This window comes from Vanellus vanellus (genome assembly GCF_965231255.1).
Source record: "Vanellus vanellus genome assembly, chromosome: 21".
NCBI lineage: Eukaryota > Metazoa > Chordata > Aves > Charadriiformes > Charadriidae > Vanellus > Vanellus vanellus.
Genome location: NC_138926.1, coordinates 5,541,148 through 5,823,507, shown reverse-complemented (window position 1 = coordinate 5,823,507; position 282,360 = coordinate 5,541,148). Strand labels below are relative to the sequence as shown.

The window sequence follows — 282,360 nt, the reverse complement described above, 5'->3', positions numbered from 1 at the left end:
GAGGGAGAAAAAGATGGGCTCTTGTTTGCTCAGTGTTGATGCCCGTGGGCTGGGGAAGGTTAGCAAGCAGAAGACACTGAGGTGTGGAATGTGGCTGGTGCCGCAGCACTGGCTACTGTGCAGAGCTGCGAAAAATGTCCTGCCTTTAGATGAGGGGATTGGCCTTATCCCTTGTTTTCACAAAGGCATTGTGGGAGGATGAAGCGACCTACCTGGGACAAAATGAAAAACCCTGGGGCAGAACTGAGAGTTGAACACGCCTCTCCTAACCTGTCAAAATTAGCCCTGCTCATCCCACGAACCCGCAATGCTACCCCCAGCCACCTGCTGTAAACATGAAATCACTGCTCTGAAACTAAATTTTTGTGCATGTTTCTCCTGCCAGCCTTTGGCTAATTTTATTTCATTTTCCCCCCCTTACCTTCTTCTCTCTCTGTCACATATAGCCTGTCTAACAAGAACTGCATAATAGACTTTTGAAGGCCACTTAATGATGCAAACTTAAGGGTGGAGAAGGCGCGGTGAGACAAAGCAGAGGAGCTTGCACAGGGACAGGGAAGATAGCAGGCTCATATCTAATCTCTAAGAGCCGCCTGTAGTGCAGGTGAGTGTAGGAGGGCCCCAGGAGAGCAGGTGATAAACGGTGCCTAGGAGGACTGTGATTAGCACTTTGCATGTGTAGCGTGCTCACCCCGGGTGGCCCCGAGTGCATCCATTCTGGACTCTGGCTTTTTAAACTTCCTTGTAATGAAGAGGACTGCGGTTGTCAGAAGCATCCCGGAGAGCAGGAGCTCTGCTGCCTTTCGAGGCCAAGGCATGCTGATAAACATGGCCGAGTGTCCATATACAGGATGAAGAAGCTTGGGGGTGGGAAAAGGAAGGAATATCTGCAGGGAGGGCTGGGTTGTGTACAAAGACTTGTTCCTGGGTGTCATCGTGAAAACCTGGATCTAGGTAAAGTGACATCCCACGAGGAGCTTGCTGGATAGGAGTGACCTTCTCAGCCGACTGTAAATGCCTTCTGTCTGCCTGTTGTCTGTCTCGCTAGCTGCTTCGTGCATACCAGCTCTAGCAGCCGAATAAAATGACCTAACCCTGAGTGAGGTGGGCTGTGCCAGTACAGGGCAGAGCACAGCCAGAGTCTCTCTACATAAAGACTTTAGCTTTGGTGGAGACCGGGAGGAGCCCCTTCGCCACTCGATTCTGCTGTAGCATCAGCTTGGTCAGAGGTGGAGGCCATGCGTGCACGGCCAGGCTGGGGGAGCCTCTGAGTGCTGCTGGGTGCTGGTCCCCAGCAGGGAAACCCAGCCCCACTCCTTGCGCTTTCTCTCCTGTTTGTGCAAGCACTTCCTGAAGTCCTGATTCAAAAAAGTGCATGAGTGGGTGAGTTCAGGTGCTATGCTTTGACTCTCTCTTCTGAACAGGGAAGCTCTTTTGAACTGGGACGTGAATCCATGAGCTTTTCTGGGCAGCCACTGTCCTGTACCTGTAGAGCATCTAAAACCAGAGAGCTCTGAGCACCAGCGAGAGCCTCTGGTTGCATGGGATCCCACTGCGAAGGATTAAATGGTTGGAAAAACCTCAGTCCAGTTTGAAAAACGTCTGTGAAATTCAGTTTTATAATGATAGACAAGCTGGGTTCACTAACACTTGTGGTATGCGTTAGGGTCATGTCATTTTAGGATCTTGACAGTGTTTGGAACGGCAAGTGCTGCAAGTGGATGCTGTTTGAGTGGTCTTTCACTCATCTTCAAAGAGAAATGGATATATATATTCATAAAGGATATTTTCTGTGTGACAATTTGGATCTGTATGAGCCTATGTCACCCTTCTTAACTGTGAATAATGTGGGATGGGGAAACAGGTAGCTTTGGACAAGCAGGCATTACTTAATTTCTATTAAAAATTTCAACTACACTTCCTATCCTTAAAAAAAAAAAAAAAGGCAGTGGAAAACAGATTGAGATGTCTTTTTTTTTTTTTTTTAATTAAAGGAAGCTGTTGACTTGTGTACTTGGATGTTCCCACTGAGATGACTAGCTTTTGAGTTTTAATTCACCACACTGCACTTGTTCACTTTTTTCCAGATTCTCTTACTGAACTTTGCCCTGTGGGTGGAACTAGTGTTAGCCTTCTTACAGCAACTAAGACTTCTAATTATTGGAGAAATGGCTTTCAGTGGATGAGAATTATCAAGTCAGCTGCTGTGTATGTGTTGGCTTTTTTTGTTTTCCTAGGTGTGGATGTATCTACTTAATTTAAACAGCAGGGAGCATGTCAGTGTGGCTTGATTGGTGTGTCTGCATTACTGGTCTGCTCTAACAGAATGAGGTGTACTTGTATATTTTCATGTGTGTATCTGCTCCTTTGTTTTATATTGTTTTATATTTGGGGTATTGTTATTTTGCAACTGAAATGAAGTAACATGGAATTTTTTTAAAAGGCACAGAGTAACATGGAGCCGCCAGGAACAATTAGTCAGTGAATATGAAAAGACACCAGTCCTAATGATGACAGGGAAAAGTTCTTTATGGAATCTGGGAGCAGAAGGCAGGGAACAAATGGGTACAGCCTCCAGAGGCATAGGATGGAATTCATCAGGGAAACAGGGCTTGGAAATAATTGCATATGCAGTTGTTAACGTCTCAGGTGATTAGTTAGGGCCTGCTGTCCCATCCTTCTCGGGCGAAGTGCCTGTAAGAAGGAAAAAGAAGGTTGCATGAACTAAAGAGACATAAAGAAGCAACACAAAGGGTGTAACAGCATTATAGAGTAGTCTGGAAGAATGAAAGAGAGGAGGAAAGTAGTATAATGGAGGCATCTATCTGGATTCTAGCTGTCAAGCAGGTGTTGGTGAGATGCTTAGTGTATGTGTGCGAAAGCAAGCTGCCGGCACATCAAATGGGCAGGACACTTTGCTGCCTTGTTTTCTTTTCCCGTCTGTCCATGAAGGTGATAAGCTTTTGAGTCCCGTGGTCCTTGCAGTGTTGGGCAGGAGAAGGCAGGACCGACTGATTTAGGAGCAGTATTGAGATACGGTCCACAAGCACAGTGCCTGGTGTGTGCTGCAGGGAGCTGGTGAGTGTCTTCTCTGCCCTTAAAGCATGGCATGGTGATGGTTGCTGGGAGGCTGCTACAAATGAGCAGGACGAGCTGGATTGCTGGAGCAATCCTATGGGCTTGTGCAAAGATGTCGTTAAACAGAAGAGTGCTGCAGAGAGGTGCTGAGGGCTGCACAAACAGCAAGCACAGGAGCGTGTGCGTGTGTGCTGAGGGCTGCTTCTTGCTCTGGCTGTGGCCGGCAAGGGAGCTGTGGTGCAGTGGAAAATCCTGTTGCTGTTGTGGGGTCGGCTGCGCCTGGCCGAAGCTCTGAGCAGCGCTGTGGTGTTGGTGGCTGCACCTGGGCGCAGGGGGCCGTGGGGCTCAGGGGGCCGTGGGGCGCAGGGGGCCGTGGGGCGCAGGGGGCCGTGGGGCGCAGGGGGCCGTGGGGCTCAGGGGGCCGTGGGGCGCAGGGGGCCGTGGGGCCAGCTGGGCCGTGGGGCGCAGGGGGCCGTGGGGCGCAGGGGGCCGTGGGGCCAGCCGGGCCGTGGGGCGCAGCTGGCTGTGGGCCAGGCTGTCTGCCGGCCCTGCAGTTGCATCGACCTGGTGTGGGATGCCGCGCTGGGGCCCAGGGGCAGACAAAAAAACCGCAGGACACATGGCGTAACGGTGCTTTGTGTTAGGAGCCAGCCAGGGTTGAGGACCACAGCTCTGCCCAGCGCTGGGGCACGCGGGGACCTCAGCAGTCTTCAATGGGGGCTGGTGGGGAAGGGCAAGGGCCACGGGCTGCCTTCGGGTGGGTCAGCGAAGCAGCACCATTTCTGCACGGGTGAGATGCGGCCAGCACCCTTCCTCACACAGTGCTCGTTTGGTGGTTTGTGGGGAAATAGAAAGGATGGCAGAAAGAAGCGAGGTTCTGTGCAGGACCCCACTCAAAACTGTCGCAGTGGGCTCTGGGGCTGGAGTACAGCCCGGGCCGGCAGCGTCGCATCCCTGTCAGAGCGGCGTGCGTAGCGGGAAGGGGGCGTGGGGCTGGAGCACCGAGGAACGTGCCCGTGCGGAGGGGCTGCTCGGCAATTCCTCCTCAGCAACAGGTGTGAGATTGTGCCCGTCGCATTTGCATTGTGGTTACTCGGAGAGCTTTGCTTCTCTTTCATTTGCTTCCCAGCGTGCTCCGATTTTTCCCCATCTATTACTTTGTTTAAAAACTAGCCCGTGTTGCCTCGGCCCCGGTTGGCGGTTGGTAGGTCCCGGCTATCAGGCGCAGCGCTGCTTTCCTCTCCTCCTGCTTTCCCAAGGCCACAAGCCAATGTTTCAAAGTTGGGAGCTTGAGGCTGAACTCCAGAGTCCACAGTTAGAGCACAAAAAATAACCCTTTGACTGTTGTATTTGTGAAGGTAATTAGCTTGTCTGAAACAGAAACTGATTCTTTGGGTGCCCGAATCTGAGTGCCGGGATCTGCCTTCTCTGTGGCCGGCACATAAGGGAAAATCAGGCCAGTGCCTTTAGAGTGTGGCTGTTTCTAGGTGTTTCAGTTTTGGTTGCCAGTTTGAGACTTTAATACACAGAGCTCCTATTTGTGCACTTGCTTTAGCTGTGCCATATGCATAGGCTTGGATGGCGATACACTGACAGCAAATTTCTGAGCTGGGCTTGCAGAGGGCAGTTCAAATAAGATGGCCCGTCAATTCTCTTCTGTAATGTTTGATTTATTAAAGCATGGAAACCTGTGGCCATCTCGGCACTGAACACATGCCCACAGGAATCAGAGAGAAACACTCTCAAAGAAAGGGAATGAACTCTTCTCAACAGCATAAATTGCAGAAAGAAAAATTGAGGCTGGACATCAGGAAACATTGTTGAACAGTAAAAATAGTGAAGCACTAAAATAGATTGCTAAGGGAGCTTGCAGAGTATCTGTCACTGGAGATTTTAAAGAACAGATTAGACAAATGGCTTGGAAGGATTGAGCTTGTTGGATAGATGGGGGGACTAACAGAGCTCTTCATTTACTCCCTGTTTCCCACGGTTCCTTCATCAGTGTCACGGCAGCCTGAGCTGCCCCAGCGATGGGCAGGGCAGCGGGAGCGTTTCTCCCCGAGCCTGGCTGAGGCCGTACAGAGAGCGCTTAACGTCACCTCTGCTCGGCACGGTCTGGTTCCGGGGCATGCAGGCCCCTAGAGGCAGGGAATTTGGGGGTCCCTTGCTCGCTCTTAGTACCTTACATTTACCTTCTGACCGCTGAGGAGTCTGTGCCAGGTAGTGACAATAATACATGAGCAGCAGCCCTGGGCTACTGCAAACTTAGGTTTAATTCATAACTCTGCCAGAGACCTCCCATGTAACCTTGGGCAAATCATAGTAACCTCTTGGACACGGGCCAAACTAAGCAACAAGTAGAGGCGTCCATGTTAGGGACTTGACACGAGTTATGTTCTTTTACGGTCAAGGGATGATTGAGATAGTGGTGATACAGTGGAAAAGATCTCAACTTGTATCCCGTGGTTATTGAGAACAAAAGCAGGGCCAAACTTTACAGCAATAAAGCGGTTTTGCTCTGTGTCAACACCTCTGCACCCCTTCTTCTACATGCTGGGAGTGGTTCTGCTTCCTGTGGTGCGCAGTCCTTTCTTTTCACACAGGTTTTATGTAAATTGGGATGGGTCTTACGAAAATGTTATACCTCAAGACTTTCAGGGCCCCTGGAAGGAAAAAAAAAATTGGAAAATTAAATATTTCTGTCAAGAGCATGATAAATCTTTTGCTGTTTAGGAAGGTGAGAAATTAGAATTGCAAAACAGGGAGCAAGGGAGCAAGTCAGTGTGTGTGGCAGGGTTGGCTGGGTCTCCTGACTTCAGAGACTGTGTGAGGGAATCAGCAGAGAGACAGAGCTCGTTCATATTCAGAGAAGTCTAAGAGCCCTGGTATGGCGTGGCTGTGTCCTCGTTTGCATGTGTAGAGTAACGGTACGCTCTTACCATGCAGTGCTGAGCCTGCTTGTGTCTATAGTTATTTGACTTACTTAGGAGCCTTTTCCCTTGTCTTTGTAGTGCTATGATATGACTGCCGAAAAGACTGGGGGGCATATATTTGTGTGCTTCCACTGTCTGTTTTAATCTACAAAATCTCTACAAAGATAAATTGTGGAGCGAGTTGAATAGTAGATTACAGATGAAAAACCAATTTACAAATATATAAGCATGGGGAGAGGGAAAGGAGAGAAATGCATGGGTCGCCTGGTGATCTGCTAAGCACTGGAGTATGCTGTAGAGCGGAAGGTTCAGATGTGCGATGGGTAACTTCTGACTTGTCCTCCCTTTAAAAGGAAAATCACAGGGTGTTTTATTTGATCTGGAGAGACTGCATTCTCTGTCTTAGCAGGCTGTGTTAGCACTCTCAATGTACAAAGCACAAATTATGTCCTCCCTGTCTAAGAAAACCACTTCTGTTCAGCCTTTGCTGGTCTGTTGGATCCCTAAGGCCAGGTTTTTGCTATATAAAGCAGAAGACATCGTTGCGTTTTATTTCAGACTGAAGTACATTCTCAGAGAGATAGCTGACGCATTAACCTGTCAAGCATCCTTACTGCGATTGTGTTCAGTTGTATGTCCAGGCCCTCAAATGGGGAAAAACCTTTGGAAAACCTGGACTATAATCTCTGAGACTGCAGCGAGGGGTAGATGGGTGATTTGGTCAGGTCAGAGACTCTGGTCTGAGGCATAAAGCTCTGGCTGGGTCCAAAGGGTGGGCTCGGAGCAGGGTGGCAAAGTGGCAGCATGGAACCCCATTTCACAGAGGGATGGAGCGGCCGGGCCAGAGTCACTTGAGGACATCTCCGGCAGATGCCAGGAGCTGATTCTGCATCTCCAGGGGCTTCTCCCTTTTCCCACTCAGCAGGAGCTTTGGGGGCTGAGGTTGCCCTGTGGAGGGGCTGGGGGACCCCTCACCCGTCTCCCCAGCCCTCAGCAGGGTGGTGGCAAGCGGGGTGCCAGGCAGCATCCCCTTCCCTCCCCTGAAGTGTGGCCCTGGCAGCTCCAGCGCCTCCGTTACTCCGGCAACAAACTGCGATCAGACAGCACCAAGCAGCTGAATTCAGCCCCTTGTTCCAGGAAAAATGCTCTCATTGAAGGCGAGCCGGAGCAAGACTCTCCTGCCTTCATTCTGCTGAATGACACCGACATCCATTTGTGCACTTACTAGTTAGTGCGTGTGTGGTGGGGAGCGTGGGAGGAGGCGTCCCGCAGCGGGGGAGCGACTGGGGCCACTGAGTCACTCGCCCTGTGCCATGTCCCTGGTATTTGGAAGTGGCTGATCCCCAGGGGGTGTTAAAAGGAGATGAAGGCTGGGGGTTGTGTGAGAGGGCAAAGAGAGCCCGGGGATGAACAGAGTGGGGCGATGCTGGGTAGAGGTAAGAACAGGGAGACCCGCTGGCAGCACAGGGAGCTGTCACCGAGGCAGAGGGCTCATCGTAAGAGGGAGATGGAAATTCTGCCCTCATCCCACTAGAATAAAGAAAGTCTTGCAAAGCACTTCTGTCTCTCTCTCTGCCTGTTTGTCAGCTTACAGCGGTAACAAAGGCATTTGTGGCACTGGGGATGTGCTGCTTCTCTGGGATCGAAGGAGCTGCCCAGAATGATAATTGGGTTCTTGTTCATGTTTTTTAAAAAGCTAACAGGCTACTGCACAAAGTAATTAACTGGACAGATGGATACAGCAGAATTTGTAAACGTCGACAGCAACAATAAGGCACATTTTTTTAAAGGTCTTGTGTCAGCAGAAGGGCTCCAAGTTGGGGCTAGCTTTCAGGGAAGCAGCTAAAATAAATGAGACTTCAAAAAATTAATAATCTGGATAGCTGCATATGATGCAGGTGTCTGGTGATGGCTGCAAGGATAGCCAAAAGATGGAGGAGAGAGCAAAAAGGCCAGGATTTCGATATGCCTCCTTGCTTGTGTGTATATTTTGTTTTGTCTATGCAGAACATCCTCTATTTGTGCATGTTAAGGGGTAGTTTCCCACTAACTGTGTGAGAGGATCGAAAAAAATATGGTTGTTGCAGTACCAAATCCAACTGATGTGTTTTTCAGATTGTTACCTGTACTCAGGGACTGTCGGATCTATTTCAAGATGTCTGTAACTGGTGATCAAAATGCTTATTTTGCTCCTGCCTGTAGAGTTTGGTTAAAGAGCGAAGGCGTGTGTTTCTCCCACACTTGCGAACCAGTCCTGTCAAATGTCTGGGTCTTCCCTTGCAACGTGTCAGTTTATTCAGTTCTTGCCATTTGCTGGTTTCTTGGGGCAGTGAGCTCCACAGGTTTAATTATGTGTGGGGTGTTCTTCGCTTCGTGTTGAAAAAATGCTGGTCGCTTCCTACAGCAGTAGCCTCCCAGTTGATGGCCTGGCAAGATGATACCAAAGGCATATAAAATATAAAGTGGAGGGCATGGCTGTAGGCAAGCAGCTCAGGCAGAGCTTGCTTGGGCGCCTCTGGTCCGTGCTGCATTGTGCAATTAGTCTGACCTAAATGAGAGCAAAGTACTGGTGTTGATTTGTAACAGGTTATTGGCTCTATGCTGATGTCGGTCCATCCAGAAAGACTTGGAGGATGCTGTCCTCCAGCATCAGCATCCCAGGAGACATGTTATAAGTTAGGTGAGAAGCCCATTTTCCCTGACAGCTCAGTGTATATCATAAGAACATCCATCCTCCAGATGAAATATTGTAGACGCAGGGAAAGAAACTTGTTGCAAACATGTCTCTGTCAGTACAGCCAGCAAACAGGTTTTCAGGTTCGTTGGCGGCTCCAGCCCTGTTCCCACCTGCCAGTGGTTGTAGCTGGGTCCGTGGTGCTGGGCTCGGCTGGTGACCAGGCCTGGAGGGAATGGTTTGGTTTTGGGGGTTTGTTTGCTTTTTGTTTGTTTGTTTTTAGCATAAATAAACCCTCCTTAGGGCTGGAATAGTGTGGTTTATGGCAGGGGGGTTATGGTAATGTCACAATAAGCGCAAAGTCGCCACAAAGATTTTGATGCTGTAACCCAAGGAGAACATCTCGCTCATCATCTACAGACTTCCTTCTCTTTAATTAGCAAGCAGGAATTGGGACAAGTTGTACCGACTGCATAAGTGGGGGCATATGGAGAAAGAAACTGCTAAAAACTGGCGTTGTATTAGTGTGGCAAACTTTGTTAGGGAGAGAGGGCGAGTGAAAAGTGAGAGATGAGTGTGGTGTGCAGTTAGGGAGAGAGGGCGAGTGAAAAGTGAGAGATGAGTGTGGTGTGCAGTGTCGCCTGAATTTGTACTGACCCTGCCTGGCTGAAACGCCCTCTCGCTGGCAGAGGGAATGTAAAGCATTTGACAGAGCAAACCCTGCCAGGGGATCGAGGGACAGTGGTGGAGGAACCTTGCCTAAGTCATGCTTGGCTAATCAAGTTAGCTGTTTTATGGGATTGTGATTAGAACTTTCAATACATTGATGATAGAAGAAACCTTTCCTATGGTTTGTGCTTCTGGTTTCCTTTTTCTTCTCCTTGTAGAGGTACCCTGCTTTCTTTCCCTCCCCTGAGAATGATTTATTTGAAATTTATTTTTTTTTAAAGACATTGCATTCAAAATGGTTTGGTTTTCAGTGTTTTAATAGGAAAAAAATAAAGTCCTGTCTTTCTCCCCTGGGGAAAAAAAAAAAAAAGACGAAAAAGAGAAGCATCATGATTTCCTGGGTTTGGATGGAACAGTTTGATTATTGTTGAAGGTTTGTTTTGTTTTTTTTTTTTCCCCTGACCTGCTGCAGGACTGAAGAACCTTATATTGATCCAAATTGTATCGTCTTCACTAATTTTGGAGATGAATTGAGAGTTTCTTTTACTTTCCACTTTCATTAGTTGAAACGGCTGTTTGCGCTGAGGAGGTGTGTTGGGCTGATGTGCCAGGGATTACATCTCTGCAGGAGCAGGGCAGGGCGAGTAGTGCCAGCATCCCCCGCTTGTCCTGGCAGAGGATTTCATGGGCGGGGGGGCCTCTGCTGGAGTGTGTCCTCTGCTCTGTTCCTGAGTCTCCATGTGAGCAATGAATTCGTCTTTTCCCATGTAACTCAGCCTTTGCCTGCAGACCTGGTTGCTACAAGATATCCTTGAGTTCAAAGTCATTCAGACTGGGCACTCGCACGGGTAAGGGGAGAATCAGAACTGAGAAGAGCAAGAATTATGCAGTCAGATGGGTGGTGTTTGTTTTGTTTTTTTTTTCTTTAAAGGGTAGAAATCTTTCTGATGCTGGACGTGGCAAAGGCTAGGCATAATTCTCCCTCAGGACAGGGTAATCTGTTTTTCCCTGCAACTTGTTCCAAATCTCCCAGTTTGGTCAGAGACCACATCTAGGACTGGGCCTGCCAGCACTCTAATCAGCAATTTATACATTTTGATGGTGATCTCTTGGCTTCTAGAAACTGAGATCCAGCAAACTGGTGGGCCACTATGCTTCATATAAGCAGCAGGCAAAGGAAACAATCTTGAAATCCTTTCCAGCTTTGGTAGCTATAAAACCAGCCTTACAACAAACTGTGCGCTGTGGATGAATTGTCTCCATTTAGACTAACTGCTTGTTTTCCTTTCATGGGAAAAGCCTCCAGCCATTTCTGGGTGGCTTTACTGTTCAAAGCAAGATGATGTGAACAGGTGAAGTCCCATTTATCTGAAGGCTCTTTCATAGACAGAGGCGTTGCTGGGAGCACAATACTAGTGTTGCATCCCTTGGATTTTTGTGCTCTATGCCAAAACGTTCAGGTCACTGATTCATAAGATAAAAGACTCCTGACTTGAACATAACAGCTCTGCTACAAACTGCTTTAGTTCATTATGGTTGGGTAATTAATAGATGGTCTTTCAAATCTACTGAAGCTCAGAGCTGTCAGGCAGGGAGCAGGGGCAGGTTGTGAGCCTTTCTGCACAACAGGGACGCCAACCAAAGCGAACAACTGTCTGTGTTCCTGCAGAGGCCCGGCCTGGCCCGCGTTGGGTTGGAGGAGGGAAGCAGGGGTCGAAGACGTGAGCATATGCACATAGCACCCTTGATGGGCTGCTCCTTGCCTAGCACTGGGTTTTTTCTAGCAGTTCTGCTGTTTGCTGTGCTTTTTTCCAGTAGCGAACAGATAACAAAGGAATGGAAATATCCTAGGGAAGACACAGCAAGTCAGAGACAGCATCTGGAATAAACCTGAGTCTGTCCATTGATGCCTTTTCTGGGTGAAAATGTGGAGGTGTGTAGCCCAGTAGCAAAGAAGGGCCAGGCTGGGCATCCGCATCCGGGCAGAGGAGAGAGGTTCTGAGCAGTTATTACAGGAAACTTCAAACCATTAAACAGAAGGAAAAGCAGTAAAATTTTATATGTAAAAACATATGAATAGGATAATCAACTGGAGCATTAGCTTATATTAGCAGGCTAGAAGTACTGCTGTATCCCTGAATTGAGGCACTTGCCTTCTAGGTCAAGGGAACAGTTGCACTGGGGAGAGGAGGCAAATGCGGATCATGTCCCTGCTGCTTGTCAGCCCTCTTCCTCTTGGTCTGGTCTATCAATTTGTGTGCAAATATAGGGGTGGGATAGCTGCTGAGCGTGAGCATGTTGGCACTTTCCTAAGAAGGGGCTCTCCTGTCTTGCTGTGCTGGAGATGTGTATCCCCATCACCCTGCGGTCTTGTCCCTGTGGGCAGGGGAACCTCTCCTGCCTCAGCCTGGGGCTGACCCAGCCGGAGGGCGCACGTGACACAGAGGAACCCGAATTATCCCATCTTCCTCCTGCTCTTGTGTAGGCTTGAGTAAACCCGTGAGAGGTGGAGGAGGCTCCAAAATGGCAAAAATACATAAATGGAAAAATAGTTGCAGTTTGGGAGATGAAAAATAAAAGTCACATTACTCCTTCTCATGGTCTCTTTTCCCTTCTGCTCTTTTCTTTTTTTTTTTTTTCTTTCCCCCCTCACCCTTTTTTGGTAAGAGCTTTTTTTTCCAGTAACCCCAAGTAAAGGAGATAGAAACTGAGTGTGTTACTTGAGGGGCTTGTGAGAAAAATTGGAAACTTCTTGGTGAGGGGGCTGAATTGCAAAAATTATAAATTTTTGGAAGAAGGCCATTCCCTTGACAAAAACTATTTGAGAAAATTTCCCCAGCTCTAGCTATAATGTGTTTTGGCCACCATCCTGTGTAATCACAGTTCATTATTTCTGAAGCACGGATGCTGCCTCATCTGAAATATTCCTCACGTGAGGAATGATTATGCCTCAGGCAGCAGCAGAGACCTGCTCTCCCCTTCTGACCCCGCTGGCATGATGCGGTGGCTCCCCTCTACCCCGGACATCTCAGCTCTGCAGGCAATCTGGGGACAATCTGGTGGCTCGATAGAATGCAGCATGCCTTGCCTAGTAAAGATGGGGCTTTGCAAGATTTCAGGGTCACAGGGATGCTATCAACCCCCCTTGGTCATACCTGCGTTGTGGTGTAGCAGAGCGTGGGCTGGCCAGAGCAGCGTGGCTATTGAGCTTGTGCTTTGAAGCAGCAAGGAGCTCTGGTCGGACCTGGCTCTGTGGCAGGTCTGTCCTGCTGTCTGTCCTGCCACCGTCCTTCCTTCTTGTGTGAAGCTGTTGGAAGGCACACGGTTCTGCCCTGTTGCTGTGAAGCAGGAGTGTTCCTGCCTCCCTCCCCTCTGCCCCTTTTGCTGCCGTCACCCCTTCTCTGTCCCAGAAAGGCCTCTGGCTTCTGCTGTGCTCCTGCCTGTCCTCCCGTCCCCCAAACCCGACTGACAGCACCTCTGCCTGGCGGCACTGTGGCTTGACTGACCTCGGCCTCTGCAGCCAGGCCAGGGCAGAATGAAGACATAGTTTTTCTTTGACTCTTGGTGATGGGCTGATTATGCAGTTTAAAGCTCCTTCTATTTCTTCTCCTTGAAGCAGACATGAGCATTTTGCAAATGTTTTGAAGTGCTAATGACAGCAGTACAATACCGGTACCGTTCTGTTTAGTTGCTTACTCTACCTCTCCTGCCTTCCTCCTCCCCTCAGCCTCCACTCCTCCCCGAACACCTGCCTTTTATCCAATTTAATTTTCACACCTCCTCCTGCTGCTGCTGTGTCCTTGCCAGTTATCTCTGCGGTTCTGCAGTGGGTGTCTCTTTCCTTTATTGGAGCGATTGCCTTGAAGTCTCCCATCCCATCCCGAACTGGCTTCCATGAGCCCGGCAGATCTGGTCCCAGAGCTGACTCTGCCACATCTTCCCTCTGTCCTGGTGGAAAACACCTCAGACCCCCACCAAGTACTAAAGCATAAGGTTAACTTCAAATTTGTGCTGAAATTACATTGGTTTCATGTTAATGTCCCTTCATCAGTTTGGTTGTCTCTGTGTTATTGCCACACTGGTATGGTGGAGAGAATGGCACGTTCCTCTGCCTCGGTGGACTTGTCTAGTGGTTGCTGTTGGGTGCAGCTGCTGTTGCGAAGACATCAGTCTGGGTACTGATTACCCTGTTTGGGAAGGAGAAGAAATTTTATTGCTAAGACATCTTTAACAGCTCTTTTTGAAGCTTTAATTATGAATGTGGGCAGAGTGGTTAGCATGGGGTTTCTTAGTGGGGCATAGCCATTTCCATTTCAACCACGGTACCTAACGTTTCTCAGAGACATGTGCATCTCTTCTTGATGGCAGTGACCATCTCACAGTCACTTTACTATGGTTTCATCCTTAAGACACCTGTCCGCTTTTAGTCAGACCTGTCTGTGTTTATTCTCCTCCTCGCTCCTGATAGCCCTGCACAGACAGCACAGCAGCTGGAGGAGAAGTCATCATCTGCTGTGGCTCGATGTCACCAGAAGTGCTAATGAAGTCTCAGCTGAAGGGCCAGGCGATTGCACTTCTATATCCCCCAAAACAGAGCCAGATTCTCCTGAGCCCAGTGGCCTCACAGGCTGCATTTGGCTTGCCTGATCTTTATGACTCATAATGTCCAGAAAGGAAAAGACCCAGCATGAATCTCAGCTCCCGTCTGAGCTTGCAGGGTTGGCAGTTAAGAGGAGGAGAGAGAGAAAGAGAATGATGTGCTCTTAACAGAGAAATCTGGGCTCATTTGGTCGGAGTAACTAATGTGCCAACAGGGATGCTTGCAGTACCATCCCATTTTTCAGACTGCTGTTACCTTTTAAACAGGGCTGGGAAGGCCGAGTCTGAACAGCGAGGCCCAGAAGGGCGGCAGGTTGTGCACAACCTCATCAGTGAGGAGCATGCTGTTTGTTATTAGCCTCTGCTTGAGGATCTCTGAGCACCTTGCTAAGGTAAAAGAAAGGTGCTCAGAAATCCTCAAGCAGAGGTTAATATCAAACAGGGTGCTCCTCACTAGGAGGGACTTACTCCCTTTCAGTTCGGTGTCCAGTGCCACACTAGAGAGGTTGCAGTCACTTGTGTAGGACTCTGCCTTGGCTCCACAGAGGATTTTTCCAACTCAGCTGGAAGAAGGCTAGAAGAAATGGGAGGGAAGTGTTGGCAGTACTCTGCGCGAATGTGCAGGACCTCGTAACCATTGACCTGGAGGTACAGGTGTGGTGTAGAACAAGGAATAGACTCAAAGCATGACTGTTACATCCATGTACCCTCTTTCAAAATGGATAACTGTATCCCACACCTGCTTTTCTAAGTACTGTTTTTGCTCTGTGCATAATATTTAGCACTTGCATGAAATAATGTGATTTGGCCATCACTTGGAGGTACCATTCTGGAGAGAAGAGCAAGCATTTGTAATTTGCTTCTGAGCACACAGGAGCGTTAGAGGGGTCGCGAGACCTCCAGGGATGGAGAGGCACCGTGGATGAGCATGCAGGACTGCGGTCTCCCCAGCCCGTTGCCGCTGTAGTAGTGATTGATCTCTTTCATTGCCTCGCCTCGCCTCTACCGAGATCTGAGCTAGGGTAATTGCAGCAGGGCAGCTAGCGCACACGTACTGTGTACTACTAGTAACACCGGGACAGTTCCCTACTCAGCTGACATCTCTGTGTGCATGTGTCTGCAGCCCCATGCTGATTTATTCAATAAAGGATGCAGTCTGAGGTGATTATAAGGGTCCTTGATCAAAACCACAGAGGTTATCCTAACTGGGAGGAAGAAAAGATGGCGCCAGCTCAGCAGGGCTGTCTGCGGCTGGGAACCTGCCTTACATCTCCAGAGTGCCCTTTCTTACTGAGGAAGCAGGGAAAGGGGAAAATTGCCATGTTTTTGCTAAGATGAAAAGAAAACAAAGTATGAATGGTCATAATTTAGTGGGCTCCTGGGTAAATTTGTATTTCATTCCGATTATTGAGTGCATTCCCTAATTGCAGCAATAAAAAGGAATAGTCCATCTTCTAAATGCAAACGGTAGTGCTGATAGTTATTTAATTAGTTGATTCCAGTGGTCGAGGGGTGAGCTTGGAATTACAATTGCAGCTTGTATTATTTCACTGAGATTGCCGAATTAATTAGAACAATGGGATTCTTCATTGTTGACATCTTAAGAACTTGTGACAATAACTTTTAAACTGAAGGAATAATAAAAGGCCATAATGGGTTCTTGTCCTGACACATGGAGCTCTGCAGAGAGACACGAGGGAACTGTAGTCCCCCCATCCCCTCTTTCTTCCTCCACTGCCCGTCCCTGCCGTAGAAGATGAGAAGTTTACAGTGAAGTTTCTAGCCTTACTTGGGAGAGAAGGAGCAGCTCTGCCACTCTGCGGCCATATGATTAGGTGTGCTTGGAGCAGCAATAGCCACAGTGGCCTCAGCATCAGGTGCTGGAGCAGAGCTTGCTGTTGGGATGACATGGGAGAGAGGAGTTCTACAGCACGGAGGGAGGAGCACAGTGTGCATCTTATGCTTGTCAGTGTGCAATCATAGAATCACAGAATGGTTAGAGTTGGAAGGGACCTTGAAGATCATCTCATTCCAACCCCCCCGCCCTGGGCAGGGACACCTCCCCCCAGCCCAGGTTGCTCCAAGCCCCGTCCAACCTGGCCTTGAACACCTCCTGGGATGGGGCAGCCACAGCTGCTCTGGGCAACCTGGGCCCACTCACAGTAAAGAATTTCCTCCTAATATCTAATCTAAATCTCCCCTCTTTCCATTTAAAACTGTTACCTCTCATCCTATTACTACACCCCCTGGTCAAGAGTCCTTCCCCAGCTCTCCTGGAGCCCCTTTAGGTACTGGAAGGGGCTCTGAGGTCTCCCCGGAGCCTTCTCTTCTCCAGGCTGAACCCCCCCAACTCTCCCAGCCTGTCCTCCCAGCAGAGGGGCTCCGGCCCTCCCAGCATCTCCGGGGCCTCCTCTGGCCCCGCTCCGACAGCTCCATGTCCTTCTTATGTTGGGGTCCCCAGAGCTGGAGGCAGCACTGCAGGGGGGTCTCCCCAGAGCAGAGCGGAGGGGCAGAATCCCCTCCCACGTCCTGCTGGCCACGCTGCTGGGGATGCAGCCTGGGATGCTGGGAGCTTTCTGGGCTGCCAGTGCACATTGCCGGCTCATGGTGAGCTTCTCATCCACCAACACTCCCAAGTCCCTCTCCTCTGGGCTGCTCTCGATCCATTCTCCACCCAGCCTGGATTTGTGTGAGAGATTGCCATGACCCACGTGCAGGACCTTGCACTTGGCCTTGTTGAACTTCATGATGTTCTCACGGGCCCACCTCTCCAGTTTGTCCGGATCCCTCTGGATGGCATCCCTCCCCTCTAGTGTGTCGACCGCTCCACACAGCTTGGTGGTGTTGGCAAACTTGCTGAGATGAGCAATGCATCATGCTTTCCCCGTCCTCTGTAGCTGTGCACCTAAGGAAGGTGCAGGAGAGTGATGCGGCAATGGATGGTGCTGGTGCAGGAGGTGACCTGGTTGCTGCGTGACTTTGCTCTGCATGGTGCCAGGGGGCACGAGGCTGCCGAAGCTCCTGTCTGCTGCGGACCGAGCTCCCCTGGGCTCACTAGCTGGTCTGCAGTTAGCCAGGCGCACGGGAGGCGCTCTCTGAAACAACGTGCAGCAGCACAGTGGTTGCAGTACTTGCGCGGGGTGATTGTGTTCGCATCTGAGGAGGTTTGCTAAGGGATCTGGAGATCAAACCCTATGTGATTAGATAAGTTCATAAAAAAAGTTTCCTTTTGCTGCATTTGATGTTCAAGGTTTCCTCTATGATGAGCAGACAAAAATGTGCGGATGGATCATTCAGGCAAAACCATCAGGAAAGACAAGGTAATTTAAAGTCAAACTTGAGTTGCTGACGTGGGTTAATTCCTAAGTATCGTGGAAAAATAGCCCGTGGTATTCATTGTCACACAGTATAATTGAAGCTGAGAGCAGATATTTATGTGGCTTATCAGACATTTTACGGAGTTGTAAGTGTAAAAGCATAAATGAATAGAAAGTTATAAATTCTTATGCTTCAGGATATGACCTAACTTCTGCTTAATGAGAGCTGAGCAGAAACTTAACCTCGGGACAAGCTGTCTGTCCTCTGCCTTTGCACTTTCTTCTCAAGTACTCAGTGCTGGCTGCTGTCAGGCCCTGACAGCCGCACCAGAGAGACCACTTGTCTGTCCCAAGGGAGGCTGGGTCCACGTTGGGAAGCGTTATGTTCAGCTTAATGATCTGCTGCCCCTCCACCCCAGAAGGTGCTGCCTTTCGAGGCATCCCACTGTGGTGGTTTTATACAATTGAGGAAAAATTAGGAAAAACGTGTGCCTCGTTCTCATTGCTGTGCCAGTTGAGCATGGTGTGCATCCATGTCAGAATATTGGTCGAGAAAATAAGGTCTTGCCCTCTCCCGCCATCATCCAGACGCACTGCCTGCGAGCACAGGCTTGTGGGAAAGCGCCTTCCCCTAGGGGCTGGTAATGCCCTGCAAAGCTATTCCTGAAGAGAAACTGAGGCAATTTGCAAGTGTGTCCATGAAAGCGATGGGCAAGAGGCATTGAGGTTTTGCTCTGAAAAAGTTGGCTTTATTGTTTTTTCTCTCTTTTTTTTCTTTTATTGAAAACATGTTTCGTATAATGGCCTTTCAGCTGTTTTATTGTGATGTGGCTTTTATTGTATCTGACTGAGTATTTGTGGGGCTGTTATAGCCTTGCAGTAGAAGAAAACACAAAACAGGTTTTCTCAAAATACAGGGGGGGGCATTATTATGTTAAAGTAATCATCTTTCCTGACCGAACTTGGCTTCCTCTTTCATGGGCGCTCTGCAGAGAGTTGTTCCTTTCTTGTGTATGTCTTTGTATCGTCAGGATTAATTTTTCAGAGGGAGAAGTCTTCATAAGCTAAGTGTTATCCACTTCTTCCTCTTTAGAGGTATGAGTTAGAGGTTAGATTTCCCCCCCCCCCCCTCTCTTGCAGAAATACTGTGACTTGAATCTATTGCATTGGTTACTTGCTTACTTTCCAGGGCCTGCTACCAACTTCTCTGTTTTCCTCTCACCTTTTATATGAGTTTTCTGTGTTGATCGGAAGTACTTTGATGTAAGCTCCTTTCCTACCTGATCGTTCCTTTGTGGGAAGTTGTAGGGCTATCTTAGATGGAGGGGGGCTTGTGAAAGGCTGCTGTGCCCTGAGTAAAGCAGCTGGTATGGCTGTAGCGGTATGGCCGTAGTGGCAGTGTCGGGGATTTTGTGTCCCTCACTGCTCCCTCAGGGCTGTCTGAGCCAGCAGTGCACAGAGCTGGGAACCCCTCTGCCTGGTCTGTAGGTGCCGAGATGGGCGATGCTAAACAGAGTGAGATGGAAATTTATATGAATGAACAGTATGGTAAATATTCAGATATTTACCAGGGTGCTCCTTGGCGGGCGTTTGTCTTCATCTACTTGATATTGGGCAGAAATGCATCCCCTGCTTTCACAACCACCCATCCTTCTTCCCCTCCTCTCTCCAGCTCCTGCATCTCCCTGCCCCTTTCTTTGCCATGGCTTAGCTCTCCTGCTCCCGGCTCATCCCAGGAGCTGTGTCACGCCTGCCAGCAAGACCTCTTCGCTCTGGCTGTGCTTCAGTTGAGCTTTTAGCCAGGCATGAGTAAGTGCCTGTATCTCGGTGTAGCCAGGAGCTTAATGAAGGAGAGCTGTGCCAGAACAGGGCCTGAGCCTCTGGGAAATGGGGCGGCATGTGCAGCCCCGGCCCCGGAGGCTGCAGCCGGGCCATCCTCCCGGTACCCTCGACCCGTGGCAGCGAGCATCCCCGGTGATGCTTTTGGAGTGCGGGAGCTAGGAGGGGGGGAGTCTGCAGGCTGAGGAGGAGGAGGGGATAACGCTGGGGGCAGGAATAGGGCAGAAATATGTGTGTGTCCCTGCAGGTTTTGTCTGTCCCTGTAAGGTCGGCCACTCTCTCAACATCTTGGCAAGCTGCAGAATCTCCTGAGCCTAAACTGTGGTCCAGGAGCCAGGGGGAAAGTGTGCGCCTGTGCGTGTCTATACAGGGAGGGGGAGGTGGGCTGTGGTATGTGGTTGGTGTGAGTGCACAGCAAAGGGGAGTGCAAATGGTAGAGAGAATACAATTTCCCCCACCCGCCTTTGGTTTTGATTTTAAGAGTGCTTCAAGCTCTGTTTGCTTGCATCAGAAGGGAGAAGCTTGCGGCTTCAGCTTCTTCTCTTTACTCAAAATCAGTTTGAAGTACAAGGCAGAATAGTTTGTGGTATCTTCTCTTTGTAGTCTGGCTTCCCCCTTCTCCTGTCCTTCTTCACTTCTTAACCCATTTTCTCCCCTTAGCTTCTACTTGTACCGGACAAGCAAACGTCTCCTCTCCTTCTCCGCAAATACCTTTTCTCTCTTCATTCACTGGCTTTTCTCTTCAGACTCTGGAACATCTCTAATCTCTCTTCCTGCACTGATAAGTAAAATGAGTTCTTCTTTTCCCCAGCCAGCAACAGCTCAACACAGACAGGGCTGAAGGGCAGTTTTGCTCAGGCTGTGATTGACAGGGGACCTTTGGGATACTGTGGACTGTGTTGATATATTTCCCTCTTTCCCCCTCCCTTCCTCTGGGCGTTTGCCACCTGCAGAAGAAAGGGCAGCCGAGCTCTGTTCCCACAGTGCAAAGAGCAAGGGGAAGGAGACAGCAACCCGACAGGGGCATGGGTGAGATCAGCCTTGCTGGGCGTTGGAGGTCATGAGTCCGTCAGCCAGGAGCTGTGGAGATAAAGAAACCTCAGGGGAGAGCGAGGTGAACTGGAGAGGTGAAGAGAAGAGAGCAGCAAGGGGGAGAAAAAAAGAATGGCACCCTGGAGATGTGGAAAAGAGCCAGAAAGAACAGTGTACAAAATACCAGGGAACTGACAGTTAATTTACGGTCTCCAGAAAAGGAAAGGGAAAAGAAAAGGGGAAAAAAATGTCTTTGTTGTGAAGAAGCAAGTGATATGGAAGAGAGTTGATGGTGGTGTGGAAATGTGTGACATCTTCCTGACTTGTAGGTTTTCTCCTCTTTCTACTGTAGTAATCCTAGGTGTCCTAGTCAATGCAAATTGCATCTTCCCGAGGATCTGAGGGGAACCCTTGTCCAGGAGCTCTCCCCTGCCACCACGGGGAGGTTCTAGGTTAGACAAAGATGATGGAAGAAATGAAAGAGCTGAAGCTGCACCCTGAAGAGGAGGCTGTTGCAGTTACAGTGTGAAGCTGGGACTTGGGGTATCTGGTTTTGCTACAGATTGGATTTGAAGGGGGTCATCGCCCCCAGTGGGCACCTGCCCTCTGAGATCAAACCGTGTGCATGTGTACATGTGAGGAAGCGTGGTTTCTTGTTTCTGTGTCTGCTTCTGCCCCTGAGCAGGACAGCGCTTTGCCCTCTGCTCTGGCTTCAAGCTTTGTCTGGTGCCATTTTCTCCTGCTGCCTTCCTGTACAATAGAGTTTCTGCATTTGCTGAGCCTTTGCCCAAATGCACTGCAGGGTCTGTTCCTCAAAGAACCACTGGGAGTTGTGCTTGCTTACCTCAGAACTAAGATTGGCTTTTAACCTGTGCATTGAGTTCAGGTTTTGAGGGATAAAATGGATCTTGTGGATCCAGTGATGGAAAACCTTGCGTTCTTCCTGAAGGTGGCATGTGTCACCAGAAGGAAGAAGCCTAAAGACAAGATGTGCCAAGGGGGAAGAGGAGAGCAAGCTACGAGAAATGCTATTTCTTTGTCCTTTGAGTTGAGAGTTCCCTACAGCTCTAAACTGGAGTTGTCGGAGTGAGCAAGTGGTGAGGCATATGGTGACACACCTCACATCCCGCTGGTCCCTGCTGTTCCTACCAGGAAAGCATCGCTGGCAGTTACGAACAACTGCTCCAGCGCGGCCTGCCTCTCCAAAGGCTTCCTGGCAGCTGGGTCTCTGTGGTCTCTGCTGCAGGAGCAGTGCTCCCCGCTGGAGCGGCACCTGTTCCAGCCTCCCTCTTCCCAAGACCCGCTGCCGAGCTTGCCTGCACAGCATCGCTGCCGCCTTAGCTGCCCGTCGCCCAGCTCTCTGCGACCACCAGCTGCTCTTCTGCTGCTGTCAATGTACATGACCCTTCAGAGCCAGTGTGTCCCCCTTCACTGTAATTGCCATTTGCTGAATAATTTACAGATTCTGTATTTTCGGCTTAGATGCGGTGCCCTTTCCTGGAAGAATCCCTAGTCAGGTTAATGGGATGCTTTAAACTGGATGAAGCCGTGGTACTAGGGAGAGACTGGGATGCAGTGGTGATCCAGCTTGCTTAGTGCTATAATTAGAGAGTTTTAGAGTAGCACGGATGATGTGTCCAGGTAGTTCAGTCACTGGCCGATCAGCCACTGTCTCCTTTGACAGGAATATAGATGCAATGGTTCTTTTTCACTCTGTCTGAAATTGCTTTGTAATAACAGTAGGAGTTGGAGAGGCATTTCTATTGATTAAACAATTGAGGCTATTTGTCTTTACAAAACCAAAAATACAGAGGTGTCCTTTCCTTCCTATGTATACATTATACATATTTATTATATGCATCAGTCTCTGTAATCAAGCTGATGTTTATGATGGACTGGTTTATAACACTGGATTGAGATGGTATAATGTGAACTGAAGGGCTAAGGGAACCTGATGTAAATATGCTGAATAACAAGAGCTGGAGTCCAGGCAGCCCGCGAAGGCAGGGAGGCAGGGAGGGAGGCCAGGTGCTGGCTTCTTGCAGGAGATGTGTGATGCGAGCGAAAAATTACTTTTGAAATGTCTGCTCCTATGCTCTCTCCCAGCAATGCACCAGTGATTTCTAAGACATTCCTTTGATCAAACACCATTTCAGCTATTGGAAAATTTGTAGTTGCATCTGTCTCTTGACCCTTTCTGCCAATGGTACTGCATGATTGAAGAGCATCAGTGTTTCTCTGAGGCTAAGGCAGGAGGTATCTGTGGTGTGTGTATGTCTGTGCAGGGGAGGAGCATCTCGGATGCGCTCATCTTAGTCTGCTCTGCCTTTGGCACTTAGGTCCTCTTGTTTTGTGGCTTTCTCTGCCCTCCCCTCGTTTGGCTTTATCAGTTTCTAGGTGGTACCTATGATGTGCTGGTCCCAGAGCACTGATACAGATCTCATCTTTTTATTTGTGTGTCTGTACTAGCTCACGTGTAACTGAGTGCTTGGGAATTATCTCTGACTGTATTTACTCTGATAGATTTTCTTTTTTTTTTTTTTCTTTTTGTCTTTTCTCCGTTTCTCCAAGTGGGCACATGAGCATCTCTCTGCAAACAGGAACATGCCTGTGATGGAGCTTGGATGCCTTTAGGCACGTTTGGACTTTCTAAGGTCAGCCACTGAATACGGTCTGTGTAACCCTTTCCGGCAGCCAAATGCAAGAGCTCTCTCAGCTGTGTGTCTGACTGAATCACTAGCTTTGGGCTGGCAAAAGGGGCTTATTTTGGCAGGCCTGCATTGCGTTGGCAATTGGAGTGTCCTTCAGGGGGCTGTGTTTCTCCTTGGTTCTCCAGGTAAGCTCCCTTACCTGCCTTCCCAGGCAAGGAAACGCAGTCCAGGGGGGGACCTGAGCCTCACCGAGACGGAGGAGTGAGTGGTTTGTCCAGACAGAAGTGAAGCAGCTTGAATTTGACTGAATTATTAAGCGATCATTTAAATTTCAACACTTGATGCTGAGTTGTTTGTTCCGGTTCTGTAGGGCTTCTTTAGGAAGCTGTGGCATACAGATTGGAGAGAAACCAGTTCAGCATGAAATGCCTTTGTAGGTGTGTTTGTTTATATGGTATCTTAGGTGCACAATATGTCTGTGTATGCCACAGCCACCTTCATCTTGAAGAAGTAGAGGGCTTGGCTGAAAACACTGTGTGTGTGGCACATATGTACGCGTTGCTCTGTTCTCTCTGTCTGATGCGTTGAAGGAATATTGGATGTGAGCCCGGACAGGGACCTTAGGAGACACACAGTCCCCGCAATCACAGGTACCTGCCTCGGTAAAAACTTAGCAAGCACCATTTCAAAGCTACTATTGTTTTTTTTTCCTCTTGTTAGTTTTTGGGAAGGCTATTCTGGATCCTTGCTGCTCTGATGGATGGGAACGCCTTCAGAGTGCCAGCCTAAATTAATTCAGAGCTTGCTTAGCCCCATTAGTTTTTGTGTCATTATTATCCTTGGACATAAATAGTCATATGGAGGAGTTGTCCACTGAAGTAATCTTCATCTGTAATTGTGCAGTAATGTGCTCATCACAGTTGCGTGCGTGTGCAAGCTTACTTGGGCTGGGTTTTGCTTGAGTCCCTTTCAGCACGAAGTGGAAAAGGTGCCCTTGCCACTGCAGCTTTGCAGGGGGTGATCTGCATTTCCACAGAGTCCCCCTTCAAAATAACTTGTCAAACTTTCCCAGGGTAAAATGATAATGAAGAGAAACCAATACAATTGATAAGAAAGAGGTATGTTGTGAAAAACATTCTTTAATGGAAAATGTCTTTTTTGATGTGACAAGCTTGTGTGTGTGTGAAGTAGTATCACAGCTTTGATTTTTGTGTGGATTAAAACCAATCAACTTTGTCATGGCCTAGAAGGGAGGAAAGGAAATGATACCAGTAGAAACAAAGTGGAACGTCTGCTGCTTTGGGTGGACGTTGGCTGACCTCTGTCAGAGGGCCGGAGGAGGGACAGTCAGTCATGCACACCACGCACCTGCCTGCAGCTTTTAGACTGAGGCCTAAAAAAGATGGATGGAAAAATGTCATCTTCTTATATCTGATATTTGAGAATCTTTTTCATTTGAATGCTTTCATAAAATGTCTTCAGCAAGCACCAGTGTGGTCAGGCCCTTAGGGCATGGCAGAGGGCGGTCCGAGTGCCTACCTGTCCTGGCTGGGCTATGTTCAGCATGGAGACAGCATGACTCTGATGGGTTGGGTTGGGTTTTTTTTGGATGTCATGGTTGTATGAGGATTTTTATATGGTTATTTTAACATGTATGATTAATGCCAGTATAGGCATTTGCTCAGTAATGGGTGAAAAAAGTCCCTGGCCACAAGAACATTGTGAGTGCTTCTGTCCTTCAGTTTCTTGTGAGCTGCGCCAGTCCTTGCACTCTTCGCCCATCTCTTGTATTCATCTAGTGGGGCACCAGAAAACCAGGATGGGTTAAGTGGCACATGTGTGGGTGAGGTTGAGGGGCAGCTATAGAAATCGGCTGGTGGAGGGCCGAGCAGGGGTGCAGCAGCCACTTTGTGTGATGGGGAGAGGCAGAAACTGCCATTTGGCTTTCTGGTGGCTTGCAGAGATTCGGGCACTGGCTGCCTTCTACCTGCGATGGTTTAGGGTTCATCGAGTTGTCTTTATTCCGCTCCAGTGTCCCTCGATTCTAGTCTTGCTATGTCTGCCTTAATTGGGTACTGCAGCAGTTATATCTGTTAAGATAAATGAACTTTTTACTGCAAAATGGGAGAAGAAGAAAGACAGATGATCCCTCAGCAACAGCTGTTTGGAGAAAGAATCCCACAGAAGGTGCTTCCTTCACTAATTAGAAATCTACTTTCCTTTAGGAAGGATAACGTCTACATTCTTGACTGCTGTTCTTGCTTCTAATTACTTCTTGGAAAAATGAATAAAGACACTGTTTTGTATGTTTTACTTAGAGTTGCTGAGGCAGAGAATGTTGAGTGGAAATGTCTTTTGGAGATGAGAAGGAAGAAAAGAGAATGAAATAAAGATGTCAGATGGCACTTTGAATCTGAGGAAAGGGGGTTGTTTATTCCAGCAAGAGCTGCGTGAGCACTGGATTAGAAGCAGTAGCAGAGCTTCTACTAGAATAGAGAGTGGGATCTCCTGGATCTCTGGGGAGGGAATGCTGTTCCTTAGAGAGGACGGATCTGTGGTGAACAGGTGCTTGTGAATATTACATTGTGAGATTGCCAGTCGCCCAACGGGTCTGCTGTAATGCCAGACAGCAAACGGTTCCCTCTCCCCCTGCAAATTACAGCTTTCTTGCACAGTGGCTTCTCTGCGTGGTTTAAGTAAAAAAGGGCAGTGGTTGTTGCAGTAGCTGTGCCCGGCCATGGGGGAATGAGTGATGCCGGGCCTGTTGCTGTCAGAAGGGATGCGGGACAGAGGTTTAAGGAAGAGCAAGCAAATGTCGAACCTATCTGTGCATGAAGTCGGGTTTAGCTTCAGAGAGGTGTTGCTGAAATCCGGAAATTGCCAGGAGGTTTAAAACGGTGGCTGAAAGGAGCCTGTCGCAGGCTGTGGTGGGTGGCGGGGAAGGGAAGGTGCGGCAGTTCCGCAGAGCAGCCGCTGTGGGAGGGGAGGAAGGTGAGTCACGGTGAAGGCACCAGAACCTGCGCGGAGGGGCTCCCCGCTTCGCCTGCACCTCAGCCTCCTCCCCGGCAGCAAAGGGTTTGTTCCCGAGGAAGGAAATGAATGGAAATAAGCCCGGGCACCTCCATACCTAATTGTCATTGCTTACGGGGGGAATTAACTATGTAAACCACTTTGGGGTTCCGCCTTAGGGATTACAATACAGAGGGGCTCCACGAGCGCTCTTTGATATCTGGTGAATAGAGCAACTTCTTGTCAGAAGTTTTCAGGAAATTCGTCATAAAACAAATGAATAGAAAAATGGAACATTAAAGCTAAACTTCTAAAAGAGTAAATATGCTAGTTTGGCATCTTGTAAAAAACATGCTTTGATTGTTTTCCATTAGGAAAGAATTTTGTTTTGAAATGTGTTTCATCTTTTTATTAAGGCTGTAAATATTGAAATTGGAACAAAGCTTTTTATTCAACCTGACACAAACAGTTCTGCGTTCTCCCCGGCAGCTGATGAGCAGTCTGAGGCACAGGGTGTCTCCTGCGGGCTGGAGGGGCTCCCGGGAGAGGCTGCTGGGGCTGCTCGCCGGTGGAAAAGGCACGCAGGGGTTGTTGGCATGCGATGGTGGCGACTTGAGCAAAGCCTCTCTCTGTCTCTGCTGAACTTTTTAAAGCCTTGAGCAGGTGTTAGTTTTCAGTTCAGCAGTTCAATTACTCTGGGCAATAAATTTCAAGGTAAGTGTTGGAAGCTCCATCACTTGAAGTACCAATGCTTTTCTTTTTTCTCCTGGTCTTCGAGGTAGTATCATCAGCAGTGGAAGTAATGAAGCCTGGTTTCCCATGGATTTCTTTCTCATGGCTGGATTCTTTGATAACTAAATAAGTGCAAGCTTTGACTGAGTGCCCCAGCCAGGGAAAAAGCTTCAGAAAAGCTGTGTGTTGTGTGTAAATTCGCTAAAAAAGAAGTGAGCTTGCATTGCATCCTGCCTGTCCGTGAGGATGCTGAGAGACTGCCTCTTCTCTGTCAGCTATTTTTGTGGAACTTTAGGTATTTGAGGGAGCTGGCTCTGTCAAATGTGGCTGCAGGTGGCTAGTGGGTTCATTTATGGTTGTGGGAGGCTGACAGACAGTTGCTCGGGGGAGCTCGTTTCCATGGGAAAGCAGGTTAGAAATATAGGTAGGTAAAGAACAATTTGGAAGATGTGCCTTTGATATGACCCTGATGGAGTCAATGACACCGTTTCTGGACTCTGAGAGGAGGAAGGAGCATTTTTTCCCCTTGGGAGTTGGTTTCTTCTGGGAGTCTGAATAAACACGGCCATTGACAGGGTGACAAACAGGACTTGGTGCGCAGGGTGGCTGAGCGGGGTACTTAAATTAAAACTGCGAGTTAACAATGACCAGTGGATGGAATTTAAATGCATCAGTTGTTGTGTTTGGCGAGTACCATATCCACAGTTACCAGAGGGTTGGTTAAATGGCAGGCAGTATATTAAAAAATGATCCATTTCTCTACTGCAGATGCAATCTTTCTAAAATCACTTTACCTTTTCAGTGTTAGTCATTTTCGGGAGTGTGCTTAAACAAAAGCAGTAATGAAAAGTGTATGTGTGTCTGAGCAATAAGAAGGAAGAGGAGTGCAATACGCATTTCATCTCTCGCCTAGGAGCCATACAGACGAGTTCTTGTCTGCAGAACCTGTGGTTTGCCAGATGAATTCCCCCGGCTCTAAAGCCGATGGGATGGTGCTGGTGTTCTCCGGCTTTGATCTTTAGCATCTGTCATGGTTTAACCCCACCCAGCAACCAACCAGGACCACACAGCCGTTCACTCCCCCCCCGGCCGCCCGTAGGGTAGGGAGAAAAAGGAAAAAAACACTCGTGGATTGAGATAAGGACAATTTAATAAAACAGTAATGGAAGAGAACATAACGTCAGTAACAGAATAGACAAAATTGTGATGCAATGCAATTGCTCACCACCCAACAGACGATTGCCCAGCCTGTCCCGAGCAGCGATCGCAGATTCCTGCCCCCCAGCCAGTCCCCATTTATATAGCGAACGTGATATCTGTGGTATGGAATATTCCTTCAGCCAGCTTGTCCTGTCTATGCTCCCTGTCAGCTTCCATGGGAAGCTGAAAAAGTCCTTGACTTGATATAAGCATTACTTAGCAACAACTAAAACAATTTGTGTTATCCACATTATTCTCATACTAAATCCAAAACACAGCAGCTACTAGGAAGAAAATTAACCCTATCCCAGCTGAAACCTGGATGGCTTCCAATGAAGGAGTAAAAGATCAGGGGGCAAAATCAGTACAGGAGTGCAGAGTGACAAATCTTTCCGTACACATGACAAATGATAAGCTGGTAACTGGTAGCCCCAGTATGCGATTAACACAATTAGTTAAATTGACTGATGGCAGTGATCTCCTTTACGTGGAGATTTGCCTCAAGTCTTCATGCCCTTCCTGAAGGCTTGCAGGGAATAGCTGTGGAGGATAGACATCTTCAGAAATTAACCGTGACTTTCAAGCAGAATAGATGATTAATGAGAATTTATTGCTCTTGATGGACAAATGAAGCACCTCCAGTTTTCTTGTGAGTGATGTTCAGCTTTCTTTTCTCCAGCAAATGATTCAGCTGCTCAAACTTTTCTAAGAACAATTAGAGGTAAAGAGAGGGGAGAGAAGGGAAGAACTGGCCCTTCTCAGCTTGATTTATTATCTAACTCTTTTGTAACAAGATTTCCAGTGTTGTAAAATATTAAACACATCCTTATATTCAATATCACATTTTGATACATTTCATGCCTCATTTGCTACTGGATTCAAGGACAACTTCACATTTTTCATGGCACAAGGCCCAGATTTGTCTATTTATTTATTTTTAATCGCTACATTTTTCTTTTTTTTACCTGTATCAATTTGGATTAAATCTTGGCAACCATAGCAACCTGTTCCACTGGGTGGTTTCAGGTTTCCAGAACGTGGGAACTTTTTGGCTTGGCTTATCCCCCATGGGCTGCTGTGCAGTAACCATCTATAGAGGATCATGGCTAGTAGGGAACCGCTGAGGTATGATTTGTGCTGAATGTTAGACGGAGGCAGGCAGCTCTGTCTGTCACGGGCAGTGTCACTTTTAAATAAAAGGCTATTTTGTGTAACATCTCACGTGATATAATGAGGGGGATTAAGCGGAATTTGTTGCCACAGTTCGAGGAAGATGCACATAACTCCTGTTAATTAGGAAGGGCTCAGTATTTGTCTTTGCCTTGATCTATGTGGGAGTTTTTTGATTATCACTTCTCACATTGGGGAACAACAGCCGAATCCTGTTGCCTTCTGTATCGAGTAACCTGTGCACAGTGACTCTGCCTCTGCAGGTAGGGATGGCCTTGGGGTGCGGCAGAGCCAGTGCTGCATCTTTGTAATTGGAACGTGGGATAGGTCCTTTTTCAGTTGTTGGACCTTGGGTGCATCCTTTTAAATTCCCGTGTTAAGCCAAGGAGTTTCTGTTGGACTACTTTAACAGCTGGGCTCTGTGGAGGCTGCGTGGTGGTGTCTCTGTGTTGGCTAGGGGTTAGATGTTTTGGGGGAAGAGCTCAACTCTCGTACACATACCTCACACTGGATGCATCCCACTTGCCTTCACTGAGGTGTCTCATCTCTTCCTTAAGTCAATGCAGAGGAACTGGGCTGTGTTCCCTCTGGAGGTGATATCTCAGATGTGAGTCATCCTCCCGGGCTCAGGGTGTCTGACTTTCTCTTTACAAAATCCTACTTTTTCTTGCTACTGGCAAGGTGACTCCAGTTTTTTGTCCAAGAAAGTACAGTAAGAGCCATTCGCAAGTAACTTGGAGCTCAAGAAACTCTGCCTAGACATAAGACAGATGTTTTTGAACAGTGAGAGTAATTAGAAACTGTAATATCTCCCCTGAGGCTTGTGGTCAATTGTCCATGAACGGCAACTTTACATTGCGACTGGATGCTTTTCCTGAAAGATGTGCTTTAGTTGCAATTGGAATGAGCTCAAGAAAGCCCATGGCTGGTTGTTTTGGAAGGGGGCCTGGACAACCACAGGGGTCCTTGCTGATCTCTAAGTGGGAGGTGGTTTAGCAAAAGAGTCCAGTGTTCATAGATTTTTTTTTTTTCAACAAGCTCTTTTGAACTGCTTCAGCTTTGCCATTGAAGCCGAGTTCCTGAAAGAATGGCCAAGAGACAAGCAAGAGTTTGGCTGGATGGAAAATTTTACAGCTCACTAGTTTCCCTTCTAGTTCTCAAGAGTGCACATCTCCTTTCAGAAGTGGTGAGCACCCAGAAACTAGATCCTATCAAGTTTAAGTGATAACATCTAGTGGACAGGCATTTAGCTGCCTTTAGGGACAGGCAGCCACCAAGGCATGGCACCCTAAGTGAGTGACTTTGAACCTTGGGTCCACTGGCAAAAGAGTCTGTGAAAGACAACTGTTTCTCAAATGATGAACAGAAAGTTTTTCTCCAGAGGAGAACCTGTATCTGTACTGGAGAATTTCTAAGACATTGATCAAAGAAGCTTCAAAGCCCTTCTTTTTAAATGAACGTATCAATAGGAGTCAGGGGCCTTATTAGTTTAGGGGCTCTTAAAAATCCCACTAGGTGCTTATTTGCCTCTTTCAGTGGCTGATATCCTTTGGAAATCTGTCCCAAAGTACTTGAATCACTCCTGAAAATGGAACTTACACTTCTAAATTACCTGCTTGCCTGAAAGCACTACCCATGGCATTGGCTTTTCCTAATAGCCACATCAATTAAAAGCCTTTCTGCATCTTGCTGTCAGCGGGCCCTTGTGTACGGTCAGGAGTGCAGGAGTTTCACCCCGGCTGCTTTTTATGATCCCCATGCTTTGCAAAGGAAGCAAAATTTAGTGAGGGAACCTGTCTTTGTTCCCCTCCTTCCCATACAGGAAACTAATTGAAAACAACATGAATGTTAATGATGCATTTCGCATTTGGAAGTTAGAGGGGTGATTAATACATTGTACATTGTATATTAACACCTTCTCAGGGGCATAATGAAGACAAAATATATGCTCTGCGACGAGGTTGTTTATTTCGCGGTGTGTTTCCTGTGTTCCACCATCCCTTTTCACATTGAAATACAAGCTTTCCAATCCAGAGGGTTTTGTTTCAAAGCATAATTTTAAATCAATCAATAAACTTTTATGTCTTAATCCTTTTTTTCCTTCCCCTTTTGATTGGATCGCTGAAACAGAATGCACAAAGTGAATGGAGATGTGAGGAAGGCAGGAAGAGGAGAGAAAAGCAGAGAGGACGATGTGCAAGGCCAGTGATGTGACAGGTTCCCGAAGCTGTCTCCATTTGGTGGAAAGGATCTGTTATGGGAGGGGGGGCTAACAAAAGGCAACCTGTTAGAGCCCAGGGAAAGCTTTTTCCCCTCCTCTGCTCCTTGACCGATGGCTGTCTCCAGAATCCTTGTAATGCTTTTTGTAATTATTGTGATAACTTGCTCTTGTGAAGTCTCTGGCGTGGCTGGAGGCTGAAGCTCGTTATTAATCTGTAAGGCAGTTGGATGCACTGAGTGCGCCCCTGCGACAAGCAGAGATCAGCCTCCTCTGTTCCTGGTTGGTGCCGGAACGACAACTGCTGTCTTAACTGGGCTGCTGTGCCCCAGACTTGTGGAGTGCCCGCGCACGTGTTCCTTGTGCGTGCCCGCCTGCCCTCGGGAGGCGGCTCTCCTTCCAGAGCCAGGCTGGGGCTCGGGCGCTGTTGTGGCTACGGGACTCTGGCCCAGCCTTGCTGCCTGACTGTCCCACCTTCTTGCCCGTCCCAGTTTCAGAACCTCCTTGCTTGCAGGAGGGCTTTAAACAGGGCAGGGCTTTCTCTGCGGCAGTGCCCGCCGGCCAGGTGACCTGTCTTTGGCACAGTAATGCCCGGCGTCAGCGTGGCTGGCACCGCGCACCTGACTTCTAACCCGCTTGCGGCCTGGGCGGAGGTTTCCGCTGAGCTGGGGATGAACAGCAGTTTCTTGCTCACTGTGCAACTTTGCATTCGGAAAACGTTCAAAAGTTGCCAACTTTTCTGTGGGTTTTGTTGCAGATTTCTGAATGGGCTTGTAATTTTTACCGAAGGTTGCAGTTCTTGGAGTCCTGCGTCTTTCACTCTACATCTGCTTTCCTTTTCTGCCCCAGAATAACTCTCTTGTTTGTGAAGCAAACCGTAGGCACAGCAAGCATGGTCAGAAACCAGAAGGAAATTAAGAATGCCAGATATATTGGTATTCATATGTTACTTCGTATGATAATATGGGTTTGGGGGATTGTTTATTTTTGTGTGATTTTGTGTAGTGACATTGGAATTGTTTGCTCTGCTTGTGGTTTTGGCTGGGGCTGTTTATGGTGGAAAGGCGTATGATTTATTTTTTTTTGTAATCGCATGTCTAGTTCAGTGTCTAGGTGCTCTCATATGGAAGTGTGGCATCTGTTGAACTTCCCATAAGCTTGCAGGGTCAGTGAAGTAACCTGAGAGAGCTTCTGGAGCCCTTCAGGTGGGAAGGCAGGACATTGGTGTTGAAGGGCTTGAGTATCAGACGATGCAAGAGAGGTCAGCGGGTCCGCAACCACGAGATGGATCAAAACCGTAGCACCACTTGGCAGCTGAAGCCGTGTCTGAAGTCGCTCAGCCCTTCTGGCTAGCCCAGGGAACAGAGCCTCACAACTCACGTGGGTCGCTTCAGCTGCTCTCTCTGAGTAGGCATGCTGTCTGCCTCTTCCTGTGGTCTCACGGACTTCCTGAGGACTAGGAAAGGCGATGAGCACCTGCGTATTTGCGTCCCTCAGACTGCTCGCAGTAATAAGCTCTGGGAAATGACTATTTAACAAGATCCATCCCTTATGCTGTAATATGGTTGTCGTAGGTGGAAGCATGTGGTGGTGGCTGATTATGTAACTCACTCCAGGAAGGGAAGGAGATCACGCGAGCTATAACACGTCTATAATTAAGTACAATGAATAGCTATAAAACAACAAACACTTTTAAAAGGAGTTCTTGGCCACAAGTGAATTATTTTTCTCCTTTGGCAAAGTCATTGAAGGGGAAGGGGGGAGGAGAACCATGTACGTATCAATCCACTCTGTGTGCTTGAAACCTTTTTTTATTATTTTTTGATGAATGAAAATTAAAGTCTGAGAATGGGTAGAAAGTCCTGGTGAGAATGGCTGAGTTCCTCCAGGCTGTAGGCAGCCTCTTATTAATAGCACCTGGTACTGCTATTCCCACCAGTTTGGCAATAAAGAACCCCAATTCTGATGTGTTTTTCAAAAAGGAGAGGAATCAACCCACAGTAATGACTACTTTGCAATTTCAGTATTTATTGACTTTCTGAATTGTGATGAATGGACATGTGCTTTATTTATTAAAACACGTAAAATGCCTTTTTTCTTCAGAACTTGACATATTTTTCCTGTTCTTGCTACGCCCTAATCCTTTTTTATCTGCATTAATCCATGTGTTTGCATAAACCAGCTTCGTCTCTCTGTTTTGTCCGAAATGATAGCAGGCCCTCGAGCTTCGTGATGGCACATTCTACCTGATTTGCTTGGCTCTGTCTCCCTACCTTAGGAGCAGTATCCTGTGGCTGTGTATATGATCTTTAACTACTGTGGCTTGGCTGTATCTTAAACGGCTTCCTTGTTTGGGTCTAATTAATCTTCCATTGGTAATGCAGCCCAAAAGGTGCAGCTACGGATTTCAGTAGCCCTATATAGAAAGATCTGAAATTTAGAGTGATGGTACCAGGAAAAGCCATGTCATCTTTCAGGGTTGTGTAATAGAACAATTTTATCCTTCTTCTGTAATTTCCAGGCCAGCTGTGGTAGGAGTCAGGATTTACTGCTCCTCTTCTCTGGCAGGCAGGGTTGTTCCCCTGACCTTCTGCTCTAGCAGACATTCGAACCTGGACATAAATCTGGGGCTATTGCTTCTCCCAGTCGTCTTGGTGATCTCACTGCTGCCTTGTGCTCGCTGTTGCGTATCTGTCTGTCTGCCTGCCTCTCCTCTCCTGCTCAGATCCCTTTTTTGGGGGGGTCATGGAGCTGTGTCCTTGCTTATCTGCGGCTTGCGGGAGAGACACGTGAGGGGAAGGGTTATACTTTCACAGCTGGGGCAGCATATCTGGCGTGTAACCTGATGTAGCCTGAGCAAAACTTGCTGGATCTGGGAACGTGGATGAGGCTGGGTTACAGTGGTCTGGAAAAAGGAGGTGGTGTAGGAAACTCTGGGAGATGGTGCAGGAGCTGCCAAGGCTTGGGTACCATCTATATCCTTGAAATTAATGATTATTTCCTCTATGATGATTGTTAGTTAATGATCAATGTAAGGGAAACCATTTCAAAGGAGGGGGGTAAGGTCCTGAATTACTCGGCTGCTCATGGTCAGAGATGTCTCAGCCCTCTTCCTCTGGCACAATCGGAGGCCATCCTTCTCTGCTCTGGAAGGGTCTGTGGTGCATCGGCCTGGTTGCGAGTTCTCAAAAGCCTCTAAGGATGGCTGATGGCATTGCTCAGTGATCAAATGGGGTGATATGATGACTACATCGGCAGTTCAGGTGAGCTGGAATGGTCAGGCAGGAGCCATAAGTGACTGCTCTTATAACTATTCATGTACAGAAGTTTCTCTGTCGCACCCTGATGCAGTAGCGCAGAGTAACTCCGAGCTGTCATAATCCATAAGCGTGAGTCCTCGTGTACAGCCTCTTTAGCAGACTGCAAGAGCTGCTTCCAGAACAATAATTCAGGCAATAAGGAGTCCCTAGGTTCAGCTTAGTAATAGCTTGTAATGACTCCCAGAGAGTGATTTCAGCCTCCATAATCCTCCTAGCTGTACCCACCTTCTCCAGTAGCGTCTGTGAGGAACCACACCTGCGTCATCAGCAATCTTGTTCCTTGTTGAAAAGCTGAATGCGATGGTGTTGGTGGGGAGCACAGGTACAAATCTGGAGGGGGCGTTCTGGGAGATGGAGCAGTATGTGGGTTCTGTCATGGAGTCGGGCATAGCGTGTGGGAAAGGGCACGGGGCATGGGGGAGGCGAAGGGCGCTGGGCTGGCTGACTGAGCAGATAAGGGCGCAGACCTGAATGTCATATTAGAAACCATGATCAAAAAAATTCAGACTCGGAGACTGCTAAGACCGGGACGAAGGCTCAGATCAATAGGCTTTGAATTAATTCCTATAAAAAGGAAGAATTTGGTTTTGACTTTGTAGTCACACTGCAGGAGCGTCTAATCCATTGTCCCCAAAGGAGTCGTTCTGGCCCTCCTCTCATCAAGACACACGGGGATTTTAAAACCTGCCAGGTTTTAGTGGGGTTGGAATAGAAAAAAGGTGGGGGGGGAGGTGGAAATTAAACCACAAATGTTCACAATAAAAAGGTGATAGAAGTGGAGGTGGATGGGGAAGAAGAGAGCATCTGAATTTAGTCTCAGGAGACCAGTAACTTCCCAGGGCGTTTTTGGCTGTTCTGAGGTCTTTTGCCTGTGCGTTGCAAAGGCCTGTGCAGGCTGAAGTCAATCCAGTGCTAGGGTTTTGGCGTATTTTGGTGTCAAGCCCTGTGATTCCCAGCCGGGCAAATGCCTGGGTGTCCCCCCCACCTTTCGAAATAAGAGTTGTCCGAGCCTAAAAGCCAGGCATAGAAGTGAGCGCTCTGATGGTCAGCGCATGCCTGAATGTTGTGCTCGGAGCAGGGCCAGTGTGCCTTGCATCTTCTCTAATCAAGCTTCTGCAGGCTTATGTTCTGCAAACAAATAGGTTTGCCACCTTGAAGCTGAGCTCAGTGTGTGTACATAGGAGAAACTTACGCTTTTTTAATAGTGGTATTTCATTTTTCTGTGGTGCGTCTCGGCTCTAGCTCCCAAATCTCCTTACAAAGAGAGTTATGACCCTGTCAGCGTGTGCATATGTTGCTCTGCACGTTGAGAAAAAGTTGAAGGCGTCTTCTCTCCATGTAGCTTGTAAGGACTCTTTACAAGCAACCTTTGGATCTGTGTTGGGACTTCCAGGCAAGGGTAGGGCATAACTGAAGCTCATTTGGATAGACCCATGCAGTACCAAGGCAAGAAGACCTGACAGGGAATACATCCCGTTTTATAGAGGGGGAAACAGTGGGAAGAAGCAACAGTGAGTTATTTAAGGATAGGGAGCGGGGCAGTTGCAGAGCTAAAAATGGGTTTCTGGAGTCCCAATTCAATAGACCAAACTATCACGCTGTGTGTGTTATCTTTTACAGGCTCACTAGCAGGCACAAACATGTACCCGCCCACACAGTTTTAATCTCAGTTGCTGTGTCAGACATTGCTGATGGGTGAACCCTGAAAACTCCATGAGGCAATTCTAGAGGCATTGCCAAAATTTCCCTGGCTGTTAGTCTAAGAATGTCCGCCCCTTGGGTCTACCAAACCGAGCTGGGAACCCTTGGAGAAGCATCTGCTGTTTCTAGCGGCGGATTTCCTGGGAAGTGAATTCCCCCGCAGACTGTTGAGTTGTGATTTTGTCCCTTCCGGTCCCATATAGAGCCAAAATTGGGAATGAAACCATGAAACTCGTGCCTCTTCCCTGTCAGCGTGCAAAAAATCTGGGTCACATTTTGATGGGGCATCTAGAGCACGCAGGTGAGATTAGAGGATTAGAGCCTCTTTGTACTTGCCCAAACCTGCCTTATTGGCAAGTGGATCAGGTACTGCCAAACCCAAATCATGTCTGAATGCACTGACAGTGCTTTGATTTTTTTTTTTTTTTATTTCTTTTTTTTCCTCTTGAACCTCCTGGAGTCCTGCAGAGTCCAGACACTGGAAAGTCCAAAACTGAAAGAGGTTTGCCATCTGCCTTTCATGAAATCTCATCTGTAGTGATTTTTGTTATTTTGTTCTAGTGGGAGGATAGGATGTTTTGGGGCTTGCACTGTTATCCAATGATTTCAGTTCAATGTTCTGTCAACCATGGGCTCCCTTTGTGATTCTGGACAAATTTTGTCTCTTCGGGTCTCAGTTTTACCATCTGCAAAGTGAGGATGGATAATTGCACTGAGGAGCAGCAGTAAATGAAGCTGGGCTGAGAAGGATTCCTTGCATCTGTCGCTTTCTGACTCTTGCTGGTGGCAAGTATTGGGTTTATTTGGACATGGCTGTTTAGAGAGGGCTACTTAGACTCCTCTCTAACCCCTAGCAAACCTGCTGTGGGATAGCAGCCATTACCGCCAAGCTTTGATGCTCTATTTACACATGACAGAAATTAAATGTAGACACAGCGGATGACTAAACAGATTAGTTACCATGTCGTTAATTACCTTCATCCCAGCACTGTTCTGGATGACGCTCTGAGGCAGAACAGCGACCTGACGATACCAATACCATGTCGCCTGTCCTGTGCCTTCAGCAGGAGAATTATTAGAATCGCTTGAACTGATAAATCACTGGCGACTGCTTCTGTTTAGTGAGAGAGCATGTCTCTATAGAAGAAAGTTGCCTCGCCTAACCCATTTGGTTTGTGTTTAGAATGAACTATTGGCATTGTTGGTTTTGGAGTGACTTTTGTATGTCCTGTCCTGCTGTGGAGGGGAATAGGAATGGCTGAGCTGACTGCACCACACGACAAAAAGCCCTATGGAATTTGGTGGAGGCGAGGATGTTGTTAAAAGAGGTTATCTTTGCATTTTACTAAATATTAGTCTTTTCTGTGAGGGCTGGCTAAAAACTTAAGCTGTGGAATCTTAATGGCGGCATCTTCTAGTGAGCACAGCACTGTGTTGTGAGGGCTGAGCTCTCTTTTGGGTTCACTTTCTGAATTTGATTTGCTGTGCGGAGCAGGACTTGTATCGGTTTGGATGCCAGGAGCATAGTATCTGAGGACAAGGATTTTGTCTGGAGCTTCAAGGATTTCATTTGGAGTGCTGCTGTAGTTCAAATAGATGACCAAGTCCAGCTAGGCAGAGGATCAGGGGGTGAGTTTACTGAGGTTTTTCCAAACGCAGCTGGAAAAATGCTGCTCCAGGTTTCCAGCCTCCGGGTTATTCCTGGCCAGAGCTAATGATGATGTATGATTCTTACAGAACACTCTTCATCCTGAGACCTCAAAAGCCCTTTACTGAAGAGGTCTGCAACATTATTCTCACTAGGTACAGGTGGTAAAATTAATGCATTAAGAGATAAAGTGCTTTAGCCAAGCAGTGCAACTAGGGATGGAATCTGGGTGTCCTGAAGCAGTGTCATGCTTTGCCTCATAGGAGCCATTGCCTTTTCCAGCTCTTGGACATTGCTGGTGCTTTGATTCCTAAGTCAAGCCCTGCTGTTTTGGAAGGTCAGCAAGCTTATGCCTCTTGTTCATGCGTACATCCTTGCTTGTTTGCTAGCTTCAGTGAGACCCTGTAAAGCGCTCTTAACCCTATCTCCCAGCATCTGCTGTGTGCTTACGATGACAAAATCAAAGGCAAGTTTATCATCTTCTTCCTTCTGCTGAGCAGCTGCTGTGAACACCACGTGCCAGTGCTTTAACTCTCGTAAATTGCTCACAAAGCCTGAGCAGAGGTGTTGCAAATTTTTTAGGGCTTTTTTTTTTTTTTTTTTTTTTTTTTTTAAGGGATGTGAGAGCTTCTGCAGCACTCTAAAAAAACCGTGAAAAAGAGCAAGCCCTGTGGCTTTTTGGGACATGGCCCTGTGCTCCCTATAGGGTCACATCTCTGCATGCGGTGCTGTCTTGGCCCCGTTCTTTGCTGGGGTCTGCTGTGTGACTGCAGGCACATAGGCATCCCTCTTCTTATTTGTGACTCTGGGGTTATCTGGGGGATACTCAAATTAGTATGGTCTGAATTACATCATTGAGAGAATCCAACACAGTGGCTGCTCCTGAAATAATGCATCTCTATTCCCTTCTCTCTCTCTGGTTCCTCTCCTAGGGCGCAGAACAGCTTTGTGACCCTCTGCTTTTACTCTGTTCCTTGTCCTGTGGCTCTCAACTATTAACAGCTGAAGCCTGTTTCTTGCTTGTGGGGTTTTTTTGGTTGGCTTTTTTTTTTTCCCCCCCCTCTGCATGGATCCTGATAAGCCATTTCACACCAGCTGAGATATCCGCCAAATGCGTACCTGGCTCTTTCCCTACTCTTTGGCTGCAGCTAATGCTGTGCCACCCTCGCTCGAGCACATGTGTTAACTGTGGGCATTTTTCTCATCCCCTAGGCTGGGTTCGCTTCTCTCAGTCCTCTCCTCTGCCGTGCGCTGGGCAGGCTGGCTGTGGGCATCTCGCCTGGTTTGATTTGAGCCTCAGTTTCTCTCCTCTCTCTAACGCCGTTGCTTCTACCCCGGTGCCAGGGTGAATGCGTTGGGCCATGAGGCGGCCCATTACCCAACAAGGAGGGGTGGATCAGCACTGGTGGAAGCAGGGCCCTGCAGAAAGCCAAAAAAATTGGGGAAACTCCTGCTGCATTGGAGAGGAGCTCGCGCTGCCGTCCTGGCAGAGCCCCCTCCGGGAGCAGCCCCTCCTGGTCCGCTCTCTTCCTTGGCTTCCCCTCGGTCGCCTGGTGCAATCTGAAGGTGTTGGCTCCGCTCCCCCCGCTTCCTCCTCGCCCCAGGGACGAGTTGCGTCTCTCGGGTGCGCAGGCAGTCTGCCACCGCTGCGGAGAGCCCGGGCTGTGTAGGTGGCTGCCTCTTGCCTCTGCCGGAGCGCAGAGCCGGCGGCGCGTGGGAGAGAGCGGGCTCTGCATCCCTCCGTTGCGCTCCGTGTTTAGCGCCGGTGAGCTCGCCCTCCCGAGATGCTAACGTGCAGCACACAGATGGCCCGAACAGTTTGGGGAGCAGACTCTCTTCATTTGTGTAAAGGCAAATAGGCTTTGAAGTGACTAAACTGCTACAGCAATAGCGACAGGGGAATTTGGATTTTTTTGCATTCGTTCTTAGGCTTGGTTCCTTCAGTTGCAGCTCGAGGCTTCAGCACGCGCGAGGAAATCCTCTGCACGTTTGCACTTCCCCGGTGGCATCATGAGCTGCCTCTGACTGCGGCAGCTCCTGCGGTTTTGCTCTGAACTGTGGCATTGTGTCACAGTTTGTCTGACGTCTGCTGATAGTCGCTTGGAATGGGATATTGGCTCTCTATTGGGAAACTTCTTGTTCATTAAGGAGTTTATCAGTTGAAAAAGTCACTGGGGTGGAAAGAGCTATTTCTGCCCTGCAGAAAATCCCTGCCGTTTATTTTGTGAGCGAAAGGTCAACTTGGCAATCTCCCCTATTTAGATAAAATATGAAACCTTCACTTCTCCGCTGTAAGTCTATGCTTGCTGGACCACTTTTTGGTATTTCAGCCTGCCTGTAGGAGGGAGCAATGGATCGGGTGCTCTTTAGGTTTCTTGCTAACTTGGAGGCTTTACTTGCATGGCTGTGGTACGCGCAGAGATTGCTGCTGCCGACCATGAGCTGATTAAATGCGATGCATCGAAGTTAAAGAGAGCTTGAGATTACCACTGCAGCTGTGATCGGCTGACAGGATGTGGCACAGCCCAAAATTCTAGTCAGGCTAAAATCAAATTAAAGTTTCCCAGCATGATATTTTAGGAGGGGAAAAAAATTTAAAAAGAGACGGAAAAAGAAAAACCCAAAACAAAAAAGCCCCCCACAGAGTTCATCTGGTGGATGGAGTTACATTAAGCGAATGGAAATTAAAGGCTTTTCATAGAGATCTTCAGTATAATTTGATGGAAGACTTTAATTATTTCAAAGTGCCTAAGAAAAGGAGCTTGGAAAGATTTGGAGGGGGTGAGCTCTCATAAAAATATCTCTCTTCACAAGCTTTTTGAGCTGTTGTTGGGCTGAAAGGCTGCTGTCAGCTCAAAAAGAGGGATTTGAAAATCCTGTGCCCCCCATCCTCCCCAGAGACCAATTCCTGCATGAGTGGCAGTCAGTCTCATAAGAGAAGGCCAGGGAGCTGCGAGGAGGCGGGTGAAGGAAGAGCAACAACTTCAGTGCTGCCAAGCAGCTTGCTTTATCAGCCTTCACAAGGCACGTAGGATGAAGAGGGCTCCTGGCCGTTAACGTGAGGATGGCGGGCTGTGGTTGTTTTGGATCTCTCTTGGCTTTTTGGACAGTAGAGCCAGAAAGAGCATCATCTCCCTGGCACCCTGGGGAGATGGTCCATTGAAGTCATAATGCTAAAGTTGTCACTCATCCAATTCTTGCTTGGACAGCCCAGGAATTAATGGGCCTTTGTCTAGTCTCCAGGTTGACATAAATTCAAGTATCTGGAGACCGGCCATTCTTTCCCTGGGACTTGGATGCTCTTCTCCTGTCTCCAGGCTGCTCACTTGTAGGCAGAAATGTGGCTTCTACAAGCTCTGGAAAGCTCAGTGTTTCTGACTCCTTCTCTTCTCCAGACGTGCCATTTTGAGATACCCCTCTGTCCTGGTTCCGGCAAGGATGGGGTTAATTTCCCCCGGGAGCCGGCAGGGGAGGCAGGCATTCCATCCCACGTGACCCATGCCCCGCTATAAAAGGCGCTCGCCGGGGCGGGGGAGTCAGTCGCCACTCGGGGGCGGGCTGCGGCGGTGCGCGTCCGGTCGGTGCGCGTCCGGTCGGTGCGCTGCGCGGCGGTACTGTAATCGCGTTCTTGTATTCCCTTACCGGTGTTATTGTTTTTCTTTCTTTCTTTTCTTTCTTCTTCCCTTTGTCTGTTCTGTTAAATTATAATATTTCAACCCACGAGTTTTGCCCTTTTCTGCCGATTTTTCCCACGGCTGTGGGAGTCGAGCGAGCGGCTGCGGGGGTCTCTGTTGCTGCCTGAGGCCAAACCACGACACCCTCTCCCCTCCGTAGGCACCTCTCCAGGAGGGTGGCCCGATGGTGTTGCAGGAAGCTGCAGGCAGCGTGAGGGCAGGACCGTACCCCGAGCCATGGTCTTGCTGCTGAGCCAGCAGGCACTGCCCGCGTGCACGGCCGGTCCTCGCTGGGCTTCTGCTGGGCTGAGCCTGGAGGAGGGTGGTCAAGGCTGACAAAGTGGAGATCAAGGAATGGTTTTGGCTGAACAGGGCGGCCCTGAAGGGCAGAGATTTCAGGTTGCTGGCCAGAGCTGCTCTCACTCCTGCGGATGTGTACTGCGGTCCCAGGCTGTGGTGGAGGATGGCAGTCAGAAATGGCAGTGTTTCCGTGAAACTGGGAGTCTTGCCTGATTTGCTACAGCCCGAGGCTTGTGTAGCAGCAGGTATTTCCCATTAAACTTCAGGATACCTTTCCTTGCTACATCTGTTCTCACCGTCCCTTCCGATGGTGCAAGCAGTCCTGATGCTGATTTGACTGCTGGGCTTTGGGAGCGCTGCGTGTGCCCTACCAGAGACTCACTGTGTCCCCTCTGGTGTGCCAGCCTGGATGTCGGATAATAGCATTGCCCTCCTCTGCAGAGATGCTTTGAGGATAAACAAGGCCAAGGAAGTTCATAGCAAAGGGGTGGGAAAAACATAACCAACTTAGATAAATAGGTGAGATGGGGAGAACAGCGGGATCCAGTCCCAGGGACTGCGTTATATAGCAGCAGAGGGCAGGTGCTCATTTCTCCTGCCTGTGATGATGGGTGTTTGGCAGATAACTGGCAAAAAGGCAGCCTTGGTAGCCATGGGCATGGGAGAAGGGGGATGCTCTGTTGCAGGTAGGAGCCAGGGCAGAAAGGAGGACCGGCACACGTCTGACCGCTGCACCAGGCAGAACAGGCAGATGAGCTGCCTCTGTTTTCAGCAGCCCGTTGTCCTGAGCGATCGCTGGTGGGCTTGGGGAGCCACTGAGCTTGTACAGCTCGTGGGTGAAATGGTCCCAAAGAGGGAGCCGTTGGGATAAATGTCCACACCAGTTATCTAGAAAAGTGAACTCTGTTTTGGGGAGATGCAAGTGACTGCAGAGTCATACAGCCTGCTTGCGAGGAGAGAGGGAGAAGGCACCGCAAGCTGAGAGAAGTTTGATCTGAAGGGGCACTGGGTTTGTTCAGCCCTTAATGAGCAGCTCCCTGGGAGTGCTGTCAGGCAAGGTCCTGTAGGGTGGTACGTCTGAGGCTGTTCAGGGGCCAGAGTTAATCCAGCACTTCAGTAATAGGGAATTATGCACTGTTTATTGCTGAGAATGTTTTGTTTTTTTTTTCCCCTTGGTGTGTCAAAGTCTTTCTGCACCGATCGTTCTTTGCTGCATTTCCTCCCTAAAGCTGCTCTTGAAAGAGTTTGTGCAGTGCGCTTGGCCAGGCTCCTGCCTGGTGTCGCTGCAGAAGTTTGAGCAGTTAACCATTTCTGTCGTGGTGTGTCCCCATCAAACCACCCTCCTCCCACATCGCATCTCCTGCGCTCTGCAGGCACTTGTGCCGACGCACGCTTGCGTCACTGGGTGAAATTAGAGTCCCTCCTGAACCCCGTGGGGCCCCGCAGATGACGTTCAGATCAGTGGCTGAAATCCAGGTGTGAAATAGCCTTCCCGATGCGCGTGTCATCTCAGCAGAGGAGCTGCTTTGGTAGAATAGCTGCTTGAGCGCAGACGGCGGAGTGGTGGATGCAGACAGCTTCCTAAGCGACGTGTCTTCAGGGCAGGGACTATTCGGATAACAGGAAGCAACTGCGAGGTGATGGCAGTTGGTTATGTTTTTAATTTAAAGGTCTATTTGCACACACCAGGCTGTCCTTGTTCTGTTAATAACAGCATCTGCACGCTGGGGTCACCGTCTCACTGCACTCTTTGAGGAGTTGTCGTTGAAGCAACAGTATTTGAGGGGGGTGGCACAGAGAAAACAGCCCCCTAATGTTAGTGATTTGAATTCTGGCAAAGCAGTCTGAGAGGTGGAGGGGAGGAAGAGCTGCTCCTCACGGGGCTGGAGCAAGAGCTCAGGCTGGAGGTCTGACGAGCCTTCGTTCACCTTCAAAATGCTCAGTGTTATCTGTCCCTCTGGGTATTTGTCCCTCTTCCACCAGCAGTATCTAAGCTACTTTTGGAAAGGAGTAATGGGGAGTTTAGCATTAATAGCTTTTGGGGGCAGGAGAAGATGCAGAGGCTGCCAGGCTGCCATTTGACAGCAGTTAGCAACAATCAGCTGGGCTGATGGCTACTGGGCAGCTGGAATAGTTGGAAGCCTGCTGGGCTCAAAACTGGTTCAAAACGAGTTGTGCTGAATCACAGCCGCTCAAAACTTCCTCTGCTTGGAGCATATCTGAGCTGAAGTGAGTCCCAGGCGGTGGTGGGAGAAAACCCAAGTGGTCCCTGTGAGCTGGGGAGTTAAGGCAGCCTGGTGTACAGTTTATGCCTCGTGGCTGAGTTCAGTAGGCTTTAATTGATGATTTTCCCTACATTTGGGGCACGCGTAATATCTTTCCCTTGTGGATTCCTCAGTGCCTAATGGGAGTTGAGCTAAACTTGCAGTCCTTCCCTCTGCGGAGAAATCTTTCCTCTACTAGGCTGCTATTTCATGAAACTCGGAGAAACCGATAGGTTTGTGAGTCTGCATCCCCATGAAATTGGGTTGGAAATTGCCATCATATTCCGGGTTGATTAGGGGTGGGCACATGAACGGGTGTTGAAATCCCAGCTGTGTAAGCCTTGCTTTCTCTCGCGTTGAGACCAACCCAGAAGTGTCTGGATCTGCAAGAGCAAACTCAGGATGTCGGATGTCCGAGTCCTGTTGGCCCGTCTGGCCAGACAGGCTGTGAGCGCGAGTTTAAGGGTAACAGCTGCATTAGAATATGGTGCTGGATTTTGGATGGATTATAGGTCAAGATGCAAACATTGAAGTTGGGCTAAGGCTGGTTAATGAGGACAATTTATGCTTATAGCTGGAAGAGAATGATGTGATCAGGGGTTTCAGAGTGCTCAGCGTGGGCATAACTTAGTCCCTTTGTACTTTCCTCATTTAACTGGAATTGATGTTAAGCCAGTGATGAGAACAACTGAAAAGCCAACTCTGGAAAGGGTTGTTCCTTGCTTGGTTTGGAAATTGGATATTGCTGATGAGGATGAGCGCTCTGGGAGCAGTTTTGAGAATGCTGCTAAGTCAGGAGCACAGACAGCCTGATTATAGCTAACTTGGAGCAACAGAAAGGCAAGGTGGTCAGAATGAATTTGTTCTATGAGCACATTTGTTTTTCACACTGAGGCGATGTCCTGTGCCTTTGTGCGCCTGTGGGTTATGCTATGTTAATGAAGCCAAGTGATCTCTGCTTGCTCCACATCAAACCCCTGGATAAAATCCACAAGCGTGGTGTCACTCTTCTGTTTATGTCACACTGCAGATAGGAAGGGAATTCTTGCGCTCAAGTAAGAATGAAGTGAAGGCCCATCAACTGTTTGTGAGATTTATCCTGTGCTCAACTCTTTACAGTGATGGTAAAATGCAGGCTCCATTTGAATCATTGGTGAAATTCTTTGCTGGGTGTGGGGTTTTACTGCGGGCTTTTCCAAGGTTAGTTTTCATGACAGTTCCAGAGCGCGTGTCCCATCAGCACTTTTAGAGATCTCCGCTGGCCTTTGGTGTAGAAGAGCTTAGATCTCTTGCAGGAGTGAGTCTTTCTGGGGCAAGGTGTCTGCAAGTGAGGAAGGCTGATGGCGTTTGGCTTGCTAAAGGGAGGGATGGTCAATAACTTAGGCAAAACCATATGAGAAGTCTGGAGTTGTCCGGGAATTGTATATGTTATGGCCGTATCTGAAGCAGGGTGGCCAGATATTTGAGAAACAAAGGATAAGCCAGACATAGAGCAGTTATCTTGAGGCTTGTGAAACTTGAGCGGTGCTTTGTTGAGAAGCGCTTCTTGTATCATCAGGCAAGCTGCTCTGTGCCCATATTCCCTGTTACGCAAAAGACTCCCCAAGAATAAAAGCATTAAAGGCCATGAGATGGAGAGAAGAGGATGGTGAGAACTTGAGAGATGCCAGAGCCAAGACTGTGGAGAGTCATGTCTCTTACTGAATTTTCTGCGCTGTCATGAGGGGAAAAGCTGAGGAGCTTTTTGCCAAGGATTCGTGCGTGAAGATTTCTCTGGTCTTTCGCCTAGTTACGTATTGACAGGCCTATTAAGAAATTTCCTTTTGTTGGCAAACATTGCCTCTCTTCTGTCCTTTCACCATCACCACTACGAGAGTGCTCCTCCTGCTGAGCCAGAAAGGTGAGGGCTCATTTCCCGGTGAGCTCTTTTTAAAAAGTCTCCATTGGATTAAATGAAAAGCCTTTTCCCTCAGGCTCACGTCCTCTGCGGTGACCCAGTGAGGGAGGTTAGCCATTTATTTTCTTTTTTTCTTTTTCTTCCTCCCCACCCCCTGCCCCCAGAAACATTATATACTTGCACTCATCCGGGCGGTATTTCTCCCGTGGCCAGGACTCCCCTCGCTTCTCTGCTGCTGCTTGCTGTGGGATTTGGCCTGTTGTTGCAACAAACAGGGGGAGAATGCCAGAACTGCCCATTCTCCTCTGCCCCTCTGGGACTTGGACGTTTCATCTCAGTAACACAGTAGAACTGTGCCTCTAATTGGATGCTTTTTGGTGTTAAACTGTTAATCAAACACAGGTTTCTGGTTTGAAATCGGTTTTGTGTCACTTACACTACAAGTAGGATTAAGAGCTTCTCTCATGCAAATTAATGCCTTTTAAATGCAACATCACTTACCAGTTTGGAATTGGTTCTGCTTTCCTGTGCACAACTCGCAGCAAGGGTCACTCTGTTACTCCAGCAGCTCTCTGGTGGTTGCGTGCGGCGCCACTGTTACATGTATGTGCACCTCCCAACTCCTGTGTTTGCCTTAAAGACCTTTAGTTTTGCAGGTTTCCTTGCTCTCTTGTGCAGACTTTTCTCCTCTGCCCCTCCTCTGTCTGCTCTCAAGCCTATCACCCCTATGCTTTCTTGTGCATATTCTTAGCTTGGCATCTGTCCTCTTTCCCACCTCCTTTCAGATGCATATGCTCACTGTCTTCCAAATGCACACCCCAAGATCCTTGCTCCATTAAAATATACAAACCAAGTCTTACAAACATCATCTTCAGCCATTCATAAATTACCTCCTCCTTGCCTCAAAGTACAGGCTTTTTGAGCTTGTATGTATCAAAATGTTCTTTGGGTGATAGATGGGAGATTAATCTATTTATTTCACTTACAGTTTTGGCAGCTAGAAAAAGAAGCAAAACTAGCTTTTTGGCCATAAACCACTTCTTGCAGGTTGATTTGGTAGAGGCTTCTTTGTTTTCCTTTCTTTTCCCTCTTGAATCTGCCAGAGACTTTAAGTGAAATAAATAGATTAATCTTCTTTCTGTAGCCCAGAGATCGGGTTGATGCGTTTAAGAGCTTTTTCTCCCCCTAGACTTCTGAAATGTTCACAGATCCGATTCATATTTTAGAACTTCCTTCATGTGTAAAGAGACTCAGTGGTAGCAGTAATTCTTCACTAACAACAAATAGGGGTTAGTGCTTGTTGGATTTCTTTTCTTCTGAGAGTGCTGAAAATTTTCCATCAAAGCGTTTTTGATAAAAGGAAGTTTTGTGGAAAAATCAGTCTTTGTGTGGGGGGAAAAATACACCCAAAACCTGAAGATCTCCTTCAAAAGAAAAAGTTGGTATTTTGCAAGACAGTGTGTTCAAGAAGGTTCAATTGCTGTGAGCCAAATGGCTGAAAGCAGGTTTCCAAAAGGGTATGTACTTATCAAAACAGAACTGTGAAAAAAGTGTGGCAGAACTGGGAAATTCACTGGTTTTGAGGAGGGGAAAATGGTTTTCTGAGCAGCTCCGTTTTCTGCGGTGGAAGGGTGTACACTGAGTGTAAGGAGGTCTCATGGAAAGGGTTTCTTGAAGCAGTTTATTCTGGCCACAGTCCTTGGCACATTATGGAGCTGGGGTCCTGGTGACTGGTTTTTTCTTCCAGCGTGTGCACTCGCATTGCAGCTTAGCGAGAAATAGTCACTCACCACCGTACACACGACCCAAGAGAAAGCAGGATTTGGGCTGAGCTTGTGTCCTGCCACCTGCTTTCGAGGAATGCTTTGACTTGGGGCTGTACATACCATCCAGTGAAAGGAACTTCTTTGCCTTGCTTTTTTATGTTTGCTGTAGGACAGGCGTGTTGCAGATGGGTATTTCCTGCAGAAGCCCTGGTGTCCCCAACTTCATGCAGTGGCTTGTGCCTGGGTCACATGTTTGCGTTGGGTTTGTTCTCTGTTGGAACAAAACTGAAATTTCAAAACTCCGTTTTTGTCTATTTCTTAATGTAAAACAATTGTTGGTTTAAAGGCTTTTTCTTTTTCCTGGTTAAGCTTTTTATGAAGCCAGGGCTCTGACTGTTTTTATTTATTCGGAGTCCCACAGGCCTCTCTGCAAGAAGAGAGATGTTGAGCAATTGAGATTCTGCTCACCTAGGAGTTTCCCTGTGCCACCTCAGCTGGAGAGATCAGTTTGTATTTCCCCTTCCGAAAATACTGTCTTGTGCTTGGCTGCGTGTGTACGCAGTGCAAACTGGCCGCTCTCTCCCGCACCAGAGGTGGTTTAATGGAAGTGACGACCTGCAGAGTGGGTTGGAGTCTTCCGCTGAATAAATGCGGCCTAATGTTTGATACGAGAGCTCTGCCCTTTTTATACGGGAGGAACGGCCGGTGCAAGGCTGTGCACCGAGGCTTTCATCAGTGCCAGGTATGGGGAGGTAAACCAAGATTTTCCTGCTGCTTTTTAGATGATTCAGTGCCAAACCTGTCCAGAAACTTTATCCAAGGTAAACAGCCCTCAGCCTTGTAGTTATCATTATCAGTATGCTTAAAATGGTTAAAAAAATGAGGTGCTGTCGCGACATCCGGCTCCTCAGGTCAGAGGAGCAGCGCTGGCGTGCACAGCACTGGCCCCTGTTTGATGGCAGCTTGCTGTCCTGCTCAGCTGGAAGAAAATCTGCCTTTCTCCTTCCATCTACAGAGACTCCCCTTCCCCCAGGCTTGTCGTGACTTTTGCTTTAAGATAACAGCTTCAAGCCAATTAAGAATGTCTGAAGTGGGTAGAGCAGACATCGCTGTGTGAGACCACAGTGCTTTTAACTGCTATTGTTTGTTAATAAAAATAAATTGTGGGCACCAGGGAGGGATAAAATCCCACATGATCTTAGTTTTCTCTTTCGTTGATTTTCCCAGTGAGAAGTGAATTGTCACAAGCAGGGAGGCTTTTGGCAGATGATGTCAGGAGGGTGGTGCCGGGGTGGTTTGGAAGGCTACTGGTCCTGTAGTCCTCTTGCACGTGTGCCCCCCATCTCCTTGGCTCGGCCGCTCTGTTTGCGGTGTAAATCATCGCCTGTAAGCTTCGATGCCGGGCTGTGAAGCCGAGGGGGCTGAGGCACAGGCAAAGCCGGCGTTTTGCTGCCGGGAGCAGTGACTTCTGCCAGAGGGATGAGGTGGCCGAAGGCAGCATCTTCTTTGCCGTCCCGTGAAGCTGGCCGGAGCTCGTCCATCGCAGCTCCCCGCTGCGGCAGCGTGGCTCGGGGGGCTCTGCCGGGCAGGGTGAGGCAGGCTTGCGCTAACGGCCCCGTCAAATGGTCCTAGCGCTGCCCTGTATCGCGGTGCTGTGTGCATCCATCGCGTTACGCACCTTGGTCTCTCTTCTCGCAACAGCCATAGGACTTTCTTCATTGCTGTGGTGCTGGGAGGCTTTGCAGCAGGGCAGAAAGACCGGGGACAGCAGCATGCATACTGGCTCCTTTTGCGTGCCCGAAGGGTTTTGCCAGGGTGGTTGTACAGGCAAAATTTCCTAGCAGAGAATCAGCTTAAACCCGTCCCTAGAATAAAATAAGCTGCCCCGACGAATGGCTTGTAACGCTCTCAAGTCAATGTCTGTAATGGGACTTTTGTAAGCACGACTCTGAGGGGGCAGGTGGGGTTTTCACACCCGTAATTCACTTGGCTGTGCCGATAAAGCTTTCAAGTATTGACCGGCCCTGGGGGGCCTGATAGGTGGTGTGACAGGCCTGCGGAGGAGCGCGCAATTGCATGGAGGCATCCTGTGAGTCAGCCTGAAGCTGTAACTGCTCAAGTCTCCCTGTGTTCCCAGGTCGGTGGTTGATAATGCTGGGGAAAATCCAACCCTGAGATAGCCGAGTCTATATGCAGCTTGTATGAGGAATTAGGATGGGTACATATTATCTCTGAGCAATGATAGGAAAAGTTGATCAGGCTTTGCTAATGCTGGGGAGAAGGGTAAGACAAGAGAGAACGCAGGATAGAGGAGAGAGAAAGTTAAAGAAAATAATCCACAGGAATGAGAAATGTCAGGAATACATTCGTCCTTCTGCTTCACTGCCTCCAGAATTCTTTTCTCCTTGAAGTTTCTTGCTTCTTTTTCTGGAAGTCACGAAGGGGGGAGGGAGAAAAGAAAAAGAGAGAGATAAAAGAACGCAGCCAGAAGAATAAAAAAAAAATTTCCATTTTATGTATCAGCCAAGCAGGTGTTTATCACTAATATCACCTTTCCTTGAATATCACCTATTCTGGTGCTAACTGACTGACCCTTCCCGGAGCTGTGCCGTCACTGTGGTGTGATGGAGAGCCGGAGGTCCTTTTATCCCCCCGACACCTGGGGAGGAGAGATACCACTGGTCCGTCTCTCACCTCAGATGAGTTCATCCCTGGCAAGCCACCGTGTGAAGATTGTGAGGACAATGCGAGAAGAGGAAAGGCATGGCGGCTGAAAGTAAAGCAGGCTCTTTAAAGCTGATGAAATCTAAAAGGAGACATAGTTTTTATAGGAACATAGAAATTGCTAGACTGGAACAGAACTGTGCTTCGTATTGTTAAGTATCCTATTTTAGTGCTAGCTGCTTCCAGAAGCAGTGTAAAGGAGGCTTGCCCCAAGGGGGGATTCTTCTCGCCCTCGAACGTAAGGAGTTAGCCCGTGCCTTGCAGCGTGAAGGGTTTACGTGTCATCCAAAATGTTATCTTTTATTTTTTTAAACTTTACTATTGTAATTTAGCTACTCATTCTCTTTATAAACGTCTGATCCTTCTCTCAGTCTTACTGAAGCTTTGACTACAACAATACCTAGCGGTAATGATTTACCCATGCTAATTATGCATTTTGCAGAGGAAAACATATTGTTCGTAGCTTTAAATGGAGTGATTTTTCAGTTTAATTGAACTTACATCTTTGTATCCCTGGGGCAGGCTTGCAATTTAGTTCCTCCTCTCCCCCTGAGACACACAGGCACTTGCTCAAGCCCAGCAACAGTCACCTGTTGGAATGTTTTTCAGGTTCTTTCCCTCTTGTCAGTTCTATTTAAATTTGAGCCTCTCTGCAGATGAAGCTTTGCAAAGGGAAATAGCTCTCTTTGCTTGTCGAAAGAATGAAAAAGGCTCTGTTAAGTTGTTTGTTGATATTTCCTGACAGTTTTTCAGAATTCCTTGCTGCTCTGCAGCTGTTAAATTTGTTGTCTCAGCTGTGAGGATTACTCTAGCTTTGCTTGAGCTGCATTTTCTCACCATTCATCAAGCTTCTGGTGATGCACAGAAAGATCCATCAACACCAAAGCCACCTCCAAACTAGCATTTGGGTCTGCCTCCCGATTGCCTGGATAAGATTGAAGTTGCTGCCAATTTTTTAAAGGGTGTTTGTGGTTTCTCAGTGAGCTCGCAGACGATGGCGTAGGGGTTTTGCAGTAGAAGTAAATGGAGGTTGCATCAGGATAAAGCACACATTGGGGTTTTCGAAAGCCTGGTCCCGGCTCTGCCTTCCAGGACCGTGGAGCCAAGCGCCAGTGCAGCTGGAGGTGCTGTGCCCTGTCTTGCTGGGATGCAGCCCATCTCCAGGGCCCCCCAACTTGCTGGGGCCAGATGTGGCAGGGCAGATGGCAAACAGATTTTGCAGGGTGGTGGTATCTTGGGAAGTGCGAACAGAAATAGCACTGCACGTGGATTTCTTGTGTTTCCTTGGCAGGTTGGGCAGAGGGAACAAGAGGGAGAGCAGAGAGGTGGCCGATGTTCAGGGATGTCTTTTCTATTGGTATGGCAGCTTCAGCAGAGTTTTATTCTGTGATTAACATTTTATTTTGCCTTTTGGCTTTTGCTGTATCGTCTCAGAATTTTTCTGCAAAAATCTCAAAATATCAGGATGATGCACCGATAGCAACGACGAAGAGTACCATCTCACAGTCATTAAAAATGTATAAGTAGTTTCAGAAGCAAGTTGCTTCCTCTGAGAAGCAAATCGTCCATAATTCTGCTTGGTATTTGGAGACTTTTATCTCCAGAGAGAACTCTAAACTATTCAGTATAGTCTTGATTTATTTTATTCTCTTGAATTTTCAGAGCTCAAGATGAAAAAGGGCTTAACAGAAAAAGAATTACATACTTGCACTATGCAGAGAGAGAAGCCAAGGGCCAGTCCATGATCCAGCAGCTATCCAGCAATTCATGTACCACCCTGAAGGACCTTTGCAGCTCTTTTCTAGCCAGCCCAATCCTTTTGGGGGTAGCAGATTCAGAGCGCTTTACAAAAAGCTGTCCATCAACCAGGCTGGCTTGCTACCGTAGCACACCGCCAGTACCATAAAGAGGAGCCATTAATGCGAGAGCCGTAAATGTACGGGCTGACAAAAGTTCTCATGTTCTTGGTGGAAACTTTACTAAAAGAAGTCGGTTTGATTTATTTCCAGCAAGCTGTGGTGAGGGTGAGTTGGGATAAGTCATCTTCACATATGCAAGAATTAGTGCAGCTAGTTGCTAAATATTTTTGTTCTCTTAAGCGTTTTCTTGGCTTCGGAGGCTTCCTGCTTTGTCTTGCATGAAAGAAGAATGTCATCTTCCTTCCCTCTCTGTGTGGAATTTTGGGCTGCACTGGAGTCGATACCCAAGTCGTAGCTGTGATGCATTGCTGCACCTGGGCAGAAAGCATGTTTTACGGCTTCTCGTGGGGAGATGAGAGACAGACAGATGCACCTTGCAGCTGTAAGGAAGCAAAACCTGTTGGGAGGATGGCTAGCTCAGCAAGGCAAAAAATTACCTTACTACGAAGGGTAAAGGGTTTGAACTGTGTTTACCACCCTTTTGTGCCTGAATTCAGAGAGCAGGAGGCAGGAGGAACTCGGGACTGGGGAGGTGAAGAGAGCCGTGAGGACTGAAATTCCTTTGTTCCTTTGAGAGTAGAAACCTTGATGTTAGGCCAGGAATAAAAATCCTCTCTCTCTTTTCCCTCTCATCCTGTCTTGAATTCGAGTGTCTGTACCCACTGCTCGGTGGCGCAGGTGTGATGGTGGGGAAGTGTTGTTGTGTTGCACTCCCTGGGTATTTTGCAAGCACCTCCATCAACCGATGCTCTATGGGTACGGGTTGGAGGAGCCTGTGTAGTTCTGCTGTTTGGTGAACCCCAAGGTGCGTTTCTATTGCTGACAGCTGTTCCTTGGGTTCGTCCTCAAAAATCAAAGTACTGGGAAGCCTTTCTTAGTAGTGGGTAATGCGTTAGGTGAACACAGCATCCCTCTGTGCTCCATGTTCTAGGTAATTACAACCCTGCCGCTCACGTAGCAGAGCACAGCGGGTGCCCTGTACTTATTATTTAGCTTTGCTATTAACTCTAAGCTGGTGATGCAAAGGCAGCTGCTTCTCTGGGAGTGTCATAATTCGCCTCTTCACCAAACTAGGCTGCAAACAGGAGAGGTGTCCTTGAGGTCCGTCCCTTGGAGCTGAAAGTCGTGGGACCCTTTCCCAGACCTTGGCTGTTCATAGTTTGCCTGGAGTGGTTACCCTTGTGCAGTTTGTCTTTGCAGAGTCTGAAATGAGGATGACCCATTTTAGGATGGTGGTCCCATAGTGCTTTGGCAGAGAACGACGGGGATGTTAACTCCAGCATCCTCCTCAAATGGCAGGCGGGCATTTCCCACCACTGCTTTGGCTGGAAAATGGGGTTCCGTCTGCCATTGCTTGCCCTAGCCCAGAGGCACAGTTAGGCTGCTGCCCTGCTTTTCCCTCACAGGGCTGCCTTTAAGATGCAGATACAGAGAGTTTGCTGCAGGTGGGATTGTTGTATTTATCTGCACAATGATGTAACATGATCTTAAAACTCCTCTCCAGGTGATATCAGGTGGATGCCGCCAGTGTTATGGAGGAGAAGTCCACGCTGGTGGAGGAGGAGAGGGTAGCGGGGAGTGTAGCCAAAGGCTGTCATCTCTCAACTGGCAGAGAACTAGCTCAGAACTTCTCAGGCCTGGACGTTTTTGCATCTCTGACCTCCGCGTGTGCTTGCTTCTCCTATTCCTTCTCATTTGGTGGGAGAAATGCTGTCGAGTGTGAGTTTGCCCCACGTTTCCCTGGGACCAAGCCATACCCCGTGGGCTGTCGATCCCCACCCCCTCCCTGGCCAGTGCCGCGGGCAGCAGCGGGGCGAAGGGAAGGGTGGCACAGACGGGAGGGGGCAGTGGAGGCGAAAGAAGGCAAAACACATCTGAGGTCCTCTGTCAGATGCTTTGCTCGTTGTGATGTAGTTGTTAATCGCCGCTGGCTGGCAAGGGCTGCTTGGGATGCTTTTTGCACTGGAAACAGGCCTAGGGTAGCGGTGCAAGAAGTGGGACCTAAAGGAGGAAGACAAGACTGTGAGACCTGGGGAGCGGCTTGGGAGCTGGTCCTGAGCGCCGTGCAGCTCCTCGGGGTGCAGACCTCAGGCTCCTCTTGGGATCCCCCCGGCTCCTTCTCTGGCTCTGCAGGGAGGGGTTGAGAGGAGATGTCTGTGTGCGACATCAGTGCTGCAAGCGCTGGTTCCACAGCCTGGGCTGTAATACCGGTGTGAGCAAATTTGATGTGATCCTGCTGTTTTGTCAATAACTTGGAAAGTTTTGAAATAACTGCTTCAAAGTACTCAAATGATACCTTGCTCCACGATCTGTCTCCACTGCTGCCAGCGCTTCTAAGTAACCAATTTACCATGTGCTTAACCTTTTAGGGCATTTCCTCCCTAGGCGTTACTCTGTAACTCCCACTAAAAAAAAGAAAATTACCATTGCCCTTCTCAGAGGTGGCTGATGATTTCCGGCTGGTTTTTGGCAGCTGCTGCGTTTTAAAAATGTGTTGAACACACTTCTGAAATCAGGATGCTCTTCAAATGTCCAGCTGACATTTGAGCATGGGGTCCCTCGATTTTCTCAAAGCTGAGGGAATTGGGACTGGGAAGGCAGGGCTGCTGGTGGGAGCTTTGCAAGAGAGACGTGATCCAGAAAGAGACCAAGCCCCAGGGAGCGGAGATGTGCAGGGGCTCCCTGCTCAGCCCCTGTGTTGCCTTCATTTCTATGGCCACATCTCAATATTTTTCTGCCTCCCTTGCCTGCCTGTAAAAAGGGGATAGCCCCTCTGGGGAGTGCTGAGATGGAGGAAGTCTAAATGTAATCTAAAAATAGACAAATTGAAAAATTGCAAGTAAAAAGCTGTGTCTTTCTCAAACAAAACTCCTGGTAACTTCAAAGGCAGATTAAAGACTTTGCCTGTGTCAGGACTTCAATGTTTGGCCCAAGAATTAGGCAAATGGAATAGTGTGAGAATGTTTGCCAGAAAATTGGAGAAGGGAGAGATAAGGTAACCGATGAAATACTCAAAGTCAGCATTTAAGGACATTGCTGCCTGTGGAGATAATTTTATCAACTTGAGGGACAACCATTTCTCCTGTAAAGTCAAGTCTGCCCTCTATGTCGCTGTTTAAAATGCTATTTGTTAAAAATTTGTTTAACTGTGCTGTGGGAGTCTGCTGTGGGACAGCTGGGGCCAATATCTGTACTAATGATAGGTTTGTGGATTCTCCACCTGCTGCTCTTCATTTTAACGGTGTTTCAACTTTGAAAGTTAGACCTCTGTGTGTTGGGGTGGTGTTACCTTGTAAGAGGAGGGGAAAAAAAAAAAAGGTCCTGCCCTTGCTCCTGTCCTGAGTCCTCTTATGCATGAAAGGGAGGGAAGGAGGTGGTGAGTGTCATTGGGGCTGGAGCAGTACCAAGAATTGGTTTCTGGTTTGGTGGCCAAAGTGACTCTCTGTCTCCAAGTCCCACCCCTCAAATTATGTTTTGGTATGAAAATGTTTTGTCCTATCCTAAAACCAGAAGTCAGTATTATATTTTAAGTTGCAGGCTGCTTTGAGTTAAAAAAAAAAAAATAAGGAGGAAGGGGGGAATAGAAGAAAAATTAGAGATCTGACTCAATATTGATTTCCATTTGTTTTTGTGGAAATGCTAAAAATGCCAAGATGAAATATTTGGACTTTTCCTTGTGTTTCTTTTCCATTTTTTGTTAGAAGCTCTTTGCCCAGTTTGACTCCAGTTCCTGAATAATTCATAGTCTGTAAATAGCTTCCTCCTCCTCCTCCTCCTTTGGTAAATAGACTCTTTGTCCCAAGTGCTTGGCAAGCTCGAAGCAGTGTCATCCTGCTGAGTCGCTGGTTCGAGAGCCGAGGTGCTCACGGTGGCGTGTGTTCTCTCTCTGCAGAGTTATGTCATGCCCAGACCACCAAAGGGCTCCATGAGGATTTATAGAAGATGCCCCGTGTCTTGGCGCCTCTGGTGCTCCTTCTGCTGTGGCTGATGAAGATTGCTGCCAGCCCCCATTCCCTGCGGATCGGTGAGTACAAAGCTTGCTCTGACCTGCGTTTAACCACCCTTCCGCTCAGAGTTTGGACCGCTCTCTGTAGAAATGCTCAGGCAAGGGAAGCCAAGCCTCGCCTGTGGTGGCTGGGCTCCTGCCGTGGTGCTGTGCTCCCCGTCCGGGTGGGCTCAGGCTCTTCCTCGGCTTCAGCATCCTGCCTGCATTTTGGAAATGTTCTCTCCTTCATCATGTAAATGAAATGCAGTTTATATTGAGTGTACGTATTTGCATTGATTTTTATGGTGGTAACGTTACGCAATGGGAATCTCTTTCTGTATAAATTTGAAGTGAAAGCCACTCCTCGAGGCATTCAGGAATGAAACTTGCTCCCCCCCTACGCCCTATCCCCCTTGATGCTCTCCTAAGATCCACACAAAAGGAAATAGTTTCTTTGTCACAAATTTATTTGTCCCCACAGTTAAGCAGTGCCACAAGAACATTAATAACTCAAAACGCTCCATTTGTAAGAGCCCTCTGCATTCAGTCTCCACTGGGCTTTATTAAAAAGCGTTTAGGAAGAGGCACCATCATCTTCGCTTGCTGCCTGTGCGGATTAGGGAAAATAAGTGCATCCAGAAACCTTGTAAGGAAACTTGCTTCATAGTATTGACACTTCGCTCTGTTGTTTAGAAAGGCAACTGCTTTTCCTGACTCTTCTCTCTGGAGCTACTAGCTGGTTTTATTAACTATTTGTTGCAGATAAGAAGCTAATCTATTCCTGTCCCCATTTGCAACTTTCACAGGTGACACTTGAAGTAAAATTACTTCTCCCCTCTGCTAGTGGAGCATGGAGCAGCTCAGAAATATAGCAAGGGAGCGTCTGTGCTGGCAGGAGTCTGGGAAGGGTGGCTGGGTGTTTTATATCCCCAGCATCTGTGATTCATGTGGAGCACTCATGCTGCATAGTCTCAGCTCCGCAGACTGCATTTCATGTTGATCGGCAGATCCTCCACTTGAGCCAGCCAACATGTTGGGGATGGACGGTATATTATCAGGATGCTGAAGGTGAAAGATCCTTCCTTACACCTTGTGCCCCAGCCATCTCCTTCTGTGGGGAAAGTACTGTGGGTGCTTAGGAACGTGAGGGGAAGAGGAGCTCCCTTGGCAGCGCACGAAGCAGCACCAGGCTGCAAACCAGTCTGGGATCTGGTATGGCTGTCCACCTCCACAGTGCAACCTGGAGTGAAATGGGAAGGTGTTTGAGAGGGATGGGACTGTGCTTTTGCGTTCCTGGCTGAGGACTGGAAATGAAAATCAGTGCTGCACTGCGGGGGGCAGCTGCCAGGCGGGATTAGCTGCTGTCTTCCAGGTCTCAGCTTGGTGCCAGCTCAGGGGCTCCCTAAATGGAGTCGATGGTGGCTGCTGTGGGGTCATGTCAGCGCTGACCCCTGAGGGCAGGCAAGAGGGAGCTGGGGTGTCTGTGTGTTCAGGGGACACGTGAGCAACTGCGGCGGTGGTAGAAAATCTGTCTCCCTCCATCTGTCCAAATACTGTTTTGTCTTTGTCACAGTGCCCGGTGTCTGCTGCTGGGCGAAGGAGATCTTGACACACTGCTGGGCGTATCCATAACAGACACTGCTCACACACTTGAACGCGGACATGGTTCACATGTCCTGGTCCCACTGCCTCGTACAGGTGCACAACTGTGTGCCTCTGTGCTTAGCAGAGACGCGTGGTGGTGAATAGCTGAGCCCGTGGTGGTTGAATGTGAGCCTCTCCCCCTTAGCACTGTGCACCTGCAGGGGCCGAGGGCTGCAGTGCCGGCGGTTTGGCTGCTGGGCAGTCACCCAGCAACGCTCTGCCGGTGCTGTGGTCTCCATCCCAGAGACTGCTCCACTGGTGGTTTTCAGCTCTCTCGCACTGGGGTCATGCTCTCTTGGACCCGGCTCTCTAGTTTTAAAATCCTCATGTATTTAGGAATTCTTTGCTTTTGACTTCCCTTTGCAAACATAATGGAGCTGCTCCAGACAAAGTTGCTCTTAAAACTTATACCTAAAACTAGTACTGCTGCCTAGTCCAGGATGGAAATGCTGGATATCCTTAGCCTGCACAGGGTAAGGCAGTGGAAGTCTATCTGTTGAGTCCTCCTAGGACTGAAGAACTTGTATTAGGAAGTCGCAAAGGCAATGTAGAAGTCAAGATTTCAAAGAAGGAGTAATGCTGAGTGAATGGGAAGGAACTTCTAATGCCAGTCCTTCTAAAAGGCACTGGAGATGGTGGCTTCTGTGCCATATAGTGTTAAATGTAGGAGTGGCCAGAGACCCTGCAGTCAAGCCAAAGCTGTCTCCAGTCGCCTCCTGAGAATGGGACAGCAGCAGTCCTGACCTTGGACCTGGCTGATTCCCGCACGTGAGTCTAAAAGCAAGAATATACTGAGGGAGGGGAAGCTGAGGTAGCTGTGTTGGTACGTACCTACTGCTTTTGCTTTGCTCATGACCACAAAGCTAACTCCTCTGAAAATGCTGCCTGAAGCAGATGAGCAAAGAGCTGAGGAGAGGATTGGGGATTTCCTTCTGTTTCTTCAAGACACAATTTTATTTTAACAGTATATCCAGCAAAAAAGTTAATAAAAATAAAGTACAAAATAAAATGAGAGGAAAAAATATTACTAGCAGCCCTGAAATCATTCCCAAATGCATGCTTTTGGCAAGGCAGGGAGATATGGTATCTAGCAACATAAATCAGTGCAGTGCATAGAAAAGGAAAACAGACCAGCATGAACATTTAAATATTCAAAGAAAATGCGAGCTAACATTTAAAATCATTCTGAAAGCCATCTGGTAATGGACCGCTCAAATGCACAGTTATATGATTAGTAATGTGAGGTGAACATAGGCAGTGCCATGCCTGGTTTCTTCACCAAGTTGCTAGAAGAGATTCTTGCCTGCCGCGCTTGGCTTGCAGGGTAGAAGGAGGCACAGTGGTGCTGAGTCAGGGGCACTTGGCTTGGCTTTTAAACTAAGCGCTGAGCTTCCCTGCTGCTGCTTTCTTGGGGTTTCGGGTGGATTCTTGGCCCTGATATCTCTCAGTGGAGTTTCTAGGCAGCAGATTGCTTAATCTTTGAGCGCACAGTGACGGGGAGTTTTGCTAGCCTGGATGGGACCAGCAGCGAGTGTTGCATTGCAGTGAGCTTTAGAGGCATCGTCTGTGCAAAAAAATGAGCAGAATATAGGCTACAGGGTGACCTTCTCTGTGCCTTTGGCATGCATAGGAACAATCTGTAGGCTATCGTATGCTCAATTTCTCTCCTTGATACACAGGAAAAAACATTAGGGCAAACTTTTTTTTTCAGCCTTTTTCTTCAGCCTTAAACTCTGTGCATTCCCTTCTGATCCAATTCCGGAGAAAGTCTCCTAGTTCACATTGTTCTGGAGACCTTTGTGGGGAAAAAGTGACCCATGTGCTTTATGCAAATAGTGTCTTTCTTTTCTAAGTGTCTTTTGTTTATCAGTCAGCTCACCTGGTCTGCCTTGGTGAGGTATTATCTCCCTAGATGCTCAAAAGTTGATTGTGATCGGGGATGGAGAAGCAGGCAGGAATGGCTGTGTTCTCGGAAGTTTTCAAGAGCTCCAGGAGGTATGTAAGGAATTGCCTCAAGACATCCTGTAGCCCTTGAAAGATCCAATGGGTGTCCTATCAAAATGTCCTGGGAGCAAACCCAATAATTGCTGCTTGCGCAACGCGTGCCCTTGCACATGCTGTCTTGCACCCAACCACACCAAAATTGTGAAAGGCATCAGCTCCTCTTGCCCGCCCCAGTGGCAGGCAAAGCGGATGCGCCCCGGGCCAGCATCTCCCCTAGCTCTGGTTTCTTGCACCATATACTGGCTGTAGAAGTAACTCTGGGTTTGGGTTTTGTTTGCTCACTCATGCTCAATAAAGTGTCAGGAAATTTACTTGAGTTATTTACTGAGTTATTTACTTGGTCTTATAGAGCAGACCGTCAGAGCCCTAAATTGGTATTCTCTTGCTAGATTCATTGGGTGTACTAACAGCTCATTTAAAATTCATATACAAGCCAAAGTTGTAGTTTATATGTGGCGTTGCCCGAACTAGCAGTAGGTTCAGTAGCACTGACATATGATCTACTGACAAACTCCTTGCAAGGACTCCTTCAGCTCTGCCGCTCTTTAAAGTGCTCTTTTCTGTAACTGCCTTGGTCCAAATCCCTTCTCTCTCTCTACCTCCCAACTTTGCAAACTTTATACAAAAGACAAGATGCCTTTCCAGCACAAAGGGTATTCTGTTGAGTGAAACTTGGTGGCCTTCTATCCCATACCCAATGAACGTGCATCCACCGCTTGCTCAACTGATAACTGAAGCAATCTGCTCTTGCTGTCCCAGTGCTTGTGGTCGGGTTTCATCCACCAGAGAAGCAATGTGTGGTCAAAGTCTCCATCATCCAAACTGATGATGGGGTGTCATTAGAAGTGCTAGCCTGGCACATTTGTCCTTGTTTCTGGGCATGTTTCCAAAAATCTGGAAGACCTAAAGGGCTGTGAGTCTCCTACATCTGCTCTGACTGTGGAACTACAATGTCAAGAAAATGTTCTTGGGATCCCCCAGAGCATGTGGAGTCATGGGAAAGCACTGGCATTTTGCTGTGCATGCTGAAGTAGGTGGGAAGAGGCAGACTGGAGACATACATCCAGCTTTTTCTGCATCACGCGATTATATAGTGCCTCTCTATTTCCTACCTTTCGCCCTGTCACAGGCCTTTGTAGCAGAGCATCGTTTGTGGGGCCTTGCATCCCTGCGTAGTTACCCTTCCAAGGTGCTTATGATACTGAGCCGCTTGCGTAGTGAGCTGATGGCCCCGTAGCTGCACGGTGTGCCTCTGCCCTGTCCAGTGCGCTTTGTACGCTGGTGTCTGAGCTGGAGGGCTGAAGCAAGGAAGAAGCACTGAGCATTAAAAATGTGTAAGGCAAAAATGAACGATAATGGCAATGAACAGAATTGTGGACCATTTAGTTCAGCTTCCCCAGCTCCCAGAGGATATACATAATTCTCCGAAAGGCACTGCAGAGAAGATCCCACAAGGCAGCATTTTATTTAACATTAACATTTTAAAGGGTGATAGTGCTGCCGGTGATGAAGGTGCAGTCAGTCCTCTGGATGCTGTAAAAGAAAAATGGCGATGTCAGCCCCTGTGGTGCAAATGCTTCCTCCCAGGGCTGCGGGCCGAGATGAGGAGAATCACGACTGTGCCCTTTATGGCGGGGGGGAGAGCTGTGGCGTTGTGGCAGGTTGGCTTGTGCCAGCCCCAGTGCCCGCATACCCTCATTGCAGCTGGCTGACACGGCTTGAACCTCCGCTTCTCTCGCCCGCGCGGAGGCGGAGGAGCGCGTTTAACACAGACAGATGAAGCACAAACTCCTTTTCATATGCAGCGCTGCTTTCTGGCATATCCAAGGCCTGTGTGGATGATACCTGTGCAACTGCAATAAACTGTTGTCCACCAATTCGCTATTCCCCAGCAAAGAAATGGCCTTACCCTGGCTTTGAACCCAGCAAGGCTGCTGCGATCAGCTTAAAACAGAGAAACAGTCTCCAAGTCTCACATGGTGGTGCTGTTGCTGGAAAACCTTTCCACTTGTAATTATGATTAACATTTAAGAAAACAAAGCTTCTGGTGGGGGTTAGGTGGCCCTCTCCCTGGCCAGCGATCCCACCGCGGTGGGAGCAGCGGCGTTAGGTACTGCCCGTGCAGGAGGGGGCAATGCTAATGACTCCTTGCCAGAAGGCCGCAGAGCGGAGGGGAAGAACTGGGCTGGAAACAAAGCAGGTCGCTGAGACATGGGTGGTTAGCTGGCTTCTCGCTGTGTGGACCTAACTGTTTTTAAAGGATTAAAAGTAATCCTTAAAAAGAAATGATTGCGAGCAGCGGGGCCGCAGCGCCCGAGGCTGTTCCCACACGCCTGGTGGCAGCAGCACTTGTTGGAGATACGCTTTCAAGTCCCGTCGTGTTTGGAGTGCGATAATACCAGCCTGGCTTGAGGAGTGGGGTGGGAGGAGGGTGTAGCTGCTCTGGGGATCGCATCGAGGGGTACCTTCTGGGCACGAGGGACAGTGCAGGAGTTAACTGTTTGCAAAGTGTTTGCTGAGTTGCATCTGGAGAAACGAGGCCTGAACAAGGCTGTCCCCATCCTGCGGTGCTGGGAGCAGGCGTGGGCTGCAGCTAGGTTGACATTAAATGTGGGTAGATACTTTCCATGTGTACGTTGGCGTCCTAGTCCCTAGGAACCCAAGCTGGAGGCTTTCCCAGGGGTGCCCCATGGCTCCCCTCAAGTCCAGACCGTAGTTGCCCATCTCCTGGAGACCTGCCCTGGGATGTGACCCACCAGCACAGCAGCCCTTGGAGCTGGGAAGTGCTACTGGGTGCCTGAGTTCAGTTCTGTCCCCTGCTCGATTCATGCCTCACTGGGCTCATTTGAGCACTTGTATGTGGGGTTTGGCCTATATTGATTTTATCTTATTTTTTTTTAAAGGCTTTCACATTTCATTCAGGACTCTCCTAGAATCTGAGAGTCTAAAGAAACAGAACTGCGGAGGAGGAGAGGTATCCACGTCTGTGTTGATGCACGACTTATTAAACTTGTCTGAAACATTGTAAATGTTTAATGTCCCCCAATATTAACAAGGCCCAGTTGAGTTCATTAAAGTGAAGTAGATTCATAGTTATTTGTCATTTGCTGCTAAAGAGTAGTGGAAGTAGAGAAAAATACAATATTAATTTGTTAACTATTTGCCCTTTTAATTTTGTTTCCATTATTCTTCTAGGAGGGTGATATTTTATTTATGTTTTCCAAGTTACGTGCATGAATCTTTATTTTTAAAAAAGTCACCGGTACCAGGCCCTTTCAGCGATGGCTTGTCTAGACCTGCCCTGTGATTCTCTGCAGTTGTCCCCAGGTACTGCTGGTTTACAGTGCTGGGAAGAGTGACTGAGGGTGCCCCATCTCCTAGCCATACCTTCCCTGTCCTGAGTGCTCTTGTAAAGGCAACTCATCCATGGAGGCTACTTCCGGGATGAAAGGAGCCTTTTTTTCCTGGGAAAAGGCAACCGAAGCTGTTCAAAGAGGGGCTGCACGCTGCTGGTGACTGCTGCGGTCTCTAATCTAACCCGTTCTTCTCTGAAATGGTCAGGTGAAAAGTGGTTTTCTTGAATGCTTTTGATGTTGGATGCTAGGGCAGAGCGTTCAAGCTCCCTGCACGTGTGCTGAGGTTGGTACCCGAGGAGAAGGTGGTCGCGGGCTGGTCCCCGTGTGCGGGCGGGTTTGCAGGCTGTTCCCGCTGGCTCTGCCAATGTGGGTTGTGCTGGGGCTGGCTGGGTGGCTTCTCTGCCTGCAGAGGCAGGAGGCTCAGTAGCACCATTGAAGTGCGAGCGAAAACTGTGGGAGGAAAGCGAGTGCTTCCGAGTGAGGAGCCCTGGGAGAAAGCGAGTGGGAATCGCGTTGAGCTGCGAGCGAGTACTTGAGGGACGTCGAAGTGCTGCGTCCCTGCTTCATTTTGCTTTGATTTTAAACAGTGAGGGGCCTATTTGGCATACTGACTGAGGACTGGATACCAAAGAGCAAGGAGGGACTGATGGTTTCCTCCACTGTAGAGGTTTCTATATGAATTGCGTGTGATTGAGCTTGAACACATTTGGCTCAAAATCGACTGAGCTGCTTGCTCCGGGGAGCCTTCATGGAAGAAAGAGGGGCTTGCTGCAAAGTGGGGTGACCCAATGTGCGTGACTCAGGCATCCTGCCCTGCCACTGATGGCTCTGCGGGAGTAAGGTGTCCATGGCACGTGCCAGGTGGCCCGTTGCCCACGAGGCTGCCCCGCTCGCTTGCACCCTGGGGCAGGCAGTGCCCCTTGCCTCGCCTGGGACATCCGGGCGGCAGGGCTGCGCGTCTCTCCAGGCTGCGGTTTTGCCCCATAAAACATAACGAGCTCCTGGTCTACAGCTAAGGAATCCAGCACTATAATAATATGAATAATAAATAATAAGCAGATTTATATCTTAGATCAATGCTACAGGGCATGGAGGGAGGAGAGGTGTGGATTCAGCAAGACAGACAATCTCTTTACGTGTTTTGCACCTCTGTGGCAGAGTTATTTTTATGATCTGTTCCTGTTCATTAATGTCTGAGAGGCAGGCTACATTGCACGTCCCAAGAGGCCTTAAGCTTTGTTTTGATTCATTATATATCCACATACATATTATATAGGTATAGATCTCCGTGTGCCGAGCGTCTGGATGGCAGAGTCAGCTGGTAGTTATGGAAAAGAGCCATGTTGCTCAAGTAGCAAATCGGCATAGAGGTCTGTCTTTTCATTTGCTTGTTTAATGAAAGTTATTTGCTCACCAGCCCGGGTGAAGCCGTGGTGCGCCTGGGCACTGCAGCCAGCCGCTGCCCTGTGCTGTACTGCTTTGTACATCTGGAAGGTGACTGGGTTCCAAGTAGGTGCTAATTCAGCAAGAAGAGGAAAATTTGCTTTAAGGAGAGGAGCCAGAGAGAGAGGGACTAGTTGCTGGAAAGGTCATATATATGTACACACACACCCACACCCCTCTGTATCTTACAGGCACAGTCCTGTGCAATCACAGGGGGAGTGCCAGAGGGCAGACACGGACAGGGGCATGTACAGAGTTTTGCTTCAGAGGTCTGACTTTTGACTTTTGTTCCTGAATGTTGAAGATCCTCTCTGAGCTAAGGATCAGGATCTGAGTGCCATATAACCCTTTTTATATCTAAATACTGTTCCTGCCCCTGGGCAGCACTTTGTATATTTGCTGCTGAGCCTTTTTTAATATAGATCTTTTTGTTTCATGGAGTGAAAGCTAGTCATAGCAAGAGCTACTCTATCATTCCTTTCATTATTTTTTCATATATATATATATGAATAAAAAAGTCAATTACATGAATGAAAGATGCTTGGTTCTCTGCCTAAACAGCTGCCAAAATTAATTCCAGCTCTGAGCCAAACTCGGCAAAGCTGGAATTTCTGCAGAAAGCTCCAGTGTGGCGTGAGATAAGCTTGTGCATTAGTCTGCGGTACAGATTGCTGCTGCCCAGCCCCACGCCCTTGGCGAGCCGCGTGGGCAGTTGAGGAAGGATGAATTTCACCCACTTTGTGGTGAGCTTGACTTCCCTGCAGAATAAGCCTGAATTAAATAGCCTTAGCAGGCCCTTGCTGGAGTGAGTGCCATCACATTGCAAAGCAGTGCTCGCTTGATAGAGAGCAGCTGTCTTGGCAGCTCAGAGCACCTGAAAACTTACTGCCAGCATCAGCAATACTTTGAGCTTCAAATTTGTTCCTCCCCGTGGACCAATTAACTTGCATTTAAAGGACTACCTGAATTGAACAGGAGATTTTTTGGATGTGGACGGGAGCTGGGTTGAGTTACAAAATTTGAATAAGCACGCAGGGGAAGCAAGCCCCCCGTCCAGGCAGCAGCTGCTGTGGTGGGAGGGCAGGGAGCAGTGATAAGGCTGACTACTGGGGATGGGGCACCTGGGGATACACGGCTGGAGAACATGGTTGCTTGCTTTTAGGGAGATGTGTAACTGTGGTGGCTATAACTAGAGGTTTGGAGGTTGTTTTCAGGAAGTGAGGTGGAGGATAGCCTGAAAGATTAAGGCAGTGGCCCAAGTTTCTAAAGGTGAGGTGAGATAAAGCCAAATTTGCTACCCGTGAGGTATTATAACCTTTCTGAGAAGACAAGCTGGAGGATGGCAGATGGGAGGAGGAAGACAGCAAGGCAACTCCAGCTTGTAACAGTCTGTTGGAGCAGAGCTGAGATCCTCACACGTGAGTGTAAGGTAGCGTGCGTTTCTGTTTGAAGCGATACGCCTTGTGCTCAGATGTTTATTCCTCGTTCTCCTGCTGTGTAACTCTTGGCAAGTTCGCTTGTCCTTGTGCAACTTGTACAACACTCAGCTCCATGAACTGTTAAAACCCTCTTGCTAGCATTAAGCACTTTGGGGCTGTTGGGCAACCTTCCCAGAAAAGGTGCTTTTGACCTGAAAGGGCACTTATCTCAAGTGCCCCTCTGCAGCTAATTGCTTGTGGCTTCGTTTAAGGTAAACACATCCCTGTAAAGCTAAAAGCCCAAATTGTCCTGGCTTGGATTCAGAAGCTCTGGTTCTTGATATCCGGGTGTTTTGAACCTATAGCATTTAAAAAATTCCCAGCCCCAGGAGCAGAGAACAGGCTGCTGGCAAAGCAGTGGGATGGATCCTGGCTCTGCACAGGGCTCTGGTCTCTGCGACGGACAGGTCCTGCCCTTCCCTGTGAAGCCTTGCTCCTGGCTTTGTGCTCCCCTTGCTCGTCTTCTCCCTCTCAAAGACCTCACTGTGCTGAGATTGAAGCTACTGGCTGAGATTGCTGAAAAAATGCTGAGGATAAAGGTAAGGGTGGAAGAACTTGAAAGAATGAATTTTGCTTTTCTGTAGGATGCCAGCTATGAAAAGCAGAGAGCTGTAGACTGTGCTGGTGGGCAGGGGGAAGTGGTGTGCCTGTGGGAGAGAATGGGGCAACACCCAGGGCACAATCCCTACCTAAACCAGCTGTGAGCAGGCAGGACAAATGGGTGCCCTCAGTCTGCATTTTGTTTGTTACTGGGAAAGCCATCCACATTAGGGTAGCATCGTTCCCCAGAGCCCTCCTTTAGGGTGTTATCTCTGGAGCAGAGATGAACGTGGGAGGCCTGAGAAGCAGAAGGTGATGATCCCGGCTGGAGGAGAGCTTCTGAAATGAGGAAGACCCAGGAGATGAGTGGAGACAATTGCTCATAACCGTGGCTGGTTCTGCCCGAGAGTGGTAACCTGGGGCAGTGGCCGGGTATGGACCACAGGGGTCGCGGGGCAGGCAGAGACCTCCCCGTGGGGAGGGACGTGCAGAATGGATGCTCATAGGGCGGGAGGGAGTGAGGGAGCTCCGTGGCCTGTAGATAAAAACAAAATGCTACGCTCAGCGGGCAGAAAAGCAGAGAACGCAGATGCTCACGTGTCAGCAAAGAGATTGACTTGAGCATGGATTTAGAGGGGAGCAACATGGGGGATGTGCAGCGGAGGAGCAGCTTAGCCTGGCAGTTGCCAGCTCTGACTTGACCCCTGCCAAATGAGGACGGTGAATGTAAGAAGGCTGCAGGGAGGGATGGCTCATTTTCCCAAAGACACCACTAATGAATTCCTCTTGCACCTCCAGACGCTGTAGGGGTTTGAAGAGACTAAATGGAACTTTATGTGAAAATGATGGCTGAATGTCAATTCTGCTGTCGAAGCCAATTTGGGAGCTGGGAAGTGCTAAAAGAATTAAGATTGTTAAATGGAAATAAGTCTACTTGGTTGAGATGAAATAGGGTTTAAATGAGTGAAATTATCTGTGGATTACCCTTGTTAGAGTACTGCCTTATTTAATAAACTGAGTTTTAATCTGCTGCAGGGATTCCTGAAGGAAAAGCTTAGCCTACAGGGGTGCATGTATGTCATGAAGGGGAAGGACCAGCTGTGCTGTCATCCTCCAGAATGGGGACACAAGAGTAAAGGGGAGGTAATCCTGTGCCCATGGGTGCTTTGTACTTTCATGAGGACCTTGTTTGCTGCTTTGTAAGTGGTTTGATCTTTGTGCAAGCTCCTTGGGTGGTTCTTCTCTTTTGCTGGCAGAATAGGAGGCCGTTTCTTCTGGTTAGGTGATACCTGTTCTGGATATCGCGTGTCCCCGGGGAGCATTTCTAGCACAGGGCCATGCAGTACTTCATGCTTCCTGGGGTTAAATGCAGGCAGAGCTCTCCCTGAGCCCTGGAAAGGAGTGCTGCAAGGGAACCATCTCTTGCTGTATTTAGGAGCGAAAGAGAGAGTGCTGGAAATCTTGAGGGCTGTAATTTCATTGCAAAGAGAGAGCCTGGTAATTATTAATGGGCACTGATTATCTGCTTCTGCAAGTGCAGATCTGTTGCAGAAGAGCAACCGGGTACTTTTAGCTAACTTTAGCTGGCCACCTGACTTAATGCAGATGTCACCTGTCATGTCGCATGTGTTTCTAACCCCTCTCTCTTTAGTGACAGTCATGAAAGCATAACTGCTCCAGATGCTTCTAAAATTGCCTGTGGAGAGAAGGACCTGATCTTAGTGCTGAGCACTTCCATCTTTCAGCACTGTAGGACTTTGATCTTAGCTGCCGGAGCTGGTACCTATGGCATGCAGGGGGGGCACACAGCTTAGAGGGGAAGGTCTGAAAGTGAAGTACAAAAGGCTAATGCACGAGGAGGGATGGGGCTTGATTTTCCTCTTAGTCGTGTAACTCTGAGTTTTCAGAATGTCTTATGTTCTGTACTTGGAAGATTCAAGAACTTTCAGGCTGTTTTCAGGCAGTTTTGAGAGAGAAATCAACTCCAAAGTCATTGGTGGGTTAGGAGTCTCAGAGGGGATGCAGGAGATCCAGGGTAAAACTCCAGCCCTTGTAGGAGTCCGTGGATAACCTGGCTGGGCTATGCTCCTACCTGTTTAAAGGAGACTGTCTTCTGTAAATACTGTATCTTTGGTAGCCCTTGTTGTTGTCAGGAGAGCTAATAAAACTGGCTAGCAGGCAGTGCTGAGCCATTGCTTGCCAGACCCTTCCCATCCTACATTTTTGCCTCTTTTCCTGGGACTGTCCTGACAACCTGGTCTGCATAAATGCTGAAAGTACTTGCATTTCATGCTGCGAAAATTGTGTTTGGGGAGGAAGTTTGGGCTGGGATAGCAGGAAGAAGGCAAGGAAGGGGCTCTATTTGCCTGTATATTTTTCTCTTGCTGGGGGATTGCTGTTCACTACTTCATATTGTAGAACAAAACAGATTCATTGGAGCTAGTCTGTATGTGCCGTGTCCTCTGGAATTATTCCTGGGTTTGTATCATAGAGGTGCAGGCCAGGATGAATGCCTGAGATCTAGCCTGAGGCTCATCCCACATAAGCTTCCACATAAGCTTAAGACTTCTGTGATTTTCTTGCCAAGCCCAAGGGATAATGAAGTCTGAAAAGTCATAATGTGGTTTCAGCTTGGGTTTGTCTGAGGATTTCCACCTTTGTTATAGATTTCACCCCCTTCCAAAACCTGATTTGTGCTGCTTCTGCTTGGCAAGAAGAACCTGCTAACCTGTATCCGATAGCGTCAGCCGCTCCGTCTCTCTGCTAGAAAGTTTTGTAGTCACCAGCTTCTTACAGAACTTGTGCTTAGGGATGCACATGTGTGCGCATCATAGTGTTTGACAGCACATTTGATAGCCTCCAGCTAATTTTACCATGGCAGGAGGCACCTAATCATACCCCTTCATTCACCTTGCAGGGTGGTTTCCTGGTTGTGTTCAGCTGCCCCACACATCTTCCCGTTCGACCACTGGCAGAAGTCCATTCTGTTGTTTGGTTTCACCACTTCAGAACATTTTGTTCCGCATCGCTTGCAAAGAAGATAGCTTGGCAGTTGCAGACCTTTAGCATTTATTTTCAGTTGTGTTTCTGTCCCTTTCAGTGGCGTGTGGAATTTTTTGGCATGCTTGTTTCATTGGGGGCCCCGATACAGTGGGAAGAAGTACTTTATTGTGCCAGGCATGCTCAGAAATATCATGCTCTTACCGATCACACCAGGCAAAGCAAAAGAATGGTTGAGTTGGCAAGGAAATATCTTGCAGTACTTGCGCAGTCTTGGGTGCGCCATGCAATAGCCACCCCAGACGCCTCACCAGCCCCAGTTGTGCTGCTTCACTGCAGAGGCTGGTGTTGGGCTTTTGGGGCCAGGTGAGGCTGCGGTGGCTTTGCCCAGGCAGCAAGCCGTGCCCCGAGCGCTGCAGCTCTCAGCGGAGCTTGCCTCAAAGCCTCCGGCGTGACCAGTTAAGAGGTAATGCTACGGGATAGCTGCCTACCCGATCTGGCAGAAAGCAAGCACTGTGGTTATGCAGCTTGGCATGGCTGAGGAGCGTTACCAGGGTAGGACAGGGGCCTAAGCGCTTGGGGTTTGGAGCAGAAAGCTTGTTTTCATTGTAATGGCTCTGGTTGAAAAGCTCGTGCTTCTCTCATGCGTTTTAAATCCCATGGAGCATCTCATTAAGAACAAATGATGCCTCAGGCAAGTGGAGCTATAGAAAAGTAATCTTTATTAAGCACCCTCAGTGGTCAGAGTTACTTGATGAGCTCCAGAGTTTTATTTGCAGGCGGCTTGGGTTGTCATTTAGCAGGAAAGCGCTTTGAACTCCCTCCCTTCCCCGTCTCTAGGTTACTGTTTTCTATTTCTGTGTGTTTTCAGTCCCTACAGCCCTGCAAATACTGCTGGTAGAATTGTTGACACTGGGAACAAAACGAATGGAAGAGATTGGGTGTGCATAGGCCAGGAACGTGCAGCCGCGCTTGGAGAAGGGGACACAAGGTTCCTGCAGCGCATCGTGAGTTGCCCTGAGCGGGACACAGGCACAGCCATTTCCATGGGAAATGGTGTGCAGAACCCACAGATTAGCATGGGAACATCTATGGGAAGTTCTGTCTCTGAATGTTCTGTTGCTGCCTATTTGGGGCAGGAATAGCCACCAGGAGAGCAGCACCTCCTCTTGGAGCCATCATCCCTGCCTCTCGCGCTGGCACGTACAGTAAGCTGCACAGCTGGTTGTCTTTCATCTCTGGACTTTGCAAGTTCTCCACAGGTGACAGAAAATGAGATCTAAACTGTAAGCACAAAGGCCAGTGAAAAACAAAACAAATTTAAAACAGCACCCTCCAGATGTTGTGCTTTTTGCTGGCTAGCTAGAGGGAGAAGGAATAAACCACTCAGAAAAATAAAGCACGGCATGGGGTGGGAGCATGAAGGTGTCGCACGCCTCAGCTGCGTGGCTAACCCCGATGGTTGTCTGGGGCTCTGTTGCTGCACAGCGCTGCGTGGGATATTTCCAGGTCGATGGGGAGGCAACCCCAGCCTCACCCTCTTGCTTGCGTGATATCAGGGCATCTCAAGGTAAGTCCAGGAAGAAAAAGGAAGTGAGAAAAATTAATCTGTGGCCACTGTACTTGGCTTTATGAAAAGGAAATGAAGTGAAGGCAGGAGACTCAAAAGTTCGCCTGCGTCTGTCTTGCCGGGCGTGCGAAGCTGACACAACGATGGAGTCATTACAGGCTCCTGTGTAAATACAGGCTCTGCATATTTCTTTTTTCCCCCGTAACATGTCTCATTTACTTAACAGCCTGTAATTGCTCTGGAGGAGCAGTCACTGTTTATCAAGCAAGAGCCTCTTGGTCATGTCAGCCAGTTCTAGCATTCACCGTCCAGAGCAGAGTTTTGGCACAGGGGTAGGTGCCTCTGCAAAGCGCGGCACAAGGAGGGCTTGGTAAGGCTCCCGCACAGAGGTCTCTCGGTAGATGCTTGTGGTCCCCCCAGCGCTGCACTGTGACGGGGACCTTTTAGGATGAAGGCATTTACCACAGCACTGGGGGCAGCTCTGCATTGCTAGAGATGGCTTTGGTCGTGGTCCCTCTGCTGCCTTCGCTTCTCCTCCTCCTCATCGCCTGGCTCCTGCCCCCTTGGATGGCAGACTGCAAGGGGTGGGTGGCTGCTGCTTGTCCTGGGACTGCCAATTTTATTGCGAGGAAACGGGAAGCATTTTCAGGCATTGGCTAGCAGCACAGAGAGTCTTTGAGCAGAAGTCCATGCCACTAAGCATGCTTTTGAAAGATCTGTCCTGATTCTTAGGGAATCAATTAACCCGAAAAGATTTGGTGGCTTGGTTTAGAAGAGACCAGCTTTGAGAGTTTCATTTCCTGCTACTAAAACAAACCACCTCGAGCATGAGGCACGGATGCTTTCTGACACTGAAAGGTGAAGGGAGAACAAAAATAAAATAAAATAAAAAAAACTCACAGCAAAACTCCAGAAGAAATGCAAGAAAGAGCATCTGTGTGACTAACACCCAAAGCCCTTCTGAAAAACAGTCATTTGCTGAATATAGCTGTACACTTTTTTTTTTTTAAATGTCCCGGCTCTATTCTTTGCTCTCCCCCACCCCCTTTCTGGAAACTGTCCAGCATTATTCATGCTTGAAAAGGCAGAACTGGCTCAGTGCTGAGCTGCCCCAGCTACAGCCAGCACCTGCAGGGATCTGTGCAACAGGTTACTGGCCGCTTGCTTTTTTGCAGCCTTCGGAAGGGAGAGCAGAGCAGCGTGCGTAGCGGGGCGCACGCCGCGGGGATGTGCAGCCTCACCTGCTCCGCTGGCACAGGGCAGCGCGACCCTTCAGGGCCAAAGCTCCCCGCTCTTCTGGGGGCTGCCGGAGCACAGGAGCCACTGCAGAAGGTGATAGTTCGTGTAGTTCACTCTTGATACTTGGAATATCGTTGCTTCCCTGCTGGTTTTGTAGATCTCTCTACTACAGCTGAATTAAGCAGGTTCTCCAGTTCCATGGGGAAAGGCATCACTGGCTGCCTGACCAGAAGCCTCTAACCACCAGGAGCATCCTTCCCAGCTTTGCAGTGGGGTGAATTTTGCTTTCAGTTGCAGAAATGGAAAACAGCGAAATTAAATGCGGGCATTACTTTTTCTTGCGCCTCTCCTCTCTTGCCCTTCTGCTGCTGGCGACAGACTTCAGCCAAGTGTGTACCCGGCTTTTGAGGCATCTGGGTTGACCAAACTCTGTCTTTCCCTTCTCAGAAAATCTCACCCCAGGTAGTGAATCTGAATGTATTCAGTTAAAAGTTGAGAATCTGGACACTTAAAAATATTAAAAATGTATTTTTCTAGCCAGGATATCAACGCCTGAGTGGTAAGACCAAGTGGATTTCTTGTTGCACGGAAGAGTCAGTCTCTCGGAGAGCAGCGGGGCCTGATAGCTGCGGTTGTGGTACAGGGTTCTGCTCCTGCCTGGCGTTTTTTTCCTTCTTTTTGTAAGCCTGAGCGCAACACACATGCTTTAGATTTCGGTCTCAGCTAGCTAATCTGCTTTCTGACCTATAGAAGAAAAGAGCCAGTAATTATTTGTTTACTTTGTGCGATACAACTGCACAAGCGCTTCCTCAGAAGAGCCAGGCTCAGTGGTTAGTAGAGGAGGTTTATTTTGTTTTCCCTGTCACGCTGGCTTTTAATTCGGTAGGACTGCATTTCTTGGTTTTGCCATTTGTAGGAGGCCTGGACCCTGTTACTGCATTAAATCTGTAGCAGGAGAAATCAACTGCAAAATCTCAGTGTGAAGCAGAGAGGTGCTGTGAGGGAACTAAAAGTCAAGGCGTATGTGCGGTGCCGCCAGCGCTGGGAGCCGGGCGCCGGGCAGCCCCAGCCGAGGCGGGGGAATGAACCAGCCCTCGCTCAGCAAAGCAGGAACGCGCTTTGGACAGCACTGCGAAGCACAGGGGTTGCCGAATCGGGTTCCTCTTTCCCCACGTTGTTCCTCAAAGTCAATCTGACCCTGCTTTGCACTGTATTTCCATGAAAGCTGGAGGGTGCCGAGCATCTTGCAGATGACAAAAACTCTCTTTTAGCCTGGGATTATTCAACTAATCTCGTGATTATGGTGATAATCCCCTTTGCGATGGTGCCCCTCTCCAAGGAGCTCTTCCCTCGGGGACTTCCAAGTCCCAAATCGCATTTTCTCCTAATGCCGAAGTGCTCTGTATTAAATTAAGGCGTTCTCGAGGATCGGAGGTGTGCAAGTCCGCCGGCATTTATAGCTTTGGAGTCTCTGGTGCATCGTCGTTGCCTTATTGACGCTCCCAGGGCTTGGGGGAGGGATGGAGGCTCTGCTATAGTCGACAGGAGGTGGCTTTTCAAGCTCGAGTCTGTCTCCTTGCAGCAGAGAGAGCGAGCCGGAGCTGACCCACCAGCCGTGGGCACCGTCACAGCCTGGTCAGTGGTGCCTGGGGCCCGTCAGCTCGCTGGCTTCAGTGGCTGGATGCTTTTAGGCTGGATTTTGCTGCAGGCGAAGAGGGCAGGCACCTGATGTGCTGCTGCCTCCCAGGGCCGGCAGGGAGGCAGCGAAAGCGGTGCTGCTCTCCAAGCTGTAATCCCTTCCCACTCCTGCTGCCAGGTGCTTGGCGGCAAATAAATATTTTGCTCACAACTCATTGGAGGTGGCATCTAACCAGATGTGCTCTCACTTGGTACGGCAGGAGATTTATTTGGTTGTCCATTTATAGCTTATTATTTTCTTCTATCTCCCCCCCCAACTTAATAGCAGTTTGCTATCCACCAGGGTATACATTTTCTTCTGATTAAGTGCCATTTAGCCGTTGGCTGCTTGCTCATTTTACTTTTATAGACACATTTACAGCAGCACAGACAGAGGCACAAGCGCCTAGGAGCAAGGGTAAGGAGAATGGAGAGTCACTACAGCTTGATTAGATTGGATTTTAATAAAGTTTCCAGCTAAGCTGCATCACAACTGTTCCTCGCAGCGGAGATGCTGGGGGTGCTGGGGTTGCGCAACTTCCCACCTGGTGGGACAGCCAGCAGGACCTGCGCTGGAGGCTTCTCCTGAAATCCTTGCCCATCGGGGATGTTGGGGTTCTGCGTAGCTTGGGGCTAGTCTCTCTAGGGTGAAGAGCGATTTCCCAGCTTTCGGCAGCTGCTAATTAGTTGCAGATGATGAGATAATTTATAAAAATTAGGAGCGATTTTCTTCATTGTGCTAATATCGCTTGGCAATAAAACCGCTCTTTTAAAAGGGTGACTTTTCTCTAATGTAGGGATCAAGACTAAAAATATATATGTGTGTATATCAGTGGAGCGAGAGAGCGTGGTTCTTAACCACACGCAAAGAGGTATTTCAGAAGTTCATTTGAACCATAAGAATGAATGCAAATTGAAATGCAAATTTCGGTGTCGCTTAGAGCACTGTTTGGAAAAAATGTTTGATGGTGTCACCTTGGTGGCAGGGCAATAGAAAAATCCTCTCCAGCACGCTGTGGAAGGAGGCTTTAACGTGGAGCAGACAGCTTGCATTACGTGGGGGTTTTGGCAGTGAATCAGCAAAAGGAAGGTCGCTTTTCTCCCCCTTCCCCAGGAGTGACAGTGACTCATTGCCAGTTCATAACGTCATGCAGGAGTAGCGACTGGCAGGGAGCAGTGGGGAGAGTTACAAGAGGAGCATTTTGTCTTGTGAAGAGCGCCTGGGGCAAACGGGACGCGTGAGTGGGGGGAAGGCGGGGAGGCAGAGCGGCGGGGAAAGGCTCAGCACCCAGCGCCGAGGCTTCCCCTGGCTGTGGAGTTGAGATGTGACGGTGGGATTCATTCCCTGTGGAGGTGGGGTCAAGACACGGCAGTGGGATTTGTTCCCCATGCCACGCTGGTGTTGGAAGGGGAGCCCTGCGCTGGGGCATTGCTGCTGGACCTCTGCGCTTCTCCGGAGCTTCGGGCGTTGTTTGCCTCTTTAGACGGTCTAAGAGTAAGCAGAGCCCTTAAGCGTGTGTGCGCGTTTCTGACTGGTCCAGTGGGAACTGAGAAACAGGGGTGTTGCTGTTGTAGTTGTTTGGAAAAAGACATTCTTTAGGCTGAAGAATGAATTTTACGCAAACTCAGAAGGCCTCCAGTACTCCATCAGGTTTCTAATGATTTTGTCACACTGTTAATCCCTCAGGTGAGCGACAGCATTTTGATATCAGCAAACAAATTATGTTTCCGCATAGATAACCCAATATGGAGTCAAGCATGAGAGCAAAAACCAATTAATCGGCTTCTAACGGGGCCTGCAGATTTCAGGCAGGGCTGGATTCAGCCCTGCTGCCTGGAGTAGCCCTCTGCAAGCCCTGGGCGTTAGGGGAGCGCGGGTCCACACCAGGCAGCTGTACAAGCGCGCACAGCTCACCGGGTTTGGCTTGTGACGATGCCAAGGATTTCCAGCTGAGATGGAGCACCCTCAGTGCCCCGTGCTGTACGGTGTTATTTATAGCGAGAGGCAGTGTCTGTACCGCAGAGTTTACAGGAAGGCAAATCATGAGCAGAATGGAGAAGGTGGAGAGGATCAGCTGCTCTTGTCCCTCCAGGAGGAGAACCAGAGGGCGCTGAATGAGGCCGATGGAGCCTAGTCCAGAACAAACAGCAGGATGTCGGGTTTGTGCAACAGGTGATTGATATGCTGAGCTCAAAGGGGGTTGTGAGTAGAGAAAGTTTTCATAGATTTAAGGGGAAACGAGGCAAGCACAGGGAAGACAAAAGCCCTTAAGAGTTATTAAATATATAAACAACATCAGTTTCAGAAGTTTCCTAACCTGAGAGTTGCTGAAGGCTGGGAGGCTAGTAGTAGGAATTATTGGATGGACTTTTGGTTTGACAGTGACATTTGTTCTTCCCATCGAGATATGAAGCAGAGGCACAGAGAAAATGAAAGGAATTGCCTGTAGCAAGCTCTCAGATTAGCACCTACGTCTCCCAAAGCTCAGTGTGGCGTACTGTCCGTCAGGGCTGAAGGGTGTTGAAATCCAGCTGGGCTGTTAGCAACGCGCGGTGGGAACTTGTGGCAGCGCTGAACGGTGCCCGTGAGTGCAGGGGCAAAGGGCCAGGCAGCAGCTGCCAGGGGATGGGGTAGGTTTGGGTGCACTAAGGGGAAGGGGGGAGCAGTGTGCTGTGTGCCGATAACGTCGCTGGTATCTGTGTGCCGGGCCGTTGCCGTTCCGAGCGTCTGATGGTAATTGCGTGGGAGTCTGCATGCACGCGTTCGACAGAAAACAGCGCTCCATGAGCATGAAATTGCCTTCCAAGCCGGGGGAGGATGCCGGAGGGCAAGCGTGTGTGAACAGAGCAGAGTCCTGAGAGTGCATCAGTGTGACGAAGACCAGGATGTGCAGCCGTGTGTGCAGGGTGGCAGTGAGCCGGCGCTGGGTGTCCATGTGTGAAATAAGCTGCACCGGAGCCGGCAGGCGCAGGAGACCCGAGCGGGACTGGCGGCAGCTGCTTGCTGGCAGCGGCCAGACACGGAGGTGTGCCGACAAAACCAGAAGCGCCTGTTTGCTCTAGTGGTAGCAGGAATTGCCAGGGGACTGTGCTGCTGGTGCAAGCAGGGCCCGACGCCCCTTGGGATCTAATGGTTGGGGTGGAACGGAGTGGCCATGTACCACTAAGGCTCTGCCAGCACGTGCTGCACCTCTGTCATCGGCCACAGAGCCACGGTGACTTCTCTGGGCCACACGGGCTGTTACACACTGATCAGCAAAGCCTTTCGGAGGAGGTATTTGCACAAGCCTAGCACTGGAAACTGCTGCTTGAAATTATTCCCTGGTTGTGTGGAAGCAGAATTAGTTTAAACCTAAGTTTGTCTTTTCTTACGTGAAACAAAACGCCCTTCCCCCATTTCCGTAGCTGCATGTTCATTTCTTCTTTTTAATGCCAACCTTAAATATCTGCTTCATCACTAAGTGATTCTCTCTTGCGCTTTATGGTGGAGTTATCTTGCTCTCCCAATCTCTCCTTCCCTCTCCATGCGCCAGTTTTAGTTGCCACTTTTCTAGGAAAAGCATGTTATGTTCCTTCAACCTCTATGTAGATGTTGATACATAATTCTTTCCAGCATTTTATTAGCCTCCCTTGAATCCCTTCTAATTTAAACATCTTTAGTTTTATAGTTTTGGGTGCCTTGCTTTATCTCTTTGTATATACACATAGAGCTGTGAGCACAACATCATTGAGACTCCATTAGGAGGACTTATATCCTGGCCTAATCTTATCTGTGATGCGCCTTTGAATCTTTCCTTACTGCGGGTCCTTTTCTAATTCCATCTCTCATACATCTTTTCTTCAGCTTTTTATTTTCAAACCAGAAGTCTTGTGATGGCGTTGCCTAAAGCGGCATGGCCTCAGGCTGTGGTCTTGTCCAACATGATGTGCCATGTGAGGTCAGCTGGGACAGGACACGGACAGGAGTCCACCACAGCAGAGCTACAGTACTGGGGCAAGGTCGTTCAGCATGGTCTGTGGAAACATTGCTTGGCCAATGCATGGAGTACTGGGGAGCTGCTGTTACCTGTTTGTAGATGCTTCACGTGCATCCTGATACCAAAGGCCCAAGAGATAGGGCTTTGTGATAGGCACACGTAGGAACTTTCCTAGTTGGTGCTGGGAAGCACGTGCTTTTCTTTTCTCTGGAGTTTTTTTGTTGCCTTAATACTTGTGTCCGCCCAGATGCTGTATGCCTCATAGTTGCTGGAGACAGTATGAAGTCTTGTCTCTTGTAGTTCAAATAAATGATCTGAGTAATGGTTATTAACCCAAATGTAAATGGCAAAGCCTTGGAATATTGGCCAGGATGCCCTGGGCTTGCCATCAACGGACCTTGTTTTAATTTTCCAATTGCAAAGGCTTCATCAGCTCCTGCCCCAAGTACGTAGCTCTGCCATGTGTTAGTAATCAGCTTATGCAATAGATGGAGTCATCCCGTCATCCCCTTTATAGACAACGAGCTCAGGAGGATCATATCACCTGTCTGCTGGCTAATGTGGATCTTTCTCAGGATAAATTCATCTCGCTGCATGTATCCATCCTTTTGCTGCCGCGATGCTTTGTATAAGGCAAAAGGCTGCTCTGCTGTAACTCATCACAACGCAGTGACAAGGGTCCATTTTTGCAGCATAGTTTGAGTGCGGGAGCCTTCATTGCTTTGCAGAGAAAGTGTGGACCAAATTCAGGCCAAAAGCGTTAGAGGTTATTTTCTTTATCACTGTACATTGTGAATCTTGGCAGCGCTGCTCACAAACCCGCTAGTTGAGCATTATGTTGTGTGGTCACTGAAGTCAGAGAAGGGAGCTTTCCTCCCCAGTGTGGTCTCCTTTGAAAACCTCTTTCCAGTCCCACAGTGGGCTTGTTACCCTAAACAGAGGAGCTGTTGGTGATGCCTGCTCCAGAAGAAGTTTGTAGATGGTAGGGAGGTGTGTATTTGAAGCACAAAGAGGCTAGAAGCTGGCACAAGTCCTTCCCTAGCTTTCCAATTTGACAGCTGAGCGAGAACGGGGCAGACTTTGTTCATCGCTCCTGCAAAAATCCTGGATAGCAGCTGTCTCTGGCCTTGTTGAAATGAGGTGGATCTGAGTGACTACTATGTGTTTAAGGGAGCAAAAGGGGGCACAGGGGGAAGCAGGTGATGCTTGCATAGGTCCACCTTTTGAAAGAAGCACTAGGAGTTAGGATTTTGCATCAGGCTTCTGCAAGGAGGCAAGTCCATCTGGTCCAGGGGAGGAGACCTGCTGCGGGCAGGTTAGGAAACCTTCTGTGGCAAGGGAGGTGTGTGGACCTGAGAGTGTGTGTGACCGGCGTTGGGATGGAAGTGTGAAATGGGTCAAGTTGCTGCCTCTGGGTGTCAGCTGTGGCTGGGCAAAGCGGAGGAGGGAAAGGTGAAGCAGAGAGATAATGAGGAGGGAACCGCGCCATCTCTCATTAGCAAATGATTCTTGCTTTTTAAAAGGAGAGAACAGAACATCTCAGTCCCCTTGCCCTTCAGGTCAATAAAATGAACACTTACTAATGGCTGAATCAGAGACTCAACAACTTCATTACATGAGTAAAATCAATCGCCGTTATCTAGCTCTCTTTCTATTGATCCATGCTGCAGTATGTCAACATGTTCTGGCAGATGGCTGTGAGCAGACGTTGGGCTGCTTAATATGTCCGCGTGCCGTTTTGCTGAGGCCCATTAGAAGACACACTGAACAGATTGGTCTCTTCCTGATGGGTCAGACCTTCCTTGGGTCTTCCATCTGGGCTCCCTGCAGGTGACTCCCCACACCGGCATGCTGGTGAGCTGCTGGCCAGACGGTGTACTGGAGCAGGGAGGCCACGGGCTAAGCAGAAGGGGGTCAGCTTGCGATGTAAAAGGCCACGCAGCCTTGTGAGAAGGGCTACTGAGGCGATTTTGTAGTTTCCGGACTGCTGCTGGGAGCCTTGGATGTAAATGACAATGTAGCTAATAAGGTCTAATTGGCTATTAAAGGAGGAAGCGGCCCCAGAGATGCTAAGGGCCAATTAACCCTGGGAGCCAGGAGCGTGACACTGTGTCGCTGTGCAGTGATGTGTGCACGAGCCTTTCACAAATGGGTATAGAAAAGGAGCAGTGGAGGTCCTTACCGAAATCCTTTTGAAATAACTCGGGATATTTCAGGCATACAGCAAGTTAAGTGTTCGCTTGCGTTTGTAGCAGACCGGAGGCGGGATTAGCGGCTGACTCGCGTGGCACACCCAGCGCAGACTTTATAGAAACCCTACGGGTGTCAACAGGGCCCTAGGGAGATGAAACATCTCAGGCGGCTTTTTTTTTTTTTTTTTTTTAATATCTGCTTAGCTCTGAGGGACTAAAAGCTGTATCAGGTGGGACAGATCCATGGGGAAGCCTTATTCCTGCGCGTTGGAATGGGTTACCGGTGCACGCCGGCGGTCGGAGGATGCGGCAGGCTGTGACTGAGGCACGGTTAAGCCGGGGGTTGTTCAGGCAGCTGGGGACCAGGAGGGAGGAGGGCCTGCTCTGACAGGAGACGGGCCTTGGAAAACTGAGATAGTTTCTTGAGCAACCCAATCCAAAGCCTGTTGAAGTGAACAGGGGAGTGTGGGCGGCTCAGTCAATCATTCTGCCTCAGAACCTCTTCTGAGATCAGGGCCGTGGGGAGTCGGTGTTTTGACACAGGCTTGTTGCTAATTTGAATAAACAAATTGTGTCTAATGGTTTTGTCCTCTAGTTGATGCCACTGCTTTCTTATTAAAGGATAACGGCAATATTTAATGTTGCAAAGCAAGCTACCTGTTTTCATGGTCTATTTTTCTGCTAGAAGCATGCAGCCAAAAAAATGGGGTTGGGTGGATTTGACTAGGAATTGGGATCCAGCAGTCTCCACGTAATGTGGGCCGTGTGGCATATGTCAGAGTCTATTGCTTTCCAAATCTTTATTGCATGAGGCTGGCTCTGTGTGTTGCTGTTGTGATGGTGGTCTTTCTTTTGTTCCTCTTCCATTTTATTATTTCTGATTTCTGCATTTTTGCTGCTCCGAATTTTGGCCATTCTGTACTGCAGTGAGCTCAGTCCGAGCTGAAGATGAGTTCGACAGTAGGGCTTAGCTGGTGGACTTGGAGGAGCGGCAAGGATGATACTGTCTTCTGCTTGGCTTTTTGCAGAGTGGAAGGCAGGGGACTGTGACTGTAGGGTCTGCCCTACAGTGGCACACCTGTGGCTTGGCCTGTTCCAGTGGAAGAAATAGGACTGATACACTGCTAATAGCAGAGCTCTCACTGCAGTTTTCCATGAAAAGCAGGGCTGAGCGGAGGGAAAGAGTTGCTGTCCTCATTTCCTGATGATCCCCAAGGACATTTCTCTCTTGTGTTTGGGAAGCAGATGGGAAGAAGATCTAGTGCTGACCTCAGCGTATAGACAGAAGTGATTAGAATCTTTAAATCTGTCGAACCATCTTTTAGTCTGTCTGGGTCGTGAGACTTCTATTGCTGGTCTCTAGTTGATGCACTGGCTGCGTCGGCAGTGAGCTGGCCTGGGCTGCAGTTCCCCTTCAAGAGCCAGGCAGGGTGCCGGGCAGGGACCGGCCCTGCGGGTGGGCTCTGCTGAGCCCCCGCCACAGCCCTCGGGAGGGGGAAGGGGCTTCGGAGGCCGCTTTCTATCCCGACTCGGGTACAGAGGAGACAAAAGCTGCTTTTAGCCACATAGCCTGAAGCGCTTCGCTGAAATAATTTCTGTTACCTTTTATCTGCCTCAAAGGAACACTTAAAAAATCATCCTGCCCATAGCAGGTAACCTGATGAGTCTAATTTGGTGGTATGAAAACACAGCCACTTGGAGCTTTCCATTCCATGTTCTGGCTAATTAGGTACACTTCCCCTGCTAGCTTTTGCCCGCTGTGCAGTGTTGTGTGTGTTCAAACACCCTATCAAGAGCAAGAGGTGTCTATATATGTGCATTTTGGCTTAATACGTTTGTGGAAGTAGGAGTCGATATTATTAATTGTCAACCCCAATGAAAATAGGATGCACCATCTCCAGCTGTAAAGGCAGCGTGTACCTCGCTGGTTCCTCTGGCCCCCACAGCCCACAAACAACAGTGCGCGGGGTTAACGCCGCAGTCTGCGTTAACTCTTTCTCTTTCGCCTTGCAGTTCTCTTTGGTTTAGTCACCTGTGTTTGCAGGCAACATTGGAGAGGTTTTGAGGGGAGGAAGGCTAATGTTCTCCGAGGGGAGCAGGAGTTGGGAGTCGCCCGCTGTGGGTGGTAGGAGAGCGCGGTGGCAGAGTGAGGACTGTGAGGGGGGGGGGACTCCAGGGCTTGTGCCTGGGCAGCAAACACACAGCCGCTCTGCGTCACTGCCACTTCCAGTCAGGAGACGGAGGGGATGATGGCATCCCAGCCAGGGGAGATGAGGCCCCGCACTTGAGGGAACCAGTCTGGAAGGGTGGCCGAAACCGTCCAGCCAACGCCTCTAACCCTCCCAAGCCTTCGCATTTACAGCTGTCAGCCGGCCTTGTGTTCAGCATAGAGATGGAAGTGACTGAACTGTTTGTGTGTGTCTGGATGCAGCATGGGCTGAACGAGAGCTGGCCGTGCACTGGCTACAGCTTGCAGGTCTGGGTGTCTAAGTAGAACTTCCATCCCCGGGGTTGTCACTTCGGTGCCTGTCCACCAGCACTGAATTGCTCTTGAAAATAGGTTCTGTTAGAGGCTTGCTTGAGGAGAAGGGTGGACCACTGTTACTTAGGAGATGACAAAGCTTCTGGTTTCCCTCCAGGATGGAAAATGTTCTCCGTGGTTCAGTGCTAAGAGGGGTAAGACAGGACCTCGGAGCACCCCCCCCACCAGATTGTTTAGTGTCCGCTTACGGGTGCTGCCAATGCGTGTCCTGGCAGCACACACACCTTCCAGCACAAACGTCAGCGGTGGGGAAAAGGCACAGAAATCCAACAGGATCTGGCTGAGGCTTTCACCTAGGCAGCAAACAAATTGGCCGCTGTTGCTATTCTCTTTTGTAAATTGGTGGTGCCTGGAATAGGGCCAACTTTCTCTTTCTTTCTCTGGGAGACACCTATTGCTTCTCCAGGGAAATCTCTGAGGGGACCTGGGGAACACGATTGGCTTGTGGTTGTAGCAAGCAGCGGGATGTTGCAAAGGTTAATTGCATCCAGCTGATGCGCTACTGAAAACCAGCATTTTAGGATGAAAAATTACTGCAAAACTGAATCCCTGGTGTTGCTGTAGCCTCTGCCCTAGACGTGACCGCATTCCCGCCTCTTCCTCTCTGTAGGGGTAAACGGGCTCAGCATTTAGGTGCCTGGGCAGCAGTTTACAACAGTCTCATACATGTTCATACCCAAGCTCTTCTACGGTAAGCATTCATACGCTGATGAGCCTAAGAATATTATCGGTTGTGCCTCTAATGGCCGAGCACATGTGGCAAATTTTTGCTTAAATGAAATCTGATGTATTCAAAAGCTGCACAAATCTCTTAAAGAAAATGAGATCTTAGCAGGAAGTCTAAAACCAAACAGAAGGCTCTTTATTGACCATCGGATGCTGTTTTCGAAAGGATACTGCAGGTGGCTGTTTCTGTGTAGTAAAACATGTAGGGTTGGTCTGTATGTGTTTTTTCAGACAGTTAAGACACCAATAAAGTTAAATTGGTAGAACTGTCTAATGTGATTACAGCAAGATGGGGATAAATGTGGTTTCATTAGATCTTGTTTTGAAGTAGGAGACTGTCATTTTCTGATGGAAAACTGAGATGACAGGGAGTATTGGTATTTGAAGTGCCTTTTTTAAGAATGACCTGCTCTGTCTTTTTGACATCAAACATATGCATGCAGAAAGAGAGCATTGGTTTATTTTTTTCTGGTGCAGCAAAAAATGGCAAGCTCCACTCTTAGTCTTTTCTATCAAATAATTTCATGAAGGAGGGGAAAAAACCTTGGATAAAAATGCTTGAATGTGTTGTTTATAGCGGGGCTTGTGTGCAAAACCTCGACTTGAGCTGAGACCAGAGTTATGTGCAGGCATCTGCCATGTAGTGGCTCCTGTGACCCCAAGTATAGCCTGCAAATTCCAGCTGCGGAAGGATAAGCTGTATAGTGCTGTACTGGTCTGTGAGGAGGAGGGTGAGTCTACTAGTGAAGGTGGCTTCTGGTTACAAGCTCACGCATTTTGGGTATCCCAAGTCACACACTATTAATGGTAGGTTTTAGTTTTGGTGGAAGCTCCTGAGTTGGTGGCTTGTGTAGGACAAGCCACGTGCTTGGATCTGATGTTCCTATCTTTGAGGTTTCAGAGTTTGGGGAGATAGGAGCTATGTCTTGGGATAACTCCAGTCCTTAACCACCCTGGAACAAGGAGTCTGAGTTGTAAAGACAGTTTTCTCTAGTGCAGGTGGTCTTCTTGCCATCAGCACTTCATAAGAGATCCAGAACTTGCCCCTTTGGTGCCACACATACCTGCCTTGCCTCTTCCAGGGAGAGGGCTCAAAGCCGACACTCAGCTTGAGTCTGGTTTCTTTGCCTCCTGGCTCTAATCTCGCTCTTGGTTATGAAATCATTCACAGGGACTTCCCACTGTCCCTGGGATGTTAATTAAAAGATTTCCAGCCTTAAAAATTCCTTTGCACTGTTTGTCTTCTGCAAGAAACTACAAAGTAGATTGGTGTTTATGCTATTAATCCCCCGGTATCTCCAGGAGACCAGCACTGGCTGGAGTCATGCACAGATTGATTTTTCCTGGTGGTCGGGAAGAGAGAGAAATGCAATGTCTGATGCCCCCTGGCCAGGAGATGAAATCTAGGAGGCCACGGATAGAAGAGCACCAAGGAGGACAGGAGAGAAGAGGGATGGCTCAGATCCCATTATAGCAAAGATGATATGCCATCAAATGAGTAATGCTGATGAAAAATGTAGCAAGTGACTAATGTTGCAGCCAGAGTAATTGTTTGGAGGACTGGCATTTCTAGTATGAAAAGATTTAGAGTGAGCTTTCAGTAAATAAAGGAGAAATTGGCCCTGAAGTTCAGGGCCAAGATTTGGCAGCTGAGATTGAAAAAAGGCGGGGTGTATATTTTAAGGAGAGAAAATAATTTTTCGAACTGCATTTCACTTAATTGAATACCAACAAGAAAGGCTGGACCAAAAGCCTTTATTCCATAGAACAAACAGAACAAGCATCACCTCACCTAGGCTGCTCATGGCAACCAGCCCTGGCCCTCGAACTGTGCCCTGCAGAGCTAAAGGGGACCTTCCACATCCCTGTGGATGTAATCCCATATAATTATAATTTCAGTCCCCCTTTTTGTGCTGTTACAAACATTAACTAATTCACTCCTTGGGCAATCTCTGGTGTAACTGCTGGTGTGAGACTGCTTATGCAAAGTTTTCTGGAGTTCCCCGTGTGTGTGATGAAAGCAGTGACTGCTTTTCTGAGCGGTGGATGCTTCCCTGCGAGCTGGGATTAGTTCATTTCCTTCATGGATGTTGGGTAGCCAGGGCAAGGTAGAAATCCCTTTTTGATGGACTGGTCTTATTGTAGTCTGTAACTGGGATTTGAAGCTGTCTAGAAGAACATGTTTGTGTAAACTAATGATCCCATTTTCTTGCTCCCTTTATCCATCTCATGATCTTTCTGCTCTCTTCTTCAGCAGTACCTTTTCCACTGGGTTAAATCAAAGTGCAAAGCTCTGGTTATCTGAATTAGTGACCCTCAAGATACTTAAGAGCAGGGCAAATGGGATGCCATCAAACATCAGCTTTTGACCCTTGTTGTTTAAGGGTTTTACCCATTACGTGCGTGGATGGGTGCAGAAGAAGGGATTCATTAATGGGAGCAGAGCAAAGCCAAGCCATGTTCTAATAAGCTGCCATTTGGAGCTTTTAGAAAGGTCTGTGGAGCTGCTCATGGCTTCCAGACGGGCAAGGGTCACTCTCTTTTCTTCATGGTTTCTCCCCAGACGCCGCTGCTCAGGATCAAGAGAGCGGTTTAATGTTGAGGACACAGGTCTGGACCTGGACCCTCAGGTTCAGGTCCCAGCTGTGCTTCAGGCTTGTGTGGGGACCGGACTGGGAATGGGGCTGTGTCCTCCCAGCCATGCAAAGATCAAAGCCATTGGGGGGCTGATACCGCCAAGAGCTCAGGTGGTACCTTGGGTATGCGGAAACTGGCAGGACAAGAGGGGAAGCAGGTGATGGTTTCCATTGAAAGCACACTCTTTGCGCCCTTTGTCCCTTTCAGCCCGCAGTGGGCAGGACAGCATTCCCAGTGCAGAGGAGCTGGCGGGGTGCCTGTCCCCCTCTGCCTTTGGCGGCCCACAGGTTAGGAGTGTGTCATGGGAACCCGCGAGCGTGGAGCTGAGCTCTGGGCTGCCGACGCTCTGATTAATACTGCAGCAGGGCTTGTTATGCTGGAGAGGAACCTTTACTCCAGAGACATTAAATATTAATAGCAGCAATAGAGACACAGATAAACAAGAGCGAGTTATAAACTGTTCATTTTGAGGGCATCGGTGTTAACTCTGGCAAACTTGTGTTACAGCCAGCTCAGGAACATGGGCCAAAGGCTGGTGCTGCATTTAAATCTCTGGATTTCCACCTGTCCTTAGAGTTCCTGACTGTTTGCCCAGCTCTGCCCTGCAGAAAAAACCTCCCTACCCACGATCAGGCCCCCGCTGCAAAGTGGCACGGTCTTTAACCTGACACCAACGCTCTTACTTGGTCTGAGCTTCCCCAGCAGCTGCTATCCGCGCAGCGTGTTTTCTCATTCTACTTCAGTGCATCTGCTCTGTTCAGGAGTTGGTTCCGCAAGTTCTTAGACAGCTGAAAACTTACCTTTGAAAACCAGAGAGAGATCTTTACCCTCGTACCTTGCTGGGTCATTATAAAGTATCCAAACTGGATCCTCTCAGTGCGTCAGGGTGGGGATGACAGCCCAGCGCTGTGGGAGATGGCGGGGATGCTTTGGTAGGACGAGACCTGCTATGGGCTGGGCTCAGCTGGTGCTGAGGAGTGCTGTGTTGCTGGAGCTGTAGGTGTTCGGTTCTCTCAATGGGGCATCAATGTCCAAGTGCCCTTTGCAACACAGACCACCTTATTTATTTGAAAATCCTCCTGACACACGGTGGTAGTTGACAAATCAGAAGGCATTTTGCATGTTTAAAACTTACCACTTAATGGTGGAAATGTCTAAGGCTTTTGTGATAATATTAGGTGTGTGGGCTGGGCAATCATCACATAACTCCAAGAGCTGGGCATATAGGAAAAACACTAAATATTTCCAGTGCAAACTGAGAATCAGCAGCAAGTGTTGTGTTTACTACTTAGATTAACCATCTTTCAGATGAGAAATGACTGTAAACCCATATTTTAGTAATGCAAAGTATTATTGACTGAATTCAAAGTGCAATCATTTATAACGTGTCATGTCAACATTTCTACTGTAATTTATAATGGATTCTTCTTCCCAGGGGGTGGGAAGAAGGGAGGCTGTTGCTGGCTCATATGTCACACTGGAAGCAGCTGCGTTTTGGTGCTTTGTATGTTTTTTGGGTGCACTTTTGGCTGCACCCCATTATTTAGGGACAACCACTGGGACATGGACTATATACAGAAATCAGAGGTACATGAACCTTTAGGCCAGCCTGCCAGTCTTTAAGATGCCTCTGTGAACAGGCAGGTCTAGAAACTGCTTCTTGTTGAAGAACGCGAGGCTGGAGGGAGAATTCCAGCTCCTCCTGCAAAGTAAGAAGATGAAGCACTAATTGTGCAAAACCACCTGGGCAATGACGTGATCATCTCTCTAGGTGACTTGGGAAAGTCCGGTGAAGCAGAACCATGGAGCTGACCAGCTGCTGGCACGCAGAGCAAAAACAATAATAATAATTAATGTAAAAGTAAACAAAACCCAACCAATGGCTGCGGAGGGACAAGAGCAATAAAAAGAGCGTTGCTCTGCCATCCAAAAGCTGACCAGTGGGGTTTAAAATCCCCTCTTAATAAAGTATGCAGCAGCAAGAAAAATCAGACTGGGAATCTAAAAGTTTAATATTAGGAAAAAATCAGTCAAATAAATCTTTGTTTAAAAATTTGCTCCACTTGTAAGAGAATTATATTAAGTTTCTTTTTTTTTTAAAGCCATTGGGACAAATGCATAATTTAATCATTGGATTTTAGCATGACCAGGCTCAATATGTTAAGGTGGTATTTGTACAGACCTTTTCAAGCATTAACAGATGGTGAAGAGAAGATACTGAGTTTTTTGGTTCAAGAGCTAATTAGTCCTTATACACACAGTCCTTATACAGCTCAACTGGGTGGCATCACATGCTATAGCACTGGCGAAATTTCTACAGCCTCCTGGAGAATAAATTAATGGTACTAGTTACCTACCTGGGTAGCCTATACAGTAAGTGGCTATAGACACATTGCTAATCAAACCGTGCTTAAAAGTAACCAGCAGAACTCCATCACAATAGATTATCTGTCTTCAAAGCCCATATCTATCCGTTATTGACCTTGGTATTTACACAGACTATGAAGGATACTTTCTAGCTCTTTTTTACACATGGTTGATAATCCATATTGATGACTCTTACCCTCTGTGTCTAGCATTTTTTATAAAAGTTTCAGTAATTAGCTCGGTAAAGCAATACTTCATCTTCTGTTTGATGGAGCCAGTAGCTTGTATGAGGTGGAGCCAGCAGCTGGTATGAAATGGTCACTCTACATGCTCAGCCCTTGCTAAGGGACAGCTTTGGACATTGGAACAAACTGTCAAGAAGCCTGTGTAGTCTCCTTCTTTCCGTGTCCTCAGCTCAAGAGTTGGTTCCTTTCTGGAAGGTCTGACTTAGTGGATTGTGGGATGTTGGGTTTCCTGCACGTACAATGTGACAGGATGGTGAGATCTGTGATAGTTTGCTTCTTCTGGCCTACTGCGTAGTAGTGCCATCTTGTCATAGTATGTAAACTCAAGAGCTGTGGCTCTTACCACTCCGATATATGGTCAGACTGTAGCAACAACTCTTTTCCCATCAGATAGACATGCTTACCGATTGCATGGCTGGTTTAACAGTCGGCCATTAATAGCTGATGGTTCAGCCATGTTGCTTGCAACTGGAGAAAGTTAGGCTGCACTGGGTGATGGTGACGCAAAGCTGGGAGGCAGTGAGCTCCTCAGGTTCACTTGCTGCCGGGGCCCTGGTTGTGTGGCAACAGATCCAGTTGTCTGACGCCTGACCCATCCTTCCTGCCCGAGCTGTTCTTGGCCCCGGGCAGCTTCCTGTGCCTTTCCATGCGCACCACTGCAGGTCATGGAGCCCCACTTTACGACTGATGGAGAGAGACGAGTGTTTTGCAGGATTGGACGGCATACTTAGAAAATGGCCCTCGTCACTTATATTTATGTTATTAATTCACTCTTCTATGATAATTGGCGATTGTACAAGGCCCCTATCATCTTTTCTGGTTAGAACACTTGAATGTAGTTTGTCTTAACATGATTTATGGCAGTGGCACTTTAAAGGTAATTGCGATTGCTACAGCATTTTCTTGAAGAAATTCTGAAGGATATTTTGGATGGTGGGGGGGAATTAAGGATACAAGCAGGCTGCAGTTAAATATCTGACTCATTTTTCCCTTGCTACCTGCGATGCTGGCAGAAACATCTGGAGGTCGCCTATGCAGAACATCTGCCTCCACCCCAGAGAGATACATAACCAGCTCCTCCTGCACAGTATAAAACTTACTGTCTTTTCTCGAATGAGACAGCTTAAAAGGGGTAGAAAAATATGGAGCAAAGTGCTTGGTTAATGCTTGCTTTCAATGCACCAAGGCTTGCTATCATTATTTCTTCCAGGATGGCTTTTGGTGGCATGGTTGGGAGATGGATGGAGCTATTGTGAACATCGTGATGGGAGTTCAGCAGTGTGGAGTCAGAGGGAGAGGGCTGTGAATCTCTTGGAAGTGTATTTCAGCCAAGATCCTACATAGGCAACAGATGTTGTACTGGTTTAACGGTTGATTTTTATAAATCCATTTCACCCATGTTTGAATCTGTTGGTAAATTGCTGCTGTTTATAGCCACTGTGGTAACACGCAAATAGCCCCGTTTACTGTTAGGTGCTGTACAGATCCTGGCAGGGAGGGAAACAGAAGTTCTTGCTGTCAGATGGTGAGGCACCAAAATAATCCAACCCAGTTAGAGTCAGATGGGGTACAGCATTCATGAGAGCTCATGGCTTGAGCTGTTCGTTTCAACTCCGGCCATTACAGTGGAGTTATACAGACAGAGCCCTCTGCCCACAGAGCTGAAGAAGTCATTGACATTTCCAGAGCTCCCTTGAGAGCTCTGGTGTCACCTTTCTGTGTACTTGGTGTTAGCTGGCTAAAGTTATTTGTGCTTTAGCTTACCTTTCTAGGAGCTTAATCTACCCGATCTTTTCTATTTGGAGCTCAGCTATCGATGCCCCCCGCATGGTGCCCACCTGGGTGGGGGTGAGCTATGGCTGCAACTCGGGTGCCCCGCGCTGCCAGGGAGCTGCGGAGCCTGGGGTCTGCCCTGCTGTGCCTCAGGAAGGCGGTGGGACAGCTGCTCTGGCTTCTGCGCTGGCCGTGCCCAGGGCAGCCCGCTCCCTCTTCCTCCTCCTGAGAGGCTGATGGTGGTGGCACCGAGCAATAAATTTGAGCACACAAATTGCACAGAGTTTGGTGGGGGTTTTTTGTGGCCTGAAGGACTCGAAGGAGAAAGAAGTAAGTCCAGAGTTAAAATTTGTAAGGTGAGGAAATTGATGAAAAAATTAGATCCAAGAGACCAGAAACTATCTCTGTCTGTTTTGTTATCAATCCACGAATAATTGAGGCAGTGGAACAAGGAGAAAGCTGAGCCAGAAAAACCTCTGTTCTTCTTTCCTTTCCCTCTCGGGGATCGAAGTCAGGAAGACTCCGTCGGTTGTTAAAGCAGGCTTTTTAAAAATCATGGTGTGAATGTTGCACACTTGCAATAAAAACAAGAACATTAACGATAGCCATGCCTGGAGTCTGAATTATTGTAATACTATTTGTCTTGGTTATTGCAAAATATAACCTGCTGCAGAGCTTTGCTGAAGGGATCATAAAGTCTGTGTGAAAAGAGCTGGAAACAAAACAGAAGAGAGTTTAAAAAAATCCCAAACTAAATTGGCCCTGGCTGAGAAGAGGGGCACGCGGAAGGGACGCTGTGGTTGTCAGATCTGTTGCGATCTGTTGCAATCCTGATGCTTTTGCTTCTTCCACTGCTCCTTCTCCACGTAGCTGAAATAAGCTGTCTCTGCCCGCCGGGAGGTGGCGGTCCCCTCTGCCCTTCCCGGCTGAGCTACATCCCTGCACGCCTCCAGCCGTAGGTGAGTCTCCTCGATGCCTCTGGCCTGTAGAGCGCGGGGGAGATGGCAGCGCTGCCTCTCTCCGTGAAGCAGCCGGGACAGGTCCTCGTGCTCGTCCTGGGCCCCGCAGCTGTGTGCCCAAATCAAGTCACCATCACCCAGAGTCTTGGGCCACTGTCTGGTTCCTGTAGGGTGCACAGAGGGGGCATGCAGCTGGGCTGCGGAGGAAGCCAAGCATGTGTAGGACCAGCAGCCCTCGTGCCATGTCTTTAGTGCCGACTGATGGGCTTAATCCATGTCTTCCTGTTCCTGTGAGCAGCCCATGAGCCCTTTCCCTGCTGGCACCGCCTTTGCCAACTTTCCTTTCTCGCCCTCCTCATCTCAGGATCTGAGGGGCTTCTGGCAGCCCGTGGGCCCTGCTGGAGCTGTACTGGGAGGCAGCAGGCGAGGTGTGGAGGAGGAGGGGACCGAGAGGCAGGGCGAAGCACTGGCATTTGCGAAGCGGCTTCGTTCGGTCGGTGATGCCAAGAGGTGTGGTCACTGCTGCCAAGCCTCCCTCGCCCTGATGCTCACTGGGCTGACTGGGCCGTGCCCGGTGGGTGAGCTGGAGGAGCAGGTTTTCAATGAGGGCATCAGCAAGATGGAGAGCTGGAAGCCCCGGCCGTCCTCCCCGCTCTGCTTTGCGGCGGGCTGGGGAGCAGTGAGCGCTATCGGAAAGCTGCCTGCAACGGGCTGTCGCTGTGCCAGGGCCCAAAGCATATGGAGAAGCAGGCGAGTGCCATCCAGCAGCAGAGGAAATTAAAAACGTGTGGCATGCAGTCAGGGGGCAGTGGCTCTGGCGTGGGGGACGGCCGGGTCCGTACTGATGCCGCCCGATCTCCTGCACTGAAGCAGTGCCTTGGGGGCTGCGCCAGCCCTGCTGCCCCGTCCTGCCCCGGCAGTGCCTGCATGGCACGCAGGGCGGTGACTCTGTGGGGACATCACACTGGTGCCCGGGCTAGCTCTTGTGCTCGGCTGGCGGCGATGCAGGGGGTTGCTCTGGTTTGTGCTGAGGTTTTGCCCTGTCTGAGGGTGAGGCGAGCTGGCACCTCCAGCCGTCTGAACAGTCCAGCCTCCTGCTCCTCGTTGGCTCACCACCACCACAGGCTGGTGCGCTGCCCAAAACTCCTGTCAAGAAGGAAGACAGGCGGCCGCTCCACATCTTTCTGAGCTGTTTGGGAAGTGGTGCTGTGCTCTTGCAGCACCTCAGGAGGACTGCATCTCCCCAGTGCCTTTTTGATTCTTTTTTTTTTTTGTTCTTGTTTTTAACCCAACTCTAAGATGCGCATTGAACTCCCATGCCAATGGTCTACCCCAATAGGGTAGACCATTGGCAGACCCACTGTGATGCAGTTACTTTAAATGGGAAATAATTTCCTTGTTTGGAGTGTTCTTTTTGAAAGTGGCATACAGAAAGTTCCTGCACAAAAGCATGGTTTGATTCATATTGAATGAGAGTCAACCTTTGCTCCTGAGTTTGTGCACCTTATTCTGCCCCCCGTGGAAGCTAGAGGCGGCATTAGCAGCTGCTCCAGGTTCAATGCATGAGGTGGCTTTGGATGAAAGCGGTGCATTTGTAAAAAGAAGCGTGGCCTTAAAAAGTCCTCAGAGACAGAAGATCTGGGCTTCTCATTGGTAGCATTTGAGTCCTTAATATTTTTTACCCCAAAACAAAAATGAGGAGATAATTGCCATGCAGCTTCCCAGGTTGATATGCTTCAAAGAATAGTCCCAAAATGAAATTTATCTCATGGAGAAAACCAGTTCTCCCCTGTTCCCCTCCGAATTTATGTATAGATAATAACTGTGTGTGCTTCTGTGGATCTATCCCAGGCTGAAATCAGGCTATAGATTTTGCAGTACTTTGTAATGGGAAGTCTCAAATGAAATTAAATGTATTTATTTCAAGCATCTATGTAGACAGGCTACCTGGCAGCAGAGATGAAAGAGGAGATATCATTTATTTGTTGCTTTATAAAAGGAGTAATAAAAGAGATTTTACTTGCATGGTAGCCTCAGACAGTTCTTTGCTACACAGTGGCATGGTGTGATATGTTATGTATATATTACTTTTTTTGCTTCAGCCATAGTTTTGTGAATCTCTTCTCTGCATTAGGTCTTCTTTCAGACACAGGAGAGGGTAAGGCATAAATTGATAGTGCTTGAGCTCTTACAGAGAGGTTTTTCATTCCCACACAGGGGGCAAACGCTTGGCATTACCAAAGTCCTGCTTAAGCCCCAGGGGTGCACCTGATGCATTGACTTCTCTGGGCAGAGCAGGATGCATCAAGGGCTGGGTGCTGCTTGTACACAGCCTCAGCTCCGCTGTAGGGTCCTTTTTTGCTGGCATCTTGTCCTGTGTTAGGCGGCTCAGCTGACTGGGCTCCTTGGGAAAATCGTGGGTTTAAATTCACCGCCTGCCTGCCCCCTCCCTAGGCTCTGCTTTCAGGATTTGTTTTTAATGGAAGTCAGGGTGGCTTTTCACAGTGAGAAAAGATTTTGGTGATGTCAGCAGTGGATGTGAGGATAAGGGCAGCATTAATCCTCTAGTGACAGCACCTCCAGCTAGGTTGTTCGTCCCGCATAAGTCTTAATGTGAGCATAAGCCTAAGGCTGCTTCCCTAGTGAAGTCCTAGGGTCCGCACCGTACTTTGGCTGGGTGGAATTCGGAGGGGGAGATCTGGTCCAGGTCCAGTACAGAGCCGTGTCCGTAATTGCATCTATAAGGAAAAGTATTTTCCTTTAGTCAGTGTTGGGCTAATTATTTGTCAATTGTAGTCCCGCTCCAGAAATCAATAAAGAATGAAGCTATATTTGGCTGTTTTTTGAGAGAAGGTGCATATCGACAGTCTTCCCTTGGCCCTGCAGCAAATAATAGCAATAACAAATCTGTATTTCTGCTCGTCGTGTTTTCTGTTATCTGGATCTCTTTAGTGAGATAACAAGGGGAGCAAGAAATGTAGTGTTCTCTCTTTTACTTCTGTCTGTGTGTTTTCATATTTTTAAATTAACCTTATCGACTCAAGTATTGCAAACCCTGCTCTGCTAGCTGCGGGAGGCCAGCTCGAGCGGGAGGCGGAGAGGCTGCCCGAGCCTCGGGGGGAGAGCCGAGCCGTGGTGCTCTGCTGTGCCTGGTGCCTCTTCTCTGGGTGGGTTTTTGCAGCTGTAACTGCCAGCTTCGTGTATTTTCATATATGGGGGGAAAAGTCTGTTTACTGCCATCGTGAAGATTTTTGCCATTCTGTAATCAAAACGCCCAATTGAGTCGTCACTGGCTGATGGCGAGTGACTGTGTCTTTGCCCTGTCTGCTCCCCAGGGACATCCCATTGAACCCACGGGGCTCTCAGAGCAGGCACGTAGTGGATGAACCTGGGAGGAATCAGGGATCACCCTGTGCTGTCCCCCGTGCCTGGGAATTGCCTCCCTGCTTCCCTGGGCCGTGAAAGCACTTGCTGCTCTTTCTGTCACCAGCACAGATCTGTCTCTTGCAAACTTTTGCCTGTCCCCACTGGAGAGGTGAAGCTGTGCTGAAGCTTTGTAGGGCATGTGATTCTTTTTTTTTTAACCTTTAAGTAAGTAATATATATTCAAGACTAAAATTAAAGATAGGCAGGAAATGAAATTGCTAGCATTGCTTCTGCTTGGTGGGGAAACTATTTCCGTCCCTGCTAATGGGGGAAGGGGTCCTGCTCTCAGCTCCGGAGGGTCTGAGGTGGGGGCACAGAGTTAGCAGCAGCCTCAAAAATAAGAGAGGAGAAGAAAGGATATCGAAAGGCCGGGGAAAGATTCAGAAGGCGCTTGCATATTGGCTGTGTTCAGGCTGTGCTCCATCCCTTTGGCTTTTCCTAACATCTGGAACAGCTGGACACACTCCCAGCCCTGGATGTAGGATTAGAACCAGGAAAACTGCCGAGAAACCAACACCACCCCGCCGAAGGCTCTGTGTGGCTGATGGATTAACTACAGCAAGGGATAAACCTCCTCGAAAGCCTTCCAGAGGAGCACCTGATGCTACTGTAGGCCCGTGTAAGCTGACAGGCTCTTAATAGAGGGATAACCCTGCCGTTCCCCTGACACCGAGTCCATGTGCTTCAGCTGCCAGAGAAGGGCCGGGGCACAGAGGAAAGAGGTGAAATCCTGAACAGGCTGAGAGTCCTCCAGCCTCTCCACGGGAGAGCGGTGGGTTGTGCTGGCTTCCCCCGCAGACAGACCGCGGGGGCCCTGGCAGATCTGTGCCAGAGCTCTGCCAATCTCTGACTTTGTCTCCCGGGGCGGGAGGAATTAAGAACATCAGGTTAAATAAGCTTTTTTTGGAAAGGAAAATCCTAAGAGTGAATGAGCTCGGAAACTTAAAGGCAGGGATTCAAGTTTCTATTGCTGTTGATTAATTTAATGTGAAATACAGAGAGTGGGGACGGGAGGGAGTTCTGGAGTGATTTCAGGGTTGTCTCTAAAGGAAGCCCGCTGCGATAGCCTGAAGGCGACACAGAGATGAGCAAGCTCTGTGAGGTCTATATAAGAGTGGAAAACTGGCAGCTTTCTGGCCAGCTACTGAAAAATGACCTCAGGCAGCTGATGCTACATGAGAAAAGAAAAGCAAGGAAGGACCCTGAAATACCTGCCGGCTGCAGGCTGTCGTGGGGGGTAGTCGGGTTGATGCTTCAGACCCGGCCTTCGCTCACCTGCTAAAAGCCCTCATCCCTGGGCTCGTCCATCGCCCAGCTGTGCCCCCATCGGGCAGTGAGACCCCGGGGCACTGCAGAGCCCCTGCTCCCAAGGGAGAGCCGTGGGTGCCCGCAGGCGTCCCCACCTCATGGAGAGTGGGTAAACCCCTGGCAGTGCCTGGGAAGATTGCTTTATTGGTGCAAACCATCAGAGCACAGCACTGGGAAATGTAGAAGAGCTTTATGTTTTTTCTTGAAAACTACGTTAACGTGGCAGTTTTAAAGAAAATAAAGAAATGGGGCTGGAGGTGAGAAAAAGCACATATATAATTTCTCAGTTACTGCTCCCATAGCTTTTTCAATTTGACTGTTTCCTCTCTGATGTGTGAAATCTGAATCTGAATCCAGGCTTTCTCTGCTCCCTCCCTGTTGACCTCGTCAGAAACACTGAATGCTAGGGAAAAAAAGAACAATAAATTGCTTTATGTAACTCTAGACAGGAAAACCCTGCGCTTACCCTCACAGGCAGTCTTTCCCATCTGTTACCTCGCCGTGCTGCCTCTGGGTTACCTCAATAAGAAAACTTAATTGAGGCAATGTCATGTCAGGAGAGAATGATACATCCATTTTCACAGGCTTGCTTTTGTAACCTGTTTCACTCTTAGCAGAACTACATTGGGCTTCGTGTCTTGCAAGATTTTTCCCGTTGTCTTTCTAATAATAAGCTCCTTTCATAATATTTTTCATTCATACACTGACAAACATTTTTATGTTGTTACTTCTTTTGGTTTTAATAGCTGTGTTGCAGTAACTGTCCTGTGCGTAACCACGTGCTTAACGTGTAGATGCATAATGAGGGAAAATCTCTGCTGCTCGCAGGTTGGTCTAGATAAAGTGTACGAGAACAGAAGGATTATCCCCCTGCTTTTTCAGACAGGGAGATGACATGAAGGAGACTAATGGGAGGTTTTTAAAAGTAGTTAGAGACTTAACAGGCTGTGAGCGTTCCCTTCCTGTCATTAGAAGCCGAGGTAGGGAGCTGGTGTGCATTCAAAAGTTATAGCTGAGCCTGTCCTGCGCACATTCTGCTCATTGATGGCTGGGGCTGGACCTCCATCGTTTTTAAGTGCCTTTGTAGCACAGGAAGCATAGCTAGTTAATTTAGCTGCCTTAGAGGCTCCCCTTCGCTCGCTCCCTTTTCAGGGGCTGCATCATCTAGGGAAGAGTGGTATGGACAGCCAGCCAGGAACTCAGCAGTCTGTCTCCTGCCTCCTGCTTGTAAAAAACACTAGTTTTAAAAAACTAGCAAACGTGCCTGAAGATCAGAGATGGTGGTGGCACGCGGATGAAACCCCCCTGGCTCCTCGGTGCTTGCGGGCTCATGACGAGGGGCAGAAGATGGGAGAGTTTGGGGCTATGGTTTTGGCCAGGGTTCCCTCCATACCTCGTCCCTGTCGCCGCCCGAGAGCCCCGCGCATCCCTTTGCAGCCAGGAGGGCGGCAGGGTGTGGGAGCTGGCCCTGCGGTGCAGAGCCCCTGGCTGACGTGCGGTGCAGAGCCCCTGGCTGACGTGCGGCGCAGCCCGGTCCAGCGCCTCCCCGGGGCATCCTTCTGTGCCGAGAGGTTTCTTAAGCTGCTTTTCAGTGAGAAGTCTGCTCCCACCGCTCTCGTCCCTTTTCAGAGTCAATATTAACAAATGGCAGTTGAGCGAGGGGGGGAGCCGTGTTTACCCCGCGGATGCCAGGCAGACAATGAACCTCGCCTCGCCCAGATGGCCCCGGCTCTCCTCCAAGCAGATAAACAGGGCTGGTGCCATTGAAACGGGCCCAAACGCGCAGAGTTACAGTGGTAGTATGGTAATTACAGCGCCTCCAGTGACCATCTGGACACACAAACTGATTTTCTATTTGTAAAACCTCTCCTATGTCTCCAATATTAGCCATGTATGGGGAGGCTAATTGATTTAATTGAAGCTCTCAATGCTGAGCCGTGGGTATTGCCAACCTTTTCAGTCTAGGTACGTGGCGGATTTTAAAGTCTCTTTGAGGGAAGGAAACTGGGGTGTGCATGCTCTGCTCTTGAGGTGGTTGCCAAAGGAAGGTCTGCTGCAGGTCCTGGAGTCAGGGACTCACGAGGTTCTGCTCCAGAGTGAGCGGAGACGGGGCTGCGGCTTCTGAGCTCCCCTGAGCAAAGGGATGGAACTTGGCTGCTCCTGGTAGGGCCGGAGTGTCGTTAGCTTGTCGGTTGATTTTAAGCAAGAGTTGTCTTTCCATGGTTTATTTATACATATACACACAAACACACATTAGATTTCGGTTATATGAAGAATAAAGTCCTGGCCAAGCGATTAATATCTTTTGCTTTGTAGTTCAGTAGCATCTTGCAGCCCTGGTCATGAGCCACATACAAGATCCTGCATAAATACCGAAACACAAAAGTAAACGTGCATTGAGAGGCTCCCAATGTACTGAGAGCCCTCTCTGTGCCTTTGAAAAAACTGTTTACTGGACTTGTTTTCACGAGAATTTTTTTTTTTTTCATGGTTTGAAAATCACCGGGTTTGGCCTGGAAGACATTGTCAGGAGTTCTCATGCCAAAAAATTATCCAAGTCTGTCTCTTTTTTTCATTATATGACCTTTTTCTAGTAAACAAACAAAAACAACAAAAAAAAAACCCACAACCTTGCGGCAAAGTTATACACCAAAAGAAATATCAAAAAGTGTCCGCTTGCAGAAGTGACATAGTCAGAACCCGTTGTATTAGAAACGATTCCCGGATGACCTCAGGCTATTACTTAGCGCTGGGTAGTATTCCTGCGTATTAAGGTGCTTCATTGTGTTAAGGAAAGGTAGTAGTGTAGCGTCTGTGGTAGGTGTTCCCCAGGATAAGCAGTGTCCTCAGCACTTTGCCTCTTCTCCTGGAGCTTTTTGCCACTCTTCTTGAGGGAAATAGTTTGGATTTTTTTTTTCCTATGCTTTCTCTTGTTTACAATAGAAGGGATGCAGTGGCTCATGTTGCTTTAATTTCATGATGATCTTGCTCTATCCCGATTTGTCATTAACTGTTTAATCAGGAACATGGGAAACACAGCCAAACGTTTTTTTGTGAAAGGTATCTTGAGTTTGGAGGGAGTAAAGCAGGTCAGAGGAGGCATCTGCAAACAACCAAATTACTGGCCTGAAATCTTTTCATCCCAGTAGGCAGCTGATTGGGAAAGTGAGAGATTGTTCTGCAGAAGCAGGGGTGGGACTTTGGCAAAGGGTAGGAGCATATGGTTTCTTCTCGCCTGGGAAACTGATGGCCTCCTTGTGGCCATCAGAACAGCAGAAGCTGGGGAAAACCAAAGGTAGGGAGCGTCTTGCTCTTGAGGTTTGGTGGCATCTGGTATGCCCAGAGCCCAGGCTCGCTGGTACTGCTAGGGTTAGTCCCCCCGCCTCTGCGAGGAGGCACCGCACCACCCGCTGCCCTCGGGGAGTGCGGGTGTAAAGCAGTGGTATAAAGCCAGCAGCTCGTCACAAGAGTCCAGGCAACTGCTTAAACGGAAAATAATTATCATACCCAGTGCTTTGCATCAGGCCCCAGCACAACTTATTCCCATTAAGCCCTATCTGAAGAGATACAGTGACACACAGGTGTCATGTTGACCTCTCCACATAGGGCTTAAGACAGAATGAAGCTACTGGGCACTGTGGGACATCTTGCTGCTTCCACACCCAGTAACCCTCAGGGTTGCTGAAAGGCTGATGGACTGGTAGGTGTCTAGTCAATATGCCTTAGAGGTCCTGGGCTTCTAGGATCAAAAAGCAGTGACATGGACGGGGCTTGGAGCAACCTGGTCTAGTGGGAGGTGTCCCTGCCCATGGCAGGAGGGTTGGACCAAGATAGTCTTTAAGGTCCCTTCCAACTCCAACCATTCTATGACACGCGAACATTCTCCAACATGCAAAATGTCCTCTGTTGCCACCAAAGGCAAATGCTGCAAGATGGGCATTGCGTGCTCCGGGGGTCCCTGGGGGGAGGGTTGTGTGAAGAGCGATGGCAATCTGCTGGGGAGTTCACTCGCGCTTCTCAAGGGTGGAGGCTTCTGTCAACTGGCTCTCACAGGAGACTTCAGAAATAATCTTCCTTGATGTCAGTGCACATGTTAATTGGACTTGACAGATGATAATGAAGAAGAGGCTGTAACTGAGAAAGGGTAGAGGGAATGCCATAACTCTCGGAGGAGGAGGAGATAACAGAAAAGTCCAGATGTCCAGAAGTTATATGAGGCAACTCAAAATATTGTTCTTTGCCGTTTCTGATGCCAGAGTTGGTAGATGCAGGGGAAAATCAGTAGTTCTAAGGTGGGAAGTCTCAAGTTCATGGCTTTGTCTTGCTGTTAACCCATTTATGGGAATGAGTTTTTTGGGGAGAGATCCTCTTCTGTTGAGAATGTCATAGTTAATGTACCTTCACGTGGTATGGGGGGGACCAGTCGCCTAAGGGACTGAGTTACTAGTTATTCCTGGCAAATAGGGATGGGGAAAGGGGGATGGCTTCGTGGATGCTGTGTCTTCAAGCATGAAGCTTATAAGCAGAATGTAGCACTGTTTGCTGGAACTGTGGTTCCGTGCCCACGTGCCTCATGGCTAATGAGTAATTAGCCTTAATTAGCTTAATTAGTCTGGAAAACATTTTTTTTTTGCCTTTGCTAGAAGGTCAGCGTGTCCTCCCCTGGCTGGCTGGATGTTCTGGCCTGGCGCTGTTGGCAGTGTGAGCGGGACCCCAGGGGTGCCGGCAGAGGCATGCTGGCTGGGGCATGGCGTACGGCATTCAGAAGGTGCTCGTGCCGTTCCTTCTCCCAGATGACAGGCAGGTCCTTCAGACCCTTGAGGCTTCTTAAATGCGTGACTCCCATTATGATGCAACTCCTGCAGACTAGCTCGCTGAAATAGGTGGGATTTTACCCCCTCAGGGGTAGGATTGGCATCTAAATGCCACTGCAGAATTGGGCTGTGTCTCTTTTCTGCCTCTGCTCCCCAGGAAATGGCGGTGACAGCACTTCTCCTCTCACTGCTGAGACATGGCTGCAGAGGGGCTTGCCCGGAGCACTGCAGGCAGGAGGATAGGCTGTTTCAGAGAGTCCTGTGCAAACAGTTGATAGTTGCAGACTCAGTTGCCCCGTGATTGTGCAATGAAAAGAATGGCCTTGTTTATCGTCATCAAATCAGATAAAAGTGGCATCTGGCAGTTGCATTTGTAGTGTGCTCGAAAGAGGATGCTGTGTGCCAGAGGCAATGTTTTCCCTGTGGTAAGAGCCAGCACGAGGACCCAGCTCTGTTGAGGTGACTGTCACCCTAGGATTAGTTTAGAATAAGCTCTTCGGCAAAGTCATCCTGTGATCCTTATTGCAAGGTTTCAGGGAGGACAGAAATCCTCCCATCACAGTTCCTCCTGATGCGTGTTTCCTGATTGTGGGCTCTCATATTTTTCTCGTAATTACCAGCAAACTGCCTGAACAGGAGCTGAAATGCTTTTCCCTGACTGGCAGGAGCATAACGCCCGCTGATGAGTCAGGGGAGGAAGAGCTTCACGGGAGAGGGTATTGGGGGAAAGGGAGGGGAGAAGACAGGGAAGAATAGCTGCCAGAGAGTTGTGGAATAAATGACATTTGTTTAAAGACACGTTAGAAGATTAATGATGGGAGTTAAAGTATGAAAGCAACAGGGCCTAAGCATAGTATTAATGGAACCCATTTTCTTTGCCATCTCCAGCAGGAACTCTTTGTAAGTACAGAAGGGGGGAAATCACTTTACAGTAATAACTGTTATTTATATAAGAGAACAACATTGGATGTATCAAAATGTGAGGTTTCAAGGTAATAACTGGACCCTCACAATCATTGTTATCCATTTAAAAGGCAATTTTGGTGATGGTGAATAGATGGAGGAAATAGCCCCAATCCTGCAACTGATCGTAAACGAGGTTTATTTTATTATTACTGTTATTAGTCAGTTCCTAATCTGGTAAGATTGTGTTAAGAAAAAGGAAAAAGACCGGAAGAGATGAAGGAGCTGATAATCATCCCTGCAGAACTTTTTGCAACCATTTGATGGGCTCATTGGTGACTTAGGGCCTCATCTTGGCTCCCTCCAGAGCCGGTCAAACGTCCCGTTGCAGCATCATTGACTCACACCCCACAAAGAGCAGCAAGCAAACAGATGACTTGATCTTGTAGCCTCAGAGAACTGCTCCTGTTCTCCACCAGTAATTCACACCGGTGGAAGGTGACTACAGTGTTGTTGCAAGTACAGGGTGAATTAACGGTGCAAGCCACGAGGATAATGATGGCTGTACTCAGTGACTCTCTCTCCTGATGTTAGCTGCGTGCACACTGCATAACCAAATCACATACGTTCCCGTCCCAGGATTTGCAAGTGGCCTTTGGCAGGAGTACCACAGGCGCTCCGCCCGTGAGACTGCCCACACGTGGTCACGCGAGAGGGTAATGGGCCACGCACCGCAGGGACTGTCCTGGCAGGTCAGCTCGAGCCCGGGGGCTGTTTCTGTGTTTGGTATCACTAAGGTGAACAGGCTGGGCTCCACGGGCAGAAAATCTGTTTTGCACAACGCGTGAGCCCAGCTCTTTTGCAGGAATCAGGACAGATTCATGAATGATTCATGAGGAGGGGTTGGGGGTAGCAGGGAAGGAAGGTAATAATATTCTCCATGTGGTCAACATATAACAATAATTTGACCAGCTCTAGTTTTTAATAACCGCTGGGTTTGTGAGCAGATGTGATAGATGAGCTTGAGCAAACCATAGCCTCCCAAGCTGGCTTTTCACTTCAGAGCAACTAGGCCACTCTCTGAAAAATTAGAGCTGTGTAAAACCTCTCGGACCGTGGGAGGAAGGAGGAGAAAGTTGAAAAAGAAGGGAGAAAGGGTCTGACCTGTTTTCATAAAACTCCAATTAGAATGAGTGTTAGACGTGAGCCTCAATTCATCCCAGTTCAGAGCAGTGCTTGAATGGGAATTTTGTCTTTCAACCTCAAGTCTCATGGAGTTAAGTCTTTCGTAAGGGCCAGGGCTTTTCCCCTTTAACTCTGCATGCGTGGCGTTAGCGTGAGCACTGTGATGCACGAAGTAAGAAGGGTGGCAAGGAGGAGGTGACGCTGGGGGAGGTCTGGGTGTTTGATGGTGAGATAGCAGTTTGCTGTCCCAGAGGTGGCCCTGGCCTTCTCTCACGTTGGAAGAGGCTGGGGAGGATGATAAAGCAGCCCTGTTTCTGCAGGCAAGTTCTGCTAGCTGGGATAATGAAAAAGAATTGGATCCGTGAGGGCAGCTGACACAGCTCGCTGTCTCAAAGATGTTTTCAGTGTTGTGTTAAGACGTCTTTTACAGACTTTAAAAACTACAGGGAATGTGCTGCCGCCTGCGGCTAGCAACCCTAACTCTTCATGTGACAGCAGCAAGAGCAAACCCCCAGCAGAGGAGCCTGGACCACCCACTGAAATGCAAGCTGGTCCCAGGCTTCTCACGGTGGGAGGGTGCCTCGGCAAAATCCCCTGTCCTCCTCCCCTGCCCTCCCCTCCGGGGTGTGCTTGGGCTCGCAAGTGCTGGTATGTCCGTGGCTGTGTTCAGCTCTTGCAGGTATCCTCGTTAAGGTGGTTGAAAGTAGGAGGATTTAATGATCTGAACCATGACTTTAATTAATCAGCATAAATGTTGCTTATTTATAACATAAACCACAGCCTATGGATAACTGTGTTGTTTAACTAAGCTTATCACTGGGAACCTGATCCAGTTCCTTGCTGCATTAATGTAACTAAGTCAGTATCCTCTCTAAGAAGCATCACAACAAACTGCAAGGGATGTAATTCACTCCACTCATCCTCTGCTTTACGAGTGTGGCTGGTTCTGGTATATCTCATTCGTGACCCAGTGTGGGTACCGATTCCTCTCTGATCCCACCAGCCACTGGTGCGTTAGCATGCTGCTGCCTCCATCACGCCTAGCGTCTGGGAGCCAGGAGGAGCTTTTCCTTTGGGTTTCTTTCACCTGGTTAACTAAGAATTTTTGTGTCTGATTTAATTTAGTCTGTGCAGCTGAGTTGCTTCTTTATCCCTGCCTTTTGCTTTCTTTTCTTCCTCTTCTCTCACACTTTCCTGTTTCTGTGTAGCATGTTTAAAACTTCTCGGTGTTGCATAGATGTAGGGGAACCTGTAATGAGGTCCCAAGCTGAAAGCAAAAGCTGTTTGCCTAACAGTTGTTCTTTACCTACATTGAAGAGCATTGTACTAGAAACCTCAGAGATTCTTTGGGAAAAGTTTAAGTAACTTTTAAGGATTTTGTGATTATTTTCTGTTGTGCCAAGGATTCTCCAGGCAATGTTTGTCACCCCACATAGGGATGGTCTCCAGAAGATGGTAAGACAAATCGCTCAAGCAGGGACGTTACTGTGCTTCACTTCAGTCACTTAGGTCTCTGTAGATCCCTTTGCTCAAAAAGTAATCTAACAACAAAGTGGGGCTGCTTTTTTTTCCAAACAAGAGCATCCGCCTGAGAGATTAATGTGCTGTGTAACTGGTGCACGTTACCTTCAGATCTTAATTAATTTCAACTTCCCTGAGCATCCGCGTGTTTCTTGACCTCTTCAAAACGGGCATGGTAGTGTTTCTTTGCTTCATGGAGGTATCGTGAGGATGACTAGTTGAGAAACTCACAGGTTGTGTTAGAGATGGTGGAGTCTGCAGGAGGTGCCAGAAGGCTCAGTGCTCAAGGCAGAAGATGGGCCTCTGGAAGTCTCAGTCGTGTGGCTGAGCTGGTTCAGCTCTAATTCTCAGAAGTGACCATTTGGCTTGGGCACTGAAGTTCTGCGGTCACGCGTTCAGCTGCAGTGTGGATTCAGTGCAAGGCAGGTGGGCACAGGTGCTGATTTGGGGTTGAACAGGAGTCACTCTGTACATGAGCAAAGAAAGAAAAAGCAGTTCTTTTCCAGTAATGCATCATCATTTTCTTAGCAAACAAATATACAAACTGGGATTAGATGAATTAGCAGTTCGCTGTTAAAATGGATGGAAACGGAGGGAAAACCATGTCAGAGTCCAGGAAAAAGAAAATTCCTGTTTTGTTTTCCCATCCGGAGCCAGAGGAAGAAGTCATCAGGGAAAAAAAAATGCAGTGAGCAGAGCACACTAAAGAGCAAAGGCGGGAAGACATTAAAGTAACCTATTAAATTGCTGAAGGCTGAGTGGCAAAAAATAAATAAATAGAGGCTGTGTAGATTGATGGATATTGGATCTGAAGGGCTTCCACATCTGGTGTGGCAGCTCTTTAGCATCTAATTTCAGTGTGACTCAGCAGGAAAAGTTGTTTGTTCTAACAGTAAAGCAAAGAAATGAAAACAATCCTGAGGCATGTCAATGAAGGGCTCGCGTGTCATTGTTTTAGAATAGCATCAAACTCTCATGTAGTTTAATAAATCTGGATCTTCTGCGATAGGGGTGAGGTTTCCAATGCCACATTTTCCCACCCTTGTTCATCTTCTACTCTTAGGCCACGCTCTCTTCCCCTGCACGTCTGTGCACCAACGTCTGGGAGGTGGTGAGAGCCAGGCAGTGAGTTTTCCGATGGAGCAAGTGCATAGTGAGAAGCGACTCTAAAGTCCAGCTTGTTAGGGACAAATTACTTCCCGATTTAGGTGCTCTGAATTGCACTGTAGGGTAGGACCTGACCCTCTCTACTGACTATAAAGGCTTCAAACATCGTTTGAATCTTCCATCCATGCTGTGTTCAGCCGTGTAGCATTGACACTGGTCTTCGTTTATTTTCATACCTGTTTCTTTTAATATGCTGCTGCTTCTGAAGGTTCCCATCTCCCAAAAGCTCTGTTAGTAGTGCTCACTTGGCTTTTGTGATGCACTTGGATGCCTGTTGGTAGAACCAGAAGCGTCAAGTTTCAGTGTCAGTAAGTAAAAACGCTAAGGTGCTAAACGAGGGTTTCTGATGTCTCTTGGCATATTAACTCTGTTTATTTGCCATGTGGTCTTGCAAAACCTTGAGGAGTCACTTTATTTCTTTGTGCCTCTGTTCTTCATCCATCAAAGGAGAATGAAAGTCATTCCACTTGTCATTTGTCTGTCTTATATCTTTAAAGGAATTGTCATATCTGGTATCTACATTCAGCATGGTAGGTCCTTGTCCTTGGATCCATCTTTTAGAGATTTGCAACAGTAGCACTGGCTAGTGATTTGTAACAAGAATAGAACCCGTGCAAAATATCTGTGAGCTCTCCATATTAGTGAGAGCAAAACGCTGGATCCCTTCGCAGCTACAGTTTTTCCCCCTTCTCACCTTGACACTGGGGCTATGTCCAAGGCTGTTTGCTCTCTCTGTGCGTGCAGTGAATCAGATGGCTGGGGGGAGCCTGGAACTGGGGCCTGGCACTTATGTACTCCATCATTTGGTCTAAGCTGTGCATCCGCTGCAGTGCATTGGTGTTTGCCAGCCTGGGAAGAATCAGCAAGCGGTGCCAAAGCCCTAACATCCTTGGAACAGGGATGCTGAAAGAAGAGCAAATGCACTGTAAATGCTAAGATCCCAGGAAGGGTTAAGAGGAGAATGGCCACTAAAGGCCCCACTTACGTAGATGAGAATCCATTGGCTTTAGAGGAGCCCCAAATTCCTTTAATCCTGAAGCACGCTGGAGGTTCAAGAAATGGCTTCCTCTGCAAGAGGCAAAGTGTCAGTTTTGGAAATACTGCTCTCTCCTTACATCATTGTCAATCAGTAAATCCCAAAGTATTGCAGAGAGTTGTGCGTGTGCTGGAATAGCCTTGGCTGCCGCTGAAATACAGCCACCTCTGGGCTTTTGTGGTCATCTGTCTTGTAGGTACAGAACATGCTTTTTGTGGGTGTGACACCAGGAAAGCATCCTGCGTCGTCTGGGGCTCTGCACCGGTCCCCATTCCTGCCTCCCCATCCTGTGGCAGGCTGTCTCCCACACCGATGGCTGCTGCCTGCTCTCAAACGCAGAGTCCCACCGCTGCGTTGTGCATTGCCATCTCTCAAATCTATGATTATAACTATAAATCCTAGTGGACTTTCACCATTTGTTCTTTGGTTGTTTTTTTTTTTTTTTTTAGCTTAGAATTTTACACATTGTTTCTTCCTTCCTCATTCGTTTTGTTTGCCTGGAAGTGGCACTTGGGGTTTGTGTGGTTATTTTTCTTGTACTTATACTCTCCACTGACTTAATTAAGTTCTTGCTTGTTTCCTGGTCTTGCCAAGTTTACTGGCCCCACCAGAGCTTCCCAGTGCTCTCCTCCTAAAAACCACAGCTGCTGCCAGTCCAGCCGCCACCCGAGACCATGAAAATGGGCAGAAAAACTTCTTGAAACTCGACATTATTGAAACAAAAGACAGGGAAACAACATTCCCAACTTCAGTCAGTGTTTTTACGCTGGTTTCCTAAGAAAATAAGGTGTAGGCATTTAGGCTGATCTTGTGTAGATGTGTGTAAGCGTCCATCCAGTAGCTTGAATTCTGTGGCAAACTGCAGTCCACCTTGACAGACCGGCTTTTCAGAGATGTAGAAAATCTGCGCTAGAGAGCACTGTTACGAATGCCTCCTGCTGCGAGCAAAGCTTCAGGGAAACAAAACCGCATCGCATCACGCCGTGTACACACATGCAGAAACAGGCTCTTGGTGGCTGGAATTGCCTGTTCTCTTGCTCGAAGACTTCTGACACCCCCAGAAGGCTCTTCCCTCCTGGTGCCCATTTGCTTCTGTGCGCCTTTGGTAGCAACAGCCCTGGGTGGTGTCTGTGCTCTTGGGATGCCTTGAGTGAAAGGTGTCCCACCATGCCTTCCTGTCATTCCATTTTTAGCATTAGACCTTCACCTCTTTCACTTTTCTGTCTGCAAAAGCCTCTCCGCATGAGACGGAGAGCCCTTCTTATTCATTCTTCCAACCTATCCTGCTGGAGGCCTCGCACATCCCTTTCTTTCAGAGCCATAATCGTGTATTCTCTGCCTCAGCCCTGACCTTACACCTCAGGAAGGTTAAAACAGTCATTCCTCCTTCTCCCTGCTTTTCTCTCTTCATTTTTGGGAAGTCTCTTGACAGGCTTTTCAGGGGATTAAGTAGGACTTATCTGGTTGCAAACACACTATTTGAATTCACAGATCAGGACTTTATCCATAGCTGCAGCGTGCCTCAAGTCTGCGGCTGTGGAAACCCGTAGGAGTTTCCCCGTTGGCTTTAAAGGACCTGAGTTGCTGCCCCGCTTCTGTGCGAGGATGGCTTCAGATTGCATTAGCCAGCTCTGGACAGGGCATTTCCATTTCAGACCCCTTTCTTTTCCCTTTGCGCTCTTTTGCTTCTGTCTTCATGCTAAGAGAGTTTGCTGGCGGCCTTGTAGCGAGATTTGTATTCGGAAAAGCAGGTGATCTTTATCAGAAGAGCAGGACCTTGTCTCATTAGTGTGTTTTCCTCCTCCCACGTGAAGCAAAGGAGCGAGAGGTGAGATGAGACCTGTCTTGCAGATGCCTGCTTTCAGAATGGCAGCTGAACTGTGGTCCCCCTCCCGCCCCCTTTTGGATATGAACAGCCATCTCTGTTGCTCGTAGAGGTGTGCGGAGGAGGGAAGCGGAGTCTGGCAGTGCTTTTACCTGCCCGGACCAGAGGGACAATGTTTGCTGGGGCACAAAGATGGACTGCCCCCACTGAGGCATTGCATCCCAGCGCTGTGACAGGTCCCGCACCATTGACAGGTCATCACCTTCGCAGACTCAGGGAGGACAGAGGAGGAGTGTGGCAGCATTCTCTGTCTTCCTGGAAACCCCCAGTCTCAGAGAACGTTGCTCTGATTTTATGTACACAAAGCAATTATTAAGGAAGAGAAAAGAGAGGTTGTTTCAAGCAGCAGAAACTAAAGCCCTCAGCTGTTTGTATCATGTCTCCCCTTCTCTCTCCGTCTCCTGAATTCACTCTCTCTGGATAGCAGAAAGGAGAGGGAAGCTCCATTTAAATGCAGATTTCAAATGTTGGCCAAGAGCAATAAATAGCCCTCTGCTACACTGATCAGACAAACATTATCAAGTCTCTTTGTGAAGGAGAGTTTATGTTTTTAGATTTTCTTTTTCCGTGATGAAATCCTCTTTCCTCTCAGAGTAATAGCATATTGATGACTTTTTATTTTATTTTTAAGCAGCACTTCAGAGATTATAACGGAAACACAATCCCACCTGTTTCTCCACTGGAGCTATACTTGACAGCCCTGTAATGAGGAAGTCTGCAAATTTCTTATCCTTTACCGTATAGACAGCCTGAAGGGTTGACGCTGTATTCAGCAGAGGGGAAGTGTGCGAAGTGAGGCAATTCTGCAACCGTTTTTAATCAACTGCCCCCTCAAAGGAGGCGGGAGCCTTGTGGTTCTGGAGCCAGTGTGGGGTTAACGAGGACAGGAGCAGCTGCCGGTGGGGCTCTGCTGATAAGGGTTGTGCAGGTGGTCGGTCGGGGGGCAGCAGGCAGGGGCAGGAGCAAGGGGAGATGGGGAGGTCTGGGGTGATTCCCCCACGTCCCAGGGCAGCTCCTGAGGCTGCTGTTCCCGAGCAGGGCATCGGTGTTATAGCGCGGTACGTTTGTCTGGTATGCCTTTGATCTGAAGGGTTCCTGGTTTTGAGACCAAGGACTGATCAGTGCTAGTAGTAGGCGTTGGATGATCTACCTGTCTAAACCTGGTTGAACTGAGGTTACGGTTCTTAATCTGAGAGGCCATTCATCACAGAAACATAGGAGATTTGAGGACTGTGTTTACAGTATAAATAAGAAGAGGCTGTAGGTGTGATCTTAACCTGTCAGAGGAGACACTGCAGAAATATTGCAGATGGCTTTGTATCTTTTTAACTTGGAGGGACGGGTTATGAACAGTGAAATATCATCTTTACTAAGCCAGTGCTTTGCTAACTCTATATCATCGAGTGATGACTTGAGATGGCAATTGTGTTTCTGAGTATGGTTTTGCATCTCAACAGTATGGAAAGCATCTGAGAAAATGTAACAGTACTCTATAACGTTAACAGGGAAAGGTCAGCTGAACACTGTTTGTTGTAGCAGTGTATAAACCTCCTAGTAACATCTGTTCCCTGTTATTGTTATAAAAATGCTACTTCATTGGATCTTGGTTGGATCGTGAATTAAGTAGTGATGTGTAGTAAAACTTGCCATCGTGTTAGGCTTGTCAGAGTGCATATGTTGTGCACGTGGCTGGCGGCGGGTAGCACTCTGGGGAGCCGCATGGCTCGGGGGAATGGTAGAACGGAGGCTTTCTGCTTTTTTAGCACTGGTTGAAACCCAACTGAGGGTGGAAAGGATTAAATTTCAGTGTTGTCTGTAAACTGGCTGGTGCACTTAATAGAATGAGTTGCCGTGTCTCAGCCCAGCTCCAGGAAGACAGCTGTCTCCATCGCTGCCAGCACAGGAGCTGAGAGCACTGCCTGCCCCCCCATTTGCTGTTGTGGCGAAAAGGAGTAGCACTGAACTGCGTGGGGTGAGAAATGAATGTCCTTCCTCTTCCCAGAGAAGCTTCTCCAGGGTAAGAGGAGAAAAGACAGAAGAGTTTGAGCATGTGCCTTTCATACTGCTGTGGCTGTGCTCTGCTTGAGTGGAGTGGGAGTGCCGCAGCCAGATGCCACCGCCGCCGGCTGTCCCTCTGCGTGGGCCCGTGCTGTGGGGCCGATGGAGCTTAAGGGAGCTGCATCTCTGGGGAGCCCCTGGTCCAGCTCCTGTCTGGACGAGGCACTTGCAGATGTCCTATGCGCTGTGTCTCAGTAGGGCAGGGCTTAGACCCGGTGTGCACTACCACACAGGCACACACGTGTGTCTCATCAGAGAGCACCGGCTCCTGCCTCCCCGTCCCCCATCGTGTCTGCCCGCCTCCGAGGGCTGGAAAATCACTGAGGTGAGGACAACCTGTGGGGATGTTATTGAAATCTGTTTTTCTCAGAGGGTACCATTATGTCATCTTGCATTTCTCTGGCGATCAGTAATACCTTTTTTCTGGTTCTTGCTGTTAAATCATTAACTTTGGGTGTTGCATTTGAAATTTGTGCTCGATGGAAATTTACAAGTGAAGTCACTTGTTGCTCAAATCTTAAGCGACTGTAACCCAACTATTTTCAATGCATATCCAAAGCAATAAACCCTCTTGTTTTGTAGCCTCTTGAGTTTGTGGGTTTTGTGTTAAGTGTAAGGAAAACCTGGGCATATTGAATAAAAAAAGAATTATTACTATATAAAAGATGTTTATCTATCAAGATTGGACATCCCACGGGAAAAGATGTTCCAGCGAGTTCTTCCTGAGAAAGCTCAGGTTCTGCAGTCCTTGCTGGCTTCACTTGAAGTTGTTTGACTCTCGGTCCCTGTGAAATCCTCTGCAGCCCTGAATTGGGCATCACAGACCCAGGTGCTCCTGACTCCCTCTGAAATATTTTTCTCATAATTCATAGAGAAGGCAGTCTAGATTGGAGACATTTATTATGATGGGGAAGATAGAAGTGATTTTTGAGGCCAACTAAGTTCAAAGACTTCACTGTAAGTTTTCAGAATTAAAGATTTACTTGATGCAGCTTCCCAAATTTAATAGACAGGAGTAGATGAAAGGGAATTTCTATAAAGATTTTCGTTCATACTTAATGATGCCACTATTAGATGAGCTTTGGCACTGTGTCCCAAGACATGAAGTTTTAAAACCAGCCTTTTTTAAACATTAAATGACCTTTTTCATCCACTAGCTTTAATAAATAAAGATTAGTTCAGCCTCATTACCTAGTCTGTTCTGGGGGCTGGTGTAATATTTGGTAAAACTAACTAGTCTCCCAAAACGCAATTGAACAAATTTTGCTGGTTTTCTATCACAAGCCCCTCGGGGAGATAGGAAGCGGTAATGTAGTTTGATTAGTGGCTGAGCCCTGGTCCACGTTCCGGTGTGGTCGGATAGATCACGATAAAGGAGCCTTTGTTGAGGCCCCTTATCTTTTCCCGCTGCCAGAGAGGCTGGGTAGCCCCCTGCTCCCCCGACCAGCCGGCACTGAGCAGTCTGTTTTCTTCCTGCCACTTGAGGCTCCCTTTCTTTTCCAAAACCTGTCACTTGCTGTGGGCGCTTTCCCCTTCCTCATGTATTTGCTCCCAAGGTGGGCTGCAAAGTTCAAATTCAGTCACAGCTGAGTAGGGAAGAGGGATTTTTTTTTTTTTTTTTTTCTCACCTGTAGGGAAGTTTTCAAGATTTCCAAAAATAAAAATGGAAAGTCCCATCCTGAATAGAGACAAAAAAAACTTTGTGCAAACATTTGTGCCTAGGTGGCCTGAGGAAATTACTTGAAATGCTTTGGTTTCTACTCTTTTACTTCCAAAATATATTGAAACTATACATTAGCAGAACTTAATTTTGTTTGAAATCACAATTGAAGAATATACTTGAAAAAATTGTCCGATTTAGTTATTTTGAAGCTTTAAATTAGAAAATAATGAATCTACGAATGCTGACATACGCTCCCTGACTTTTGCTGTGTCAGCACCTGGAACGTAAAAAGCATTTTGTGATGTTCATCAGATTCAGTATATTGCTTTACCCTTTCCTGGAAACAGGGCCATAGTGAAAAGTTTACACACGTCAAACAGTTTTGTGCAGGAGAAAGTGGGGCCTGTTCACAACTTTCTTCTGTCTGCTGCTGCTTTCCTAGAGAACTGGGGACTTGAGCAAGCTGCTTGTTGGGGCACTTTAGTCTCCCAGCTTCTTTTTAATTAAGAGCAGTCACCAGCCATACTGATGTCTTTAAAAACCTGTGATCCGTGTTCCTGGCCTTAGAGGAAAGCACAACCTTTTTTCTTGCATAATGAGATTAAGATTAACTGCCCTGGCTCTGCAGATAATGATGGAGCTTGGATGTTAGCGGAGCAGAGGAGATGGTGTCGCCTGAAGGACTGGGAATGTTCGCCAAGACATCTGTGCGTATCGTACAAGAAGTATTGCTGTGTGTTTCTTTATCAGTACTTAGTTCAGTTTAGCTCCCGTAAAACTGGGGAAAAAGTAGGAAGAGAAGGAGTTCTTGTGTGGATATCATCAGGCTACAAAGTTCATCAGGTTAGCGTGGACCACTTTGCTTCACCACTGGATTTGGCATTTGGTTACCTTCCACAGGTGGGGTTAGGGCAGGACTGGGAAGCGGAGACGCTCTGCGGTTTTGTCAAGAGAGAAGAGATCCCACTGGGATGAGCATAATGAGGCTGAGAAAAGAGCCCTGAAATACGATGCAAGTTGGCCGTTGAAATGGGGCTGTGCTTTGAGACCTGGCTTGGCTCAAAGCAAGTCTCAGGGGCAGAAAAGCCGAAGTAAAAGGCATCTGAACCCGAGACGGGTTTATTCATTGGGCTGGGCTGTGTGTTCCATGTTACCCTGACACACCACCCAGCAGAGCCCCACTAATCCCTGCTTTGCTATCCTACACGGTGCGGGGCCTGATTTGGCTCTGAGCTGCGACTCCATCTATACCTGAGCAGTTGTGAATGGCATCGCTCCCTTTGGAGTGATTTTTGGAAAGGGAAGATAAGCATTGGTGCCTTGCTAATATACACAACAAAACCCAGCGCTGCACTTCCCCAGGTACAACTGAATAGCTGCGTTCTGGGAGGAGACCTCCTATTAGCAGGGATAAACCCACTCGGCTGCAGAAGTTGTGCCAGCTCGTAATGAAACGCTGTGATTAATGTTCAACTCCAATTTCTTTTTGCCTTCCGTCAAGAAAATAAAAATAATACCCCACACTATCTCCCTCTGCCTAACACAGATTTGAGTGGGCAGGCCCAGGAGCTGAGTTCAAGAGTCAAGTGCTTTCTGTTTGAAAAATATTTGTCCCTTCCCACCCACGGCTGCCCACGTGCTTCCTGAAATATTCCAGCTATCAGCACCGTATCGACGCTTTCTCAAACGAGCAAACCGAGGCTATCTGGGGACGTTCTTCCTCTGTTGGCATGTGTGGCGGTGCCCGGATCTGGGCTGTTTGGGGCTGCACAGCTGGCTGTGCCTCTCTAGGAGCACCCAGGGCGAGCGACAGATGCCCGTGCCGCAGTGGGTGCTGGGTACCACCAGGACCCCAGCAGCGTAGGCGGCCGTGTCGTGCTGCAGCACGCCGGCAGGTAAAGCAGCCGCTGCTGCAAAGATTTCGTCGCCCACGTGTCTGGCAAGACCCGGGAGGTGGGCGAAGCGGCGGGAAAGGCCGCGCGTAGGAGGGAGGATGGATGCGCTAACAATAGCGGCGGCAGGAGCAGAAGTGCCAGCGCGGCGGCTGCTTGTGTGGCAGTGGAGATCCCGAAGGGGCGCTGGGCTTGGGGGGTTGCACGGAGCTGGGCTGGGTCCCTGCCAAGCGTAACCGCTGCCGACTCCTTTGCTCCCGCAGCTGCCATCCTGGATGACCCCATGGAGTGCAGCAGAGGGGAGCGGCTCTCCATCACCCTGGCCAAGAACCGCATCAACCGCGCGCCCGAGCGGGTGGGGAAAGCCAAAGTGGAAGTCGATATTTTTGAGCTGCTGCGAGACAGCGAGTATGAGACAGCAGAAACCAGTAAGTACCCCTCCACGTAGCTGGTCCTTCCCCAGTTCGTCTCTCCACCGGCTCGCAGGAGGTGTCTGGCACACTGCACTTGCTGCAGAGGATAATTGTGTGATAGTCAAGGTGGGTACACGGGGTTAAAAGCACCTCTCAGCTCCTCTGTCAGCGCTTGAAAGATCAACACGTGCTTCCATGAAAGTGGGTCTCCGCCAAGCCCCAGGCCTGCCCTGGCTGCCCGAGCGCAGTCGGGCTTGGTGCAGGGGTTCGGTAGGGTCTGGATGCGGGCGCAGCGTCCCCTCGGGCGGTGTGTGGCACCTTCAGCAGCAGCACTGATGGTGTGCTCAGCACCAGCCGTGCGTTGGCAAGGGCTGGCCCTGCCGGGGTGCCTCCGCTGCTGGGGGCACAGTGGGGCGTAAGGGGAGGTTAGGCTTGGAGGGCGAGTGCTAAGATCAGTTTTCATTTGAGGGTTTAGCGTGGTGGTGTGAGGTGAGCCATGGCATGGGATGAGAGGATATAGGTCCCCAATAAGCTTTGCCACCGTTCAGCTCAGCGACCTGGGACAAATTATTTTCTTTAATCTGTGTGTCAATAAACAGAGGTAATGATACAGGAGGTGATGCTCCTTTGTAAAGTACTTAATGGTGTGCAAATAAGAGACTCTGGGCAAGTTCAGCGCAATTAAGTTATTTTTAAAACCCCATGAAACACAGTTTGTCAGCAAACATGATAGCTCTTTCAGTGCTTTAGATTGGCAGTGGATTTGTTTATACAAAGTGAAGTTTTCAAGTGATGTTTAAAATCATGTGGCTTAAAAAGAGCTAATTTTGAAAGAGCGGTATACTTTCCGTGGTGCTTTAAACGCAAACTGGTCCCTTAATGCAAACTGGTCTCTACTACAGGTGTTCCTCTGGATGCCCAACATGTCAACCCCATGCTGATGAATAAAAACAAAATTGATGGTCAGTGTCCCACAGCCCTCTCAGGAGCCTGAGTGAAAGAAACTAAAGAGATCTACAATAGCTTCTTCCTTTAAGAGGGAAAATCCTTTGAAATAGGATAGCTTCCTTTAGAATAATTTTTAAGATGACCTTTAGAGTTCAGGGGAGTGCTGTAATTTTTTATTACAAGCTGGCTTGAAAAAGCTGGCGAAATCATTTTAAATAATAGGGATTTTGACTCTTTTCCCTATGGTTCTCTGTCCCAAGCTTGTGTAATCTGCAAGGTATCCCAAAAAGGTGTGGTAGTATGTTGTGGTCTAGAGCGGGCTGTTTTTTCATTTAGCTTTGGTCTTTATTCCGCGCAGCACTGAGCATCCCTGTGCCTGGGAGGCCCATGGGGCCGTGGCACCCGGCGCCACTGAGGAGCGGGTCTCTGGGTAACTGGCAGAAGGGGCTCAATAGGCCTGCGGGATCAGCAGAGCACTCCTTCATTTCCTGAATTAGCGTTTGCATTATTTATAGAAGCGTTCGGTTAATAAAGTGCATTTCAGCAAGTACCTGTATGTCTATTTATAGAGCCTGTCACCCGGGAGGCAGTCTAGATTGAGATCATCACATGCGGCATCACAGGGAGTGTTTAAAACAGCAGTTCTCTGCCTCTTTTGGACCCCTCATCTCTCTTAACTTTTTCTTTGTCTTTCCCGTCTGTTCAGGGTTGTGCGCATCCTGCTTTGCCCTCATTTGGCACAGCAACAGGGCAAATCCAGTCGTACCGGCCAGGTCAAGCAGAAGGGATGGGGGCTGCCTGTGTTTCTGAGCACTTTCCCAGTTTGCCCCCGAAAGTATCCCAAATCTCCCAGCGAGCCTCCTAGGAAATGAGAAAATTGCTTGCTTGCTTGAGCCTTCAATGTCTTTGAAAGAACCAGTAGCATTTTTAGTTCTGTTCTGTTTCCTTTCTCAAATCTTCTGCAGATAGTGGTGTTTCTGTTGTTTAACTTTGCTCGGGAAAGAGGGCCGATTGCCAAGCGACCCCAGAGCTGTGGGAAAGACCGTGAACGGGGTTTCTTTCTCACTTGCAGCCCTGTAACACCGCTCAGAAACTCTTCTGTTGGAATGTTTTTCAAGCAGAAGAATACTAATTTGCTGAGAATGAAGTATCATGCAAGGAACTGTTGATTTCAGCAAATGTGGTGTTTGAGGAGAACATGGAAATGGGATAAGTGAGGAAGAGGCAAACTTCCATTTCAAGTTTTCACCTTGGGGTGATTTTCTTTGTTTTCTTTCCTTCGACTTACAGAATATAAAATGTAGAAATCGGAGCAAACTGATTTGATTTTGGTGAAGTGAATATTCACATAATTTTGCAATACATTATTTGCCTTTTCTTTAGAGGGAAAAATGTCTTGAAGCATTTCTCACAAAAGGAAAAATCTGCATTCTTTATGGCTTCATGTCACTGAAGTTATTCTTGATTTATACTGGTAGCAGAGGAGAGTCAGATCCTTTAACTTAAATTTCAAGGCTTTCATGGCTTTCAGATGTCTGACTTCTCAGCTTTAATACGGCACTGATATTTGTTATCACACGTAATATTAATAAAAGCAGTTTAGATGTTTTAACCTATGACTGCAAAGCTGTTATACATCTGTTTAATACTGTTCTCAAATTTCACGCCCTTTGAATCACCCATAAATATCACAGCTAGCATGCTTAGCCGACTGATCTAGGAATGCTGTGATTACACCCCATCAGTGGTATTCCGTGTACAATTAGTGCTTCAAGAGAAGAAAGTCTTTTTGAGAGTTAGTTTTTATTTTAGTGTTGAGCTGTTTTTCTTTCTTTTTTCCTCCTGACTGACTCAGGCATCTTACTATTAGGGGGCCACAAAATCACAATTGCTATAGCAGATAAAATATGAGTCAGTCTTAATCACATTCATGCATGATTTGCCATTTCAGCTTTATGTATGAATGAAGACAAACACTGACTGTTCCTGTATGCAACACCTGTAAAGTCCTGTGTTTTGAAATGAGTTTGCAGTGAAAGGTTATGGATAGAGCTTTTTTGTCATTATAAGTAAAGCCTGTTCTCTCTCTTTGTGTTTGATGTTTCAACTCCTTTTATGGAGATCCAAAATGACTTGTTTAATCATGTCTTTATCTAAAACACCTTATTCCTTTTGATGTCAAGGGAGGGACAGATTTTCTGCTTGTCACCCTGTCCCCTATCGTCTCATCAGTCTTTTAAGCGTCTTTCTGTTGTTAATCCAAACATCTCAGGGCAGGTCAACAGTCAGAGCGAGTGAGCAACTGGAGGATTTTAAATGTTTATTTATTCACACCAATATTTCAAAGTGCCTGATACGTCCATTCAGTGATGTTGGCTCAAATGTGCTATTAACTGTCCCACCAGTTTTGTGATCCTGTTGGATTTCGCATTTACGCCTGCTCTGGTTGCGGGTTCCTGTTAAGAAGCATAAAGGATGCTGCAGGGAGCAGTCTCGGAGCCACGGTGCAGGATGCACTCCCTGAAACACTGTCTGTTTATGCACTTGGTGTTTTTTGAATGAGAGCCCCATCCTGACCAGTCCCTGTCATTCAAGATCCTCTGAGATGTTTTGCGATCATGGAAACGTTGAGGTAATTGCATACCTTCCCTGCTCATTTATTTTCAATTAGAGGCAAGAATCTTCTTTGCATGCTGTCTGAAACCCTTGTATCAGGTATCTGCACGCGGTGAAAGAGATGCTGTGCTCTGCACCGTGGGTGGATGCTCTCACCAGAGCGCTTTCAGCTGTGCTTTGAACAGGGAGAGTTCATGGAAATGCTTGCCAAGTGCCCTGACATCCCGGGAGGTGAAAGGCACTGTCTGACCGTGACTAAGTGGATGTACATGCATACATAATACGAGAGCTACTCCTTTGTTGGCGTGCTTTTTCATGTTCAAAACCAAGCACGTATTTCCATCTTCCTTTAAAACACACATTGCTGTTTCCCGAGTGTCCAAACCTGTTCTTAATTCCCAAATATACTGGCGGAAACTATGAAACGCAGCCCTTTCTCGCTTACGAGGCAGGACAGACCTGCTCTAGTATGAAAGGAGGGTCACCGTTTCGCATAGCACACTGAACGCTTTTCTGAGCTTGCGTGAGGGCCGCCTCCTAGCTCCAGACTGTAGCCTGTGCCGGGAGGGGGACAGGAGACTCTGACCCCACTCCTGCTTCTGGGCAAAGCCCGTAACTGCGCAGACAGAGGTACCATAACAGGGCATCTGAGCTGCGCAGGCAGCAGAGGCAGAGGTCCACGTACAAGTGGAAAGGCAGCATCCATCCGTTCACACCTCCAAGTGATGGCAGGAGGGATCCTGTCCTGCCTAAACCAGTGCAGGTCCCAGCAGAGAAGGGTACACCCTGGGATATTTCCTTTTCAAAGACGTACGTATTTTAAGAGTTTTGTTAAGAAATCTGTTTGCTAAGCCTGTTTCTTGTTTTTCTGTCCCACTATCCTCAAGGATATTGACTTAGAACAGCTGAGTACAGGCAGTCCATTAAAAGGGCTGGAATAGGAGGTTTGGGGCATCTCGGGCCTTCAGATGAAGGATGATCAGTAGTACCCACATCCCATCTCGTGACAGAGGTTCTTAACATGATGTCACTTCAATGTCCCATATTTCTTGAGGTACTGAATTCTAAAAAACCATAAAAATTGGACACAATTTTGAGCAGAGGTCCTGGGCAGTATATAGTTTACATGGCGCCCATGTGTTGAAGTATAAAGAGACTTAAGTGGCAGGGGCTATGCCATTATTGCTGGTTATAGTTTGTGCAGTTATCAGGGATGAATTTTTGGTACAGGGCTGACATTTATACATCCCTGCAAGTGCTTGTCTGAATCCTCAGTGCCCATGATGGTAGCAAGGTTGAGCCTTTTCTCCCTGTGGAGACCAACAGCATCAGGTAATGTTCTGCAATAGGAAATGTGCTTGGATTACAAGAGAAAAAGCTTTCCAAATGTGGTTGAAACCTTTGCCTCAGGCACCTCCACTTTGTTTCCATTCATTTTCCTTAATTTTACTGGATGTTTCACCCTTGGCATGATAAGCCAGGTCTCTTTCTTCTGACAGTTGTTGCAACTCTGTTGCTATGACTACTTAACCCACTTTTTGTTCTCGATACCAGAGATAAGAAGAAAAGTGCTTGTCAAACTTTCCCCTGCTTGCACAACAAAATTTCCCCCAGGACTTTTGCCTCCATGACCTGTGGATAGAGGGCTTGGAGCAGCTCCTTCCTCCCAGATACTGAATTGCAGAGCACCCGAAGGGTCTGCTGCAGCTCAGAGGGACTGATGAGCGCCACTGAGAGAGCAAGCGGGGTTTTCAAATTGCTGGTGCTCTTATTTAAAAGGGTCTTCTGAAGAGGTGTAAGTGCCTGTAAATTTTTAAGCACAGAGGAAAAGCAAGTGCTGGATTCCTTTGAAGATGCTGCAGAAAAATATCACTTGTTCTGTAGCAGATTGAGATGGTGGAGGATGAGAGAGCAGGGAAGGAAGGAAAACCCAAGAGAAGATGTTTGCATATCATCAGCACTTTCTGTAAGAAGTCAGGGCAGTCAGTACGCATAGGGACCTAGTAGTACAAGGAGTTTTTCCTTGAAGTAGCGCTTGGAAAGAAGTGAAACCAATTTCCCGAAGCAACAAACGAAGTCCTCAGCTTTTGGCCTCATATTCCAGTCATGAAGCTACGGAGACTTATGAAGTCTAAGGCCGGAGATGACCACCTTGACAGCTGATCTTATATTCTGCAGAAAACGGACTGTAGCCATTCACTTGCTGAATGCTACACTCAGCCCCATAGCTCACTGTTCTAAAAAAACCCCAAGCGCCGTGTAAACTCTCGTTTCATGCGCAATCTTGATTTAAAGACTTGAAGTTGGTAGAAAACCTTCTCTGATCTGTAGTAGGACAGTTTTGATGATGAATTCCCTTCACTACGAAAAATATGTTCTGGTTTGAATTTTTCTAGTTTCTTTTTCCAGCTGCTGAATCTAGAGAACTTTTTACAAGCATCACAAAAGCTCATCTGATATGTAAGCCAGGAACCTGCGGTGAGGATGGGGCTCTGAACCAGACCCGCCATTTGATACCGAAGAGGCACTGTCTTTAAAATCTCAGCTTTGTGATGTGGTGGTTTAGTTTTTACATATGAAAATGTTGTGAGCTTGCTCTTGCCAGAACTGATAAGTGGTTGTGGTGCCTCCTTTCTCCCTGCGGTATCCTCTTTCTTCAGAAAGCAGTCACTTGATGCCAGTTGAGCAAATGTGGCTTTGTCTGTCCCGGGGAGAAAGGAGCCGAGTGCGTGGCGATGCTGAGGCAGGTCTGGTATTTCAGAATAAGCGATGGCCAGCACATGTTCAGATGAGCCTTTCGGAGTCGGGGGATTCAGGCGCGAGGGGCTCTCGCCTTCTGTTCGCGAGGCTTTGCCTGCGCAGGCTGCTCTGGAGGAGCGTTTCTGAGCAACGTGGCTGATTGGGATGGCAGCGGGGAGGTGACACCAGCTGGGGTAGTCCTTGGAGTGCCATTCAGCTAAATTTGTGCTGTGAATTAAAAGGACAAAAGGTTGCAGTTTAACCCGGGAAGCTTGAGGGAAGAGATTTAACTTCTTCATTTTGTCAGGGTCTTTTTATTGTTCTGCTAACCTTGGTGGCACGGAGCCAGAAGATTAACTACTGCCAGAAAAAAAAAAAAAAACACAACAAAAACTGAAAACCAAATGAAAAACAGTAATATGATCCTTAGTATTACCACTGAGCTCTGCAGAGGATGAGGGAAGAAATTCATAAAAGTTTGTTTGCTGCTAGATGATGGTTTGAAGCTATGTCACTGCTGTGTTTAGCATCTTCCATAAACTTTGGGTAATGTTTTATCTTGGAGCATAGCTGATATGGCCCAAAAGGGGTGTTGTAAGAGAGAAACCCCAGTTCTGAGTCAGAGATGAGGATGCCAGGGCTTTGGGGAGAGTTCAGGTGGGATTTAGAAAGGTTGGGGAAAGACGGAGAGGAGGGTTTCACAGGCAGGGTAAGAGTGCTTCAGAGTGAATGGTGTGATTTTGAGGGGAGATAAATGGCAGGGAGTGTGTTGTGTGAGGGAGACAATACTGCTTCCTTAGTAAGGTGCAGCAGGTGCTGTAAGCATGACTGCCAGCTGGAAATTGAGGATGAAGTTTAATTCATGTTTCCTCTCTCTGTGCCCGCAGTGTGCCAGATTCTCCCAAAAGGGGTGGTAGGTGTCCTGGGACCTTCCTCAAGCCCAGCCTCAAGCTCTATTATCAGCAATATCTGTGGGGAGAAAGAGGTAAGTGGAAACGTTCCATGTGGGAGTAAGCCTGTGCCTTTGTGCCGACTGACACAGGGCTAGGAGGGTGATGTGGGAGCCCTGGCTCCTTCTTCCCGGCGTTTCGCGGCAGGCCTGGGGTGGGAGCAGAGTTGCCCTCTGTGGCTAAGGGGCTGCTCAGAGATCCTGACCTGTTCCCCGCCCCCCACCTTCTGCATGCCGTCCTTCAAACTGGAGATGCTCTCGGTGGGCTCTGGTCGCAGCAGTGCTTCCCGCTGGCTGCTGCTTGATGCCCGGGCTCCCTGGGAACGCAGCAGTTTGCTGGTGATTTAGTAACTATGGATTAGGTTTTTAATTTACCACTATACCGAGCAGCAATGCCTCCTGCGCAGATGCCATGCGGAAGGGCTTTCTGAAGCCTTGAAAGGTTTCATTTGAGACTGTCACGTCGATGCCAAGTCCCAGCTACAGCTGCACAGCTCGCTGCAGCTTCCAGCCTTACGCTGCCTTCTCCCTCGCCTGGGTCTGCCTCTGGCAGTTCTTGTTCAAGGCTGGCGCTCTGTTTCTCAGTCACCATTTCTGTGTACACACACCTTTTCTTTCCACCTGGCTCCCCAAAGCCTCTCCAGCTGATGTCCACATGCCTCATCATCTCCAGTGTATTCTGTCCTCGTGTCCCAGCTGCAAGGCAGGGGCAGTGAGATATTTGCCTACGGTACTCCAGGACATCCTTGGCAAAGATGACTTGCTGTAGTCACCTTACCTGCTATATTTTCCTTCCCATGATCTGACCCGCCTTGGCGTCTAATCATCAGAGTTGACAACTTGGTTTATCTCCCCTTCTCCTAACGCACATGTTCTTGCAGCTTCTTCCTTTTCCGTTTCCTCTCTCTTTTCTGCCTACGTTGTCCTTGTTTTCATCTGTATCACCTTTTACTTCAGGTTCCTTCACACGCGACACCAATGAGAACCATGTCCCCACCGACTGAGGGGTGCAAAACCTTCAGCCTGCCCTGGCGGGTGCACGTCCCAGCCAAAGCTCCTGGGTGCGACATGACTTTGTGCACACACTTGGAAAGCTGCACCCCGTCCTGTTTGCTGCTGTTCCATCAATGCAAACCCTTTTTGTCTGTGTCCAGACTATTGGCTGATTTAATATTTTATAAGCCTTGAACCGTCTTACACGGATCTGGCTCTGCTCTCGGGAAAAGAAATTGAGTTCTCTTCTCATAGTTCATCCCTTTAAAGCCAGATAACATCTCTCAGCCATTTAGTGGTCTCTCTCTGGAGCCCAGCCTCCAAGGAGGGGGTGCCTGGAATGGAGCACTGTAAATAACTTGCATTCGCAAATGACTGCTGTTCTTTGTTCCCTGAGAATCAGAAGTGTTGAAGAGATGGAAGAAATCTTTTAGACCTAGTGCTCTGGGCTACAGCAGGATGGGTCTCCTGAGAGTATTTTGTAGTGCTTTCTCCAGTTAAATGTCCCAGACGTGCTCCATCCCAGGCAAAGGCAACTCTGCAGTAACAGATTGTGCGAGTTTTTCCCCTGAATTTCATATTCAGTCTGAGTCTCTGATCTAAGTCTCTTCATTTTTTTTCAGAAATGAAAGGTGAGTGCTAGTGCACTTCTAAGGTATTTGATTCTCGAGCTTGATCTCGGCTGCCCTCCTAGTGATGTAAACCTGCAGTAACTCCCTGTGATTTATATCACAGTAGCATCAGTTGGTGCCGCTGTGTTAAACGTGATACAGCAACCCAGCCAGAGCCGTTGTACTTACAGCCATGCATCAGGTACAGGAAAGAGTGTCCCCATTTTACCACCGAGGCACCAGATGGTGGAGTGACTGGCCTGATGTTCGCCAGGAGCCTGTGGTAAAACTGAAGGGTGAACCAGGTCTCCTGCATTACCCCTCTAGTGCCTTTGGCCCAAAGGTTTCCTTCCTTCTTGTCCAGAAAGGGGTGTTGCACTGGGGCAGAGCTCTTGGAAAGGAGAGGAGGGCTCCAGGACTGAAGGTGAGGTGTGAACCAGGGCTGTGATGAGCTCTGGGCGCTTGCCGGAGCTGCTGTGGTGGTGGCTGCCTTCACCTCTGTCTCCATCTCTCTCTTCTCTGTCAGCGGTTGTTGCTGCAAGTCTGAGACTCCACCTGGCTCCCAAGAGCGATCAGCACGCTTGTACTGGAGCTGCCCTGTCTGCTCTGGTTAAAGGAATTTGCCTTTCGCTTACAGTCTGCTTCTCTCCCTGTTAACAGGGCCCGTGATGAGGGCTGCAGAGTGAAATCAAGGCAGATAGCAGCTTATTACTCTTTAACTTTCCTATTGCTAACCAAACAGCTTATGCTGTCAATAAAGCAGCCGTCACAAGCTACTAATAGCCTTTCCCAAGAGGAGAGAGATGGGAGGCATAGGATGATAGCTTCCGGAAGGACTAATAATGGAGGAAAAGAGGACTTGACACTCCTCTAATGAAGCCGAAGCAGATGTTTCCCTTTCTCTGTCTTCTGTTTCTTCCAAATAATTCACTCAGCAAAAGGAAAACAATATTCCTGCTCCTTATTTGGCTGAACCCCCAGTGTCTGAGCTTGATCTGTCTGCCCACCCCTTCCCTCTATGCGAAACTGCCCTCCGGCTGTCCCCCCCGTGCAGCTTCCCTGCTCCCCCTTCCCCGAATTCCCTGGGAAACGGCATTCCCCTCCTGCCTCCTGCTCCGCTGTATTAATGACAAGCACAGGATTATTAGGACTCGCAGTTATGGTCCTGTTGGAGCTTGCCCGCCGTATGGCCACCTGTTACCTCTCTGCTGATCAAAAAAGCCCAAAGCTGCTGGCTGCTGCATCTGTTCCTCTCTCCTGAGCCTTGCCAGCGCAGGGTCATCTTGTTCTTCCCTTCATCTCTCCTAATTACCTGATGACACATCGGTACTGCAGGCAGAGGTGGATTTGCAGCACTTCATCCATCTAGCACACAGCAAAGGTCCGGGGGTCTCCAGCGCGGGCTGTGTCGCTCCCTGCCTGCCTGCGAAGCAGCCTCCGTATTTACCCAGGCAGCAAGCCCGAAATGAAGTGTGGGCCTGGCTACAATTAGTGCCCAAGCTAATTAGGTTGAACTCATCCGGAATGGTTTCCTGTGCTGTAATCACAGCCCCTGTTGCCTTTCTCTGAGTGGCTCAGCAAGACTTTTCCTGATCCACTCCTTCCCGTGGCTTCTTGTTGCTGCGATAATTATTTTCCTCTGCTGTTGCACAGATCCCACCCTCCTCTCCTCAATCCGGTGATGCTTCTGCAGTTTTATTGGGATATTTCACTTTCTGCCTGCTGTGCATTTCACACCAAAGGTCCTTTATGGCAGATTTACTTGTTTTTATTTCTTTTTCCTCTTTAATTATGTTTTCGTTCCCCTCCTCCCCACTTAGGTTCCTCACTTCAAAGTGGCGCCAGAGGAGTTCCTGAAGCTGCAGCTCCAGCGGTTCACCACCCTCAACCTCCACCCCAGCAACACCGATATCAGCGTGGCCGTGGCAGGAATCCTGAACTTCTTTAACTGCACCACCGCCTGCCTCATCTGTGCCAAAGCCGAATGTAAGTCATTGCCAGGCTGGGTTCGGCTGCCCCTCTACTCCCAGTGCCTTCTGTTCTCTCTCCTTCTGCGTGTCTGGTCTGTGTTGGAGAAGGTCTCGCAGGCGGCGTGTGAGCGCTGCCTGGCTGTTGCATCCCAGCGCATTGGTCTCGCCTGGTTTGGGGTGGCAGGGTCTCTTCTGTTGGCAGCAGGCGGGCACTGGGTCAGAGCAGCCAGAAACAGCGGAGACCTGCGGGGGCCGGTGTCCCACCCTGGTGCCCCGTGGAGGTGTTTGTGGTGTTTGCGAGAGGAGGAAAGGGGACAAGGGAGAGGCTCGCCTGCCTTCTGTGTGACAATCTGAAGGGTGTTTTGCTTGCACAGATGGGTTTTTGAAGTGGGAAAAAAAAAAAAAAGGCTTAGGCTTGTTTCTGGAGATTATTTTAGGCAAGTAAATCTTTTTGAAATATGTCTTTCCCAAACCCACGTGCAATTCGTGGCCTAAAAGCGGGACTTGATTAATAGTCAATACACTGCACAAGCACTTGGGCTCTGCAGCCATACATCTGTTGGTAATTGTGCATCTGGGTGCTGGAGCATTCACCTCAGCAAGACCGTGTTCATCTCTGCATAACCCTCCTAACACACGGCCGGAGCAGGCTCTGCATCGTAGTGGTTAGGGAGAGTAAAGCACGTCCCGTGCTATCTAAGGTCAGCTTGTAGGTAGGTAGCCGGTGTGTAGTAGCCATATCTATTTTGCTTTTATTATCCTATATCCAGATTCATTAGCACTGGAGTTTACCGTACAAACAGGCCTAGGAGAGGGGGGCTTTGAAAAGGCACGTGGATCCAGTGAGAGCTTTGGGGATACTGGCAAGAACTTAGCAGTCTCTGGCCGTGGGGCCAGGCAGCGTCCTTTCCAGCTAGCCCTGGGCAAACTTCACACCACCAGCTGTGCAAGAAATGCAGTGTTGTGGCAGACTCCTGCACAGGGACAGAAGGAATAAGAGTGTCTTTGCCTTTTCTTTTTGCTTTATGTACCCTGAGGAGACCACATCCTCAGCTGATGCAAGTCAGTAAATTGCCTTCAGTCAGCGTGCTCAGGTTTACCCCAGCAGAGGACCTGACCCAAAATTATGCAATTAAAATCATGCAAATGATCTCCTACATTACCTCTAGTGCTGGAATTTTTCATTGTCTAACCTTAACCTTAAGCAAAAAAGAAGAAAAAAAAATATAATTAGATTTTCTCACCTGCCGTGTAGCACGCTTACAGCTCTGTCCTCGCACTGCTGCCAGGCACAGAGCACATACGCATCAGCTCTCTGCCGTAAACCCCTGCCCTTCTCCCCAGTTACGTGCCAAAACATGCAGGTGCCTCCCATTGAATACAGCCTGCTATTAATATAATTCTTCCTTTAACTGGATCAAAACCTTGGGAACCAAATAGCTTGTATTAAAACAGCACCCTTTTAATTGAATCAACCCAGTTTATTTTACTCTGGTATTCCTGGATAGCTCGATATTTAGGATGTGCTGCACAACCTGAGTCCTTCCCAGACTCAGGGAAGAAGTGGGATGGGTGCCTTTCATGCATCCTGCTCTTCGTGCTCAGTAAGGACCTTACCTGAGTTAGGCTTGAAGCACAGCATGCGCTGACTATAACGGGGCGCAGAAAGACATAATCCAGCTTCATGTAGGAGCAGAAGCCCTCATTTTCCCGTAGGATAAGCAGTGCTCCTAAGCGCAGTCCTTAAACAACTAACTTGAGGCACTTTGGGCTTTTGGAAGGTTCCCTGGAGGCAAATAAGGGGAGCATGTGAGCTGTCTGCTCATCAGTGAGGAAATGCTGTTTTGAGGGATGTTATTATTTAGATCCCAGGAGGGGAAGTCATAGCTGTTTTGGCTTAAGTACAAGGCTGCGTGATGGGACTCCTGGGTCCTATCCCGTCACGCTCATACTGTCGCTGTAAGGAGTCGCATCCTCTGGGCACTGATTGTAATTTCTTCTGGCAGAGGCAGAAAATGACCCGCAAAGTCAATGGACTTAGGCCAGCCTAAGTGTAATGCAGTGGTGGATAGAATAAGACTATGTGACTCGGTTTCTCTGCGGTGTGGAATAATTAGCAAGTTTGTGAATTGGTCCAAAGTCCTAACGTGGAAAGCTTTGTGTGATTCCACAGAAACCTTAACCCGAAAAGGCAAGCACAGACAAATACAGGGGTGTACAGACTTCATAGGAGCTACTCTGTGAGCTCTGATTGTCAGAGGGGCGGCAATAACACCCCGTGCTTAGGAAGGGAGACCAGGGCACTGAGGTCAAAAAGCTTGTGCCCGCCCTAGGGCCACAGGGAGATGTTTGAACCAGTGCTGTTGGGTGCAAGAGCGAGGCTGGATGCTCTTCCCAGCCGTCAGGGTCAAGGATTGCACCAGCCAAACCCCGTGCAACCGCAAACAGAACTGCTGGTCCCTGGGCCTTGGTCAGCAACGCGCAGAGAGAAGGAGCCCATCTCCTCCTCTGCAGTAGCCTGACGGGCCAGAGCGGTAAGCAGGGATGTGGGGGTTCACAGAAGCCTCCAGGTCCTGCCTTTCCTGCCTCCCGGGGGCATTCCCTGGCAGCGGGCTGTAAGGGATGCCGGGTGCTCCGGAGGGGAGGCCGTAACTGCACAGAGGTGGGGCTGGGCTACTCCTGCCACCTCCAAATGTTTGCATAAGAAAAGGAAAAATAAAATAAGCAGGATCAGGACTTCCTGCTGGCCAGCTGAAACCGCTGACCTCCCTCTGTGCGTACCTATGGTCCCCATAGGACTGCTCAAACAATGCGTGCCTGATGCAGCCTCTCTGCACACGGTGGTCCTCACTTTAGTACTTCAAAGGTGCCAGGAGAGGTTTACTGGCCCTTGCTCGTGCTTGGCCCACCGAGCAGCCTTCTGAAGTGCCAGTCTGTCAGCAGCAGCATCTCACGTCCTCTCATCATCAAACAAAGGGAAATCTCTTCAGATAATAGAGACTTCCCTCCACACGACAAGAGGAGCTGCAAGCAGCAGGCCTGATGAGGCTACAGGTAGGATCTGACATGCTGGAAATGATAATTTCCTCGAGCCAGAGGAGGAGATCAAACACTTCTTTTCTTCCCTGGTCCCGCTTCCTCCTCTCGGTGCCTGATGTGCTTTAGAAACCTAGCAGCTGGGTTCTGCCTTCCTCACCACAGGGCAGGGTGGCTCTCTCGCCTGGGCTCGTGCCCTGCTGAGCTGTGGGCTGCAGGAGGAGGTGGCAGCAGAGGCAGTCAGCAAAGAGAAGAATGAAGAGGAAGCTGAGGGTCTGATGTGAAGCACAAACTCGTAGCAGTTGGCAGAGGGACGCTCTCCAGTGTGCAAGGTTCACTTACAGCTGAGATATGCAATCCTTGGTGTTAAGGAGCAGGATCTAATTTTATTTCTGCAGGAAATTAAATAGAAAAGGTGCATTTCCAAAGGGGGCGGCTGAAGATTTCCCTCCAGATGCCCACGCCTTTCCGTGAATTTCTGTTCCCTTGAAAGCCACACTGTGGTGTGGATCTGGGCTTCTCCCGCCAGCACAGGGGTGTGCAGAGCAGCACAGCTTTCCCTTTTCCGTCAGGTCTGTCCAAAGCTGAGCGCCGCGGGGCCGCGATCTCTGGCAGCGCTGCGTACCCGCTGCAGTGTGAGCGCTCCCTGCTGCCAGCCCCTGCTTCACCCTGATGTTTGCCTGGGAATGCTCTCCAAGGGCAGAAGTATCTTATGTTCCATGATAGTCCTGGGGACTTCAGTCCGTGGGCTGTAGCGCCAGCAGTGGTGGCCAGGTGTGCTCAGCCTTCATCACCGACTTAAATTGGGTGCAGGTTCGGTAGTGGTAGTTTGTTCGTGCTGCCTCCCCTCCTCCTAAACATCCACTTCTGACAGAGTTTAATGCCAGGAAATTTAAATCATTGTGGAAAAAATGGGTAAGTTCCCATGTCTTTTTTTTTTTTTTTTTTTTAATGCAAGACTTATAAAGTTAGTCAAGTGCTCTTAAAATCTTCCTTAGTTTTGCAGCAGCAGATTTTGCTGGGGTGAGCTGTATGTAAACTTGGTATTCTCAGGACTATTACTTGCAACAACCTGTCTGGTCCCTTGCAGATGTGGAATAAGGTGAAAATAAACCTCACAAGGATCAAATGGAGAGCTTAGGTAAAATTTGCTGTTCGCTTGAGCTAGCACAAACAAAAAGTATCCAGGTGAGGTCTAGTCTGTCTGTCCTGTACACAGTGAATTCACTGGCTAATGAGAAAGAAAAAGAAGCTGATGTGATCCAGAGAAGTGCTGGCTGCAGCTGTTGTTGTAGTCCCTTGCTGAGTTCCTACCTGTACTCAGAGCAAAGGTAAGAGGCGAATGCATTGTTAAGAGCTCAGTGCAAACTTAGTGCGCTGAAAAACTCTCACTGTGAACGAGAGGCTCCTCATCTTGGATGTATCCCTTTTAATGTGCTGCTTTGTTACCTTTGTGAAGTGCTGGGAGTCCTTGAAAGCGGCGGTCTCTAACGCTAATCACATCGCATTGTATCGCTTCCCCGGCCCCTGACCTTCTGGTGAATGAGCAGTTTTGTGCAGTCAAAAGTACAGTTAGGTTAAGAGTAGGGCTCTGACTTCTGGATGGGTTTTGTCCCTCCACCAGCTAGGATGTGATTCTGCTGATAGTTCTCTTCTTTTCAGTTTCCTTCAGTTCAGCTTTCCCCCTTCTTTTTGGATTGTCTTTCTGTGGGGAGGGGATGTGTGACCATGCTAGCTGCCTGTGTCTTGCTAATGATTACATCTGGTTGTCTCTCTGGTCAATCAAACTTGACAGGAGGTTATTTCCTGATGAAACTCAGCAGCTGGATAGAAGAGACAGGCTCTATCAAATATGCTTTCTTGACTAAGAAAAGCTGCAGCAGGAGCTTTGACGTCTTGTTAGAGACATCAAGGAAGCTGTGTTGGAAGGAGCCCTTGCAATGACCTAGCTGCAGGAGGAAACTTCAATCACAAGTGCCCAAGGCAATAGGGCACAAGTCCAGGGAAGTCAGGACTCATCCGTGTGGGTGCTCACTAATTATTACTTCTTTTGTTCAGCTCCCGTCTGAAGGGAGAGCCCGGTCCTGCAGACTGCAAGGAGGGTGCCGGGGTATCCGGAGTCCTGGCTCTTTCCCGTGGCTGATTATGTCCAGACGCTGCCCGAGGAGGCTGCGCTGTGCTGGGGCACTCGGAGGACTCAGCGGGGGACAGGGGGGACAGAAATGCAGATGGCGAGGCAGAAAGAGGGAGGAGGGCTTTGACATGGAGGTGGAAGGTGGGTCTCTAGAGACTGTGCCCAGTGATGGAGCCGCTGGACTGCAAACATTGTCCTACTTTACTCTCTAATTTCTCCATAAAGCACCAAATATGCTGGATGGTTTGTTTGTTTTATTATTGGTTTCAGTGTTGCTCTAGGAATCCCCAGTCCACAGGTAATTCTGCACTGTCCTAGCACCACACTCACAATATTTTTTTCATAGTTTTTTAATGTAGACCTAATGTATTTTTGCAATTGTCTCTGCTTTGTCAGAGTCTAAGCAGAACTTTCCATCCCCAGGGACACATGCCCTTGGAAGATAACAGCTCCCCATCAGAGTACTCCAGGATCTCCGAAGTGCATCAAGTTGTGCCTTGCAGGGCACTTAGTTTGGGAGCTAGTAATGCAAAGGCTAAGGAGGAGGAATCATCCTCCAGCAACCAGCAGTAACCAGAACTTGTCTGGACTCTGGGGTCCTGAGCAAATTTGTATCAGCAATCTTATCTCTTCCCAGGAGGCCTTTGGGGCCATTTTTCGTCTGGAGAACAGGTGGAGTAGCTCCATCGTTTCCCATTCCCTGCTGGCCCAAGCAGCGAGTCTGCGCTGCAGCCCCAAATCCTTTCCTTTGCCGTGCACAGACACAGAACTGCAGGACTGCTTCCTACCAGGGATGACTATGGGCTATGGGAGGAGTGCTTTTTGAACAAGCATAAAATTGAAAGGTGTCTGGTGTTTTTTTTCTCCCTTTTATTTGAAGGCCTTTTAAACCTAGAGAAGTTGCTTCGGCAGTTCCTCATTTCCAAGGACACTCTCTCAGTCCGGATGCTAGATGACAGCCGGGATCCTACCCCTCTCCTAAAAGAGATCCGAGATGACAAAACAGCTACCATCATTGTACATGCCAACGCTTCCATGTCTCATACCATTTTGCAGAAGGTAAGCGTCTATTAAGTGTCACAGTTGTGAATGCTGCTGCTTCCACTGAACGAGATACTGCGTGCAGTACATGAGCATGTACGTGCAGGTGCTGTATGATAATGGAGTGTAAAAATTCCTACAGCAACACTGGAAATGGTCTCTGCTGAGAGGGGAATTGCCACTGATGGAGTTTCTGGGGAAAATAATTTGCTCTCTCTTTCCAGGACTGCATCCGTAGAAGCAGTGGTTTAATTGCTCTGAGCTGATGTGTTTGCTTTCGAGAAGTGGTGTGTGCTTGTGGCTCCTGTTGCCATCAAACAGCCGTGGAGGGCTGCTTAGCACTCTGAAATTAGTCAATCAGTGCAATAGTTTTTCCTTTTTTTTTCTCCAAGTACATTTCTAACTTTTTACTTCTTTTTTTATTGTCTTATTAACTGAGATTTTATTTTAATCGTGTTTATTTTTAAATGGTCTCTTGCTGCAGTTTTTAGCGTTTGTTTTGATAGTCTACTTCAAAATTGAGCAGTGGCTCCAGATGGAGTCTAAAGTTGCGTAGAGTTTCCCACATCCTGGAAGGAACAAGTACTTTCCTGAATTGGAGGCAGGATCATGCAATGGGGTCCCCCCTTGGCTGTTGGTGCAGGCATTACACACGGTGTGCTGGCTGTGGTATCAGGGGGTCAGGCCTTCAAAGGCCTTGGCTGTATCAGATTTATCCCTGATGACAGCCAGCACAAACCATTAGAGATGTTTTTATTATACCCCACCCACCACCCCCAAAGACTTTTATTCCACTGCTTGCAATTTTGCACTTTTAATAGGCAGGTTTGAGGGGGGGTTGGGTCCCCTTTATGCAGGGGAGGGAGGGTGTGTGGGTTTTTTTTGTTTTTTTTTTTTTTTTCCTCTTCTGGTCCCTGTTGCATGCTGCCTGTCTGCAGAGGGCTGTCCCCTTCCTCTGTTGCTATAGTGACTTCCCACAGGCACACAGCAGCACTCTTCGGGCACCCGCAGTCTCCCTTCCCAGCTCGAGCATCCTTCTGCCACAACTGATAAAGATGTCAGAGATTGCCACGATTTTTCAGTAGTTCGGTAAACCATAATGTAGTCTTCCCAGCTAGAGGATTGTACGAATGGAAGGTAATAAATAATGAGCTTCTGATCTGGCAGCTCCTTGCACCTTGGGAGGCTGGAAAGTATTTTCTTTATAGAGGTGCAACCAGAGCAGGGAGTGAGGTCGTGGTGAGCAAGTAGGTACATCCTTGGCCCCTGCCCACAGGTCACCAAAAGTGAGGAAAATGCACTACTGGTTTGAAAGTGCCTTGTGTCAGACCTGTGTCAGGAGACCAGTCCTGCCCTCCGACGCTGAGAGAAATTGCAATTTCTCATCTCTTACCCTCCACATATGGTCTGGAGACACATGGTTGCTTCCTCGATTACCAGCCTGTCCCGGCCGCCCACCTGCCAGCGGGCACGTTAAATGGATGGGAGCGATGCTCGCAGGAAGCGCTTTGTTGCTCGCTTTGATTTTCTGCCCTTGAAATGAAATGCACTGACTTCAAAGTGGGTCAGAGGGAGAGCTGACATTATCGCTCTCCCCAGGAAGGGAAAAGGGAGGGAAATGGGTGCCAGGTTTTATTGTGTAGGGGCTTAAAAATGTGGCAGCTGTCTGGAGAGCTGGCTGAAAGGCAGGTCGGCAGCCTCCTCTGGAGTCGTGCCGCTCGTTTGGTCAAATGACCTTGCTGTGTCCCTTTTGCCACCTGTGCAAGGGACAGGGTGACAATGTGCAACTGAAGGGCTGGACACAGCCAGACCTAAGCCACCGTCAGTCCTCTGTGGGCATCCAAAGCTTTTTCCGCTGTCTGTGTCTGCTCCCACTGCAATGGTGGTGGCCTCGATTTTGCGCAGAAATAGGTAAAGACCAGGCAGGAACAGGGAGAGGTGCATTCTAAGCCACTGCTTCTCTGTATCTTTCCTTCACTTGCCTCCTGTTGTCACCATCCTCCAGCTTCTGGGGGAGATGGAAAGGGACTAAAACCAAGTAAGGAGGTGCTGCCTTTGGTCCTTCCTTCCCTGCCTCCAGTTCCGCTGTGTGGTCTGGGGTGATGGGAAAACCTCTTTGCCAAGGTCCGGAAGCATGATTTGAGACCAGCTGTGCTTGGCAGGGAAACATAGGCTTTCAGGAGGATCTGCAGATTAATCCCCTGCTTTCCTGAGCATCTGTTCCCACAACCAACTCCTTGTTTACTGAGAGTTTTGAATTTTGGAAAAGGACTTCAATGATCTGGTCTGTGATCTCTAGAACGGATCATCCCATGGAAAAATCTCTGTCCTTCTCTCTGCATCTCCATACACTTTTCCCCTCTTTTTCCTATTTGTGTGGCCATCGAAACCCTGTCTAAATTCTGGAGAACAGGCTGAGTTACTAGGTTTCATTCATGCTAATTAATTTGTGGGACTGGAGCCCAAATCTGACTGATACATGTGGGAAAACCACCACTGGAATGACTGTCCTTTTTCTGTAACTCCAGAAGAGTTTTTTATGCCTCGTTCTGTGCATCGTGGTGTTTGTGGTGAAAGGAGATGAGCCCTGAGCTCCCTCAACTGCTGCTTTCCTTCGTTATATTAAAAAAGATGTTGGTAGTTGAACAGGAGAAAAGCAGCATCCATTTACAAAGCAGGAAACCTCATTTTCCTCCAAAACACACAGTAGACCCGAGGAACTCCTCATCCCCAGGGGCTCTGGAGGCCTCGGGCTGGGGCTGCAGGACCGTGCGCTGCCGGGGTCTGTACGGGCCATTGCTGTTGGGGGTGCAAAAGCATTTGTTTCCAATGGGCGCCTTCCTTCCAGGTTGTTCTTGGCTGGATACACCCACTGGATGGGGCCACGTGCAGAACCCCCTGAATGTCATCTTGCAGTGTGCCGCGGAGGGAGCGGGGATGCTCACGGGGGTCTGGAGCCGCAGCCCGTGCGGTGGTGGGTGGCTTCTTTCTGCCAGGCAGCCCCTGTGCAGGTACTTTGTCAGTGCCGTTGCGGAGAGGAGACCTCAGAGGTAGGCTCAGTTCTGCTGAAAAATTGGTTCCCCAGACTTTAATTTCACAGGTCAAATTGTGTTGCTGTGTCCCACCCGTCCCCGCCTGCAGGAAGACAGCGGCGCTTGCAGGGAGCGATAAAGATGAAAAAGCAAATGTGGCCCAGTCTCTGCCTTGCTGGAGTGGAGATTGAAGATTGTCAGGCGCTGGTCTAATCTCCTTTCCTCTCCTTCACAGGCAGCTGAACTGGGAATGGCGTCTGCCTATTACACGTATATCTTCACTAATCTGGTAAGACGTTTTTCTCGGCTTTTCTCCCGTGTGCGTGTAGAGTCATGTTAATGGGAGCTGATCTCCCCGGCCCGTGGGAGCGTTGGGAAGAGCCACGTGCTTGGGGAGCGGGGGATTCGTGGCGGAGGGGGAGGAAGGCAAGGAGGGGTGTCCCCTGCGTCAGCCAGGGCAAGTCCTGCCCTGTTCTTCGGGAGGTGAAAGCCCATGGGTGCCCAGCAGCACCAATCCATCCCATGCAGCTGCCCAAGGCTGGATTAGTAGACATCGTGGCCGGAGCCAGTGCGATGAGATGTGTGGGTCATTGGGAAGCACCAGCAGGTGGGTGGCTCTGGATCGAGGGCTCAGGAGGGTGACGCCGGGGGGTGTCAGCCCCCGAGCCCATTCCCCGTGCCGGGAGAAGGGCAGGCTGCGCTGGGGCGGGCGTGCGGAGGGCACCGCCACCCCGTGCTTTTCTGCTGTGCCTTTGAGAGCGGCTGTGTGAGACAAAGGAAGGATGATACCATAAATGCTGAGAGGCAGAGCGGGGTATATCTTCAGCACGGCCCCTGGTGATTTGGCTTTATAGCTACTAATAACATTAATGGGGGGATCGTGCGGTTAAATCCCCGAGTACTGTGCTAAACAAGGAGTAATGGGCTTAGGCAGCTGCAGGGGGAAACCCAAAATAAACATAAGAGAAACTTCTCTTGCTGCAGCAGCTGCAAGGCTCTTGAACAGGCTGCCAAGTGGCGTGGTGGAAATGCTACCGCCGAGGAGACCAGATATCTACCTATTAATGCTGGTGTGGGGATGATGGAAACCTGAGTACAGCAGGCTGGGCTGGATGATTAAGTGGAGGTGCCTTCCAACCCCAAATGATACTCATATTCTCTAATTTCTATTAATATTTATGCCAGGGTGTACGTGTGCCAGGAAAGCCGAGAGCTGAATCACGCTTTGTGTTTGGGTGGGAGACAGACGGGAACGGATGGAGCCAAACGTGTAGGCAGGAGAGCTGGAGTGGAGAGGAGGAGGGGGAAGGAGTGAAATGGAAGGGTTGAAAGCCAAGAGAGCAATTGGGGCAGAGAATGGAAAAGGGATAGGGAAAGAAGTCAGAAAAGAGAAAAATGCGGAAAGAAAGAAAAAGCCACGAGCTTCCTACCTGAACTAAGAGAGTTCTGTTTCCTGCTTAGCGCTTGATCCGTAGGTCCTAACCTTGCTCAGTATCAGTCCAGCACCTTGCTCAGTAGCAGTCCAGCAAGAACAAGCTTCAGTGCTCCTGTTTGTCCCCATGCAAATGGTCGGCGCGGGGCAGGAAAGCCAAAGGAAGGGGTGGGTGTACCTGGAGGGGATCAGCAAGTGCTGGATGCTGAGGGAAGAGCTGTGCCCTCGGGAGGTGAAGGTCACTTGTTTTAAGGCAGTGGCATCTGCTTTGTGATTTCTCACCCCCAGTGCCAGCCCCAAGTCAGAGTGTAGCTGTGCTGGTGCTGCTGGTAGAGCTGGTAAGGGACGGTGGCCGTCCCCATCAGATCCTGCCCACAGCGCTAAACCACTCCGGGTATTTCCCAGTACCAGCATGTACTGTTCTTGTTGCCCTCTGGTCCCAACGACTGTTCCTTCTTCCGCTGCCCTCCCCCGTGCCGGCAGTTGCTGTGCACCGCACGGACCAGGAGTGTGCACGCAGTAAGAGATTTCTGCGTGCACACCACCTGCACAGTGGAGTCCGTATTCCTGGGTGGTGCTCAGACAACAGAAATAGCTATAAAAATGAAGGTCCCCACTGCCACCACCACCACCAGACTGGTTTTGAGCATGGGTGCGATTAAGCATTTGCTCAAGGTCAAGAGGTGAAATTTGTCTTTGAAACCCATTCATCTCGTGTAATGCAGTTATGGCAGGTGAGAAAGAAATGAATTTTGTTGCCGTTCACTCTCCCAGAGCATTAATCTGTTTACCCAGGCTATTTTACCAGTTTGTCCAAAAGACCAGCCCTCAGCAGAACTAACTGGATTTTGGCAGGGACCGTTAAAGAAAGGTGACATCAGGCAAAGCCTGGGCAGATGGAAGAGATGTTTAAGGAAATTAGTAATATTTAAATGGGGATGAGAGATAGGAGTGAGCAATTTAGACTAATAAATCTGGAGGGATTATCAAGCTCCTAATGAACCCTCTGAGGTTTCACAATCACTGCCTAATAGAAAAGATAAAATCATAGTGAACCGCTGTCAAGGAGAGCAAGCAAAAAGATGGCTTTAAATGGAGGGAGAACCCATCAGAAGGGGAATAGGCAGTCTGTGTAGCATTAGGCTGCTTGGAGATGGAAAAATATTTCAGGCAACAAAAAAGAAGAGAAAAGGGGATAAAATGCTGAATTAAACACCTGCCCTGCGGCACTAGAGGGGAATTCTGTTTCTGTCTTCTAGCATTAATTTTATTTAATAAGCACATCCCAGCCAGCAGCTAGTCGTGTGTCACAGCTCTTCTCTCCGCGGAGCGTTAGGTGGAGGCAAGTTGCTGCAACTCCCCTGGCGCCGGGCCACGGGGAGAGCGGTTTGGGGGTGAGGGCTCCTCGGTAGCCAGCCTGATGACTGCAGAGAGCGGCAGCGCTGCTCTGCCCGCCGTTCAGCGGGGAGGCAGAGCGGCGCGTGAAAGCAGATGCCAGCCTTTGGCAGGAGATTGCGGGAGCAAATGAGGAGGAAGTCCTCGGCCCCCGATGCATTTCCATCGGAGCCGAGACGAGAGCCTGATGTAAAAATATCCACAGGCTAATTTACTGCGTGCAAATTCATTATCAGCCTCCTTCAGCCAGCTCAAGGGACCCTTTCTGTCAGCAACAGAAGCTCAACAAATTTTCCAGGAGTCCTAATGAAACTCACAGAACAGAGCAGATCTGTTGCATTTTTCTTCCCCACGTCCATCATCTGCATATGTGGTACTTGTGGCAACTCAGCACCCTTTGGTCCTCAGTCCCCTTACAGAAAAATCTCAGTTTGGCCCAAGTTTCTTCATGGCATCTCCACATGGCGACAAACTCCCTTGGCTCTGGGGCTTCCCCTTTTGGGAGGGCGGAAATTTCCCAATGATTAATAGCAAATGCCGAGCCAGTGGCCAGCTGCTCCCTGCCCCTCGGTCTGTGTGGTGCTGAGATGAGCTCAGCGCTGCTCCTCATCCCTTCCCCGCTCCCCGGCAGGGCACAGGCTGTCTGTGTGTCCACACAGCTTATGGCCGTGTGAGGGGGCAGTGGTGTGCTCCATAATAATAGTAGTAGTAATAATAATACTAATAGTGCCCGTGCATAAATAGAGCGTTGCAAGCAGGCTGTCTTGCATAGGAAAAGTATGCTCCTCCTAGAGCTAGAAATCCTTGAAATCAGCAGCACAGAGCAGGAGGGAAGTTGGATGCCTCCAAAATCCTGTGCTACAATTAATTCTTTTAGCTTGTTAATTGTGTGGAGCTTGTTGTTGGTTTTGTCTTTTTTTTTTTTTTTTTCTCTTGTGGGTGTTTTTTTGTTGTTGTTGTTGTTATTAATATAACGTATGGACCTCAGGCTGGGTTTAAATTTCAAAACATTTATCAAGTAGATTAGATGGAAGTAATTGAAACAATCAAAATTATTACTGTAAGAAGGAAGGTGTAAAGGAGTTTTAGTAGTGCCTTGAGTCAGACACTCTGTTCATTGGATGCAGTTTTGTTCCTTGACAATATTGTTGGTGATAAAACAGCTCCCCATATTCAATTTCCAGAGACCAGATAAATCAGTTTTGGTTTGGTTTTTTGTTTCCTGTTTTTTCTTCTTTGTTAGTGATTTATAAAGAGGTTGGTCTTCATATGGGATGAGGATTTCAAAGCTGAATTGTCACTCTGGATGCCCTGTTGGAATGGGAGGGGAAAGTAGTGTCCAAATCACCCGGACAACATCACACGTTTCAGCGGTAGCTTGTCCTTACGGGAACATCCTTTGGAAGGAGGGAATGATGTAAAGTAAAGCAGAGGAAAAGTGGACGACAGGTTAGTTTTTGGCTGGGCCTGTGGAGCTGAGGTTTTTACTCCTGCTTTGTGAAACGAGCTTCTCTTGGTGGACTGATCTTCTCTTTCTGTGTCTGGTTCTGCAGGGTAAGCTCGAGCACGGGCTGTGGCATTTGGCCCGGCTGCAGCAGGTCTGCCGGCCACAAGCACCCGCGCTCTCCCTTGCGCTCTAGCACAAGCGAAGAACACTGACTCTCTTGTTATACTTTGACGAATTTTACCTTGCAGTCCAGCCAGCCTTCCCGATTCCCAGTAGCTGATGCAAACCTTTTCATAGAGCCCCGATCATTCTCTGGATTTGTGGTTCATGTTTTCAGTGGCATGTGGTAGCAGGGCAAACAAATCAGGTTTTTGCAAGGATGCCAAAGCAGTTTCTCCTCATTCTAGTTACCGTGAGGAAAGGAGGATTTAGGCGAAGCAATAACTGTACCTCTGTGTGTTTTGCTGCTTGTGCTACCCTACCTGTCCTGGGTCTTCTTTATGTGTTGTTCAGAGTCCATCTTGTGCTTGATATCCAGGTGTTGAGTAAATCGTTCTCTCAGATACAGTCCAGGCCCTGTGCTGTGAGAGCAAACCTTTCTCTTTTCCTCTGCCCTCATGGTGTCTTGTCCTATTTGTCTTTCAGGCTTTCTAGCCCTTGTTTTCCCAGAGCTGTACTTTTCAGGTCTCAACATTAGCACTTGACCTCTTTACTCTTTGAGGATTTGTCACTCTTCAAAACTCAGGCTCCCTGCAGAGAAGTTGAAGTAAATAGCTTTTACTAAGGATGTGGGCAATGTATTTTCCTAAATTGCTCTCGTTTGAAGAACAGCCTCCAAAATGTAGTAGCTCTCCTTGCATGAGGAGGTAAAAGACCCATCTTCACCAGCATATGGCACACTGATACTTTTGCGATGCATCAACTTTGTAAGAGCAACCGGATTATATAATATAAACTGCCCGTAAGCTCATTGAGATCACAGTTCCTCTTTAACTACATGAATGGCTGAATAACAGCCATTGGGTAGATCTCCCACATCCACTTACCTACTGAAAAGGCCACAATCTGTTGCTGTGATGACTTTTTTTCTTCCAGAGAAATTGATTTTTACATGTGGCCCATTATAAACTTATTGACTCTGTCAATATGTTATAAATAAACTGAGCCTTTCAAGAAAACCATAAAGCACTTAACATAATATTGTCCACTTGAGTAAATAAATAAATGTGTTGTTAGAGGAACTTAGGAATGATTAACAGACTTGGCAGCTCAGCCCTGAGGGCAGCAGGATCCAGAGATGCAAAGGCAGGTATTTTCTCCACTGCTACATCTAACAGAGGAGGTCTGACGATCTCAGGGGAGTTGTTGTTCACTGTTGGCAGATTGTGAAGAGCTGACCATTGCATGGGCCAAATGCACAAGGCTGGTAGGGATGCTCGGGTGGCAGTCGCTGGCGTGCCTCTGTTATGGAGGAGGATGGGGGGTACCACCAGACTCCTGGGAAAGTCACTCGCTTTAGTCTGTGGTTTGTGTCCTTTGTTGATTTGCATGTATTTCTGCCTTCTTGTACTCTTGCTGCTGTTAATGATCTCCATCAGTGTGAGAGCGCTGTAGGGGACCTCAGTGACACAGGAGCCTCAAAGTCTTCTAAAGATTCTTGTGCAGATTCCATGTTTTAGCCATTTGTTTGGGTGTCCCTAGAGGAAGAGCAATCCTTCTGCTCCGCTGTCTGTCAGTGAGTCTTGATCGGGATTCAGCATGTTGTTAGTGCCTGAACTGTGAGAACTGGAGTAACTGCAGAGCAGTTGCACCACATCCGTTCGGTATAAGCAGGACCAGGCCGGTACCTTCTGCCCCTTCGGACTGAGCATGCCACTCCTGCCACCCGTGGCCTGGGGAGACACTCCCTGGGGAGAGTTTTGTTTGCCCAAAAAACCAAGAGCTGAGATACTTTATCTTCTCTGGTTAACCCTAAAATGGTGAATAATGGTGTGCATTGGCATCCAGTGATGTCAGCAGTGAAGTCACTAGAGCAGCGCTGACTTTGCACTAGCTGAAGGTTTGGCTCTTGCATAAAAGCTGCCAGGCAATCTCAGGCTGGGAATTGAAACTCTGTGTTTGGAGGGTGACAGCATTTCTAAGCACCAAATACTCCTGAAATGGAAGGTTTTGCCAGAGTTAGGGCTTAATTGAGAAATGGAAGCCTTGGCCCAGCATGCTCCTTCCCATCCCACATAAAAATAGAGAAGGAACAGTACAGTGTGTTCTGGACCTCCAGCCTGGTGTAAATCAGCCTTCGCCGCCATCAGAGGGCCCGATCCTTGGCTGGGACCAGGGGAATGAGGTCAGTGCAGGCTGCTGAGATTACAGCTCCAGGAGCTTCTCCTACTGAGCAGTGGGCAACGACAGCATCAAAGGGTGTTTTGGAGGCTGCTAATCAGCAGATCCAAAAATCCAATAAAGCCTTTGCAGTAATTAAAAGAGGAAGATAGCCGCGTGTGTGTGTGTGAGCAAGAGAGAGGAGAGAGGGAGGGGGGCATCTTACTGTCAGTGTAGGTTGAATTGAGCAAATCCTGTTCCTTCCAAGGGCTTGGGATGGTGTGAGGTCGAGCAGGGTGTGGGAAGGTCTTGGAGTCACTAAAAATGAAATGAGCCTGTCTTAATACTTGCCTCCAGTGTGCAGGTAGTGGTTGCTGTCTCCCTGCTTCCCGGGTGATCTAGGTTATTAAAAATGTGATAAGAATCAAGTCAAGGAGCGAGGTTCTGCGCACACAAATGGGATGCAGAACAATATCACCAGCTAAATCAATAAAGCTGGAAGGAGCTCAATAGCTGATGCAGAGCGTTGAATAGCAAACTGGCCGTCTCGCCGCTGCGGGGTGAGCAGTTACAAGGAGCCACTCGCTGAAGTGAGACCACAGTGTGGCAGTGCAGGGGAGTCTCGAGGGTTCACAGCTCCACACTTTAAAAAACATTTGCTTATCAGGCAGCCTGTTGTGACACTAATAATCAATCCCTTGCTTGACTGCTGTCCTGTTCCACACAGAAGTCTCCAGCCTCTTCCCAGACTTGGGAGGGAGGGTGTGATTGGTGTCAGTGTGGCCGGTAGTGAGGGAAGACCTGGCCGTCATTTATGGGGTCTACTTTCGTCTAGGAGTGGATCACTTAGGTGAAGAGTTGAGAGGATATTTCATTAGTGACATGCTTAAATACAAATTGTGGCTTTGATGCTTTGTGTTGTAAGGCATGCTGTTAATCCATGTCTCTCCAAGGCTGAATCGTGCTCTCAGGTTTTTAATTGCTTGCCATTTTTTGCTCTGTGCCTCAGTTTCCTCCTCTGTATTACGGGCACAGTAATTTCCTGGCAGGAGTCCCCGCAGGGCAAGGCAGTACTGATTCTGTACATTCCTATGGCACTGTGCTGTGACCGTGTGAGGAGCAGCGTCTTGCTGCTGTTGTGTTATAAATCCAGAGTGAAACGGGCAAGGCAGGAGGGGGATTTCCCTCAGAAACCCAACGGCGGAGTTGCGGGAGCGCTGTCACCGGTGCAGGCTGAGGTGGAAGAGGGCTTGTAGGTGCCGAGTCCCAGTCGGGATCGGCTGGCATGCAATCCGAACATTGGAGCCGAGAGACTTGCTCTGAGTAATAGGCTTGCACCTTATGGGTTTATGTTCCTAATGGAATGGAGGCTACAGCCTGTAAATCTTCCGATCCTAACTCACAGCTGGTGACGCCAGAAGATCCAAGCTCGTGGCTTTAAAATCATGAATTACAGAGCTTGGCTGTGTGGCTTTTATTAGCCAGGTTCTCCCAATGATCTAAATGTTCGGGTCACTCCATAGGTTTTGTCTGCTGCTTTAAAGTGAGAATGCAGGTCGAGTGCCGCATGAAGTGCAGAAACCCAAGAGTGACTTCATCCTCTAATAACTCCTCCAGTGCTGTCTCCCAGGGAACCCCTTTGTATTCAATTAGCTAATGTGTGCCTAGCACTTTGAAAATATAGAGTGCCATAGAATTGCTAAGTGTTGTTATTTAACGGCACGTATTTAGTGGTTGCAGCCCTGTAGTAGAAGTCAGAAAATCTACACTGTAATTGCCTGGTCCTGCTGCAGAATTTGAGCAAAGTCTGGGGATTTTTCCTCTGTAAAAGTTCATTAATTTTGGCTGCAGACCCTCAGGGCCTACTTCTTCCGAGATCTCATGAAACAGAATATTGACTTTTGGTGGGTGCTTTAAAAAACAGACTGAAAAGAGGGGGAAGAATTGAGGCAGCCGGCATCGCTGCACCTGAAATTAGCCTTGGCACGATTTTTGATGGTCTTCTGTGCCTCAGGTTGCGCACTGGTTGGCGCAAAGGAGCTGGACTGAGACGGAGGGCAAAGCGCTGGTCAGCTATTGCAATTGTTCCAGTGTAAAGAGGGGAGAGAAAACATTGGCAGTGGAATAGGAGGTAATGCAGGAGATGCTGTTTGCACCCATCTCTTTGATTCGCAGCTTCTTGTGTTCACCGGGTCCCCCGATCTTGCCTGGAAGTACGTGGTTACGGAGCTGTGTTTGCGCAGGCGGGGGCGGTTTAGGGCAGGGCGCACCCGGGCCTGGAGTCCCCCATTAAACAGAAGCTGCCGACAGGTGTGAGTTATTTTCCTAATGGCTCCTTGCTGTTATTGCATTGGAAAGCTATCTTCTAGCCTGCAAAAGCACCAGCCAGCCCTGCAGATAAGGAAGAGTAACTACAGGAGGAGAGCGGAGCGAGGGTGGCTGGGAAGCTGTGGAAGCCCTAGCCCCGCCAGCTTTGCCTAGCAGTCAAGGCAAGGTCAGCTATGTATACTACAGCTGTGCTCGGACTGGTTAAAATTTTTCCTAACTTAGGCAAAAGTCAGCTTCGGCATGTCTCAATGAGAAATCTGTGAATCTGACACCAAATCCCTGTGCACCCTCTAGAGAGCCATTCGCGTGTCCGAGTCTCTCACTTCTCCAACACGAACAGTATTTCTCTATCTCAGTCTGATCTTTGGAGAGGGAAATGTGGTGACGCTTGCATGCAAGCACCTGGTGAGAGGCGCCCTCTGAGATCATCTCCAGGAGCAGGGTTTGCACCCCGTTGCCTGGCTGCGCTCGCCTCTGGCCAGGCAGCGTCCCAGGCTCGGCCGTCGCTGGCAGCGGGAGGGCAGGGCGGGAGGCAGGAGCGGGGCTGGCGGATGAGGCGTTGAGCACTGAAAAGCAGCTGAGTGGTGCGGTCCTTGAATGGCAAATGAGTTTGTGTTTGCAAAGCGTGGGTTTGGAAATGTCAAGCGTGGTGAATGACCGTGGAGGAAAGGAAAAAAACCAAATAGGGACAGAAGCTGAGCCGGCAGCTACTGGAGTATCCGGATGCTCTCACCCCTTTGCCCTCCGTGGCAAGCCTGACCTTACCAAATCTCTCTCATCCCATTGCAAATGGAGCGTGTCCCCCAAGGACGGGTTATCTCCGTCTCATTGCATAGGCAGCTCATGCCTCATTTACTTGTTTCTGACCTGGGTCTGCAGAATGCTGTTGTGCACGTCTGATGGAAAAACATTTAAAGGCAGAGGGTTGGAGCTGGAGCAGAGGGAAGGGACAGGGAGCAGTGCAGGGAAAGGGTCGCATCCAGGCCATGCAATCCCCGTGTGTTACAGAGGTGGATGCTTTATGACCGTGACAGCACCAGAAATGGGGATTTCTGCAGCTGGAGGCTTGCCTAGGAGAAGACGGATACGGCGGGCGTTGGCTGTAGAAAAAGACCAAAGCTTGCAATGACCAGCCAGCACTAATGGGAGCTGGGAAAAAGCTGCTGTTAACATTTGAACCAGAGCAAATTGTTGACTCCAGGGGGAGCGTGTCCGGGTCTGCCTGACGCTTTGTCAGGCAGTGAGCCCTGGCAGCTGCCTCCATCCTTGGTGCGGCACGGGAATTCCCCCAGGGAATCAGGCTGTCCCTCCCGAAAGCTGCACAGGGAGCCGGGCCGGGGGCTGGGACTGACCCCGTCACTCAGCCAGCCCGAGCAGACGGTACCCGTGGGTTCAGCCTTCTGGCTGCTGCGTGACCGGGGCGAATCACACCTCTACATCAGTATTCCCCGTGTGAATTGAGAGTAGCGGGGCTCATTTCCTAGCCCCAGTAATTGCTTGTTTAAGGAGAAGAGTGTGATAAACCTGCCAGGGCCTGAGCAACCTCAAAAGCTTAGAACTGTTTTCGGGGGAGAAAAGGTGTAATAAATAAAGGTACTAATTTCAGCTGCCTTGAGATTGGGGTGGTCTGACCTGAGACTGAAGCCTTGGGCTCTTGGCTGTTTTGGTACATAACATCTCATTTTCCTTCTGCGTATAATGAAGCCAAGAGGGCAGTCGGGCAGCTGCTCGTGTTGTGCCCCGTGCAATTTGCCTCCCAGCTCTGGCTGGGGGCAGGTAGTATTTTGCAGGGGCTTAACACATCTCCTGCTGCTCTGCTTGCATCCAGGAGCTCCTCGGGCCCGGGTCCTCATTAGCCATCTGCCCTCATTGCGCAGGTTGACAGGATGCCGTGGGTAAATGGATAACCTGTCAGGAAGGCAGGAGGATAATATCATTCAAATGAATCAATAGTTCACAGGCAATTTCATGTTACCTAACGTTAATGTGGTTGTGTCCAAAATGCACTTAATCCTGTGTCTGATCACATTCTCGTGGGAGTTTGCCGTGCTGGAATAGTCTTGTAACTCCATGTTTCAGAGATTTACAGACATTGTTCCTACGTGCACGCATACGCAGGAAAGATAAAAAATGACTCGACTTGCTGAAATCTCATAGTCCACAGAGCCAAAAGACATTCGTATTAGTGATGGAAGAGAATGGGTATCCAGCAGTTTCTGAAACTATTACTCCCACCTTCTCACTCCATTTTTAGCAATTAGTGAAAGAGAAATTAGGGAGGAAGGCACCATTATTTCCTGCTAATAGGACAAGGAGGGCTGGACTCTTCTCCAGGAAGCTGGCTTTGTCATGTAACTGCTTCCATTGATGTAAGTAGCAAAACAGAGCTCTCTTTTTGCTTTTATTTTTTTATACAGTCATTTTTATACATCTTACCACTTTGCTCTTCAGAAACGCAAGAGGATGGGCCCCACTCCCACGCCCACAGTCAGAGCCCCTTCCCACCCTCCATAGGGCATCAGGATGTCCTGTGAGTGGCATCTCCTCCTGGTGCCTGATGGCAGAAAGGAGCAGTGCAGGATTGCCCTGTGGGGAGGAGCTGGTTTAACAGTTTAAATGTGTTGTCACTGAATTAGATGTGGTGGTAGAGCAGCCTCACTCAGCAGATGATGTTTGCCAACCAGGTTGGGATCCAGTTCAGTGCGCTTTCAGAGGAAATTAAGAATAGTAGAGGAAGGACATGAGTTTCTCTCCAGACATGGGCCTCCACAGTCTGGTGGTCTCAGTGGTCTGGGGATCCCTCCTGCCCCAGATTTGGATGGACAACCATCCAAAGTGTGCTCGCACTGTCTGGGGCTCTCTGCCATAGTGATGCCTGGGCGCAGCAGTGTTTTCATGGTGAACACAGCAGGGATCTTTTAATGGGAGTGCCTTCAAGAGAGCATTGCTTGGCAAGGAGCTCTGTGCTCTGGACCTCCCACAACAGAGTTGACCTCCTCTGGCCAGTTATAGCAGGTTACTGGCTTCAACTGAAAAATATCATCCGTCTCCCTCTTCTGCAGTAACCTCTGCGTTACAAGGAACCTCCTGTCAGAATAGTTGGTTTATAAGCTGCGAAGAATAACACCACACTCAGGTGGGGTTGGCAGGAACCACAGCTCAGAAGTGAAAAGTTCCCAGAACCCACTTTGGAGGGTTTTTGGTCTTTTTGTGGAACTTGGCCAATAAAGTACTGGACTTGCCTGACATCTTCATTAAAAGCCTGAGACAGGCAGCATGCTGAATCGAATTGTGCTTAGCACCCAGGCTCTTCCTTACCGGCCAGCAGGTGGATTTCAGCCCCAAATTAGAGGTGGTAGGTTCCACAAGCAGGTTCTTCTAGCTGTGTGGTCCCATCTCCCCTTCAAGGGTATTGAGTGGTTTTTAAGCTTTTGGTGGCCATTTTCTGCCCTAATGCTGTTTTCTGTTTTGGGCTGCTTTAGGAGTTTTCCCTGCAGCGCCTGGACAGCCTGCTGGATGACCGAGTCAACATCCTGGGATTTTCCATTTTCAACCAGTCTCATGCTTTCTTCCAAGAGTTTGTCCAGAGCCTCAACCAGTCCTGGCAGGAGAACTGTGATCACGCTCCTTTTACTGGGCCAGCAGTAAGTAAAATTAATTCCCATCGTCTGCAGCCTCCCTGAGTCAGAATGTTCTATGGTCTGTCAGGAAAACCTTGTGAAAAGTGCTGTGGGCTGGTTCTGAACAGACACTGGCAATGCAGTGTGAAGACCGTGCAGAGGAAGAAACTCTGGTCTCAAATGTATGGGTACATGGTATTGGCTAATTTAATCCAGGTAACCCTTGTGCTAAAGAGCTTGGGCATATCACCAGGCTGCTGTTATACTGCTGTACCTTGGATTGGCTTTCACGGTTGTTGTTCTTGGGGAGATGGTGGTCCAGGAGTGGGAAGGATGAACCAGACAGAGCACCTTAGTTGAGTTAAGTAGGTAGGAGAGAACTTGAGGTGTCAAGCTGGGACTTACAGGGGAGTCTTCTGTTCTGGAGAATATGAAAGCTATCCTGAAAGCCTGCGGTCACCCAAAGGGACCTTGGGGAGCCACGTGGGTATACAGCTTTAGAAGGCTTGTCTGTACTCAAATGGCTGTACAGCTTTAAATTCAAGCCTAATCTTAATTTGAGTTATATTTATATGTGAGTACAGGGGATGGTGCAGCCCTCATTCAATGTTTCCCTTGCGAAGTTTGTCCCTGTGTGTTTACCTCTAGGAAAATGGCTTGTGAAAGAGGGACTCTGGATACAAATAGCATAGAAAGGGCTGGGCTTAGGCAGATGACAAGGGGTTGTGTTACGTTGTGTGCTCTAACATCTCCCTGGTGAGTGTGCAGATCAGCAGTGAAATCTTCCCTAGGGACTCTTCATCAATGGAAAGGTTTGCAAAGCAGATTTGCCAAATCGGGGATGCAGGGGGGCACGGCTGGAGCTGGGGGTGGGGGGCGAGAGAAAATGCCATCAGTGGAACCCTTTGCATCTTTTTTAATGAACTCAGAGTTCCCTTGTCAAGCCGAGGCAGCTGTGTACTGCTGAAAACCTTATTATCACTACAAAGTGCTCTTAAGCGGGCAAAATAAGGAGCTTTCTGACCTTTGTGTCCACATCCTATTGGCTTGACGTGGAGTTCAGCCCACGGTTAATATGTGCCTGGGACCATCCTGCTCGCCCTCCTCCCAGCGCCCGTGCCCAGAGGCGGCTGCAGTGAGCTTGCTCTCTGTGCTCTCTGTCCTGCTAAGTCTCTGTAGGACTGCTACCAGGAAGCTTCCTATTTGGATGACAGTTGCAGGGACTGTTTGGGGGCATTAGAAATAGATTTCCTTCTAATAGTACAAACAGAAGGCAGTAGGAACAGGAGCTTAGCAGGTGTGACGGAGAAATAACTGATCTCACCCTGTGCTGCCTTGAACAACCAGCAAAATCTGTAGGTGGAAGGATGCAATCGTATGCCCCATTGCAGCACTTTTTTTTTTTTTTTTTTTTTTTAGAGAGTGAAGGAGTTCAGAGCTGAATGGAGCTGTTTGGTTTGTGAGCCTGAGCCTAAATCACCCATCAGTGTAATATTAAGCCAGCAGGATGCTCCTTTCATTCATTCATAGAACACAATCAGCCATACCGCAGCCTTCCTCCTGGGCCAGGGAGGGCGCGTCTGGAGAGGGGCGCTCGGCCACGCTGCAGCGCTCTGATCTAAACCGCTCCAGCCCTGCTGTCCTTAGGGGACCTGCCCGGGGCTGCACTGCCTTCCCAAGCCCCGGCTGTGTGGCTGCTCTGGGCGGTGCTGGGCAGCTCCCCGTGCGCTCGCTTGTGGTCAGCTGCTCAGGAGGGACGGGTGTTTCTGGTGTACAAATGGGAAACTGAGGCTTGGAACAGAAGTGACTTTTCCCATTGTATCAGAGTCAGGGAATCCACAGCACGATTGGAAAATGGCTTCAGTTCTTCCAAACCCTAGTGTAGAGTCTTAACCAAAATGTGATTTCTTCCTGATGATGCGAAGGTTCACCACTATGTTCGTAGCGAGGCTCCCATCACCAATGTGCCATGCCCCAGGTGATGAGAAGAGTGCCTTGCCCTGGGTAGTGAAGATACAGAGCAGAGGCGAAGTGAAATATTCCCAGGCAGGGCATGGGTTTCCTCTCCTGTGTCTGCAAGGGAAATCCAGTGCCGTTTTGCCACGTGTTGTCTCTGCTGTTGGAAATCTGGCAGAGAACATCTCTCTGTGTAAGAACTTCCCCTTTTAGTGCTGGGAAGACGATATCTTGTGGGATAGCTCATACTAAAAAGAGAAAAGGAAGCTCAACAGCTGGAAGTGACAGGAGGGAGGTTTCCTGTGAGCTGCAAAATCCCAGGGCTTTCTTGCTGGAGCTGAGAAGGCGTCTGAGGAAGGAGGAGGGAGCTGCTTGCTCTAATGCCATTCTCATTAATCACATTGCAAAGAAAGGAAATCAGAGAAAATCATTCAAATTACAGATGGCTAGATTAGGTAATTAGAATTTAGGCTAAAACAGATGTTTGTAATTAAGTGTTTATGTCATTGAATAAAATCCAGATTGTAAAGTCTATTTCAGAGGATTTTAATGGTTTTAATTCTCTATGTTATGTTTGGGGGCAAAGATACAGATGATAATGTTTTAGGAAGAAAAGACAAAAAAAAACCCCACATGACAAAACCCAGACTAGCCAAACCTGTTCATATTTCCCTGGTTATCAGTTTACCTTTAAACGTGCTCTTTCTGTGGGAGATTTCCATAAATAAAAAATAAAGCGGGGTCTCCCACTTAAGTATACTTAACCTGCTGATAGTTTCTAGAAGGACAGATCTGGTGTTGGGAGGAAGATGTGCTGCATCCAGCATGGAGCTGTAGTGTATCAGGGTGGAGCTCAGGCGCCATCGCTGCTCCCAAGGCGCAGGGCATCCGATAACGTTAGTTGTCTTAAAGCCACTGGTGGGAATGGTCCTGCCAGGACCTGTGCACAAGGGCTGGAGATCTGTTTCTTGACCCTTTCTAGTTGGTGAGGTGTTCCCAGGGCCTTGTGTCACAGTTGCCCCCTGTGACACCTCCGTAGTTCTCGGCTACAGCCTCTCATCGCGCAGCTGACTGTTGTGCCGAGGGGAACGGAGCAGTGAGCCCGTCTGCCCAGCACACCATCTGCTCCCTTTTCTGGAGCCTTGTTCTGATGAAGCATCCATCAAGTAGCAATTTTTATCAGCAACTTTCGTTGTCATAAATTAGGCTTTAAAGACAGGGGGGAGTCCCCTGCAACCCATGAACCTGCGAGTGGAGGACCACTGCTGAGCTTCCCCAGTTTTTCACGTGCAGCCTGTCTCAGAGCTCTTACATTGCAGAGATGGTACAAAAACAACAGGGATCTGCACAAATCAGATGATGCACGCAAGGAAGAGAATCAATTTGTTAACAGGCAAATTGGCTTTTTGTGACAGAGTGACAAAGCTGTGGTTTAAAATGAGAACATAAAAGGTAGTGAGAGATTTTATAGGCGACATGAAGAAAGTTGAGGCGACATACACGACAGCAGTGACAGTTCCTGCTTGCTCAATCTGTGTAGAGGAAGTTAAAAAGGTGCTGCCTCCAGCTCTGTCTCCTCTGCTGAAGGTTATGGCCCCAAGGCACGAGAGACCGTGTGGCTGCTCTGCATCTCTTCCAGTGCAAAGTCAAGCAGCTTCTCTGAACACACCGCTAACTTAGGTGAGCCTGCAGGGAGGTGGAGTGGGTGTGCTGAAATGGCCCAGTGCTCGTCTGAGCTTTCTGGGCTGCAGGAGATAGCTGGAAGCAGCGAGCTTGTGTTAACCACCCCCCCCCCCCCCCAGTTAACCTCGTGAGAAGACACTTGCCTACCTACGAAAGCCAGAGACCAAAGAACCCAGAGGAGCTGCTGCACTCCAATGCTCTGTAATTATGAACAGTCTCCTCCACAGAGCCTCCCTCCCAAATCGCCTTGCTGTGTTGAATACGATTTATTAGTGTGACCGAGTGAATGGTGGCAGAGGGAGATGGCTATTGGGTCGGTGGTGCGGGGCAACACAGCAAATACTGCCTTGGGTCGAGATGAGAGACAAACGGGAGAGCGGCAGCACTGCTGGCGGGGTTGCGGGTGGCAGTGGAGCCGGCTGATCCCACACCAGCGGCCACGGGAAGATGTGGAGTGCCTTGGAGGATTTTGATACCAGAGGAGAGAGGAGTGAACAGAGTGAAGGCCATGAACCTCCCTAGGTGTGAGTCCTGGTGGCTGCTCAGGAGAGATTGAAGGGGGAGTCGAGATAGGTAGTAGGTAGGTATTTAAAAGGAGGGGCACAGATCTGTTTGCTTGCGTGTTGCTGTGTTGCCAGGCTCCCCTGCCGTGCTCCAGGGCCCACGAAATTGAGAGGCTGGCACAGGAGCCTGGTTTTGAGCCCGGTGGGGCAGGGAAGGGCTGGTATCAGTAGTAAGCAGCATCAGGAATGGAAATGGGGTGCTTCTGAGGAGAGTTGTGTTGGTTTTGGTTTTTTTTAAATGAAAAAAGGTATGTTGAGAGTATGGTACTCCCATTCCCTACCAAGAAGACTTGATCCTGTGCATCACAACCCCCTCCCCAATCCCTAAATTGCTTGAAATCATAAAGGGGCTGCCAGAAATCCTAACAAATTGTTTGAGGCTAAGGAGTAAAATATTCCAATCAATAATGTCAAATGCTTCACTAAGATCTACAAGTCTCTTGCTCACCAGCTAATAAGAGATCATTAACTGCTCAGGGAAAATGGAAATGAAAACCCAACAGGAGAAAATTAAAAATGCTGGGCCAATATTCTGATTTGGTATGAGATGGTGAAACTTTGGGGTCAGAGGGGTTGCATTTGCTCTTGTAACATTTTTGTTTGGCCAGCTGGTTCCTAATTTGGGAAAGGGATTGCTAATTGTGTACGGTATCCTGGAACCTGAATGGGATTCGGCCCACAGTTAAAATTAAGTATATGCTAAAGAGCTCCATGGAACAGGGGCCACGGACAGGACAGGCTGGAGCAGTCCTATTAGGAAAGGTAAAAAAGAAAGGTAGGGAGAAGGCTGTATCAGCTTCTTTAAGAAGCTCTGGAAAATGCTTCCCAGGACAGGGAATGTTTAGGTCAGATGTGAATACTAAGCAAAAAACAGTAGCAGACTTACCCCCAAACAGAAGGGAAAAAGTGCAGGAGAGAGGCGTGCTGCTGCTGCAAAGGGAACTGTGGCATCTCATCGCTGAGGCAGGACAGGACCAGGATGCCCAACTTCTGTTCCCACTCTGCCACCCATTCCTTGTGTGTCCTCAGGCCGCTCAGCTCCTCTGGTGTTACAGTTTAACAGCTGTAATAAAACCTCATAGCTCTGGAGCCAGTCAATCCTTATTATTAGCAGAAAGCCCTCCACGTAGATGACCCGTTGCATAGGAGAAGCGTCAGGTGCGAGACTGACAGATGCCAGTTAAGTTGCTCAGTGCTTGCTGGAAAGCCCCTGGATGCTATTTGTGTAAAACAGATTAAACTGGTAAGTGCAGGAGGAATGTGACAGAGCAAATGTGAGTCTGTACAAGCGTTGGAAAAATGAAGGGTTACTGGTGCCATTAGAGCTGGCGTTCGGGGTTTTGCTAGCATTAGGCTGGAATCATGCCTTTTAACTTGTACCAGCTTGTAGATTTTAAGGTTTTGTGCTGCTTGTTAACTGCCTAATCCCAGGGCATGGTGGTCAATGAGGTCTTACCACTGATCTGAGAAAGATCAAGCAGGGTTAAGTCTGGCTCACTCTGTTCCAATTAGTAACGCGGTTGAAAGCAAAGGTTCGTTGGGATGATTGAACTGGGCGAGATTGTCCCTGCAGGGCCACTGGCAGAAGTGAATAAACCTAATCAGGCTTTGGGAGGAATGGGGGATGCAGAGACGACTGAAATGCCGTAAGTCACCAACAGGGTAAGGTCAGGGAAGGGAGCCCCAGGCTAGAGACTGAACTCATTGCCAGGAGCTGGGATGGTAAGAGGGTGCTCTCAGAAGTAGCCATGAGGAAAATGTAGCCTTGATAGTAATGAGCTGCAACAGCTTAATTCCAGCAGTCAGGAGGTGACAATAATTAAAAGTGAAATCTTCGTCACAACAGTGACCACGAGAGAGCAAATGGCTGATTATTAACTAGATCAAAAACATTGAAATGGTTGTGCATGGGCGAAAAACATGGTTTCTGAAGCTTGATGGATGGAGAAATCTGATTAAAGGCAAACAAAGCAAAGATGAGAGGGAGAGGGGACAAGCTCTGTGATTCTGGACATTCCTTCAGCAATGCCATTACAGAGCAGGTAACAGCCAGCAGGAAACTGGAGGTTGTAGCAAGGGATTGGATGGTCTCTACAGGGTCTGAAAGCCAAGGTTCAGTTGTTTGAGCAGCAGCTCTAACAAAACCTCATTTCTTGTGGATCTGCCTTTCAAAGCAGTGGTCAAAGAAGGACTCTCTGGTGCCTTATGAAGGCTGAAGCAACACAGTTGTCTTTCCTTCTGTGGGTACAGTCACAGGATCTTTATTCTCCCCAGCTGCCTATTTTAAGAATTTCACAAACCTGATGCTAGCAGGAGCGATCCCCCTGGCCAGCAGATTGATCAGAGATCACCGAAGCACCAAAAAACCGCACCTTGATTGGAAAGGGTTAGTTACTTTGGGAACCGGAGATAGAAAAGAATGGGGAGGGACAGGGACAAATAGAGACAGAAAGATGATAGTGATGGAAGAAACCCTGAGGAACAGCAAGCAGAGGCATGAAGGGTAAGGAAGTAAGCAAGAACAGAAGGAGAAACGTAACAGACTGGGAGTGGGACTGGGGCTGGCAATGGGATCACACCTGCCCCAGTGATGCCTACACAGTCACAGCAGTTCAGGGATACTGTTGCTTCTGTCTCCCTGTCCTCGGATGGATGCAGATGGGATGCAGGATGTTGCTGGAGCAGAATGGTAGGCAGGCAGTGCTTGCTGCCTGCACGGAGGCCGCCAAGGATTTTGCTCCTTTCTGACCCCCGCTGAGGTTGTGGATAGAGCACTCTCCTGCTTGTGGCAAGGTCCTGAAGGTGCAGCAGGAGGCTTGATTTTTGTCCTCCCATCTCAATTTTTTTTCTTCCTTTTCCCCACAGCTCTCTTCCGCCCTGCTGTTCGATGCCGTGTACGCCGTGGTGACTGCCGTGCAGGAGCTGAACCGGAGCCAGGAGATCGGTGTGAAGCCCCTGTCCTGTGGGTCTGCCCAGATCTGGCAGCACGGCACCAGCCTGATGAACTACCTGAGAATGGTGAGAAGGGACTGAAGTTTGCTGGTGTGTTAGGAGCTAGTGCTCGTCACTGCTGGAAGCAAAAGACGTGTATGTACATGCTAGTGCCTATGCTGGCATAGTTTTCAAGCACAGAGTGTCGGTCCGTTTGAAGGTAGCAGTGGGAATGAAAAGAGAGGAGATCTGAAGGTTGGTTTGTCACTGGCCTTGGAACGACATGAAACTGTTTTTCAGGCTTTGCTGCAGGAAAACTGGAATTCGATGTTTGGTTTTTTTAAAAGTATGAATGTTTTGAAGTGATTTGAGCTCTGTTTTGAGTGAACTTGGGTTGATATAAGGTCATGCAGTACAATTGCTTAGAGCTCAGTGGCAAGATGTGAGTTTCCCTGTGAAGGGGTTTGGGCTCCTTTGAACCCAAAAGTGTGGTTGCTGGAACTGATCAAGCCTAGTTCTGGCATGAGAACAGACCCTGAAATTTCAGCCTTGTAAAATAGTTTGTTGGAATTTATCAATGTGACTCGTCAGAGCTGTGCTTGACCGTGCAGGAGGAGTGTGTTTTCTGAGCCTTCTTGAGATGCAACAGAAATATCAAGAGCCTTTATTTTGTTTGCCCCCAAAGGAAGGCTCAGCTGAACCTGAACCTTGTACCGCTTTGGTCCATGCATGTGAACCCTGCTTTAAATCTCACCGTTAGTCAGAGGCGGCAGAATCCTTCAGCTTCCTTGGCTCTGCTACTAGGGGGCCCAGTAGCTTGCCCTTGTTACTGAAGAGGTGCTCCAGCAGCAAGTGAGCAGTGGTGAATGTGCACAGTGAAGCTAGGCGCTCAGCCCGGCCCTGTTGCATTAAACGCCGGCCTGGTGCTGTGAAACAGCACATGATGCTTTGTGGAGGAATCCCCAGCTAGCGATTTGGTGTGGCCCAGTGAAGAGCTCGTGCCTGCCGCGGAGCAGCGCGGTGGTAGCCCGCGGCTGGAGGGAGGGGGTTGTTCCAAAGCAGCTGGAGCAAAGAAATTTGGGGAGCCCTGCACCTCGTGCTGCTGATTCTCCTGCTCCCCTCCACATCTTCTGCTACCCTCGCCAGATTCCAAAAGCAATTAGGACTGAGACGCGAGGGTGGCATTGCTGTGCCTGCTGGGAGGGTGGATGGCCAGTGCGTGAGGCGAGTGGCCACCACTCCTGGTGCCTTGATGGGCGCTGTAACTCATTCTCTCTTGGACAGGTAGAATTGGAAGGTCTCACTGGCCACATCGAATTCAACAGCAAAGGCCAGCGATCCAACTATGCCCTGAAAATCCTGCAGCACACACGCAGCGGCTTCCGGCAGGTAAGAGTGGCCGTGCCGCGCCGGGGGTGGTGGCTGGGGACGGTGGCCTGGCGAGGGCTGGGCTCGGGGTGCTGCTGCGGGGGCCGGAGGGTTGCAGACACCCCCCCTTTGCAAGATGAGGTGTTCAGCAAGCGACAAGCGTGGCATGGATGTCACAGTATCTCTCGCTGGGCCTGGGTTGGTGAACACACCGCGTTTCACTTCATCAGGAATGTGTCTCGAGATAATTTAGATTTGTCTTAATGTATCAGGCCCCCGAGGTGGTGATGTTCGAGCCAATATCTGTCCTGTCACAGTATCCCTCCTTTGCAGGAGACAATTCAGGGCATAAAGTGTGTGCTGGATACAAGCTTGAGACACTTTTGTTCTTAAGCTTGTGGAGACACTTGTACTCAAAATTATTTGGATGGAGCAAAATGGGAGCATTTCCCATGAAAAGGGTAAAAAAGGATACTATGAACCTTTCCAAACAACTGCTTCTGGGAGGGATAGTGAAGGGGACAGTCCCGTGTCAGGAGCTACCCACCATCTCTCCCCAGCGTGGCGTGTGGGAGGAAGCGTAAGATAATTCACCTCTCGGTTTATGGTGCGTGTTCCTCTGTGATGGGTTCGCTTAACTCAGACTCGCGTTTGCTTTTTGCCTATGTGCTTGTGGATTCCTCACAGCATTGGTCCTTTTTCTGCTTTTTACCCTCTTTCTGTCCAAGTGGTATTTTCTGGCTTCAGCTAAGGTTAAGGATAACCATGTGAGGGCCACAGATATCAAACTGGTGAGATTATGTGAGACAAGCCCGAGGAATTATGGGTTTACTGGTAAATTCAAACCTCCTTTAGGGGAAAAAAAAAAACAAACCAACAACAAAAAAAGGGAGTCCCAGAAAAAGGGTTTTCATCCTGTCTTATTTCCCTGCTGACAGCTCCACACCTGCCCTTTTCTCAGAGATTGCCACTTCTTCTAGATGCTGGCAGAGAACAAAAGGTATTGTATCTTACCCCATACTGACAGAGCATTTTGGCATTAGGAAATCTCTCCTGGTCTGGCAGCAGTGAATTTTAGCCTTGGCAAGGATGTTGCCTGCCACTTCTTACCTGTCGAGTGACAGCTCAGCTTTGATGCTGCCTTTTGCTGAGTGAGCAGGGGATCGGGATGGCATTTTCCCCACAGTGAGATCTCTCATAGCACCAATGCCCTTTTAATCATTTCCCAAACTCATCGTACTCAGAGCAGAAGTGACAGATGCAAGCCCATCTGCATTAATAAGAGCATGCATTCAGCTGGAGCAAAAGCAGCAAACGCTGTAAACCTTGCTACAACAGCTATGGTTTTGATGTGTTTAAATGTGGCAGGGAGTTCACATTAAACGCACAGGTCCTCTTGGAGCAGTGCTTCTCCCGGAGCTCTACAGAGAGCTCTGACTGCAGCCAAATCTGCCTCCAGGCAAAAACCACAGCTCTTCTCCACAAACCACGTCTGACAGGAGAAAACCTTTTATGACCTGTTGCAACAGCTCGGTAAATAAGCAGCTTTGTGTTTCAGAGGTACCCAGGAAAGCTGCGCTGGGACTAAGCTTTTCAAATTCCCATCGGAGCGTGGCAGTGATAAAGCACTTCCAGTTGTGGTATCACGGCGCTGGAAGGATGGGGCAGTCCCTCAGAGTGCACGGCTGCCTGCTGAGAGCCAGTGGTGGCTGAAAGCCCTCTCCTGCCAGAAACCCACCAGGGAGGAGTTAGTCTTCACAAAACTGCTGCGCACGCCTGCGGCAGTCTTTCTGCCCTCCGCTCTCCCCTTCCCAGGCAGTCCCCTCGCAGGGGGGCTAATGTTACCTGGCTGGTAGCGATGCCCGGAGCGGGGTTAGGGCCCCTGGCAGGCTGCAAGAGTTTGGCGTGATGTGCCCAGCTGGAAAGGGCATCCCCAGACAGAGCTGTGAAACCTGGGCAGGGTCCTGCCCAGTCCTACCTGCCACTTTGCTGGGCTGTAGATGGTTATTTTCTTCTCGCCAACCTGGTTTCCTGTAATAAAAATGACTAAATAAATCATTAGAAATCATTTAATTAAACCCACCGTGAGGGGACAGGATAAGGAACAGATACTCACATCCTGAAGACAATCTTGTTCCCAAGGGTTATATTAACTGCTTTGCTTAGACTCTTGTTTGAAACACTCCTATTCCCTCCTTATTTTTAATCAAGCTCACGCTCTCTGCCCATTCCTCTCTCTCTCTTTCTCTGCCTGCCCCCTCCCTCCTTCTATCTATTGAAGCCACAGGGACTTCCAGCTCATCAGCTTTGATAGAGAATTCGCTGAATTTTGAAGCTGATCCAGCCAGCAAACAAATTAGAGACACTTAGATTTTCTAACTTGCTGTTGCTTTTGGGCAAGGAGAGACGGGGCTTTTTGACATCCAATTTTTAATACATTTATGTAACACACCAAACGTGTCTTTTCCTGATTTAGCTTAACTAGTGGAAATTTTTCCCCAGCCATATGAGAGCTGCTCTCTGTTCATAGCATGCGCGATAAAGCACAGACTCATTAATGTGTTGGTGATCCATAGATCTGACAAGGACTGAGTCTGTAAATGTCATCTTTTTATTTTTTCCCTTTCTTTGCCCCTTTAAAAAAACATTGCAGCACACCCCACCAGTTTCAGCATTGTGATTTGCAGTAAACCAAGAGCTATGGTTTGGCAGCTTAACAGGAGAAGGGAACGAAGAGGAGCTGTGATTTATATGGCCCTAGGGAAGGCAAGTGTGCAGAAGAGAGGCAGGGGAAGCTGCTGGCGGGGCTGGAGCCCCGCCGTGGGCACGTTGTCCCCAGCTCTGCCTGTGCCCCCCTGCTCTCGCCCAGTCCTACGCGTGGCCGATTAGTCGCCGTTTAGCTAAAGGCTCTGCTGTCCTGAGACAGAGCAGTAGAAGTGTCGGGGATGTCTAATTGGTATGTGGATGAGATACAGATGAGCTATCAGCCGATAGCTCTGAGACCCTCCGCAATCCCTGCCACATCAAACCTTTTTAACATAGAAGCGGCTAATCAGTCTCGATGGGACTTGTTCCTCTTTAGCTGTTACCCCCAGCAAGAGTTCAGGGACAGATCCTGCCAAGAGCTGAATGTCTTTTGCCCCTCAGGATACGGTGAACTCGGCGTGTGCCACCACCAGGTCCTGCCTGGGCTGTGCCAGGTGCCAACTGTGTCATTTAAGAGGGCGTCTGGGGAGGAAGGGGACCGTGGGGATAGCTGCGTGGCCTCAGGGGTGGGTTGTGTGCGTGGCTCGGTGTTGTACGGGTTTTAATACTTGGTGCTCTCTGTGTCCCATGCTAGCTTCTGTGGACGAAGCTTTTGCCTGCTTGCTTTGCTGGCGTCAGTCTTGCAGTAGTGTCCTGCAGGAGTGCCAACCACGTGGCAGACCTGCGCAATGTTCTCTGAGGGCCTTCCTTCATTTGTTTGTTTTATTCCCTTTCCCATCCCCCAGACAACCCCAGTTTCCCTCCTCTTTGGGCCAATGAAGGCATCACGTACCAAGTACCTCCTTGTACTCCTCTGGCACAGTCTCTTTCCCGTTAGTGCTGACAAGGCTCTCCAAACACAGACTTGAGAGATGATGGCATTTTGCACTGCTTCCTTTTCCTGGGGACACGGAGGAAGGGGAGGTGATGAATGCAATCTGTAGGACAGTGCTTGCTAATCAGAGCCCAGAAGGTATCTGGGTGTGTTGCGGTGGCGGTCCCCTGCCTGGTTTAAGACACTTGTATTTAGGACGGGCTTTCCCTTAATTTGTAGCTCGGGAGTGGGGGTGGTAAGTACCTGCGGTGCCTCTGAAGCATATAGAGAGGTCTTATCTCCCTGCCATCAGCTGTAACTCAGGCCTGCGGGGCCCTGAGCAGAAGACTTCATTAAAATCATTAGCCTGAGCGGTATTTTGTCATCTCGCGCCACAAGGAGGTTGAAAGCGCAGGCATCGTTATGTGGCTGCATCTGAACAGAGGGGCTGAAGGACTGAAGGAGGGAGCTGGGAATGCCCCACTTGCATCGTATTAGCCCCTGGTGATTTTCTACAAAGATGAGAAATCTTTAAGTGTCACTGATCCAAGTAACGCCTTTTGCAGAGCGGCTAATTTGAGGAACCTTGCCTGCCCGTGGGGATGGGGCAGTGTCACCAACAATGGCACTTCCTTGCTTATTCCAGGCTCGAGGCTCTTTGGGCTGGTTCGCACTGAAGCTGCGCGTTCGCTCCCTGCCTATAGCCAAGGACATATAGCAATACAGCTCTCCTGCCTCGAGACGCTGGCCGGCAGGACGGGCAGAGCGGGGCCGGCTCTCCTTTCGGTGGGGGCAGAGGGCTGAGCGCAGGAAGGTGCAGTGACGATGCCGCGGGGGTCTGCAGTGGGGCCACACAGCATGAGGGCATGGAGGGAACTTTCTCCATCCAGGCCATGGGCTGTCACCTGCCACCAGGTCGTATAATCCCTCTCGCAAAGGTATTGAGCTCCAGCTTGCAACCAGGTGGTTGTGTTGCCCTCGCTGCTCTTCTGGGAAAGGTATGCCATCACTTCAACTCTTCTGATCATTAGAAACCCTTTTCTAATTTTCAGCCTGTTTATTTCTGGCTGATTTATATCTGTTTATTTTTGTGCCAACGCTATCGTTTTAGCTTCAAAAGCTGTTCTACCTCTTTGCTATGGACCTCCTCCACCTGGTGTATTTATACAGACCAATCATAGCCTCTTCTAAAAACTCCCAAGTCCTAAAACACTCTTAAGTCCTAGTTCAGAGCCTTAACAACAGGACCGTCTTATCCATGTCTGTGTAGAGCGCTTGATTGTTTTCTAACACATTTTGCAGATGAATATGTTTTCTGTTTTCCAGAGGCTCTTTATACATAGATAGAGATGATTAAAATCACCTTGACATCCATCTTGCAAGAGAGGGAGACATCTGACGATCCCAGACATCTTCTGACACATTACACTTCAGAAAGAGCGAACAGCGTGAGGAGTCAATTAGTGGCTTTATCATACTGCGCGGGGGACAGTGGTGAGCTGGAGCCAGCCAGGATGGGGTGGAAGTGCCCCGGCACATGGGAGTGTTTGGCTTTGGTGCTGTGCTAAAAGCAAGGTCAAACCCACTGCGCTGTCAGAGGAGGCGGCAGTCAATTAGTCTCAGTATGCCAGCAGGGGAGGGACAAATTTGAGAACAGTGAGGGCTGTTAAAATTAAAGTTAATCTGTCACTAATCTCTGGTTGTGAAATCTGGGAGAAAAAAAATTAGGCAATGTTTATGAGCGATCACTCGCTCAGAGAGGCAATTGCTGCAGAGGGTCTGTTGTTCAGCAATCACAGCGAGAGGCAAGCACCTTTGGGCAGAGTTGAGGGATACAGGCGGGATAAATCCATCCCGTCACACCAATGCAGACCCTGCGCAGGCCAGTTAAAGCTGTGCTTCAAGGACTCCCTCCCTGCGAAGTACATGGGAAATCTCCCAGCTCGGGACTGTTGTTCCCAGAGATGAGTCCTGCACTACAGTGTCACCGTGATGCTACAAGTTTGATGGTAGTTAAGCCACAACAAGCTGTCAAGAGAACAGGATGCCCAAGATCTGCTCCCAGCCTGCTCTGACACACCGTCGCTGTGCCTCCATCTCCCCGTCTGTCAGGTGAGGCTAATAACCCCCCAGCACCTCTCCTGTTGGTGGGGAGCCTCCAAGAGTTAATGCTTCCAGCACATTCGGAGGTCCTTGCCGTGACAGGCGCTTTTAGCAGAGAGTTGTTAATGTCGGAGAAGGGGCTGGGCTGACAGCTCAGAGGAATAATCTCTGTTGTGTTATCCGCAGAGTAAACAAGCCCCCTCGGGGACTCAGCTGGCTCTGCCTGCACCGCTGCATGCCGGTGCCTCGTCTCCGGCCGGGGCGGGGGAAGACACGCACATGACTGTGCTTTGCTCTCCCCGCCTGCTCTCCTTCTGCAGAGCCATCGAGTGTAAACTGTCCTGTTTGCACTTCCCACTGCTCCTCGGGCCTAGGAGGTGACTGGATTTTGGGACTCCTCGCAGATGGGCACTTTTGTCAGTCGCTCGGGCTGGATTTGCACTGGCAGCCAGGAGGAGAAAGCACTTGGCCCTTTCCTCAACGTCCGGAGCGATTCAGCCTGCCGACAGCGTAGCAGCATGGCTGCAGTTTCAGGTTGCGTTTGGCTCGGATGCACGAGCTGGGAAGTGACTCTGAAGTCCTGGAGCCATCAGTCATGCCAGAGGCAAAGCGCTGCCAAGAAAAGCAACTGAGTGCATGGAGTCAATCCTGGGGCGGTGTAAATCAGCGTGCCTCCATTCATTTCTGTGGCAGTGCACCCGCCTGGCCCGTAGCTCTGCATCGCCTTCCACCCACCTCTTTGAACATAATAAGATTACTCTTTGACGGAAGAGGAATCGATTTGTTCCTACCACCCTGACAAGCGTGGTACAGCGAAAGGATAACCTCCCTTAGACCGACAGCACCCGAGACAGCTTGTGTCAGCAGGAGGGAACTGGGAATGGATTTGCTCTGGCACCATGGCTACGGAGCAGCTGTGAAGACACCCCTGCATGTTGGGGTCACCCACTACCGCTTAGGGTCACAGCAGCTCACTTCAGTGGTGTCAGAGGACTTGGGCTGTTGTCAGCAATCCAGCACACAGAGGGCTGGGACCTGATGGGGCAGAGGGGTTTTGCAGGAGAAAAAGGAGAGAGAAGGGGTCATGGAGGAAGCTGGCCTCCCTCAACGACTGGTCTATCCACGAGAAAAAACAGAGACTTTTTTAGGGAGCATAAGAAAGCGAGAGCCTAATTTGCATGCTCTGAACGAGCTGCTGGAGGTGCTGATCTCGCTGCCCAGAGCTCTGAGGGAGGGAGATTAGGCTCTTGAAGTTAAAATTAGGTTTTGTTGAATATTCCTCCCCCTGGCTGAAGGCAGCGGCTGGTTGCATTGCGTCACAGCTGAGTCACGATGTCCTCCCAAGCGCTGGGGGACTGGTCCCCGCCACCAGCGGTGGGAGTTAGGTTTGCTGCAGCGACACTGATGCTCAGATTGGTGAATTAGGCTCTCCATGGAGCTGTTGGGTTTGAAGAGCCCAAATCAAAGGGTTTGGAGGTATATAATCATAGTAGTTGGCATCCATTATCGCAGATAGAGGAGATGAGTCATGGTGCAGCACTGCTGAGAGCGTGGCTGCATGTCACCACCTGCCGCCAAGGTGGAGCTGTTGGTCAGGGGTGGAAGGTGTCTGCCCCACGTCGGTGCTGCTGCTCTGGTGATTGCCAGGGAAGCTGCGATGCTGTGATATGCCCTGTGAAGCGGATTTTCCCTCCGAGGAGCTCGCAGTGGCCTATACCAGCCTTTAACTAATGACAGTGATGCTCACAGGAGGGCAGCAGGAGGTCTGGCTTGCTTTCAGGCAGGTGAAACCTTTGTTCAAAGTTACAGAGACAGCATAAGGCAGGACAGGAGTCAGAGGCAGGAACCCTGTTTTCCCATTTCTTTCACTGTGAAATCAGGAGACTTCATCGTTTCCTGAAGTTCTTCTGAGCTGTAACACATGGCACCCATGCAAAGAGCTCGGTGTCATCCAACCTGGGCGTAGCGGTGACCCTGCAGTGCGTGCTGGTGGTTGGGTCTCACTGAGGGATGGTGCAGCCAAGCCAAAGCAGCCTCCCGTGTAGCGCCTCTGTGCCCTGTCCCCTTTAGGAATTGTCCTCCAGAGAACTGAGGAGGTGAAGGGGTCCGCCAAAATGCACCAAGTTGAGAGCGACCACCAAGTCTGCAACCTGTGGCCATGACCTAGCTGCCATGCCTTAGTGTGGGGGACGGCAGAGGCTTCCAGCCGCACCATGCTGGGAGGGACGAGCTTGCAGATTTGCCTGAGTCTGCTGGGTAAGGTGGACCCGCCTTGGTGGCATCTGGGGACAAAGCAGAAGGCTACTTGGCTGCCACGAGCCCCAAGGAGCTACCTACCTACACAGCTCTCTCCTGGTGCGGGGCTGTGCTGTGGCTGCAGACGCGTGGAAAGGCAGCGCCCACCGTGAGCAGGGACAGGTTTTTGGCGTTGTCACGTCGGTGGGGTGTGCTGGGGCCGTGCACCAACGGGTTAATCTCTCTGCCGGCCCAATGCGGGGTGCATTGTAAAGGTAATGGAGCATTCATAAACACCTCTGCCAGGGCCAGCTTGATGGTTGTCAGTCACCGGAGCCATATGGCGGGTGCGTACAGTAATTTGCTCTGTAAATTCCCTTATTGCGCTGTTTATCTCTCCAGATCGGCCACTGGCACGTTTCTGAAGGACTCAGCATGGACAACAGGATCTTCTCCTCCAACATATCAGACAGTCTGTTCAACACCACGCTCATTGTCACCACCATCCTGGTAAGTGAGGAGGTCACCTACAGTTCCCATTAGCTCTTCGCCAGCCCAGCGCTTAGGGGTGTCAATCAGCTAGAATATTACTCCCTCTTCCTACCCCCCTCGGCCCCCAGCATGCAGCGTCGCACGCTGATTTCATAAAGAACAGACGATCAAATCTCTAATTACAGCACTGAGGACAATTCATGACAGTGTAATTAAACTCAAGTTGATGTTTCATATGGAAATGATATTTGATGAGTTCAGAAGCAGCTGGGGAGAGGGCTGGGATGGGGATAAGTTGCCATTTTACATTCATCTCTGAATGATGTTCTTGTTTTGTGTACAGCTGGTAAGTTGGAAGGGACAGTTGTCCCTTCTACCCATAAAATTACTGAAATTGGCCAAGACGCGTACCACTTTTATGAACCAAGACCTCACATCTATAGGCAGTGCTGTCCTTATTGAACAGATTCCCCTTCTGGGTCCGGCCTGTCGCATGATTTTTTTCCAGTGCCTCTTCTCCTTCCTTAAAGACATTCAAAATCCTGAAGAACTCTGGGCACTATTTTCTCACATCCCACAAAGTTTGTTGAAAAGGGGGACAAACTGGAGAAGTGGCTACATGCCAAAAGAGCCTCAGATCTATATGTCTTGCCATGACTTGGAGCAGTCACTGGGCTGCTCTGGCACGTGCCAGTTGGAAACAGTCCGGAGAGCATGATCCCTCAGCTCTGCCTCATATCCTAAGCTGGGATTTACCTGCTGCGCCTCCAGGACATCCCTGACACAGCAGGGGCCAATGAATACCAGTGTAGAAGCAGCTCTGCTAGCTTTACGCCACTTTGGCTTTCCAGGTGATTAAACCAGCTTTCCGTATCTCTCATACCCTGTCGGGAGGGATATATCGGCACAGGAGGTTGGCTTGGGTGCCCTTTATCAGAGCCTCTGCCATGCCGGTGCTGCCAGAGAGCCCACTGCCTTCTCTGCCCCGTGCTCGGTGCCGTGCTGGTGGGATGCCTCGGCTAAGATGGGAATGACAGCTGCCCAGTTTCAATGCAGGAAAACCCTTACTTAATGCTGAAGTGGAACCATCAGGAGCTGGAAGGTAATGACCGCTACGAGGGGTTCTGCGTGGACATGCTGAAGGAGCTGGCAGAGATCCTGCGTTTCAACTATAAGATCCACCTCGTTGGCGATGGTGTGTATGGAGTCCCTGAGGCAAATGGCACGTGGACAGGGATGGTCGGGGAGCTGATTGCTCGGGTAAGTGAATTAGCTGCTCTTTTGAACTGTGCTCTAGGGGGACTTGGCAAGGGAAAGCCCTGATGCATTATCAAGTGCTCCAGGATGATAAGGGTGGATGAGAGTTTTAGTCCATTTGTGAGACTTTGACCAGAGAATCTCCATTTAAGATGTTCTCCCAGTGGCAAATGTATTTGTTGTGTTGATGTGACAGCGTGGGAAGCACTCAGAGGGGGAGTCGGGGTCCCTGGGCACTGTCGGGGTGCTCGCTTTGCTGTAAGGGAGGCCTGGACTCCAGGGTCCCTGCGTAAGAGCTTGATACTGAATGTTTTGGGTTTTTTTCCCAGTGGAAAAATTAATGAAAACTTGAAACAGGAAAATAGGCAGGCTCTGGCAGGGGTTGGTAGAAGCTGAAGAAAACTTACAAAACCACACTGTTTGGGAGGGAAGAAAGTAAGAATCGCATTTCTACCCAGAAAAGTTTTGGCAGATTCATTTCAGCTCTTTGACTTTGAGTACTGGTTTTGAGAGGAACATTGTTTTGTTTGCTTGAAGTGCATGGATTGAGATCTTTTTGTGGTTTTGCTGCACAGCAGCTAGACTGAAAGCTGAATGCTTTTGCTGGGTTTGACAACACTTCTCTGTACGTGTGTGCTCAGTCAGCCTGTACCCCCCTCGCTGCTCTTTGTTTTCCTCTGCAGCTAAAGGTAGTCCTTCCCCAGGGATCCTGAAGCTTAAATACAGTCCATGAAATGCTCCAAGATCCTTAGTAAAATAGGCTTAGCTAAAGCTAACATTAAGACTGATGTTATTTAAACCAATTCTTCTTCGCTCACTGATTTCTACCCTGCCTCGTTATTGCCTGTGCCTGTGAGAACCCAGTGACAGTTTCTCAGCTGGTGGGAAATCCGCAGTGAGGTGTATTTTTGATAATCCACACCAACTGTGGGAGAGGAGCCCCTGAGCCACCCCACCATTATCCTCACAACAGTGGTGCGTCCTCCTGCAAAGTGAAGGAATGGGGGCCCAAATCCATCCCCTGTGGCTCCAGGACTCCTGCCGCAGCCTTCCTCCTGGCTGCAGGAGACGAGTGAGCATCTCTAGAAGATGCCCTCCAGCTACTGTCCGCTTCTTCCCTGGATGGCAAAGGGGACCTGGCAGATGCTCATCCTACCTTAGGAGCTTCAACTGAATGTCTAAAGTCAGGTGGGACCACTCTAGGTCTAAAAAACTTGCTGAGGGTCGGGGACAGGGTACGGTACGGGCTGGAGATGCCTCCTGAAATAGTGCCCTGTCTCCTGGGTCGCCCTTCCCCAGCAGAGCAATAGCTCTCGACGCCAGCTGAGATCCCACCTCCGTCTGCTTCTTCTAAAGAGCCTTCTGTACGGTTGTTTGCAAATGCTCTGGGCTATTGGCATAGTTTTTATGCATATCTGTGTGTGTGTGTATATATATATACACACACAATTACGGTTCTGCAACGTTTCTTTTGGGAGGCAAGAAGGAAGGCGCAGAGAGCAGTGTGTGATCTATGCAAACAAAGGAAGGGAACAGCCATCAAATTTTTGGCCTACTAACCTTGGCAGTGCCTCTCCATTAAACAGGAGCTTCTGGAGGGTTGTTTTTCTTTAGTGTTAAGTGTTTTAACTTCATCTTCACATAGAAACCATTTGTTTCTTCTGCAGCTCGAGCCTTATTTAGGAGGATTTTTACTTCTGCTTCAGCAGGGCAGAGCTGGCAAAGCCTGTGCGAGGCCGTATCAAAAATTCAAGAAGAGAAAAAGCTTTCCCTGCTTTGTTCTTCCTAGGCCCTTTAGAGTCTTTATAATGGTTTCAGCGAGTTTTTGATCAGTCCCAGGGACTGGCACTTTGGATCAGGTCAGCCAGGGCAGAGCTGGCCCTGTGCCTGCTGTTGTGTTTATTCAGGGCTGCTTGGGACGTGGCTTTCTGAGCGGATTTCGCCGCCCAAGGGGTTCCTCTCTTTCCTTGACAGTAAGCCGCCAAGGGAGTTTGTCCTCAGTTCCAGCCCCTTGTTCATCCCCCATCCCACTTCAGGACTTCGGCAGAAGAGCCAGCAGATCCTATGTTGTGCGCGCACATTTCTCTTTAAGTGGATTTATCTTTTGGGTGCTTTTCTCTATACAGCTTTTAGCACAGAGAGGGCATCAGTCGGAACAGAAACCTGTCACAGTGGTCAAAACTTCCCAAATCCTACAGAAAATAAAGGCTCTGCACCTGTCTCTTTGTGCAGTGCTGTATTATTGTAGAAAAGCGATTCCTCCTTGACCCTCATCAGCTGTCAGAAAGTAAGGCTTGACTCATGTGCACTTAGTGTGCAGGACCAGAAGGTCAGAAAATTATCCAGCTCCATGCAATACCTTTCCAGTTGTTTTTTTTTTTTTTTTTCCTCTGTAATCCCTCTGTGGCACTGAATCTCCTCAGAGCAACTATAGGCTGTATGGGAAAAGTGTTTCATTTTGTTGCTTCTAAATTAACCAACTATTGATTTATTCTTAAGTGCTGAAAATTCTATCACAGCTAATTGTGCACTATGATATGATTGAGAAGGATGCTATATAAACATAAATTTGCAGTTGACCCAAAATCACCGGTACATATCTTATCGGCCTGCTCCCAAAACTACATAAGAGCTAAGGAGGAGGGGGACTGGGATGGCTTGGGGGATTAGTGGAAGAGCTGTAGAGACTCCTGTGTCTAGGTCAGCGGTGTGACTCATCGTCAGATTAGGAAACCTATACACTTTGTGACCAGCTGATGGAGATTTGGCTTGGGAGAAATCTCTTGGAAGGACTCAAGCCCATTTTTTAGCGCAAGATGTCACAAACTCAAAAACCACTGAGATAATTGGTCCCTCTGTGCATACGGGACAGGGAGGCTGAACACCCCGCTCATTCCTTGAGCGAGCAGAGGAGTAAAGCCGCTCTCTGGCCAGGGCAGATTTCCCCTGTTGGCCTTGCCAGCTCCAGCACAAATGACTGCAGTCTCCAGCGATTCGGCTGACACCATACACGTGTGCTATCCGTAAACAAGCAAACAAGGGGGAACAGCAAATCTTCCCGTCTCCTATTTTTTGGTGTCAGAGCCTTAGGGGACAATAGGGCTGGAAGAATTACGCCTTGCTCCTTCCTGCTGCAGTAGAGTCTCTGGCTCAGAGTCCCTGATGGTTGTCTGGACTTCCCTTTCTCTCGTTCTCCAGCGCAGCCTCGAGCTGAAGTGAGTTTGCTAGTCTGATACAAGGCAACGAATGTATTTTCAGAGCCAGAAACAGCGATGTGACAGCCTTCCCCTTGTTCCACCATGCCCGCGTTTGCTGTCTTGGTAGCATGGTGCTGTGGTGGCTGTGCTCGGAGCCTGTATGTTGGCTCACAGCGAGCCGTTGGCACTCGGCTCCCTTGCTCCTCCCTGAGGAGATGGGCTCGTGTCTGAGAGATCCCTCAGCAAGAGTTTCTGAATATACCCGTCGCGGAAATGCCCCTGGAGAATAGAGCTGAGCTAACAGGAGATGGTGTGGTTTGGTTTTGCCAGAAAGCTTTGTTGGCAGGAATCCGATGCTGCAGTTCTGCTGTAAGACCTCCCAGAAACCTCCCTCTGCTGCAGCCGAGATCCGCACCCTGGCTGGCTGGGTACCAGCGCTAGGTGACGGTCCCCTCTGCAGAGGACCTGTATCGCTCACCTGCGGCAGGGTGCAGGGCATGGGAAGGACAAAGCAGCTGCGGCAGGAGCACACTCCATGCAGACTGGCCATGTGTTTTGTGCAGCCTGTTTCAGCTGCACAGGCTCCCTTCGGCATCGTTTAACGCAATACGTAAACAGCGTATTGCGTTTGGTGATGGTAACACAGCAGATCCATGGGTGTTTCCAGGGCAAGTGGGTGTGGGTGAGGCTGCAGAAGGCGCCTTAGGTGCATGGAGTGAGGAGGGGGCGACTGGGGACAGCAAGCTCCTGCTCTTCCCTTCTGCGCAGGATCATTTGGGGAGTGAGATGTCGTGGCATAACACTAGACCTCTGGCGTCTGTGTCAGTGGTTTGAATCTGGCTGGGATGAGTGGTGATCAAAGCTTTTTTCAAAGTGAGAGAGATGAAGTTGTCCATCTCGTGGAAGAGTCTGGCCTCAGGAGCAGCAACACGAAGAGCTGAAAGGACCTTAAAGCTGTGGGGTGATGGTTTTTCCAGCTTCCTTGCCGGTGACCAAGCGGTGCTTTACAATCAGAGGCCCTCTCCCTTCAACTGCTCCAAAGACGGGGAATGGCATGAAGGGGAAAGGAGGGAGAAGAAATTTCAAAATTGGCAGAATCCTGCTCTCCGCTCGGCAGTGGGTGTTGGTGTTCAGCAAGAAAAGCTGTGTGTGGGTGAGGGGAGGGAGGGGGAGTCTGTTTGCATGCTATCGCGCTGGCAAGTGTGACGGGGGGGGCTCGAGAGGGTGGAGAGCGAGGGGGAGTGGAGAAGCGAGGGAGCGGGGGATGTTGAGCAAACACAGCGAGGGTATGGGCAGAGAGGTTTGCCTCACGCTGCTGATTTTGCCAAAATGACGTACAAGATGCTGGGTGTGGTGGGAGCTGGTTAGGTCTCGCTGCTCTTCCCTGCGGGCTCAGGGCCCCCATTCCTGGCGCTTCACCTTAAGCGGTGTTTGCCATGAGCATGGGGAACATCTGGCAGAGACTTTTTCCTCTCATCCCTAGAGATAGTCCAGTGGAAGAAATATCGGTGAAGGCAGACTCGAGGCTGACATCTGCACTGATTGCTGGTGATCCCATCCCTGACTGCAGCTTAAATGGAGGGCTGTGGCCTCCAGGGTTTCAGGTTGTCACTTCTCACGTGGCAGAATTCATACACATCCTTAAAAAAAACCCAAACACACATCCTTAAAAAAACCCCAAACACCAGTTCTGAGCCCTGCTTTTAAATGGAAGAATATGCATCTGAGCGCACAACCTGGCTGCTGCTCGCTCCAGCGGGAGGAGCCGCACAACCCGAAATAGCTCCTGTCAGATCAGATGGGCAGCTGGAGCAGAAGCAATCAGTACATTGATCCGGCGGCCCAGCCGTACCCGTCGTGCCGTGGGACAGAACTGCAGATGCAGAGAGAGTGCTCTGTCATTGCTGCGGCGGCGCGGGAGCCGCTGCCCAGGTGAGGGGGCTGCAGCCAACCTGCCGGGCAGTGGCTGCTGCTGATTTCGCAGGGTTGCACAAAATAGCAGGGGTTGGAGGGGACCTCTGGAGATCATCCAGTCCAACCCCCTGCGCAAAGCAGGGTCACCTCCAGCCGGGAGCTCAGTACTGCATCTGGATGGGTTTCCAGTGGGGCAAGGTCTGGAGCGGCAGTGCTGGTGGTGAGGGGCCTGCGGTGGGGTAATAGCTGGTGGTCAGGTGGGTCCTGAAGATTGAACACTGATTTCAGCTTTCTGGAAGGTCCTCTGCGCATGGGGGCAGAGTAAGTAATTGCTTTCCCTGACCTTGCCAATGCTGTCAGTGCTCTGTGGGCAGCACTGGTGAGAAGGGTGCTCTCATATGCACCCAGGGGATGCAGCATCCGAGGTGCTGTTGAAGGCAGGGACCCTTGCTCCTGGAAGAAATCCCAGCCCTGTGCTCCCAGAGCTGTCCTTCAGGCTTCTTTTCCCTGCGTTTGAGACAGAGAGAGCCCAAAGCCTTTTGCCACTTGGACTTTCTCTCTGTGGTTTGTTTCAGTGCCTTGACAGGAGGCTGAGAATCGCTGCGGGGCCCATCTCCCGGCCGGTCCCCAGTGCCGCAGGAGGCTTTGACGGGATGCTCTCTGCCGGGGCTGGGGGCTGACGTCAGGCCCCATTCATCACCATTAGCACCGAGATGAGCCTTGTCAGCATCCGCAGCGAGGAGGCGGCCGCCTCCTCCGGACTGGCAGTCCCTGCAATTTGCTTCTTAAGGCTGCTTAATTGTTGTTCCTCTTCAGGAGCCCGGCTCAGCCCCCGTGTTTAACATCCTTTCCAGTGGCAGCGCAAGCCTGTCTGCTAACGCAGGCAGATCCCACGGTTAATGCCAGGTATGGTGGTGGCAGCTCATGCTTTTATCTCAGACACCAGCCCACCTGGGCTTCCTCTCGCCTAGCGAGAGTTTGGCCTTGTTTAAGCAGTGTTTTGTTAAAGAAGTGTCTGTCTCTACTCCCAAAATGCTCTGGGTCTTTTCCTAAGCCTATTTCACGCTGACATTTATAGCTGCAACTGTGCTGCAAGGATGAAAATCAAGCAGCGTTTGCCCCCTCTTCCCTCCATCCTTTGCCTCCTGTTTTCCCTTTCCCCAGGTCCCGGTTGCGGACAGAGTGCAGGAGCACAAAGCAAAATCCATTTCTTCCCCCAGTGCATTGTTTAGCCTATAAAATGCCAAGTCCCACCTGTGCTCGGGTGGGGTGGGCTGGAGAGCGCGCAGGTTTGCAGAGCTCCTCTGTAACTAAGATCCGCTGACCTCAGTGAATCACAAGAAGTTTTGTGAGCATCAGGACACCAAGTCGAAAGCATGAAATGGAGACGATATTCAGGCAGAGAAGACATTGCATGCCATTCCCAGATCAAAGTTCATTGCTGCCAGAAATCGGCTCTTAACTTGCATGGCTTCTGAGCCTGCAGAGAGAGAAAGAGAGTCTTTGACAGAGCAGAGCACCAGCTAAAGCAGCGAGGAGCCGAGTCTCTGCCGCAGGGAGCGCTGGCCCCGGAGAAGGCAGTTGTGCGTGTGCGTGGGTTAGAGCCACTGGAGCTCCGGTGCTGGCAAAAGTCCTGAAAGGACAAAAGTTGACCAGGCAGGGAATGAGTGGAAGGAAAACAACTCTAATGGAATGGCAGGATCCTCAGGAGAGGAGAGGAGGGACCTGGGCACAAAACCTGGGGAAGGCAGCTCTGCTGCGCTGAGTTTCTGCTCTGTAGGCAAAGGGAGGGGGATGGATTTGCATTATATTCTGCGTAGGGAAGAGCAGCTTTCAACATGTTGCTGCCTACATGATCTGGAAGGGTCCCAAAGGACGATAATTGGGGGAATAACCGGAGTGCACAAGTTCCCTGATGGCATCCACGTCCCACCGCTGAGGTGGGAGCAGGCGGGGGATGGTGACTTCGCTGGGTAAACCCGAGGGCTGCGCTGCTCCTTTCAGCAGCGCCTTTGTATTGGCGCCTGGGTGGGAATGGAAACGTCCTTAGAGCTTTTGCGTGAAGCACCTTTGATGCGGCATATTTACCATCTATTTTTTCTACGACTTTGCTGGTAGAATTGTATTCATTTTGGAGAACTGGGAGAAGAAATCCATTGTTAGAATAAGCTGTATCGTCATGGGGGGCCTTTGCTGGGAGAGCTCTCCCCAGGACAATAGTACCTGCAAGTACCTTTTAAGTGTAGACAAGAGAGGTTTAGGAAGCTGTAGGCTTTTCTTGCAGATAAAATTTCTCACGTGCCGTGTTCCACAGATGAACTGATCCCATCTTAGTAATCTGCTGGTGTTTACATAGGGCTCAACTGCTCACACGTCACGTTGTGATTATTGGTGCCTTTTAAAAACCCTGTGGGTAAATGTCTGGCTAGGCAGAAATTCTCCCTAGCTCATAATTCATTCCAGCCTGAACCTCCTAGGAATGTGTAATAGCTGCTTGGAAACAATTGCAAAAACCAGGCACTGGGCTTGTCCAATAAAGCAGTCCTGTGTGGACTGTGAAATATCTCCTTCTCCGTGACCCCCCTTACCGGGCAGGTTTGCAGATCACCTTGTCTTCCTTTTCCCTTTCCTTCTTCCCACGGGCTCCAGCAGTGCTGCCCTCCGCTCCTGCAGCTCCAGCCTTTCGCTGGCCCTCCCTCCCTGCCTGCCTTTCAGCGGGCAAGTCTGTTGGGGGCCGAGGAGGGGAGAGACCCCCGGGCAAAGCTCTGCCAGGAGGTGATTAGTCCTCTGTCTCTTGGAAAATGATGCAGGAGCAGCAGCATCAAAGAGCGTGGTAAGAGTGATGCACCCACAAATTTGCTTTTGCGTGGTGCATTTACAACTGGCGCATGGATCCAGGGAGATAAGCTCCATATTTTACTGGGTCTTCAGGCCTGATGGTGCCCTGGCTTCTGCACAGACCTTATGAAACTTAGCGACAACAAGTGCAAATAGCTTCTCTTCCCCCCCCTTCTCTTTTTCCACTTGCATAATCATCATCCTGCAAAGCAGGCAAACAAATGTGTAAGGGAGTGGAGGAGGTTTCATTTTTACAGAAAGCAATTACAGACATTAAAAGAGCTATAGTAATAAAAATAATATTTAAAATTCAAATCCCTTATCTATATTACAAGGGTATTAACATTGGAAGAAATTCTTTTTATTTTTTTTCCCCTAATCTCATTTGCTTTGCAAGTCAATCTGGAAATTTTTACGCCAGTCCTCTGAATTTTTTGGAGACCGATCTGCAATTTTGGAAGCCTGGGGTTGGAAGGCTTGCAAACTTTGTGACTCAGGGTACAGGGGTAATGATGCTGCTTTGTTATGCTTTCCTACCTATGGCGCTTGCAAGTGACAGAAGTAACAGTCTTTTCTGGAAGGGGACAGCTGTGTTGAACAGGGGCTTTGGAAGGGGGAGGTTGTTGTTTTAGATTAGTACAATATTTATTGCCTCGATGGCTCCTATTTTGCCAGGTTTTAAAGCATTGAAGGAATAGAAATGGCAATGAAGCTGTGAACACTTGGGAGTAGGGGCTGCTGTTCTGTTTGCTGTCAGTACAGCTCCTCGCTCAGCGGGCTCCCCATGCAGGGGCTGTGCTTTTCCAACCTGCCAGCGTAGAGATAAGAATGCCCAGGTGAGGAAAGGAAAAATGGGGAGAATGGTCCCGAGCACAAGGTGGGCTAAACTTTGGAGTGTATTTTGATCAGGGCTTCCGTGAAACCCACCAGGGCAGAGGGATGCGGGAGCACAGTCTGAACTAGTGGGCATCACCAGCAAAACTCCCCCCCCCCATTTTCCACAGAGCCTGAGTTTTGCCCCGCAGCAAATGCGCCCCGTCTCCGAAAGGTGGGACATCCATCCTCCTGGAGCGGGCGTCATGTGTGGCCGCGGGCACGGCTCTGCTGCTTTCCCTGGCTCTGCTGCTTTCCCTGCCCCACGCCTTTCCCAGGCTCAGGGTCCTCATCTTCTCTGCTCTCCTTTCTCTCCAGAAAGCCGATTTGGCCGTGGCGGGGCTGACGATTACTGCGGAGCGGGAGAAGGTGATTGATTTCTCAAAGCCGTTCATGACTTTGGGAATTAGCATTCTCTACCGAGTTCATATGGTAAGAGACTTATTTTATAACCATTTATGTCCCTCCATTATTTGCATGCAAACGTGCCTAGTTATAGAAGAAAGATGAGTGACTCATAAAAATATTTGGGTTTCTTATTTAAACGCAAATGTGCTCGACCTTTATTTCCTTCTTTTCTCTGTCTTCCTGCCTTGTGTGAGCTTGGTGGATTCGATTCCCGTTGTTCAATCCCCCCCAACTCTGTTGCCTCCCCTTCCCCATCCTCCCCGGGCACACAGCACTGCCAGGCCTGGGGGGCCCGTGAGCAGAGCCCTGGCAGATCGGTGCTACCAGGGGAAGTGTGGGTAGATGTCAGTTTGTCTGGTTCTGCTTCAGGCCAAGCAGAAGCTACAGGGTGGCTTTAGCGTGGCTCTGAGCCCGCTGCGGCGAGGCGTGCGAGGGGCAGGCCAGGCTGGGCGGGTGCAGCAGCCCAGCAGCGTGGCGGGGTGGCTCCACGGTTGCAGCAAACCTGGCCTGGAGCCACCATGCCCTTGCACGGCAGGGAGACCGCCTGGGAGGCTGAGCTAGGACACCTATGGGTGCACCTAGTTGGTGTCTGGGCACAAATGCCCTCATCTCAGCCGTGTTCCCAACCTCTGTGGGGTGCAGCCTCGCTGCCTTCTGACATCTGAGAATAAGATCAGGCCAGGAAGACAGCTGGGATCGCTTTCTTTGTGGTGACCTCCTGTGAATGCTCTACATGTAGATCAGTCCTCTGCTTTTTTAATCACGGGCGTGAAAAGGGCAAAATGGCACTGGTCGAGTGGCCCAGGGCACTGCCCCAGGGCAGGCTGAGCTCCGCTGGGGGCAATTAGCTCCTCGCCCTGCGTGGGCTCTCCTTCTCTGCTCTCAGCCCTTCTCATCTGCCTCCTCTCAGTTGTTCACCCTAAAGGTCAGAGGGCCCCGCAGCCCGGGGAAGGCTCCTCACTCTTAGGGTGCTCCCTGCCTTGCATGGGTGCTCTCGGGCATCTGCGCTGGCCAGGGAGGAGCGAACAGAGGCACGCCGTTGTTTAGCAACTAGCTCCGGGTGTCACTCTGCTGCATTCAATAATCTTTTGCAACCTTAGGCGCTGCCGCCCGGAAGGCAGGCCGGGCGTTAGGCCGTGGCTATTCAGCAGCACGCGGGCTGGTGGCGTGCAGCGGAGCGGCTGTGAATCTGCCAGCACAGACACGGCGTTGTGTCGTGTCTTTGCTTAGACGACACTTGTTGTCTTAAATTCTTGTAGATTCTCTTGCATTCCTATCTTCCTGAAGCTCAGGAGAGGACAGATTTCCCATCTGGCCCAGGCAAAGCCCCCGGTTCCCGGGTGTCACGGGAGGCGAGCTCTGGCGGCCAGGTCCTTTGCAACAGGATGTCATATTATTCCCAATCTACATTTTGGAAATGTGCTCTGTACAGTGCCGAGTGCAATGCAAATTACAGTCTTGGTTTCCCGTCAGCTCAATAATAGCAGCCAAAAGGATAAAACAATTAAAGCTGCCTCTCGCAGCCCCCTCCCCTCCGTTCGCAAGGCTGTCAAGGATGCAGCATTTGGTACGAACATAAACAAACTCGCACATACATCTCTCTGCTGAGTGGCTCCTGCCAAGAACAAACAAGCAATTAAAATCTAGTTAAAATTCTGTTTCCTCTGATACGTGCAGAATTTAGGATCAATGGCCTAACTGACCAAATAGGGTCAGACTCTTCAGGCTCCTGGAAATCAAATAGAACTTCCCCGCTACTCTTGCTTTTTCACACCACCAGCTGCCCGTGGACCGGGGAGGTGTTTCTGCCAGCATCTCTTGGCTGGGACTATAATCGAGTTTCTTGTTTTCTCGCATGCATTTGTAAAGTTTGGGGATTGAATGCCATGCGTGCTCTGCCTCTGATTTACACCATAACCTTCAGCAGGTCCCTTAACGAGGCATCATTCCCTGAACAGCGTGGGGCTGATGTCGCTCCCTCCAGAGGAAACACAGGAATATTGGTGCAGGGTTTGCATGTGATCTGCTCTATAAGTGCAAGGAGTTTGCTGCTGCCTCTCTGCGAGCTCAATAGAAATGTGTATGACACATCTACTTAGAGAGTAAGTTCTTCGGGGCAGGGACCATCTGCTGCTCGCACTGGTACCAGAGTAACGCAACACAGCCACGTTCCAGCCTGCCCTTCGGGCATTTACCAAACCAAATAGGAGTAATAATTACAGTCTTAAAAGTGTTTGGCAAATAGTCCCCAACTGTCGGTCAGGGCTTGGTCTTTAGCTGCCCGATGGAGGACCCAGTTAGGACTATGAGTAGGGGAGCTGCCCAGTGACCCAGGAGGGGTTGCAAGGGAGAGGCTGGGCATCTCTCAGGCAAGGTCACCCCGCAGAGAGCCCCGCTCTGCTGCAGCGAGGCCCCGAGGAGTGATGGCAGGGGCAGCCCGGGCCCTCCCCGGGCGCAGGGAGGGCTCCCCAGCAGAGAAGCTCGGAGCCCCCTCTTCCCTCTGCAGCTCTTGGCCCTTCTTTGGCCAGACCTTTCCTGCTTCGCTTGAGGAGCGTTTCTGAGAGCAGCATGGCAATTAACTAATTAAACTGGTAAATATTTATTTAACGAGGACAGGCAAGATAGCTAATTGCTCTGGTTTTCCTTGAAGGATGTGGTGTGCAGAGCAGTGGAAGGCAGCCCCACAGCCCCATCCACTCCTATCCCCTCTCCTCCCTCCCCTTCCCCGCCCTGACAAACATCTCTGTGATGTCAAAAATTGCAGCTGATGTATGTTAATCACAGCGCGGATCAGACATAGCCTAATAAATAACCACAAATAAATCTCCTGCTGAGGAGTTGCCTCCACGCCCTGGTCTCCTCCCCGTGTGATATTTTATTTTAATTTCCATGTAACTCCGGTGGTAAATGATTTCTCCCCCTTTTCTTCTCCCCACCCCGCCAACCCAGCCACCACAGTGCATGTCTCTTATCACACATAACCAAATATGGCAGCTTTAAATGGAGCTGTCATTTTTCTCAATTTCACTTGTTGTGATATGATCAAGTATGGATTTCTGACACGGGGACTCTAATAGGCTTTCTGACTTGCAGGCTGCTAAGAGAAAAGGCTTGCTTCGTTTTATTATGTTCCCATTCTGACCAGCTGGTGGGACCTGTGGAAGGCAGGAGAGAGCTGACGAGCCCTTAGCAGTCATTCTGCTTGGCAGAGGGCTCAAATCAGGTGCCCAGTGCCATTTCTGCACAGAGGGATGTTGAAAGTCAGGTTTATTTGTAGCATACGCATACTTTTGCTCACGTACCTGCCTCTGTGGCAGGGAACGAGGGACTAGCTAGCACACGATTCTGGCTCATCAGCCCTGAAAGTCCTTACTGTGCTCAACTTTAAGATGAGAAAATGTAGATTTGGAGAGTACACTGGAATAGCTGAGTTTAGGCCAAGTGAACTGAGGCTTAAAGTGTTTCTACTTGATTGCTGCAGAGGAGACATGAAATGGGAAGGACAGAATGAATAGCTCCTTCATTCCTGCCAGAGGAGGCTTGACAGCCGAGGCAGAGGAGCTGAGAGGAGCTGAGCACCCCTCCTGACAACCCGTGCTGCTCTGCCGGCAAGCCTCCCACTTCACTGAAGCAGGGATGAGAGCAACCGCTGGCCCCAGGCGTGCCTGGGACCATGGTACGTGTTGGCCTGTCGGTTGTGGACTATCTGGTGACCCCAAATTAGGCTCAGGATTCCCAGCAGCCTGTGTTTGGGTTTTGCTTATCGACTCCAGAGAAAAGACCCTGGAGAGGAAGGGATCTGGATCAGGTGTGGTCATCCTACAATATACACGCTTTGTTTTGGCGAGACTAAATGACTGCAGTTACACCTAGCACACATCAGTGTTTCTGCCTTTCCAGGCTGAGTTTTCTTGCTTTCCTTCTGACTTACAGGGACAGAAGTGAGTTCTCTCGCTTGCCTTTTTTAGGGACAAACGCCTGTGAGAAATGACATAGGTAGGGCTGACTGTTTCTGCGAGAGGGAGTAGGCGAGCACCGGGGTCCCTTCGGACTCTGTGTGTGTGCAGGGCAGGCAGGGTGTAAGGTGTCTTATGGACCTGAACGCAGATGGGTCCAGGACCATGACATATAGCTCTGCTCCTACTCCTCTTCCCGGATGTCCTGCACCTTCAGGCTCTGCAGTCACGGGTACCTGCCCAGAAAACTGGTTTCTCTGGCTGAAAATGAAGACTTCCAAGAGCGACTGAGGAGGGGAAATGAATTTCTCCTGCTTCCATCTGAGGATTTGCAGGAGGCCTTCATCAATTATTGGACATTTTGAACATTTCTATTCCAGGAAAAATAGCTCTTCCAATTAACAAAGCTGTATTGGGACCGGCTAAAAATATCTGACAGACTCCAGATATTGTCATTCCCATCTTCACAACAGACAGATAAGAGAGAGTTTGTGCCCTCCGTGGGAACAGAATATCTTTATTCTTATCCGCAACTGTGAATGAAAAGAATATGTAGCAGCAGCCTGAAAATGACTGTAGCTGAAAAGAACCAGAACTACTACTACTACTGTAAAGTCACAGGAGAGAGTCATTGCCAAGCCTGAGACTTAAAGCTTCCAACGCAATTTCCTTAATGAGTGTAATTTATTGACAAACTGCCCCAGAAACATAGAGAAGACATCAAGGCCTTAATTACAGAAAGGAACTTTGTTACAGGAGCATCTCACAAGGGAGTCTGAGCCGAGGCACCGCCAGCGCCTGAGAGTTTCCTGCCAGCTCTGGGATGCCGGGCAGGAATAAGCCGCACGGAACCATCTTCTGCTCGAGAAGCTCCAGTTTGCTCAGCCGAGGGCAGATGGTGCCCTTCACACCTCGCAAGTTCCCGTTGCCTCATTTCATTCTTGAGTGTGTAAACACCTGTGGAAGAAGAGGGGCAGCTGAGCCAGCTCAGCTCTAGATGAAAAAGGGTACCAGGGGTCTGCAGGGCATGCAGGAAAGCCACGCGGTCGCTGAAGACAAGAGCGTTGGCATTGCCTACCTTTGCCTTCCTGTTGGCATCAAGAAGTCCGTGATCCTCTGGATGGGATCAGCGACAAGTGCAGACTTGTGAGATGGTCTCACCTCTCTGAACTAGCGAGAGGACCTCCAGCAAGGTGAGCAAAGGATGTTACTGGAAATGTGAGTCCCTCCGGGCTGCTGGGCATGTAGTTTCCAGCAGTGTCTCTGTCTCTGAATGCCCTTGGTTTGAGCCCAGATGCTGGCTGTAGCAGTCATTTGTCTCTCTCTGGGTTTGTGGGAAGAATATAAGGAAAAGCAGAACACAGCGGCAACTGTCCAAAAAACAAAAAAAAAAAAGGTAAAAGACAAAAGAAGAACATAGTATCTTTCACTGTTTGTACCTCATCTGCTTATGCCAAGGACAGTAAGATAACCCACTACAGAAGAGATGCCTTGTCTTAAAGAGGCTCTGGAATTATACCCAGGAGATCCTGAGCCTTTGCTTGGGAAGTGACTTGAAATTAATCTGAAAATGGACACAGGATGGTCTGAACCACTGATTCTTAACTCATCTATTTGTTAAAAGGCTTAGTAAGCTAGATTCTCTAAAAATGCTAATGTAGATCCCAAGCTCAAATTCGTCTTGCCTTTAAGGATACAGGGATAGGATGTTTTGTGGTGGTTCTTTACTTCATGCAGGGCAGAGTTTGCTGTAGAAGGTTTCTGAGATGTTATAGTCCCAGATGGTGACTGGAGCCGAGAATATCACAGTATCCTAGATATTTTTAGTAGAGGAAGATTTTTGTGCAACAGCTATTGCCTTTTCTAGCAACAATTTAGTCTTCAGAAGAACTACCGAGACCTTGTGAAATTCAGGTTTTGCATAAGATTAGGAATACTTCAGTAGTAAACCAGTGTTTTTTAATGGAAATGGAATTTAAAGTGCTGCTCTGTGTCTGGGGAAGGAAAAAAAAAAGCAGCTATGTTTCCTGGAGACTTTTGTGAAAACAGAAAATTATTCACCGCCTTTGGATTAAGTACAGCTCTAAAATACCAGGTCTCTGGTCTTTGATGCTCTGGGTTTGCTATGGCAATTGAGGTTGGGTGTTATTTATTACCAGCTATTATTAGTTTATGTGGTGTCACAGATGGGCAGGGTAAGGCAGTGGACTAAGGGAAAATGAGGCCTCTGCGTGTCAAAGATGATCCCCGGCAGCAGCTTTTGTGTAAAGTGAGCAAAGTACAGCGGAGCAGCTGCCGTACTGGAAGTGCTGGGAAACAGCTGCTGGAGTGAGCTGCATTGAGCAAACAGTGATAGACGTTTTCAGCACACAAGAGAGCAAGGTGCCAGTAAGAAATACGCTGACAGCCTGGCCGAGCGTGATAAAAGGTTGTTTCCACTCTGACTTTACAGTAAAAGCCCTTGCAGGAGCTCTGACTCATGGGCAGCTTCCCGGTTACAGGCGCTTGGGGAAACTGTGGAACTTGAGGTTTTGTGGTACCAGGACTGACTTTGTGGTTCGGGGCAGAAAATACAGGCTCCTGTGAGCAAAGGGCTCACGTTCCCGTGGGGTTAATGCAGCCTTTTAGCCCTGTGCTGGGAGTTCATGCTTTTGCTGGGAGTCTTTCAGAGGAGACGGTAAGGAAAGATGATGTCTGAGGTAGATAAGCATTGCCTGAACATTTGCAGCGGTGTTCAGGGTGGGAGAGGTGTGTCAGGGGTGGTCAGTGCTGAAACAAAGCCCTGTCTGCTTCGTACAGATATTAAAAATTGCACAGAGAGCACAAGAGCGCTTCTGCAGTCCTGTGGCTTGTGCACCTCTCCCCCTGTCCCCGACGGTGGCCTTGAGTGCGGTTGGAGGGCGAGTAGTGGCTGCTCCTGCCAGCCTGGAGAAGGCTGTGTTGCAGAGGAGCTGCATACATGGTGGGAGAAGTATGCTCACCAGAATGGGAGGTGTTCAGCTTTTGGGGTACTTTTCCTAGAAATTAATCCTCCCTTTGCACAAATCGCTGACAAGATTTCAGTGGTAGCAGTGAAAGTGTCCTTGTGAAAATTTAAGGTACTGCGAGAGAAGATCAACCTGCTTTGTTTTTTTTTTTTTTTTTTTTTTCTAGCAGTGAGGCCTTACTTTTCAAGGAAAGGTGGTTTGCTGAGAAAAAACAGGAAATTCTGACGCATCCTGTAGATAAAAATATCGTGTTCCCTGAGATAAAAGTAATAATTTTATTGAGTTTTTGAGAGAAGAAGTGTTTCAAGGCTGAAGAAAGAAAACCAAGAAATGTTGCAAACTTTTTTTTTTCCTTTTCTGCACGAAAATATTTTTTCCCCACTCTGCTTTGTGCAAAGGATCGCAGCTGCCTCCATGGTCAGGGGACGGTGGTGTCCCGGGGGAGCTCCCTCCTGCCCAGCAAGCGTGGTGTGCAGCCTGCTTGGGTGGCCAAAGGCTCCAGGCGGGGACTCCCCCCTGCAGGCGAGGGGTGCAGCACATCCCGCCGTGGGGAGGGCAGAGCCCTGCCGTTGTCTCAGTTTTGCGGTCAATTCACCTCTTTGTTTGCCTGGAGGAACAAAAGTGGTTGAGGTGGGGAGAAGAATAGTTTTAGGAGATGAATCCCAGCAGGGAGATGCTGCAGGACTTGATCATTTATTGCATTTGCTGCCACCTGTTTCCCCTGCAAGGCGTTTGCAAAGCCCCGTTTACTTTACTTCCCTTCTGTTTCTCCCATCGCTTGTCAGCATCAAGGCAGGTGTGTTTCTTTGTGTCATTTTCAGAATGGACTACTTAATTTGTAGAAACACAAGCAGGTTAAACTCCTTTTTTTTTCCCTTCCAGGGCCGCAAACCTGGCTACTTCTCATTCCTGGATCCCTTTTCCCCTGGCGTCTGGCTCTTCATGCTGCTCGCCTACCTGGCTGTCAGCTGCGTCCTCTTCTTGGTTGCTCGGTAATGTGGCTGGCGGTGCCTTTTCCTTCCTTGAGGTGCCATCTAGCGTCACGCTCCCGGACCCGTGGGGGGAAGCATGGTGAGGGGCTGGGCAGGGGGACACGGGGACATCCCCCAGGCCAGCAGTTTGGAGGGTGCAGTAAGGGGGGGCAGAAGCATCCCAAGCCTCCTGCCCTCCACCAGTTGGGGACTGGGGCTTTGCTGCTGAGTGCCCGTGCAGGCGCGCCACTGATGCAAATGGCAGCCATGAGATGGCCAGGTTAATGGTTGGACTTGATGATCTTATAGACCTCTTCCAATTGAAATGATTCTATGGCTGTGACAGGGCAGGCAGGAGCAGCATGCCATGATTTGGGAGCATGTTTGGTCATAGCGGAGGGGGCTGGCACCGAGAGCTGCGTGGGAAGGGTGGGAGGGGGTTTGGGAGCGTACAAATGGTGCTGCTCCTTGTAGATGCTTGATCTGCAACAGAGAAACCAACTGCTTGTCTTCAACAGGGAGGGTGGAGGCTGGAGGCTAGCAGGTACCGGCAAATGCATTCGAGAGATTAAGGCAAATTCCAGTAGTGGTGTTTGGTTCCTCTGGCCGTGTAAAACCCAGTGTGTACAGAAAAAGAAAGTTCATTAATATCTTTCAACGGCCTCTTGGTCGATGTGCAGCACCTCGCTTGACAGCTCTCAGCTCCATTTCCCTATGACTAATTTAAATCAGCCTTAAAATACATCACTGAGTGCTTGTCTGCAGCGTGTCTCCCGTTGAGGCCCGGGGTCTGTGCTCTAATGCTGTTTATCCTGGCCTCCTAACAAACCGCTTATGGTTGGTGGCATACGTGGGCCTTTTCAGACAGGGTTGAACTGTGTCCTGGCAACGTGTACCAAGGACGTGCTCAGGGCTTGAAGGCTGTTCCGGGACACGGTTAATACCCAGTTCTCATTACAAAAATTGGAACTGTGCCGTCACGCGGCCCCTTAGCATGGCTAAAGTTGTCATCCTGACAGGGCTTTAGTGGTTTCTTCAAATGCCATTACAGCCTCAGAAACGTAGTTCTGAAGAAACCATTGAATAATGCAGTCCGGCGCTCTCTGCAGACTGCGATTTGGTGCCCCTTTAAACCCCTCCTCATGTTTTAAACATCCTCCAAAAAGGTGCCTTTACATGGCTTTCCATGGGAGATGGAGGTTTGGACACTGCTCTCTGCCTCGCTCAGCAGTAAGGAGCTTTTGACCCTGTGAAGGCTCTCCCAGAGCAGTTTTTTACTGCCGGTGTTTGATTCAACCATAGAAAGTCTTCAGGAAGTAACCTCCACTCCACCAGCATCACAGTGACGTAGGAGATGCAGATATGAAAAGAAACACCTGATTTTGGTTAAACGCTGCATAAGCTGGCAGAGCCCTGCAGCTGTATTGGCAGTATCCCCAAAATGACCCTCCCAGGCACCAGCTTTGTCAACCATTAGCAATATAATGAAGTGCAGTATAGGAATTATAAGACTTGCTTAGCAACCAGGGAACTGAGGATTGGAAACAGCAAAAATTGAGAGCTAGGCTATAGTCACTTCAGTGGCAGGCTGTCACTTCTTTCAGATTCCCACCTCTGTCCTGTCCCTGTGAGCACTGAAAGTGTGTGATGCATTGAAACACCAACACTTGGATTCAAAGCAGATGTGGGACCTAGACCTTGCTGGGGCAACCAGACCTTCTCAGAGCAACCATATGCACCAATACGGTTATTTTTCTTGATGGTGTCACACAGTCAGGTCTCAACTTCCCACTGGTGCTCATTCTCCAGCAGGGAACACAACCCAAGTGGTTTGATTTCAATTTCACATCAAGTCCGTGCACATCTGGAATTATTGTTGTGGCTGGCTGCGGTACGAATCTGCATGCAGGGCTCCAGTCTCCCCGCAGCCCACGCCCAGATTTTCAGCAGAGCCTCTCAAAACTTTTGCAAGTCTTCACAAGAAAGCCTCTGGCTTCTGAGTCTTAGAGCAAGCATTTCACACAGTTCTGAGCCCTGGGCATCAATTGACAGCAAAGAGTTTCCTTCTCAGAAAAGTCTGCCTCCAGGAGAGTTAGGGCTTCACAGCTTTTCCTTTTTTACTTCTTTTCTCCAAAGTGCCCCATTTCCCAGTGAATTACCTGAGCTACCTGTTTCTTGTCATTTTAGATTGACACCATACGAGTGGTACAGCCCCCACCCCTGCTCGCAAGGCAGATGCAATCTTCTCGTGAATCAGTACTCTCTCGGCAACAGCCTGTGGTTTCCAGTCGGGGGATTCATGCAGCAAGGCTCCACCATTGCCCCCCAGGCATTATCCACGCGCTGTGTCAGTGGAGTCTGGTAAGGAGGTCAGCCCTCCTCTTAAGGAAGGCTTCTTTGTGGGTCTTTTCCGGGCAGAAGCAGAGGGAGAGGTGGAGGGTGGGGATGGCGATCAGATTGAATCTGTGGGTAAATCTCAGGTCCCCATCTTCGCTTCCCCTTTCCCTAGGTGGGCCTTCACCTTGATCATCATCTCCTCCTACACGGCCAATCTGGCAGCGTTCCTCACCGTGCAGCGGATGGATGTCCCCATCGAATCTGTAGATGACCTGGCCGACCAGACAGCCATCGAGTACGGCACCATTCACGGCGGCTCCAGCATGACCTTCTTCCAAGTAAACCCCATTCTTTTGCTAGCTGGGGCAGGGGTTGCAGAGGGCACCCTGTAATCAGATTTGGATGTCACCCCAGCCTCTGAATGACTGTTTCATTCCAGTTTCTGGCATGGAGGGGACCTCTGGAGAGCCTCCTGGCTGCTTGGTTGCACAGGACTGGGCTAGAGCCACAGTGGGTGACGGTGGGATGAGTGGCGGGGGATTCACGGCGGAGGACAGGGAAGGCAGGATTTTGTAGCCCAGCAGCTGGCACGCCCTTGGGGTGGCAGGGCACTAGGATCAGGATATCAGTGCTGGACCCTGGGGGAGCAGACCTTCCTGCTTGGACTTAGAAAGCAGCTTAACACTTGGAGTTGTTACCACACGGGTGGGAAAGTGGTACCCATGTCATAGTGATGACATAATACAGTCTTCAGGAGATGAGCATTTGCAGTCAAATTTCCATGAGTCTCTATGCAGTTTTGATGTGAACTGAGCTGTTACAGGAGAGTCGCTCAGGTTGGGTAAGCAAAGAAATGTTTGCAAACCCAAGGTAGGCGAGCATATGTCAAAGTGCTGGAGTCTGTGTGTGGTCAGTGGCACTGAGAACAAATAAGTCAAGTGTATGCAAACTTGTGTGTGCCATTTAGCCCAATTTAATTTTTATCTTCCCTGCTTTATTCCGAAGGGACATAAATGAGTGAATCTTTTCTGCAGTGCTCTGAATGCACAAAGAACTGCTTGAGGATTATTTATTTATTACTTGTTGAAATTCTGAGAGGAGAGAAAGCTTTTCTCACTTTTTCCCACCTCTGAGTCTGAACTGAATCGGGAAGCCTGAGAAATCTCTCGAGTGAGCCTGAGCTTTTCAGCCCAACTTTACACCCTCCAGGGTTTGGCAAAAAGCTACTTTTAAGCAGAACGTTACATCTAAAATGAGCTGAACAGTGCCCAAGTGACTAAGGTGGTTGTATACGAGGCACTCGCTTAGGTCTTTTCAGGAAGGCTTTCAAGTTTAAAATCCCGACTGTGGCTTTGCGCTGCCTGGTGGGTGCTGCAATCACTGGTATCAGAAGAGAAATTAGCAAAAGATGTTACTGTACCGTTTGCAACATTTGAACTACGTTGGGATCCATTTGCCTCTGGTGTAACGATGGGGGGTCAAACGCGGGGACGGATGAAGCAGGTACGGCTGAGGCTGTCCTCACCACCCCTCCTGGCTGCATGAGACACGTGTCCACTGCTGAAGCACCTTGCTGTGTACCCTGGCAGCGGTTTCCCCTGACACTAACACAAAGGATTAAGGTTTAAAAGTGCAGTAGATCGGGAGCAAACACACCCCCTGTTCATCTGTCCCTTGCCCAAGTGACTGCAGCCAGAGGACCGAGCTGGGCAGACGAGGACAGTAACTAGGTCAGCGGCAGATCCCCTCAGGCTCTCCAGCACCGCTCGCCAGCCACCGAAAAGGAGCCCTTGAAAGTGTGGTGGCAGGAGGTACCTGGCAGCATGTCTCATACCTGCTGCCTTGGCCGGGAGGGGATGGGGTGTAAGGGAATCTGCGTGCTGCAGAATGCAAGTGTGAGGGGAAGGAGGCAAATTCAGAAACTCCTAATGTAGACCAGAGTGTGTTTATCTTCATTCTTTGTGCAAGCAGGTTTCACTCTTTGCTCAGCACAGGCAAGAGAAATTAACCGTAGTCTGCTTTTTCTCAATCAAACCACGGTGGGTTCAACCACCACCAAAGTCTGAGGATTTGGGGTGGTTGAGCTTTAGTTTACTGCAGTCAATGAAAAGACTCCAGGTCTCTAAAGCGGATACTTTGATTTGCCTTACGAGGGGGCGAACCAAAATCCGGATTCAGGGAGCAACAAACTCCAAAGAGCTTTGGTGCTGCCCCTAGCCCCCAGTGCCCTTCTCAGGGTGACAAACTGTTAAGCACAAGGTTACAGCGCCAGACGATAGGGTGTGAGCTCTACAGGCAGCATTCAGTGGTTTAAATCAGGCATGCACGAGCTATTTCTTCTGGCTTTTTTTGTGTGGTTTTGATATACTGTTATGGAAACTATGTATTTTTCTAAAATTGAATTTATGCAAAGAGCTTTGCTGGAACCTATTGGAATTAGGTATGCATTTCATGCCCAGCTTTGCCAACAAAGTCTCAAATCCACCAAGATATTTGCTCTTTCAATCTCATTGGAATAAATGGAGGTTAGGCATCTAAATCCTTGTGAATCTGGCACCAAACTGCTTTGACTCCTTTCCCCATTGTGGCCTTTTCATAGTGGTGTCTGATTTGGGGTTTATGTTCCAGCAGGGTGCTCCCACCTTAACTACGCTTGCCTCCTTTCTCCCGCAGAACTCCCGCTACCAGACGTACCAGCGGATGTGGAACTACATGTACTCCAAGCAGCCAAGCGTCTTTGTGAAGAGCACGGAGGAAGGGATTGCACGCGTGCTGAACTCCAATTACGCCTTCCTGCTGGAATCCACCATGAACGAGTATTATCGTCAGCGCAATTGCAACCTCACGCAGGTCGGGGGCCTTCTGGACACCAAGGGCTACGGGATTGGCATGCCCGTCGGTAGGCAGTGAAGAAAAATTCTAGTCCTTCTCAGCTGTCGGCAGAGGACCGGAGCATTTGAAAGGCTGAACCGGCTCTAAAGCCAATGTCACGTTTCACAGCTCTGCCCAGGGTCATTTTTTATCTAAGGAGGAAAACCAAATACATTGCACTTGCCCAAGGTGCACGCTCGGAGCCAGATGTGTGAGACCCTCCTCTGGTCCAGAGCCATGTGACACGCAACTGCGGCTCTTTGAATAATTCATGTGAAAGATGTTTCAAAATTGCTGCTCATTTTCTGCTTATATGCTCTTTGCTGACTGTTTCCCTTTTGAACCAGTGTTTTTGAATCGCTTTTTGCTCCTTGTTTTTTCTCAGAAGTGCTGTAAAAGTAATGCTGTTGCAACTCTTGTAGTTCTTAGCGCAACTTTCTTAACAGCTGGTGGTTCTTAAAACTCCAGGACAGAGAATTGGGCAATTCAGTGACTGTCTCCGCTAATCATCAGGTTTAACAAATGCAGGGTTTTTGTCTTTCAAATATGAGAGCTAGCAAGAGAACATCATCTCCCAGGGCAGCACAGAAAAAGGATGTAGTATTTGTTATTCCAAGCCATCGGCTGATCTTTCGGCCAGTCTCGCAGGCTCGGGAAGCCTTGTTCCTGACCTTTAAGCACCTGCACTTAGCAATACAAAGTTAAGCTGAATTACATAAGGACGGATACACAAACAGTCACTATAGTTTAGCTAACATGCGTCAGCTTGTAAAGTCACAGTAACCCAATCGTGAGTACAAATCCTTACTTTCAGGACTGAATTTGTTCTGACATTGTCTTGTTAAACAGTGAAACCGTAGCAGATAAGAAGAGCAGAAAGCTGCTTGCTGGGACAATAGTGCAGAGTTACCAGGAGAGCTGTGGTCTTTCCCACGGCCCTGCTTCGGGATCTCCGATAGCAGCCGTCACGAAGACTGCAGCAGGGCTCGGTACCGAGCGTGGGAGTGAGCCTCCTCTACCGTGAGCATTTGGGCTTGCGTGCAGGTTGAACTTGCTGCTGTTGCAGTGCACCAGTTTGAGGGAAAGAGTGTTACAGCCAGATCGAAGTTGGAGGTGGGATGACAGGAGACGGACCTCAGCGGTCCAGAGGAGCAGCGGTGCGATACTGAACCGCCTGTTCAGACCCCGCCCCTGAAGCCAGAGTTCCCCCTTGTAAGGGACCTCTTTTAACGCCCTATGTGGGTCTTGGTGGACAGGCCAAATTACCATCTCCAAATGACATTAGGTAGCTGACAGTCCCAGCAGGGAGGCTGCAGGTTTCAAGGGCTTACATGGACTGAAATCCCTTCAAAACTGGTCACAGATGAACTGTTGTAGCTGGGCACGGTGGCGGGGAGGAAGGCTGGCCAAGGCAGTGCCTTACCACGCACCTCTTGGTGTTGCAGGCTCTGTGTTTCGCGACGAGTTTGACCTGGCCATTCTCCAGTTGCAAGAGAACAACCGCCTGGAGATCCTGAAGCGGAAGTGGTGGGAAGGAGGGAAGTGCCCCAAAGAGGAGGACCACAGAGCCAAAGGTAAGCCACACCACTCTCCGGTAGCGGGCCGAAGGCACCAGGCTGCAGAAGCAGTCTTGCCAGCAGTGCAAGGTTGAATGTCCATCTGCACGCGAGCGCGCTGCCAGGGTTTCTGCCTGAGAATTACTTTTTCCCATTCTTCTGACCTGAGATTCCTTCCTTCACAATTCAAGGAGAAAGGCAAACAGCTCTGCTGTGCCTCATGCTGTGTGTTTTTGCCTGGGGCAAAGATAGCGGGAACAACCAAATGACAAATATTGGAGGCATATGGAGGGTAAATTAGCTTCTAATGAATGTCTGCAGTGTTACATGGGAAAATGGATGGCTAAAGGGATCAGACCAAAATCCTGGGTTCCTTCAAGGGAGATGGATCTCCACCACAGGCCTGCTGGTTAATGGCTCCAAGTGAAAGCGCCTTTTAAACAGCCAAGGGAAGGGACACAAGGACTTTATTAGTACATCTGTAAACTGAGAAGCAAATTCTTTTGGGTAATGCTATGCAAATTGCCATAAAAGCTACCACATTAGGCTGATGTCCCAGCGTGAGAGCAGTTGCCAGCTTCATGCAGTAGCTGCATTTTTTAGTTTTGGCAGTCATCCTTTCCTCAGCCAGTGCTTTCTGGGAGGCCAGCAGGTCCCCCACCTGAAAGGACAGTCTTCTGATCCTTCTGAGCACTGAGACAGGGAGCCCGGCCGGGTCCATGGTAGCTCTTTTGTTCTCTGGACATGCAGCAGGTGGAGGTGTGTGTGTGTCTGTGCAGGTCGTGAGCTCGGCTGGATGTGACCCTGTGGGGACTGCGAGCTGGTGCTCCCTGTTGCGCAGTGCTGTGCTGCAGGCAGCCCGGACTGTTGGTCTCGAGGCAGAAGGTGTTGGCTGCGTGTAAGGCATCAGGCGTCAGGGCAAGGTTATAAGCTGTTAAAGAAGTTACTTTTGAAGGCGAGCAGGCACATGGGAGTTTTTACCTCTGGGGACCATGCCAAAAGCATCTCTGAAGAGGAATCCAGTCTGTGGGCTGGTGTGAGATGGCTTTGGAAGAGGGCGGCTGGGAAGCAGGTTCCTGGGCTGTTCCTGGCACTACCCGGCATGCTCTGTGACCCTCGACAATTTTCTCTGCTGTATTGTGCCCTCTGTCACAGCTCACTTTCTCAGTTTGGGAAATGAGGAAGGCTGTAGCTTGCTGGTACGTGTATATGGAGGAAGGAAATATCTCTCAGGTGAGCTTGGGAATGGGTGTCTGAGGTGGCACCCAAACAGAATGGTAGAAGGATGTGGAGAGAGGAACTGGCCCTGAAATCAAATGTGAGAGCTGCTGGCAGGAGAAGATGGCCTTTATCTTGGGTCTAAACTGTGATCATGGGCTGCGTTTTCCGCCCTGCAATTGCTGTCTTAGTGGAAACGTCTCTCTGCAAAGGGCTGATTTACAGAGTCACTAGATAGATCTGGAGGCAGTGCCAAAAGAATGACGGAGGAGGAGGGAGAAATGTGACCTCCTAAGTTTTAGAACAAAACAGGTCAGCGATTTACAAGGATTTTGGTGAGATTTTATGTCTAAAAGCCACGCAGAGATTAAGTCAATAAATCATTGATTCTTACACTTTGATTTAATGTTACAGAGGGGAGAGGAAGATTTTTATAGATGTTCTTGTTGAGTAATGGCCTCATACAGTCACCTCAGTGCAAAGCACCGTATGCTTTTTAGTAATCAATCCAATCAGGGGCCCAGTCCACTGGAGACCCCAAACCAACAAACACAGGAGAGAAGAGCCTTTTCTCAGACAGCGTGTGCCGAGGCTGGTGCTGCTCCCCGGTTCCTCCCAGGGTCCTCTTCTGCAGGGCCAGGTTGGAGGCACAGGCTGTGGTTTTGGGGACACTGGTCGTGGTGGGAAGCGGGGTGACAGCCCTGGCACATGGAAAGCTCAGGCCAGGTTCTTGAGGGGTGGATTTGCCTTCCAACGGGTGAGCTTCCTGGCGTGCAAACTGTGTAGGACAGGGCTGGCAGCTGCTGTGCGTGGGCTTTAGTCCCTCCCCTATGTGGAGCTGTCTGCATGTGTGGCGTTTGGCCCGGGGTGGCTGAATGGCTCCTACGATGAGCAGAGATAGCAGTCATCCTGTTGTAAGCAGTATGTCCAAGGGAGGTGAGATGAGTCGTCCCATGGAAGGGGCTGGTTCCTCCTCACGGGCCAGAGGGGGCTGGGCAGAGAGCACCCAACCCATAACCAGGGACCCCGCTGGGTCACTGTATAGTTTCAGGCAGTGTTGGGTCCTGGTTTTGTTTGGAACCTCTCCTTGCAACTGCAATACAAGCAGCTGTAATCATTTTTCACCAGCACTTTGTAATGCAATCAAAGGAGCTTTTCTTGGTGCCAGCTTTCTTTAAAGCCCTTTCTTGTCTTCTTCATCTCTGCTTCTTTAACAACATTGCTCATCTGCTTTTGCGGAGTTCAAAGCAACGAGAGCTGGATGAAGAATTTGCAAGGATTAATGGGCCCGATTGATCTCTCATTTTTTCCCCTGTTTTCAGTTTGTCCACAAATTGCTTTATACTTCCCTCCAATGTACTTGCTGTTTATCTGCAAAATCATCATTTCTGAGAACGCGTCTTCGATCGTGCAGTTATTGCAAGTCATCCAGTTTGCCATCTGAGTCATGCGGTTAGTTATTAATAGGACAGTGCTGGCTATGTGTTTTTTGGTCCCTGGCTGGGTATATGCAATGACAACTAAACAGAAAAGAGTTGGAATTTCTGTACAGTGATGCTTGCAATTAATGTTGTGTCTGCCTCTCCACAGCATTGTCTCTTCTGCTTTATTGTAGGCCTGGGAATGGAGAATATTGGTGGAATCTTCGTGGTTCTCATCTGTGGCTTAATCGTAGCAATTTTTATGGCAATGCTGGAATTTTTGTGGAGTCTTCGGCACTCTGAACAGTCAGAGGTAGGACCTGAAAGTGTCCTGAGGGGATAGTGTGTGGTTATTGCTATGTGCAGGGTGCGCAGCAGTGTAGTGCTCTGGAGCAAGTAGTGCACCCAGGCCGAGAAGAGCATTCCTAGTAACGAAACCTCAAACGCACGAGAAGGCTAGGTGCGCTGGGCAGGGTCTAAAATGCATGAGCTTCTCATGCACTCCTACTAAGGTGGAAGCTGTAGGGATGCTCCAAGGGCTTTTGAAAGGGATCAAGGATGTACACAATGTGCAGGTACCTTTCCTGGAGATGGGATCATCCGAGGATTTCTACCTGCCATGGGTTTGGGTCTCATGTTGATCCAGAATACAGGAGGGTCTCTGACAAGACGTGGAATCTGTTGTGCTAAATCAAGCACAAATGTCCAAGCATTCGTTTCGAAATCCAGTGACCAGATTAACGATCGAGTCCATAACACTTTGGCATCAGAATCCAGAGCAGATGCAGCGCTGCTGGGCTCGCGGCTTACTTAGGTGAGCAGTATGTCTCGGGTCTGCCTTCCAGGTGTCGGTGTGCCAAGAAATGGTGACGGAGCTGCGCAACATCATTCTCTGCAAGGACAGTTTCCACCCTCGTCGGAGGCGAGGGGGAATGATACGGACTCGCCCCGTTATCCCGGAGGAACGCCGAGCCCGCAGCACAACCACGCTCAGCAATGGGAAGCTGTGCAGTGGGGGCGAGCCAGATCCCCTGGCACAAAGACTGGCACAAGAAGCCGCCTTGGTGGCCCGAGGGTGCACGCACATCCGAGTGTGCCCCGAGTGCCGCAGGTTTCAGGGCCTCCGGGCACGGCCGTCTGCGGGCTCACCCGCGCAGAGCGAAGAGAGCTTGGAGTGGGAGAAGACCACCAACAGCAGCGAGCCTGAGTAACGCTGGGGCAGGGAGCGTTGGGGGGGGCCGAGAGGGTCCTGTTCCATTTTACAGAACATGGACTTGTACAATGTCAACTCGTTTTTAAATTAAAAGCAGTTACCCAGCTTCTCCAGAGCAAGGCGGACCTTTGGGCTGACGCGCAGGCCTGGCCGGAGGGATGGCTTTGGTTTCGGCGTCCGAGAGGACGCGCATCTCGCTGAAGCCAACGCAGCAGGAGCAAGCTCCTCCGGCTGGCCTGTCTCCAATGGTTGTCTCCGTGCCACCGTGCGGCTCCGAGGCGGGAAGGAGGGACGTGGTGGGTAACTGGTGTAGCAGATATTGCCCACCCAGGGGAACTTGGAACTTCTCCACCCCAGAGCAGGAGAAAGGATGCCGGCGCCGTTTCCCCATCACGTAGACTTACCGGGGGACGTTCTCAAAGGGCGGGGGGAGGGTCTTTTTATTTGATGCGGATAAGGGGTGGGAAGAGAGGAGTCATTGTTTTGTTTTGGTTTATTTTGGGTACGTCAGGACCTAGTCTCCAAGGCACCAGGTTTCAGGTGCTGAACTCTTCTTCCTTTTCAGACTGTGGCAGGTGGACTGAGGGAGGGAGGGAGGGATGGGACACGCTCCCTGTGAGAAGCAGCATTTGCTGAAAGTCCGTTTAAGGAGTTGTTAAACTACATATATATAAATATATATATATGCATAGATATATATATATTGCAATGCCAAAAACCAACCAACAAACACAGTGAACTCAAAGAGGCCTTGAAACGCCTGGAATTTCAGGGGTTCTGTGTCTTTTCTTTAGTTCTGGGGTTCTCTTTTGCCTTTTTTCCTTTCTGTTTTTGGGGTGTGGGTGGGGGAGCCTTTTGAGGAAGGTGAGGTGGGAGCAGGCGAGAGCGGGGAGCGCTGGGGAAGGCCGCCCTTTCCCACCAGCCGAGGGAGGTGGTACTTGCTGCCCACTGTCGCTCCCCAAAGCGTCCATGGCCTGTGCTCTGCACGCTCCTGACCAAGTGACTCTGAGCTCTGCCCCAGAGCTCGCGAGCTCCCCTTGTCCGTGACCCACGGAGCACCCTCAGCTTTGAGGGTGACTTACAGCCCGTGTCTGGCAGCGATGATGCCGCGCAGCATTTGAGGAAAACATTAGCCTGGGATCTGGTGTGAGGAAAATATTTACTTCCCTAGCAACAGCAGCAGCTCACCCTCTGCTTGGTACAGACGTGGGTTTTACACTGATGAGTTTAATTTTCTGATTGAAAAACAAATTCTATGCAATTTCTGATTGTAAAAGGAAAGAGATGACAGTGGAGAGGGGCAGGGGAGATAAAGCCTTGAGTGAAGGTACATCCTGTTCTTGAATTGTTTTCTTTTCTTTTTGTCTTGAATGTACTGAAATAAAAGATGTCCTTGTATAATCATGCTTTTTTTTCTCTTTCCTTCCCTGTCCACACTCACAAAAGTCGTGAGACAGTTCAAGACCCATCTGCTCAGGGAGAAACCCAGCAACTCCCCTGCTGAAAGGGAAGAGGTGCTTTGGCTGGTGCGGGGCTCTGCTGCCCGAGTGTGTCCACGCTTGCGGTGTTGCTGTTATCTGTAGCTGAATGGAAACGGGAGAAAAAAAGAAAAGGCCAAAAAAAGAAAGCCCAAGATACGTGGTGGTTAGGGGGGAAAGAACCGATAACCAACAGCAGTGCAGTCTTTTCCAGGGGGGCCACGTTTCTGTGTGTGTGATGAGGACCACGGCAGCTACAGCCTTCCCAGAGCTGCTGGCTGAAGCCTGGTTGACCAGGGGCTGAGTGTTGGGTACAGCAGGTCCAATCCATCTCGTTATCACAGACCGGAGTCTGTCTGCAGCAGATGTTTCTAAGGAGGACGTGCAGGGAACGGGATGCGATGCCTTGGTGATGGGCACATTAGGGTTGTTCTGTTGTTTCCAGCAGTGTGTGAAAAGGAGCGTCTGCCACACGGCGACAGTAAAATGTGCGCGCTCAGAGAGTGCTCCTGCAACCAGGAGGAGAGGATTTAGAGCTTGTTATGCAGGACGTCGTGTGAGATGTCCATGAAGGTCCTTTCTGGCCTTCATGTCTGTAAATCTGCGGGATGTTACCCTCTCCCTGACTAAACAGTGGGGTGAAGGTGCGAGCATGAGATGAGGTAAGGCTTTGCCAGAGCCCAGGAATCTGGTGCCGTGGGATCAAAGGGGCAGATCCTCGGCTGAGGTAAGTCAGCAAATCCTCCATCCCTGCACTCTGCAAGGAGCCAGGCTTGGGCTTTCAAAGTACTGACAGCAACGCTAGAGATATCTGAGTGTGCCTGTGTTGTGTTTAAAGGCTGACATGTTTTTACGAGCTGCAGAATATATTCATCAAAAAGAAGCTGCTTTTTAAAATTTATTTACAGATTAGCAGAAGAAAAGGCTCCATGAATCATTTATCAGACCTGATGTTTTTTTCACCCCTTCACCGCAGTGAATAAAGAGGGATCTTGACAGAGCCAGACATTATTCCTCCGATTCTCCAAAGATCTTGCAGTCATCTGCTCAGACAGAGGATGTCAGGAAAAAAATTATGAGAAACCACCTGGTTTCTCACTGTCTTTGCTTTTTATCTCTCCTGTTAGCTTGCTCCACCCATATGGTATTTTATATCTGGGTCTGTATTTTAAGATTTCTTTTCACGTCCCTCTTACCCTCTTCTCTCTTTTTAATTTTTTTTTTTTAAATGTTCAGAATGTTTGTACTTGGAGCAGAAATGGACCTCAGAAGAGGAGTGGATGGAGAAAAGCTGCTGTCATTTGGATGCCTTTTCTAGTGTCTCTGTAGGTCCTGTATTTTCTGCTCACTGGTGAATACCTACAGGTTTTACACTGGAGGGACCCCACAGCAAACAGCATTATGCATATGCCTGGGTGTGTACTCAAATGCATTTGTATGCCCAGGTGGGTTTACATCTCACATGTTCTCTCTCTCCCCAGTTTTTACTCTCATCTTTGAAACCATTGTGGGGGCTCTTTTGCTCAGCCGGTCCCAATGCTAATGCAGTTCAAGATCTGGAGTGATTTGCCGTCCAAAAGGCACTTTCCCAGTATTGCCGTCTCCTGATAAAACTTGAGCAATTCTAGTAAGATACCTCTGCAAATTCCACTGGGAGCCAAAGATTAGATCAATTAAAATGTAATACTTTGCTTTTTTTCCCTCTAACTGTTCTGTTTGATCCTCCTACTGTTCAGGGAGCCCCGCAGTGGGGCCGGGGCTCGTGTCTCTCCCTGCAGTGACAGCCAGTCCTCCAGCCCTGGCTGGGTTGACAGCAGTCTGGCAGGTTCCTAACTAAAAGGCCTGGGATCTCTCTTCATGCGCTAAAACCCATGTTTGTGTTGTTATTCCAGGCAGTTCCATTTTCACCTAATGATAAAAAGCTGTTTTCTCCCCGGAGGTTGCACGGGTGAAGGTATTAACAAGGCTTGGACTAGCCTGGGGGCATTTACTGAACTGAGTGGCGTAAGTGAAATAGAAAAGGGTTGTTCTGTCAACCGTAAGAGCCCACAGGACTTTGGGAAGAAAGGTGAGCTATAAATTATAAAATAGAGACTGAACCCTTTGGACCTTAGTGCTCCTGAGGCAGGAATCTTTTTAACCACTTCAGACCCACAGAAATCTTCCCTGCTTCTGCTCTGCCAAGTCCGCTTCTGTCCTTGAACCCCAAGTGCCTCCCCAGGTAAGTCACCCAAAAGGTGGAGGAAGAGGTGAAGGGAATAGGTATTGTTTCGCTTTGCTCTTTATTGTGAAGATCCAGAGTTACAGACAGGGTCTGGAAGGGGTGTGAGTCCCAGCAGTCATATGTAAGCTGGCAGAGGTACTGACAGCACTGGTAACTGCCGCTGTGGGCACAGGGTAGCTGGGGTAGACGCAGGAATGTAGGTAAGGGGTTTTGATGGTTCTTGGGTGATGACTGTTTGAATGGTAAAGGCAACCCTTGGGAAAAAGAGGGGACCTGTAGTCCCGCTTAGTGGAGGCTGGACGATGACTGGTTGCTAAACTTCGGAAGGAGCAAAGAAGCAAAGATGGGCTGCTTTGGTGTTGTGTTTGGGGTGATGCTGTCACAATTTGGCTATGAAAAGGCTGGCATGAGTGACCAAAGTCCCCTCCATTGGCTTTTGTTTCATTTAGCTCAATTACCTGCAAGACAGGTGTTTCTCTCCTCTGCTTCACTCGCGTATCCAGTGAAGGTGATGAGATTTCTCATGGTGCATAAAATATGGCTTTGACTGGAGGGGGGGAAAGCAGCAGTGCCCATCAGGTGCGAGCCAGTCTCCAGAGGTCGGAGCATAAAGCCTGCCAGCGAGGCACCGCTCCAAAGCAGGGCAGATAGCCCTGGTGACCTAGAGGTGTAAGTGGAGGCAGAATCAGGCCAGTGATCTCCAAAAGGAACTGCAAACTGCCATCAGAAAGGGTGAAAAGTAAGTCTGGGCTCACACTTGGCACTTGCAAGTCCTCTGAGTTTTGTCCCTCGGTGCCGAATATCTAGCCGTGGTGGGACAACTAGTCCGCCTGCAGCGAGGAGCTGCGACTTGAACAGAGGTAGCAGAGCAATGGCTCGGCGTGCCGAAACGCCTGCTGAACAGAGGATAAAGCACCCACAGTTCCAGAAACCCCATTAGAGTTTGATGGCCACTAACTGATTGAAAATACAGAGCTGAACTCTTCTGGGTACAAAGTAGCACTGATGAATTCAGTATAAATAGGCTCCTCCGGAACTCGATACCACACCGGGAAAATCAGCCCTGTATCAGCGGGACGGGACAAGGGGCAGGTTTATGCATCCTTCGGGGAGATTTTTTTTCTCTCCAAGGGGGAATCTGCTGTGCTGCAGTCGAGCTAATAGTCTGATTTGTGGCAGGGCTGCAACATTTCATCCCAGAAAGCATTCCAGCCGGCAGATGAGGATCGTCTGCCTCGCCACCAATATGCGAGGAGGGGGGTGTGTGGCAGTCCATCACCAGCACAAAGGGCCCCAAAGCAGCAGCTCTCCCACAGCTCTGCTGAGGCCAGGTCAGTAAGAAATGAAGGAAGCTGGCTTAATTAACAAAGGCTTTCTCCTCTGCTGTGTTTAGGGCTGCAGATATCGGTGTAGCTGGCAGTTCTCAAAGACTGAAATGACAGTAGTTGGCTGTAAAAGAGATAACTGTCAGATTAGCCAGTACATATCTTCTGCCTCGGTTTTCTATGTCGTACCTATCTTGAAGCATCTCCATGTATCAAAGGGAATGAGTTGGCCATTTGCCTTTAAAAAGTACCCTTTCCAATGCGATAAATAAAGGTCTATTACAATGGAAAGACCTAACATTTCTTGTTTCTTGACTTAGGCTGTTTTGGAATAGTATTTTTTGTGCTTTGATCAATTTGTACAGACTAAACCTTTCTGTTGTTTTTATTGTGGCGCTTGTGTTTTCAGTTTCTTATGTATTCAGCTTAGGGTGCAAGGGAGAGAAGATGTCTGTTAGAGTGTAAAGGCAGCGAGAAGGGCTGTTCCTGACAGACAGAGGCTCTTCTCACGGCCCATCAGGACTCCTGCTGAGGCACATCCTCGGCTCCTCTAAGTCAACTGGGAGCTGTGCTGGGGAGCTGGTCCAAAGTGGCTGCTAAAACTCCAAATTGGTGTGCAGCATGGAGAACAGAGAGGACTTGCTGCTTTGTTTGGGACAAAATGGTAACTGAGGTAAGGGGGAATTTCACTGACAATGGTGATAAGACAATTTAGATCAGCATGGGTGAGACCTGTGCTTTTTCAAACCTGTTCTCTTCTGTCTTTTCTCTATCTCTGCCTTCCAAGCACCTTTCTCTTTCCTATTGATCCCCCAAATACTCCTCCTCATGTTGCTCAGTCTCAGAAAAAAGGTCTCACGTTGGCTTTTGCCTGAACTCCCAGGTAACATTCATGAGTGTAGTCTTCTGGCTTTTTAGGCTTAGCTCTCGCTGAGCTGAGATTTAAAGCCATGTATTTCAAAGCCAAAAGTGAATGCAAATGAGGGGAAAGAACTAGGGGAGGAGAAGAAAAAAAGACCTCTTATTCCCAGGTGAGCACTAAGATGTCTGATCTGTCTGCCTGAAACTGATTGTTCTTCCAGAGTCTACAGTAAATACCCTTGTGCGTTAGTGAGCACAGCTGCGGAGGATGCTCTGATTATTGCTTGCTGAACTAAACTGGGACAAGGAGGTGAACACACAGCCTCTGGTTTTATTCTGAAGCCATTGATCAGTCACAACATCTTTAGCCCTCAGACGGCTGAAATGGAGGTCATGACATGGTAGGGAGCCAACCATTAGCAGGAGGCTACCAAGTGTCCACGCTCTGAGGTCCTGTGAGCCAGATTGATCTCTTCTGGGAGGAAGGTTTGTTTGTGGGCTGTTTCAAATGGCCCTCGCATGCTGCTAGCCATCTGACCGGGTCAAATGGTTGAGTAATTCTGTGTGAAGCTAGACCTTGAACGTAAAAACGGAGTTTTGTAAGGGAGTGTCTTTGTGGAGGAAGTCTGCAGGTTTAGCAGATGCAATAGATTGGATATTAGGAAGAATTTCTTTACTGAAAGGGTCACGATGCACTGGAACGCATTACCCAGGGCAGAGGTAGAGTCCCCAGGGCAGTGATAGAGTCCCCATCTCTGGAGGTATTTAAAGGTCATGTAGATATATTGCTCAGGGACACGGTTTAGTGGTGGGCTTGTCAGTGTCAGGTTAATGATTGCACTAGATGATCTTACAGGTCTTTTCCAATCCGGGAGATTCTGTGATTCTCGAATGGTTACTCTGACCAAGCTGTTTCATTGTAATTCCCCTATGTGGACACTGTATTTCAAGGGGGCATTGTTATTCTGGAAGGAAGCACCCCTTTTTTTCTGGTTTAGTTTTGGACAAAATCGTGTCCACATGGAGCCGTTAGAAAGCAGCAGCAAGGATGGCAAAACTGGATGGCAAATATGCCACTAAGCCCTAGCAGGCACAGCGGGAGATGCTCTCATAGAGGAAGCTACGCTCTGGCTGGCCCACCCTCTGCTCACGGTTATTTCTGTCTGCGGTGGCCATTGTGTCCCAGCAGCAACAAGAGCAGCAGAGCTATCGCTCTACCAGCTTGCTGATCCACGTCACGCTTTGGGCTAAGTCTGCATCCCTTTCCTGCTTGGGCTTTCTTGACAGTGAGATAGGGATGAAGACCTGCCAAGCAGAGGAAGGCTGGGGCAGGGTTTGAGGCGCAGGGTGGGAGACCGCAACCGCTCGCTATTGCTGCACCAGTAGCGCTCGCTGAGGCTTTGGGAATGTCCCTTTGCCACCCTGGGCCTCCATTCTGCCTTGTAAAATGGGGATGCCCGAATACTTCCCAACCTCATCGTCTTTACTAAATACCCTGTCAGATAATAGAAGTGGAAAAAATTATTTGGATTAACGTGTAGGACTGGAGGGGGTCTGGCAAGGTTTAATCTGTTCATGTTTGCAAAGGACTCTGAAAGCTTTGCATGAAAGCAGGTGGAGATTTGCCAAGTGTTTGCTAACATTAATGGTTAATTATTATGAATGCTGGCAGCCTATATACTCAGCCAGCATCGTGCTCCGAGTGAGATCCAGACCTGTAATGGAGTTGTTATACACACAAAACGGGAAAAGACAGCTTCTCACTCTGTTTTGTCCTGTTCTCCCAGCCAAAGTCCCATTCCAAAATCATTCGGCAGCAGCACTTTTCTGCCTCATCGTAACAACTAGTTAGGAATGCAGAGCATTTGGCAGAGGAAGATTTAGCCATTTTCATGGCTGGACTCATTTCTGTCTGCTGGTGCCCCTTTTGTCTGACTGAACAGAATGGAAATCGCGGTCCAAAATGACATGTGTCCCAACCGGGGCAGCACATGGGTGCCGTGCTGCACTGCGCGGCAGGGACGGATCCAGAGTTGACTGGTTTGTCCTTCTTGCTGCTCAGGCTGGGTCAGCGAGCACCTGGCCATGCCGCGGCACTTCCCAAGGCGTGAGATGCCACACAGAGAAGAGAACGGGGGCTGGCACAGCAGATCGCACATGGGTTTGGGGAGTCTCCGAAGTACAGCAGGACAGCTGAAGAAGAGCGATCCTGGTCAGCTTTGTCCTGCGCTGCCTGCCCAAGTTTGGGAGAAAAGCTGCACTGTGATGGTGAGGGTGAGACGGCAGCCAGCTGGGTGAATCTAGCCCCAAGTGTGCGAGATGTGGTTTGCCAGACATAATTTGATGGCCAGTACCATTGCAGCGGTACCTGGGAAAGCTACCTTTATCTAATAGTAGCCATCCAGAAAATGAAATCAAATGAATAAAAGGCTCAAGGTCCATTTGGTCCTATGAACATGCCTAGCAATTGCCAAATTATGAAAATGCAATAGATCTTCAGACCGCACCAGTACTGATTTATTTTTTATTTCTACGTTTAAATGTGCAGTCTGAATTTCTGAAGTTGAAAGCTTCCTATCTTTTGGCTACTGATAATATTTTAGAGTTATGACCGTGGAGTAATGTTTGCTCTAAAAGGTAGCTTCAAGGTGCATTAGTCTCAGATAATTGACAGCGACGGAAGAAGTGATTTGGGAAGCACTTATGCAGAACCAAAGATCTGAATGAATTGTTACCTTAAATTAACGGTGTAGTGAGAAGCTGCTTGGAGTTGATCAGCTGGTGGTAGTATCAAATGAAGTCAGGCTTTAAAGTTATTAGCAAAATATCTGACACAGCGCTGCTACAGATTTGTAGGCTAGCATAGTGTGTTAAGGGGTCCAAATCTGCAATGTGCTCTGAGTCCACAGGACTTCCCCGGTTCCGAAGGGAGCAGAGAGCGCTCAGTACCTCTCAGGATTGGGCTCCTTAGCGCGTTGGAGCTCAGGTTAGGCCAGCATGGCTAACAGGATTCTCACCTTTAACTCCCTTCTTAATCCTCAGATGAAATGAAAGGTCTTCTCTCGACACTTAGTAAATCTCCAATTTTATTTCTCATTATTAAATCATGAAATTCGCCAAAAATGTTTAAATTAAGTGAAAGGAAGCGAGATTTGTGAGGAAATTGAAGTCTCTTTGAGGAAATGAAGAATAATCTCCCAGGATGAAGAACGTCGGGGTTGCCAAACCCATAAGCGAAAGGATCCAAAAGCTACAGAAAAGAAGTAGAAAATTGCCTCTTCCCCCCTCTCTCCCCCCCCCCCCCCCCCTCCCCCCCTCTGGTAACTTAAATATAGGGAAAATTATTCTGGTAAGCAGCAGAGTCTACTTAGATGCTCCTTCCTCTGATGCTGCCACTGTCTCCATGTGTGACCTAGAAAAACTCTGTGATCTCAGTGGGTCCATGTCCCCATGTATGAGAGTGACACTGCTTCCCCGGGCACACCAAGATCTGTTGAACATTATTAGCGTGGGTTGGGAATTAATTTGGTTTAGGTACCCCACTCTGACTAGAATGAGGCCCTATTTGTTTGTTTGTTGTTGATTAATATAGTGTTAACTGATTTTTCACAGACTGTTTGATTCTTCATCTCAGGAAATTTTTCAAGAGTATGTGCGTTTATTTTTTTTGCCTGAAAGATCTGCTTCAGATCAGATGGGAGTGAAATTAGGGGAGTCTGTGGCTTGTATTCGGGACAGTAAGAGCGTACCTCTGGCCTCAGTATGTACAAACCCATGAGCCCGCGTGGACCCTGGTAAGTGCCCCCCTTGACAGTGGGTGATATTTATTTGTGGCGCATTAGAAGCGTGAATAATGAGGGAAGGACTCTGACCAGGAATTTTTCAGATATTGAGGGTGTTTTTCCTGATGAGGTTGATGAAGTCCAGTTTGAAAAGTATGAAAATAATGAACTTGGCTTTGGGTTGCTCTGTCACCTTACACGGACGTGCTGTTGGAGTGAATGCCTCTTGGGTGGCACTTGTTCTGCATGCATGAACTAGCTCCAGCATTGCTGAGTACCACCGTCGGTATCCCCTGCATGACCAGGCAGGCAGGAAGCAAGTAAAGAGGTGAGTCCAGTTCCCATGGCCTGTTTAATTCCAGGGGAAGGTGGTGGTGGGAAAGAGGGGCACCTGCCAAGGGAGGGGTCACCCAGGGTGGCCGACCCTAGTAAAAGCTTTGGCAAGCAGATGCTTATCTGCCAGAGAGGAGTTGATTGAGACCCATCAAACGTATTTTACTTGAACAATGAGAAAGCCAGAGCAGATGATAAGCACATTCAATCAGCGCTAGCTCCGGCTGAATTCAAACCGGCCCCTAGAAGTGAAAGACTATATTGTGTTAACAGTTCCCTGACTTTTCCCCGTCTCTTTTTAAACGGCCTTTTAATTTAGGCCAGGGGATACACCGGTCACTTTCTCACACTTGCAGCGCTGACCCAGCGGAGGTTAACACTGACATCTGTTATATCCAGTTGATCTGTAACTATAGAAAGCAGCAACTGAAATGTATTTCAAATCAAAACGTAACCTGCAGGTGCCAGTTACCAGCTAAAGTATGCTCTGTCTGCCTTCTAGCAACTAAATAGCACAGGTAAGCTGTGCAAAAAACATGAGGATTGTTATTAAAAGACTGTAGACTCTGAATGCAATGGAGTTCTTTATCTCACTGAAACAGATACGAGAAGTAGGGGGGGAAGGAAAACCAAATGGAGACAAAGCTCTCTCTGGAATGTATTAGAAGAACCAAATAAGCCATTCAGAGCATGTGGGTAGATGTTTTTTTATGGAGTGTTAGCAAGGCAATGTTCATCTGTGCTGGCCTGTATAGGAACCAAATAAAACCAGTGTTGTGTCAACAGGGTAATAAGAAAGAACATCAAAGTGGTTTTCTCTCTGTTAAAGGGAAATCAGCCCCATGAAAGCCATGCGTATATTTCGGTGTTGACAGCTCTGGCTGCCAGTGCTCTACTGTAAGGAGTCCAGGGATGATAGGGTGACCCACAACAGAATTAAGAGGAGATAGTGTGTGTGATTTGGACAATGCCACCTGGAAACCCTCAACCCTTTCACATAGCGGCAGTGGTAGAACTTGCCTCAGGATGTACAGCAGTATGTGAATCTTTCATAATCCTGCATCGGGCAAGGTTGGGAAGTCAGTCAGTCTTTCTCCACCAGTGTCTGATACATACCCAATGCTTTATTGTAAAAGCTGTCGTGTGTGAACCAAGTCCCAGCACTAAGGAGAAACGGGGAATGGGAGTCAGAGTAGCTGAATTTTAGGAGCAGTAATAGGTTCGGTAACTTCGGATTCAGCCTAATGCAGCTTTTATCTTTGCAGTTGGGGCTTGGGTAATATGCTGATGGCTTTAACTTTGCTAGTGGTCTGCCTGAGGCTCACTTTGATTCTTGGGATGGGTATTTTCTGCTGAGATATATCCTCAGTCAAGGTGGTTTAGCTCCATGGGTCCCAGAAGGAGTGTCTCCCTGGCCTACCATGAGTTATCTGCCTCGTGACCATAAACCTGTGGGAGCAAGCCTATGCCATCAGTCTGAAGAGAGGCAGGAAATACATGGCAGAGCAGGAGTTAAACCAGGCTCTCACCCCCCTGGGGCTGATGCTAAATGCATTTTCTTGTCCTCCACCTGAGTAGCACCCACAATGCTGCCATTGTATTCTGCTGCTTCAGTGAAGTGTGCATAATTGGGGTAAGTAACTGGATAAAGTTGTCCTGATGATGTTACAGCCTGGGTAGAGCACGTTGATGCGCTGCGGCTATTCAGCCATGACTAATGCAGCACTCCTCAAAACTTCCCTACCTGCGGCAGGAACGAGAGGCCGCGTCTCAGGCAGTTTCTGATTCTTATCGTGTAATCCCAGCAAGGACAGAGATGGGGCACCAGGCAGGCTCGTTGCTAGGCAGATCCATCCACCACAGCCCTACTCCCTGCATGAATTATTGTCCGTTCTTCTGAGGTCATGACCAGCCACTGCTGAGAAGGTGGTGTCACCGCTGAGCAAGAAGGAGAGAGAAACAGGCAAACTGGTTAAGAATGTCTGGGCACTGCCAGCAAAGGGGGGCAGCTGCCGGGCAGGTCGATGCAGGGCGCACGCCACTGGCATTACACGTCATGAACACGCAACATTTACCGATCGGCAATTTTTACGCAGTGTTGTGGGGCCAGGGCTGCCCCTCCCGGGCAGATTTCTGGGGCGCTGGGCTGGCCTGGGAGTGACCCCCGCCCCATGGGAGGCCTCGGGGCTGGGGGGATCTTGGCGTCATCTGTCTCTCTCCCTGTCTGAAGTCATTGATGAGGTTAAGTGACATCAGAGGACGTCCAGCCACCGGGGTGGGGGGGCGCGGTGCATGCCGGTCCGCGGGAAGACCAGGCCGCCGGGGGCGTCGTCGTCTCCATGGCAACCGGGGAGCTTCGGCGGGCCAGGCCCCCCTCACGTGATCGGGGCTGATCACGTGATTTTTGGCTGCCGCGGAGCTGCTTCCGGGTCAATGCGGGACTCGGCCGCCGGGCCTGGGTGAGTGGGGTCGGGGGCGGCGGGGGGCGGGCGGGCCGCGGCTGTCACCAGCTGTCACCAGCTGTCATCCGCCTCCTGCGCGGCGGGGGCGGCGCGGCGGGATCGGCGGTCGCGGCGGGGTGCCGGAGCGGGGCAGGCGGCTGTCACCCGGGGACGAGCCGGGCCCCGGCCCGGGCGGGCCGTGCGAGGGCAGCCAGGGACAGTTTAACGGTTGTGTCGGAGGCGGTCGGGCCGTCGGAGGCTGCAGCGCTCCCGGGTTGGGGGCCGGGGACCCCGACCTGTCGTACCCCGCCGTGCGGCCCAGCAGCACAGGCAAGGACCAGCAGACGGCCCCCCCGCCGACTTCTGCGGAGGAGGTGTTTTTTTCCAGCAGCCCCTGGGAGCATTGCTGGTTGAGGAGCACAGTGTCAGAGTCCCGGCCAGAAGCACGTCTAGTGACATGCCTGATGTCTCTTGTGCGGTTTCTGATCTTCTCGCCACAGTCCCTGTCACTAGTATTGGCTGCTTCCAGAAGTGTGGTACTATGGCAGGCGAGTAAAGGGTTGTGCTTGCTTTGATGAAGTCCCTGACAGCATTTCGCATACTTGGGTAGCTTGCCCTAGTGGCTCCGAGGGTCGGTCTGTCTACCCTGATAGTATTCATTCATCTGTCTCTCAAGATCACTTCCAAAATAATTTGCCTGAATCATGTCTTAGGAGAAGGGCATATCAGCTTCTTGTGGGCAGATGTTTGTTCTGTTGCATCCATTCCTTACATTTTGTTTTTCATGTATAGAGAAATGTCAAAATGTGTTAGGCGTGTGACCGGTTAGGACCTGCTCTGAAGGCATTTGGGTAGCACTGGAATTCATTAGAATGTCATTAACGATGTAATTCTCCTGAAAGGTCCCTTATTCTCCTTGTAGGCTTATAGCACAGGGATAGAAATATTTTTCGTGTCATTTCTAGTGTCCTCCTTTCACTTCACTCATCAGCTGAAGCAGACCACTGGGTTTCTCTTGGATCTAAAGTCAGGGTCATGCTCTTCTTTGCAGACACTTGCCATGTTGTATGTCACCAGGGCTACAGCCTTCCAGTGGAGCGTTTAAATATAGACAACAAAAACTATTAGTTGACATCCTTTGCAATCTATGCTGTCATTTAGAAACCCCAAAGTGATTTTAGGATATGAATTGCTCCTTGTGCTGTCAGTACGAAAACATGCAGATGCGCACACCTTGCAAGTCATCCTGTCCTGCCCTTGTACAGACAGCATTCACTTGGAATGTGTCATGCTTTCTTTGCATATTCTGTTGATGCTTGCTCTCAAGCAATTGTAGTGATGCAGAAAAGCCACGTGCGTGACAGATGATTATAGGGAACATGAATTTGAAGAGAAGGGAAGTGGAAGAGGTGACTGCCCAACCTGACATTTGTGTCACCTGGCAGTGGCATGGGCTTGTGAAAATAAAGGTTGAGAAATAAATTGTTTGCGATTCAAAGTTGATGAACATGAGTGTCATGAGGGTTTTGTCTCAGTTCTGGATTGCTCTTCTACTGTAGCTGAAAACACAGTTTTTTGCCTCTATTGTGAGGCAAACTCTCATGTGGAATTTCCAGCTGATGTTTGCTCAGTGGATAAAGAGGAACGGAATTGTTAGAAAAGCAATGTAAAGGACAGAAAGCTTCATTCATGGGGGAGTTCCAGAATTTCCAGACCAGGAGGTCTGAGTGTGCATTTAGAAAGCAGTATCTGGCTGTCCTACAGTAGTGAGCTCCCAAACCATTCTGGAATGGGGCCTGTCAGCCTAAAGCCTTGGCTGTCAATGCAAATTGTTCTTGTAGCATGCGGAATGTTTTAGCATAAAATTAAATGCCCTATTCCTAACACAGGCTTCAATTTGAGGATTTATTTTTGATTCTGGTGATAAGAAGTTAAGTTTGAGGTACGAATCAACCAAGTTGTGGAGGACTGGGAAAGGTGTGGGCTTTTTTTTTTTTAAAGACTAATGCTTTAAGTCCCTATTTGTGACATGTAAAGTTGATATATAATATAATAATTACAACAGGTTTCAGTCAACTTGCTTCCTATTATACTTAAGTCCTTTGTGATATAGGTGTTTTAGTCTGTTTGTGAAGAAGTAAAGTAGAGCTTGTTACAGGTGATACTCAGCAAAGGGAACCTGAGCCTTAGTTAAATCACTTTTGATTGGGATTTCATGTCTGTCTTTGCCTGTAATAAATGTAAAGGAAAATTCCTTGCAGCAGGCAGAAACTTTTAATTTGGCATTGGTTAGCGACGTCGCTTCCAGCATATGTGTGTCCTCACCATGAACTTCAACATATGGATTTCCACCAGAAGTCCTGGAGGTGCAGGTTTATCTGCAGAATGTATGTATCTGTTTGAGTTGGGTTTTGCTAGTATATGAAAAATGTATTTATGCAGTACTTAGTGAAAACACCACTCCATGACTAATTGTACACCGTAGGAAATCTGCAGTTGATTCCTGCAAGTTTGTGCCTTGTGTTGTTAGGATGGGCAGGCGTGGATCTCTACTTGTCCGTGATGGGTAGCAGGCCCTGCTTTGGAGTACAAAACCTCTGTGAATCCTGGGAACGACATGGTTCCCGTTCTTTGTGCGTTTAGCAAGCTCAGCTCCTTTATTATCCAGGAAACCATAAAATACCAAGGTCAGAATATGTGCAGGAAAGTAGGACAGATGAGCTTAGGCCCACCTAGGGTACAGCAGAATGCCGACCATCGTGGTGTCTTTGTGCCAAATATACTTCCAGCTGACACTCGATATCTTTCTAGGCAGGTCAGCAGCCTGCGAGGCGGAGAGTCCTTTTTCCTGCACTGTTCTGTTCTGTGACATGCATAGATAGGAAGGCCATGTTTATCTGCCAGATGCATTAAGCAGCTGCAAAATTGAATTGGCAAAACTTGGTTTTGGACTGGCCAAATGATGCGCTGATATGCGCTCGAGAGTGTTTTGTGACACAGTAGTTGTGTTCTAAATAGAAGCTCAGGTTTGGAAGCAGGACAGAAGAACTGTAGTTCTTTGCAAATGTCACAGGAGAAATGATGATGCTCCTTTTGAGGTGAAAGCTTGTTTTGAATGAGCCACCGCCATCGGTGAAGATGAGAGCCCTGAGATATCCTGAGTGAGCTGACTGTCAAACTCAAGTATTTCCATGATACCCAGTGGGCCAACTGATGGAAGTCTTGCTTCAGAGGCTGTTGAGCTCCAGGCTTTTTACAGCATTGGCCTGGTTTTAAGAAAAAACAAGCCATGACCTGCTTTGCATAAGTGTTTCCTTATAAACAGGGAGCTGTGGATCCTTTTTCTGTTGGGTTTTTTTATCCCCACCCAAAAAGCTGATCTTGACTGAAAGTCCAGAGTTAGAGAAAACGGAAACTGCAGGGTGAAAAAATTTGTTCAAGCAATCTCTTACTCATAAACAGCTCTTTGCTCTTTGTTCTTTTCCCTCTGTGCTGTTCAGGAAATACGTTTGAGAATATCTATGAATATCTCGTGGTCCTTTTGTGAGGCACAGAAGTAATCTTGGCAGCCTGGGGCATATTGGGAACTGCCCTTTAAGAGCATGTGGGGCAAGGAGGTGGTGTACTGGGCCTGTAATGGTGTAACTGAAAGCAAGTTTGTGTAGCTTGAGCCCTCTGTGTTTGGTTTTGGTTTCTTTTCAAGGAGTGTTTTACTGTAATCTTGAATGTGAAATATGACCTGTTGGACTAATGTGCAGTTCAGGAGAAGTAAAACCCATGATGCAGCTGGTTACTTTCTGTCCTGTGTTCCCAAGGACCACTGTTGAAGATGATTATTAGTTGCTGACTGTTCACGTACTCTGATTTTTTCTGTGTTAACTAGAAGTCCAAGAAGGGAGCATGGACCAGCCCAGCGGAAGGAGTTTCATGCAAGTTCTTTGTGAGAAATATAGCCCCGAGAACTTCCCGTATCGTCGTGGACCTGGTATGGGGGTACATGTCCCAGCGACTCCACAGGGTTCACCTATGAAAGGTAGGGTTCTGGTATTTCTGATCATCTCTGTGGTTCTGGGTGGGATCAGTTTCTTGGTTGTTGTTGCTTATGTTGAAAGAAGAATTGCCCTGAATTGACCAGAAAAAGAAACTTCACAATGTATTATAATGCATTTCTTACTGAAGAGCTGAGAGACCGGAATCTATCAAAGACAGAAAGTTGATCCGGCGACTGAGCCAGTTGCTGTTTAAAACAAGTAAGTTTCCTTACCCCGTCGTTGCCAGCATAACAGGATTGGGATACTGTTAATGATAGATGGAAATAAGGCCCTGGGCAGTGCTGAGTTTTGAGGGTTCAGCAGTCCCTGGAGCTTATTTTCCTCAGACTGGTGCTACTAACTGTTTTATTAGTGGCTACAACAATGTGCATTTTGACAGAGGTGGCTTAACAAATACACCACACCATGATCTAAATTAGAGCTTGTTCCATACCTCGAACTAGTGATGTCACACAGTGCCATCAACTTGCATTGATGCCTGCAGGTACAGAAGGAGTCCAGTGTTACACAGGAGGGGACGGTATTTCAAGTCTTTGAATCTCCAGCTAGGCTTCTTTTGTGATAAGTGACTCGGATGGGTGGTTTACTTTGGCTCTCTTCTCAAGGCATCAAATGCTCTCTGACTCTGCTTATGCTGCCCTAGTGGAGAAATCCCCTCTCTCCTTTGCTTCTGATCTTACTGCGCTGAGTTTCAGATAGATGTGTGTTTGAAGCACTGTGCTGCTCATGTATGTCCTTGAGCCTCCTGGACTGTGGATTCTGCATCGCCCTTTCCTGCTCCTTGAACTGAATCCATTTGACACCCAGTAGTCTTCCCTCACACTCTGATGTTAGCGTTTGGTTCTTGGTTTGTACAGCTGAGCCTGAAAATCACATTTATCCCACCATAACTGCCCCTTTTTTGCATAACCTCTCGTCCATCTTGATCTGTAAGAGTAGTTTAAATTTCTGTCAGGTCAATTTGTATCATAACCAGCCCCAAAGGGGAAAATAGCCATGGAAGTCAGCTGGATGAAGCTTACAGTAACTGAGTTTGACAGAGGAGAAAAAAGGGCTAGAGTTCAGTTGAGGATAAATCTACCACATGTCCCTCAAAAGTAACGCAATAGAAAATTGGCCTGATGGAATATGGCGTCAATGCCCTCTGTCCTGTGTGCGAGCACCTGCTTACCTGAGCTGTTTGGATACTGAAAAGAGGGCACAGGTTTCTAATTTTTGAAATGTGACTGAGACATGACTTAAGTGCATCATGACTAATTCCCAAAGTACAACACTATGCTTTAAAGAAGCTGCTAATGAGGCAGGAAACTTGAAAACTCGGATTGCTCCAGATAATTGTCTGCTGTGAGAATCCCCTTCTAGTTGTGTAGCTGTCAAGTATTAAGGAGAGTGAAGAAGGGCCACCTTTTTAGGAAAGAGCTTGTTAAATTTTAACAGAATTTGATACTCCACAGAGATGGGAGAGCGGTATTGTATGTGAAAGAGTGTAAGACTGATGGCTTACCTTCCCTAAATGCAGATTTCTTGTGTTGAAATGGTTTCCTGTTACAAATCTTCAGCTTTAACGTTGTCAAATTTGGACCATAACAAATGAGGTTGTGATTGAGATCCAAGTCCTTGTCTGTGAAATAGCTGAGAGAACGTTTACCTCCGTGAGAAAGAACTAGAGCAAAACCGAAGCAAAAGTGTAAAAGGCAGAGCAGAGACCTAAGTTTTTCCGTGATGTAAGAATGCTAACCATTCTACAGTGTTGAAAAAGTGAAAGCTTAGAAAAGAAATGTTTAAATACATCCCTGCTGTTCGTCACCCCGAGTGGGCTAAGTACAAGAGGATAAGGGAGTCTGACTGTGTACAACTAACCGTCCACCTAGCTGTGTAGCCTATCTGCAGTAGCAGATGTCTGGGGAAGAGCATAAGCTCTGGCAAGAGCTGATATGAGACATACTGTAAAGTAGGAAGGACTGGCCCGTCCTTGCTGCGGCGTGGACAGAAATACGTGTAGTAACTGAGGAGCACTGATGCTGAGGGGTACTTCGTAGTTAGACACCAGAAGACTTCTTGATTGATGTCAGTCACTTGTCATAAAATCCGTGTTTATCCTGACATCCTTAAATATATGTAAATTGTGGAGTAACTGGTAGATCTTTTCCTTTGTTGAATGTCATGCTTGTTTGTGCTTGTCGTTACCTTATGTAACTAAGCAAGGCGATGCTGACCGGACGGGATTTTTTCTTTTTCCCTGTTTCAGATCGCCTCAACCTTCCGAGCGTACTAGTACTGAACAGCTGTGGCATAACCTGTGCAGGGGATGAGAATGAAATCGCCGCCTTCTGTGCTCATGTGTCTGAGCTAGACCTTTCTGACAATAAACTGGAAGACTGGCATGAGGTAAAATGGTTACATGTGCATCTTTCTGAATAAGTTTTATGGCTATTACTATGACTGCAAATGCATTGCAAGATATAGGAGTACTTCATTCATTAAAAGCAGAGAGATTTCTGTTTTTTGTGGCTTCTTTCGCATCTTTGAGGCTGATGCTTATTTACTTTGACAACAACTGAGCAATAATCATGATTCATGTGATCCATTTAGACACTTCACTCCATTTACCTCGTGACTTACGATCTTGGCCTGTGGGTGACAAATACATATATTTTTTTTTATCATGCAAAGCACCAGAACTGGCATTTCTAACATCAAGAGTTTAATAATCGGTGCAGTTTTTAACAGAGCAAGAACTGAGGAGGTCTGAGTAATGGGAGTTGATTCCCAGCTTTGCCACCAATTCTGCGATGCTGGGCAAGGAATTTATTCTCTCTCTGCTTTTGTTTCCCTGCCTACAAAACAGGTTTAATAACATTTACCTCAAAGGATATTTCTGAGGCCTCAGTAATTAATGCTGAATGCTATTGTAAAATCTGCGGAAGTGCTTGGAGGAAATACGTTAGGTAAATGCCATGTAATACGAGTGAAACAATCGCAGTCTGTTCAAGTGTTGTTCACGGTTCCTCACTGGCTTATGCTCTGCTTTTCTGGTAGTGTTGATTGTTGGAAATATGTTGAAAAAAATGGAATGGGCAATGTAGAAATTATCGTGTGTTTATGTTGCAACAAGCTCCTGTGCCTTTAAACAGGCAGTGAAAGCAGCGTGTGCAGAAATGGTCCAGCTCTGGCACGGGGGTTGCAAAGTCAGAAGTGGGATATGTTTCCCTCTTCTTGTTGTTTCCTGGTTAGCCTACAAGGTATTAGCTCAGCAGGTGGGAGGGAGATCTTAGGCTTGTCTGTTGTGATCAGAGCTAGGGAAGGTGGTTTTGTACTGAGGGCATATCTGCTCAGAACTGGGGTGGCGTCTTCTAGCTTTTTAATTCTGACCTCAAAGGGCCCCCTCCAACAGTAATGAGGTGCTGCCATTGCGCTTCCTTTTCTGCCTCTTGCGCTCAGCGGGGCTGATCTCACGTCTGGTAAGCATCCGGGAGAGCTGCACGTACACTTGTCGTTCGCAAGCTGCATGCCTTGCACCCTGCTATTTGTTCAGTCTGGGTAGGCTACCCTGGACGGCACAATTTGCCGTCTTCTGCACGAGCCACAGTAAAGCAGGAAATGCAAGGCTTTCTGTGTACTTTGGCCCCTTCCTCCGAGATGGGATGAAGTTTTCATAGCCCATCCGCAACAGATAAATATCTACCCAACTCTTAAAATCAAGCTGCTGGTGGTGGGGACTCCAGATCCCTGGGTAGCCTGTTCCCATGCTTAGCTAATAACCTCATAGTCTAAACTATGTAACTGAAGTCTCCCATGCTGCAATTTAAGCCAATTTCTCCCTGCCCCGGTCTCAGCAGGCACGGAGAAGCATTCATCGCTGTTTCCTATACGACAGCCTTTTATACTCATGAAGAGGAGCTTTCATGTCTCTCTTTCCTATTTTAGTATAATACTGAAAAAATCCAGTTCGTCCAGTCATTCGTCCTAGGCCATTTTTTCTAAATCCTGTGTTGGTTTTGTTGCTGTGGTGTCATTCTAGTTTGTCTAGTTCATTCCTAAGGCGCAGTGCCCAAAACATGACATCACCTAAGTTGAGGCTTCATCAGTGTGAAGTGAGGCAGACAAATTACTTCCAGCATCACACATGCTACACTTGAATTCGGCCTCTGCATGAAACAGTTGCCCTTGGCTAGCAAACGGGCCCTGTTATTGACCTGTGTATGTCATGGTCTGCCTCATCTCCTCCCATCCCAATCGCTTGCTGGAGCGGCGCTCTCTAGCCAGGTGTTTTCTGACTCTTAATTATTTTTTGGATGAATGGTGTGTTTCCTGAGTGTTGGCGCTTTGACTATCCTTGAGCTGAACTTCCATCTTATGGGTTTCAGATGGCTTTGCTTTGGCTTGTACCGCAATACGATGCAGCCTTTCCCCATCTTAGTGTCACCCGCTGGTTAAGAAAATGCATAGCGTTCAATTATTTAGATAAATGAAAACATAACGAGTAGTAATCTGTCAGAACTCTCCTTTGGTACGCCTGCTGGCCTTGTATTGAACTCATAACTTGCAGTGGTATCATAGGCACTGTAAGTCCTCAGTTTGCCTATGGGACTGGTGTGTGGATGGTGTCGGAAGCTGCCGTTCTTTTATACTGCTTCCCACTGAATCAGTTACCCGGTCAGTTGATGAGGAAAATTAAATTGATGCTCTGTGTTCTTTACGAATTGATGCTCTGTTCACTTAATCGTTATTAGGTGACTACAAATTGATCATCTCAATAACCTGTTCCTGTATATTTTTGTGTATTGGCAGTTTCTAGGTCAGCATCTACCCTGATCTCACAGTCCATTATGTATCCTGCACTCCAGAGCTGTACAGTCATCGTCTCTGGCTTTTCTCTCTCTTTCTCGGTCTTTGTTTCTTGCCTCTCTGCTACTTTGCCCTCAGGTGCACATCTGTATGTACAAAAAGAGAAGGTAGCACCAAGCTGAGTTACCTGAACATTTGGATTGATTGTAAGAAAGCTGTTGTTTTCAGACTAATGGAATTGCATCAGAAATTCCTTGCATGTGTACAGTGCCCATCTTTTAAATTGGGCAAAATGGCGAGTTCTGTGGCTAGCGGGGAGCAGCGGAAAGCTGAGTGAGCGATCAGAGCGTTGGCCATAAAATCAAGAGACATACCCGTTGCCTCCCTACTAAAACAGGGGTATGGCATGCTGGGTCCTGTAACATGCTGCTGCTGAAAATTGGTCTTGAGATGGATTTTACGACCTTTCCCGAGAGACTAGCTTTTTCTTATCAAGCTGCTTGGAGAGTGTAATTAAATGAACTACTGAGGTGAATGAGCAATTAACCAATCAATCCAGATCGGTGAATAGCTGGAGTATGAATTACAGGTAGTTATTCAGAAGCCTTATTTTTTTTCTTATGTCATTTCTTTGGCTCGTGGTGATTCTGAAGGGCCCCCTTTTAGGAGACAGGATATTATTGCGTGAGGTCCGATTACTGCCTGATACGCATTTCTTTCTCTCTCTTTTTTTTCCCGCCCCACTTAGGTCAGTAAAATTGTGTCCAACGTTCCCCACTTGGAGTTTCTAAACTTGAGTTCCAACCCTCTCAGTCTGTCCGTTTTAGAGAGAAGGTGTGCTGGGTCTTTCGCTGGTGTTCGCAAACTTGTGCTCAACAACAGCAAAGCTTCGTGGGAAACAGTCCACACAATCCTGCAGGAATTACCAGAGTAAGCATGGGGAGTTGGGTGTAGAAAGGGGTGCTCGCTGCACGCAGGTCAAGGCTGGCTTATCAAATCACAGGGTGAGGGATGAGAGGGGTGTGAGGATGCAAACATTGGTAGAGAAAAAGGGGGTTTATGTCTTTGGGAGCTTGGGAACCGGCCAGTGGAACGCTTTACCTTGTCTTAAAAGCTGAACTTGTGTGGTGCTGTAAAGCCCAGGGCGTTGCATCGAAATCTGAATACTAGAGAGGGATAATCATGCCGACAATGTGGGAGGTGACACATTTTCCTCTGACTCACTGCAGAATGAATGGTGCAGTGCATACCTGTTCTAATAGCTTTTGAATGGGATGTAAGTCTGAGGGTCTGGCCACTTGTCAAGTAATATTTCATCCTGCTTTTCTGTGCAAAAGTGTTGATTTCTGTGGCTTGGCCACGGTCCACCTTGGCAGTGGCATTCTGCTTCCCCGAATGTCCTTGGTGGCGTCATTTTGAGCGCAGATTTCTCTTTCTACAGCCTGGTAAGTGGAGGTGATGACAGCAGTATATCCTGTGTGGCCACTATATGCTTCCCTGGGATTAGGGGAGCTAGTTTAGTCGCCTGAAAACTTGGTGGGACCTGTTCTTTCTTTAACGGCCATCTTTGGCAGAAACAGCAATGTGGGGAAAAAAGGGTCATCTGGGTTGTATAAAACCACCTTTTTAAATTGTGGCGAGCATTGAGAGCAGGTACCAGTTACTATTGGATTTGGGTTGGTGGCTTGTTGGGCACAAATGTGGAACACCACCCCGAGCAATCTGTTACACGAATAATACTGGGAGGCTCGGGGAACACTTAGAGTGTTTTTCATCTATGGAGGAAGTTTATGGATGGGAGCAGAGACGTAGTTGAAACGCTCCATTTGGAGTGCTCAAAGGTCTTCTCTACACCAAGGTTTCAAATCACATAAGAGCCATTACAGAAAGTCATGTCAAAATTGGATATGCATGTCTCTGTGCCTGAGACCGTAGCCATTTATGAAGGTATGTAGCGATGATGATATGATCTTTCTTTCACTGTGCAGCTTGGAGGAACTCTTCCTGTGCCTTAATGACTATGAAACAGTGTCTTGTTCTCCAGTGTGCTGTCAGTCCCTGAAATTACTCCACATAACTGACAATAATCTTCAGGACTGGACTGAAATTCGAAAATTGGGAATAATGTTTCCATCACTGGACACACTTATTCTGGCTAACAACAACCTCACGACCATTGAAGAGTCGGAAGATTCCCTAGCAAGGCTGTTCCCTAACCTGCGATCCATCAATTTGCACAAGTCAGGTGAGAGCCTGGATGCAGTATGCTCTTTGTTCTCAGCGTAAGTGACAGCGGTTGATCAGTCTCTACGGCTGAGTAGGTGAAAAACACACTTGCTTTGTAAAGCACTTTGAAACTTTGGTCTTGGGGTGGTTGCTTCTTAGGCCTGTGTTAGTAACAAGTAGCCTGCGGTCGGCATTGCTTCCTGCAACATATGGGAGAGGACAGGTGAAGGCAGAAGTGCTGAGCAAGAGCCTAAACCTTTGGGATGGTTCTGTTGCTGTAGCAGAGAGGAAAATGCCCAGTGACCTTTGTTCCAATGTGTTTTGGCTTCTCGGCAGATTTGAAAAGCTGTTGATGAATGTGGTCCCAAGGGACCTGTCACGTTGAAGTCCAGTTTCCTAACGGTGCTAATGCGGAGCCTCAGAAGCAGATGTACTGAAGTGCAGTGACCTGAAGAATGTAGCGTTAGGAGAGGAAAACAGGCAAGAAAGCAACTTGCCGATCTCTGAGGGCTCTACCTGCTGCTTTTGGTAGGTAGTCATTATCTAAAAGATGAGTCAGAGTAGTGTGGACAGGCAGTTATTCAAAATGAGCTGGCAAAGGGTTTTACGTTAGTAGTTTCCCTCTGTTTCCTGTCCCTGCCTCAGGTGCTCCTGGCTGGAGAAGTATGAATAAATCTCCGGAGACAGAGGGGATGAAAGAATCCCATTTGCCTTTTATTCCTTGTTTTATCCTGAGTAAAATGAGCGCATGTGTATGTATGTAAGGGCTGAGCATTCACCAGCACAAGCTGTCTGTCATCTGTGCTTAGTTACTCAAAGGTCATCAGAAGTTATGCTCGAGGCTGCTTTTACACTTCAGCCCCAGAGAATTTTCAGCCAACGCTCCAGAAAGAGAATAAGGGTTTGGCATATCGGGAAGGGCACGCCACACTCGGAGAGAGAGCTGCAGAGCAGCTCATGAGGGCTGTGCCATGTTTGTGAGATGACACGTACGCCAGAAGGTCTTCTACAGGACTGCTTAATGCATCTTCTTTTGTTCTTTACAGCTTTATATGCTGTGCAAGCGATAGTTAAATGTTAGCCAAGGTAGAAGGTACTTTATTAACATGCTCTGCAATGTAAGCATCAAGGAATCCCTTTAATAAAAGCTTAAAGCTAACTAGAGGAAGAAAAGCCTGTTAAGCTGGATTTGAAAGCACTGTCTCACTGAGGAGCAAGTGCTCCTGTGGTAAGTAGTTTTGCAATTTTGATGCCAGGTATTTAAGAACTCTGGATTCTGTGTTGCATTCTGATGTTTTGGGAGCTGAAAGTTAAACAGAATTCCCAAGGAGCATGTTAAATTTATTTTATTTTTAGGGAAAGCTGTTGCACTCCAAAATTCTGTCCCGTGAAGACTCCAAACTGGCACTGCTTTTTGCAGACTCTTTGGGCTTAGTGGAGATCAGGGAGAAGCCTAAAGATAATGGTTTTTAGGGAAGTTATAGCGCAACAGGGTCACAAGAGATGCACAGATTGTCCTGCCGAGGTGGATGCCATGGCTGACAGCAGTTTCTTTTTCAGAGATGGTTGTCTCTCTGCACTGGTTTCTCCCAGCTACAGGAGCTTTTGGCCCTTTCAGAGCGGTATGATTCAGAGAGGTACCGGGCACTTTTTGGTGACATTGTGGCCCAGAGATCAGATGGAAGAGTTCTCCTCCTGTCGCAAACTTCTTCTCAGTTTGTCTGTAAATGTAAATCGGTAAATGCTGGTTCCTGGAGGATGGCTTTAGGCATAGGCGACCTTGGCGGTGGTGTTTCGAGCGCTATGGGGAAAGGAAACTCTGTCTGCCCGCCTCATGCACGGTGCCGTGATACTTAAAGGAGGTTTGTTTCCGCTTTGAAAAGAGCCCCTTCTTCTCAGTTGCAGTTGTGACACACGGTTTGGGCTTGAAGTTCGCATTTTCTGAGAGGCTTAGCTCAAACGAGACCCCTGGTTTTGTTTGACCCGATAATTTTTCTGTTTTTTCACAATTTCTGTACTGTGTGGGTGAAGCTGTTGTATGTTGTTCAGGGAAACCAGTTTCCTAACTCGCATCGCCAGTGTAAGCTTCTGGAACAGTCATCGGAAAAGCATTGCGATAAACCTTTCTGCAGTCACAGCAAAAGGAAGTGAAGACAAGTAGCGTTGATCTCACCACAGAATTGGGGCCGTTCTGTTGCTCCATCCCCAGCATTTTCATTTTACCCCCTCTGCTTGCCTTGTTATCCCAAATGTCAAGTCTTGAGGGGGCTGAAATTGAGTTAAGGACTTTTTCATTAAATGGCTGGACGGCTTCTGGGACTGTTTTACCATTGGGTCATGATCGGAAACGGGACCCGAGGTGGTCATGTGTGCAAGGTAAAGCCATTTGATGGCTATTTAGTGGCGCCTAGAATGACAGAAGTCCTGATGACTTTAATACTACTTAAGGCAGTGTCCCTTTATAGGTGCAGCCGACATAGCTGATGCTAGTCTGTCCTCGGCAGTGAGGCCAAAGAATGAACGGTCCATAAAAAACTAAGTTCCCTAATCAGCCATGGAGATCATCCTTCTAGACTTACAAAACAGCATGAGGTAATTTAGACTACTCCGTCACGTAAACAAACGAAGGAGATTTTTTTCAGCACGTGATGAGTAAAAAGCTGACTTTGGAAAGAAACAGCAGCTGATGCTCGCCTATCACATATGGTCTTTGACTGTGTCTGATAATCTTGGACAAGTGATGCATTATCGGTGTTTGTTTAAGGAAGTCTTTTTTTCTGAGCAGGTCTGCATTGCTGGGAAGACATTGACAAGTTAAATTCTTTTCCTAAGCTCGAGGAAGTGAAATTGCTAGGAATCCCTTTGTTGCAGTCCTACACCACTGAGGAACGCAGGAAGCTGCTAATAGCCAGGTCTGTTGCTTGTTTATTCTGCTCAGCAGAAGCATTACATGGCAATGAATGGCTGGGAGCGGGTCACTGGAGGAAGAGGCTGTTAGGAGATGGGGTTTTATATGAAGTCACCACTCAGAAAGACTGGAGCGTTTTTTTATTGTGCGGGGAAAGTGGGAGTATTGGAAATGTTAAGTGTAACTTCTCTACTTCTCAGAGAATGTTTTGAGTCTCACACATGCCTGTGCACAGGATGCGTATATGTGGCAAAATGAAAATAATTAGTTTTGAATGTGCTTGGAGAAACTGCATGGAACTTGCCTGCTCCCTCTCTCGAGGGGGCTGAGGCGTAAGCCACCTGGCAGGATTCTCCTGGTGTGTTACTGTTGTGGCACACAGCTTTTGATGGTGACTGTCTTGTCGATCACCCTGTCTGGGTATCTCACTGACTGTATTTCGTGGTGTCGGCATACAGGTTGCCCTCTATCATCAAGCTCAACGGAAGCATCGTTGCCGATGGGGAGCGAGAGGACTCGGAGCGATTCTTCATCCGATATTACATGGAGTTCCCGGAGGAGGAAGTCCCGTTCAGGTATGAATTCTTTGTGGTGGAATGGAGAGCAGGGGCAGAAGGGTGGCAAGGCAAAAGGAAAGATGACTGAACAGATGAGGTTACAGGGGAAATCTGGGCTAGCTGTTCCATGAAAAATCTGTCCCTCGCGTTCCTCCTGTCTTGCCTCCCTCAATCTGATTTAGTTAATGTTGTTATATTAGAATGTTGTCTGATGACTTGTAGAATCACTTATGAGTCAAATTTGGTCTTAAAGTGTCCGCGTCGAGTGCCATTAAACAACGTGACTGTTCAGTTCATGATCTTCATTGCTTTCTGGCCTCCCTCATGGCTAGCTTCATAATCCACCTGTGTTTGGGAGTCGCGAAAAGGCAGTACAGATCATGCTCTCTGGTGCCAGGCCGGGGCGTCTAATTCTCTTGGCCATCTGGTGTGTGGAATGTGACTGGCAATGGGAAGCTGTCCCCTCACTTTGAGGCCCGCAAATCACAAGTCTGAAGGTTTTTCTTTGCCAAAAAAGTATGCCCAATGATCCGTTGATCTTGGTAAACTAATGAACTTTGACAGATGCTGTTCAGTCGGTGTCTCCTCTGTGCCAGCATCTACTTACTGCTTCTTAATGGGCTGAGGAAGGATCATGGATAATCAAGCCACTGCATCTACGTGCCTTTTTCCCTGGAACCGACATGCGCTTCTTAGATAACAAAGCTTCATAGGCCTTTCTTTAATGAAAGGGGGTACAACGAAAGTGTGTATGGTGTGTCCCGGACGCACAGACAGAGGTAGGGACAAACTGAGGTAGAGAAAGCCAAAGATATGGATGACAAAGGTGCAAGTGGAACCTGGTCAGTGTTGACGTTGGCTGGTCAGTATTTCCCCCAGCCTAACTCGTAGGTATAATGTCTCTTGTTTTTCGAAAGCCCTGTGTACGTAACCTGCTAATACTAAGGGCATGGGAAGGATGGAATGGAGAATGAGGGCACAGCGTTTTGCGTGAATACTAACAGGTCCATCAATTATAGTATTTGTTCAAGTGATACTGGGGTCAGTTCATAGGCCGGGGGAGACAAGTCAGGGAGACAAGACAGCTGGTGATCCCTCTTGTTCCTTTTTCTGAGGACAAGTTTAGGCTTGTAATTTTAGATGCCCTTGAAGCGGAAAAATTGAAACAAATATTGGAAGGCATAGCAGCAGAGGCAGAGAATGCAGGGGAGAGGAAGGGGAAGGGAAGATGGGCACTGTAAGCTCGTGTTGTTGCTGCTCCTAAAATGGATTGTTTTCCGTAGCATTTTATTTTGAAGGAAACTGTTTCATGTCTCTGTGTTCGTGGCTCCAGAAAGGAAGAATAGCAGGGCAGCTGAGCCCAACAGCTGCAGCAGCGTCCTTTGGCAACCAGGGCTTGGGCTGATCTGGAAAACCAGCCGGGAGAAGGCAAGGCAGGCCCTTGGGCTGAAAATGGTGTATTTGATGGCAGACTGGGTGAGAGTAGCCCTTTGATGCTGGTGGAACAGGTGTTCTGCCTTTGAGCTCATGAGGAAGGGTTTGCGCACGAGAAGGAAGTTAAATAAATAGCTGGCAGGCTCTGAATCTTTTTCTGCTGGACTTACGTCTGTGGGTATTGTGGTGACAGGTGCCTTGCGTGTCCACGACCCATATATTGCTGAGAAGGAGGCAGTGGGGTGTACCGTAAGGGATGCATGATGCTACTGTTAGGACGTGGACTTTGGGAACAGGCTGTGTGCACCCACGTAGTTCTACAGTACTACACACAGCTGGGGTCAGTTTCCAGGTGGGAGCTCATGTAAGAAATTAATAAAATCTCACCCATCCAAAAAAGCTGGGCTGATCTTGAGTGCCATGCTAGCTATATGCTATTTTGGTAAGATCCCGGAGAATGACCCCCCCCTCTGATGTCTTAACCTTTAAACACTGTTACTGCCCTTTTTGTGGTCAATGGGCTCTTTGTCTGAATCCCTTCATCTGTGCAGCATTTCCAAGAGACTGGTGCAGCTACTAAAGAGGGTTGTTCTGTTCTGGAGGAGTTGTGTGCCACTACAGACTATATTGTAACGAGGCTGCAGATGACTGAGAGTGTCCCTAGCGTCAAGGGCTGGGTTTCAGGTCCTGCATCCGTACGCAGCATCCCTTGTAGGAAGGGAAACCTGGCATTCTTTGCAGAGGGATTGTGTGTGTGATTGTTGCTAAAGCTTCCTTTTCTTTGCTCCCAAGTGTGGTGTGGTCTGTCCAAAGATGGTTTGTAATTAGAATCTAATCAGGACACACGCATGTTGTTGCTGGGGGTACAGCATCTGCATTGCAGTGCTGCCTCACACGGAGGAGAAAGACACACTTGGGCACGGAAAACTCATGACTGTAAGCAGCCCCTTTCAAGACTGTCGAGGTGTAGCGTGCGGTAAGCAAACAGCACGCTCTCGCATGGCAAACCCCCCTGCTTGCATTGCATGTCTTCACGGGCTGCAGCTCGAAGGGATCAGGAAGGGAGGGAAATGGACAGAATAACTTCTCTCTCTGGATGTTGTGGGTTAGAATGAGTGCCGAGCGTACAATCCAATATTGGCTGTCTTCTTGAGTGACGTCTTTGTGTCTGAGGGTTTTTAATGGCTCCTCCGCTTCTGTGGTCTGCTGTTTGTCTGCAGGGTATCAGGGACACTTTTAGCTAGACTCAGCTCTTCAGCATCCTCTGCTGTGGCAGCCAGTGTCTGCCAGGCTGCAAGGGGTGATTATAAAAGTCTCCAGGGTGCCTATTATCAGGGTACAAAAGAACCATACGAGCAGTGGGCCTTCGTCCTTATTGATTTGAGAGAAGCCAGATATTCAGACGCCTAACTGTCTTTGGAGGCTGCAGCTAGCATACAAGGAACAGGCTGCGAAACTTGTTCTGCCTTTCCTCGACATGAGAAACTGTAAGACAACGTTGCCTGGCGCTCCACGTATTTACAGCGCGCGTTTGGGTAGTCTTAGCATCCTCATAGTACTTCTCTCTCTCAGCTGCCTTGAAAATTGTCCCCCTCTTTATACTCTTCCCACTGTCAGCCCTGTTCACTGCAATTTCCCTTAGCGTGTGAATCATGGCAGTACCTCTGGTCAGCAAGTGAGAAATTGTTGCTGGTCTGCAGTGGAAAGTGCTGCAAAGAAATTCTCCCCATCAGCAACACGTTGGCTAGCGCTCAGTCTTACTGCAGGCAGTAGCCTGGTGGGTAAAATACGGGGAATGTGGTGTCTCCTCTCAGCACTAATGGCTTTTCCAAATAAATAGGCCCAATCGTATCACCCAGGTGACTGTGAGAGCAGTGCCTTTGGATGCTCTGCCCAAGTGAAGTCTCGTTTTGTCTGTGAGACTGGGGAAATCCTAGTGCGTTGTGGCCCTTACCTCATTTCCCGGCAGACAGAGGGACTGCTGTTCTCCAGGAACATTCCTGCCTTCAGCAGGACTCCCTGGGGGTCACCCAGCCTGCCAGGTCCCATCATCTCTCGACAGGGGCTGTGACACAGCACCGATAGCATTCAGCTCAGGCTGGGATCGGGAACAAAAAGAGCTTTCTGTACGGCCTCTGAAATGTTACCTTTTCTCGGCAGCTCTCGGTCTTTGTCATTTCAATCGCATTGTGTTTTGTGTTGCCGTTTTGCCTCTTTCCCAGCCAGGCAGGGGAGATGCAGCCTTGCCTGATCGGAGCGATACCCGCTGAAGGCAGCGGGAGGGCGAGACGGGCTTGCTGTTGCAGGGGATGGCTCCCCGAGACAGACCTTGTGAAGGACCGTCAGAGAACTTGGCTCCAAGGAGAAAGTGATGGTAGAGCGTGTGGCTCTGCTAGTAAAATTCCCGTGGAGTAGGTGTGAAGGATCAGTTGGCAAGAGTCCCCCGTTTGTTGTCAGCCTCCAAACCATGCAGCAGCTCACCTTGATTCAGTCATCTTGGCGATGCTGCGCTCAGTGGAGTGTAACATTTGGGACCTAGCTGGCCTCTTGGAAAACAGCAGGAGTGTCCAAAAAATCGGTCAGGCTGTGAAGGTGGAGGTACTGTGAATCTAGATGGAGGGCTGTATCCTTTGTGTGAGCGCTAGCTTGGTTCTGGCTCTCTGTAGTGAAGTGTTTTAACTGGAACAGGAGGCATAGAGTGTTTTAGAGAGTGTAATGTCCTCTCTTCTTTCCAAATCCCAGTGCGGCCATGGCTGGGGTTTCTGAAATGGTAGGAGCTGAGTAGAGAGCTTTGCTACTTAGTTTGCTTCAGGAAGCTGTTTTGAGACCAGTCAACTCGAACGTCTCAGGTCGGTGATACATTCACCTTCCTCAGCTAAGTACCTCGTCCCTAGTTGGACGCTCACTCGGGTTCATGTCAGTGCCACGGTGCAGCTTGGGGATTGCGAGACAAGGTGACTGGAGTGAATGGGCTTTATGTTCTCCTTTTACGCGTCTTGCCTGAGAAACACTGTGTGCTCTACAAAGCGTCGTGCTGGCAGGGGAGAAAACAAGACTCCTATCATCCAGATTGATTCCTAATGGATGTCTGTTCTGGTCATCAGACTTGAATCGGGGTGAATGTTGTCTCACGTGAGGAACATTCAGCTTCCCAAAGTGTCAGAGATTTGGTGGAAAATGGAGAAGAAAGCTGGGGTTTCCTTTAGTCGCTGCTGGGCCGGGGACTTGTATGGAGAGAGGTGTGCACTTATGGGCTCTGAATGCTACCTCGGCAACATTCTTTACTCGTGAGAGCCTCATCCGTCCTTCCCACCTTGAGCGAAGTGCCAGTTAAACCGAGAGATATTTCAGAAGAGCCAGATGCTAGCTAGTCACTGACATGGAGGATGAGGACAGCTTATTGCTGTCCTGGTTCTGGCTTTAGCTCTTACCAAAGAGTTCTGGGCTTTAGATGAATCCCACCTTGGGATCTTTTTTTACCCTCTTGTCATCCGGTCGCTGTACTCTCTGGACAGATGTTCATTTATACTTTGCAACCCAGTAACGTCCTTGGAGAAAGACGGGGAGCGTCATAATGTGAAACAGAAAATGACTTGTGAAATGTGCATTGGCCGTACGAGCAACTGTACCATAACTCTGGACTCGTTTAAATTTTCAGGTATCACGAGCTGGTCACGAAGTATGGGAAGCTGGAGCCCTTGGCAGTCGTTGATCTTCGGCCACAGAGCAGCGTGAAGGTGGAGGTTCACTTCCAGGATAAGGTGGAAGAGATGTCGATCCGTCTCGATCAGACTGTGGCAGAATTGAAGAAGCACTTAAAAACTGTAGTGCAGTTGTCAACGAGCAACATGCTGCTCTTCTACTTGGACCAGGAAGCTCCCTTTGGTCCCGAGGAGATGAAATACAGCTCGCGAGCACTTCATTCTTATGGCATTCGGGATGGAGATAAAATTTATGTGGAGCCCAGAATGAAATAGCCTCTTTTGACCTTGTGAGTGCACGGACGTGCACACAGTTGCCCCCACACACCCACACACATGCATTAAGGAGTTTTTGCAAGGTTTTTATTTCAGTTGGTTGGTTGAGGTTTGGTTGCATTTCTGTAGCAGGTAATTTCATAGCCCGGAGGGAGTGCCCTGATCTGAGAACCATGCCCGCCATCCACTGCAGGCGACCTTGAGGTGACAATTGACTTCAGTGCGTGTGTTTCAGTGTGTGCGATACCTTGATGTTTTCTTCGATGCTCCGGTATACTCGTGATTTGGCATGAATGGTCAGTTGTTCAGGCTAAAGAATGCTAGGGCCTATAAGGGAGAAGATTGCTCGGTGCAGAATTTGACCTGTTTTTTGCTTTTTCTAAATTTTGGGGGGTTCGGTTCCACCAGAGCGCCCTTTGGCCTAGCTGTCTGACCATGGCTCGAGCTTGCTGAAGTATTTTTTTGCAGCTAGGTGCTGTTTCAACCTTTTGTTGTGCTCGAGTTTACTGAAAAGATCTAAAACAGTATTCCGCTTGAATCTGAGCTCAGGTATTTAGTGCATCCACTTAACTCCACTGGTTTGGTTTGTATGAGTGCACAAAATGGGGGAAAAGAGACCCTGTCAGAAAGAAAGTATTTTCCAAACGCATGCTCTGTATCCATGCTGTCCTATGCTGTTGTTTGGGGAAAAAAAATTTTGATTGCTGTACCCATCTCACACAGTGTCTGTAACCTGTAGCGCTGGCAGTCTGGAGGCAAAGGGACCCTTGTCGTATGTGATGCAAAGTGGATTTTGGTAGGCGCTGGAGTTGGAAGGGCTTCTAGAGTCCCAAGTCAAATAGGGATTGAAGAGCGGATTCCCCCATTGGCCGCAATGCATCCCTGCGGTGCTGAAGAGATCCTCCAGTATGCACTTAGCCTTGTACCAGTTTGTACTGTAAGTGGAATGGGTAAAATTGCTCTCCCGGGAGAGAGTAAGAGTAAAGGTGACGTTTGTGTTTGTTGCTGTTGCACCAGAAATGAAACCTAGCACTTTCCCCTGGGGCCCCTGGCTGTGGGGTCCCTGCTTAGGGTCCGAACTAGGAGAATGTGCTGGCTCGGAGCAGTTTGTAGAAGATGAGTAACAAAGCAACTAGGCTCGCGTTTATTGAAAAGCAGGTTTTCACTGTCTGTATTCGCTTCCCTCCACACACACCTCGTAGGCATCGCGTGCTGCTGCTTAAATTAGCCCCCGTTTTCTACTGCAGAGCAGATTCCCTTTTTTGTGTGATGAAACCCTCCTTCCTCTATATCTCGTTTCACTTTCCCGTGTCCTCCCTTGTTTCTCTGCCCCCCCTGACAAGTTGAAGACTTTTCAGGTTACCCCGTTATAAGCAGCTGCATAGAAGTTTTTGAAGCTGTGCAGTGAGGGCTCTAGTTACACATGAACTTCTGACCTTAATCTTGAAATGCTCCCTTATCCCCACGCGTACTTTCTTTCCCATGATGCTTTTGAGCACATCATTGAGCTCCTTCTACGTTCTTGGAGTTGTGTGTTTCTCGTCATATTTTACCTAGATTGTGGGGTTGGGTAGGATGGGGAGGGGGCAAAGTATTACAGTCTTCAGGTTCAGGGTGCGGGGACCGTTGGGAGGGGAGTAGTTCCACATCCAGAGTAACAATTAAAAATGGGAGGATTTAAGACAAGTTGATAACTTGTGCCTCATCCCCCGGCCCAAAACGTCAGTCTCTGTCAGGCCCCGTTGAGATGAGCAATAGGAAACGGAGCCAGACTTGCCGTAGGTAGCGTAGAGGCCGCGGCACGTAGCTGCGAAGCCGTGCTACCTGTAAAACGAAAGGGCGGGGGAGATGGTGGCAGTGTAACATAAGATGATGCTTTTATAAGCTAGAGCTTTACTGAAGATGTATTTTCCATTTCGGCAGAGAAAGGCATTTGCTGCCTTATAGCAGAACTCTTAAGCCAACACTTCTGTATGATATATACATACTTATGCATAGGAAAAGTTGTGTTTAATAAGATATTTTGTTATAAAAGAAAAGTTTTATGAAAATATGGTTGTTTAATATTAGAAGCATATTCCTCCCCTTGACCTCTGCTTTAAGTAGGTTATCCCTCAGTCACTGCAGTGTCAGAGTTAAGCGACCATCAGGGATGCGAAAGTATCTCTGACGAAAATCTGTAGAGCAGTAATTGCCTATGTGGGTATATTTATGGCATTGTAACTGGTATTAATGAGATGCTGTAACTATTGACCAATCTTCCTCAGCACAATTAAATGCCTCTGTTTCAGAGAAGGAAATAAACAAAGACCATTAAAGAATCGAGTGGGATCTTAAAGAAGATGTGAAAGATGTGCCTGTAAGTTCTTTTGCCCGCAAAAGGTTAGCCTGTGCACGTAGGGAACAGTGCTGTCACCATGCTGGCTCAGAACCGTCAGTAAATCATGCTTTTATTTAAGGCGGACCTGGTGAGAACTGGAAGATGGGAAAAAGAGAACACCTGCTGGCATACAAGGTGGACAGGTGCCATGTGGCTGCCAGGGATTTGTTGCTAACGCCCAAACCGGCTCCCCTGGTCTGTTTGGGTCAGCAAAAGGCACTATATGAATATCACTGCCTTGCCCCTTTGTCGGGGGAAGGTTGTTTCTGGACAGCATTCTCGAGCCATTCACCTTCTGCGCAGCTAGCAGAGCACTCGTGGGGTGAAAACCAATAATCTTGGTTGGCTTTCCAGGGAGAACACGTCCAGATGATTGACTTTGAAAAGCAGGGCCAAGCGGCCCGCAACCAGTGTGGCAAAATATGCCAAGATGGCTTGCTTTCCTTTTGTAGTACCTTGTGGGATAGGGTCTTGTATGTCTGTCGTGTTACCGCTTAACGGGGGACCGTGTCTTGGGGAGAGAGGGGAGGGCTCTGAGCCAGAGAAGAGGTTTGGGGCCGACGGTGGGTACCGAGAATCCCCGAGGGTCCTGAGAGGGTGGGAGGTTTGAATTAAATGGCTGCAGTGTCGCAGGGGGCTGTGTCCTGGTGGTGTCAGTCTATACCCGCTTTAGCAGAAGGTCCCTGGGTCTGTCGAGTTCCTTTGAGAAAGCAAAGCAGGTTTGCTAGCTTCTCTATCTTTTCTGTCTTTCTATCCGAGGGCTACTTTTCTCAAGAACTGATTTGTTGTTCATGCTTGTTCATGCATAAAAGTCTGCCGCGGGCAGTCTATGCAGTGGGAGAAGCACCTGGTTCGGGAGGAATTAGGTGACAGCTATATACCAAAGTGTCGCATGGCTCCTTGGGTGGAGATTAGATGCTGTGCCGTTGTGTTTTTGGATACATTCCTATTGAATATCCATGTTTTGACCAGATGTTCCGGGCGGAGCACCTAACTGGCAACGGTATGAATATGTGTGGCGTGGTGACTGTCCTCTGCTCCCTCGGTGGAATTTGTAAACCTCTTTATTGGGAGTTACATACCTCCCGGTGGCAGAGGATAGTGTGGCCCATGGTGGCTTGGTGCAGCTTGGAGGAACTGTGCCTAATGGTGCTCATTGCTTCTGGGGAGAGGCTCTGGGTTTGCCCTCGCTTACTCGGGTCCATAATCGGAAGAAGGTGACACGGTGGCTCTGCCTCCGTCGCTTGCCGGTTGTGCTTGTAAATGAGAATCCGTAGGTTCTGTTCCTGTGCGGATGTGAAAATGCAAATGAGGTGCTGTAAGCAGCCCGGAGGCTAAAATATGTATTGCTGGCAGCTGTGCCTCCCTCGTTGGAATGTGGTGCTTTTGTAGGCGGTAGAGAGACGCCTTCCCCAGAGCAACGTTAGAGGGGCTCTTGCCATCTCGGGCCTTTGCCTCTGTGATTGCTTTTCTGCATTTTCAGGAGACTTCAAATATAATTTAAACATGAAGGTCTGTTCTTGCTCCCTATTAATGATGCATCCATGTGTAATGTTAAAGGAAAAGGAAGAACTCTAAGTCGAGCTCATATTTTATTTTGGTTTCTCTCATGGGGAATATACTTCTCGCTCCCACAATTCGCCTTTGGTTTGCTCGCAGACTTAGCGATGGAATTCAGGCCAAATAGGTAATTGGTTTGGATCAGTTCAATAAACTTATGTAAGTTTTTACACAAAGGAAAAGTGTCCTGAGTTGTGCAATTCTGTGTTTCGTGAAGCAACGCGTTTCCCTCCGTCTCACCCGCACGCTTAGCACGCACCTTTGTGAGAGCAAAAGCTGTAGTCACAGGCTTAGCCCATGCTGGCCTGCCCCGAATGACCCTCAGGAGAGGCGGGAGAAGAGGGATGCCCCTCCAGATGGGACGCAGTTCCTGGGCAAACCCCTCTCCGGGGCGTCTTCCCTGGGCTGGGCCGGCACCCTTGGAATGAGCGTGCGACAAGGGTCGTTGCTGCCTGCGGTCGCTCTGCTGCGGTCAAGCAGACGCAGACTCCCCGTCTCATCGTTTAATGCTTGGTGTTTCTTGCGGTCGGGTATGGGAAGGAAGTTTTCTGCTAGAAGGAGGAAAAAAAAAAAAAGGACAAATGGTTGGTTGGTTTTTTAGCTCTGATGTGCTCAGCACTGCATGATGGGAGCATCCCCTGCCAAAAGAAACTAGCCCAGAAGACAAAGTCTTCCCCAAAGAGACAGAGAAACCTAATCAAACTTCGTCAGTGTAGACTTTCCCAGGACGAACAGGACCAGAATATTAAGCTGGCAAAGGAGCAGGGCGAAACCTGTTTTCACCCATTTTCTCCATCTTGCGAAACGGGATGAGAAGAGTCAATTGATGTTCCTGGGGCTGGTAACGTTTAAAATTTGTATGGGAGGGAAAGGAAGAGCCACGGTGCATGGAGTGGCAGGCTGGAAGTAATCTGCCCGTGGAATATCAGTCACTTCTTTATAATCCTCCTGCCCTCCCTAAGTAGTTTTTGGTTTTGAAAGGGGAAAAAATAAATGTAAGAGAGAAAAAAAAAAAAAAATGAAGCTTCATGCTAGCAAGGCCATGCTTGGAGGATAAAGAGAAAGCAGACGCCGGGATTTGCTGCGGGGGCAGTGTACGGCCTGCTGCCCTGATGTACTAAAAGAAACTGCTGAGGTAAGATACGGCACTTTGGGGCTGAACTTACTGAACACGCTTGTAGGAGCACCCGGGGCCCAGGAAAAAAAGTCTGGGCTTTTAGGTGCTTCTTGTTTGGCTGCTGGCGTTCCTGTCCCCTCTCCGTTCCTGACGAAGGTGGGGAGCGGGTGTACGGGGAGCACAGAGGGCATAACTACCTCCCAGCAGGGAAACAGGTAGTAAAATTGCCCCCGCCCCAAACGTCAGAAGGGAAGATACTTCTTCTGCCGAGGTTGGGCTGTGGGGTTATGTCCATGACAACGCAAGTGTTTTCCACATTGGACTGCTGGGGCTGGAGCACCGCCTGTCTTAGCTGAGCCCTAATGCAGGCGGTGAAAGTCCGCTCTCGAACGGGGTTCTGCTGATTGCACCCTTCACCCCTCGGCTGCTATTCTGCTGCTCTCTCTCTCTCATCTGACACTGGCAGGAACAAAATTTAAGCAGAGATCTTCTCTCGGGCTACAGATCGGGCTCAGACAAAGAGCTTTGGTCTCTGTCATGCAGTTTGAGGCTTACATTCTGCGAAGCGTCGGCAGGTGCTGCTCTCCGGGGCCTGCAGCGGTCCTGCGAGGGTGTGCGAGAGCTGATGAGCACGAGTGGAAATGCTCGCCAACCAGCGGCCGCCTCCGAGCACCCAGGAACAATAAGCATCCCTGGGAGTTGCTCAGCTCAGGGGGCCACTGTTTTGTCCCTCAGGGTAGTTGTGTGTCTAGCCAAACCCCTGGATTGCGGAGACAGGCTGTCGCAGGGGAGAGGGAGTCAGAGCAAAGGCTGTGCTGTGGGTGCCTGCGAGAGAAGGGGGATCGTGCCGAGAGAGGACGTCAGCAGTGAACTGCTGGTGGGCGCTGCGGATGTGCCGTGCGGCCCAGAGACAGGGAAAAGCCCTGTGGAAGCTGCAGGTTGTACAAGTGAAAACAGTAGTAACGTTCACAGCAGTCCCCCGGTGAGACTCCCCACCGGCTTGAGTGAAAACGCCGGTCAGCCCTTCCAGAGGGGGTGGGAACGGGGACAGCACTGAAAGCCTCTCCGGGGGATTTGGGGAGAGCGCGCTGCAGTGGGTAAGTTGTTCCTCGTCCACCTGTTAAAGCAGAAGTAAGTTGCATTACAGAAGACTTGGATGGAAAGATAACTGCATGCACACTTTGGGGCACTGCCTTTGAGCGGTGCTTGAAGCCTAGCGCTGTCTAATGCTAATCCTGTAACTTTATATAGACGGGACCTTTTTTTCACTTACACAAAGGAGGAAGGGGCGCAGTTCTTTTGAGGGAGTGTTTCTTGGTTGTTTTTTTTTTTCCCTTCAGCGAAAAGCGATGCTGGGCAGCACAGCCGTGAGTCCAGCTCCAGCTCGTTGACATTCCCATCTGAATCCACCTGAAGGGGGTGAGCTTTTGAGGAAGAAAGAGGCTTCTCTCCCTCTCCGGGCCAGAATCTGATCTCCAGATTAGCCTGCTGGTTATCAATAGAGGCAACAGTTGCGATTGCAACTCAACACTCCTCCAGCTCTGGAACTGAGTTGAAGAAAACGGGCTTTTCAATCGCAAGAGCACGGGGACTGAGACATCGTTTCAGTCATCAGCAATAATTGGCAAAGGAGGACCGGCATGTGTTCTCCACTGACATAGGATTTCTCCCCGGTCTACCAAGATCTGTCTAAAATTTCAGACGTGATTCCTCCTCTGGTCTACTGAACAGGTTGGTAATTTTCTTTCCGTAACTCAAAAATTCTATGTTTTCATGTGAGATGTTAGGTAACGTAGTCTCTATTGTCTGTCATGTTTCCCAAGCGGCCCTGGTCTCTCTCTGGTTCTTGGTCTGCCATAGTCCCCGCTAAGCGTTGCCTGCTTGGTCTCTGCGAACGAATCCGCAGGGACTCAGATTTACGATCTATATACAATTCTGTCATCCTCTTTTCATCTTTCCAAGATAGGGGATGCGGTAAAAGTTTTCATTGGTGGAATGAGTTTTTCTCAACGCAGAACGCGGTTGCTGGAAGCAGACCGTGGCCAGCGTCGATGCCAGCGGCACGCTGAGCAGCAGGGAAGCCGGGAGGAACTTTCCTTCCACCCTGCTTCGTGCTTTCCGAGCTCCCGGTGATGGCAGTCAAGTGAAGCGATGTGGGAGGATGGCATGTTCCCTGCTATAGGCCTGCGCTGTATGCGTTTTGTATGTGTGTGGATATATTTTGGAGGAGGTGGATCTGTTGGTCCCCGTACATTATAGAAGCAGATCTGTAGGGAGGCATAAAGAGACGCTGGGTCGCGTAGGCGCTGTGTGCACGCATCTGAAGTGCATGGGGCGGGTAAGGCTGAGAAAGCAGAGAGGCCGGTACTGAAACTGAGGCTGTAAGCGATGGATAGATATAGTTTGTGTCTGAAGCTGGTTGTGTACTTTTCCGGTGGGCGCAGGCGCACCGGCAGCACAGGAGAAACCTTCCTGGGAGCTCTACGTGAGCCGTGCCGGTGTCTAATGCACAGAAGCGACGGGTGAAGAAATCAAAGCAGGTGTTTTAGCAATACTGTGTATTGGATTAATACTGAGTAACAAATTGCATTAGGCACAGAAGGAATTAAAGCTGGCACAGGGTTTCCCTTTCATTTTCCCAGCCCCGTATCTGCTTCTCTCTCTCTCCCATTGATTCCTGTACAGCAAGGAGTTGCCCAGCTGTGTAAATGTTTGTGCTTCCTCTGCGCTCGTCAAAAACGGTAAGTGTTTGTGTGAGCAGCCAGCAGAAAGGATTAGTCGAAGCGGTGTCCGAAGCCCCTGAACCAGGAGAGCACACCGCAGCTCGGCACCGGCGCGCACGGTTGGAGCTGGGAGAAACCGTTCCCCATGGAGTCGGGCAGAAGCATCCGTCCCCGCACTACGTAGATCAGGGAGGAATTGCTTTCGAACTAGTGGGAGAATAGACGTCCCACGGAGAGCGGGGGCGATTTACAACTTCCAAACGCTGTGTGAAATTAGCAGCACCTCTTCTGCGTGGGTATGGGCTTACGCTGTCAGTACCTGCAGGGCGATTGGCGGTTGTCAGCAGGGCAGTCTACACGGAGCAGGCGTTCCGGGTCTGCCGGGCAACGGAGGGACCTCCGTCTCCGAAACATCTGTGTGTCAGCAGCGGCTTCGGGACGCAATGGCGAGGTTTGCTCGAGGATGCGGTTTCCTATCCATGTGATGAGTGTCCGGGTTTGTTTCTGTCCTGTAGGATGCAGATGCGATCGTTTCTCGGAACCTGGGTGGCCCTTCTGGTGATGACTGCGCGGCAGCGAGGTGAGTAGCTCCCGCTCGGGCGCTGGGAGGCCGACGCTCGTCAGCTGTGCTGTGCCCAGAGACCCCAGAAGTACGGAGGGCCTGGGAAACACCCCCAGCCCCTGGGCTGGAGCGAGGACAGCAACCGGGGTTGGACTTCTTATTTCCTGTGGGGAGGAAGGCACCGCCGGTTTCAAGGGTGAGCGCTAAGCGGGGGGATTGGGGCGCCTTCGTGGGTAAGCACAGGGGATAATGTTGCACGAGAGACAGCTTGCGTCGCGGGAGGCGGATCGGCAGCCGGCGCAAATGGCCCTCGCCTCAGTGCGAGCAATGAAGCGGCATAGTGTGCATTGAATGAGGAGCTGGCTCGCCGGGCTGAGCGTGAAGCTGGTGAAGCCGGTGGGGCGTGCAGGGGACAGACGTCGTTGAGCTCGGTGAGCGTTTGATGTACGTGTGCGGGTACCATCTATATGGCTGCGTGTGCACATGGGGCGTTGCGGAGGTTGCGATGGTCCCGCCGGTCACTAAGAAATAGGAGTTTGGAACATTTCTGGTGTTAGGACTGCTGCGCAGGCTGACGACCTGTGTCCGGCAAAGGGCAAATTGTGTGAGCGATGGTGAAACGCAGCGGTTTGTGCGTAGTGAGGTTCCCCTGGGGGTGCTTGCGGAGGACACCCGAGAGCAGACGTGGGGGTGGCTCTGGCGGGGCCGCAGCCTGCCGCAGGGAGCTTCGGCCTGCGCTCGCACCCCAGTCCTCGAGGTGTGGTTTGTTTTGTGTAGAGGTGGTGTGCGCATCTGGGCTGGATGAGGGCCGAGCAACCTGCTCTGACGGCGGGGTCAGCCTTGCTTTGGGCAGGAGGTGAGAGCAGTCGGCAGCCGGGCACTCCTTCCGAGCTGCGGCTTTCTGTGATGGTGAGAAGCGCAGGAGCAGCTCGTTGCGACGTTTCAATTTGAGGAAGGGCGAGCGGAGCTGCTATGGGCAGAAAAAGCCTCTGTAGTTTGGTAACATGGCAGATATGCGCTGCGTGGCTGGCTTGAGGACCTCTAGCAAGGGAATTTCGAGCTGGGAGTCGGGAAACATGGAAGCCCTTTCCCTGGTGAGCTGCTGAGTTGCCATCGGGCTGAAGAGAGCTCAGGCAAAACCTGTGGCTCTCCTCTCATGCGGTAAACGAGGCTACCAGTTCACCTGTTGGAAATGCCACCGGGGCAGAAATCGCGATCAGCGGTCCCTCTGGGCCGCTCGGCTGGCAGAGGTGATGCGTGCAAAGGTATGGTAGTGTCTCATTAGTCGTGCTAAAGAAGCTGGCCTTGAGAAGTTTTTGCTGAGTTTCCTATTTAAAAGAGAAGTAAAGTCCGTGTGTTGTAGCTATGCCGTAGCAGTGGTAACTGGTCAGGTTCGAAACAGCTGTGAAATGACTTGTTTTGCTACCTGGCAGCCAGGAGTTTTGCTGCGGCCCTTCGGATATATCTGTGAAACCAGGCTCGCGGGTCGGACACCGTCACAAGCCACCTCCCTTTATGTTCGGCAGGGCGCTCGGGCCACATGCACGTGACTTAGGAAGTCAGGATGCCAGTGGGGTTAGGCCAGGCTTCCCCGGTCTCCTTTTGTCGAGGGAAAGTCAGAACGGTTGAGCCTGTGAAGAAGGGTCAGATGGTGGCTGTCCCCGCTCCCAGGCCGTTGTGAGCAGAGAGCGTCCCCCAGCTGGGGCAATGCCGACACTCCCTCCCGCGGCCGTAACGGCGGGGCATAGAGCAAACTGTCCTCGGCTGGGAGCCCCTGAACAGCTCAGGGTAGGGCCTGGGAAATAAAAGCATGTCCTGAACCCAGGTGAACAGGGCTGGGATTGTTCAGAGCCCGGTGGCTCATGTCGGCTGAGATTGAATGTCGCGAGGACAAGGCGCTGCTTCTCTACATCAAAGAGAGGAGGAGGGGGAGGCAAACCCAGCACAATCCCCAGTTGCTCTGTGAGGAGCCGCACCAGTAGCTAACTGCAAGAAACAGGGGATGAGATGACAGCAGACATATGGCCGGGGCTGGAACAGGAAAGGATGTGTGCCCTCAGGCCAGAAGTGCCTGCTTGCGACTCAAGCCGATGGAGTGTAGTCCGGTACAAAGCGGCAGGCTTGTCTTAAAGCACATCAAAACTGCCTTTTGAAATAATTTTAGGAGAGACAATGACATTCACTGGCACGGCCTTGTAGCAGCCAACCTAATTTTGCCAGGGAATGTCGGAGCAGTGGTGACGCCTCGGGCTGTAACCCAGCGCCGGGAGCACTCGGGGTCTGGTGGGGCGGGCTGGCCCTGGTGCCCGGCAGGGCGCTGCCGTGCAGGCAGGAGGAGAGCGGCCGCTGCCAGGGGGTCGGTCTGGGTGCTGTTGGGTCCCCAGGCACCTGAGCACCTCAGCATCTGAAACAGCAACCCCCCCATCCTGGAGCGGGAGGGGATGGAGCTGGTGTCCTTGTTGCCGAGATATAGGCGTTATGACTTGATCCCAGTCACGTGGGAAGTGAAATGGGCAGCTGTGAGCTGGACACATGTCTAGTGGTCCCTCTGAACGATGCTCTCCCCAGTGACCGCGTCCCGGAGCCCGCCCAGAGCTAGCACCTCTGCTCTGACTTGAGACAACCTCTGGCTGCTGCCACTGCTGGGCTTTGGCGCTGTTTTCATGAGCGGCAGCGATGCAGAATATGGCATCGTGGCCAAGTGCTGGTTTGGCTAGTCGCCGTTAGTGTGCCGCCTCAAGTGCAGAGCGTGGAGTTTCACTGCCGCCCCAGAACGCTGCCTGGCTTCGGCGCAGGCTGGTGGCCCGCAGCCCTTCGGCACCCCCGGCATGTCTGCAGCGGGGCAAGGCAGCCGCCTAGCTCTTCACAGGAGGTCAGCGTCTGGGGATGGGCAACCCCGGGGGCCCCTGCCACGGCCTCTCTGAAGGCAGGGCTGGTTCAGACTTTGCCATAAGGACTCTCTTCTCCCTTTCCTTCCAGCGCACGCCATGGCGAGTCTGTACCCATTCTGGCAGAACGACACGAAAACGCCCAAAGTTGATGATGGAAGCTCTCCCGAGATTAAGATCTCCGTCCCATTCATCTTTTTTGGAGCCCCGTACAGAAGCGTTTATGTAAGTGGAGAAGCAGACCAGACCTTGCCTTTATTCTTTTCCTTGCCATTAGCAGCTGCATTTTAAATGCGCTCTCCCCATCGTCAGGAATCTGAAGATTTATTAGCACCTACCTGACAAGTTCTTAGATTTCATGAACTGATAGGTTTTATGATTAAGAAAGTCAAAGGTATATTTAATGGGCTAATGTTCATGGGGAAGAAATATAAAAGGCAATAAATTTTCTTTGTAGGTGATTAAATGGTACAGCAAAGCTAAGGCCTTGACACAGGAAACATTATTCCCGTTACACGACAGGAAATAAGAACACGCGGAGTCCTGCAGGGGAAAAAAGGAGGGCGATAGTTTGGACCCATATGTCGGTGCCCAAGACAAGGACAGGCTGCTGCCACTCTCAGATGGCAGCTCAGCGCGAGCCTGGCAGAGGTGATGCCCGCTCCTCCGGGCTGGGCTGAGAGAGGGCTCACCTGAGCGCATCCAGACAGTGCCTTAGACAGGGGCCGAAGTGAGCGTGACCGTAGGCCGGATCCCAAGCGCGTCCATGTTCCGTGGCAAGGCGGTGTCTGTGGGTACGCCTGGTCCGCAGTGGGATACAAACCTGCCAGCCCCACAGGTCCGGAAGAGAGGCAAAGACTCGTTTGTCTGCCTGCCTAACCAGCTTATATCTGTACATGGCAATACTGGGAAAGCATTAATCCCGAGGGGCTTTCGAAGCCGTGTGTGGTGGGAGATTTCAGCAGTGGCGACAGCGGGGCCACTTGGTCTCCATGCTTGGCAGAAATAATGGTTGTTTTGGAGAGCGTCTTCAGCAGACTCAGGGGAGGCTGTCCGTGGCACCACGGGTCACGCTGCTCTCGAGGAGCCCCAGGATCTGTTGCAGAGGACAAAGGTGACGGCAGCGGGCCCGATGCTTTATCCCTTTTGCCTGGGAGCCCTTGTGCCCTGTGGCCAGTGCCACACGGCCGGGTGTCTCGGTGCTGCTGAGCTGCTCTCCAAAGGCTGGCTACACCCGGGGGCCCAAGGCGGGGTCCCTGCCGGACCTGCTGCCGTCCCACTCGGATGGGTCCCTCTCCTGCGTTGGCCCGTACGAGGCCTGCTTTGCAGACTTTTCAGGGTTTGGTGCTGCCTGGGGCTTCCTGGGCTCAGCCCGTGGCCACCACTGGTAGGATGAAGTTGACGCTCTGTGTGTCAGTATTATAATCCCAGGCTGTCGGTATTATAAGCCACCTTCTGCCAAAAGTCCCTCAGCCCACACTTTGTGATAAAGCAGCAGCTTCCTGCTGCCTGCAAAGGCGGGCTCAAACCAGAGCGGGTCTCTCTGTGCAGGTGAACAACAACGGCGTGATTTCCTTCAACGCGCTCGTCAGCCAGTTCACACCAGAAGCCTTCCCCCTGACAGACGGACGGGCCTTTGTTGCACCGTTCTGGGCAGACGTGCACAACGGCATCCGGGGAGAAATCTACTACAGGGAGAGCACGGACCCCGAGCTGCTGCGCAGAGCCTCCAAAGACATCCGCAAGCACTTCAAAGACATGGCCTCTTTCTCCGCCATCTGGATCTTCATTGTCACCTGGGAGGAAGTCACTTTCTACGGAGGAAGCAGCACGACTCCGGTAAGAGCGATCAGCTGTGCTTCTGGATGGGTGGTGGTTGATGGCTGAGTATATGTCTGTATATGTACAACTGTCGCAGCCTTGGTGTGTAAAATGGAGGGAGTTGCTTTGTGCTGCTGCTCCTCGGTTCCCTTTCGGGCAGAGGAGCACCACGGCCCTTTCGTTCTCTCCCACGGGAGCCCATACGAGCCTCGCTCCCTGCTCTCAGGTCTCCAGGGAGGGCGAGCATCGCCTCTTGGGTGTTTGTAGGCAGCGCGCCTTGATCACAATGTGGTTAGTTGTTGCCAGATAGAAACGCGGATTTCATTTTTCCTCCGTGCTGTGATAGGCGACCTTCACTTCCCCATGCTTCCGCAGTGATGAAACAGGGCTGTTTGTGCAGGGGCTACAGGCACCTCGGAAGGAAGGCTTTTATAAAGGAGACAGAGTTTTGGCATGGAACAGTAGCTCTGTCGGGATATATAGCACTCGAGGCTCCCACTTGCTCCCGCGCCGCCAGTTGTTAGTGTGAAGGCATGTTATCGTGGCAGCAATGGGGCCAGGGTGTTGGGTGAGACCCAGAAGCACCCAACGGCAGCCGGGCCGGTGCCGAAGGCAGCCTCGCTGTGCGCGAGGTGCGTGTGCTCAGGGCGTGCGCGTAGAGCAGGCTCCTTCCGAGACTGCCGCGTGGTGCCCAGGGATGGAGCAGAGAATAAGCGCGCGTGTGCTTGCATCCCGTCCTGAAGTGGGACTGGAGGGCAGCCCCCCGCTGACCAATGCTGGAGTGGTTCTGTCCACTCCAGGGGTCCAGGATAAACTGGTCCCACACTTTGCAGGGTAACTGAGAGAACGAGCGGTGGAGGTGGATGGGCAGCCATAATCTTGTGCTCTGTGCTCCCTTCTTCTCCGCCGTCACCCTCCTCAGGCTGGGTTTTGTAGCTCAGCCAGCGCTCCCCGCTGCTCACATCTACCCAGGGTTCAGTGCAAGCCTGCTTGGTTTTGCACCCTGAGCTTGCCTTGCAAGGGCACGGCAGCTTTGAAATGAAGCTACGGTCGTTATTTGCTCCCAGCCTCTGCGAGGAGGGAGGGCTGGTCTGGCAGAAGTGTCTAGCTCAGGAATCTGCAGTAAATTAAGTGTTGGAAGTAATCCACCCTCCGAGGAGCTGGAGACAGGAAAGAGAAAAGCGGTGCTTTAATTTGTACGTATTTTGCAAAAAACTGTAGTGCTTTCCAGGTGTGATGGCACTTTCTGTGGTGGATGCTGCAACGTTCTCTCTGCAGAGCTGATCTGAGAGGGCAGCGAGGGCATCTCGTCGAAGCGGGTTGAATGGCCACTCTGTAATCCTGTGCGGACATGGAGATAGGAAGGAGAAAACCAAAGGGAATACTGACAGCCTTGTTGCGACGACAACTGCCCTGTCTGCGTGGGGAGACTGATTTGGACTGACGAGAGTCACGCTGGCGGCTCAGCAGTGGTAGCTGGGTTATAATTTCATAAATCTGTGAGTTGTATCTCAGAGGACAGGGACGGTGGTGTGATGTTGTTCAGGGCCTGAATGGCTTTCAAATACCTGGTTCGCGTGTGAGCTGTGACTGCAGCTGACATCAGGAGGTCTGTGCCGTACCGCTGGCACGTTGCTCGTAGGGTCCGCGTGGAAGCGTGGGGCACATGTAGTGAGCGAGGGATCCCTGCTAGTGTATGGGGAAAGGGTTGTTTAGGATCAGCCTGTGTACTGTGAGTGCCAAAAGGCGGCTTCTTCTGTCTCGAGGAGTTGGCTCTGATAAACAGGTCAGCTCGTTTCCATTTGTTAGAGAGGCTGGAGAGTTAATGCATATTTTTGGGCAGTCCTGGCAGCACTTTCCGAGAAAAAATACATACATATATATATATTTGCAGACAGCAAGCAATATAGAGATTCGTGTATTGCCTGAAGAATTACATTTGCCACGCAATGCAATTTATTTTGTTATAGAGCAGTAGTGGCCAGGGCTCCGGCTTGGCACATGGAGTAGCACGATGCGACTTAAGCAGGAAATTCATCGCAATGCAGAAAAGCTGCAGAAAACAAGTGTGCGAATGTGGCCTCAGGGATGCTGCGGTTACTGTCTCTCGATGACACCCAAGCAAACGGGTTTGGTTTCCGAGAGCCTTGTTAGAGGGCTGTGGCGCTCGATGCACGTTCGGCTGCGAGTGCCAAACGGCAGAAATGGTTTTGGTTCATGTAAGCGCTCCTAAGGAGGAGCGCCGGCCACCCGACACCTCCTGGGACCAGGTCAGCTCCCACCACTCGCCGAGAGGTACCTGCCCAGAGTAGGGTTTGTTGCTCCATCGAAGAGCCGTTGTTGCACTATAAAAAGCAACACTGCCTTTAATGTGTTAGTGCCTCTGATCTTAGAGTGGTGGGAAAAAGACTTTGCAGAGGTGAGCAGGAAACCAGACGCAGGAGGCAGAATCCCGAGGAAAGGATGCGGGAGTGGAACCGGTGGCTTCCCGTCAGCTTGCTCTCCAGCTTGCCCCGGTGTGAACTGTGCCATTTGCAGCTGCCGGGAGGCAGCTCTACCCACACCTCACGCTCTCCCTGACAGCTCGTACAGGCTGCTTCGCCTCCGTTTGCAAGGTTTCTTGTGGCAAGAGCCGAACGCGCCTTGGAAGTGACCTCCCTTGTGGCACGCAAGTAGTGAGTGGCGCCCTGGGCTCTCCTTCTCAGTCTTCAGGCGTTTGTGCTCACCGCAGCGCTGATAATCTAACCAGCGGCTTTGCTGTAAAGGAATGTGAAGTGGTGCACAGTGACCTCCAGCCCCTCGGGGCTCTGGAGTCTTCCCTTTGTCCAGCAGCACACCTGAACTGTCGGTAACGTGGAGCAGCTCAGACCTCGCTGGCAGGGAAGAACCTCGCGCTTCCCCAGCGGGAGATGATTCGATCGATGTGGTTTCCCATATCACCTGATAATTGTTTCTGTGGTTGTAGTTTCCTTCACGGTTTGCAGCACCCAGGTAGCCGGGCTCCTAGGAGTGGTCTGGAATAATTAAAAGAGGAGCAGCCCAAGCGTTGTCCTCCACAGAAATTCTGCTCGCTCAGAGGCAGGAGGAGCAGGCATTTATCACGGCACGGTCCCGGTGCAGAGCGGTCTAGGACGGGCAAGGATGGGAAGGACACGAAAATGCAGAAAGCTGAGAGAATTTAATGACTTGTTATTTCCCAGTGAAGCTCTCTGCCATCGGATCTGCACGGATGGAGGGGATATTTCAAGGGGAGAGGCCTTTGCGGTCCTTCTGTGCAAGCATAAAAGGGAAGAGCTCGGAGCCGCGCCGCCCTCGCCGGCCGGCAAAGCACACCCTTCTTGCGCAGGGCCCGGGCTGGCAGTGGCGTGAGCGTATCTGGAATTTGGGGGACTGGAAATGCAGAGTCATTTCAAGTGAGAGGAAGAACGCGAGCAGCGGGTTGAGCAGGTAGCGAGCGGATTTGGCAGCGGAGGGCAGTGCGTAATACACATGGTTGACTTGGTTGTAATCCACCGTTAACGGTATTCTAGGATATGAATGCAGAAGGGAAGCGGGTAAGATAATGCGGCGACGAATAAAGCTAAGATAGGGTAATGGAAGATAACAGGTCATAACAACCTGAATCCTGCCGATTGTTTTTTCCCTGCGAGTTTATTCTCATGCTGCCATCTATTGGCGTTCAGTTGGATCGGAGATGGTCGTGTCCTCCCAGGAGGAGGTAGCGGATGGGAGCTGGTGGAGACAAACGTCGCAGAAGGGCAGGCAAGCAGTCGCACCTTGTGAATGCGCTTATGGTTTTCAACAGGTCAACACTTTCCAAGCGGTCTTGATCACAGACGGAGTGTCATCTTTTGCCCTATTTAACTACCACGAAATCAGCTGGACCACGGGGACAGCCAGCGGAGGGGACCCCCTGACCGGTCTCGGCGGGGTGATGGCCCAGGTGAGACTGTTGCCGCCGCACCCCTATCTCTGTGGACCTCTCGGATGGGTGCCCGTAGCCTGTTCATGCCACGCAGTCCCCCGGTGTCCCCAGCACTGGCCTTGCAAGACCACTGCCGGGCACAGTGGGCTGAGCACCCCAAAATGCGGTGTCAGCAGCAGTGACACAGCCAGTCCATCTGCCCTGGGCGGGTGAGGTTCCCTGCCTACAGGGTGCCTCGCTTTGTCACTGGATTCCAGTCACTCAACCACTACCCATAGATCTATATGTATATACATAGTTATATGTGTGTGTAGATATAGATATGTACATAATTGCATAAATTTACATCCATACGACTTGCAGTACCTGAAATCCCCCAAAAGAGTCTTTAAAACGAAAGATAAGCTCGGGAGTTATCATGGGGGGGCAGAGAAGTGTGGAAATGCAGCATTGCTTTCCCATAGCAAAGATCTGTGATGAGACCTGCTCTCTCTCTGTGTTAGGCTGGCTTCAATGGTGGAAATATCACCAACTTCTTCAGCATCCCGGGCTCCAGAACCCCAGACATAGTCAATATTGAAGAAACGACCAACGTTAACGTCCCCGGGCGCTGGGCTTTCAGAATTGACGGCAGAGAGATAGATCCGGCCAATGGCTGCAGCCTTAGAGGTAAGGGGGAAACAGCATTGCTGTATGTCAAATGTTGGAGCGCGGTGGCAGCAAAGGGTAATGCTGTTGGGAAGGTGCTGGAGAGGTGCCTGACCGCTCTGGGCTGCTGTACGCCATTAGTGGTTTCGCCAAGGCTGCGGGGACAGAAACACGCGAGCGGGGTTCGGTTCCTTTTGCATCGGTGAGTTGCTGCCGGCAGCGCAAAATCATCGCCCGACTTCCAACGATAATGGCCAGCCTGCCCCCTGCAGCAAGCTAATGCCTTGAAGAGTGGACTGAGAGGTTTGGCACATCTTGTTTAGCTGGAGAGAATGCTCGGTGGCGTCTGCGAAGAAGCCGTCATCAGCTGTTGTTTGCCCCTGGTCCCATCTGGCGTTGCCTCTCCCAGGGGGATTTCGGCACGCTCACGGATGGCCGGACCCATCTCGCGAGGAGTAATTGCAGGAAATGGTCTGGGCGGACGAGTGCTGACCTGGCAGCTCCGAGAAATCTGACAGGGGCCCATAAACACTCAGGAGTCGTCACATCTCTCAGTGTTGCTTGCAACCACCAGCAAGTGAAATTGTCATCTGTTCTATGTTTGTGTCCGTCCTGGCATTTGAGTAGCACGTCGTTGCTGTAAGCCTCTATTCCTGTGGCCCGGGAGCAGAACCCCAACCCAAAGTCAAGGGTGGATGGGGCTCGAGCGTGTCATAGGAATTGAAGGCCACTGAGCCGTCATCTCGATTCTTTTCTGTGATCCTGATGCCGGTAACGGGAAGACCTGTGGACGGCAATTTCCGCTTGCCCTCAGCGTGGGAAAGCTGATGGTATGGTCCCATTTCCCTTGTTTCTGCAGGAGGAATAGCGAGTTTTCCAGGCAGGACTAATGCCATGTCCCCGCAGCACTTAGAGTGTCTGTGCATGTGTCACTGCCAGCGTGAGGATAGAAAAGGAATAATAAATGCACACAGTGACTGCGCAGAGACTCTGCTGCAGAGAGATTATTGTATGTCCAGTTGACAAATAAAACTGTCAGGAGCACCCGCTGCGCTCCAGGAGTCTGTCTAGCCAGAGAGAATTGTCACTTGCCGACGGACACCGGAGATGTCACCGCTCTGAGACATGTGGCTTCTTTATGTCCTGGTTTAGGAGCGTAGCGAAAAACGACCGTGAGACCCCAAGGCTCTTGCAGCCCCGGCAGAGTTTTTGGGTGCAGCTGCTCCAGCCGCTTCCAGCTGCCGACCCCAGGGAGAAAGGCTGGGCTTTTCCCAGGGGCCGAAAGCCAGTCTGGGCGTTGCAGGTAACGAGGGCAGCGTGCATAGATTCCATTGCCGGACTTGCATTTGACGGCAGACAGTCAGTCACCCCCCATGAGAGGAGATGCATCATCTGGGACGGTTGGTGCAGGCGCCCTGGTGAGTGGGCCTCCCTTAGAGGAGATGTTGTTGGATGCAGGGAAGCGGAAAGTAGCTGTTTTTGTAGGAGGCAGGGAAGAGAACAAAAAGTCTAGGAGAGGTGAATTCAGGCAGCGCGCACGGCGGAAGCCACGCGCATAAGAAGTGTGAAAGACGGCCATATGGAGGAGAGGGAAACTCTCACGGGTATTTGCCACCCTTGTTCTCTCGTCTTCTCTCTGCCTCTCACGTCTCTCACCAGACAAACCTGCCTCCCTCTGTAGTACCACCACGTAACAAGTCTGCTCGGTCTATTGCTGCGCGATCACTCATCGTTTCCCATTGCCACTGGTGTATGGTGTGGAAGTCACTTATCAACAGCTCTTTGGTTTCATAACTGCTACGAGTGCTTTCTGAATGGGAGTGATTTGCCTCTGGGTCGCTCTTTGAGCGGCAAAGCTATGCCAACAGAGGAATTACGGAAATGTTGACCAAGCTGAGGGATGGCGCAAGTGCAACGACAGTGCTAGAAATGGCCTCCGAAAGGCGCGAGCTTTACTAGTGGACTTTCCCTTTGAGAAAATTGCACGAACGGCTCTTGTGTTCCACGATACTGAAGCGGAACGAGGGTGCTGAGTGTCCAAAGTGGAAGGAATAAGCTTGAAGTTAGCCAGCTTGCACGGCGCGGCACCGACTCCGGAGTCGTGACGGCGCTTGCACCATCTGGTGGACTTGCGGCACGGGTCGGACTTAAAGGTGACGCACCATACATTGAAAATGAAGGTCGTGATTGCAGCGCTTTGGTGAGCGGCTCCTGCCAGGAGTCCGCACAAAGAAAGCGGCCGAGGAGCCCAGCCGCAGGACGCTTTGGCGGCGGTCTCGATGGTAGGGCCGGCAGACCCCTCCGAGGCCTGACGTGGTGCAGCTAGAGCATGTTTCTCTGTTAAGAGAAGTGATGTAGCGTGGGTTTTCCGTTTTTGTCTTTCTAGGACAGTTTCTTCGTCAAGGGGAGGTCTTCTGGGACAACGCCAACTGCACCACTAAGTGCCGCTGCCTGGACTTCAACAACGAGATCTTCTGCCAGGAGATGGCTTGCGGCCCCTTTGAAGCATGCGAGCCAAAGACCAAGTTCTTCCAGTGCGTGCCGGTGGAGAGCAGCACCTGCGTGGTGTTCGGAGATCCACATTACCACACCTTCGATGGCTTCCTCTTTCACTTCCAGGGTTCCTGCTCCTACCTCCTTGCCAGGCAGTGCTGGCCAGGGTCCCAGCTGCCCTACTTCAACGTGGAGGCCAAGAACGAGAACCGAGGCGGCTCCTCCGTCTCCTGGCTGAGGGATATCTTTGTGGAGGTCTACTCGCACAAGATCGTCCTCCCCAAGGGCAGCTTTGGGAAAGCGAAGGTAAGCGACCCACTGAAAGGGGAGAACTTTCCAGGTTGGCTCCTCCGAGGCAGCGGCGAGTCCGCGACGGCAGCCGTGGGAGCGTGGGATGGCGCTTCCGGGCCTCGTGTGTCCCTCGGGGACCGAGCACGGGTGACAGGCGTGGTGGCAAATGGCCGTGGTTTACCGACGGCTGTCCTTCTGCGCACGTCCCTCGGCGTAACACCCCCTAACGGGGCCGTACGACTCCTCTCTGAGATTCGGTATGAGGGCTCTGCTATTTCATGCGCCGGCTCAGTCGTCTGGTGTTGTTCCTGCAGGTGGATGACTTGATGGTGTCCCTACCTGTCTCCCTGGAACTGGGTGCAATAAAAGTCTACCAAAGTGGCTTGTCCACAGCTCTGGAGACTGACTTTGGCCTGCTGGTGACCTACGACGGACAGCACTACGCCTCCATCTCTGTTCCGGGCACGTACATCAACACCACGTGCGGTCTGTGCGGGAATTACAATAAAGATCCCGAGGACGATACCCTCCGCTCGGACGGGAGGCTGGCCGCGTCCGTGCCGGACCTGGGCGAGAGCTGGCGAGTGCCGCACCCCGAGCGGAAATGCTCGTCTGGCTGCTTGGACAACTGCAGCCTCTGCGACGCCGCCACCGAGTCTCTGTATTTCACCTCCGAATACTGCGGCTTTATCAACATGAGCGGCGGGCCGCTGTGGGAGTGCGGCACCGTCGTGGACCCCACCGCCTTCGTGCACAGCTGTGTCTACGACCTCTGCAGCGCAAGGGAGAACGGCACCGGCTTGTGCCAAGCCATCCAGGCGTATGCTGCGGTGTGCCAGGCCCTGGGCATCTCGGTGGGAGAGTGGCGTGCCCAGACGGGATGCGGTAAGTGCTTGCGTGCTCGTGCCGGGAGCCTTCCCCTCTGGAGGAGGGGAGTGATTTCAGGGGTCTGCCTGTGTGCCCGGCAGTGCGTGAGAGGAAGGGGGAGAAGTCCAGGGGAGAGAGCTGACTGTGGTGGAGGGAGTCGGGCGAGAGCCGATAGGTCCCCCCTCTTCATGACATCAGACTCTTGTACCGGCACCAGGGTGGCAGGAGTCAGGCACGCCGCGGGAGCTCCACTGTGCTCGGCAGGCAGTCGGCTGCCGTGATGGGCGATGGAGGCTGGACTGGAAGGGGGACCTGCCGGCGGCCCGCTTCTCAGCCCGCTCTCCTCGCTTCCAGCCTTAATTAACTGCGGGTGGCTTGAGGGCTCTGGGGCTGGTTTGGCGACGCTATTGCTTGCGTGAGAGGAATGGCCGGGGAAGCGTGGGAGGGAAATGCAGGGGCCAATTCTACCATCAGGCAGGGATCCCGGGTCACTCTGTGTTGTCTCTGTTGGGTGTCAAGGGGAAAGAGGTAAGTAGCCCCAGAGCGTGCCATAATACGGTCCTCCTGTTGTTTGTCTCCCCTCGGCGCCCACAGGGAGGGCTGTGCATTGCCCGGAGCTCAGCCACTACTCGGTGTGCGCCAGCCGCTGCCCCGCCACGTGTTCGGACCTCACGGCCCCGCTGGCCTGCATCTCCCCGTGCGCCGAGGGCTGCGAGTGCAATGAGGGCCACGTCCTCAGCACGGACCGCTGCGTCCCCGTCCAGAAGTGCGGCTGCGATGTGGACGGCCGGTATTATGCCATCGGGGAGTCTTTCTGGGCAGCGGCGGACTGCACGGTGGAGTGCCAGTGCGAGGACGGCGGGGAGGCGAGGTGCTTTAACACCACCTGCCCCGAAGGAGAGGTCTGCGCCATTGAGAACGGCTACCGGGGCTGCTACCCCAAGCGGGAGAGTCTGTGTTTGGTGGGGCAGAACCAGGTGCTGCAGACGTTTGATGGCGTCGCCTTCCCGTATCCACTGGAACACTCCTACACGCTGCTCAAAACCTGCCCGGAGAGACCGGACTTCATCGAGGTGGACATCAGTCAGAAGAAGCCTGGAGTCGCTCCCAATGGGCCACGCGTTGTGCGGATCCAGGCAGTCGGCCAAGAGGTGAAGATCGGAGGCACCGGCCTGTCGGAGATCAAGGTAAAGGTGCTGCTGTCAGGGCAGCCCACCCCAGGGCCGGGATGGGAGGCGGTGGTCCGTGCTGCGATCCGATTTCCCTTTCGAGAAGGGCTCGTGGGTCTGTGGACCCAGACCGTTCCCCCGTGTCAGCGCCTCGAGGGCTACGGTGGCACTTGGAGGAAGCCCGTGTGGGCCACCACCGTGTGGAAGCCCTGTAGGTGCCTGCGAGATTGTTGTCACCGCACCCGTGTTGCCATTGGCTTGCTGAGTCAGCTCCGGAGATTGTCCCGACGTAGCGGTTGTCTCCGCAACTTGGTTTTTCCTTGGAAAAACATTCTCTGGTAATGGGGCCAAATGCAAGGAAGTAGCCCTATCCCCCGACTCGAAGGGGGCTCTGGGCCTCGGAGGGTGGTGTTTGGGTCAGGAAGCGTTTCACGTACCCGGCGTGGCGCACCCAGCAGATGGGAACAGTCTCGCAAAGAACAGTCCCCTTTCCGGAAGCATCTCAATCGGCTTATTACTTGTAGGTAAACGGTTACGACGTGGAGCTGCCCTATTTCCACCCTTCTGGCCGCCTGGAAATCTACCGTAGCGACAACAGCACCGTGATGGAGTCGGAGGGGCTCCTGGCTATCGGCTACTATGATTCGGGCCTCCTGGAGATCCGCCTCTCCGCCGCCTACTTCAACTGCACCGGGGGCCTGTGCGGCTTCTTCAACGGCAACGCCAGCGATGAGTTCTGCCCGCCCAAGGGCAAGTGCACGGACAACCTGGAGCTCTTCCTAGAGAGCTGGACCACATTCGACGAGATCTGCAACGGGGAGTGCGGGGACCTCCTCAAGGCTTGCCACAACGACTCGGAGTTGCTCAAGTCCTACAGGAGCCGCTCCAACTGCGGCATCATCAACGACCCCACCAACAGCTCCTTCCTGGAGTGCCACAGCGTAGTTAACGTTTCGGCCTACTACAGGACGTGTCTTTTCCGCTTGTGCCAGAGCGGGGGCAACCGGTCCGAGCTGTGCGACTCGGTGGCGCGCTACGCCAGCGCCTGCAAGAACGCCGAGGTGGACGTCGGCCAGTGGAGGAGCCACAGTTTTTGTCGTGAGTCTGCCCAAGCTTGTAAGTTACTGGGGTGGGTGGAAGAGGACGTCGGCCCCGCTGCCCTCAGGCGGAGTCTTTTTGTCACGAGTTTGTGGCTGTACGGTGGTAGAGCAGCTGTTCTGACCGGATGCCAAAAAGTACGGGCTTGTGTTCCCCGCCCCCACTCGCGTCTCAGGTGGGTACCCCTTACCCACAGGGTGCTCCTCTGTGGCCGAGCTCGAAGACACTCAACCGCAGAAGGGCTGCTTGCGTGGGAGATCCTGACCCGACGGCATTAGATGTCCAAAGTCATACGAAGGGGGTAGGGGTGGAGGTGTCTGTACGCTGTCGTTCTGGGGCAAGTTTCCTAAGTTCTTCCCTACGGGTCAACCAAAGATGGGCTTTGCCATCCTAAGAGCTATGCCCACTAGAGCTTTCTGCCGGGAGCGGGGACGGCGTGTACAGAACGGTCTCCCGTGTAACATACGGAAGGGAGAGAGGAGTTGGGGAAGGAAGGCATTGTCTCCTGAGACCGAAAGCAAGGCAGTGCCGCCCCGTGTACGGACAGTAGTTATGAAGCAGTGCATGTGCGGGCAGAGACAGATTTCCCAGCGAGGCAATTTCAGGGTGGCGCTTCAGGAGGCCTGGGAAGTTTTATGATGCGGTGTAGGAGCATTCGAGAGCCGCAGATGGTGTGTGGCAGTGCCGGATGGCGCCACCGGAGGATAAATTGAATAACGCTTGTAATTAGCTGTCGCTATAAACTGCGCGTGGATTGGAAATCAATCCGAAATCAGGAGCGAAAGTGAAAAATCCCCAGTGTGGAAGTTCATGGTGGGGAGGCAGCCCCTGTCTCTGCCGCGCAGGCTTGAGGGAGGCATCGGTTTGGGAGGCCTGGCATCGTACTCTCTGAAATAGCGGGAGGAGGTGTCGCTCGGCACGTGGCGGGACAGGGCTGTGACGTGAGGAGGGCGATGGCCGAGAGCAGAAGGGGTTGCGAGGGGGATGGGAGGAGCCGGTGGCTGGCAGGGCGCCGGGACAGTTTCCCCTCCGGCTGCTTTGTCCCCCAAATGGGTCGCTGCTCAGCCCGTTCCCACCTTTTGCCTGTTCCGCCGCCCCGCGCTGGACCGGGGCTGCTGGAGCTGGGCGGTCACGCTCCATGTTTGTCGGCCCCGCAGCTCTCGCCTGCCCGGAGAACAGCCATTTTGAGGAATGCATGACCTGCGTGGAGACCTGCGAGACCCTGGCCACGGGGCCCGTCTGCGCGGACACCTGCACGGAGGGCTGCCAGTGCGACGAGGGCTTCGCCCTCCGCGGCACACGCTGCATTCCTCGCGGCGAGTGCGGCTGCAACTTCGAGGGGCGCCAGCTGGCCACCAACCAGACCTTTTGGATGGACATCGCCTGCCACTTTCTCTGCTACTGCAACGGCTCCGACAACAGCGTGTACTGTGAGAATGTCTCCTGCAAGGACGATGAGTACTGCCTGGAGGAGAACGGCCTCTACTACTGCCATGTCCGCACCGACGCCTCCTGCATCGTCTCTGGCTACGGACACTACCTGACTTTTGATGGCTACACCTTTGACTTTCAGAGCAGCTGCGCGTTGGTCCTGTGCACCACAATCACCCGGCCGAGGGCGGAGCGCTCGGACACTTTCCCGGCGTTCACCGTCACGGCCAAGAATGAGGATCGGGACACCTCTCTGGCCCTGTGGGTGAAAGAAGTTGAAGTGGAGGTCTTTAATTACAACATTGTCATCCACCGTGCCTACAAATACACGGTGCTGGTGAGTGCAGGGCCACGAGGGGCAGGGATCTTTCTCCCTGTTGTGGCTCGCAAACCACGGAGCGATTCGCTAGGCACGAGGCCTCACGGCTCGCAAGGTTTTCGGGGGTTCGGGATGGGCGTACGCTCGGGCTCATCCCTAGGGTGCCGCCAGGCGCAGCTTGTGGAGAGGGCTTCCGTTATGGCTGCCTTGTGTCGGATGTAGAGGTGAGGCCGGCGGAGAGCTCGCTCCGGGAGCGCCGAGCAGCCCTTGTTTGTGTCCTCCCGCGGCAGCTCTGGTCAACATTCCCGCTCACGGGGCATCTCGTTTTCTTCCCCGCAGATCAATGACGAGCGTCTCTACCTGCCCCTGAAGCTGGGTCAGGGCAAAGTGAACATTTTTGCCTTTGGCTTTCACATTGTGGTCGAGACCGACTTTGGGCTGAAGGTGGTGTACGACTGGAAGACCTTTCTCTCTGTCACTGTCCCGCGCAGCTTCCAGAACCTGACCTACGGCCTCTGCGGCCGCTACAACGGCAATCCCGAGGACGACCTGACGGCCGCGGGTGGCGTGCCAGCCGCCAGCGTCATAGACTTCGTCCAGAGCTGGGCGAAGCGGGACGCGTTCTGCCGCGTGGGCTGCGGTGACCGTTGCCCCGCCTGCGGGAAAGTGGAAGGCTTCTGGAAACCCCAGCAGCTCTGCAGCCTCATCCCGAGCCAAAGCGGCGTCTTCGCCAAGTGCCACAGCAAGATCAGCCCCGGCTTCTTCTACAAGAACTGCCTCTTTGACACCTGCGTCGACGGGGGAGCCATGCAAACGGCCTGCAGCTGGCTGCAGAATTATGCCAGCACCTGCCAAACGCAGGGCATCGCCATTATCGGCTGGAGGAACTTCACCTCATGCTGTAAGTGCCACCCTGCCTCCGGACTCTGGCGAGAGGCGCTTCCCGGGGCTGACCACCGTAGCTGTAGCGCTTGTCCGAGCTCATTCCATAGAGAGGCTGCAGAGCGGCCGGGGGAGCGCCGGCGGGCGTCCGCTACCTCTGGGCTATTGACTCAGACAGGTCCCAGGTCCCCACGGTCCATGCCTGGGGATGGCCCCGGGGCTCCCCTCCTTCCTTGCAGTCCGCAGAGCGGAGAGTTGAGCGGTGCGGTAGGTGCGCATGTAGTCACCGCCAAGTGCACCACACCGACCTGCCTGCGGACCGGGGATGGGGAGGCCAACAGGCCTGCAGCCGGTCCCTCCCACGTTTGCCTGTTGGGGTGGCGGTGTGGGATCGGGTTTGGTGCGCCACGTACTCTCAGAGTTGTTATGAACGGCACATGGCGTAGCGGGAGCAGCGATGGCAAGCGAGGAGCCTCCAGGTCAGAAGGTATCAGCTGTCTCTCCGTTGTTTAGCAGGAATTGTATCAGTCGGCTCCAGAGCTGGGAGTCCGTGTTTGCTCTAATGAAGCTGCATGTTCTTGTCAATAAGATGACTGTGCTATGTTCCATTAGGCTCCCGAGGATGGGGGCCGCGAGCCTCTCTGGCAGCCGATCCATGTGGCAAATCAGATGCGAAGTAATTGTCTCTGCTAACAAGTCCATCAATGAAATGTATGTCGTTCTTCCTTCTATCGAGCAAACTCATGGCTCGGCAGGCACGGCTCTCACGGGGCAGGGGCAACGAGGCCACCGACCGGCACCGCGCACGCCGGGCCCGAAAAGGCCTCCGGCCAGCCGGCGGGGCGCGGGGAGAGGCGGCCTGGCCAGACAGGGGCAGCGGCCCTTGCTCGCTTCACGCTCTGTAGGATCAGCAAAAACACGTCCCCTGAGAGGTGTTCCCACGTGGAGAGCACGGAGGCTCCATACACTGGTGCAGGGCCAGCACGGTCAAACCTCCCGGAGGGAGATGATAGCCTGGTGTCAGTGAGTAGGCTTGTGTGCGGGAGAGCAGGGCGCATGTGGAAACGAGCATGCAGGAGCTTGCAGACGGTGGCGAGTAACGGACAAGTATTGTTCAGCTCGGGCTAGGCAGCTGGCCAGCAGAGTAGGATGGGGGGATGAAGGCTGCCGTTTTTCTTCAGCTGCTTGCCCAGGAGCTCCGGGTTCCTCTCTGGGCAACACGGTCCATGGTAACCACTGTGGCGGAGGAGCGAGCTGCCCAGGGACAGCAGCGGTGGGGATTAAGGCCCCGCGTGGGGCCGGCCGCCAGGTTGGTTTTTTCCGTGGAGCTAATATGCGTCGTTGTTGTTCTCTGGCAACGTTGCAGCCGTCAGCTGTCCCCCCAACAGCCACTATGAGAGCTGCGTGTCCCTGTGCCAGCCCCGATGCGCCGCCATTCGGCTGAAGAGCGACTGCAGCCACTACTGCGTGGAGGGATGCCAGTGCGACCCCGGGTACGTCCTCAACGGCAAGAGCTGCATCCTTCCTCACAACTGCGGCTGCTACTCTGACGGCAAATACTATGAGGTACGCCGCTGGCATCCTTCTCTCGGGGCTTTTTCCCACCCTCTGTCTGATAGTGGTGGGCAGAGCCTCGTGTGCCGAGCGGGGACAGCGGCCCAGCGGGGCCGGTAGCGGGTGTCACGCTGTGTCCGTTTGCCAGGGTCACAGCCGCAGTCAGAGAGAGCGCTCTGCAGAGCCCGGCGGGACAGGTTATCGGCCTCGGACGTGTCTGCCGCTCCATGGCCGTGCTTGGGGACCGCTCGGAAGTTGGTTCTTTGTGCATCGTGCGAGACAGAGTGGGGAAGAAAGGGCAGAGCGGGCAGATGTGCCTCGAGCGGAGGCACGGAGAGGGGATGCGGGCTGCGGAGTGAAGGCCCGGCAATGGCACGTGCTACGTTTGCTGGGGCCAAGCTGTCCTGCGGTATCCCAAGTCCTTCTCTGAGCAGCGGAGCGTATTGCCATTGCTGCTGCTGGAGGAGGAGCTGTGGTGAGGCCGGGGTCCAGCTCCGATCTGACCACCCGCACGCGCTCAGGTCAGGTCGCGTACACGGCAGGAGGGCCTCTCCCGCGCCAGTCTCGTTTCCAGCCCAAGTATCGCAGGGCCGCTTTTTTGGAGCTGCGGTCTGAGGAAGGCTGGCGTAGAGCCAGGACGCCTCGGTCAGAACTGCCCATGGGAATGATATCTCCTAGAGAAGCAGAGAGGCGTAGTCGGTAGGACTTCACAAGGCGAGAGCCCCGTACCACACTCGGGACGGAAATGGTGGTTTTCGGTGAGGGCAGGGATGACGCAGCGGCAGCACTGTGGGTAGAGAGGGGAGGGACGTCCTCCAGTGGCGGGCTGCGTAGTGAGTCTTTCTGTAGGGCAAAAGCGTCACGGGGTTGTTGAGTGAGAGCGACTGGGGTGTCCGGCAGGGAGGGGAGGGAACGGGCAGAGGGGGGTGGAAGAAAGGGTGATGACCGGGAAGACTGCCTGTGAGTGCCCGAGTCTGGCTCTGCATGACCACGTGGTCGCAGTTACTGCACACGGGACGGGTTGACTGGGTCACAGGAAAGTTACTTTTGTGTAGCTATCGGATGCGCCTCGGGAGTTTGCCTCAGTGGGGTGTCGTGCAGGTGACGTTGCTCATAGTACAGCGGATCGTATTTTGTGTCGGTGAAGGTGTTCTCTGGGTAAGGCGTCTTTGCCAAGGCCTGCCACCCTCAGCAGCCAGTATGGGGGTACTGTCATACGGGGGCCCTAGCAGACGGGTTGGCAACTAGCAGGGTGCGAGCAACAGGTCCAGGAGGTATGTAGCGTGCTGTGGGCTTTGTGTGTGTGCGAGAGGTGAGGGACGCCGCGGTGGCAGCGGCAACGTGCGGTTGCCTCGTGCCGGTGGGTAGCAGAGATTTCGTGAGCTGCCAGCGTGTTGTTTGAGCCTTTTCCTCTGTCCTCGTTCTCCGCTCTCGCTCGCTGCGCGCCAGAGGGGAGTAATCCTCGATCCGAGCATCCGCAGAGGGTAGGGCAGGGGTCCCCGGCCCTGCCAAGCAGCGACGGGTCCCTCTTTCAGCCCAAGCAGCTCTTCTGGAACGGGGACTGTACCCGCCGGTGCCGTTGCTTCCGACGCAACCTCATCCAGTGTGACCCGCGGCACTGCAAGTCAGACGAGGAGTGCGCCTTGCGCAACGGCGTCCGGGGCTGCTTCAGCACCAGGAGCTCCTTCTGCCTCGCGGCGGGCGGCGGCGTCTTCCGCACCTTTGACGGGGCCTTTCTCCGCTTCCCCGCCAACTGCGCCTTTGTCCTCTCCACCATCTGCCAGAAGCTGCCTGACTTCTCCTTCCAGCTCATCATCAACTTTGACAAGTGGTCTTCTCCCAACCTCACCATCATCTCCCCCGTGTATTTCTACATCAACGAGGAGCAGATCCTCATCAGCGACAGGAATACCGTCAAGGTAAGGCCTCAGCAGGGGCGTCTGCCCCCTCCGGAGCAGGGCTGCGGGCGGGGCAGCGGGGGACGGGCTCCCGAGCGGAGGAGGACGGCGCCCGGGGCCGCGCGGCGGTCTCTGCGAGGGTTCCGAAAGGCTCCGTCGTTGGCTTTGCACCCCCGTCGTGGAAGCGCTCCGGGTGGGGGATGCGGCTGTTGTGTGCCGGACTTTGGGGAGGGATGCCGGCTGAGATGGGAAGACTGCCAGGAGGAGTTTGTAGTCGTGTCCCCATCCACCTCTCGGTGACGTGGGCGAAGCTGTCCTTTTGAGCAGGAGGCTACGGAGGGTTGACTATTGCTGTAGTGTAGCTCAGTCTGTGAAGCACATCGTCTGTGGCCCTTCGTGGTGAGTGATGCGTCTCAAGCCAGAGCCTGTGCACGTGAGTAGGGTTCTGTTTGGGGGGCGTGTGGCCTCATGTGGGCATTTAAGGGAGGTGGTGTGCTCTGTTCGATCGGTCGTTTGGAAGGAGGAGGAGGAGGAGGACACGGCCTCCCCTTCCAAAGTGTAGGTGGTGTGTTTTTGCGGTGGGGATATCGTGGCTCGCGCTGGCATCCGTAGGACGAGGGGTCGGGAGACACGGGACGTCAGCCTCGTGTCCTCTCCCGCGCCAGGTGAACGGCAGCCACGTGAGCATCCCCTTTGTCACGGGGCTTTCCACGAAGATCTTTAGCCAGGAGGGCTTCCTGGTGATCGACTCGAGCCCCGACATCCAGATCCGCTACAATGGCTTCAACGTCATCAAAATTGCCATCGGGGAGCGGCTGCAGAACAAGGTGTGCGGCCTGTGCGGCAACTTCAATGGCGACCGGACGGACGACTACGCGACGCTGCGAGGGAAGCCGGCGGTCAGCAGCGTGGTGCTGGCGCAGAGCTGGAAGACTAACGGCATGCAGAAGAGGTGAGCGGTCGGATGGCCCTTCCCTGCCGGGCGGGAGGGGGAGCGGGGCCGGCCACGACGGGAGCCCCCGCGACGTGTCCGCCGCCCACAGCTGCAACGAGCTGCAGTACTCGCAGTACGCCGCCTCCTGCGACAACGTCCAGATCCAGGAGCTGCAGAGCGACAGCTACTGCCTGAAGCTGACGGACATGAAAGGCTTTTTCCAGCCCTGCTACGGCCTCCTGGACCCCCTGCCCTTTTACGAGTCCTGCTTTCTGGATGGCTGCTACAACCACAAGAAGGTCCAACTGTGTGGCTCACTGGCAGCCTACGGCGAAGCCTGCCGCACCTTCGGCATCCTGGGCACAGAGTGGATCGAGAAGGAGAATTGCTGTAAGTGAGCCGGGGGCGTGCCGGGTCGAGGGGAACTGAGTCCCGAGAGAACAGCAACCAGCGGGACAAGGGGGAGAGAGCAGAGGAGGTCAGAGGCGCCTGCCCTGCAATCCGTGGATAAAGATCGGGTTTGTGCTCCGTTTTGTGCTGTTTAGCAGGAGTGGTGGAAGATCCCTGCGTGGGCGCCGACTGCCCCAACCGGAGCTGCGAGCTGGACAACGGTGGGGAGCTGTGCGGCTGCATCGAGCCCCCGCCCTACGGGAACAGTGAGTCCTCTGGTCCCCGGCGCAGGGTCGGTGCCGAGCGGCGTGGGCGTGCCTTAGGCCGTCGTAGCACCGGGGCTTTGGGAAGGGAGGCGCCAGGGGCCCGGACCTGTGCCGAGATGGAGTTATGTGATGGCGCGCAGTTCAGGAGAGGAGCAGGGGGCAAGTTTGCTGGAGCGCACGGGATGGGCATCTCGGGCTCAGGAGCACTTCGAGCAGCAGGGGTGTTGGATGGGCAAGGTGGGCTGTGGGAGGCGGTGCCGGCCCATCTCTGGGCCCGCGTCGCCATTTGTGGCGCTCTGAAGCTGCCTCGTCTTCTCCTGTAGCCACCCATGACATCATTGACGCGGAGGTGACCTGCAAAGCCGCCCAAATGGAGGTGTCCATCTCCAAATGCAAGCTGTTTCAGCTGGGCTTTGAACGCGAGGGGGTGCGGGTCAATGACCGCCAGTGCCCCGGCATCGAAGGGGAGGACTTTATCTCCTTCCAGATCAACAACACCAAGGGCAACTGCGGCAACGTGGTGCAGGTGAGCCGGGGCAGGCCTGGCCGGGAGCGAAGGTCGGGCCGGTCATCTCGGGTGTCTTTTCATTTGTGCAAACCTGAGGGCGGAGGAGGCGGGGAAGCGTGCCTTTGTGAGATGGCGCGATGGGACCGCAGGGATCCAAGAGTTGTCCGGTGCCTGGGATGCACACATAGCTCTGACCGTCGAGCGGGGTGGCTCGTGGTCAGGCCGTAGGTCACAGGGAGCCTTTGTAGCACACGGGCTCTTTTGGCACGGGGTCACAGTTGTCCGGCTGTCTGGCATCCCGGTCCAGAGGATGAGGAAGGAGGCAGAGGAGGAGTTTGGAGGCTGAGGAGAGCGGTTTGTGCAATCTGAGCCGCGATGTATGCACGGAATGATGCATGGGGGCATCGAGGCAGCGTGGCCTCACGGCAGCTGGGAAGTCCTCCGGCACGGCGGCGGCACCCCAAATCGATGCCGGGGTCGGGATGGGGACGCGTGTAGGCGCGAGCGATGCTTGCGAGGTACTCGCATAGGGTAGGGCTCGGGGAAAAGGGAGGCAAGTGCTGTAGAGTAAGGATGCTGCCAGGCGGTTCCTAGCCCTGCAGTACCGTACCCTTTCTGGCCAGAGGCAGCGGAAGGGCGGCAGGACCCTCGGCGTCTTGCAGCTCATTTATGGGCTGAGGCGTTGAGGAGCCGAAGGGGGTGGTAGGAGCAGGTCAGCGGGGAGGGCCGGTCTGGAGGGACGCTTTGCATTCCTTGGGCAGTCGAACAGCACACACATAGTGTACAAGAACACTGTGTGGATCGAGAGCGCGAACAACACGGGCAACATCATCACCCGGGACCGGACCATCAACGTGGAGTTTTCCTGCGCCTACGAGCTGGACATCAAGATCTCCCTGGATTCGGTGGTGCGGCCGATGCTCAGGTAGGAGCCGGGGCGAGGCGGGCGGCCTTTCCCGTCCCCCGGCTGCGGGAGCGCGTGGGCAGGGGGCGAGGCGGAGAGGGTCCGAGGCGAGGTGTGGAGTCGGGTGTTTGTTGCCTTTGCTCTGCCTGAGTCGGTATGGTCTTGTCATTGGTAGCGTGATTAACCTGACGGTGCCGACGCAGGAAGGGAGCTTCACGACCAAGATGGCCTTGTACAAGAACTCCTCCTACAAGCACCCCTACCGGCAGGGCGAGGTGGTGCTCACCACCCGGGATGTGCTCTACGTGGGGGTGTTTGTCGTCGGGGCCGATTCCAACCACCTGATCCTGATGCTGAACAAGTGCTACGCGACCCCCTCGCGAGACAGCAACGACAAGCTGCGCTACTTCATCATCGAGGGAGGGTGAGCGGCCCCGGGCCGGGCGGCCCGGCACACCCTGTGGGTTTTTGGGGTGTCTGTCGGGGAGGGCGCTAGAAGGGGCGGCACGGTCAGTCGGAGCGGGGCAACTTAGAGCAGCGAGATGGGTGGCCGAGATCCGGAAAGGGTGGGGAACAGGGGAGCTCGTGCAGGCGTCACCTTGCCAAGCGTGGATGTACTCCGAGGCCCCGTGTGTGAAGGAGGCGCAGCTGTGGAAATATGTGTCCATCCTCGTGTGGCGCATGCTGCAGGTGTCGGGGCATCTGGAGGAGAGGAGGGGGATGTGGAGGTGTGTCGGGAAGTGTGAGAGAAACAAAGTTGGATATCGCGGAGAGAGCTCACTTGAGGCAGGCAGGGCGCGACGCCCTTGTCCAGAGGAGGCGGGCAAGGCACGATGGAAGCGCGGTGCTGCAGGATCCAGGGCAAGGGGCCTTATGGGGACAGGGGCGAGCATCCGCGGAGAGAGGGTCCCTGTCGCGGGAGGGTACAGTGAGAACACGTGCTTGGTGCAGGTGTCAAAACATGAAGGACAACACCATCGGCATAGAGGAGAACGGGGTGTCGTTGACGTGCCGTTTCCACGTCACTGTCTTCAAGTTCATTGGGGATTATGATGAAGTCCACCTCCACTGCGCCGTTTCCCTCTGCGATTCTGAGAAATACTCTTGCAAAATAGTAAGCGGGGCAAGCGTCGACGGGCGGCTCGCTGCGCAGGGCTGGGGTGGGTCACGGGGAGCCCGACGGAGCGGGCTCGAGAGAAGCGGGCGGAGATGTAGTTCTGCCCAGGAGGCTGTGAGGGCTGTGAGTCCCGCGGGTGCCGGGAGGAGACCCCCACCACAGGCAGATCACCTCTGGGTCTTTCCGAGAGGGCTTCCGGCGATTGCAGTCGGGGGTCCCTTTGGGAGCCGGCCTGGCTAAAGAGGCCCGGGCAGGGGTCGAGAGTCACGGAGGCGGTGTTTGTCCCCGCACAGAACTGCCCCCAGCACACGAGGATGGCCAGCGTGTTTGCGGAGGAGTCCAAGGAGCAGATCCTCTCTGTGGGGCCTATTAGGAGGAAGCGTAAGTGCATGGGACCCAGAGGAAGGCTGTGGGGTGTTGTCTGCCACACAGGCTGAGCCTGGCGGTGTGCCGCGGAGCCGTGCCTGATGGCGGGGCCCTGGGGCGTCGGGGCGTGTGTGAGCGTGTACCGCGGGGAGAGGCTGCTCCTTTCAGCAGGGAGCGGGAGGAGTGCAAGAGAGCGCTCGGGGGTGTCTCGATGCCGGGGGGTGGGTGCGGAGGGTGCACCGGCAGCAGTTGGAGCAGCACAGGTGGTGGCCATCGGGCCATGTCAGGGGTCTGCGTTGCTCGGGGATGTGCGTTCCTAGGTGCCGTTGGGGGGTTGCAGAGGAGACGGCGTGATGGCAAGGTGGGTGGCGGGAACATGGGGTGGCGCGGGGCGCTCTGCTTCTTGCCAGGTGGCCCTGTGTGGTGGATGCTCTCTTTGTCTTCGTGGAAGGCCCCCCAGAGGAATCTGTGTGTAGGACAATGTGCTGCTTTAGTGTTGCGGTGGATGGCAGGAGCCTAGCTGTGTCCCAGTATCGGTTCCACACTGCGTGTGACGGGAGGGTGTGCCTGGAAGGCGTGGGACCTGCCCCTGCCGGCCCCGTTGTAGCAGGGAGTGGGGGAGCGGTGGTCCGAGGCAGCCGGGGCCCTGTGGTCCGGGAGTCTGGGAGCGTCGCTCAGGCTTCCTCCTTTGCTCTGCGTGGCTAGGTGCAGACTGGTGCGAGGACAATGGAGGCTGCGAGCAGATCTGCACGAGCCAGGCGGACGGGCCCCTGTGCAGCTGCGTGACGGGGACGCTGCAAGGAGACGGCAAGAGCTGCAGGGGCAAGTACCGGGGGAGGCGCAGGAGGAGTCGGGGCGAGTGTGGCGGGGAGCTGTTTCTCACTGAGCTGAGGGGCCGTAGGGGTCAGCGGCGTGAGGAAGGTGGCTGCAATGTGTGGCATGTCGCAGATAGGAGCCAGGCCAGCGTTGGATGGCGGTGAAGAGCTGGCAGGCTGTGTGTTGCCACAGCAGTGCTGGTGTGTAGTGTGGTATGGGGTGGCCGCAGGGTCGAGGCCCCGGGGTGAGTCTGGAACCCAACTTAGGGGCTCACGGGAGGGAGGGCCAGCGGAGAGACGGGGCACGTAGGACGGTGCGGGACTGGGGCAGGTGGGGGGGCTCCCGGGGTGCCGGGGGGGAAGGAGGCACCAGCTGGGCGCGTGTCGGGGCCCCAGCTCACGTGAGTCTTGTTGTTTTGTTGGCAGCCTCCAGCTCTGCAGGGGTGCACCGTGGCCGAGCGACCCTTCTGGTGGCGGCGCAGCTGTGGCTGTGGCTGCGTGCAGCTTCGCAGGACCTGACCTCATAGGTGCGGCTCTGCCACCCAGCCAAGTACTGTTCTCGTGTCAGCTCGAGTCTTTGTAGGGTAGGAGACAGCACCCCCGCAGCGGCCAGGCTGCCACCGACTCGTCCCGCTGCGTGGAGGCAAGCGAGGGACTCGATCTGGAGAGAGATTGGATATGGACCGGAACGTGAAAGTTGCGTGTGGCAGGCACCGGCGTGGTGACAGCGAGGCCGAGCAGGATGTTTGCCAGCATCGATGTGGGAATGGGGTTTGCATTGCAGGTTTCTGGCATCAATGTGAAGCCGTAGGGTTTTTTTGCAGGTCTCTGGCTTGGACGTGGCAGTGTGGGGGTTTTTTTTTTGCAGCTCTCCGGCATTGATGTTGGACTTGGGGTTTGTTTGTGAAGTTTGTCCCAGGCTTTCCGTAGGAGCACACACGTTAGGCAGCCCGCATGCCCGTCTGTAGCATGGGGCGGTCCGGAGCAAGCGCCGTCCCCTCGCAGGGCCGGCAGCGGGTCGCCACGATCCTCGGGAGTTGCTGTCGGTGTCTGGAGAGTGCATGGACTCGGCCAGAGGTAGGTGTTGCGGCACGGGACGCGGGCCGGAGCAGCGTGACATGGTAGCTGGATGTCAGAGCACCTTGGGAGCGTGGTGTCTCCCCGGCTCTCTGGAGCAGAGGTGTCATTGAGGAGTGGGAACGCGGGTGCAGCGTGTCCCTGAGGGTCGTGGAAGCCCGTGATGGTGGTGTGCTGGTGAGAAGGTGATTGCTGTGTTTGGAAAGAGGTACTCTGGGGTGGGCAGGACTGCAAGGCAGAGGAAGGTGGGGCAGAAATGTGTGGTGTGTTTGTGTGGTGTGCCACGGCAGAGGTTTTTCAGGGTGAGAGACAGGGTTGAGGTGTGCGGATGCGGGGCGGCGTCGGGGCGCCCGGCGGGCGAGTCGAGAGCGGGCGTGTGGTGCTGTTGGGGGTGGGGGGGGCTGTCTTCGTCGGTGTCTTGTTTTGTGTTTGTACTCTGTGAAAAGGCTGCGTGGGAATAAAAAGTGTTGCAATCCTTTGTAAGGGGAGTTGTCCTGTGTGATGGTGGTGAGGACGGGGCCGGGGCGGGGCGGAAGGGGGGTGGCGGGGTGCCGGGCGGGAGCGGCACGCTCTCTGGGGCTTGCTGGAGCCGAGGGGCTGGGTTTGGGCTGTCTGAAGGAGCGGTGCGACTGCTTTTGTGGGTGGGTTGGATGAGGTTGGGGTGGGCTGGGAATAGTGAGGTCTGGCGGGGAGGGAAGGGGCCTCCCGAGGTCTCTGTAGGGGTCCCTGGGAGAGCCGAGGAGCACGGGGGCTGGAGGCGGGCAGCATTGGAGGGAGTTATCTGTGAGCCCATTGGTTGAATGTCTGCGTGCCAGTCCCATGGCTGCTTGCCCTATGGCCGGTGGTGGTACGGGAGGAGAGCAGTGATGTGGGAGAGAGGAATGGGAGAGGGGGCGGTTGGTGGCAGTTGGAGCGAGAAGCTGGGGTCCTGGGTCTTTGGGGTGGGTGAGCGGGGCTAGCGTGGGGCCGGCGGGTTGGCAGCAGTCTCGTGCGGAGCTGTGTGACGAGGGATGTTCCCGGCGAGGCTGCGCTTTCTGGGGTGAGGGGCCAGTTGCAACTGGGGGAAAGCCCGGGAGGGAGAGGTTTCTCGAGGAGAGCAGGAGCAGTGGTGAGGGGTGGCTTGACACAGAGGAGGGCGTCTGCTGCGAGGACCCTATCTGCCAGGGGGGCGATGGGGTGGCCGGCCAGGCGGGCGACGACCTGGCAGCATGGGTCAGCTATTGTGTTGAGTAGCTGGACTCGGTGGAAGGAGTGGCACGATGGGACTGCCGGGCGGGAGGGCTTAGGGCAGTTCACGGGGCTTAGGCAGGGCAGGCATGGCGGTGGCGTGGTGCTAGGCAGAAGGGAGAGGTTTGGTTGTGCAGTTCTTCTGGTCAGGGACAAGGGGATTGAGAGCCTCTGGGCGAGGAAGAGGGAAGCCAAGGCGATGTAGTAGTGGGTGTGTAGTACTGATTGCTCAGCTGGCATGGCAGCATAGAGGAGTTTTTCTGTAGGTGAGTGGGACAGATGTCTGGATGGGTGGCCCTTGTCCTAGGGGGGGTGGGGGTGTGGGTGTTCAACAGTGTAGGTGTGATGTTGGAATATGACACGGAAGGGTCCGGTAGGTCTTTGGAATCGCCGAAATGGTCAGGTCTGAGCAGGAACTCAGTGAGGCTCCCAGGAAAGATGCCCAATTAGTGGTGGTGTCGATGCTAGAGAAGGGCCGGTGGGGGATGCGAGGGCAGGCAGCTACCGGGGCTGCAGTGGTGATGAAATGGTAGAGTGTAAAGTGTCCAATGTAATGTGAGAAAGGGATGGCAGATTTGCCTGGCAGGGCTTCAGGAGAGCGGTATTCAAGCCATTAAGGGTCCTTATTAGTAGAGTCCTGTGGGAGTGAGCTGTAGTGGGCCTCGGAGTCCAGGAGCGCCTGTCGGTGTTTGAGAGCCACCTGGTAGTAGCTGGGGAGCGAGCAATTGAAGCGTGGGAGAAGTGAAATGAGCAGGGTGGACTACCAGCTGGCCCAAATGGGGTGCTCCGTCCGGTGCTTGAGAGGAATTGGGAATGATATGATCTCTGTTGGGATGTGGAGATCGGGTTTGTATATGCAGGGAGAAGGTGGGTGAGGCCCCGGCGCCGTAGGGTGTTAAGTGGTCCGGTGTGGCCTCACAGGTCAACGGGAAGGGCTTCTTTAAGGATCTCAGTAGCATGAGGAGGCCTAAAGGGAATGTGGGGTCGGTATGGGTGGAGGCTTGTGTTTTGACTGATAGGGAGGAGGGCAGAGCGGAGCTGGAGGGGCAGGGTATTGTAGGTGCAGTGTTTAATAGTGCAGATGCGGGCCAGGTGTCGTCCAGTTCTCGAGTCGGTGGACTGTGAAAATGGGAACAGTGGATGTAGCGGTTTGGACTCTGAAATGGTCAGGGGGAGGCCGTAGAAGCTCTGCAGTTACAAGTGTGCGGGGCATTTTCCTGAGAAGTGAGGGAGGTTGGGGACATCACGGCAGGTCACCCAGGGAAGGTCGGGGGAGGCTAGGGAGGACCGTGGAGGTAGGGAGCGAGCTGAGGCTATTGCCGGGGGCAAGAAGCCTGGGAGGGGCCATGCAGGGACCTGCAGGCGGGTCAGCTGAACCGCAGGTCCCTGAGAAATGATGGAGAAGGTCACAGCGGGTGCTATTGTCAGGCATCTAGAGAGTAAATGGATGCCGGGGCCGAGTCAGCAGGGGTGCACCAAGGAAAGATTGTGTGTAAATCTCGTGATGTGTGTGTGTCGTAGGCCTGCTTGGATAGCGGAGGAAGGGAAGGAAGTGGACCGGGTGTATTCTTTTTGTAATAAGGATGGTGTCGGTGGCTCTCTCAACTTCCTTCTGTGCAAGTTGTCCAACTGTGTGATCAGAGGGTTCATGGCGAGCCAGAGGAGAAAGGAGCAGGAGGGTTGGTGGCAACGGGGTTAGTGCTGGCTGGGGACCGGTTGCAGGCAGTCTTTCTGAGGGTCGCAAGCCGGGGCTGTGTCTGCCCATGCCGATGGGGTGTTGAGGTGGAGGCAGGAGCGGAAGGCTCTGTTAGGCAGGTCGCACATGAGAACAGGCCCGGGAGATGTCCTTGAGTCTATTGAGGGACGAGATGCCCTGTTGGGGATTGCTGTTACAGGGGAGCATAGGGCAGTGAGTATGGGGATGAAAACATAGGAGGAGTTGAAGTGTGGGAGTCTGCACCGATGCCGGTGTCATGTAGGGCACAATGTGTAATGGTGAGAGGAGCAGCCGGAAAGCAGCCCTGCAGGAAGAGGTGCAGGGCCGCTGGGTGGCAGCGGGCTCGATAGGAGGTGGCACAGTGTGTGCCGGCAGCTGGGCGGACAATCCTTGGGTGCTGAAAGCACAGTGTAGGCAGCTGGGCCGAAGAGCAGAGTGTGGTGCCGGACTGGATGAGGGCTCGGTCTCACCTGGAGTATGGTGTGCAGGGACAGGCTGGGCCCTTGCTGGTGGTGTGTCAGAACTTGTAAGGGCGTACTGGTGTGTATCTAAGGAGAGGAAATGGTTGGAAGGCTGGTTCTGTTGGGATCGGCTGAGGTCTCTGGCCTTGTGTACGTTGGAAAGAAAGGTGTCTGAGGGGTGACCTTGTGGCTGTTCTCAGCCTCCGGAGGTAGGGAAGGGGTTAGGCCGGTGGGGAGCTAGTTTTCCTGGTATGCAGTGAGAGGACATGCGGGAAGAGCTCCAAGGTGTGTTTGGGGAGCTTTAGGCTGGGCAGTAGGAAGTGTGGTGGTGTGTTGTAGAAGTAGCGGAATGGGCTTTGTGCAGTGGTGGCGGATGCCCCATGCCTGTGCTGAAGAGGTGTTGCGTGTCCTTTTAGCAGCTGGCCTAATGCTTTGAGCAGTAATGAGATGGGCTGGCAGTTGTGCATGGAGAAGAGTAGTTCTGGGCAGACTCTCGAGGAGCTTTCCAGTGTCTGAGGAAGGCTTGTGGGAAAGCTGGAGAGGGGCTGTGGATGAGGGTGTGTATGGACAGGATGAGGGCTGTGTGCCTCAAGGTGGCAGAGGGGAAGTTTGGAGTAGAGAGCGGGAAGAAATGGGTTACTGGGAGCGTGGTGAGCCCCAGGTGCAGGTTGCCGGCCCAATCCGTGGAGGTGCTCAAGGTCAGGCTGGAAGGGGCTCGGAGCAACCTGGGCTGGTGGGAGGTGTGCTGGGCCAGGGCAGGGGGGTTTGAAGGAGATGGTCTATCAGGAATGTGTGAGCCTCAGCTCTGCTATGATGTGCTGCAGTTTCTGGGTCCCTTCCCTCTGTGTTAGTGTTGTGTAATCTGCTGGTAGGAGTGTGGGGTTGGGAGCGCACAGGTGAGGCTGTTGTGCAGGTCCACCTGGCTGCTGGGGCGGTGCGGGGCTTTGACGGGCTGCTGCTGGGTCGGAGCAGGATGTGGAGGAGCACGCAGGGCAGGGTCAGGGTGGCTGTGGTGTCTGGCTGGTGGTGGTTGACCTTGTGTGCGCTCGGGCTCGTTGGCCATGCGGTAGGGGGTGGAGGTGGTGCAGAAATGATCTGGGTGGCGGAGAGGCAGTTGGCGAGCAGCGCAGGGCCGAGAGGGGATGGAGTGGGTGGGATGTCTGTGATGTGCAGGCGAGGGGAGCATGGGTGGTGGTGAGGGGGCTCGGCAGGGTGGGTGGGGTGTGTCTGGCTGTGCGTCACTGGCAGGGTGTGTGCTGCTGGTGGGGTTTTGCTGTCTGGGCAAGGGAGATGTAAGGGTGGAGGGTGCCGGGTGTGTTGGGAGTGTAGAGGCGGCTGGGGTGCTGGCTTTCTGCAGGGGCTGATGGGTGGAGGCGGTGGGTAGTGATGGTAGAGGAGCATGGGTGCCGTGTGAGGCAGGTGAAGCCTGGGAGATGTCCTTCCGTGAGGAGGGAAGGTGGCTGCGAGGGGTGTCGGAGCAGATCCGGTTGGGTGGTCTTGTCGGGACCCGGTGGGTCTCTAGGTGGTGTGGGGAAGGATCGGAAGTGGTGTTGGTGTGTCTGTGGGGGTGTCTGGGGTGGGTAGTGTTGTGTTGATGTGTTGCAGAGGTGGATTTGGTGGGGGTTGTTTGCAGTCTGTGGGGTGGAGGGGTAGCTGTGGTAGGGGAAGTGCCTAGTGGTGACAGAGGTGAGCAGGCTGAGACTGACAGCTGTGTGTGTGGAGAGGGATCTTGGAGGGTCCTCAGAGTGCTCGGATGTGTTGTGTGGGCTGTGGTGTCTGCAGGGGAGTGGGGCTGTGTGTAGGGTGGGTGTTAGGTTTTGTTGGACCTCAGGAGGCCTGGTGTGTGCGTTTTGGACAGGGTTGTTGGGTGCTGGGCAGGGGAGAGGGAGAGGTGCCTGTCTCATGGCTGCGGAAGTGGGTCTCTGTGGTTGCTGGTGTGTGCTGCTGTTGAGGCAAGTGTTGTGGGTGCTGGCTGCAGAGAGGCATGGCTGGCGCCGGCTGTGGAGATGTTGGGGTGGAGGTGCCGCTGTGTGTGGATTTGTTGAGGTGGGTGGGAGGGCTCAGCTGTGTGGTCTGGCTGGGAGGAGAGTGTGAGGAGCTGAGGAGCCCTGGCCACAGTGGTGTGTCTGCCATGTGTGGCATTAGTGGTGGGAGGCTTGTCCTTAGGCCTGTGTTGCAGACCGGTGGGGTGTGTGTGGTGTACTAGCTGGCACTGTCTGTCTGTGATGGTGTTGATAGGGGAGTGTGGTTAGAGGAGGGCTAGGACTGATGTCGAGTGAGTGTGCACTCTGTGGTGGGTTTGTGCAGAGCTTTGGAAGCATAGCAGAGTGTGGAGGTGGCGAGGGCCTAAGTTGGCATTGGAGGTGAGGAGTGCAGGTGTGTGTGGTGTGGAGAAGTGCGTGCAGGTGGCTCTGTTGGTGTGTCAGTGGTGGTCGGTGATAGCGAGGTGAGTGTGGCGGGGGGAATGGAAGGCTGCTTGAGTGTCTGTGGTGGGCTGGGCGGTCTGTAGGTGCAGGAGATGATGGCGATGCCTGCTGAGGATGTGTGGCATGTGCTGCTGTCAGTCTGTAGTGGGTAGTAGTGGATGCTGGTGTAGGTGGGGCGGCAGGCTTTTTTGTGGAGGGAAGGGATGCTGTGGCTGTGCGGGCTGAGGAGAGGAGGTTTGCTGGAGTGTGGGTGTGTAGCTCATGGCTTTCTCTGTGGTTGCTGTGGTTGGTAGGCCGTAGGGCATGTACGTGGTAGTGGTGAGGCTGGTGATGCTGGGTTGCTGTCGTTCCCTTCCTGTTGCTGTGTGTCTCCTGGGTCTCCCTTTGTTGGTTCAGTGGCTCAGTGGGTGGCCCTTGCTCTTTGCTCGCGGTCCTTGGTTTGTTTGCTGTGAGGGGTTGTGTCTGCCCATATAAGTGTTTGTGGGAGTCCTGGGGTCTTGGTGTCTCCTCTAGGGCCCGGGTTTGTCTGAGTGCATGTTGTGGGGGGGGGTGGGTTCCACAGGGCTCCTAGTCACCCTGTGTCGGTAGGTCCTGTGTGCCTTGTTGGGGCCTGTGTCCCTTGTCATCCCTTTCTGTCCTCTGTCTCTCTGTTCTGCAGAGGTGGGGTGTCTCTAGCAGTTCCCTGGAGTGCTGTATTGTGTGTGTCCGTGACGCCTTTCCTGGTTTTTGTATTGGTGTGCCCGCTAGGTGTGTGGCAGGTTTTGTGTAGTTGGCCTTTCTTTTGCTCTCAGGCTGTGGTGTAAGTTGCCAGGATTGTCTGGGCGCTATGGCTGGGACTTGTCTTGCTTATGTGGCTGTTGTCTTGCTCGCTGGCTGTGGTGTAAGGTGTGAGGTTGCACTGTGCGGTATGGCTGGGACTTGTGTGTGGGTGATGTAGTGCTAGGTTGTAGCTGTTTGCCTGGCTAGTTCTCGAAGGGTCAGATATGTGTGGCTGGCTTTTCTCTGTGGACTTGTGCATGAAGTCTGAGTGTGTGTCTAGTGCTCTTGCTGTGGCGGGGGCTGTCTGTGCTGGGCCTTGGTTCTGGCTCTGGTCTTGGGGTTGTGTGTCCTGGTGCTATGTCGGGGGGTTCTCTGAGTGTTCCTCTTAGGTGGTGCAGTGTCTGCTGGGTCTTTGTTTGTGAGCTGTCCTGGTAAGGTCAAGGTTTGTGCAATTGGTGTGGTGTGTGTGTTGCTTTTGGGGTGGAGGTGGAGCTCTGGCTGTGTCCCCCCTTGCAGGCTGCTTGCCTTCTTCTCCCTTTGTTGGTGAGTGGGTGTGTGTCTCCTGCTATCGCAGCTCTGGGGCTCCTGTTTTTTTTTCTCGTGCTCTGGCTGTTTGCTCTCCATTGTTGGGTGTGCTCTGTGTGTGTGTCTTAGAGCGCTCTGCCTCCTGCTCCGTGGGGTGTAGCTTGGTGTCTGTGTTGGTGTGAAGTGTTGGTGAGCTGAGTCACTTTGGGCGGTGATGGGGCATGCTGCTGCATGGGTTTGGGGTGGTATGGGTGGAGGATGGTGTGCCTGGGTCTCTGGTGAAGGTAGTTGTGGTGGAGGGAGGTGGTCATTGCAAGCACTGTGTGGTGCAGACGCTGTTTGCTGGTGGTTGCAAAGTTTGTGAAGGTAAGTTGTGTGGGGAAGACTGCAGGTGCAGGGAGTGACCTGGAAGCTAAGTGCTGGGATGTTGGTCTTAGGAGTTGGCCCTGGGGGTTGGGGGGGGGGTCTGTAGGTCTCCTGCTTGTGCTGCTGAGGGCTGTCCTGCCTGTGGTGGTAGATGTGATGCTGCTGCCGTGCTGGCCGATGGAGGGGAGTGCAGCTGACTGCCAGACACAGGTGGCCTGTGGCGTGCAGTTGTTGGGCAGTGAAGTGGCTGGGTGTGGTGGGAGGCCGGGGGCAGCGGTGTCTGCTTGGGGTCTCTGCCAGGAGCTCATCCTGGCGGCAAGGCTCTTGGGCTGGGGGGGTGTCGAGCAGGGGCGGGTGTTTGAGTGGACTCAGCTCGCAGGCTGTATTGGCGGGAGGCGGCGGCGGCGCCGCCGCGGGAGCTGTCCAGCAGCTGGAGGGGGCTCCGCCGGCCGGCCGCGGTCTCGGCGCGGCAGCCGCGGCCTGCTCCCCTGCCGCCGGCGCCGGTGGGTGGCCGGGGCCCGGGCCCCCCGGCGGCCCCCGCGGGCTGCCCCCGCTCGCTGTCCCCGCGAAGTGCCCCGCAAAGTGCCGTCGCCAAGAAGGCCGTCGCTCGGCCGTCGCTCTTTGCTCCGTCCCTCTTCGCTACGCTCCCGAGGTCGCTCAGCCCCTCCGGGGTAGGTCCTCTGGGCCCACCCCCCAGCTTCCTGCCACCACCCCGAGAGCCAATGGGCGCCCAGGCTACTCGGCACCCACCCAGGGGTCCCCCCCACCGCCTCTGCCAAGGCCTCCATCCAACCGGCACCATGCTCCCACCAAGTGGGGCTGGGCCAAAGCCCCAGCCCTGCCCACCCCAATCACGGAGTTGTCAGAGTCAGAAGGGACCTCTAGAGATCATCTAGTCCAAAGCCGGACTGCATCCAGGCGGGTCTCAAAAACCTCCAGAGAAGGGGACCCCCCAACCTCCCTGGGCAGCCTGTGCCAGTGCTCCAGCACCCAAACCGTACAGAAGTGTTTCCGTGTGTTAGAACGGAACTTCCTGCGTTCTCACTTGTGCCCATTGCCCCTCGTCCTGTCACTGCAAAAAGCCTGGCTCCATCCTCCCTCAAGCCACCCTTCAGATACTTGTACGCCCTCAATCATCTTAGTTGCCCTTCGCTGGACTCGCTCCAGCAGTTCCCTGTCCCTCTTGACCTGGGGAGCCCAAAACTGGACACCGTCTTCCAGATGCGGCCTCCCCAGCGCCGAGTCGAGGGGGACAATGACCTCCCTCCACCGACTGGCCACACTCCTCCCTATGCAGCCCAGGATGCCGTTGGCCTTCCTGGCAACAAGGGCACCTGGCTGTGCAATACATCATTTACTCTCTACCAGCACCCCCAGATCCTTCTCCTCCGAGCCATCATCGACCCCACTTCTCAACATCAACATTTGTGGTTGCAGGCACCCACCGCATCGACCACATCTACTGCTCTCTCTCACGTGAGACTGCTTGCAGCTATCACCATCCCAACACATACCATGAATCCCTCAGTGCCCACCATCCCTCAAAATCCACCACCGGCCCTCTTTCCCATGCTGAGGCCTGCAGAGCCAGCCACAGACCACGCAGCGCTCTGCCCGATCGCCATCCCTGTGCTCACCCTTCAGCAGGCAGCATCCCTATCACACAAGAGACACTCAGCACTCAAACGAGTCTTCCAGACACAACACCTCACCAGGGTCCGCCACCACACACAGAAACCGAGCCTCACTCTCCTCCTCCTCTTGCCAATACACATCTAACCCCGGGAGGGCGGTGACCTGCAGTCAGCCTCACCGCCTCCTTCCAGCATGCTACTATTACTATGCACACCAGCAGCTGCTTCCACCTTCCTCTGCTCATACTTCTCCCTGCTTCCTAACCACCACTATCTGCCACTGCTCTCTACCCCAACCCCATGTCAACAACCAACATTACAGGCTCCTGAGCTGGTGGCTACATGCGCATCCCTGCGGGCAGCATTCCCCGATCCATCTAGGCCCCGTGGGACCACCCCTCAGAGCTGACACCCACAGTCCCGACACCAAGCTGCACTGGCCACCCTACCACACACCCCCCGACACCCCTTGCTGTGCCTACAACACCTTGGACTACCTCTACACTTGCACTCAAACCGCCTAGCCCAGCCCCGCTCCAGGATGACACCTGACCCCTCGCTCTCCATACCGCCGCCTTGCACACCCCTCTGTCCCGACGACAACTGGACAGTCTCCCTCCCCCCTATTGCGACGAGCACACCTCCGCTCCCAACACACCCATACGAACACCATTACCCCTACCACTGATTCACAGATTCAGCACATTTCAAGGCAGGAAGGGACCTCTAGAGAGCTCACAGTCCAACTCCCGTGCTACAGCTGCATTGCCTAGAGCTCCTGACTCTGGACTGCATCAGAGCAGCTCGGGAAAATCTCCCGAGAAGGGGACCCCCCAAACTCCTGGGCCAGTGCTCTGGCATCCTCAACCGTTACACACGTTCTCCGCACACTTGCAGAAACCTCCCCATGCTCGCACTTGTGCGCACCACCCCTCATCCTCACACCGGGAACTGCCCCCGAGAACCTAGCTCTATCCTACCACAGACCAACCTCCAGATACTTGCCAACATCCATAAGGTCTCCCCTCAGCCTTCTCTGCTCCTGCCTCACAAGAACCAGCTCTACCAGCCCTTCCTCTTAAGGCACACACATCAATCCCTCACTCCTCTCAGGGGCCCTATGCTCTACACGCTCCGGCAGCTCCCAGTCCCTGGGGAGCCGGGACCTCGACACAGTATTCCAGCTGTGGCCTCCCCAGCACAGAGAACACTGGCACAATGACCTCCCTCCAGCAACTGGCCCCACTCCTCCCTATGCAGCCTAGGATTCCACTGGCCTTCCTCTCACCGAGGGCACACCTGGACCATGGATAATTTACTGCCTACCCTGCCCCTTCTCGTCAGAACTACTTCCCAGGGCTCTTCCTCCCCAGCTGCAGCACCTTGCCATCACTCCACATGACCCTCATGACCTTCTTCTCTGCCCGCCTATCTGGGTCCTGCTGGACAGCGACGTGGCCCCCGGGGCTATCGGCTGCCTCACGCAGCTCAGTATGCTCAGCGACCTTACTGAGGACGCACTCTGTCCCCTCATCCAGGTCATCGCTGTCAACTCCGCACAACAACAGACCGAGAATTAACCCCTGGGGGACACCACTGGTTACAGCCCTCTGACCGTGCTCGGCGCCACCAATGACAACGCTCAGAGTTCTGTCACACTCTCCACATGAGGCTCTCACAAAGAACCCCTCCAAAAAACCCACCTGCATACCGACCCGACTGACAGCCACACCTGCATCAGGCCCGCACCCCTTCTTCCCAGACAGCCCCCGCATCTTCCCCGCTCCCTTGCCGCCGCCCTCGGTGCCCGTGCCCCTCCCCCTACGCCGCTCTCCCCCCTGCAGCTCCTATCCCTACTGAGATCGCCTGTCTACGGCAAAATCTACCTCCGACAACACCACACAGGCACACCACCCTACGGAGCATCGCTTCGCCGCACACACCCCCTGCCAGATTATTTTACATGTCTGCTTGTCCCACCCTCTGCAGATCCCCACATCCTGGGCGCTGCGCCACTGCATTTCACATTACCAGCCACCCCATCTGAACCGCTTCCGACCATCCTGTACTAAACCCGACTGCCACCATACACATCACTTCCACACTTAGCGGGCCACCTCAAGACGTGAGCACATGCCGCCGCCGACCCCCATCACCCTAGATCACTAAGAGCAGGGCCCAGAAATAACAACACCACAGACACCTCTAATGCAACATGCCCGACACGCTAATCACAGTCCGACTCCCTCCTGCGACACACTGCCCCGACCTCTACAGACACTATGCACATATGACTACTGCCGCCCCGATCCCCCTGCCGCCGACACTGCTGACATGCCCCAGACCCTCCACAGTGCCTCGGGCTAGAAACGCCGCTCCGGCATGCCCCAATCCTTGCCGTAGGAGATGCTCCCCACACTAGGACTACTACTACCACACTACCCACTGATTCATCCACAAGATCCCCCCTCCTCAACACAGCTCACCCACTTACAGATAAAGCTTCCCGCCGATGCTAGCACCCTGCTCCGCAACTGCGTTGCATCTGACCCAGCCTAGACCCCTCTCCCACACTAACCTCCACCGCCAGGCACCGCCTCTCTCAACCTCCACACCCATCAGCTGACACATTCCTATTCAAATCCAGCACCTCTGACCACACCAAGGAACTGGCCCCGATCCGGCCGCACGCTGACCCCCCTCGCTACCTCACCGCTCCACAACAGCCCCTCCCTGACCGATGGAACCGCCCTGGTCCTCAACATCCCTCCACCCCTCAGACACATTCCCATCCCCTCCTGTTATGCCACTGTCATCCCCCAATCTCCTCTCCCTTGCTACCTCTCTCCCTGGATGAACTTTCCACACCACATTACATCCATACCTACATGGCCACTTCTCACTCGTTACCACACCATCACACTCCACCGCCGACAGACAACCCATCCTCAACGGCACTCCGAAACCTCCCCCCTCGCCCAATCCCTTGCACATCTTCCAACAGGACACCCTCCCGACCCAAATGTGCCCGCCATCTCGCTGCCGCTGCCCTGCCTGGACCACACCACGCTCCCCACAAGACAGCACGGGACGCACCAGCACACACCGGCTGCCCGTCCCTCTGCCCCGACATCTCCACCCACATCACCGTCACAGCTCTCATCCATCCACCCCTCCATCCTCCGGGGCCACCAACTAGGCTTTCTCCGGGAGCCCGGGGCTCACCGCCCACGGACGCGCCACGTGCGCCCGGGAACAGACGGGCTCCTGTCCCACCGCGCGCTGCGGCCCCGCTCTCCGGCACCCCTCCGCCCCGCCCCCGCCGGAGCTGTCCCCGCGCCCCGCCCCCGCGCGACGTCACCGCCCGCGGTGGCGCCAGCCCGCGCCTGCCGTGACGTCGCGTGGCGCTACCGGCCGGCGGCGCCGCCCCTCCCCGCCCACCGCCGCGCCGGGACCCGCAGGCAGGTACCGGGGGAACGGGGATCGGGGGTCGGAGGGGGGGGCGCCCCGAGAGGGGACGCCCCGGGGAGGGGGCGCGCGGCCACCCCCGGCCGGAGCCGCCGCGCAGCGCGCAGGACCCGTCCCCCGCACGGCCGCGGCCGTCCCTGCGCGATTCGCCGGTGCCTCCCGCGCACGGGGACGCTCCGCTACGCCCGGCGCCGACCCCTGCCTGCCGGCAGCCGTCCCCGGGACCCCCGACAGACGCGGCCCGCCCGGCCCCCTGGCACGCAGCTCCGCTCTACACGGCACCGCTCCCAACAAGGCCCCCGTCCTCCCCGAAACCTGCCGCACGCAGACCCCACGGCAGAGGACCCTACTGTACCTGCCCTCTCTCCCCGCAGCAGACACCAGACACAGGGCAGCCACCCTGCCTCCACGTCAACCACGATCCAGCCCACAGACTCCAACACCGCACACCTCCCAGACCTGCCTACCTCCACCACCACGGCACCCCACTCCTCTGCACGCTCGGGATGGGGCCCCTGGGGCCCCAGGGACGCGCGCCGGGGGGACGCCTTCCGCGACCGCCCACACCCCTGTCTCTTCCCCACAGGAGCCACCATGGACCTGGTCCTGGACGCCGCCGACCGCCACCTCCTCACGCCCTACGTCTACCCGGCCGGCTGGCCCGAGGGCGAGCCCTGCCGCCAGCTCCTCAGCCTCTTCGTCATCACCAACCTCGGGGCCCTCGCCCTCTACCTGCTCTTCGGCACCCTCAGCTACTGCTTCATCTTTGACCATGAACTCATGAAACATCCCCAATTCCTAGAGGTGGGTGCACCCCGCGGCCCCACACTCCTCGGCCCGTTTGCCATTCCTGCATCGTCCGCCACACCCTCCTAGAGTGGGAGGCCGTTCCAAATGACATGTGTCGCCTCAGTGGCACGGCACATCCCCTCTGTCTCTCCAGAATGAGCTCCCACTTCCACCACTGGCTACTCTGCTCCCACCAGCCCGCCCTTGCCCACCACGCTGACACCCCAGACACCCCACTCAGACGACAACCCCCTGAGACCACCTCTGACATCAGGCCCCACCACACACACCATACCGCCCGGTCCCATCACAGCAGGGCCACCTCCCTCCGGACACGCCAACCCCCCCTGGCCGCTACGCTCCCGGCCCTGGCCATACTCCCCCCTCCCCGCCCTCAGCACCCTCAACGGCCACCCGGCCACACGCTCTCACCCTCCCGAGACCGGGACGGCCCCGGGGTCCCCGGCCGATCACACGTACCCCTGTGCCTGCCAACGCTACCCTGCAGCCGGCTGCCCTCCCGCCCTGCTTCCCCTGCGCGCATTGCTCTGCGGCACTCACCCCTACGGCTCGGCCACAAACACGCACACGTCGCCCGATGCCCTCCTCTGCCCTACTCCTTTGCGCCACAACATTTGCCCCGCCACGGACGGCTCGCCTCCTCCTTCTGCACTCTGCTACCTGCCTGTGCTGGCCACTCTCCCCTCTCTGACCATATCACAGTACCACTCGCACAGCGCTCCACACCCAACCTCCAGCACCAGCCCTGCGCCGAGTACGGCTCTCCCGAAACGGGTGGCGTGCGAGGCCCCGTGCCCCAGTACAGATGTCAACGCAAAGAGCCTGCCCTAAAGCTCTCCCGGCCAACAAGACGCCAGCCAACACCGACTCCCAAAGAGCCCGGGGGATGCGCGGGGCCGCTTCCGTCGCTCCCCACCTCCCTGGCCACCCTCTCGCCCGAGCCCTCTCAGACCATCGTGACACTGCAGCTGAGCCACTGGGCCGGCGCCTCGCAACGTCCTCTACTCCTACGCCCCCGCCGTGCCGTGCGCGGGCCCCCCTTCCGCCAGACCTCATCCCGCAGAGCCCCTTCCTACACTACCTCCAATGTCACCGTGAGGTGTTCCCCACCTCTCCGGGTGACCTATTCCGGCGATTCAATGACCTCCTCGTTCGTCACGTGTATCCCACCTGATCCTTCCCGCCTCAAGCATAACACCCATACACCTGACCCCATCGCGACAGACCCAGCTAGGAAGTCTGTCCCCATCCTGCCAAGAGCCCGCTCACGTCACTGATGGGATGGTTTCCCCTGACCCTTCTCCGCTCCGGCCCGAGCGCCCTGACTCTCTCGGCCCGTCCTCATGGGACATCCCCTCCGGCGCTCTCGCCACCCCGGCCGTCCTCCTGACCCTCTCCAACCCTTCCCTGCCTTTCCTGCACGGCCCGCTCTGTAGCCGGACACCACGCTGCAGCCCCCCACCTGTCTCACCAGAGCCGAGAGGAGAGGTGGCATCGGCCCCTCGACCTGCTGGCCAACCTTCCCGGGATCCGGCCCGTGAGACGGGCACCCTCCTGGGCAGCGCGCGGCCATTGCCGGCTCCGATCTGCCTTCTCATCTGCCGCTACCCCTGAGTCCTTCTCGCCGGGGCCGCTCTCTGTTCCCCCGTCCCCCAGCCTGCCTGATCGCGGGGGGATCGCCTCGCCCCGGGCCCGGGACCCTGCGCTGGCCCTTCCGGCACCTCGCGGGGTTCACGCGGACGCCGTGCTCGGGCTTCGCTGGGGCCCCTCCGGAGGGCATCGTGTCTCCCCGCCGTGCCGACCAACCCCCTCGGGTCGACGCCGTTGACAAACTCGCTACACACCCGCTCTCCCCCTGACCCGTCTCCCCTGCTACCGCCCTCTGCAGAACCAGGTACGTCGGGAGATCGCCTACGCGCTGCGCTCCCTCCCCTGGATCAGCGTGCCCACCGTCGCCCTCTTCTTCGCCGAGGTGCGGGGCTACAGCAAGCTCTACGACAACATCGCAGACTCCCCCTACGGTGAGCCGCTCCCCCGTGCCTGCCTCGGGCCGGCGCCCTCTCCCCACGTAGCTCCCGCCTTGCCCTCGGGCCCCCCGCGGCGGGTACTGTCCCACTTCTCCTGATGACCTTGTACGAGTCCCTCGGGATCCACCACGGCACCCCCTGCCCCAAACTGGTACCACCTATTCAACCTACACCCCGTATCCCTGCGGCCCCGCAGCAGGATACCCCCACGCCCCCGCCGAGCTCGGGGCCTCACCGCCCTCTCGACACCCACCCGCTTCCCTTACCCAAACGGCTCGTGACGACCGGGCGCCCCGGTCGCTTTCCCCCGCTCACGGGACCCCATCTGACCCTCTCGCCGCATGCCCTGCGCCGCCCCCCCGGCATGACTCGCGCGCGCCCCCCCACCTTGACCGACCTCGAGCCTCTCACTGCCCGTAACCTCTCCGTTCCCCCAGGCTGGTCGGGGGTGTTCCTCAGCATGCTGTCCTTCCTCTTCTTCACCGACATGGGCATCTACTGGATACACCGTGCTCTCCACCACAAACTGCTCTATAAGGTAGGAGGCTGGGTGGCGAGCTCGGGGTGGAAGCCCTCGCCCCGCGACGGGCCCGCGGCTGTGCCGCTCCTCCCGCTAAACGGCAGCCCCGGAGGGAACGGCACGCTCGGCCCCGCCGCGCTAGGCGTCGCCTCGGCCCGGACCCTGGGGCGAGCCCGTCGCCCGCCGGGGCCCCCGCCGGCCCCGGCTCCCTTCCCCGCCCCTCGCCCTCCCCGGCTCCCGGCGATCCCCTGGGAGGAGGCGGCCGGCAGCCCCGCCGACGCCCGGGGTCTCGGGGACCGACGGCGTGCTCTCTCCCCGCAGCGCTTCCACAAGCCCCACCACCTCTGGAAGATCGCGACGCCCTTCGCCAGCCACGCCTTCCACCCCGTCGACGGCTTCATGCAGAGCCTGCCCTACCACATCTACCCCTTCCTCTTCCCCCTGCACAAAGTCACCTACTTGGGCCTCTACATCTTCGTCAACGTCTGGACCATCTCCATTCACGACGGCGACTACCGCGTCCCCCGCCTCCTGCGGCACGTCATCAACGGATCCGCCCACCACACCGACCACCACCTCTACTTCGACTACAACTACGGGCAGTACTTCACCCTCTGGGACAAGATCGGCGGCTCCTACAAGAGCCCCACCGCCTTCGAGGGCAAAGGCCCCCACGACTACTTGCGACGGCTCCGAGAGAAAACCCGGGGGGGGGCCGACGGCCCCCCGGCCGCCAAGACTGACTGAGGGTCCCCCCGGCCCGGCCCCCCGCCGGGACGAGATGCCCCGGCCGGGTCTCGTTCCGTTCCTCCCCGGCCTCTCGCGACTATTGCGCCACGGACAAATAGCCCCCATCCCCTGACGGGGCGACCGCCACGGGGTGATCCTCGGGGAGCGCTGCCGCCCGTCCCTGGTCCCTAAACAGCGGCGTACGGCCCCGCTGACGACCGACGGCCTCTCTGGACGCCGCACACCTGCCCCGATCCCCCTATCGCTCCCCCTCCCGGACACCCTCGAGCTCTGCTAAGGTCCCAGCGCTTCTTTCATACTGTGCTGCTGCTTTGCCACCAAAAAAAAAAAAAAACACTATGGCACACCTAGAAAATAACACGGCACAAGTACAGCAATAATGTGGCACACATAGAATAACATGCACGGCAACGGTCTCCATCCATCCCTGTGGCGGGCCGTCGTCGCCGATTCCCCGTTGCCATCACAGACTTTGTCGGGACAGGTCAAGTTGCGTCACGTCGAGTCAATAGGCTGCTCGTGCTCCAATTTTATTTATTTTTTTCCAATCTGTATTTCCCGAAAAAAAAACGCACACGCCTACCTTTTGGAGACACCACGGATCCTCCCGACGGCTCCTCGGCGCGGCGAGGCCTCGGCCTCGAGACGCGGCGGGACTCCGCGGCGCTCCGCTCGCTCTCCTCTTCCGCTCGCCCGGGAAGGTCCAGCAAGGCGCTGACGGGATGTCTCTGCGAACCGACCTGCCTGTAGGACACAGAGACATATTGAGTCCCACGGGTACCTTGAGCTCCCCACAAACTGCCAAGGGCGGGACTGAGTGGGACCTGGGAGGAACAGGCGCTATCGGGTTCGTGGCCGGCTTTCCCCCTTCCTCCTGCTGAAACCCCCTCCTCTTATGGGTCTGACCCGCGCTCAATAAATCTCACTTGCCAACTTGGCTGCCCTTCGTTCCCGTCGCCCGCGCTCCCGACGCTCTGCTTTCGCCTCCCCCTGCCGACTCGGTCTCCCCCACGTGTGCGGCAACCCGGACCTCCGATTGCTGATTAACTCAAAGCCCGCACAAGTGCCGACGGTCAAGGCGAGGCCCGCGGCGCGCTAACGTTTCCTAACTGCCGTGCTTACCCTGCGGCCCCGTTCCCTGACCGCGTCGGACCCTGGAAAGAGCCCCGGGTCTCTCTCCTCCTCCCGTCTCGCCGCCATCCCCGAGCCTAGTGCACGCCTCGCGGACACTTACATCCCACATGCATTCAACCGTCGGGAGAAACATCCAGAACGATCGGGTGTGTGTCTGGCTCAGACCTGACGCTCCCAAGGACTTCCACTTGCATAGAATGGCTACCTTTGAAAAGGGACCTTAGGGATCGTGTCCCTCTGACCCTCTGCCGTGGGCCGCGACGCATTCCGCTACCCCGAGTCGCTCACAGCCCCGTCCGACCCGGCCTCGCACGCCTCCGGAGACTGGGCAGCCGCGGCTTCTCCAGGCAGCCTAGGCCTCTATTTCACCACCCCACCAGAAAAAAATTTCTTCCTGCTACCCACACAAATTCTGCCCTCTTTCCTTGTAAAACCGGCCCCCCTCATCCTATTGCCCCATTCCCTGATCGTGGGACCCTCCCCATCACACCTTTAGACCCCATAAGGTGCTGGAAGGGCCTCTGCGGTCCCCCCGGAGCCTTCTCTCCTCCAGCCCAAACCCCCGGACTCTCCCTGCCTGTCCTCCCGGCAGAGGGGCTCGGGCCCTCCCAGCATGTCCGGGGCCTCCTCCGGCCCCGCTCCGACAGCTCCGTGTCCTTCCGATGTTGCCAGCACTAGGGGAGCAAGAGGCAGCCAATAGCCAAACCTGCCCGTGTCCGAGACGATGGGTGCGTGACCCGGGCCGACTCGTCCCCCTGCCCGGCCCCGTGTGCCGAGAGGGGAGAGGACCCGGGTGCCGTCGGCCCCTGGCGCTTCTCGCCAGTATCCCTCCCACGAGGGACCTGCCTGTGCCCGGGCCCTTCCCAAAACACCCACGGGACATGACCTCAGACAGGCCCTGTGTCACCGGCGGCCGGTCCGGCACGGTCGCCCCGATGGCTCCCTCCGGCCCAAACACAGCCCCTCATCTAAAGAGAAGTCACCCTGGGGCCGCTATGTGCTGCACGTACGACGCCGCCCTCGGCCGGCCGGCACCGAGGGCAAACGTGCCGACAGACGTTCCCCGACCTGGGACGCCTCGGCTCCGGGAAGCCCTGCCTTCGCCCTGAGGGCATGTAACGCTGCCTCCCTGCAATTGCCGTGGGGCGGCGCGACAGCTGATGCTGGTTAAACCACAAGATGGAGGTGTTGCTCGCGGCACGCCAGCGGCGGGAGCTGCACTTGCGCGGCTGGCCTTACTCCTCCTCGGCCTCCTCCGCCTCGCCCCGGCAGCGTGGAGGACGCGCGTAGGGTGGCCCGCGGCTGTCTGAGACGGCGTGATGCTCAGCAGCACGCCGACGATAACTCCGTGGGATGCCCCAAACTATCCCGACCCTGTCAGGACCGCCCCACTGCGGTCCTGGCGTTGCCGCCAGCCCGGCTCCACGTCACACGGGCTGACGGACCCTCGTCCGAACGCCCCCACCCTGCCGTCCGGAGACGGCTGGACACGCAGCCTTGGACAGGGACCGGGCGCAGGCGGCCCGACGCTTCTGCACACGAGACTTGTGGCCGGACCGAAGGCTGGCACCGGCGGCTCGCCCGCTTTGCCGAATGCTGACCCTCGGAGCACACCTGTTACCCCCAGCTGCGTTCAGACCCCACGGAGACGCGCTGCCGGGCTGATACCGTGCGCCTCGCCTCTGTTCACCCACACTGAGTGGAAACTGTTCCCGAGCATCTCTGCCGTGGCCGTTCCTGCTAGGGATGACGCACTCCCGTCACACAGACCTGGCTAGGTCAGAACCCATCGGTCCTCGAAACGCCTCTCCATCCGCTTCCAAACGCGCGGAGCCTCGCCCCTTTCTGACACGCAGAATGGGCACCGACTTACAGCGCTGCGTGAGCCCCGCAGCTTGGAAGCTTCCCGCCCTGGAGGAGCTAGTCCCGCCGACAACAAGGATCGCAGCTTTCCTAGATGTACCGTCCCTCTCCAGGTCCGGTATCCTTCCGGACACCTACCGCGTGACGCCTCTCTGCCGGCAGGCCGACACACAAATGGAGTCTACTGGTTGGGAATCCTGATGACTATGCCGTGCGCTGTCCAGAAGTACCTCCTGCTCCGCTTGGCAGACCTCCTGCCCTTTGTATTCCGATCGACCTCGCAGCTAGCCGTTCTGCGACTCCCTACCTGCCTCTGAGGATAGCCGCCACTGATGTTTCGAGAGACAGCTGGACTATGGGAATTACAAAGAGACCGATCTGCCAGGAATACGGCTCCCCAGTAAAGGACGACACGTTGCCATGCCTCTGACTGAAGCTTTGGCCTCGGGCTACGCACTGCTTACTTAAACCCCCGCGCCCTCCTGCTGAGCGTCCCCGGGACCCGCGTCAGGGCCCTCTCGCCACTCAAGGGGGCTTTGGGCCCCGGGTTTCGCCTCGAGCCCGTTTGCCGGGCGTTCCAGCGGATACGCGGGGACGCGTTGGCACCGGGAGCCTGGCGGCAGCCTGTGCCCATCGCCGAGCCGGGGAGCGAGGGCCGGATGCAAGGGCCACGGCGTCCCTCTCCTGCCATTGAGGGGACGCACTCCAGCATCCCTCCTGCCCGCCTCGCGCACGCGTCGCTTGACAGTCAGGGGCCATATTTGGCCCGGGAGAGATGTATTGCGCCTTCTGGAGCGCAATCCCGGGC

At 51.0% G+C, this 282,360-nt stretch overlaps 4 protein-coding genes across 4 annotated transcripts; all 4 read left to right on the top strand.

The window, feature by feature from the left end:
* Positions 1-56,261: 56,261 nt before the first annotated feature.
* On the top strand, positions 56,262-193,474 carry GRIK4 (glutamate ionotropic receptor kainate type subunit 4; the record flags this gene model as incomplete). The annotated part of the gene is made up of 19 exons (XM_082493873.1): positions 56,262-56,358; positions 114,810-114,974; positions 122,150-122,247; positions 125,636-125,801; positions 131,836-132,014; positions 135,264-135,317; positions 147,432-147,593; positions 154,637-154,789; positions 155,987-156,091; positions 164,370-164,477; positions 165,516-165,719; positions 174,857-174,970; positions 182,772-182,881; positions 185,048-185,221; positions 185,370-185,535; positions 187,871-188,096; positions 189,514-189,642; positions 192,458-192,576; positions 193,109-193,474. Exons 1-19 carry the CDS (start codon positions 56,277-56,279, stop codon positions 193,472-193,474), a joined length of 2,880 nt encoding a protein of 959 aa, XP_082349999.1. The 5' UTR covers positions 56,262-56,276.
* Positions 193,475-205,899: 12,425 nt separating this feature from the next.
* On the top strand, positions 205,900-225,862 carry TBCEL (tubulin folding cofactor E like; the record flags this gene model as incomplete). The annotated part of the gene is made up of 8 exons (XM_082493787.1): positions 205,900-205,938; positions 209,804-209,953; positions 212,221-212,360; positions 215,509-215,690; positions 216,749-217,005; positions 219,772-219,898; positions 220,353-220,469; positions 225,544-225,862. The coding sequence occupies exons 2-8, from the start codon at positions 209,821-209,823 to the stop codon at positions 225,860-225,862; spliced, it is 1,275 nt and encodes a 424-aa protein (XP_082349913.1). The 5' UTR covers positions 205,900-205,938; positions 209,804-209,820.
* An 8,296-nt stretch (positions 225,863-234,158) lies between these two features.
* Positions 234,159-261,674, top strand: LOC309680239 (alpha-tectorin; the record flags this gene model as incomplete). The annotated part of the gene is made up of 23 exons (XM_082493786.1): positions 234,159-234,222; positions 237,184-237,317; positions 238,644-238,931; positions 242,719-242,856; positions 243,342-243,507; positions 245,873-246,285; positions 246,585-247,155; positions 247,732-248,324; positions 248,831-249,404; positions 250,562-251,172; positions 251,494-252,055; positions 253,403-253,602; positions 255,126-255,509; positions 256,154-256,440; positions 256,532-256,812; positions 256,968-257,078; positions 257,402-257,604; positions 258,348-258,511; positions 258,666-258,914; positions 259,442-259,604; positions 259,901-259,988; positions 260,679-260,795; positions 261,215-261,674. The coding sequence occupies 23 exons, from the start codon at positions 234,159-234,161 to the stop codon at positions 261,313-261,315; spliced, it is 6,462 nt and encodes a 2,153-aa protein (XP_082349912.1). The 3' UTR covers positions 261,316-261,674.
* Positions 261,675-275,033: 13,359 nt separating this feature from the next.
* SC5D (sterol-C5-desaturase) lies at positions 275,034-279,480 on the top strand. The gene is made up of 4 exons (XM_082493936.1): positions 275,034-275,252; positions 277,147-277,279; positions 277,723-277,823; positions 278,127-279,480. Exons 1-4 carry the CDS (start codon positions 275,043-275,045, stop codon positions 278,550-278,552), a joined length of 870 nt encoding a protein of 289 aa, XP_082350062.1. The 5' UTR covers positions 275,034-275,042; the 3' UTR covers positions 278,553-279,480.
* Positions 279,481-282,360: the final 2,880 nt, after the last annotated feature.

Coding starts and splice junctions, on each gene's coding strand:
- SC5D (XM_082493936.1), top strand. CDS start 275,043: ATGGACCTGGTCCTGGACGCCGCCGACCGCCACCTCCTCACGCCCTAC. Junction 275,253..277,146: donor AACATCCCCAATTCCTAGAG/GTGGGTGCACCC, acceptor CGCCCTCTGCAG/AACCAGGTACGTCGGGAGAT. Junction 277,824..278,126: donor ACCACAAACTGCTCTATAAG/GTAGGAGGCTGG, acceptor CTCTCCCCGCAG/CGCTTCCACAAGCCCCACCA.